This window comes from Chlamydotis macqueenii, chromosome 7, assembly GCF_036417535.1.
Source record: "Chlamydotis macqueenii isolate bChlMac1 chromosome 7, bChlMac1.mat, whole genome shotgun sequence".
Lineage (NCBI taxonomy): Eukaryota > Metazoa > Chordata > Aves > Otidiformes > Otididae > Chlamydotis > Chlamydotis macqueenii.
Window position 1 is genome coordinate 4,883,302 of NC_141562.1, and position 254,215 is coordinate 5,137,516.

At 41.0% G+C, this 254,215-nt stretch overlaps 5 protein-coding genes across 12 annotated transcripts in view; 3 read left to right on the forward strand and 2 right to left on the reverse strand.

Moving 5' to 3' along the window:
- The window catches only part of ZMIZ1 (zinc finger MIZ-type containing 1), a 359,859-nt gene extending 351,051 nt beyond the window's left edge, over positions 1-8,808 (forward strand). For all 6 annotated transcript variants that reach the window (XM_086752207.1, XM_086752205.1, XM_086752210.1 and 3 more), the window contains 2 exons: positions 378-626; positions 4,349-8,808. In XM_086752207.1, coding sequence (XP_086608333.1) covers positions 378-626; positions 4,349-4,456 — 357 coding nt within the window. In that variant the 3' untranslated portion in view covers positions 4,457-8,808. The remainder of the gene's footprint in view (positions 1-377; positions 627-4,348) is intronic.
- A 10,712-nt stretch (positions 8,809-19,520) lies between these two features.
- PPIF (peptidylprolyl isomerase F) lies at positions 19,521-28,555 on the forward strand. Its single transcript, XM_086752494.1, has 6 exons — positions 19,521-19,762; positions 21,947-21,977; positions 22,905-22,993; positions 25,172-25,268; positions 26,078-26,153; positions 26,803-28,555. Exons 1-6 carry the CDS (start codon positions 19,574-19,576, stop codon positions 26,936-26,938), a joined length of 618 nt encoding a protein of 205 aa, XP_086608620.1. The 5' UTR covers positions 19,521-19,573; the 3' UTR covers positions 26,939-28,555.
- Positions 28,556-60,833: 32,278 nt separating this feature from the next.
- On the reverse strand, positions 60,834-171,371 carry ZCCHC24 (zinc finger CCHC-type containing 24). The gene is made up of 4 exons (XM_086752054.1): positions 170,702-171,371; positions 153,639-153,839; positions 71,858-72,022; positions 60,834-62,178 (listed from the first exon to the last, which is right to left on the reverse strand). The coding sequence occupies exons 1-4, from the start codon at positions 170,939-170,941 to the stop codon at positions 62,065-62,067; spliced, it is 720 nt and encodes a 239-aa protein (XP_086608180.1). The 5' UTR covers positions 170,942-171,371; the 3' UTR covers positions 60,834-62,064.
- Positions 171,372-210,351: 38,980 nt separating this feature from the next.
- Positions 210,352-234,812, forward strand: ANXA11 (annexin A11). 3 transcript variants are annotated; one of them, XM_086752732.1, is made up of 15 exons: positions 210,352-210,534; positions 220,339-220,399; positions 222,793-222,905; positions 224,267-224,632; positions 225,154-225,241; positions 225,641-225,735; positions 226,164-226,277; positions 227,409-227,499; positions 227,623-227,702; positions 227,816-227,872; positions 228,785-228,878; positions 229,646-229,741; positions 232,337-232,395; positions 233,025-233,147; positions 234,069-234,812. In XM_086752732.1, the coding sequence occupies exons 2-15, from the start codon at positions 220,348-220,350 to the stop codon at positions 234,126-234,128; spliced, it is 1,488 nt and encodes a 495-aa protein (XP_086608858.1). In that variant the 5' UTR covers positions 210,352-210,534; positions 220,339-220,347; the 3' UTR covers positions 234,129-234,812. The 3 variants fall into 3 exon arrangements, with proteins under 3 accessions (XP_086608858.1, XP_086608860.1, XP_086608859.1); XM_086752733.1 differs by lacking the exon at positions 210,352-210,534 and adding an exon at positions 210,618-210,707; XM_086752734.1 differs by lacking the exon at positions 224,267-224,632.
- A 970-nt stretch (positions 234,813-235,782) lies between these two features.
- PLAC9 (placenta associated 9) lies at positions 235,783-249,607 on the reverse strand. Its single transcript, XM_086752735.1, has 4 exons — positions 249,298-249,607; positions 238,428-238,528; positions 237,411-237,531; positions 235,783-235,969 (listed from the first exon to the last, which is right to left on the reverse strand). Exons 1-4 carry the CDS (start codon positions 249,353-249,355, stop codon positions 235,959-235,961), a joined length of 291 nt encoding a protein of 96 aa, XP_086608861.1. The 5' UTR covers positions 249,356-249,607; the 3' UTR covers positions 235,783-235,958.
- Positions 249,608-254,215: the final 4,608 nt, after the last annotated feature.

Sequence of the window (254,215 nt, forward strand, 5' to 3'; positions counted from 1 at the left end):
TGCTAATGCTGAGCAGCACACGTAAGCCTCCTTTCCTCCTCTTTGGGGTTCATGATTTTGCATCTTCAAGTGCAGTTTCCAACATCACAGGGAAGCAAACCAACAGCACAAATCCAATGTGTTCATCTCCTTGCAGATAACCTTCAGAAAGCTGAAACACTTCCTCTGGCATTGGGATATGGAGTTTTCTTTTCCGATTGCGCTTTTTGATTTCTTTTTTGTTGTTGTTGCTTTTTGTTTGTTTTTTTTGTTGTATATGTCTCCTTTTAATTTACTTAAGTTATTTCTTTTTGTAACATGCGGTTACAGAGTCAGGCACCGCGAGCACTGTACCTTGTGGCCTCACTTTCTTTTCCTGCTTTTTTCCTCCTCCGCAGATCCCTCATCCCGGCAGCACTGATCAGTCCCATACTTCCATGCAGCAAGGTTTGCACGTCCCTCACCCCAGCAGCCAGTCAGGGCAGCCATTACATCACAGCGGGCCTCCTACCCAGCAGTCCCGGCAGCCGCCCCCGGCCGCTTCTAGCAACCATCCACACAGTGACCTGACCTTTAATCCCTCCTCAGCCTTAGAGGGTCAGGCTGGTGGACAGGGAGCACCCGACATGCCGGAGCCCTCGCTGGATGTAAGTCTGTGTCATACTATCATCTGCCTGCCATAGCGTGTGCTTCACATCGCGGTGGGAGGGCAGGGCGGGCGTGGGGACGGGGAGCTGCTTCCACAGCACATGCCATCCTTTCATGCTTTGGTACATGGGCGCAGGTGCTGCAGCTGAGGTGACAGGGCCCTCCTGGCTCGCTGGGAGAACGGTTCTGGCTTGAGCAGCTGCGTGGTGTGTGAGCCATAGCCTCTTCCTAGCAGCAAGGCAGGCATTTCTTCAGTTCAGGCACCAGGCTGGGAGCTGTCTCCTCCCTTCCCCCTCATCGCTGGACAGGGGCTCCCGTGCGCTCATCTAGACCCTGGAGTGATCGCAGTGCCTGAATAAGAGGAAGGACGCAGCCGTGTGTGGTTCTGACTGCGGCAGAGCTGTGCCAAGCGAGCGGCACGCTGAGCCCTGCAGCATGCCCTGGCCGGCGGGAGGGGGATCTGTGCTGGCCCACCCTGCGGCACTGTCCCTGCTCCCTGCGGCCAAAACCAGGCTGTGCCCATCCATACCTGCCTGTGGGGGCAGCTCAGCAGCACAAGTTCTTACTCTCAGTATGCCACACAGGAAGGTAAACGACAAGGATGTCTTCTGCCTCCTCAGCCACTGTCGGGGGCAGCTCACAACTAAACAAAGATAAACCTGATTTTAAGGCCCAACATAATCTTCTGTCTCTTACCATCCATCCAGTGGAGTCGGAAGTGAATTATCTGAGGTATCTGTCTGGTTAACCACTTACCTCCCAAAATATCAATTCCTTAGCACTAGGATTGGATTTTTGTTTGAGTCATATGTTCCTGTACGTGTATCTTCTGTCTGTTCCAAAGTCTGCTGCTGCATAGTGTAATTTTCTGAGAGAAATGTTCACCTCTGTGCCTCAGATTTGTACATGTATTTACTGTTGCTGTACACTTCTGTCTTCCCTGTCACACACAAGCACTGTGCCGGCAGGGAGCCTCGCAGAGGGGAGGGAAGGGGTTGTGGGGGATGGATGCTCCAGTTACAGGAGTAGTGCTCAGTGGAATAACTTCTGTCTGAACTAGACTGCTGCTGTTTCACACAACATGGTCACGTGCACATCCTTTGGGAACTATAGTTCATGTGGCAATTAGAGGTCTGAACCCTTAAGGACCCCGTACGAGCAAGATTAGTAGGTGAAATTAAAATGTCATTTTTTTCTTCAAATATTTAAGCAACATAACATATGCTGTTACGGGTCAGGCACTCGTTCCTCAGTGAAAAGCAAAGTAGAAAAACCTGTATTTTATCATAGTTCTGTGGTTATCACTGATGGAGGCCTGCTGGATTCTTAATGGGAGGCTGAAATTATCTCGGCTAAATGAGAAGGCAAGTGCTGTACAGTGTGCAGAATACAGTTCTTTGAAATATCAGTGAGCTCAATCATGAGCAGATGGATTATTGTAATGGGTTTAACCTTCAGTGGCTGTGTTGTGGAACCAGGCTGAATAAAGTCCCATGCAGCAAACCAAACGGGGGACTGCATCATGGACAACTTGGTCTGCTCCCTGCTGACAGAATCACATTAGCTCTTTAGGACTTCATTGCGATGCAGTCTGAGATTTGACCTGGGTTAAAGGATGTGCCTTGTGTAGATACAGATACAGGTGAGTGGCGCTTGTGCCTCAGATAGCAAAGGCACAAGACTCGCACGACGGGTGAGACCTCTCAGGTATTCACATCAGGATCATGCACCTCTCCGCATTCTGTTCCTAAGTCTAGCACGTTCCCGTAGCTTCTGCCCCCATCCCTCCTCCCCCCTCACAGCCCCCAGTGCTCCTCTGTCTCCTACCTCTGCTCCAGCATAGCACCCTCAACTCTCAGCAAGTCCTTTCTGAGGTCTCTGGTTTTCACACCAGCTGGGCAGGAGGCAGGCTTTGCTGCCTGGCCCCTCTGACCAAGCCGAGATCACCCTCAAAACTTCTTAGAAGACTTCATCTTCAGAGATACTGAGCATATTGTTTGAAACTTGAACCTTTCTAAAAAAAAAATTTAACAATCTCCTGGATACAGGAATGAGTCTCAGAGATGTTATGTTACATTTTTAACAATTAAGTTGTAAAATCGTAGGACAATTCAACCTTTTTCACTTTCTACACATTCCGTGGGGCCACAGTTTTCTTTTGGGCTTCTGTACTAGGTATTCATAAAAAATTATGATAGCAGGTGAAATACATCTAAAAGCCTTACATCTGTAGTCTAGTACTGTGACAATAGTATTTTTACCATGAATAAAAGGAGGCAGTATTTTAAGAGAAGCATTCCTTCTGGGAGATTCTGTTTATATCAACTTGACATTGCATTGCATTTTTTTCAAAGTGCTTAGGAAGAAATAAACTTCTTTCTGCACTTCACGTTTAGCTTATTGAAAAATATGTTCATCCATATAACATTAGAAGATGAAGCTGCATTTGCACAGGAGTAATAGAAGCCTATAAATGTAATATTTACACGCTCAATCTGATGCAGTCAAGCTTTTAGTTTTATAGTATTTGAAAACATAGAACAACTTAAAATGCATTTCTTATACCTACTATTAAGTTTGTTAAAGCAGTCTGTATTTTCTGTCTCTGCTTTAACACAAAACTGAATATAAAGGGAGTTTATTGCAAACTCTTCCCATGCCATTTTTTATATATGACACTTCTGCTTTTGACTAGGATATGGCACGATGCAGAATAAAGCAGAAAACATTCACTGGTACACAACGCAGGAGTTACGATTTGATTGTTACCTGTCAGATCAAAAAGAATCCGAGCGATGGCTGGAAAACTGAGATTTTCTATTTGAAACATGGGATTAATAAAAACATAAATAAAACTCCCATAACTATTCCTTTTGATACTGGAAAACATTGTGGAGATTAGTGTGTCTTCTGTGGGATGGGGTGTTACGTCCCTGACTCTCTAACATGTCAGGAATTGCCTGTAATGCTGTAATTGAGTGAGTACTGCCAGCCACTGTAAACTCACTGCCACAGAAAGGAAAAGGACTCGCCCACCTCTCCTGCACTCCTCTCCCCATACTCCTTTTCAGTTGTTTTTTTCTCTTTTTTTTTTTTTTTTTTTTTTTTCCCCCTTCCCCTTTCTGGGCTAGTTTCAACCCTAGGTGAGCTCCCTGCTCCAGCTCGCTGCCCCAGAGCTTTACAGCAGCGCAGAGAGGCGTTAGGGGTGGCTGAGGGGTGAGGAGAGGACAGGGCTGCCTCTTTCTGTGGGGATGCAGGCTTTGGGTGATCACCACACTGCCACGCGTGAGTCAGATTGACTGGCTGTTGCTGATCTACCTTTGATACCTCAAATATGCATTACTCAAACTGCATATTTCAAGTTTTTGTTCAATGTTTTATATGAAAGTAACGTATATAACAAGCATTTATCGAGAAGTTTTTGTCAGCATCACTAGCCAGGAAATACACTTTGTTTATTGATGAACTTAGCGATGAGGAGGTTGAGAAACCCTAATTGAGGTGGTAATGTAACTCACAGGTGAAAACTGAGTAATACAGACTATGACAAACAAGTGGTACTGCATCATCATAGGGTGTTAGGTTTGTGTCGCTGCCTTCCACTTTATTTGGTTATATACATATGAAAACCAGTTTCCAGGAATGTGTGGTGTTTAATCCCTTTTTTTTCCTCAATTGTTTCTGTTATCTGTAATTTTCCTTTTATCTTTATATTTTATAGCTGCTTCCAGAACTCACAAATCCAGATGAGCTGCTTTCATACCTGGATCCTCCTGATTTGCCAAGCAATAGCAATGATGACCTTCTGTCTCTCTTTGAGAACAACTGAAACCATATGTATTCTCCCATCCCTTTCACTTGTTCACACGTGTGTGGCTGCACAGCAAGGAATCTTAACACTCCTTTTCCACAAGAGAAGAAAAAAAAACTCACTTGATCCAATGGTGCACTCCCTGCTTTCTTCATCTCAGAACTGCTTTTGTCAGCTTCAAAGACTGCGAAAGTGACGGGAGAAAAAATACAAAAAATAAATAAATGCAGTAATCTCCGAGTCTGCCGTGCTACACGTGACAAAGAAGCATAGACAGTTGTGCAGCTTTTGGAAACCCCATTTGTTGTTCATCCTCTAGAGAGAGAGTTCTGTGATAAACATAGTGTGAAGTATCTTGGCGAAACTGAGTCTTGGCAAGGGAAGAAAAGGCAACAAAATGGAACTGTCTTTAACTGACCCGTTTCAGAGTGTCCTTCCAACGCATGTTCTTCCATATTTTTGAAACTGTATCTCCCTCCACCCCACCTCCCCTCTGCCCCCCTCCAGCCACAGGTTTACGTTGGAGTGATTGTTCTGGCCACACACAAAAAGACAAACTAAAACACGTACAAAGCTCAAAAAAGCACAAATCCTGCAGTCAAGTGGCAAAGATAGGGAAGATAGACGGGCCCCTCAGAGGGAGCCAGCAGTTTAGCTAATGCAACTTCAGTAATGGAGTCCTAAGAATCTCAAGGCTGCAGCCATGGGTGTTGGTATTTCTGCAAGTGCAGGAATCTTAACCGTCTCTGCAGAGGATTCCTCTGGCCAAACACACAGATTGGAAACACCCAGGAAAAAAATTTAGAAATATTTTAATATTTAGGGATTTTTTTTTTTGTGGGTGTGGTTTCAGATCAGTACCGTTTGTGGCTGTGTTAACATCCAGCTGTTGAGATTGCTGTGAGAGATCTTTGCCATGTATGCCATACGGAATGGAAAAGAGAGGGAGGGGAGATGCAAACCAAACTGTTCCTGATTATTACCTACAGCCTTCGGTGCCCTGAGCGTCTGTGTCACTGTCTGCACTGCACGATACATAGTAAGACAAGCTGGGTTGAAGGCAGCCAGGAAATCATTACAGAATGGAGGGAGAGTAACATCACTGTCTGCATAATTATTTTTAATAATCGGCTTGAGAAGGGGCATTGACATTGAACAGACATCTTACAGCTTCATTTTTGTTTTGCTTTGCGTTCTGGTTTTGTGACTGTTACAGATAATTCAGCCTTTTTCTTTTCTCCTTCAATTTCTTTTTTTAAAGTTTGGCTACCAGGGTGAGCTCTTTCTCCTGAAGGACTGGGCATAGGGAGAATAAGTAACTGTCGGTAGATTGCTACTGCCCTCAAGAGACCGTGCTGCCACCATCACTGTCTTGCCCCTGTGATCTGTGCTTCTCGTGTGGTTGCTGCTCCTGCATGAGCTTCCTATTGCTTCTGTGCCCATTTCTGTGCTCTTCGTCTCTCTCTCTTTCTCTCTCTTATAAATGATGTACAGTAGCTGTGTAAGAAGTGCATGTGTGCCAACTTTGCCCTTGTGGTGCAACATTTCAGCTTTTGCCCACTGTACAGTTATTGGTTTTGTTTCTTTTTGTTACTAAAGCAAATTTGACCCTACTTCTGTTCCTCACCCCAAATCCAATCAAACACTCTTTGTTTGCTCGCCACAATACATTTTAAACTGAAGTGCCAGGCAAAATTTCCTTTGTTCCTGTTGGTTTGACTGGATCGCTTCCTAGCCCTCCGTCTTTAGTTTGCAAGGCTGTAAATGGCATGCTCTGTGCTTACGATTCTGGATTTGCTTTCCTCACCAAAGTCATATTTGTAAATTCTTTGCAGTTTTTGTTCTTGCTCTTTTTGTTAACGTTTCCCACTACTGCTGTACATGCGTCATGGGATATATATGCTAGTCAGCAGCACCTTGCTGTAGATATTAAAGGAAATGACGGTTTAGTTCTTTCATTTTCCAGTAGGAGTGTTGAATCTGTCAAACATATTATGTAGAGATGGTCCCACACTTATATTTTTCCTGTTTCAAGTTTTTTTAAGAAAGGCGCTGTTCATTATGCAAAATCAATTATTTTAAGAATTGCTATTGTAAATATCTTTGTGAATATTTTAGTATTGTCTTTGATAATATTCAACATTTTCATGATCTGGTTATACTTTTGCTGGTGTTTTTAAATACCTTGTCTGATGAAAAATATGGGTCCTTTTTTAAAAAAGAAAATTGAGGGTTCTTTAACAGAATAAGGGAGTTGTTTTGTTTTTTTTTTTCCTCTTATTTCCCCCCGTTTTCTTTTGATAAATTAGCCCAAATTTCATATCAATTTATGTGATGAATGAACTGATACATCAGGCAGTACCTGGACAATTGGGGCCCAGCTCTGTTGTGGAAACATAATATTAAATGATTGCCTAGGGCAAAAAAAAACCCCAACTAGCCAGCCGATGTTCATTGCCTGCAGGTGATTGTGGGCTGGCAATGGCAGAGGTTTTGTTCGTTTGCCCGAGTGAGCAGAACACCTAGGACCAGCTGTCTGAACAGGTAAAGATGCACTAAGGCAAGCAGCAAGTATGTAAGGTACCATGCTTATGTCACCATGCTGGTGTTCTGGTCTCTGAAGCTGGGGCACAGAAACACTTAGGGATGTTGGTGGGTGGGGGAGGGAAACAGTATAGTGTATTTTATTCTGCTTAGAAGTGTCTTTTTTTCTTATGTAGGCTTGACAACCTGTAGAGGATCTCTGCAGAATATTAAAGATACCTTGGTGTAACACATGGTAATATGGTTGTGGTGTGGTGCTGCCATCACACAATTCCTGGGAAAGACCGTTCTTCAGTTACAGACGTGTTTTGTAGCCATTTTACTGTAGTAGTTCTCCCCTGTATTTTTGCTGCATTGTTTCTGTAGGTATTGAGGTCATTTGCAGGAGTGGCTAATGATAAACTGACTTTATGCCCTGAGAGTTTGGGTTTTTTGTTTGAGAGGGAAGTTTCTTAAGCCATAGGTTTGGGAATGAAGAAGATTCCTCACTAGTAGTTGGAACTGGTTGCTCAGATTTTTTGAATTGATTCTATTTAATGTTCCACCCTCCATTGACTCCTGAGCAGCTAAGTCAGTCACCTGAAATGATTTTTCTCTTGAACACAACATTAGTATTTTAAACCAGGTATGTTAAGGATTGACCTTTTGCTAACTGGTAGTATTTAAACTGTATCATGTAAAAGTACCTGTTGGAAAGCATAAAGGGAAAAAAACCCTATAGATATTAGCAATAGATTTGGAGCAGTGTTTGCATCTGCTTTGTACAGTAATAGAGAATTAAAGTGGACGGTTGGCATTTTTAAGCTTACAGAAACATTTGGTTTCTAAGCAGAACTTAAGAGAGAAAATACGATTTTTACCCATCCCCCAAATGTTGGACATTTGAGACAGTTTTAAAACCTATTTGTCAGCTAAAATCAGGTACTGTATAGTGGAGTCAGTATGAAAAATCTTCTAAATTAAGATTTAGTTTTTTTTTTTTTCTGTTCACTGCCGTATTAAAGTTTAGAGAAAAAAAAACCTAGCAAATAGGGTAATCACAGTCATTTCTTTTAAAGCTTAATTATTATATGAAATTCCAGTAGTATTTTTATTCTTCTTTTTTTTGTTTGTTTACTTTTAAATTTTTTCCCTATGGAAGTTCATCTGGGAAAGAACCCACAGAGATCTACAGTTCTGCTGCCAAGACATTATTATAGGACTGACAGATACACAGCAATGTCTGCAGCGGAGACTCAAGGGACAGCTGTACATATGTAAATGACAAATAGAGACATGTTAACAGAAATGCATTCATTTTCCTTGGAATGTGCATTGTTTTTATTTTGCAGGAAAAAAAAAAAGCTTGAAGCTCCATCTTATGTGGAAAATGAATCCTGTTTGTTAGCGTTTGTGGAGTCTCAGCATTTGTTTCACTTTCACTTCTGTAATATACTCTGATCCTTTGTTTTGTTTTGTTTTATCTACATGTAATATTTAGCTTACGTGTACTAGTCTATCACCGGTGTATTTTTAGGGTGCTACAGAAATAATGAAGAAAAATAAGGGGATTAAAAAGAAAATTGTAACCAAATTCATACTTTGTACAATTTTTGATATCACGATCAGAGGAGAATTAAAAAAAAAAAAGTACAATCTGAAGTAACATGCAAAAATGGCCATTGTCTTTGTTTGTACATTGTATGTACAGTACAATGCAATCATTTCATACTTTAAACTGGTCAGAAAAAATAATTGTGATTTTTAGTCTTGCAAAACTGTATGTAGTTAGATGATGTGACAACCTAATATTTATCTAATAAATATGTATTCAGATGAAACCTGTATATTAGGTGTTCATGTGGTTATTTTGTATTTAAAGATCAAATTATTTGACTATTGCTAGACATTTATATACTCTGTTGTAACACTGAAGTATTCTCATTTGCTCATGTTAATTTTTTTTTTCCTAAATAAATTTGCAAAATTAAGGTTTGGCTAATTGACAGCTGCTTTGTAAATTTTGAGTTTCCTTTTGAAACAACCAATTTCCCCTTTGCCCTCCCTGGTCTGTATTAATGTGAAAGTCGTTTGCGCAGGATGTACCTTTTCAGGGAGCAGGACTTGCTGCAGGAAGGGAAAGGTGTGAACCACCCTGGAAGAGACACAGAATAAAAGATTATGAACACAGATTTACTGATAGACACAGGAGCACATAGAAAAAACTCCCTGCTGAGCAAGGTATTGGCGACTTGCAGGGCATCACCTAAACAAGTAATAATTACTTGGAAATTACATCTTTGTGTGGTATGAATAACAGGAAAGGAGGCTTGTATCTGGTGTTAGCACACGTGGAGGGATTAAACACCCAACACAGCAGATTATTAGCTTTGTCTTTGGTTTAAATTCTCATGAGTTTGATACTTTTCCTTCAATTGAAGTGTTTCATTAAAGTGAAATTAGTGTCCTTGGAAGATTACTAAAATGAGAGATATATTTATTTTTTTAATGCGTCTCCATCTTAAATTTGAAGGACTTGGTTTCAAAATGCAGCCTCTGAGTTACAAGGTCTGCTTGACGTATCTGCCTGTTTAACTGTAAGGATACTGAATTGTGACATGAGGAAGACACACAGGGTTGTATCAACAACAGCCGTGGCGTGCACAGGTCTTGTCCCGGTAGAGTTCTACACCCATACTTAGCCATGGCCACAGATGCCAGTCACTTTGCATCTGAGAACTTGTTTTAATAGAGAATTACTGAGTATCCTTATATTTGTACATGGCATTTGTGGAAGTGCTTAGTCTAAAGTCACTTTTGAAATGCATTGAAATACATAGGAACAACCTAACCATTTCAGAATATATCTATACGAGTATGTAATTGAGATACAGCAATCAGTCCACAGCCCCACACAGCCCGAAGTCCTTATTGTTGATTGAAATATGCACAGGTATGTATTCAGATATGCATATAATATATATATAAATAAATCCAGACGAGAGATTTATTTTCTCAAACTTCGGAAAAACCGTTTGTTTCTGACTCTCAACTTCTGCCTTCCTTGCTGGCACTATCCATTACAATGGGCTTTTAGGATAACGTAATAAAACTGAGTTACAGTGCACTCAGTAGCAAAAGAGAAAAAATATTTATCCATTCCAGCCCATAATTAATGAGTATTTTGTTTTTGGTGTTCTATTTTCCTGGAAGCTCCAAAGAAGTGTCAGCAAGACATTGTGCAAACCTGCTTCGGCACTTTAAAAATGGAGAGAAGTATGAAGAGCTCGAGTGATGTCCGTAAGCACTGTACATTTATCAAGCTTACTTTGAAGTCTGAGGAGGCTATGACAATTCTGAAAGTGGAGTTTCTCGCAGATGTCACCTGAGGACCCCGGGATAGGTATGATGTGTGTATCCAGTTCATGCTGATGTTTCCCATCCCACGTTCTGGCAGTGTGCTCTGTGCATCGTGCACTTTGCATGTGCTTCCAGGGAGCCACCTCCGTGAGTATCTGTCTATGACTGCTCTGCTTATCGGTGTGCTTATTAATTGCTGAACAGTTTCAGAACGCTCCTATTGCCCTACATTTTTTCTCTACTCTTCCTAATCAGTACGGATCTCTGAATCGCGTTATTTTGGTTGTGTGCTTCATATTCTGTTGCCACACACTTCATCGTGCCTTTCAGAGGAGCAAGAGACTGAAAACTACTAGAAACATGGAAGAAGAATCCTGTTTGTTTTCTGCTTGGACAATGGGGACAGGACTCGTGTGTAAATAGAGCTGCTTCCTTTCCTTTAAAGAAGTAAGCTAGACAGCATATAAAACAGTTGTACAACTGTCACCCGATAGGTTATATATAATACTTTCATTTGTTATCCTATTCTGTTTCTCTTTAAAACTCATTAATATATTTTTACATTTGTGTACCTACTCTTTTATTTCTATGTATATTTAACCAGAACCTGCCTTCCCCCTTATCTGCTTAAATTCCAAGTCTGTACCAAATCTTCCTGTATTGTCACCTACCAGGCATTAATTATTACCTTTCTTTTGTACATTTTGGATTATTAGCAGCACGTTACCTTATTACAATTTTCATCTTTCTGTGTCGCTGAAATCCTACCGGCTCTCTGTAGGATATTACTCCTAATGTCTGTCATTGTGACAATGCACTATTCTTTTGTTCTCTCTAAAAGGAACATAGGATTTTTCTTGTATCAGACAGACCTCCAAAATCTTGTGCTGAGGTATCTCGTTTCCACTAGTCTACAGAATTTTCCAGGGGAATGTAAAAATAGTCCACAAGGAACCTAATCAGTTACGCAATTTCATTTATAAAGCAAGCAGACACCAGTGACATCGTGACTCCCACAGGCATTAGCATACAGCATGGTACAGGTGGGCTTTCTGGTTGGTTTGCTACGCAGTTCATCAACATTTCCAGAAACTCCTTGCCTGAACTGTAGTAATTGGTTTTCTGCTATTTAAGTCTATCCTTCTGTTAAAAACCACCTCTTTTCTAAGTGTGTGGACTAGAAGAGATTAAGCTCTTCCCCTGTTTATTGAATATGCCTGCTTGGTTTGTCCAGTATCTTTCCAGTTACTGAACTCACTGTATTTTCTAATAGATCCAGTTACACACAGTAAAGTTAGCTTCTCTAGAAACACTGGTATCTACCACTTTTAAATACACTGGTTTCTCTATGCTTCTTGGGCTTTATTAGACATTCTAAGAGTTTTGGGGTTAGAATTTTTTCCCTAGGTCAGAGTTTTGAACAATGAAATTTTTAATCGCATCTTACAATCTAGACTTTCCTGTTTGTCCATAGTTGTTTCATGATGTTGGTTTTTTGGATTTTGTTGAACTATTCTGGAACATTGTTTCATTTGTCACCTTGTTCACATATCAACACATTGATTATTGTGAACATGGAGACAGGTAGTTAATTTCAATAAATTTTAACTGGTCAAACACTAGGAAAAAGTAAATATTTTTTTAAATATTGAGACAGTTGTTAGGGTAGTATTCTTTTTTTTTTTTTTTTTCTTCTTCATTTGGTTTGCAAAAACTATTGAAATACCCCACACTTACTTGCTGGAGTTGAATTCTTATTGGGGTTTTAATGTATATTTAAATTGATTCAAATTTTCATTAGGTATTCTTTTTTTCAAATTTATAATCAGTGCTCATTTTCCCTTGTTCGTTGCTTCTGTATTTCTCAGAATGTTCATTTTGTACATTTTTAAGACATGCAAAATCAGTGAATTTTGGACTCACCCATGTACCTGTCTGATTAGCTGTCCTGGTTAGCAACTGGTGAAAATACGTAGTTCATAAAGTTATGCAGAATATGTTGCTTCACAAGAAAGCCTATTTGGCTACCAGTTTTCCTTTCTAAATGAGGAATTTCGTACTGCTGCTACCAAACGGATGGCAAAATGTGCAGGAGTGGCACTGAGCCACAATCAAAAGTTAAGGAAACCGAGACTCCTCACTCCAGTGAATGGTAAGAGAAATTCTTACCCTGAGCTTTTAAGTATTTCACCAAACATTTCATTATCCAAAAATTATGTTCTTCAGCTGCAAATGTGACACACATTAATTTGCATCTGACAACTTGTTGGCTCAGTTGGTGGGACATTGTGTATTCAGATGATTGTCACATGCAATTATCTCATAAGTATGTCATAATGATCCATGCTACCTAATGCAGTAATGCTGTTATATGCTGATGGTAAGCAATCCTTTCTGTAGTGAAATTGCAAAAAAGCAGAAAGGAATCTGAGAGATTCTGTATCGTGAGGTTGGTTCCAGCAGAACTGCTCATTAGAAAAACTGGTGTGAGTTTTTTAGTCTTGTTAAATCTGTGAAACTTTTAATTTCTGGGTGATTCTTGTTCACACTGATGCTAGGTGAACATTTTTAGCTTTCAACTCCTGCTGTGAAGTTGTACAACTAAAAAACATGTCTCAAAACTATGATCATTGTTAGAATTACTTTAGTGCAGACAGGAAAATTCATCTGGTACAAGCTACGGAGGGACCTGTTACCTCGAAGTGTCGTCATTCAGATTTACACACAAGACAAATTCAAGGAAAACCTAAGGCTTTACCACGCAGCTGATTAAAGCAGAGTTTTTGAGAAACACAGTAGAGAAGAAAGGTCATGAAGACAGGAAAAAAGAAAATAGTTGTGTAGAAAGCTGCTAAATATTGAGGAGGGGAAAAGATATGTAAAGGGACCAAACTGAACCAAAGACCCATGAGAAAATAATTCAAGAAAATCAAGTACTATGGCAGGGATGAATGAAAAACATAGAGTTGGGAATCTGGGGTGCTGCTGGTGACGTGCTGCATGGGACTGTGTCCCACACGGCCCTGTGCCTCTGTGAACAATGCAACCATTTCCCACTTGAGTTGCAAGTAAAATTAACTTCTGAAACGCACCTCAACCTAGAATGTTATATTACCACTCTGTCAGTCTTAAAATGCTAAATGTGTGATATTCTTCCCCTTTCTTGCACCTGGCTGCATCTCTTCTAGTGTTCTTAACAGTGATTACAGGAAGTGTTGGTACCTTGGTTTTGGTTTTATCAGTAATATATTTGTTATATCACAGAAATGAGACCTGGCCGACGGAGTCGCACAGCAACAGAAAAGACGAGGCATGGCGGGCACTGGCAGTGGTGAGAGAACAGATGCAGGTTTCCATGAGAGCTGGTGTTGGGACAGCCTCTCGGGATGATGTGTGGGGCAATGCAGTGCTGACTTCCACTCCCCAGGAGGGAGCTGCTAAGAGTCTCCTGCGATGGGTAATTCTTGGGCCATTCCATTTTCAGTAAGAGCATCCCAAGCGTCAGCTCATCTTACTCATACAAGATGAAGCAGCATGACTAATCAATTCTAAAAGTATTTCTGATATACTATTACCTTATTACTTGTTCTTCAGACCAGAGGTGGTACTTCAGAGGTAAATAAACTGAACTGATCCTTATAAATTTCAGTTCTGTTATAACTGGAATTTCTGTGGTTTAGAACACAGGAGGGCTCCCATAACTTTTGCCATATTTTAATTCTGCCGTACTTTCAAAAGCATGCAGAGCATCTCCCCACTCACTCACAGACAAATCACCTATCCAGGCATCCTGAAGCTTTGTAAATCCCCTTATTTTTCTTCTAGCCTAAAAACCTACCTTTTAAATATCCTATGTGCCTCACCAGGTTGTTGTGACCTGTCCATAAACATTCATGGACCAGCCGTAGTGGTGTAGGGACAATCTTCCAGGAAGCTGCAGGCAGCTGCAAGGTGCCCTGGGCACTAGGTAAAGGCCGTGTGTAATGTGACATATTAGCAGTGAGTTTCCATACATTATGCGGGGAGATTGAGTAATGAATTCCGGGCAAGCGATGTCACTCAGAACTTCTGAAACGAAAATGCTAATCACGGCTGTAAAGAGCATGAGTGGATTGAGGTTCTTCTTGTATGACTATTTGTAGGTAATTAGTATGAAGTCATGTGGGGAAACTCCTCCTTCATGTACAGTGTGTGCTGGAGAGAAGGTTCGCGTTGTGAGCGGGGTTACTACAAGTTCCTAAGAGGAAACCTCGATCGGGGGAAATATTAGCATCTTTTCTTTTTATCTGTAAACGTGCCTGTGTGGCTACTCTATGCCCTTTGAGCTCTTGTACAATTTAATTTCACACTGCAATCACTTAGTAAAATGGAAAGGTCTTTCACCATCTCTCCCACTCTAGTCTCCATTCATAAATAAATGCATATCACAGATACAGATCACAGAAATCCTTCCCAGCTCTCAACTAATCTTCTAGTTTAGCCAAAACCCTGAAGAAAAAATTACACTGTTTTGAAGTGCAGCACATCCAGGCTCTGCAGGTGGAGGGTGGGAATGCCCACTGCAAATTGCTGCTCTCCCCACTTAAAATCAAGCTGAGCCTCTGTATGACCTCTCCCTCTACTAACAGTCCAGATTAACAGAGTCCTTGAGATAACAGGTCCCAGATGTGCAAGGGTTCTTAAAATCAGTGTTAAAGTCAACACATGGGGATTCCTGGTATCACAGTATCAAGTGAAGTTGATGTGAAATCCACTTAAAAGCAGATGGCTGCAGTCTATATTTGAGTCTTTATTTGCATGGTATGCATACGGCCCCCTGAAAAGCATATCAAAGTGTGCCACAAAGATGAGCTGCATGTAGTGGCAGTCTTGCAGTTGGTAGGTTGCAAAATGTGATCGTGCCACAGCTGCCAAGTTCAATCCAACAGCAGCAATCCAAGAATGAATAATACAATTAGCCTACGTTCCTGTGTCACAAACAAGTAGGCATGCAGTTGGACAGTTAGGATCTTGAATGCGTATCACCTTTTTACCAGTGCAGTGTCTGTCTGCTGTAACAACACTTCAAGACCCTTGGACTCAAAATCCCCAAATTTAGGTCACATTTCAAGCTTTTATTCCTTCTTTTTCTTTAGAAGATTCCCTTAACCACTGTTGTTGTTTCTTGTCCATCGTCACACAATGGTGGTAATATTCACTCAGTTACTTCATAGTCTTATTTATGAAGATTTCTAAGTTGTAAACGATGTATCAGTATGAAATCTTGTCATTTAAGGTTTTTTCCTCTGCACGACTTTATCTACTAGGATATAAGAAGGGTCCTTTAATAGGTATGTTTCTAAAAATACCTATTTAGAAGCTTTTATCAAAAGGGTCCTCCTTGTTTATCTGTCTGTAACTTCTATATTGTCTTTGAGAGTGGGGGAAGGGAGAGAATGATTAAATCTGTACAGCGGGTACCCATCTCCCCGACGGCTCTGCTGAAGCATCTCTCTTGACTTTTTTCTGTGCCGCCACATTCTGTTGCCTATCTTGTATAGGGCAGGGAAGCCAGGCGCACGCATTTTCTAGACAAACATACTTAATCCCTAGCCAGATGTTGCAGAAGTTCAATGATGAACCTTCAACGATGAATCTTCAAACAGGTGTTCAAAGCTCCTCTAAAATAATTTCAGTTTGCTGAGCTAGCTCTGAGCCTCATTTACTAGTAATCCAGGGTGGTCTTTAATAGAATTTTTGGAACATTTTTTCTGTCCTTGGAAAGTGACCTCTGTAACTCGCAAGTTCCTAGTCATACTGTCTGCATGAGTTTTAATACATCTGACTGTGCACGAGCAGACCATGACGAGTGATTTAGTAGCCTTATTGCATAAGCCTAGAGATAATAATTCACATCATATTCCCAAATAAAAAACCACCCCTGTGAAAGAAGGCGGTTGTTTTGCTTCTCACCAAGGCCTGTAAATGAGGAAAACTGCATTGTTTGTTCTACCAAAGACACCTGTGAACTCCTGGCAAAACAGTTCAAAGCTGTTCTGCTGGTGTCTCCCAACTGTGAAATAAGATGGTGTTTTCTTTGGCTCATCTTTTGTCTTGTTTATTAAATAATAAATCCTTCAGGGCCAGAACTGTCTGTTTTTATGGGTATGCACAGAACTTAGCACCCAAGTGCTAATTTTGGTTTGGGTTTCTAGTGGCTACTGCAATTAAAACAACATTTAAAAGAGTGTAGGTTTTTTATAGTCACTAGAGAACAAGCAGATTGATGATTAGATTAAGTGAAGTTATCATTTCCAAAAATGGACTTGAAGCTGAGAGGATAGTAACTAGAAAATGCATACTAATTTAGCTACTAATGAAAAAAAAAAATCACCTTCAGATTAGTAGTAAAGGAACGGAAAACACCGGCATGGCACTGTATGTATAAAGTCAGTGTTCATCCCTAGCTTGGATACTATGCAAAGATCCTCTCATCTCAGAAAATCTGTAAAAGCAGAAACAGCTCAGAGAAGGGCAATAAATATGATCCTGAAGACATGGAACAATTTTCTTACAAATAATAACTGAGTTGGCTGTGACTTCTCGGTCTTGAAAATAAATGACTGAGAGGAGAAAAGATGTAAGTCTAAAAATAATGCACGATGTGCCAGATGGATACCAGCCAACTTGTCACCTCCAGTGCAAGAAGTAGGGTACATTAGATGAAGCTAATAGGAGCAATATTCAAAACAAACAGATTCTTAATGCAAAGGGCAGCAGGCCTGTGGAAGGGCAGCTTCCAGTTCATTGCCAAGGAAGCTGCTAAGAGTTAAGACAGGTCCAATGAGTGGATAAGTACACAGAAAAAAAAAAAGAAAAACAAAGGAAAGATTACTACGTACCAAAGTCACATCCAACTCGGGAAGTTCTCTGAAGTGGAAGCAGTAGCAGGCTGAAAGCTTACTGGCCTAAAACACACCCCTCCCCTGTTTTCACTCATTAGGCATTCCTTTGAGACAGGATTTGGGAGAAGATGGACCCTCTGGCACAGCCTAATATGGTTCTGTAGTTACAAAGCATGGTACATGCTATAGTCATCCCTACAATACCGCCAGTGGTTGAATTGCTATCTCAAAACTCTTAACTGGCTGGACATCCCTGATGTCCTTCCACTTAATGGGCATGAAGTGTGGGTCTCTCTGGAGTGTGTACCTGAAAAGCTTGCAATTGTACATTGTAGTTCTGCCCTGAATTTTGTGGTCAGGGCAGTGCCTTGCCTGACAGCTTTCTGACGGTTGAGTGAATGTCACTGAAGAAGCCACTTTTAGCTGCTTGACAACAAAGAACTTAGGCAGGACTGACAGCCCCCTCACGTAGGGGCTGTCTTTGCATGATTGTCATACTGCATTACATGGTTGTGTTACTCTAACCTTCATTAGAAGAATAATCTATAATGCGGTAATACTATATTATGGGAATAATAATCTGTAATCTATCAGACTTAATCTATACTACAAGGAATGTAAAAATCACAGGTGCATAACTACCAGAATCACTCTTGTTTTTTTTTTTTCAGAAGAATTATCTTAGGAGCTATTATCCCACATTCAAGGGCTAGAATTTTTAACAAGGGTAGCCTGCAGTACTATAAATAACTGCTATTTAGTTTCGGTGACTTCCTGTCTTAAAGTAATCTGTATAAAACCATGCATGCTTTTCAGAAATGTCTTATTAGAAATCCTATTTCCATCTGAGAAGCTGAAAGAGCAGAGCAAGCAGGCATGATGTCATGTATGTGCAGAGTTCATTTTGCAGAGACTGACTGGTCCAGTTGTGTCGTGTTAACTGCAAGGTTTATCGTAAATTAAAAGGATCGAGTGTCCTGGGTGTCCTTTGCTTTGCATGTAATGGGGTAGAACACTGTAGGTGTAGCACACTTGAATGAGTTTGTCGTAGAGAACAGAATTTAATCTCCTGTTTGTTTTTAATGAAAAAAAAAAAAATGGTCTCTGCTACCAGTGCACGTGTATTACTGGTATGACCGCTGGTTGAAGAAGAGCTTATACAGCACTAGTAGGCTGTGGTTCACCTGGCAGTTTGGAACTGCACCATTAATTATCTGGATTGAATAAAATGTATGCAGATTGTAAAATATCCCAACAGGACTAGTTTTTTAGAGACGACATATACCGGCTTATGAAAGGAGTTGTCTTGCTAGTGGTATGCTGATGGTAGAGCTTTCTTTGACCTCACAAACCAGGACCAAACCACATTTTGTGGCATTAGGAATTTGAAACACTTTTGAAAGTTCTTATATACAGAATCAGGATGGCAACTGCAGAGGATTTAAAAATTATATCTGAATAGGACTAAAATGCATACAAAGTATTTTGACCTAAGTTACTAAACTGGTGTTCTGGGAAAACTAAAATGATAAATGTTGTTATTTTCAAATAAAATGTGAACCATATTTCCCTTTATAAACCGTTTCACCTGGAAAACTGCTACTCGCTTTTGTAATTCCTCAGGCAGGTTTCCTGGGAAAGCCAAGCTCAGGAGATGAAACAATATCACGGGCACCCTGGGGGTCTGCGATACCAGGATGACGCCCCAGGAACGTGCTTGGGCACACCGGTCTGTTTCATCATGTGTTATGACACAGTTCCCTGGGTGCTGTCGGTGACTAACGCAGCCCGGGCAGCCCGTGACTCCCGCTTCTCCGCTGCACCCCATCACCCCATGGGTGTGATGGCGGCAGCCCGGCCTTTCCTGCCCAGGTGCTCCCCAAGCCCAAAGGCGTTGTGTGGAATTACAAAATTTTAGATACTTCCTGTCACTGTTAATACCTGGGGTAAGGGGCTGTGAGGAAAAAAAAAAAAACAAACCCCAAAGCCCCACACAAACACAACCCCAACCCCCAAATGATTGCAAAAGGGCAGGTAGTGAGGGATGTCATGGGGGCCCACTCGGCAGCCGTGAGGGCAGCTGGTTGCCGCACTGGCCCCCTGTCAAGGGCCAGCACCGACTCCCTCCATCCCACTGGAACCGGCTGCCGGACCCCGCAGCAGAGCCCCCCTGCAGCCTGCGGGCGGTGACAGCTCCGGAGCTCCTCTTCCTGCGCTGCCCCGCCGCCATTTTGCGCTGCGCGGCGCCCTCCGCCCGCAGCGGGCGCTGTGGCGCCTGGAGGAGCCCATAAAAGGAGGCGGCGGCACCGGCCGCGTGTTTCGGTGTGTGCCGGTGTTTGCCCGGCTGCCCGTCCTGCCTGCCCGCGGCATGCTGGCGCTGAGCGCTGCCCGCCGCCTCCTTCGCCCGCCCGGGGACCTGCTGCCGCCGCTGGGGCTCGCCTGCATGTGGGCGGCCGGGGCCCGCGGTTACTGCGCAGCCCGTGCCAGCCCGCCGAACCCGGTGGTGTACTTGGACGTGGGCGCCGACAACCAGCCGCTGGGACGGGTTGTGCTGGAGGTAGGGGCGCCGGGGGCTGCTGCGGGGGCTGCCGGCAGCTCACCTGGCGCTGGGGGGCAGGGGGACGCTGCTCGGGAGCAGAGGGCGGCGGGACGCCCGGGCATGGCGGTCGGTGAGCGGCAAGGTCAGGGCAGGCCCGCGGCTGGCGCGGCGACCGGGGCCGCGGGGAAGGCACAGCCGCCCCCGGTGCGGGTGGGAGAGGGGCCCGGGGGATGGTGGCACTTGCCGGGCTGCCGGAGCCACTGCCCGGCCGCCCTCGGGACTCTGCTTCTTGGGCGAGAGGGCGGTGAGGTGGCTCCCTCCTGGGTATGGGGCCAGCAGAGTCCGAAGAGGGCTGAAGCGGGGCAGCGGTCTTCGGTCGTGGCGGGGAGGCTGGCCTGTGTCAGCAGCCGGTGGCTGAAGCCGTCCCTGCGGGACCGGTCTGTGGGGTTCGGGGGCGGTGTCGGCCCCTGGGCGGCACTGCTGTGGCAGGGAGCCTCAGCGGAACAAAACTTGGAACCGCTGTGTGAAAGCTGAAATACTGAACAAGAGTAAACTTCTGGCTGAAGCCGCCGGCTTGAGAGGAGCAGCGCGGTTCCAGCAGTGACAAAGGGCCCGAAGCTGTCGGTGCAGCCCCGGGCCCCCGCCTGGCTGCGTGGGGCTGGCGTGCTCCTGCGGCCGCGCTTCCAGCTTCGTCCGGCTTCTTTCTTTTTTTCTCTAGGTGCTTACTTACTGTTTGATTCTTAGTTTTTGGTTTTTTGAGGTGCAGCCTCTGTGACCTTCCTGCTGCGTGTGAATTGAAAGGTTTGCGCAGCTCTGTTTGAACTGGCAAGCTGGCTCAACAGCCAGATAGCAACCAGCTTTATCGTTCAAAGTTCCGCCTCTGAAATAGTCAGCCGTTTAAAGAAGGTGTGAACAGGAAAACTGCGGTACGCTTCGCTCTTACGAACAGCATAATAAGCACCGAGACTTTAATTGTGGTACACCCCGTATCCTTAGGGCCAGCTACGTGCCTATGAATTAAATGCCTTGTGTATGGGAAGGAACGAGGGCTGTGCTCCAGAACCTGCAGAGGGAATGTGGCTCTTCCAAATTGCTCCCTACTGAGGGGATTCTGTGGCCTTCTGCCTCCAGCACCCACGCTGGGTCTATACGATAGAATTCTTAAAATGTAGTTCATAAGGGTTCTCTCTAAACGGATCTCCCTTGAGGCTAGAGCCCAATTCATTTTTCTGCATTGGAAGCGTCAGCATATAAAGTGGTTGGATATTACCAGCTCTCATGTTCTCAGGAAGTAGCATTTGAGGGAGTCATAGGTAAAAACGCTGCTGTGCAAGTTCCTTGTTCATCAATGAGATTTAGTAAATAGCTGGATGATAGTATAAAAAATAGCATTAGTGTTACTGTGTGTCTTGTGGCAGTGTTTAATTTCCATGTTAAAGTTTTTTATTGTGCCAAATCTGAGCGCATTGCAGCATCACCTCGATGTTTCAGCTAAGTTGTGGTTAGATTCAGCTGCAAATTATAGGCACCCGAGGAGAGTATCCTAAGGAAGGAACACTTTCTGCCACAGCCGTGCTATTTCTAGGTGTCTGCTGCTGGCTAGTATCAGGATAGATAAAACTTTGGTCTGATCTGGTATGGGCATTTTTATGTCACTTTTCCCAGGCAATTGTAATACCGTACGTTCTTAAGATTAGTAAAAAGATGCATACTAATCAAAATCAGTTGTTTTTTTTTGTTGGTCCTGAATGTGTATGTAATAACATCATGTTTCAATTTTGATACACAGTTCCTGCTCTTCTTTTTTGTTTACTTTTTCTGCAGATTCCAATGGATGGCTCTATGCTGGGGAGACTTCGATCTCTCCAGTTGTATCCAAAGTAGCTGTGGTCCCTGGGATCCATCAAAAAGATTCTTCTTAGTTATTACTTAATTATTGTGTTGATCAATGAAATCGTTAGACACTGCTCAAGTTGCTCTTCATTAATGGGCCAAAAGTTGTATTGAAGAGGTATTTTTAATTATTAGCCAAATGCTTGGAAAATCTTAAGGTGTTCTTGGAATTTTGAATGGCTCATGATTCTGGATAGTTCATCACCTTGGGAAGAGAGTTCAGTTGTACTGGCCTCCTGTGTAGAAGTTTTCCTATGTATTTATGAAAATGCTGACTTATTAATTTGTTTGTTTATTTTTCTTTAACAGCTGAAAGCTGATGTGGTTCCAAAGACAGCAGGTAAATGCAGCATGTCAAGAATTTAATACTTAAATATTTAAGGTTTACGCTGTGATTTACAGGAACATCCCTGTTTATTAATTAGAGAAATACGATACAAACTTTGTCTGAACAGTTCTACTGAAAAGTTACAGTTTGTTGTTATTCCAAATAGTTTCATTTTGTAACTTGCACCAAGACAAAATAGTCCGTATGTTGGGTTATCAACGGTGAGTAAATATGTTTAAAACCACATTAGTTTTCAGTAAAGTCAAACCTCAAAGCAGTTGGGAAGGAGTAAACCAAAGGGATGGTGTCTCTTAGAGTTTCCAAAGAGCGTATAGGGTTTTGGTTTCCTAGTCACCAGCTGAGCAGTGCAAGCACGTTACAAAGTTTTTTGTGGTTTATCACATGCTTCCTTCCTCATCTGCCGATTTAGTGGCTCTAAAAAGCTTGTGCTTTTCTTTCAGTTCCCAGTAGATTAATATCCTTGGGGAGGGGGACAGAAGAGGGCTGGAGAAGCATAATCTTCACAATTACTGTAGAGAACAAAGGCATAAAAGTCAGAAAGACTCCAAAGTGGTAGGTTTGGGAAGGCAGGAGGGTTGGAGTTAAGCTATAACAGCAAAAATAAAAGGGAGGTGAGGTGGGAAAGGGTTGTGTTTGTACCCTGCTCCGATGCTAAACAGAAGCTCTGTCTCCTTGGCTTTGTAACAGAGTTGGTGGGGTTTTTTTAAGGGTGGAAACAAGAAATAAATCAATAAGACCTTAGAGAGGTTATAGTTTTTTTAAAGTGTATAAACTTGGGACATAGTTCATTTAGTTGTGTTTGGTTATATTACATATCACGTATGGCAACATAATACTTCAGACACAGTTAGTCTAGTTGCACTTGATTATATTATGTATCATGTATGGCAATATAATACTTCATGCTTTTTTTCACAGAAAACTTTAGAGCTCTTTGTACTGGTGAAAAAGGATTTGGGTATAAAGGATCCACTTTTCACAGAGTGATTCCTTCATTTATGTGCCAGGTAATGGTGTTTTTTTTTACTTTTGCTGTTAAATTTATCTGTATGTTATTTATGTATTTTTAGAACCAGTTAGACTAGTAGTAATGTCTTAAGCGTCTCTGCTCTAGCTTTTGCTAACTGCAGAATAAAGAAGTGACAGTGTGACTTGGTTATGGCTGTTGCTTAGCACATCTTTTGTACAATTAATATAAATTATGTGTATACTGTCTTAAAAAACCTGGGTTAAGGCATTCAGCTTTTATATAGCAGCGAGCTTTAGTGTGGGGCATATTTGGCAAAACAGCGCATGCTTGTGAGAAGCATTTATAGGTGGAATGACAATCAACCTTGTGTTCTAAGTGAGCTAAGAAAACAGCATGTCCATTCTTTATTCCTAGTAGAATAATCTGTTCACAATAGAGAATGTGTGTTTTAAAAAATATATTTTTTTCCTTTTTTTTGAACAACTCCCTAATGTGGAGGGGAGGAAGGAACTAAAAGCGTTGGGTTGCTTGGGGCAGATTTTTGGGATGACACACCTGAAATGGATTTTGTTTTGATTTAAAGGATGAATCTTTCAGAATTCTCAATTAAAGTCCATGCATGTTGACAGTTTTTTCTTAAACAAAGAGCAACAACAACAACAAACAAAAACAAACAGAAAAAGGCTTTTTGTGAAAGCGCCTTTCTGCTGCACTTGGCAGATGAGCAGGATTTCTGTGCTGTAGAGATTCCTGGTGGCCCTCTCTTCCCTTAGAAGAAGCTACATTTCAACAGAATTGCATTGTAGTATGGCTGTGTAAACAATTTGAGATAAAGGTCATAGTAAGAGTTCTTTATGTATTAACTGATGACTGTGGTGGTCCCCTGATATAACTATTTTTTAAAACAAAAAATAGAGCTATCGAAACAAGAGGCCCTAATCTTATGGCATTTCTACTAAGAGAAAGGGGACAAGTGTGCTGTAAAAGACCTATTTTATTTTGTTTGAAATGAAAACTAACATTTTGTGATGCTGACAAAGGGACTAAGTTTAAAAGTCTTGCTGGTGTCAGAAATACATAAGAAAAACAGAAATTCTTCTCTCCGTTCTGCCACTAATTTATGACTGTGTAAGTCAGTCCTCCTTGTGTCCTTGTTTTGTCTCCACAAATGGACCTGAAATGAAGATATTCGGTGGTTGGTTCTGTGATACGGTGAGAGGATGAATTAATGTTTAGGAATTACTTATTGGTAATCATTGCCGAAGTATACTGTTATAGGTTTCAAGTATTTTAGTGAGAGGGAACAGCAGAGGCCTTTCCACATGTTGAGATGGGGTGTTATGATTCAGGCAATTGGTATAGCCTAATTGGCCTCCTAATTGGAGGTCATCATACCCAGGACCTGGCAATTGAGATGCCTCCAGATGGCACACAGCGTGCAGAGCATGCTTCTGGGACTGCGTAGGAGTATCTGTAAGAGATTGCGTAAGGTGAGAATGGGAAGATGAACACCACGTGAAATACTTGTTAGGTATGAGTTCTTTGCTGGTATGAGTGGTGTCACTTCTGGGATGGCCAATTGCTGGAAGCAGTGTTTAGTAGCCATCTTTAGGAGTCTCTGTGGCTGAGGTTTTTTTAAATTTATTTGTTGGGTGTTGTGTGTCTGACCTAAGATGGTGGTCACATCTATCCCAGCAAGCAGTATGTAGCTGAGGGAAATTTAAAATAGCTCAGGTGTAACACTTAAGCAACAACACCTAAAAATAGCAAATAATGAAGATCCTGACCAGTGTTTATACCCATCTGGAGAAAGAAAGGGAAGAGGGGTGGTGGAAAAAAGTTCTCACGTCTTGCCTATGGTAATTAATTTGTGTGATTTTGTTTTGAGGCCTTTGAGGTGTTTCTTAAAATCACTGCCATTTGTTGGACTGCATTTGCAAAGCTGGTAACGCAGAAAGGTGGTTGTTTGAGTTAGGGATGTCAGTTGAAGAATATCAGCAATATCTGGAGCAGAAATTTACTTTTAGCTTGATTGTATCTTCATCTAGTTACATGGTTTTAAATCCTCATGTGACCATACCAGTTCTTAACCTGAAGAAAATTTGCTGATTTTATTACTTTTAAATTAGAGTAAGTGAGTATATTTTCAATACATCATTTCTGATGTTAAATAATGCTTGTGCTCTAGTAAAGTTAACAGCCGTTTCTGTTTCAGGGTGGTGACTTTACAAATCATAACGGAACTGGTGGAAAATCTATTTATGGCAGTAGATTTCCAGATGAAAATTTCATTCTTAAGCACGTGGGACCTGGTAAAAAAACATACTCTCTACCTTCTGATGACTGTAACCTATAATGAAGCATTGTTTATGAAGAATTTTTTTAAATAAAGTTTTTTAGATGTGTGGGGCACTTAGTAGTTACAGAAATGTCAAGGAAGTTTAACAGTGCATTGTCCCTGGCATGTGCTTATTTGTGTAGACTGCTGTACAAATATGAGTCAGCCTGTAACGAGTGACATTGCCACTCTTGCTCTTATTATAAAAGGGACTTTGTAAAATAAAGTGTGGAGTTTTTGTATTTTACTTACAGATTCTGAAAAGGTGAAATTAATACTTTTATTTTCTTCTTTTGTAAGTCATAGACTTCAGTTTTTACTTAGATGATTATTGTAGAAGTGAAACAAAGTGATCTGGGATTTCTTATTTACTAGGTAACACAGGCACGTCCTTTTAAGCTCAAATTAAATTCAGAAAAAGCAAAGGTAAAGCCATACATAAGAACATCTGATGGAATTCGAGCATCTCTCTTTTCTGGGCTGTTACTTCCTTGTCACAGGAAACTACTGCTGCTGTTGAAGCACAGTATAGATTATGTGATGTTAATCACGTTCAGGACATGTACAACTAATTGCATTACTGACATTCCTGCTGTGGAAAGAAGAGAGGCTGGGCTGGAGGGAATAGTCAAAGACAAGCAGTTGTCATTAGAAATCATTTAGAGACAGTGTGAGACCGTCACATCTTCTGTCTGTCCATCTTTAGTCTAAATGTGCAGAGAAAAATTCTTCTTCACTGTATACTTGTTACACCAATCTCATAAGCTGCTGCTGCTGTTCTAGGTGTTCTTTCAATGGCCAATGCGGGACCCAACACAAATGGATCTCAGTTCTTCATTTGCACTGCAAAAACTGACTGGTAGGTTCTCACCTCTGCATATTAACCTAAGGAATTGATGCCTGGATCCAGAGGGTTTGGAGTTTTCTTAGGTGCTTTTTTTTGTTGTTTATTTGGGCTGATATTTGTTTGATTTGGTTTGGGGGTTTGTTTGTTTATTTATTTTAAATTTCCAAATTATTTGACTTGCAATGGAAAATAAATTGTTTTGTCCTACTTGAGGAGGAAGGGCCACTATCTATCCCTCATAATGCTTCTCAGGTCCAGAGGTAAAAGATTTCATAGAATCGTAGAACAGTCAGGGTTGGAAGGGACCTTCAAAGGTCATCTAGTCCAACCCCCCTGCAAGGAGCAGGGACATCTCCAATCAGATCAGGTTGCTGAGAGCCTCATCCAACCTGGCCTTGAACGTTTCCAGGGATGGGGCATTCACCACCTCTCTGGGCAACTTGTTCCAGTGTTCCACCACCCTCATTGTAAATATTTTTTTTCCTAATATCTAATCTAAATCTACCTCCCTTTATTTTCATGTCACTTGTTGTGCCTTTCTCATAGAGTTGATCAGCAGGTGAAAGCTGTGAAGGATCTGCTAAGATCCCTTCACTGAGCTTGGTTTGGTTCAGTTTTTATTTGTTTTAAGTAACACTGCCTTTGTTTATTTGTTATACAGGCTAGATGGAAAACATGTTGTTTTTGGACACGTAAAGGAAGGAATGGATGTGGTGAAAAAAATAGAGAGCTATGGTTCCAAGAGTGGAAAGACCTCCAAAAAGATTGTCATTACTGACTGCGGCCAACTGTCCTAGCCTTTTGCCCTACCATTCAGGAAAACTTTGATGCTGTGAAGAATGAATCATAAAAACCCTGAAACATTTCTGATCCCATGAGTAACATCTGTGGAACCATATTTTCTATTTAACTTGGTCCAACTTTTATACTTATATTGAGTAATATTGATTAAAAGCATAAAACAATAACTGAAGCATGTTTTAACTGAGCTACCTTGGTAGTCACACTGTCACAGATTTGGTGAAAGTAGTAGTATGGTCACCCAGAGCATGTCTGACTGCAGTGTTGATACTGTCCTTAGTATTCGGATGTTTCAGATGTTAGAATTGGTGGTGGTATTGTCACCTAAGTCTTCTGTGGTTGGAGGTTAGATATAAATTGGGAAATACTGTGTTTCTTTTGGTGCTAATAAACCCCTATGCTGTTATGTGTCTCATAATTTTGAAAAAATACTACTAACAGTGCTCTCCAGGCTGTCTGCAACAAGACTGTCAGACATTTTCTTATGGTGTCTTAAGTCTATCCAATATAATTAATGTGTGGTTGTGGGGTTTTAAAAATTAATTGGTTTAATATTTTCTTTTTGTTTTTCCTTTTTTTTTTTTCTTTTTTTTTTTTTTTTTTTTGGTAGTCTCAGACCCCTATTTAGAACTGAACTCTATCTTACCTTGCTTTGGTGGAACGATTTCACATCTGGGTTAAGTAAATTGCTTTAGGTTGAGGTAGCCTACTAGTAGAGCTCTGCCTGGGCAATACGACCACAAATTAGCCAAAAGATCATGGGACTTTTTTTTTATGCGACTGTGAACTTACTTGAAGTGTGGTTCTGCTCTGAGATCTGGTTCTCTGAGGAGTACAGCACAATTCTCAACAAATAGCCGATTTTTGCACTTTGACAATATAATCAGGGTGTAGTGAGCTTGCTTGAATGAGAAATGGATTTCACTGCTTTTGTTCCGTTGGTACTGCGAAGTCAGCCCACCTTGGGTGTTACATGGATTATGATTTCTTTTCATGCATCGCCAGCAGAAGTCAAAATTGGTCACCGTGGAATCACAAGGCCTAACTGCGGCAGCAAATTCATTATTCTTGGGGTTGATGCACGAGAAGGAAGGAATTGAGCTGATCAGATAAACACATTTCATTGGTATAAACTGGTATGTTTTATGTGGAGTGCTTGAGCAGTAACAAGTGTTGGAACCTCACAACATCACTTTTAGGATCACTAAGGTTGTCAAGTATTAGTGGTCGTGGGGGAAAAAGCACTTGACTGTTTTTGTGCAATAATGTCATTACTAAAGAGAAAATTATAGTGATGGCTGTCTTCAGATGTGAATTTACTTCCATTGCATTCTGATAATATGTGGGTTTAAAACTATTTTGCACTGGATTTTTTTTCCACTGAGGGCTGCACTGTTGTGCATACGAGGTAGTATTCAGAGTGTAATTTTGCAGAAAATGGAATTGAAAAGCTTTTTATTCCTTCCACTATAGCCAATTCATCTTTGTCGTATTTTTTAAAAACTAATTTGTGCTGGTTTGGCTTATTTCAGTTTGATATAATAATGAGGTTTTTTGTCTTCTCTTAATTTGTATATGAAAAATGATTAAATATCATTCTGACACCAAAAAAAGTCTGTTCCTTTCTTGAAAGCAGGAGTGTGGGGAGCTGAAACCCATTGTGTTTACTCGGGCTATTCTGTTGGCTTTGCGATGGGTCTGATCTAGGGGTACTGGGAAGCCATGCTGTGGTTCAGAGATGGAGCCAGCGAGAGGCAGAGTAATGGTGCTTTGCCTCTCACTAGTGAATCTAAAAGAGCTGGTGTACGTTCAGGTTTTGAGGCTGTTCTCTTGTCTGGTTTGTTCCATCAATTTGCAGAGATAATGGCGGAAATGTAAATTTACTGGGTGTGGGTTTTTTAAACTTTCTGAATTTCTTTTTGAAAAGTTAGTAGTGCCAGCTTTTTGCTGGAAAATTGAAGAAAAGTTCCTTCCTTGGTGTGTGATCAGAGATGACCTTAAGAATTGAGCATCTTCCTGTGTATCGGTGGTATTTGTAGACTGGAAAGCCCAATGGAAGATGCTTTGCCACAAACCAGTCCATTTTCTGAGAACTGTGTTAAGTATCAAATAAGTAATAGTATTATGCGTGTTATAATGATGTATTTACATATAGCTGTGGCTTTTACAGGAACATTTATGCTCTGGCTTCTGAAATGTAAAAGCCAAAATTTTCCATCAAGGCTCACAGTCTTGACTAGCAGATAAATGTCAAGATCTGCAGGATCGGTGTGATTGGTAACGCTGGCTTTGGTTTCCCGATCCCAGTTTTTCTGCCGTTAAGTGTCTTTGCTGCCTGGGGGCTTAGAGCAATGTAACGTGAGTCTTAATGTTTTAACTAAACAGGTCAGTCTCTTAAAGTTTTCTTCTATAAAGTATCTTCCTCAATATGGGTTTCTCTGGGATTCTGTTCTTCCTGTTTTTCCTTTCTTTTTTCCTGCTGACCCCCTTCCGTTTTATTCAAAAAGAAAAGGCACAGAGCTCTATTCCAGTGTAAGCCTTGCGCCCTTGCAGTATTGCAAGAGTGTTCCTGCACTGAAAACACAACTCCAGCTTCTACTAAGCTGTTTTTAAGAGATGATTGTGACACCCCAGGACACCACAGCAATGGTCGCAGGACCTCAGCATGCTGGATGGCTGGCCCTAGCCCTCTCTGGTCCTGTGGCTGTCAGCCTTGGGTAGCTTGTCCACCTCGTACGCAACCCAAAGTCAGGATGGCAGTTCATGGGTGAGTACACAGGAATCGGCCTTTGTCTGTAATTCTCTGCCGGAATCTGATTTTCTACACAATCCTAAGTGCCTGCCTCTCTCCTGTGAGCCCCCACGCATCACAAATAGCTACAAGGGGAAGAAGGCTCTTCTTGATGGTTTTGTCAGCTTCACAATCATGGACTAGAACAGGAAGAGTCGGGCAGCACCACCGCTTGTCAGTGACTTCCATGCTCCAGGATTTTGTACCCTTTCATGTCAAAGTGATACATGTTACGGCAACAATAAACTTCCTCACGGCTCTGTCATGTACAGAAAAGGATTTTGACTTCTAAAGTTAATCCACTTCGATGCTGAGGTAGGAAACTGGCCAAAGTTATTTTTTCAAAACGTTAAGATTTTAAATAGGTGTATTTTCCTTGTCTTCTGCTGGTGACAAGCATTGATCTTAATGCAATTCAGAACTTTGTTCATTTTAAAGTAGCTGAGTGATCCCAGGGTAACTAATGTTATTCATGTGTACATTAAACAGGTGAGGAGTTGCAGCCATGCAGGTTGATGTACAGCGTGATGTTTCCATCCCCTGCCCGGTGACCCATCCCCTCCACGCTGCTGGGGCTGGGCTGCAATGCTGGCTCTTGGCTGAGGCGTCCCGGAGGGCAGGGAGTCCCTGCTTTCGGTGTGGCAGGTGGTTAGATCCCACCTTTCCTTCTCTGTTGTAAGAAAGACATCTTCCCCACCGAACGATCCGCGCGGAAGTTATTGTTTCCCCCCGCGTGTGGGTGTCCGGTTCGGTTTGATCCACGCCGCGAGCGGTGCGGGAGCGGCCGCCTCAGGCCCGTCTGCGGCACCACCCCCTCCGCGCCACCAGGGGGCGCCAAGCGCCCGCTCCCTGCGCGCCGCCGCCGCCGTGGGCGGGGGCGCGGAACCAGGCGGTGGTGTTCCGTCTGGGGCAGCTTGGGGGGGGCTTGCACCGCCCTCACGGGTCAGGGCAGACAGGGAGGTGTTCGTTGTGGGGCCGAGGTTTTCAGCGGGGCTGAGTGCTCTCCGTCCCCCGGGTGTCCTGCAGAGCAGCCTGCAGAGGGGAAGGGGGGCCGGCTTGCCCGGGCCGCCTGCGGGGCGGGGCGCGGGGAAAGGAGCCCGCAGAGCCCGCTCGGCGGGGGCTGCCGCTGCCCCGCTGCCGAGCGCCGCGCCAGCACGAAATAACGCGCTCCGAGGGCACCCCTCGGTAAAGCGCAAATAAATACACACAGGAAAAAACGAGGTTGTGTTTCAAAGTTGTTTCAACGAACTCACAAATGTTTTTGTTTAGTCTCATGTTTTAATTATTTGTTCCAGACTTTCTGCTTACATAAAGTGCTTTCTTTGGTGCTAGGCTGAGGCTGCCTCTCTTTGTTTATAAAGTTTAAATGCTTTGAAGTCAAGGCATTCAAGGTAAAAAATGTTGTTCTCTTTTGTAATGCCATATACTCCGCTGGTAGCAATAGATCAACAATCAGAACCTCAGAGAAGTTAATTACTTGGAGTACAAATCATTTTACGTGACATTTCAAGGGCAGTCTGCATGTCCTGCTGCTAGCTGAGAGTTTGCAGTTGGACAGACACTTTCGACCCAATGGAAAAGTGACCAGGCTAAAAAGACATTGACCTTCAAGTGGAAAACTTCTAAATTCTGAACCGCAGATTTTTGTATTGAGTCTGACTCTGCTGAAAGACGTTGTATGAACCAGCTCATCACAGGTGAATTTTGGCCCAAAATCGTCACAGCCCAAAACATCAATTTGTTGCACTGTCAAACTGAAAACTGAACCTTGGCAGCAATTGTCCTGAGCCTTGACGTTCCTTCTCCTATTATCAGTGCTTCGATTTTTCCAGCACAGCTCTGGGTACGCCTTTTCCATGCTCTCCTGCCTCCACGTGGTCCCTGCCTCTGCCAGGGGATGCTGCGCGGCTGCTGCGGCCGCCCAGGGCCTGCGCCCTGCGTTAGCTGTGGGTGAACTGCCGGGCGCTGGGAGAGAGGAGCCGCAGCACTGTGAAAGCAGAAGCACCTCTCCCAGGTCACCTCTTTCCCCCTGCACCCATTGAGGCCTGGGAGCACCACATCAGAGCTGTGCCGTGCCACACACTGGCTGAGGCCATGCCTCTCTCCCCCGTAAGTAATTTCCATCCTCGTAGGAGCGAACTGCTTACAGTTTTCTTTGTGTGAGCAAAACTGCTTTCCTGGCAGGATCCAGCTGAGTGAGGGCAGACAGATGCGGATGGAGATTGGCAGTGTTTTTTTCTTGTCCCCAAAACCTTCAAGAGAAGGAGCTTCTGCTCCTGCACAAGGTCACCCATCGTGCTGCGGCATGGTGGAGAGCTGGGCTTGGGGGAGCTGCAGGACAGAAAGGCTGCACCTGGGGAAGTAGCTGACTCGCTGCTTTGGGAGGCAGGCAGCAGCAAGGAGATGGTTTTTTCTTTTGTCAGAGCTGAGGCCAAGGGTGTCAGGGACTGGCAAGGGCGTGATTTAAGAGCTGGGATGCAGAAGTACCTTCACTGTGAGCTGTAGATGGTGGAGGATGAAGGAACTTTGAGGCAATTGCATGAGGCAGGAGAGGGAGGTGGCTCTGTTACAGGGGACAGAGTGAGGACACGCTTGTTTGACTTAAGGTGCTGTGCCTAAATGGAGAAAGATTTGAGGGACCTCACTGCAGAAAGTTGTGAGTGCCTGCTGCCTGTCCTGTCAGTGGTTGAGGAGATGTCCTGGGACGTAGCTGGAAATAAAATGTTGCTGGTGTCTTTGACCTGAGTTCAGTGCAACCATATCAGAGGTTAACACTGACTCCAAATTGCTTGTTAGTTATTAGCTGGTTAAGGGAACAAAAACCTAAAATTTGATCATTATCAGAATTGATGAAGTTTGAGAAAAATGGAAGAAAACTTACTCAGCAGCACACCTCATCATCTCTCAGGAATTCAGTAAAACATTCAGGTCCCAAAGGCCCCTGAAAAGAGCACCATAAATGAGCAGGTAACTGAACTTCAGGCTCTAACACTGCTGCTCCGGTCTGCCTGTCCCCATTGCGAGGACAGCTCTTCACCTGGCTTGGTAGCACGCCACGCACTTTGCTTGACGTTAGCCCATGCTCACTGTGCATCTATATTTTTGAGGTTATAGCTTGTGTGTACATGTCAGCAAACCTCCAACCGCACAGCAGCCCTTGCTGTGAGGGCTCCAACGTGTGTGTGTTTCAGCACAGCACCTGCTGAACCGCAAGGCACGGAGAGGGTTTCTCCAGTCGTCCTCCCCCATCCTCTCCAAATGTGGCCTCTGCAGCTGCGAGTGAGTGGGTGCAGGGTGAGGGGATGGGCGCAGCGACAATCCCGCGCTGCTGCGGCTCAGGGCCACCTCCGTGCAGAGGCCGGGCGTTGCTGAGATCCACCCCGGCACACACCAGAGAGAAACAATCTCTTGCCAAGCGGGAAGGAGCGATGACTTCATGGCATTTATTATACATTAGGAGGCTGCATTTCTTTTCACATCCATATCCTGGACCTGGAGATCAGAGCTGGGCAGGTCTAGCTGTGTGGGCTGGGATGCAGGGCTGGACCAGGGGTGCTGGTGCAGCTCCATCCTCCACCAGGTCACTATTTTTAACCACCCTTGAGAAACGTTGCTGTGAATTCCCGTTTCTTTTTTACCAGTCAGGACAAAAAGCACGTAACTAGGGAAAATAAATGTCTGTGTCTTTAAGATGGGGTCAGCGAGAAGTTAAAAATGTGCAGATACAGAGGTTTAGGGGGAAAAAACTCTGTCACCATTCTCATTTTCACTCACCTCCTACTTAAAATTCATCCAGGAAGGTAGGCAGAGGAAGACAACAGCTGCTAAAATTACTAGGTGGAAATCATTTTTAGCAGGCGCAAGTGTCTTGCGGTTTTCCTGCTCTCTCTCTCTCCCCCTGCTTCTACCTCATCCCCAGCTCACTGCAGTTTCCTCCAGCTGAGCTTTCGTGTCACTGGTGTCTCTCGAACAACAGCCGCTGTCACGGCCGAGCCAAAGGCAATCTGTGCGTGATGTGCAGCGGCTCCATCGCCAGCCTCCGCCGGGACCCCGGCCCCCAGGAGCAGCCCTGGGCCGGGCTCGCAAGGCTCTTGGCAGGCTCGCTGCTCCCACCCCACCGCTGGCACCGCTGAGACGAGGTGGTCCTCAGAGATGCAGAGGGGTGTGAGGAGGAGGCGGCAGCTGCTAGTGCTTAGGCTTTGCCAGAGCAATAAATTTTGCGTTAGTACTAAACAGTGCACGCTCCAGATGATGCAGTGTCTTAGGGTGGTTTTTTTTCCTGCCAAAAGTCAGTGTTTGGTTAGGATTTTATTTTTTTGGAAGCAGTGTTGCTATTAACTTGATGGTTGCCAAGGCCAAACAAAGTGCAAAGTGTCCTTGGAGAAAGCTGCGTGATTCTGTACATTAAAAACCGGGGGATGCCAGCACGCAGTCTGGGCCTCGCCGCCCGTCACGTGTCTCGCTTATGTCGCCAGGATCCTATAAATGCTTTTGCTGCATTTTTTTAAAGGACATTTCCTTGCTTAAATTGCAGAAGTTCAAGCTTTGCATTTTTCGGTCTGATTCTTTTTCGGTAGGGGTTGTGGGAGGAGCGTGCTGCTGAGCCAAGGCGGGCCGGCCGGGCAGGGGTGAGAGGGTTAGAGCTTGGGGCCAGTGTGCAGTTACACCCAAACGCAGAGCGCAGCCCGTGTCCCCCGCCCTGCGCGCAGCCTGACGTTACGTAGCTGTGAACCCACTAACCCTTGGCCCCTTGACTCACTGATGTATGCAAACAATGGGCCAGCCCTTCGCGATGGGGAAAGAATGCAGATTGCTGCCCTGACAGGCACCCGTGGCTGACGAGGAGGTCCGTGAGATTGCTGTTGGGCCTGTGGCAGCACCTGGGAGCGAGAGCTGGGGCCAACTTGGCAGGGTACGGTGTACGTACGCCAGGTCAGGCAGCTCCCGACCTAAAGCAGCCGGAAAAACACGGCCCTTTGGCTCGGATGCCTCCCTCCCTGCTCCTGCCATCGCCTGCGCTCCTCTGTGCATGGTCAGTGGTGTCAAGTGGGCAGGGCCGCTGTTGTCGCGGGGCACTGGGAAGACACAAACTGCTGCTTGTGCTTCCCTTACACGGGCATTTGGGTGCCTGAAGATGCACTCCCTCCGATGTCCAGCTGGATCTTGCCCTGTACTACAGCAAATCCCCTAGCATGCAGCGAGAGCACGCCATTCCCTCCACTCCCTGTGAGCCACTCACCTGCAATCACGCTTTAATTCCATCTTCTTTCCAGTACACCTGCCAGTGAAGGCAGATGATGACTGGGAAACCGAACTGCAGGTGTGTGCGGTCTTTGCTGACCATCACCAGTTCATGCCCCTGGTGCAGTGGCTCTGCCTCCAGCCAGGTGTGATGGGAGGGCTCAGGGTGTCTGCCTTCAGCTCCCACCTGCCCGTGCAGAGCTGGCCGTCCCCTCACCTGGCTGCAGCTCTTGGGCTTTTGTCACCCACCCTTGTCACCTTTTGAGGGCGAAGGTGGACACGGCTGCCCTGGCTCCCATCCCTTCGGGTTGCAGGCTCATCCCTCTCTGGGAAACCTGGCCTGTCTGGCTGGAAGCATCAGTCTCAAATCACTGAAGATAAAAGAGGTGCAAGGATTTAATGTATTGGAAAAATAAACCCCACTCTCTGCTAAATGCTTACCTTGGACTGCAGGGTGAACGGGATCGCAGAGAGCTGGAGGGCTCAAACCGCAAGGCAGTGAAAGGGGAGATCACCCGTGGGCTGGCCACCTCTGGGGCAGCTGTTGTTACAGACTGCTCGCTGGAACCAACTGTGTCACGCTGGGTCAAGGCAAAGCAGTTCATTTTTCGAGTGCTTTTATTTGGTTTCTTTTCCAGTTGTTTTGAAACCACTGGAAAAGTGGTTTGATGCCCCTGCATTTTGGAAAATAGTGTTCATGCACACAGATGCAGGAAAGCATAATGAAGGAAAACTAGATACTGCTTTTAGTCATAAGGATGACTTCATTTTTGGGGTGAACTGGGGGCTTATGTGATGGTTACAAAATGCTTAGAGTGGGGAAGATAATTACATCTTACTCTTCTCCACCTTTTCAGCACCGTTCCCTTCATGCTGAAATGAAAGGAAATGCTTTCTTCTCTTCACAGTAATATGAAAGAATTTTCCAGAAACTGTCCTGGCCCAGATCGCCTTAAGCAGAGTTATAAAACTGCATCTGGTAGAGCACACAATTCACAAGAGAGGGCGGCCAAACTGTACCCTGATGGCTGGATGACATGCCCTTCCTGTGGGGTCCTCATGCCTGCAAACCCAAAAGCTGTGGCCAGCCCCTAATTTTCTAACCCTGCTTCTGGCCGCGCTCAGAAATGCGACTTTTGAAATCTGCAGCTAACGCTTCTCTCTGCAGTAGACATCTGATTCCTGAGAAAGGTGGAGGAGGCAGCAGGGGAGCCAGGGGCTGGTTACCTTCACCTGCGGGCAGCACAGCAGCATTCCCAGCTGCTGCTGATATTTCTACTCCCATTTAATTACTGCCCCAGTTAATGAGGTTTATATCCTCTCCCTTCCATAGCTGTTTCTGTAGATGGGGGTGGCAGGGGGCACCTCACAGCAGAGGCAGGGATGTCCTTTGCTGCCAGTGTCCCACCTGGGGCGTGACAGCAGCATTATGGGGGTAGAATAACGAATTCATTCCACTTTCTATCTTCTTAGCTTTCTAAACTTAAAATACAGGTGAAAGAGTGAGGCTGTGAGACAGAAGAGAGACAAAGCTGCAGCAAATTGCTAGGTGGGTCAGGGAAATGGAAATAACCCTGAAACCCAGAAAGCTCAGTGTGGACACAGTGCATTACAATAGAGAAGAAAAGAGTATTTTATATCTTATAGGAGAGGAATTGATACAGTATTTCAGAAAAAAAAAAATTAAGGTAAACCAATGCATTTTAGGAGCCACAAAACTGAAAAGGTGAGGGTACTGGTATGTTAGCTGGGAAATAGCTGTGTATCTGAGCCTGCAGCTGGGGAGGAGATAGAACAGAGCACGCAGCTACCTGCAACTGCTGCGGGGCTGCAGCGTTTCCCGTCCCCGTTCCTCCTGCCAGTGCTGGCTCAGGGGTTTCTTCACACCTCGGCCGGGGCCATCCCGCTCGCATGCAGCGAGGGGCTCTCTGGACCTGGCGAGCGGGAGCCTTTCCGTCTGGAAAAGACCTGGCCGGCTGGAGCCGGGATGAAGCCTCTGGGACAAAGGCTTCCCGGCAGGGCTGGGGGTCACCGTGGGAGCTGGGCTACAGTTCCCGGTCAGCTGACAGGCTTCTGCAGGACTGGCATGTGGCAGCCTTGCCTCCTAAGCCTTTAAATGTAACTTAAACTTACAGCCCAAAGGCGCTGCCTCGCTCTCAGTGGGACTTTGCAGCTGCAGTCATTATTTTTCTCTCTAAGAGAGCTCAGTTCCTTTATTTCCCCCTTTTGGGGCATCTGGAGCATTGTCTGTGCCAACTTTGTCTGCCCAGAAGCTGCCTCAGTTCCTCAGGAATGAAGCTGACAGTTTTCCAATGGCTGCTAACAGCCTGCAGATAACGCAGGTTTGTTCCCTGTTGTTCTTCCAGAGCAGGGCCCCTCAAAGAGCAGGCTGAACTCTGTATCAAGGAGTCAAAGGGTTAAAATAATATTGGCCCAGCGTGTCATTGCTGACTAAGGTCCTGGGCTTAACAAGACCCCAAATTGTTCCTGTTCCACTGATGTAATTTGTTATCCTGAATTTCCCCCGATTTTATTATTTCAGTATTCCCCTCTCTAAAGTCATGGCTTCAACATGCATTCTTCAATCACCCTCTCAAATCCTGGCAGAAATATGTGTCTGGATGATAAACTAGTGGCTGTTCTGACCTGGTTTGTGTTTGACATCCTTCACCTGACGAGCCGGTTCCCAGCTGCTTGGGGTGCTGAGGCTGATCCCATCCCCACCCCAGGTGCCTCTGGCTCAATCCCAGCCTTTTAGTCACGTAAGTGGGATGTGCTGGGAAATGGTGGTGGTCCCAAAGGGGGAAAAACACCAGGCAAAATGACTTGAATCCATATGGTGCAATCCTCAAGCTGATATAGATCTTCTATAATCAGTGAAATTTTTAACCTAAACCAACCCAGTGTAATTTATTAGGAGAAGACTCTTTCCTCCTGGGGAAACAATTTGTAGCCAGTTATTTCTGAGCTTTTTTTTGTAGTCATACAGCCAGGGTATCAGTGTTAGGGCACCAGTGTTGCGATGGCTCTTTTTGCTACCAGCAGACCATCAGTGTAAATGAGGACAGATGGTATTTTACACCTATTTTCTGCTAGCTGGCACGGAGCAGTGGAAAGCTGGAAAAAAAACAAAACCACAGACTACAGAGCAAAATGAATAAAAACAAAAAAAAAAAGCTAGGTCCTTCAGCTTTGGAAACTCTCCAACAACCTCTAATATGCATTAGTGAGATATCAACTTTCTGCCTTGCAGGATGAACTATAAAATATTATATCTTAGGCCTGCACATTTTCAAGTTTCTTGTCCTTTATTGCAGCCACTGCTTTATTAAAACTGGAAATGGACTGAGACCAAACCTCTGCCTGGCTATGTCTGAATGGCTGCATCCAACCCTGTAGCTTTTGCAAACTGGTCTCTAATGTTTAAAGCAAAACCAAGCCCAACGTAACAGCACAGAACTTCTCATTTCTCCTCCCTTTGCTCCCTACCTGAACAAAACCTCTCGCACCTGATGTACAAAGCTGTTAGGTTCACGGGTTGACATAAATCCTTGCCTACTAATGCTAAAGGCAGAATGCCCAGTGTGGTTAGCAGTGTCTAAGGATTAAAATTCAATCCCACTTGAAACTCTTCCCAAGCATATATGATCAATGATGAGTTTGAAAGTATATTATTTTTATTTTTCAAAGACCATTGATGTGATTCGTTCTGTTTGTAAGAGTAACTGGCAGTAAAAGTATTAATTTCCTATCACTTTGCTCCAAATTGTCCTTCCCTTGTCGTTGTATTTTATGGTTTCCATTAAGGAATGCTGTCCTCTGGATCATTTTTATTGGCTTTGCTTTTTAATAATCAGCATTCATGCTTAATACAGCAGTTTTTTAGTAACAAAATTCATAGCTTAAAAAATCCAAAGCAGCCTCTCTTTCCCTTGACAGATTTGAAATGCGATTACTTTTCTAAGTTATAAATAAAGGCCTGGTGGTTGATGTTTAATGGGAAACTCTCCCAGTGTATTTCAGAGCCCTGTTTTTTAGTCTTCTCTGATAAGAAAACTGCTGACTTGGCATTTTGAGGAGCTGTTTTTTGTGCTTTGTGCTCCTGCTGTAGCTGCCAGGGGTTAGTAAACCTCCAGGCTGCAACGTGGCCAAACCAGGAGCTGCCTGCGCTGCTGTGCTCCCTGTTCAGTGCAACGCCATGCTGGTGCGGGGCTGGGCTTTGCCCACAAGCTGCCATCTCAGGACAAGATTTGGGCCATCGGGTTGCTGTCCCCAGGGTGTTGCTCTTGATGGCATCTCTACCAAGACCGGGGAGGAGCTCTGCAGCAGCCCTTACCCCCCGCCCTGAGCACCACTCACACCAGCCTGCTGCAGTTTGCCCTCCCCATTTGGTTAGAGATGGGACCATGCTTAACAATGGCTGCGTTTTATGTTTACAACTCCCACAGAGAGAGTTTGTTTAAAAAGAGGTAATGTGTTTATATGTTGTCATTTTTTTCCCATGGTGAGGCGCTGGGCTAAGTCTCGGGCTCGGAGGACGCGGCCCCAGGGTGTGTGGGGACTGGCCAGCCCTTCCTGCCGATAAGCCACTGGCTTCATCGCTTGGCAGGGTACTGATGTGGCTGTAGTTTGGGGAGAGATAGGAATCTCCAGTGATCAATTAGTGACTTCAACTAAATGCATCTACTGACAGATACAGCTGAGTTACTGCATGGGTTTTGTAAAGTGAAGGGAAGGGTTTGCAGTGATTAAAATAACACCTGTAACACTTGATTTGCAATAATGGTCTTCTCTCTTGACCTCATTTAGTGAGATCCTTTTGTACCAAAGATGGACCAAAGAGTATTCACTAACCCAGAGGTTTCTTAAAGGGTTTATAATTTGGCAAAGGTGTCTCTAAGTGACCTGGCAGAAATGCTGGTTTTTGAGGACAATGTACTGGTTTGTTGTTGGGGGATCTCTGCTGGCTTCTGTTAGAGATTTTTATTTTTTTCTTCCCCATAATATGCTCCAGCAGTTCAGCATAGGAAAGTTCAAGGGGTAAGTAACCCTTGTCAGAAAGAAAAAAAAAAAAGCTTTAAAAGCAATCTTTCTGATGCCAGTGGGTGAGGGCCCAGTAAAAGAGATGACGATCCAGCTTAGAGCGTGCTTCTGTAAACAAAATTAAAAAAAAAATAATCTAGCGTTTAAAATTGAATTAATTTTCTCTTTGGATTGTGATTAGATTAGAATCAAGCTTAGTTCCTTCAAGCTATGCTTTTCCTCAAACACCACTGGTTTTTAGAAGCTTTCCTAGGAGAAGCCTGTTCATTTGTCTTGCAGCACATCGTGCTGCTGGACTTTGTCTCGGTGGAGGAGGAAGGCTGGGCTGTAACTGCAGTCGCTCCTCATGAACTCATACTTGTCACAAATCCAGGACTAGATGGGCTTGTCTACCCCTCGCACCCACCCAAAATATAGCTGTGTCCTAGGGAGATGACCTCCACCCTGGGCCCCGCAAGGACTAGGCGATGCTGGGGTATGCACAGGCTGATGTGTCCGTGCTCAGAGACTGCCAGGACATGCGGCTCTGGTACTGCTGCCAGAAAGAGATACCAGACAGCAGAAACAGCTCAGCTTTCCGGCGCTGCAGTCCCAAAGGAGCACAGAGGCTGCGGCTGCACGGGGACGTGCACAGGGAGTGTGCTGCTGCAGGCGGCTGCCTGGCCCTCCCCAGGTGGAGAAAGCAGCGGACAGGATCCCAAAGACAGGATTTTTTTTTTCTATGGTAGCTGATATACCCATGCAAAAAACAAGTGAGATGAATTATAAATGCTCATTAACAGAAAAAGTGTGATATAATTGGCAAAACTGAACCTTAGAGTGTGATTTGTTTGCTTGAAGTGTTGGTTTCTCCAGCAGTAGCCTGCTTGGGCTGGCCGGGCAGCGTCAGAGACGTGAGGGGCAGCGCTGTGTGAGAGGGGCCTTGGCTGTACCTGTGAGAGATGAAACTTCCACATCAGGGCTATCTCCAGCTGTCATGTCTAGGCAGTCCCGGTGGGCATGGAAGACGGAGAGCGAGGCCGTCATGTCAGAAGCAAGACATGCAATGGCTCAGGCTGCGCAGCCCGTTGTGGCTCCTGAATGTGATAGATTTGGCTTATAAAACCAAGGGTATGGCATGATGTTCTTCACCTTCTGTATTGCGTGTGACTTAGGACATCATGGCTTTCTGATTTAAGAAAACAAAAAGTTGTAACATCAATAAAGCACCTTAGAGGTAAATTGGAATATGATACCTGATAGCTCTCCAGAATTATCACCAAATGTCAGACGTGTGTGTAGTCAGCGGCATTCCCAATCAACACTTTTCATCAATACCAATATAAAATCACTGCTGGTAAGACTTACGGACAGAATGATGATGAGCAGGTAACGACGATAGCAGGAAAGTCAGGCACGGTAATGAGAGTGACTTGATGGGTTGATGTCTACAAAAGTGTTTTTTTGTATAACCAGCTACAAAGCTATACTGAGAACACAGAGGCAGCATGTATAGATAGAGTGAGCATTGCACCCTAAAATCTGCATGTTTGAAGAAGTTAAGGGCTGCAGGGGATGCAAAACTCAGCACGAGCTTCCATTACGGTGCTGTGGCAAAAGGGCCCCTGTGATTGCTGAGGGTAGGAAGCAGAAAGAGGGGAGAAGCTCTGTCTTTAAAAAGGAGAAACAAACAACAGCGTGCTCTGTGTGGTTCAGGGACCGTTTTCCAAAGATACTGTAAAATTAGGCAAGTTGCAGAAAAAAGCCACCAAAATTATTTGGCCTAGAAGAAAATCCCTTATAAAAAGGGACTTTTTAGCTTAAAGGAAAATAAAGAGGGGAGGAGGGGAGGGAAGGGATTGAAAGTGACTTAATTACATTATGTGAGTGGAATGTGGGGAAAAATACCAGGTACTTAATTTACCGTACGAAAGCAGAAAAAGACACAACACCTGGAATCTGAGGTGTGCAAATTAATATAGGAAACAGGGATCAACGTCTGACCAGGGAGGACGATTAACTTTGGACCAAGCCACCAACTGATGCGGGTCTTCCAGTCAAGACAAAATGCCTCTCTTCGCAGACCTACCACAGGAGATATTAGGCTAAATATGAGCATAACTGGGTGAGATTTAATGACTTGTAGCACATGGGCTGGCAGAATAGATGCTTTAATGCTCCCTTTTGGCCTCCGACTGCATTGAAGCCCCTCTTCCCTGATGTGAATCTTGGCTTCCCAGCACTCCTTATCTTTTCTTTCCACTCTTGTTCTCAGTCTATGCTTGGAGGGGTTTCTCTCTTGCACTCGCGCTCTCTGCTTTTATTAAGCCACTGCAGACAAAACCTGGGGTTTTTGAAGGTCCTGAAGGGAGTTAGACTCCCAGCCTCATCTGAATTCAAGTGGAACTGGGTGCCAAACACAGATCTTTTGAAAGCCTCAACCCAGAGCCCTAAAATTTGGTGCAGCTTTGAAAATCTCATAAAAAACAAATTTGCTGATAGTGGCCTGCCTTGAGTTTTATTTCTTTATCTTAAGCATTTTTCTGATGGAGGTTCTATAAATATACACAATGATGACTAGAAATAAGAGAGTGCACGTCTGGCTGTCATATACGAATTTTCTGCAAGGAAAATCACCACAGTTATTTTACTGGCTGGTTATCTCAAAGCAGCAAGTATCCAGACGGTTGTCTCCAACTCTTGTTATTAAATCCAGCAGGAAATCCATCCTGTCCAAAAGAATTATTAGTTTCCATTGCTCCTGGATATGTCCAGAGATGTTAATTTGTGCGTGTTTGTGTTGCACAAATAGCTGGCCAGTGAGTAGGGCTGTGGTTTGATCCCGTCCTCAAGCTCTGGAAGCTGAGTGGCAGCTATAGAACCAATGTCAACGTCTAGGCCAGGGGGTTGTTTATGAAGGCAAGTCTTCCCAAAAACCCCGATTGCTCCAACTAAATATGTTTCCCATCACAGGGCAGCATTTGAAATTAGTAGTTTACCATCTCAAAGTGGTACCCAGATACCATTAGTAGCAGTCTTCACCATGAAGAAGTTGGTATTTGCTGGCTATTTCTGCCCAGAGGTGTGTGACATACCACAGTTTCCCCTTTTACTTACAAAAGGAAATAACTGTGGTGGCAATCTGGTCTTTGTCAGTGCTGCAGATGCTCAACCACAAAGCAGTGGTCCCTTATTTATACCATAAGGCCCGTTGGGGGTGGGAATCATCTACTAAAGGGAGTGGGAAGCAGAAGCAGGATGGGGGAGGGGGGGAGTGGATTTTGCCTCAGCTGACTGCCCGCTGTGGCATCCCCTCTTGCCAGCCTCACCTCAGCGCTGGCGAGGAGGGACCACGCTGGGGACCTGACCCCTCACCTGCTGCCAGGGATGCTGCACTTCCAGCCACCCTCGTCACTGCCTCAACCAGTGGGAAGGTGACCAGATGGCAAGGTGGCCATCAAAGGTAATTCCCGGTGTTCTGCCAGTCTCCAGTGTACAGCTTTCCCTCTCCTCCTTTCTGCAGCATGGGAGAGCTTGAACGTATCTCCTGACTTTCCCACTGGACCTCTTTCCTTGGCCAGCGGACGGCTGATGGGATAGAGAAACCGGCATGCTCAGCCTTGGCCTGACCTCGCACTACAGCGTTGCTTCTCAGGTTGTGTCGGCCGTACCGAAATGATAGATTTTATCCTGGTGTAAGCCTGGCAGCCCGTCAGTGTAATTGCAGTACTCAGCCACTGGCCCCCATTTGTTTTTCAGAAAGAAAAAAGCTCTAACATGTTTAGAAAAGTTCAGATTTGTCTTTAAAACTCTGGGTCAGCTTGAAAATCATTGTATTTCTGGCAAATGAAATACATGAATGTTTTTAAGAGGTTGTCTGCATCGGGTCTCCATTTTGCTCTCTCAGTAACAGCACAGTCGCGTATAGTCATCTGGCAAGTCTTCTGGAGAAATTCAGCGGCACAGAAACACACTGCCGCAGCCTTGAGAAAATAACCGCACAGCACTGACATGGTTCAGATGTTTGATTTTATAAAAGATCCTCCTGGACATAAATAAAACAGGCCTCGGGGAGCACGTACACACGTAACAGGGCTCGCTGTCAGGCACTGCAGCGTAACGCAGGCTGCAGTGGATGAAGGCAGCAGAGCGTCCCGCAGCACTGTTGAGCAACAGCAAGGGTGGAAATGCAGCCGAATGGGGAGCACCACATCCTCCCACGCCGACAGAAGCTGCTGGTGCAGCCCTGGAGTCCAGGGTGTTTGGGACTTGTGGGAATCCCTCTGGGAGCTTGCCGGCGAGCTGCGCCCCAGCCAGAAGGCGAATGCCTGGGCTGGCCTTGGAGGCAGCAGGCAGTGTCCCAGAGCCCATCAGCATTTCACTGCGTCCTTTCCATCTCATCCTGGGTGCATGATGGCATACCAAAGGAGTGGTCAGCCTGGCTGGGCTCACCCTGCTGTCGGTGAAACCTGCACAACCTCCTGTCCAGCGTGGAACCGGGCTGCAGGGCTCAGAGATAAGGGCTGTACCTGCCCGTCATCCAGAGAAAACAGCTGATGGCCAACACGGCTTGATGTGCTGAGGTTTTAGCTGCACTGAAGCTGAACATGTCATTTATTTTTAAGGAACGGTTTCAAATACATGTGTAACCTTAGAAGGGCAGTGGGTTGTTATGCTGCAGTCAGCTCCATGCTTGCTTTATAAATCCTTAATAAATTTATTACAAACTCTGCAAGGCTTTGGGTTTTATCTGTTGCGCTTTACTGTCACCACTCCTTATGGCTGGGGTGCCTGTGTCAGCCAGGCAGCACTCCTCCAAGGCTGACAAAAACCCTGCTCTGATCTTCTGCAGACAGGCAGGGCACGTTCCCCGGCGCTGCCCGAATACCCCCGCAGTCACCAGGCTGCCCACAGGTCTTGCTCTCCTCTGTACTGTGCTGCCAGGTGAACGGGGCTGGCACTGAACCAAAGCAAATGGTTTCTTAGTAAGCCTTAGGGTCAAGATTTTGCAGAAAATAGATATAGAAAAAGAGAGGTACCAAAAAATAAAGCACAGAACCCAAAACTTTGAATATCAACAGTAGATTTCTTTTCCCCTCTCACCTGAGTACAGTTTCTCCAGCTTAGAGCCCAGGGACCTGTAGTCAAAGGCTTGCACCCTCTGTTCCCTATTTTCAGAAGATATTTCTGAACTCCAGCAGCAATCACACTCATTTGAGGTTCAGAACTTTTCCATATTTTGACCTTCCCTTTTCCTTCCCCTCTGCCTCCCAGCCGGTAGTGTGGGTACCCGGGAGTTGTGCGCACAACCAACCGGTCAGCGTGGCAAATGCCTCCCTCAGCTCACTGGTGGGTAGCTGGGAACCACCGCCTTTCTACTCAGCTTTTTTACCTTCTCTGAGTAGTTTGCTCTTCCTTCACAAAGCTTTCCATGGATTTATATGCTTCATGTATAGAACATTAATTACTCATGAACTTTGGTACATTTGCAAATTCTCATGGAGAAGTTAAAAAAAAAAAAAAAGGAGTGTGCTGTCCAGCTGTCTCTGGGGCAGTGTGCCCTTACTGCCTTCTCTCGCTCTGGGTCCTTCACGCCACGTGCACTCTCCATCACAGCCCCTGCAAATGAGGCAGGGCTTTGACAATTAATAACGATGCTGAAATACAGCCATTCAAAAGGACAGCATTGAAACCACACATACAAGCTAAAAATGCTTCTCCAGTGATGAGTTCAAGATGGATAAAACTCTTTACAAGTTGCAGGGTTCCATACAAGGAAGAATTTGAGCGTTGACCCTTAACATTTCCTATCTTTTAAGTGCTGTGTTTTACTATCTAATGGCTTACTGCTGACAACTCTTGATTATCTGGTGTAGCGTAGGGTTGGGATGACCAAGACAAAGTAACAACAAAGATAATACAAAGCATCTGGTAAGAAAATAAAATAAGAGCACTGTGGAAGACCAAGCAGCACTGAGCACTGACCTGGGCAGGGGTGGCCATGGAAGACTGCACGATGGGAAAGGGCTGCAGTTCATCCGAGTGCTTTTGCGACTCACGTTGGACTTCCTGTGTTCCCAGTATGATTAATGCCCAGCCTAGCTAACCTGCCTGCGAGCGACTGGAGGCCTGGTTTATTTTCCTACATGGCTGTATCACTCCAGTAAAGCTTTTTGCACTGGGTGTGTTACTGGTGATGGCCCAAAGCCAGGTCAGCACAGCAGAATGGCAAGCATTTCAAACCGTTAGCCAACACTGCAGACCCCCACAAACCACGCTGGGGCTGGAACTGGCCATCCTGGCCGGTAGTGATGCCCTCCCCGCCCCGGCCCTGGATGGGCAGCACAGGCTGGCTTTCCACAGCAAACTGGTTGGAAATGGAATTCAATACAGGTGTATGTGGGGAAGTGATTCAGGAATCATTCCCAGATGTTGTAAAATGTCTCCAACTTCCAGCCAAGCTGCTGGGGGCTTTCAAAACAGCTTACCACTAGCTGGAAAATGTTTATAGAGGGGAGCAAAAGCCCAGAACATTCATTCATGTTTGATTGCTCAGTGTGAGCCTGGATCCCTTCCTAGGGCTGGGGGTATTTGGGCAGGTTGGCTGCAGGGAAGACGTGCAAAGCCTTATCAGGCAGCTCATTCAGGAGTGCTTGTCACTTTCTCAGAACTACTTTCTGACCAACTTTTTTTTTTTTTTTCCTTTCCCAAAGTAACCATCCTCACTCTCCCTCTGGCACTGTGACCCTGGAACAAGCGTATCACAGTTTTGGCATGCTTGGGACATGCTACCACAGTACAGCAATATTATGTGGCAAGCACAACATATGTTTTGGAAGAGAGTTTGGTTTATTTTAGCTGCTCCAAATTTACTTGACCTGTTTAATCCAGCTTTCACACTACATCATTTCAATCGTTGGGATTGCTTTTAGGTCATGCCCCACACGACATGTGCAGCCAGTTGGCCTTTCATGTGTATACTTAATTGTCCAAAATGATTTCCATGTGATTAATATAAAGCCCCAACATCCACCATGGGCCGGGCTGCTCCACCATCCATGTTATGTTTGGCAGGTGCAGGGTCTGGCCCGCTGAGAAAGGAATAGTGTGAACACGGCATGTTGGGGAGCCTAGACAGCTTCCTAGCTGGGTGTTACCTGATTGCTCCCTATCTAGGCTGGGTACGAGTTAATATTGACTCCGGCACCTATGGGAAATCAATGGGGGGGCAAAGCTCGTGGTGTGGACATCCCCATCCTGCTCTGAATGCTGAGCCATGGCTTTGTGCGGCTCTTTGCTGCGCTGCCTATGGAAAGAGCAGCTCATGCTAGTTCTGCTGTGGGAGGCACTGCCACGCACAGCGGTACACAGGCACGCCTCTCCTTTTGGGGCCTGCCCCTCCAAACCTGCAGCACAGTGCTGCGGCTGCAGCAGTGGGAGGAGCGGTGGCCAGAGCCTGCCGCAAGCGCTGATGTGGTCCGGCGGCTGAGGTGCTGCTGGTGAAGGTGTGAGCGTCAGGTGCATCCTAGGCTGCTGCAGGTGGTCTCCAGAACACAATGAGCTGGGGGACGGGACAGCTGGCAGTGCCCAGCTCAGGGATCGCACCAGAAGAAATGCCACTGGTGTTCTCAAGGGCTGAACAGCCACCATGGGGGCACTCTCATGCTGCTGCCTGTCATACCTGTGCTGTGGCTGTACAGGAGTCTTCTGTCGTGCAGGGACTTCCATGCAATACCCTGAGAGGGTTTCATGCCCTGTACAAAATGAGATGATTGCTGTCGGCATCATTTCTTTTAAAGAAGAGCTGCTCTTGTCCCCACTCCTACCCTCCGGTTTCTCCTGCCAACAGCAACAACCATCACCCCTGCCTGTCAGCCACTCCCTTGCCAGCCAACTGAATCATACTGGAGACGGGAGGCTTTTTTGGGTGCTAAAACTTTACAAGGCAAAGACTTACAGAATACACCCATATGTCCTGCCTGGAAACTGGCTCCCACCTCTGCGGAAAAAGCCAGGCAGTCTCAATTAGGCATTCATGGAAAGTGGGGACTAACTGGGGCCAGAGCCAGGGTCTGCAAAAGTTTCCACATTTGCCAGCGCCGATCTTGCAGACCCGTCTGCTAACTCTGTCTCAGGCTCATTCTCACTAGGCAACCAAATGTGCTAAAAGGAGAAATCAAGAAGATCATTTTCACACCCGGCTTACTGTGTTTGGGATTTTATTTTTTGGCTGCATTGCAGAACCATTACACCATGTCACTTGTCTCCCCTAATGTTCAGGGGAACGAAATGCTCCCCTAAATGATGTGCTTTCCGCCCTCAAGAGCTCTTCAGTGGCTCCATTTGGCCAGACAAAGAGGGCTTCGAACAGACTGCTCATGGGGTAGAAAAATCAGATTTGGTATGAGAAAGCCCAGAAACCACAATAATAACTTGATCATAGAGACTTTGCTTTGCTTCTTGCAAGGGCAGTGCGATAGCCGTGGTCACGCCCTGCTTCCTTCTGCTCTGGAGGAGGCCAGGGTTTGGCGCTGGTCGAAGCCTGAGTAGCAGACCTAGCGATTTCTGCATGGCCTTCTGCCAAACTTAAGGCCCTTTCAGTGCTTCCTAAATAAATGCTTCTCATTAAAAAAAAAAAAAAAAAAAAAAAAGTAATTGCTCAACATTGTAGAACCAATAATTTTCTTAACAGTATCGCTGGCGGTGGAGAGCACCGGGCTGTTTGCCTATGCCGCATGCGGCAAGGGGCGGGGGCTGGCTGGGCCGTGTGTGAGAACGCTATTAAGGATGTGGGGAGGGGCCAGCACGTTATTGTAATACAAAATAGTGCTTTTGAAAAACCTGGAATGGTGCAAAGCACATAATATAACTTCAATCTTGAAATAAAGAGGCCACGAAAGACCAACAACGGTTAAATACAGGCAACAGGGGGGACTTGAGAGAGGCATGAGAAACCGTGGAAGTAGGAGGCATCTCGGGACTTGAAGTTCACAGTTTCAGTTATTTCACGCACAACCACTTACAAACTCAATCTATAGGTGAAGGAACCTCTGTTGATCAACTTTATAATCTAAACATACCTGTCTCATTCCAGTCACTGAAAAGATTTTAACCAGCTGGGGTTTTTAGAAGACTGGTTACTGGGATTTTGGTTTGGTTTTTTGTTTGTTTGTTTGACCTGGGGAACAGGGCACAGCTTTGGAGTGATTAATAGCAGATTTCTCTTTCTTTTTTTTTCCTTAGATATCCCTGAAGGGGGTTGGTGACACGCTAGAGACCAGGCAGTATCTGGGTTAAAAGAAAAGCAGGTTTTTAACTCTTAAGAAAACAAGAAATATCTGCCAGTAGTGAAAATGAAGTTTATATAGAATCGTGGAATAGTTGTGCCCATTACTGTAAAGTTAAACACTACCAGCTGTATTGTCTACCTTTACAAAAAAAATGCAGGTGACAAATTTCCCCTACTTTTCATATTTAGAAAGCTGTTTGAAATCTGCCAGGTTTGCTGGTAAGGTGTTGAAGAGAAGATCAGGTTTATGAAGTGTATTAAATTCTTATTTTAAGAAAAGCACAACTAAGCTATATTTCACATGTACAGTCCTTGAGGGAGCAAATCACACATACCTCAGACTGAATTTCACCTTTCCTGGGATTGTAAAGCCTTATTTGAGCCTCTATTTCTTCTCCTGTTGTGCTAAATTCTTGCGAGGAGGTGCACAGGGCTCAACATAGGAAGGAAATCGAGGGAGAAAAAGTTCACTTTCTTCTCTTGGCTACGTTCATTTCACAAAAGCCTCCAGATGTAACTCCTTTGATCTGAATATTTCTGTCTGCCTCAGACTGACATTTCCTCCCCTCGTAGAGAGGAGGGCAGAGATATTTATGGCAGAAAAGATAAATTGTAAAGCATTTCTCAGTCTAGCTCTGCATGTCTCGTGCTGTCCCCAGAGCTCCCATGTATTTTCACTCGTACAAAAGTGCCTCAGGGCTCTGAAGAGCATGAGGGGCTGTCTGGGTGCGAAGCTGTACCCCTAGAGTCAGAGACATCATTTAAGATCAGTAGATGGGGAAACAGGGGCACAGGTTAACCACCCCCCACGTTCATTCGAGATGTCCTTGGCTGTGGCTCGGTGCTGGGCAGAAGGCCGTAGCGTAGCATGGCTGAAACCCATCGTGGCATGGCATGGCATGTGGCTCAGCCAGAACCTACTACCTCATCCTCATAAGCTCCGTTTACTGGACCTTTAGGATGCTAGGAGGTGCTTAAACACCTCTCAGAAATTTTACTTGACTCAGTAAATTCCTTTGTGACCCCAGAAAACCATATGGTGAGGCTAATCGGGGGCTAAACCCTGTCCTGCCACTTGGAGAGCAAGAGCGGGTGGTGGGGCCCAGTGAGCAGGAATGCTGTGCGTGGATGCATTTAAAATAACTTTAAACACAGCTAATTAGGACCAGCTTTTCAAACAAAAGTATCTGCAATGAATTTTAAAATATATATATATATACCAAACTTGAATTAAAAAAAAAAGAAGATACAAAACTAGCTACAGTAGTGCACTGTTGAGTTGTAGACTACAAATTACAGTGGTGTTTCAACTAGTTTCCTGCCAATTAGCCCAGCTGAGTGTAAGTGTAGGTGAGGCACAAGGTTTTCTTCCAAAGCATGAAGGCTGGGGAATGGGTATCTCCCTGGACACATCTATCAGAGCCTGCCCTGACAGCCATTAGGTGCCTGATGGGTGCCATGCAAGTGAATCCTTACATGCAGGGCTAAAAGTATGTTTACATTCACGTATTGCAGCTCCCACCATCACACAAAAGATAGTCCTCTCAGACCAGCACCTACTGCAGTATCTTCTTTCCTACAACAGCTACCTGGGGAAAAGATTAAACACAGGCAATCAGCCTTCTGTTGGTGTCGTCTCTTGCTGCTGGCTGCTTCAGTGCTTTGGGATTGCCTGAGCCAGGGTTCATCTTCATGGTTAATAACCTTACAGGATTCTTTTAAATGTGGTTTTGTAATTAGCTTTGATCTCATTTATTCTTTTGACAGCTAGAATATCATAGTCAGCTAGACTATGAATTTCAGTCTGCTGTGTGAAATTTTTGTTTTCATTGTGTTACCTCAGATAATTTTATCCAAAATTCTCTGCTTCTAGAAGGAAAACATTGTAGAAGGAATGAATATTTCCTCCCTTATTTGTGTCATTTATTATGTTATAGGCCACTATCACATCCGCCCTCAGTGATCTCTTTTCCAGAAGAGCGAGGCTCAGTGCACAAAGTCTCTTTTCACAGGGAAACTGTTTCTTTCCTTTCGTCATTCCTGATTTTTTTGACTTCTGTTTTATCCTTCTAGAGTGACAAGGATCATATAATGATGTTGTCTCTTTGGTTTCCTGGCCCTACTTCTAAATCTTCTATTTGCCTCTTTTTTATTTTTTTTTAATTATTACGATCATTGAGTTGAATTATCCAAAATAACACCATGCGCTTATTCCCAACTGTTACAAGCTACTTTAAAATCTATTCTTGAATATGCACCTTTTGGGGTGTCTTCTGCTGAGCATCACGGACTCCATCAGCCACTACTCGTGTTTGGTTTTGCTTTTGCTACACTGAATCAGTGAAATGCTGTTCAACTCGCTGTGGAAGACTAGCTTAATGAAGTTGGTTCAGTTCCTTCAAATCCTGAAAGATGTTGGTGCGAGTGAGTCTTTAACTCAGTCACTTTTACATCAGTTTAATTAAAGCAATGCAAACACATGGGATAGCCAAACGGCCAAAGAAGTAACCACACCTTAGACCAAGTAGCTGGGCAGGGTATTACTTGATAGGTGCCATCACTGTGAATTCAAATATTGCGCAAGACATTCAGACACTTTAGCAGGGCATGCTAGAAAGCAGTTTGAATGCATCATTCAAGTTTCTGTCCACCAAGGCTTACTTTTGCATATCTCCTTGATGAAATGCCTACAGCTGCCTAAGACTTAACCGTGTTGAGATTTCCACTGCTGTGAACATTGAAATGAGTTATTTATCTCTCCTGGACATTAACTGAGCCATCCTTTGCCTCCCAGGTGCCGGTGAGGATTCCTGCTGGTGGCACAGATGCCTTTGCATTCGTTGCACGGCACACTCGGCAAGGACCATTTGGTTTTGTGCTGGAGCAGGCGCAGCCAGACGGGAAGGGCCTCCACCCGGGGAGGAGCTGATGGCCCCCAGCTGCCAGCACAGCTGGAGCCCCCAGCAATTAGGGCCGGCAGCCAATGTAAGGGAGCAGGAGGGCAACAAGGCCCTTTCCAGGGGCCATGGGTGCCAGGTCTCTGAATTTCTTCCTGGAAATCCTCAACAATTTTTTTTTTTTTAATTTTTTTTTAAGCTAGTGGTTTTTTTTTTTTTTTTTTGTTTATCACTGCTTTATCTGCAAATGGTGAGTTTTGAGGTCTTCCTATAATTTCTGTGGAGTTTTCCTGCATTATTACTTTTTCCTCTGAGTTTTGCTGGCTGAAATCAAATGGAGCGTAAGTATGTCTGACTCCCTGTTATGTTGCAGAACTGTAAGGAAACCTTATGAAAAGCTGGCTGAAGTTAGGTTTCCAATACCTGCTGCTTAGATGTGTTCACGAATTGTGTAAGAGGAAGCTTTCTTAGGGTGTTTGGGCATTCTAGTTTCTGTTCTCAGCTGGTGAAAAGGAGTCTAGAATACAAAATAAAAGAAAATCTTTGGCTTGCACCCTACTGCACTTAAAATATCTATAAAATTTTTGGCTATGATTTGCTTTCCCTGTAGGCATGGGTTTTGGTTGGGTTAGCTGGGCATGCAAACTCCATTTTTACCTTTTATAAAAAAAAAAAAAAGGAAAAATGTCAATGATTGCTGCATTTTTATTTAGCTAAGTTGATGGCATAGAAGCAAAGTCTTCAAAGAATGCATAGGTTTGCTGCTGCCTCTGTGGTCTCTTCATCAGCCACAGGACCGTATACCAGGGTTGTGCTTTTCAACAGGGGTGGCTGATGGTGGTCTGTTCTCTTGCAGAGTGTTGCTGGCTGTTTCTGCTCACCTGGGCTGCAAATCAGGAATGCTTGAACTCCTCATGAATGTGATTGCCCCAGCTTCAGTTCTGACCCTTCAGAAAAAGACCCAATAGATGCTGACTGAGGTAGGTGTTTCTCAGTATGTTCAGTTGCTAAAAACATCTCCTGAAGTTTGCAAAAGGGTTATGAGAGGTATTTATCTATGTTGTTTGAACGAGGCTTTGCAGTTTTGGTAGGTTGCATCGAGACCAGTTTTCTGAGTTTTGTTATTGTCTGAAGTGTTTTTGAGATAAGGACGGTGAGGAAAAGCAATTGTATTGCCATCAAACAGAAGCTCTCGGTGAGTAGGTGTGGGCACAATAGCTAGTGGTTTTGAGACAGGAGTTTGCAAATGATGTGTTTCTCTAGGTTTGGGAAGTGAGCACTAGAGAAAAGCAAAGCTGAATGTTGTATTCTGTTCTCTTTCAGGATCACAAACTAATTATGTTCTACCTGCTCCTCAGGAGTAAGGATTTTGTATGTTCTTCCATAGAAGAAGGTTTCTTTTGTTCTTGATTTCTTAGTGGAAAGACTTGAGCGTCAGCATTCCGCACTTGGTGTTTTAGGTTCCTCTCTTGCCAGTCTCTCTTGTGTACATCCTTTTTCAGAGGGATATGGAGAAAAAAGGAGGCTTTTAAACTTATTTGACTTGTGTTATACAGCAGTGAATGATCCATGTTTGGGGAACCTGAGCAAGACTACACAAGTGTAGCATGCAGACTGTTTGTCCTTCCTAGCTTGGACTTAAGGTCTGCATGCCTGCAGGTTCAAATGCCTGCTAATATACTGGGGGGATCTGGGATGGGGCTTTTGATGTGATGTGACTAATGTTAAAAATAGTAACCTTGGTGTACTGTTTAAATTTTTTTTTTTCTGTGACAAATTAAGAAATAGCTTTTTATTTCAAAGTATGAGTGTTATATGTAATCCCTATTAAAGAGGGAATTATTTGGCTCTTCTGTTACGAGCAGGGTGTTGCATTGTCTCTTGACCTTGTTCACATAGAGCAGGAAGGTGGAGTGCTTAGCAATCAGAAATGAGGGAAAACTAGTTTGATTATTTTTGTTGACACCATATTGTTTGTATTAACTTTTGTGTTAAATATGAAAACTTATTTCTTTGAGGAATTATAGAAAATACAGTAATAGGGAACTAAGACTTTGTAGTTGGTTTACTCAGCATTTTTTCTGGTCTCAGTGGAGTGCTAAATCTGAGGTGTCGGTGTTCGGGGAGCCCCAGTTCTTCTGGTGGAAAGATGTATTTCAGTTCTGAGATGGGTTTTGTGGCTCATGTTTGCTATGGGAACCATAATATTGGCAAGCCTTATATTGAAGAGCAGTATGTTTTGTTTTTCAAACGATATTTTACCAACCAGCTCTGAATGCGTACTTTTCCTTTCCATGGGGCCCAGCTGGGAGGATGTCTTTCATCATTTCATGAAACAGTAATTTTTCCAAGGCTTTGTAACGACACGATTCCTTGGCCGGCCTCTCCCGTCACCAGACACACATGCATGTGCATGTGTTATTGCTCGCTCTCATGCAGACTGAATGAGAAGAGCACTCAAATCTTCCCAGAAATTAGGCTTGCTATGTAATATATATGGTGTCACTACGATATAGAGCTCCAAATATCAAATATGCATCGTGTTTGTAGGGATGATCAGGCCTAGAATAACTGTGTGCTGGTGTGCCTATTAAAAATATTCTGTCTGTTTTAAATGAAGGGGATGTCCCATGTTAGAGGCAGGATATCTAAAGTTCAAGGTTAATTTAATGACAACCTTATTTTAACTTCTAATCACAACAGTACTGGCAATCTCAATTTGAATGTTGAATTTTGTAAGGGGGATGTAAGAAGAACATTGCTAATAAGCAACAAGAATTTAGTAGGTCTAGTTCTTTCCAACACCTAGTGTTCACAAAGAATGAATTAGATCCCATCCCCTAAATTCTATGTGATATAGCTTAATGACTTTTAAAAATTTATGAATGTTATTTTTTATTACAGCAGCTTTCTGGTACTTAAACTTTCCTATCCAACTGTTAAGGATAGAAATGTACTTTGATTACAGGAGATTTTTCCTTCAGAAAAAATGCTAGACAATACCAGGCTGTTAAAATCCTAAGAGCCAGCACCGTTAACCAAAGCTATTCCACCAGCAGAGGAGATTTTGGGTGAAGCTCGCTCACCCAGGTTGTGACTAGGTAGACTCAGTGGGGAAACTACGTGGTCTGGGTCGCGGTTATGCCGGGGCAGGTTTGCACTGCAAACACCGGGCTGCAGCTGGCCAGTCCATACCTGGGAACTCAGTGCAGCTGGGAGTAAAACTTCGAAGGAAGGAACTTTCAAGAAAACAATACCACTCTCTTGGTGTTGTTTTTTTTTGCAGTACTTTAATACAGCATTAAAATGCTAGAATACTAGAGGAAAGCTGTATACTATCCAGCAAATAAGGCACATGTCGGAATGCCATTTTATGGACAATCCACAACAGAGGTTTTACAGTCTCTTTAGCAACACAGCCACCAGATGAGCAAGCTGTCATCTTGATCGCTGAAGCAGAACTGGTACCTCTGAGGCCTTTGTCCATAGGTTTTGTTTGTTTGTTTTAGCTGTACAAGTTTATTAACAGTTACAGAAAAAGAAATTATACAAATCATCAACTGAATCTGAAAGGTCAGTGAGTACAGCTAACCAAAAGTAATAATAATTAGGTTAATTTTTTTAAAGCTGAAGAAATTCATAAGATACAGTGTTAGTTTTAGCACTAGTACACAAGGCAGTGAGTGCTGTACTAAATAACCTGTTAAAGGAAACAAGAACTCAGTACAGGGTTGGGCAGACCTCCCATTTTAGCATGGTAAAATATCAAACTAAAAACCCAATCCTTCATAATATAATCAAACTACAGGAAATGTAAAGTGTAAAAATGCTTCAAATACGTGCACATGCATATTCTATATTGCTATGAGTTCTAATTAAAATAAACATAAACCTCTACAATAATCTACTTCAATCCTTTTCTCTTACATCCTTTGATTGATATTATTGCTGTAGCCGGTACTGCATAGCTGAGCTCACAGTCTACAAAGAGTTGTGAAAGTCAAGTTGTCAAACAGTGTCCCAACCAACTCTTTCCCTCTGGCTATGGGAAAGGAAAGAACCACCATTTGAAACCCAACGCCTGTGCTTCAGAGTTTCTGAAAGCCAAGTCGCAATGGTGCTTTCAGCATCTTCTGTGTCTCACAAGGCCATAAAGTGACAGTATACTGTTATTTGCTCCTCACTTGCTAAATGTCTAGTGATAGGTTTTTTTTTTTTCTAGCAATCCTTCCCCAAATACACATAAATAAACTGTATAAGCATTTTCATATAAGTCTAAGCACTTGAATAATATATTGGTTACTTAATACTGATATTTTCATCCTAGGATAACAAAAACAATATGGCTTAAAGAATTGCAAGGTTTTTTTGTCAGAATTATGTACCAACTTTCATATAATATTTTATGTAGACAATATTTCCTTCTTAATGTAGTTCTGTTGCATACTTTATACAGACAAAAGCATTGTAAAAAAAAAAAAACAAAACAAAACCAACAAAAAAGTAAATTACTTCCATAAATATTTTCTTGAGGATACACCCTTAGTTCTGCAAAATACTTAAGAAAACTCTTACCTCTGTTAGTATCCTAGTTGAGAGGAAGGCCCTTCTGAAAGCTTCCAAATTGTAAAAACTTTTCCCCAAAAAACAAACAATACTTTTTTTAAAAGGCCCTCAAATATATACAAAAAAGTTACTGCAAAGAGTTTCCAGATAACAATTCAGTATTACAAGAAATATTTGTAACCATTCAAAAATTTTAACATCTAAAAAGGTTTCCAAAATACACACATAGTATTAAAAAAAATTGAAAGAAACTCTATGTCAAGTATAACTCAAGATAAATACACATCTGCAAGTAAAACTGTAAAATACTTCATACAGGGGTAAACATTTATATCAATCATCTATAGCTAGTAACTGCACACGATTGTCCCTTTGAAATTCATCCTAGAAACACAAACCATCATCCCTATATCTAAGATCTCCAACAGCCCTCTGAGCACGTCAGCAACATAGCAAACTGAATGGACAGCAGTGGTTTTGCAGATAGGAAAGAGATACGGGTTGAAGCCCAATCAGGAGTGGAGTGATATCTTAAAGAATGGTTTTTGTCTAGGGATCATTACGTCACATTTTCAAATATGTTGGCAAAGGCAAGTGGAAAATGTATGTCAATTCACTTAACTTGAAAAACACATGTTGCGGATTTATTGCATACTGTTCAAGTGGACGACTCTTAGGATCCATACTAGGAAAAAAATATTCTACGTGACTGTGGGACAAAGACGTGACATTTCCAAAAGCTCTTAACTTTTAATGTTTTAAGTATTTTTGGAGTAACTGCCAGAACGTCACAGGTATGCAACCCATGTATAATCTAAATTTCATGTTATGCAAAAAGGTAAAACATAGAGTACTTCTCGGTACAAGGCTTCTCTCAGACATACGTAACTTCACATTTTTAGTTTACAAACTAAGTCCCATATAATGGGGAACTGCAAAATACACCTATTTTCAGAAATAATATATACTCTTGTGTATTTTTCTGAAATTAAAAAGCAACTTTGAGACATAAAGTCCTCAAACTTTGCTTGTGTGGCATCGTTTTATGTCTGTGGTAGCAGCAGTAGAAACTGGCTAAAATGGGGCCATCTTTTAAACTACAGGGATTTTTCTTCATCACTATTAAATGAAGTATTTGAAACTTCAATGGAGCCACATCAAGTTAAAGCAGCTAAAAACCTGCACCATGCACTTTAAATCACTGATATTTTTTTCCAGAGCACTGCCAATGCCAAGGACAAACCCTGTGTGAAATGTTCTGACTGACTGAGGAAACAAATTGTTTTTAGGGTTTTTTTTTAGTTTTGTTTTTGTTTTTAAGAAATAAATGAAAGGTTAAAAATCCCCAAAGAGGGGAAAAAGGTGGGGGGGGATGGGGGGGGAATGTGTGCTGGATGGATTGGTAAGCAGGCAACATCAAACACCTGAGGTTAAAAATCAAGCTTGCCAAACAAATGCACAGAGCCAAATTTCTCTTGGGTACACCTCTACAGAATACTCAATTTAGGGAGGTCTGTACTGATTTGAAACTTTTTACTGATGCCTGCTTTGCTTCTGGTAAAACTATCTAAAAATGCATTCAAGGATTACCAGTTGATGTTCTAAATGCAGAGTTGGTTAAAGAGAACATCGGAAAAATCTAAGATGGAAACCAACTTATCCTCTTTCCAGTCAAAAATCTGAATTATTAAGGTTTTTGTAATTTGGAAAGAGTTAGTTAGGCCTACAGATCAATAACCTTGGGGGTGGTGGGGGAGAAGAGAATAGATTTACATTTTTTGTAGTCAATCTTTTTTTTTTTTTTTTTCTCCCTTTTTTTGAAATAAAAATTCAGAAATTTCCCTTCTGTGCTGTTAACTAAAAGCCAAAAGTCATAAGCTAATGTACGTTACCTATGTGGACATGTTTTTCCAGCAACCCACAAACTGCATACAGACGAGTGTGGAGCAAATGCCCAGGGCCAAATGCTACAATCCTAGGAGCCAACCTCACGCAGGCAGGGACAGAGGAATGCTCCCATTGTCTGAGCTTAGTGTTGCAGCCTTCCCCAGGCACCAGCTTGTTAGGGAGATGAAGCTTCAGCCCTGTGCAGTGAGGACAGAAAAACAAGGGGATGCTCCCACACAGCTGAGGGGAAGCCAGAGTTCAGCCCCACGGGTTTGTGTGGGGGGAGAGAGTTGTGGCCACTCTCTAAAGACCCCTGGTCACTCTCCCTCCCCATCTCAATTTTGGCAGGGATGGCAAGGCAAGCAGGCTGCTTTCAGCCCTGGAGCACCCAGGGCCTGATTACATCTGCATCCCATGTCAGGCTGGATTTGCGGTCTCTGAGTTAGGCAGTACAAACTATGGCAGTGTTGCTTCTTGCTTTTCCACGTGTTTTATTCTTTATCTGCTTTTCCCCTACATGAGTGCAGGGGAAAAATTATTCTCCTCCTCTTTATTTCAAATATGCTAAATATGACTTAAATACTTTATATGTCTGCTGCCTAGGAAAATATCAATGATACAAATACTGAACTTTCATAAGTATGCTCTTAAGAATTATTATTCTACACCTACAGATATTAATTGTGTTAAAGTCGATCACGTGTATTTTTAGTACACCCTAAAAATCCATGAGTTAAAGGCATTGCCATGCAGTGTTGAATCTGCCTAATGATTTTTAACAGGGCATTGTCATGAAAATAGCAACAGTTGCATATAATGGTATCTTTTAGTCGACCTTTATTCAGAATCTGATGGTGTGCTGTATATTGATGTAGCTATACCACGGGATGTGCTATTTTACTGATCTAGTGGTTATCATAATATGGAAATTATTTTAACACAGAAAAAGTTATTGATAGCAACATCTTAGTTTCAGGCAGAAAACAAAACAACATTTTCCCTTATCTTCATCTAAGGGGGTTACTCTACCTGTCCTTGAGCTGGATGTGAAGCACCAAGGTGATTTTTTTTGTTCGTGTACTATTAAGTGCTCAAGAGGAAAAAATAGATCTGGTTTAGTATGTGGCTCTTCCTATATTATTTGTGCTTGAAACGAAACAGCAAGATTAATACAGAGGTCAAACTCTGAAACTCCACCCCTAGATTTGCCTGTGTATTTTCTTGTTCTTATTTATATGGGCAGATTAGTATGTCTGTTTATAGAATTGCCTCTAAGGTAATTTCTGAGTCTGTGCAGAAGAATGTGTTTCCATTTGAAAATGCTAAGACTGCATATCTTAACTAATAACAGTTAGTTGCCTCAGTGTTAGCTTTAACTAAGAACATTATTTTCAGCTATTTTAGTTGATGGCATTGCCAACCAGGCAAAACTAGTTTCTAAGTGATTAATTTAGTTAATACTATTTTAGCTTTACATAGCACTTTTCATCCAGTGATGTCAAAACAATTATAGATATTAAGTAAACCTCACAACTCTCCTGTGAGGTAGCTATACTAAAGTATTATTATCCTCAATTTACAGCTGGGGAAACTGAGGTCTTGTGACTTGCCTAAAATCAGGAAGCTAATGGAAGAGCCATGGTCAGAAGCCAGGAGTCCTGATGTTTATCCATTGCTCTAACCAGTAGGCTGGGTCACTTGGGCTACCCATAAGTAATGAAGTTTGCAAGGTATGTGCATGACACTGCCACTAGAATAAGCAGAAACAAATTTGCCCTGCTTATAGCAAAGCAGGGAAATGACAAAAATTTCACCCTAGAGCAAATTTGTAAAAAGCTTCACATTTCCTATACTGATGCTCACTGTAAGTTTTCAATTTGCTTTACAAGAGCTTGACTGCACATACTAGTAACATCCTGCTATAACTTGGTATAAAAACCTCTCTGTCTTAGCATTATGGTATTAATCCTCAAAATAAATTTAATTCACATCAAGTTATTTAGGATTTAAAGTATTTCCACTAAGGATCATTCACACAAATCAATCTCTCTAAAGGAAATTTCATAAAAATAGAAATTGTTGGTTAAAAAAACAAACAAACAAACATTATCCCTTTTTTAGTGAATAATGCAAGTGAATTGCTTATTGTGTCCTTTTGCCAATGTACTCTTATGTAGACATACAAACAGGATACTGTCTCGAGGTACTTTCAGTTCATGATATTTCCCAGTCCCTGATGAGATATTTCTTTGTGGCAGGATGCCCCTGCACAAAGTTTTACCTGAAATAGGACAACAAAATGTAACTCCAACATTTCTCCTCAGGTACGTTGGTGTTTCAGGAAGACATAAAGAGGGAAGGTTATTTAGAGTGTTCTCCATGCCTCAAAACACCCCTATGGCTAACAAGTTTTATATTATAACAAATTTGTACAGTAGAAAACAGGACATTAAAATATTTCCAGAAAGTGGCTTTAAAACTATTATAAATAGTAAGTTTGGCTAATCTTTCCTTAAGTGTTTTGGGGACAGTTTAAACTATTCTTATCCCCCTTATTCACAGTAAATTTAGTGTGCTTGTGGCCTAATGAAGAGCCCATACACGTACAGGGACCATTTCAGTGGGATTATATGACAAGAGAAGGATCTGGTAGTCCAACAAGCAAGCCAATTTTGTGTCCTCTGAAAACCTCTTGGAATCCTTCCTGATGCTCAGGGTCCCATTATGGCATTCCCTTTCTACCTAACCCACACCCTCAAACAATTATTCACTTTTTTTTTTGCCACGTCCTGCAAAAATGATTTTGCCTAAGCCCTGCCCAAGCGATGGTAACAAATAGAAAAAGTCCAAGAAAGCAGCAGCACAAAACTCTCAGGCTTTCTAAAACTGGGAAAACAATGATTTTCCTTCTTTTATGCTGTGGCTTGTTTCATCTTCCTTTGTCTTGTCATATAACAGGAATAATGTTCATGTTGTTGGTGAGGGCTTGCAATTAGTGGCCTCACAGTTATTTAACCTCTGCAAAAGCCATATGTATAACATATATTCCTTGTGAATATTATTCCTTGCCTATTGAATAATACTTCATTTCACCTGGCCATGATATAGGGTCTGTGTAAACAATCAGCAGAACCTGCAACCACGGTTCTGTTGTGAACACTATCTGTAACGCTTCATATACGTGCGTGTACATATATATAGAAATTTACATATATATGTATGTATACAAATCAGTCCTGTAAATACCTGTTGCATGTGTGCGCATGCACAGGAGAAATGTTACATTCTATTAATGGTAAGGCATATTATTAGATAGGCAATATCGGCAATTATTTTAGCTTTTATCTTGATTTGTTGTGTTGCTGTTGATCGCGTGCTGCCAGAGGATCTTTAAGGATGATGGGGATGGGAAGAGGCCACTTTGAAGGTTTATTGCACACGGCGGCAGTAGTAGCCCAAAACTTTGCACTTCTCACACAGGTGTTGGGGATGCTCTTTGCTCTGATCTGAAACATCCAGGCCATCCGGCTTTTCCAGGGGTCTCTGCAGTGAAAGGAAGGAAATCAGATTAGACCCAAGGTTTTGTCACTGAAACTCTTTACTACGCATGTGAAGCCTACTTTTATGCGTAAGTGAGCTTTCTGTTATAAAGGTACTGTATTTCTCCCTGAAAGGACAAAAATTTTTTTCAGCTCTGCATTGGTTCAGAGTGGCCTCACAACTTAACATCATTCTTCTTCATAAAGGTGGTGGTAACTTTGTTGTAGATAAATTACTACAAGACTGAAGCAGTAACGCAGAAGAGTTTATTCTCTTGGCACCGGTAACTGAGATGTCCCATAGGCATTAACACCTCAAGCATGGGAATCCCGTTACCCAGAAATGCCAGTGGGGGTTACCAATGTTAGGATCAGCTGCTACGACAAGAAAATCATCTTAACCACATACAGATACTGCATAGCTAAATGAGGTTTTCCCAATACTCAGTCCTATATTTCTGAGGCTGAAATCTTCGAATTAGAGCATCTGCACAGCTATTAATGAAAAAAAACCAACCAAACCAACCCAACAACAAAAAAAAACCCAAACAAAAAAACCCCACCAAAATCCCCAAAAAACCCAAGCAAAAAACTCAAAGCTAACAACACAACCCTTTGCACTGAACCTGAGTAATAAACTGACCATGTATTTTTAATAATAGTTTTGAAATCACAGGGCTGGAGGTATATTCAGCTAAACAAGGGAATGAAACAGCTTTGGTTTTAGTAGATCTTTGTTCTTTAATTTTTTATGATGTGGAAAGGGTTTCACAATCATTCTGAAAATAAAATATCCATATTAGATATTGCAGTAAGGTTAAGTGTTTGGTAAGTCTAATAGGTAGAGAGGTGATTATGATGTCCTACCTCACATCTTGAAGTGCACCATTTCTTTGAAAAAAAAAAAAAAAAAAAAAAAGTACCTGAAAGACTATTTCATTGCACAATGCCTTCCCACAAAGACAGTGGTTTTTCTGTGGGACTGCGGTAGAGACACCACGTGGTGTGAAAAGCCATACACTTCTAACTGTTCTCAGAAGAATACTAGACTCTTGCTAATATCTTCAAAATATTATTTTCTGGAGCAGGAGGTGGATTAATAAATTACAAAATTACAGCCATTTATCTCTTCACACCTTTCCTAAATCCTAAAGACTTTCCTTTAGCTGTAAAATCTTAATCTAAGTTTTCATTTACAAGTTCTTCATTCCAAAGTCACCCACCTGAGACCCTGTGGATAGGAAGAACAGAGATATTCAATGAGGCTTTTTTTTTCTAGGTAACACTGCAAGAACAGCTCAAAATCCAAAGATTAGAAGGGTTTCTCAGCTCTTTGAATAGCTAAAATGAGATAAAATAATGTATTCTATTATCCTGAACAAGAGATGTCTGCAAATTCTTACTTGCTCGTATTGGATTATAAGTGCAACACTATTATTGTATTGCACAGCTAGTAAATATATAGGAGTAATTCAGTGGTGATGGCTGATGGTTCAGTGTTCTTAGCCGTGATATTGCCTGAAGTGTCATCCATCCTGAGTCACGTACTATATGTTTTTGTGTTTAATTTCATTTACAATTTAATTGAAAATTGGATTTCCTGTATGAAGGAGGTGATAAGAATAGTATCATCTCCCCCATCTCATCTAAATCCTCTAGCCTCCTGCAACCCCACTGAGCTTTGAATGACTTGTTGGAAGTCAGCGTGTCAGGATTCGAGATCAGAATCAGCAATCCAGTTTCTAGGCTTGCAACCCAACCGTTGGTGCAGGCCATGCTTCCGCCACAACACAGACAAGTTGAATAAGTTTATTTGGTCAGAAAAACCACCCTTCTGCCTTTTATACCACTTATTCTAACAATGTCTGCCCACAAATTTTCTTCAAGAATTTGCATTGCATAAATGTAGTCAAAGATGATGCTCAGGTTCAGGAGTCCCAGGAGTTAATTTATGCTCCTCAACAGAGAATTTGAGAGTTTAGAAATGCTACACTTAAAATAGGCTATTCAACTCAACTCTGATTGCTTCTACATGCTAGCTATGCTCTGATTACAGAGAAAAAATACAGCAGTTATCATGTTTATTGATATAAGCCAGATTTTTTTTTTTAATACGCAAGGCCTTGGGAATCATTTTTCCTGGAAATAGTGCAAAGGACATTGGGAATGCCTTGAAGCGCCAAGAGTTTTTGGATGGTTTTCAGAAACAATAGCTCTCTGTGGTTTGCTTTCCCCCTGCGTTGATTGAGCTCAGCTTTTTGGCCTGCAAAGCATTTCGATTTCAGAAATGTTATTGTTATCAGTGTGTTATGACACAGAGGCTGGGGAGAGAGGGGTTACAAACGCAGGAAAGCAGGTTGCCAAGGGCCAGCTGGAAGAATGGGAGCTGAGCAGAGCCCGAGCTGCATTTCTGGTGAGGTGTTGGAGGGCTGAGGCTTTGAAACTGGTAGTGTGCTTTGTGTGGTTTGTGTCTCAAAAACACTTCAAACCAACTTTTGCATAAAATAAAGTCCCAGCTTATCTCCATTTGCTGTTTTCTCTTCACGGGTTTCTTGTAAGGCAAAAAAAACCACCTTCAGACATCCTAAGAAATAACTGTTCTTGTCCTGCTGCTGTTTGTCTGTTACTAATGTGGAGGACTTCTAAGTAATAACCTTACATGCCTGCAACCTTTCTTTACACCATGCTAAGAGGGTAGGATGTTGGACAGCCCAAGAGCAGTGTGTCCGTCAAGGCTGGACTTCCTTGGGAGAGGATGACCTTGACAATTCTCACCAGCTTTGGTGTGGTGGAAGCAGAGGGGAAGGAGAAGATGCCAGTGCAAGAGGGGTGCAGCAGGGTCAGGCTGCTGCACGTTGTGTGTTGGTTTTGGGGACTGCCTGAATAATGCAGAAGATTGGAATAGCTGAGGAGCCTTTGACCTCCTTGAGAGGCCGGTAGCGTGAAAACTCTGCCATGCATTTGGAGAGGGTGTGGAGAAGGGGACAGGCTATTTGGCTGAAAAAATAATTCCTTTCCTTAGAAAGAGGTGAAATGGAGCTTGTAAAACAACAGGAAACCCTGCCATGTTTCTCTGGGAAAGGTATGCTTTTTTCCATTATATGGAGAGTTTAAATATAATACTTCAACTTTCATTGTCTTTTTAAAATGCAAGCATCCAAGATTTGTCAGTCCATATTTCAGTAAAAACTACAGGGATGGGTACTCTTACATTCTTTATTTTTGTATGTCTTTCTTTAATTTTCTCCTGGTAGTTGCTGAGTGGAAATAATCTTGTGCAGCTCCACCAGGAAAGCATTTGGTGGCAGCAACTAAAGCTGTTGCCTCAGGGGGATGAAGCTGAAATAAATTCAAATTTATACAGCAATTCCTGTCCCGCAAATTAACTTTTGATAGTGAACTATTGCTGTCCCAGTCTACATGTACTGAATAAACTCTGCATTCCCCACAAGTCAGTTAAAAACCCCAAACTCTCAAAACAAAAAGCTCACCCTTATGAAGTGTTAGGTGTCAGATAAAATAGTACTAGGACATCCTTGAGGAAAATTCTTTCCACTATGAGGCAGAATGGAATAATGTGGCTGCTTATGTTTGTATTTAGAAGATTGAGGGATTTTTTTTTTTGCTGTAGAATGGAACAATTTGATTGCACCATAGATGAAGGATTGCATCAAAATTCAAATGTAAGAAAACACTTATAAAAATGTAAGAAAACAAGTATAAATAACTTCCTGAACTCATTACTTCAAGTTTTAATGGGGCAAATGAGCTGACTAAACTACAGATTAGATATGTTGAATAGAAATGGACTCCACAACTGTAGCTGACAGGATAATTGTTAGATTAACAGTCTTAAGAGCCATAGCTGGCTATGCTTCTCTCAAGACACACGTGTTATCATGAATTTGTAAATTTTTAGTCTAATTAAAAAATATGCACTGAGGGAAAAGGATGAAATGCAGTGTGCGTTCTTTAGAGGCAGACCCTCTGCTTTTCTGTCTGCCTGGAGGGAACAGGGATGTTAACAAAGCCATCAGTTGTTGCTGTGGATCCAAGAGACAGTGATAAGAAGGCTGCAGATCAGACACATGATGCTCGGAGAGAGCAAGCAGCCTCTGTCAGCAGCATGTCTCTGGGACAGGCCAGCTAGGAATGAATGATAACCACAGGACCTAAATGGTGAAAATATCTTTTTTGAGTTCAGAGATTTTAGTCTGCAGAGGTCTGTATTCCTATTGCTGAAGCACACAAGCATGGGCATGCTGGGGAGAGCTTACTGAATTTAAGGAGTCAAAAGATCATACTTGTAGGCCTGAAAATGTTGATTAGGCTTGAGTGATCAGGCCCATTCTTTCCCATACTGAGAGAAGAGAGGTGGCTGTGTTTGCTCCTGGGTATCGGAATTGTGGTGGGACCACTGCATTGTCCATGGAAGTAACAGCTTGGATATCGTGAAGAATGTATTTACATACCAAATTATTTCCAGTCCAGCAGTAAATTCCTGACAGCTGGAAGAAAATAGTGTCCAAGAGGACAAGTCGGTCACCAGATGGCTGGTTCTACACCAGTGCAACAGCTGTCATCACAAACAGCACTGGAGTTAGCCACAAAGTCAGAGAAGAAGTCTTGATAAGAGGCCAGCCAGGAAGCAACCACAGGCGCAGATGTTGCCATTATAGCAGGCAGGGGAAGAAAATGAGAATTCAAAGCTTGGCATCTGGGCTGTTACAGTGCCAAGAATGCCTGTGAATGGCTATAAGGACTGGCCCTGTTGCTGGAGCAGGGTAAGAAGGAGCATAAACAACTACAAAATCCAAGTTCCTTGCAAGAATGAGAGGCAGGTTTAAGTCTCATTTGAGACATCTGTTTATGTTTAGAGTAGGTGAAGTAACTACCCAGGAAATGGCTTTTGGAATAGCTACAGAGCAGCTTTGTCAGGGTACTTCTTTGGTCTCCAGTTGAGCTCAACTGGCCTCCAATTTTTGCCCCATGTCCTGTGAGGGCACTCCAACGAGGAGGTTTACTGCTTGAAGCATGTGGTGCAAATGCAAAAGGAGGAGCATGGTGGCACAACTGAGTAACGAAAACAAAAATGCACGCAGGCCTTCCTCGGGACATGGAGCAGTTGTGCAGCTCAGGTGCAAGAGCCACCTGATTGCCCATTCTGTGGATGAATTGGGGAAATGAAAGGCAGCAGCCTTGCTATCAGGCTCTTGAGTTACTTACTGTAATACATGCTCCACCATCTCTCTTATGTGCAGAGATTTAGAGCTGTATTTATAGAACACTCTGAAGTATATACACAGCTGTAAAATTGCTGAGAAGACTTTTCCTGCCCCAGAGAGATTAAAAGCTCATTCTCACAGATAGGGCATGTGGAGTAAGAGCGCAGGGCTGAATTGAGACATTCCTTGTGGGGAATTGGCACGGGAACATTTCCTGAAGTGAAACGAGCCTCCAGGAACAAAAAGCAGGTGGCAGGGAAGTGTGGCTGCTCTTCTCTCCAGGGACCCACTAAGGAAAGGTATGCATAGGAAATCAGGATTTGAGCATCGCTGCACAAGCCATTCACAGACCCAGCACATGTGCTTGAGTGGCTGCACCAGAGCTACCCAGAGTGATTATTATCTGCAGTACTCTGATGTTACTGCCTGAGCCAGTGACATGGGAGTACTCAGGCATGAACAATCCCTTGTGAGACAATGTGGACAAGACCCACAGGACTGAGAAGTCCATAGATTGAGGAAAGTAACTGGGGAAGACAAAAGAGAGATGGAGATGAGGACCAGAGAAAAGGGCAAGCCTGGGAATTGAGAATAAGCTCCTAATTCACTGCAGTGAATGTCAAGCAACCCTGCATATAAGGATTTCACTTTTTCTCTCCTAAATTGGGCAAAAGCATCCTAATCTCCAGTGTTCAGGACGTACAAAGCTTGATGGCCCACGTGGTTATGTTTCAGCTACTGAATAGACTCTAGAAAGGTTGATCTGTTTGGTGAGAAACTGAGGGAATGCAGAGGTACTTACTTGGCAATACAAGAGGATGCAAAAGTATCCTCAGAGGTGGTCTTGTCCTGTATCCACACATTCCTTTAAGTGTCCTCTACTGCCCAGGATCAGATATGGAATAGGGGAGTTGCATGTGATCTGGTATGAGTTTTCATTCTGTATACACTATTGTGAATGGAGACTTTTATAATATGCCATTGCCAGGGAAATGTGGCACCTGATACGGTCTGAGCTGTTTGTAGTTAAGTAATTTTTGTAGTTTTGGAGGCTCTTGTAACTTGACATAAGGCTAGTTAATGTTGAGGAACCAACAGTGATTTGCATCTGCTGACAAAACGACCATTAATTTTTAAAATAATGTTTGAGAACTTTTTTTTAATCTGTTAGGCTGCAATAATATGCTTCCCAGACGGTAGGGCAAGGAGTAAGAAAAGGAGGTAATTAATTTCCAACACACGGTAGAGAAGAAATATTGACAAAATTGTTCTGAAGTAGTAACACTTTACTTCACTAGAGGTAAATAGTGTCTGAGCTTGAATGGAGGTAGAACTTTTGTCTGGCCAGTTTTTCTGAGTTTTGTTAAATTACAAAAAAATAATCCACTTATGGACTGCTTGTACTATGATCATCGCATCTATGATTGCATCATATAGTGCGATGACGTCACAGTGAAAGAATAAACACTACAAAGCAATATGGATTTCTTTTTTCTTTTTTTCTTTTTTTTTTTTTGAGTTAAAATGGCACAAGAGAAACATGGCTTCTAGGGAGAGGCAGCATCTTTTCTTACATGAATTGTTTAAGCTGGAAAAACTGTCTAATGGAAGATTCAGATGAGAGTGAAAATACTCTGATTCCATATAATGAAGGCAATTAGGAGCACATAATTAGCTGAGGACATTCACTATGCACTGAGATGGGGAAAAAGTGATTGCTAAAAACTTCTAGAAGTGCATAGGAACTCAAATATGAATGAGGACTCTCCTGTGGTAGGTGCCAATAAAGTAATCAAAATCTAAATAATAAATAGGACATACATACAGAAAATGTTAAGGTGGTGTAGCAGTGATAATTAAAAAAACTACTAAAACAATCTTATGTACACAAGAAGTTGGGGGTTTTTTTGTGCTTTAACTCTCAAACTAGAAATATTGGACTTTTATTAAGTATCTTTCACTGTGTTTTCACAAAATATAGTCATTAGTGTAAGAGTACTGGTGACTGGGTAAAGCATATTTTCCAAAATGGTACAGAATAACACCATACAAATAAATGTTGGTACATGTTTAGAGAGAATCTAGTGTGGAGCTGGATGGTTGGACAAAAAACATGGATGGATTAGCAAACACTAGATTCTGTCAAGAAGCAGCGCTGACCTCATGCAGCCTAAGTTAGCTCTCCTTTGCTGCTGGCTCTGTGCATGAAGTGATGCTGTTTTCTTTGCTGTCTGGCACTGCTGCTATGTTTAATCAGAAGCAGCACAGGGCACCTCTGAAAGAATGGAGAAGAATTGAAAGAATGATGATAGTACACTGAGAAACAGAAGTGTAGGCAGAGATAACAGGATGTAAAATCTTTCAACTCGAAGCTGTGAGTCCAAATTTTGGTAAAGAGCACTAGTGACTGGCTGCAAGCTGTTTATATCTGGAAGCCTAGCTGAAATGCACTCTTACCTTGAAGATCTCAAATAGCTGCAATACCTACTGGTGGAATACGCACACATGGATAGGTAAGAAGAGCGAAGGTCTTAGAGTTACGGTGTCTTTAGGAAATGACATGGAAAGAGTGATGGGGGTCAGCTGTGGAAACCTGCACTGCATGTGCTGTGGTGGTTATTCCCTGGAAAACACCATAGCAGTAGCATAAATGATGGAAGGAATTTAGAACAACAAGGTAAATATTTACAAACTTGTGTTGTAAATCAGTGGTCTTGTAATTTCTCTCACCCTCAAGACTTCCATGCATGTGATAAATGACTTAATTGTTCAGTCTGGATTTTGGTGCAATTGTCTACACAAGCTATCTAAACAGAAGCAAGGAACCAGAGACCTTGGAAATTTTGAGACTGTCTCATGTAAGTTAGTGAAAGAACTACTTAGCTTGCCTTCCATATATATGCTTTCACAAAAAAAAAAAAAATCTTTAACTTTTCTCACTTGCAATATAGTTTCCAGTCACAGTTTTGTCAGGGAAATTAGACTGCAGTTTCTGAAGATGACCACTTGTTTTCAGGTTTGGAATCAGAGTGGCATTAGCCCAGAGAAAGGGGAATGGATCACATAATCTCAACTGGCCAACAGAAACAGATATTCACTGGCTCAGCCAGAGAATTGTATAAATTAATTGTAAAGTAGAAAAACTCCCATGATAGAAAGAAAGGATGATCATCTTGTAGTGAGGTATATGAAGTTTAAACCAAGGCTTCTGCCATAAGTGTGGCAGGCTTCAAATACTACATTTTAACTGTAATTCACATTGCTTCAAGGTACTAGCAATTCTAAATCTATATTTTGGCTGTGTTTTGGAATGCAATATTGCTACAGAGACTGAGACAAATTGTGCCCTTAGAATTAGATTAATATGTGTACAAGAGGAGGAAATACAGTTGATTTGATATTCCTGGGTGGGATAAAGCTTAATAAACTTACTTGTATCTCCTTTTCCTGCTTGTTGCAATGAATTTCAGTATTCCTCTGTTTTTTCATCATAATTAAATCACAATACCCTCCTTTAGAACTTTTTTTCCTCCCCTCCAAAATTTCATGAAATAGTATGAAGTGTTCATTATGAACCCATGGAAAGAGCTTTTTACAGGAATTTTGCAAGCATTTAGGTAACTAATGAGACACCTAAGGCTCCTGATAGAATTTCCTTTGCACCTATTGCAAGTACATCCAAATGATCTGTCTATGGTTTGAGCAGTCTCTCTGAGTGAGCAGCAGGTAACTTGATCCATGCAGAGCTCTATTTATTACTAAGATTCAGCTAGGATGAGTTATACCTGAGGCAAATCACGCCTCCCAAACTCATTTAGGATAATTTTCCCCTTTTCCATCCACAACAATATCCTGCAATATTGTGAAATACCCCTCAATTTTTTCCATGATGGACAAATTTATTTTTCATGGGGTTGTCAAAAGCGATCTGCATGAAAAGTCAGCTTTGACAGCCAGTCTGTAGCCTGGTTTGTCAGGGGAAAAAAGGAGTATGAACTCATGCAGTTGGTCTGTCTGTCTCCCACTAAAGACCACTGGACTAGCTGGCTGCTTGTGAGCAGTTCTGGTGGGATACAAGCAGGAACTGACAGTCAGTTTTCCCATGATGAGCTGGAAATGGGTGAAATTACCTCAAGGGAACTAGAAGGCCCATTGCTACTGCTGAATTTGTTTTACTCCATCCCAGATTATAAACCCCTACAGTCTGTTTTTATAATAAAGGCAGGTAAAGATTTTGGTTTGGAGGCATTTTTACTGACAGACAGGACATGAGTTCTGCAACTCTGATGACACCAGTCCAGATTTCAAGGATTAAGTACAGCAGCTCATCGAGGGAACAATTTTTTGTGGCATGCTGTAGTCCATGTCAAGTCCTGTTTAAGTCTTACCCATGCTTTACACAGTCAAGAGCATTCCTAGTTCCAAGCCTATATGCCAGCAGGCCTGCACTTCTCTTACCTGTTTGTGAGGATAAACATTAATGTGGCACTTGATACATTCTTGGCCCATGTTAGCCCAGGAGTTTCCACTCATCCATTTTCTCTTGCATTTGGGGCACTTATATTCACCGAAGCAGCGTTTCTTGCCCTGGTATGGAGTCAGGCCTTCTCCTTTTGGACGAGCCTACAAAACAAAGGGAAGTAGCAATGAATGACCAAAAAGGAGGAGTAGTAGAAAAGTAAAGTTTTTTTTTTTTTTGGTGAAGAAACTTTGGGCAAAAGATACCGGAGGCAGACACGAAGGTCATATCCCCTTAATGAAGAGTTCGTATGTTGAAGCTAGAGTTTAACAGTTCTGAGAGGTACTTGTGTAAGAAGTATTCAAAAGTTCAAGACTACTTGTAACACTTGTGACACTAAATACAGTATTTAGAAATATGCCCGTGTTCTTTTTGCAATGAATAGTTTTAATATCCATTTCATTATGATAAGATCGTGTCTATTGAGCACATACTGTTAGTATTATATATAGCATCTGGAGAAGTAGCTCACTAGTCAAGAACTGTATTTGTTAACTAGATCCTTGTCTGTTCCCTGCGAGAACCTATCATTAAGAAAACTTCTTATAATTCAGCTTCACGCAGCCTCTAAATTGTACTTAACAGAAGTATAGTAAGGTACATAATATGCTAAAGTGTTAAGGTGAAGATCAGAGTCTTGCATGCAGCTGTCCTGAAGACAGCTGTAAAGGATGAAGCCATTTTCCCAGAGTGTCTAGCAGATGTTGAAATACTGCCCGTGTATTCACTCTATTTTGTTTATTGTTGCCTAGAGGGAGATACTTTGCTTGTATAGTGGCAGAATGGCATGATCACCTATGAAAGGACTCTTTGTCATTTGTTTATATGTCACGCCTCTGCAGCTTTTTTTTTTTAAGGTTCCAGATGAAGTTTACAAAAGTTAGATGACCCATCATGCTGGGAAAGTGTTTGTTTTTGTTTTGGGAGCTTGTATGATTTCTCACTGTGTAGGTCCAAATTGCCTTCTATGTGAAAACATGGGTTGAAAAAGCAGGTGGTTGGCAGAAGACCTGAGCTTGGCAGGAGCTCTGAGACTCAGGCTCCCATGGCTGATGGAGATGGTGCATGCTGTTACCTCCAGGGTTGCACGTGGGAGCAAGCAGGAAAGGAACACAGAGTGCGCTCCACCCTGCATGCTGGCAGGCGGAAGAGGAGCAGGAGGACCCCAAACTTACTCTGGCCTTTCTTCCCCGCCCCCGCCCCCCCTCTGTGTCAGTAAGTATCATTCTCTATTTTTCATGCTTATTCCTCAGCATAGTAATATTTGTCTTGAAAGATCAGATGCAGTAGCAACCTCTGCTACAAATAGGCAAACATTTGTAGTAATTTCCTTCATGACTCTTAATCTGACAAGTCACTGTAAATATTCTGGTTCAGAGCAAAGATGAAGCTGACACTAGGACTCACATATTTACAGAAGTATTGCACAGAAGAAAAAAAAAAGTTCATTGGTATAATGAGAAATATTTGGACTTGCATGACTAAATGAGTGCTGGCAGGCACCCAGAGGGTAATCTTCTGATCCATGGTGTCCCTTGATAAGGATAGGAGAGAGTAGCTGAATGTAGGGCAGAAACATAACAATTTACGGAGATATTCTTATTCTGGACCCTTAATTTGGCTCTGCCTCTGAAGAATTTGTAGCACAACTCAAGTCAGTGCAAAAAGGAGCCACATGCTCTCTTCATTTAGAAATTCTCATGGAATTGAATAGGAACCCTGTGTACAGAGAGCTCCCATGATTGAGAGATGCTCTCCCTCCTCCTGAGGCATCACAGATTGCTTTATTTGTAGTTTCAATTGAGGCTATGTTATTGAACCAAAGAGAAGGGTTTTTTTTTCTGATTCTCAGTTTCAGTGGCACTCTAAACTCCTCCTGCACTCAGACCTGGAAATGGAGCTTCACTGCCCCTACTAAGAAGCGGTCCTTTCAGAAAACGTGCAGGTCACGGAATGCATTATTTCTGAAAGAACGCTGACTTTGGAGACAGAGCGTATCTGAGAAGTCTTGTAAATGTTTAGTAACAGTATTTCAACATAACGCTCCCATTGCAATCTGTTATGCCAACCATAAAGAGCCTTTAAACATCAGATTCCCACAGCAATGTGTTGCACTAGCCACAGTTCACAGATGGGGGAAATGTTCAGAGATAGCTGGCTACCTGACCTGGAGAAACCTATAGCTTCGGAGATGCCAGTGCCCTGAAATGATCTGCCCTCACAAATGCACAGGAGGGCACTAAAGATGCTAGCTGGTGAAGTCCTCTGTGTGTACAGCTGGGCATCAGAAATGGAGGCTTTCCAAATTCCAAATTAGAAGCTGCTTTTAAAATTCAGCTTCTCCAACTTGCTCAGTAAATCAGAAGTAGAACCAGGAAAAGAACATAAGAGCCTTGACTCTGGCGGTAATTTCCTGTTATAATTGCTGGACTAAACTTCTGATTTATTTTTATTTTAACTTTTCAGCTGTCACAGCTCCCTCCTCAGTCAGTGACTTTAATTAGTTTGCTGGCAAAGCTACAACATTCTCTGTAGGTGTTTCACTATTCTGATTTATGGGTGTTTATATTTTGCCCTAACAGATCGTATTTTCCTTCCGATATCTTCAGTTTCCCAAACTGTGCCCCATAGGGAATTTGGATTCTCAAACAAGCTCATTTTCTCTAGCGAGAAACATCATTAGGAAGCACTGACAGCAGCGAAGGCAGCTCTCCAACTCCCTCCACCCTTCAGGTCCAAACAAAACAGACATTTGACAGTATTAGGTGAAAGGCAAAACCTGAGCGAGATACACTAATGGCCTGAGATGTTCGAGGCTTCTCTTTTCTATTTTTTTTTTTTCTTTTTTCCCCCCTGTGTGTGTGTGTGTGTCTGGCTTCAGCAGCAGCACAGTTGAATTGCATAAACATTTCCAAGAAACAGCCTGGTCCTTGGCACAGAAGCAACCGGCCCTGCCTGGCAGGGTGCTCGAGCACCCGGTCGCTCTGCGACAGAGGTGTCTCAGTGCTCATCCAGCTGGAGGGCAAGAACTGTTTTCACCAAAGGTTTTTCTTAACTAAGTACCAAAAAGGAGTGAGAAGACACATTTTGTCTCTTGGTATTAACCTAAAGAATGTTATTTTACAAAATGTGGGATTTACCTTATTTAAACTGTTGAACTCCTATTCCCTCCCCACCTTGGCTTGATTTGAATGGTGTTTAGTAGTAAACCTTGGGTGATGTTTAGGTCCTGTAATTCCCTTGCTGAGCATCATCTTTTTTTATTTTTTTTTTTTATTTTGTATGCAGATAGAGATTTATTTACCTTCCAAGTTAACCTGGCAAAGCTATGCCCCTATTCATAATGACAAAGTATTTTGTTCTTACCATGTTAACGTATGTTGTCCCATTGCCTGTAGGCCCAGGTAGTCTTTGGCCCGATTTCTACCGTTGGCTGCAAAAGCTTGGTGGAACCTCCGTCTTGTGATGTTTGAAATAATATTCAAACTAGGTTGCAAACCGTAATGTGAATGTGGTTTTTACATTTTCAGCATTCTTTTTGTCCGGGGAGTTGACCATTTTATACTTTAAACGCTGATTTGACAGGCTTACGCTGTAAAACCAAAGCACCCAGCATTTCTCCTGCTATGTGACTGTATGGCTTTCCAACAGCTGTATGTACCTTCATTCAGATATTTCAAAGATTGCTTAATGCAGCCAGGATAAGGTGGGCCTTTGATCAAAACCAAACAGATTTTTCAAGGACCAGAAACTACCCATTACTTGAAGTATGTATCAACGTTCAGATCTAGGCCTACATAAGATTCTTTGTGCTGCTTTGACTTTGGAAATCAGCAGGGGGCTTGCAGAAGGGAGAGCCTTCCTTCCCCAAGGTGCCCCTGGGGTGAGAGCTGTAGCAGCCCAGAAGCCCCTTCCCTCACGTGGTCCTCAGGCACAAATTGAAGCCAGTCTTGGACTGGTGTTGTTAATGCTGAGGCTGAAGGGGACTTCATCTGGTTTGGAATTTGGGAAGCATCATGGATTCTGTAAAAGCCCTCACCGAGCCCTCTGTCCACCACCAGTTAGCCAAACGAAAGGACCTTGCCCTCTGATTCATGAGACAGCGATACGTCACCTTGGACTTCCAGAGAAATGCTAAGGCAAATGAAATGATCTTTGCAGGTTTACCTAGCCGATGCATATGCTTGCCTTAGCTAGATCCAACATACCTACAAAGCCAGTATTTTTTGTGTGGCACAGCAACAAAAATGACATTGATATTCCATCCTTCACTGACACCCAGCTGCCTCTATTCTTCATCCTTTTCCTTTCTTCAGCCAAAAACACAAATTGGCCATAATAAGATTTTTAAAGTGTTTAAGTTGAATTTTTTTCTGCTGGTATCTGGCCAGACAAGCTTTCTCACAACCTATTGGATTGTGCATCTCATGGAGGAATCTGCCAAATCACTTGGCAGTGAGAGACATAATAAAAGACTCTGTGCTTTCTCCAGACAATTCTCTCAAAGTATCAGTTTGCAGAGTCAGCAAAACCAAAACAAACCCCTCCACATGCCCTGTTTAAAACTGGATTCATTATAAACAACAATGGGCAGAAAGTTCCCTCAAAGTGAAATGCAGAGGAACAATGTATTTAATGCTCTTCTTTCCGTCATCTTCTCCCAAGTTTGTGTAACACAGCTGAAAGGCGTACAGCACAGAGGGAAGACGAAGTCAGCATGATGGTGGTAGGTGGGTCCCCTTCCTAGAAGAACTCTGTAAGGGTCTGCTTATAAGGTTGCTTTATCAAATAATGCAGAAAAGTAATAATAGCAAACAGCTTGATGCACTTGATTGGCTTCCAAGTGGTTTGCAGGAGTGGGAGGGCTGAAGTTTTATTTTGCGGTATGAGCCCTCCGACACTCTCAATTGTAAGTCAGCACAACTAGGAGACTCATATTTTGCACTACTCTACATGCATGGTTTTGAGTAATATGAAATGACGATGATAAAGCATTTTGTTTGTCATTTCAATGTCAAGTCATATGACTACTTATCTCTTGGTTGCTTTGAAAAATCAGTGTTGTAAACATACTGTATGTTAACTGTGATTTTGATCTCATTTCCACAACAGTAAACCAAGAGTAAGATTTTGCAGTATTTGTTACTAAGAACACGCACATGGTTTCTGATGATGATTAAAGCAAGAGGCATGGTTGTCATGGACATGTTGATCAAAGTCTAGAAATACAAGAAGCTGGCTTGGCAAATATTCTAACATTTAAATAAAAATCTGGTTTTGCAGATTTTTCAGAATCCTAGCTATGCTTTTTGGAACAAAGGCTTTTTCTTCTGCTACAAAATGCCTAGTTGAGCTGATCATTAGAACCATCCTTGTGCCAAAGGTATATAATAGTCATTTCTGTGCTAAGCCAGTTTGAAGCATAATATTTGCAGAATTGCCAGATGTTAGTTACTATCTGATGTGTCAATTACTAAACACTGAATGGTCTGGGAAATTGATAGTGTGAGTTTCCTTCTTTGTGAATCCTAGTCATCACTCCACAGCTAGTGTAGAAATAGAAAACACAAAAGCTCAGTACTATACAGTCTGGGAAAACAACTGTATTGATTATAGTGTGCTGTTTTCATATGCCTCTATCTTAATAAAAAAAGACTTGGAGGTATTAACAAGCAAGCAGTGTAACAGAAAAAATATTTGGGCAGAAGGGTAATGCGGTGACAGGACCGGTGTTGGACTTCCAACATCGGATTGAGTAACAGATTTACTGTCAGATCTTGGTCAGGTTGGGTAATCAGATGGTACCTCAGCCCTTTGTTTGCAGGGGAGTGTGGGGGTCGAGGGAAGAGGTCCTTTTGCTGTTCCCCACCATTTTGGTGGTTTTGTGGCATTGTATAATAACTTTAGGCTTCTATTAAGGAAGGCCGCAAATAATTATCTTGGTTAACTGTACTTCAAGGATCTGTTTTACCTGTGCATGCTACTCTTTCTTGCTGAATGACTGTGAAAGAGCTCCCAAAGTGACTATCTAAACTTGCGGCCAATCACAGCTTTAACATTTGTTCCCAAAGGACTTAGAAAACAATGGAATTACTTGAGCATGTAAGTAGCTGCCTAATGAATCTTCTCTTGAAAGTATTGCATAACTCAGCCTAACCCAGAATTTAAAATTTCAAGGACAGGGAAAGAACAGGTCCTTATGCTTGTGAAGACAACCATCAAAATGTGAACCAAATCTTAACTCTCACAATGAAGCAAACAGACTGAAAAAATTCTCTAAGGGAACTGTGCAGCGAAAACTGTTTCCAGTGCATTATTTAATGCAATATGAAATAAAAAGGGTGGGGCTAGAAAGTGGGGATGGGGAGTGCATAAGTGAACCTGGGTTTTTGCTGTATAATTTAAATATTATATATAATACAGAAAATAGGGATTTGCATATCAAATGAAGCATGTGGAAGAGTTAAAATTACACTCGCCTGCTGGGATGCTGAGAGGCACTTCTTTTCAGTGTTACAAGATTATATTCTTCCAAACAGCTTGAAGTAAAAGGAAGTGGTTGAAATCTTTCTTTTCCCTTCTCTGATACAAAATTGGCCATGCTGAATTAATTATGAACAAACTAGGAATGTATTCATTTTAATAGTTTCCTGATGTGTGGACTCTTTTGTCCCTCTTCATCCGTTGCTTGAAAACATACAATGGCAATACCCTCCTCCTCTCTCCTTCCCCTTCTCCTCTGGTAGCACACCGTACTAAATATGTCGGCATTTTTTTCCGTCATTGGAATCAGAGTTTTGGAGTGGTGAGGGTCACACCCTTGCTATAATCAGGCGTTACCTTTTCCAAGCTGAGGTCAAGTCTGATATTTTTCGACCAGTTTAATTGGTCCATCTCAGATGGCTTCATTTGAGTTTCAGATTTCTCCTAGGACTAATGTGGCATAGCTGGGGCACTGCTCTAGTGATGATCTGACAAGTCCAACGATGATGGTCTTCTATCCTTTAAAAGCAGTGGTGTAGCTCTGGTACCCCCCTTGCCTTTCCATAGGTCATGGGACCCTTACAGAGGCAAAACAGAGGAAACCAGACAGATGTCACTGGAAGTCATTTTTATTCCAAATCTAAGTGAGTGACAGGTGCTTTTGAAGACCCATTCAAAATGTGGGATGTTGCCTTTTGTTTTGTTGCTGTTCTGAAACGTGCTTATGCAAAGTCTCCACCTGAAGAAAAGATTTGGACTGAATTATGATATTGAGATGCAGCTGCTGATCTCCAATAGATCCTGTGACAGTATTTCTCTCTTTATGAAGCATCCAGGTAAAGAAACTGCATGACAAGACTCTGTCCAGACTAGATTGGGTGTGCCACTATTTGGTCAAAGCAAATTTTCAAAAGACAACTTGGATCATGCAATTTTCCCACTTATCTGATGACCATAGAGCTTGCATTGCTTCTTGTTTTATGCTTCAGCTGAGAATCTGAGACATTTTTCACATCGAACTACACACAGAATTAAAGTGTTGTCTTTACTATTTGAACTGTTTGTGAAAGCTGCATAGGAACTTTAATTGCAGACATAGCAATCTGCAAAACATTTAGTACTTACTCTTCATGAACTATTGTAGCTTAATCTTATACTGGGTGCAGCTTGATATAACTTTAGTGTGAACTTACAGCGGGGAGTAGAGAAAGAGCTTGTATTAAATATGAAGAGGACTGTAGGTGCTGATGAGAGAGAGCTTCCTCTGCTCAAGTGGCTTTGTGAAATCCTGCTTGTATGACTATCCGCATCTTTTGGTGCCTTTATCCTTTCATAAATTGGGACCTGTTGTGGTTTTCCTCCATGCCATGTATCCGCTGGGCTATACACTTGCTGAAAGTACTTTGGGAGGGACTTGAATATCACAGTGATCTTAAGAAGACACCTCAATTTGGGAATCTCCTGCTTTGGCATCTTCCTTAGAAATAAAGTCTGTTGATCTCTAGGGATGCCAGGAGGGACCACTGCTTTATGCTAAGGTACTTTTTCCTCTGAGGCAGAGTGGTTTGTAGGACTCAGATGATGTTAACAAGGCAATTACAATAAATAATGGTTCTATTTCAATTAAAAGCTTTGACATCATTCATATATCTAAAAATAATACTAATTTATTTGCCCAGTTTCCAAATGAAACTGCATCATTGCAAAGCATTATCTGTTTTTCTTCTATCCTAACAATTTGTAGCTCACAGCAAGGTCAACCTGATATAACAGATATTTTAACATCCTTAATCAAGAAAGAAATTTTTTTTAAGAAACAGATCAAGTTCCTGTGCAGTTTCATGAATAGTCTCTGTCCCGGGCTCTGATGGCCAAAGGATGAGTGCTTTGCTCTCTGCAGGCTGGGCAAGGGTGTATGCAGAGGAAGGTATTGCATTGGGAGGCTGAGAATACACAGAGTAGGGAGGAGGAGGAGGTGGCAAAGCAGAAAATATTTTAATTGAATGTGATTGCACAATGCAATATGAAAAGTGACTTTAGCAGTTTTAGCTCTGATTTTGACTTTACGTTGCTTGTTGCACCCTCTGAACTGGCATATTCTGCTCTTGTACCCTTCATATGTGTATGAATCATAATGATGGATTTCTTTTAGGCTAAATCAGAAATGCTTTTGCTCTTGTAAAGGTTTTATCTCTTCAAAACAACTCTTGGAAAGCAAAGGAAACATTGTTAAGATGATAAGGTCAGTTTGAGTTTCAGGGGAAAGGATGTTTCTAGAAGAACTCAGCCTTCTTCCTTCCTTCTGCTCTGAAAGGGACAGGATCTCTTTCAACTATCCACTAAATCCTTAAGGATTCAAGACCTGGTTTACAGCATATCCTGCGCAGTACACAAAAATAGGTATAACTACAGTAAGAGAGATGCAACAGGAGAGTGCATGTCATGAGGAGAAAAATGTGATCTAGCGGTTATGGCACTGGGCTGGGCCTCTGTAGCCTGGGCTTCATTTCTGGTTTGACTACAACCTCTCCCTGTGGGTTTGTGGACAAGTTACTTGATCGCTGTGCTTCAATTCTTCATCTGGAGTACGGGCAGTACTAGTGTACTTCACGTTCTGGGACTGTAATGTTTGTTACTTCAAAAGTAAGCACTATGCATCAATCTTGAGTTACACAAGTCTCTGAACAAGGACTGCTATAGGCCTGTCACGGGTGAACCTGACCTCGCCTCCTGAGCCAATTTTTTAAAAGGCTCTGCTTAACAGATGTGTTTTTTCATACATTTTATGTTTTCCCTACAACCTCGTTGGCTAAAGTAGTCAGAAATGTCATTTTCCACTAACTGCTTGTGACCTCTCCACTGATACATCATTTAAAAAAGTAAACAAAAACCACATGGCAGAAGGTAAGGCAAGTACATATACAGTTGTTACAAGGATTTCTAGCTAGGAAATTGTTCATGCAAAAGATAAAGCATAGTCCCTCTTTAGAAATCTTTTCACAGTAAGAAAAACAATGCAAGGACTGCCTGTACCCCCTCTAACCTCCCCACCCCAAAGCAGCGTAGTGGTGGAGGCTCCTGGGACATGAGCTGTGGCCTGTCCTCCCCCAAAGTGAAATACCACAGCAAGAGTGTCATTGCTTCTAGCTGGAATGGACCCTTTGCTTGAACTATTAAGAAGCAGGGAAAGGAAATAAAGACCAGATGAGCAACCACCCTTCCTTTCTCCACCTCAGCCTCCTTCCCTCCACCTTCTCCGCTACGTTGTCTCCAAGATGATATGCAAAAAACATTGATTGAGTCAGCCTGCTTTAAATTACAGCATTCTTTCTGAGCCTGGAAAAAGACATGCTAGGCATAGCCCAAAAATGAAACATAACTTCAGTTGCTGGTACCTAAACTGCATAACTGTTTATTATGTTTAATAATGTGAAAAATACCCTTTTTTCTGGTCACAGTATTCTTTCCTCTAGAAAGAATTCTGACAGATTACACATGAGCGTGATGCATACAGGAAGTCTTAGAAACCCACCCTTTCTTCCCACAGCAGCCATGCATTAGTCTGTTCACCTCACAAGCCCTGAAATCCCAGCTAGCTGATTTAGCTCATGTGCCTGACATCACTTGAGAGCTCCTCACTTGCTTTGGATCCCTGTGCCTGTGCAGGTGTCTGGGAGGAGCCCCTTGCTAGTGTTTTCTTCTACTGTAGGTTCAGTCTTTACTATGAAAGATTAGGCTTTAAACATATTAATTGAAGTGTATCAGAAAAGTATCACTGTTTTAAACATAACCACTGGCTTGCAGTGAAAACTTATAGGCATATACACCTATACTTTAGATGACCCAAAGACAACCATATTTTGATGTGAGATTTGTGATAATACAGTACAAATCTGCAGCTCTACTCTCTTCCACCCTTCCCAGTCCATCCTGTTCCTGCAGTTGTATTTGCCTTTTCCACTGTGTTCCTTTGCTGTTTTTTTCCACTATGTGCAAAGCTAGCTTGAATAATCTAAAGAATCACTTGTCTCATGCTACCAAAACAGCATCAGCAACTGCCAAACTTTGTTAGCCATTCTGTGACGTTCATGGTTCGTGTTTTGTGTCACAAGAACTTTGATCATTTTACTGAAGCTTAAAAAAAGGAACTGAGGCAAACCCTCATAATATCTTTCTTGATTACATGCAGAAGTATGTAGTCTCTTGAAGGTGAGGAAGGATAGACTTGCAATCAATATGTACAGAGTGAGAATGCTAATAGGTACCTGAAGGATAAGAGCACAATATAGTCAAAGCGTTGGGTGAAGAGGACTTCTTACATCAGAGTTCTGGCTAGACTGAAGGGAGAAAAGTGGCATCTAGGAGATGACTGATGCACAGAATAGATGCAGAATAAAATGTACAGCCTTTTCAGGGATTCAAATTCTGCCAAAAAAAAAAGTTAGTTAAGTCTTTATCTCTTCAGTACTAATTATTTTGTTCTTCTAATTTGTTGCAAAAAAAAAAAAAAAACGAGGAGGGGATTGTTATCTGAAACTTCTTAGGAAACAAAAAGGTCATGGGTTGAATCAAGCCATGGATGTTGTATATCTTGGTCTCTAATTGTGGCTTTTGAGAGAAATAAAATCTCTTATGTGTTGAAATGGGAAACTCTTATCTAACTCATCAGGCTGCCTGGCTTTACTGTAAGAAATTAAGTCTTTTGGACATCTATTCTTCAGGCTTGTTCTCTACAGCTGTGTAGCAGGAACTTAAAGATTAAGATAACCATGGCTGTTAAAAATTTTGAATGGAAACTCTGTTTTGACTAGAATACAGTCAGAAAGTGAAACAAAATGGTAACTGTATAAACAAGTGAGTTGTAATCACCATTTCCTTTAATGCAAGCAGATGACGTTTCTAGGCCAGTTTTTTATTTTTCATTACTACTTTGCCTATTCCTTCTTTAAAAAGCAAAACTATTCAACTGTTTGCAACCTTCACAATGTGTTTATACAGTGGCCTCAGACAGTATTTCCTATATTTGAGCATTTTATTGTCATTCATACACAGCATTTGCTTATCGTGGATACCTAAAATCTCCCTTCCTGAAAGTCACCGCTTTCCTGCCTGTGTACAGAGAAGTGGCTGTCACCATAGGAGTCTCCCACTGGACTGCTCTGAGCACAGGATGTTGGCAGTATCCCAGATCTGTTGCCAGCTGCTGACCCAAAATGGGGGAGTAGTATGAGGCCAATTGGTAGCTCCGTATTCTTTGACATATACTGACCCTAAACAACATCAGAAGATGGACTGGGAGATGAAAGGGCCTTATAGAATAAATAATCTTATTCCTCAAAGGGAGATTTTTTTTTTTTCAATTTAAAAACCCAAACCACCACCAAAACCCCCCACCAAGTCAGGGATCTCTTTCTAGTGAAGAACATGCTGCACCAGAAAGCACGTGTGAAGGACAGCTGTGGTGTTCAGTTACTGCACACATTCAAGAACTTTTTTTTTTCTCCCCTGAGGTGCTACTCCTATTTTAAAGATTATCCACATCACCCTTTCTGGGATGTCTGATTCCACTTTTGTTCTAGCAGACAGTTTTAATACCCATAGGCAAGTAAAGTGAAAAGCTCATTATCAAACAATAGAAAGGATGTTCTAATAGAAATCTCATGAGAGCAGAGGATCCACCAAGGGGCTGTAGGGCACAGAAGGCATGACAAGGCTTTGTTCTGTGTTCAGTACTTTTCCTGGGAACATGTTTGTGACCAAGGCCATCTTCAACTTTTCTAAAATCTAAGGCAATCCTCCTGTCAGACAGTGAACAGGCCACTACAAAATGTCTTTATTAGATGCTGTCTCTCTTGTTTGCTCAAGGCAAAGAAACTATTCATTTTCAAAAGGGTATTGTGCAAGAAGCATCTAGTATAAAATGCTTGCCACAGTGTTTGCTGCAGAAGATGACTGGAGAGGTGAGATGAAGACTTGGGGAAGGGAGGCCTGCAGTTCTTTATCCCTTTTGCTACTGTTTCTCCTTTCCTGTTTCACCCTGATACTTTTTTTCCATTGAGAGATGCTACTCTAAACATAGATTCATGCCCACTCTGCTTGCAGAGACGCAGAAGTGAATTTGCCTTGATCTCTGACAGGAAGAAAAAATTTCAAACCATTAAGAGAACCTTCTCAGGAGTCCTTGATTTTCTTTTTCGTATTAAGGTACACTCCTCTGTTGCATGGGAGTATTTCAGCAGTGTTATTGGTTTAAGAAAAAAAAAAAAGAAAAAACTAATATGGAATGATAAAGTAGAAGATGAACACAACTAAGTGTATCCTACCTGACTTACTATAAGGCCTCCTTAGTCAAAGGGTGTTATCTTCCCAAATCAAGTACTGTCAAGGCTGTTCTGTGCTGGTAAGCCACAGATTCAGACTCCTGCATAGAAGTTGGCACAGCAGCAAATGTCTTCTAGCCTCTTTATTTATTTATTTATTTATTTTCAGTCTTTACAAGGTCAAGTTAACTATCCGCTCTGCATTTCAGGGGGATGTGCAGTGCAGTGTGTTCCTGGTGAGAGGCTCATTATCCTCTGCACGCTCAACACAAACCCTTGATTTTTAAAAGGCAACAAAAGAGGTGGCTGGTCCCCGTTTCCGATCTCCCTCACCGAGCCAGTGCAGCGAGCTCCTCATCACTGGCCCCGGTGCAGCTGTTTCTTTGTGCGCTTGGGCATAATGAAGAGGGCTCAGGAGGAAGCTGACACAGGTGTGCCATGGGGCCAGGGACTTGGCCGGGGACGCTGCCTCGAGTGCGCGTGCACGTCTCCCCACACACAGGTCTTGTGTTTGGTCTTGGCCACGGCCTTCAAGGGCCTCCTTGTTGCAGCACAAACAACGGCATCGCGCAGCCTCCCTTGTGCGTTGCCTCCCGGCTGGCGCTGGCCAGAATAATCCCCTTTCTCAGCCCTAATACCACAGCAGAAATGTCATCCTTATTCTGTAACACTGGCATTTGTCAACTTGGTGGGAACAAAGAGAGCATTCATTGAGCAGGAGACAGGCGGAGGGCCTCAGGAAAAGCCCTCTGAGGGGACAGAAAACGCTCTTCTGTCAAAGTCTGAACCCCACCAGAGCTGCTATTTGTCTCCAGGTCTGAGCAGACCAGAGACAGAGGGCTACCTTGTGTTGACCATGTCATTCGCTGGGGTTGCAGGGCAAATTCAGGTTTATTTTTTAGGACAGCTGACTAGCAACAAATAGTCTTTCTTCTGGGTCAGCCCCATCTTTAATAATTGTAGAGCTCTACTGCTCATCTGGGTTCACTCTTGCTTGACAAAATTAAACCTGTAGGAAATTGGTGTATCTTCACACTTACTTTATACACAGATGCAGTTATTCTGATATCGGAGACTTGTATCTCCTGTCTAACACTTAGTAGTACAAGGCCTTTGCCAGCAGCAAGGGAGAGCTTGAGCTCTATCAAAGATACCAGTGAGAGGTGGCAAGATGAAGCAGGGGGAGCCTGCTTTTCCTTGAACATTCTAGTAAGCCCTGCAGGATGCTGAGGGACTGTAGACATTTCCACTGGTGACAAATATGTCAACAACCACCTATGGAAGAGATTGAGTCCTTTTGATAGTTTGCTTAATGAGTCAGCAAACTCCTCCTCACAAACAGCGTTGGCTCCTCTTGCCCTTGCTGTTGAATTCAAGTAGATGGCTCAGAATAGCACTGCATAACCAAGAATATTCCACTTGATTGAAAACAGATCCAGTGGTTTTCTAAATATCACATTACCTACTAGCTGAGCACAAGCACTTGAGCTCACTTAGAAATCTCTTGGAGCAATGCACAGAGGTGGTTAACCCTGGGGTATTTGTGTTATGAAGACTGCTGCAATGGAGACTTGGGAAGGCTTAATAATTTCAGACAATCTTATCTTACAATTTTAAATTGTAGTCTAATGAGGCTGGGTTAAAGCATTATCATCTCTCGCTGCAGAGGTTGCTGTGTTTTAATGAAAAGTTAAATGAATTTTGTGGGCTATTAATAACATACCCTGGGCTGTTTTTCACTCGTTCCCATTCCAGAGCACTCACCAAATGAAACAGAGTATATCTGCTGGTATGGAAATACAGCTACCTTTAGGGTGGAGAGCAGTACCGGTCTGTGCTTTGCATTTTGCTAACTCTTCACAGAAATAAATCTTTCGTCTAAAACTAGTGCAGTATGGTCTTCAGGAAGAGAAACTCGAAAGACAGCTATCAAATGCAAGGCTGTGTTAATGGCAATGGGATTTGAATCAGCTTTGAGAAGCTGAAACAATTTTATCATATTATATAATTACTCTAAATGTATGATTAATAACAGCAGTAAGAAGAAAAGGATATAGAAAGATTAAAATGTATTCATTAGGCATTTAACTTCCATGCATAAATGGAAACAAACGAAGAGAGTGTTATGTACGTTTAGCATGAGGTATAGAATTCACTCAGCAAAGGTAGGGAATTTTCCTTAAAATGTTGAATGTTACAGTTAAGTTTGATATAGCATTATTGCTAGATGGATCATCAGTGAAGCTGCAGTTAAATACTCCATACAAACCCTGAGAGCTGGTGGAAATGGACAGAGAAAACAGGGGGATGGTGCCTCAGGTGACCCCTTCCTAAAGGCTGGCATAGCCGAGCCAGCTTGGGAGGAGGAAATGTGTTCTAAGCCATTCCAGTTCCTTCTTGAAGATAAAAGGAAGAAATATGTGTCAAGTTTGCCACTGTTAATCTCTTTTGATGGTTGTGGGGAAGGCTTTGGTTGTGCAACAAGATGCTATAGCTGTCAGACTGGCCTGTGGGCAGCACAATCTGCATTGCCAGGATGAGTTCAGGGAAATGTGTGCAAGAAATCATTTCAGAGACTGCCCATCACCTGCTTTTTTTAAAGACACAGTTCTACACATGAAATAGGGATATCAACAGGAAAGGCCTCCTTCTTCATCTTGTTATCTTGTATATGCAGTAGAAGGGGAATCCAGAGTGTCTTCACTTCTCTAAAATATCCACAGTTAAGTGCATTATTCCTAAGCCATCACTTACGACTTGGGTTTAAACAGCACAAACTGAAGTCACATCCTCAGCATCAGGCAAAGAAGCACTTGAAGATCCCTTCCCTTGCCTGTCCTGTCTTCCCCACTGGTTACAAAACAGTGAGGTAGATGTTTTCTTTTTCTGCTTAGAAATATATGAAGAACAAGTAAGGTGAACTCTTCAGAGTGCATGGACGGGGAATTTAAGGACTATAAATATAATCTGTAGTGAAGTCAATAAAAAGAGTGGATTAAAATAGAAACATAACAGTGTGTTATGAAGGAGAGATGTAAGGAAAAAGTGTGGAATCACATATTTATTGTAATTTGCAGCATAGCAAGGAAGTGGAGTGTTAATACCAAACAAATTTGCACAGAGATTGATGTGCCCATCGGTCAGAAGTGCATATCCATGCTCTCTCAGCAGCTTCTCCAACAGACAGCAGAGTTTACTGCTCTTTCACTGATTTTTTTTTTTTTTTTTTTTTTTTCCAGTGGGTTCTATTCTTTAAATACTTCATATTAAAATAGTGCCCTTCTCTAGAAGGGAGGGTGGGATGACAACTGTCCAGTGTGTTAAAGTGAAATTATTAGTTGCAATGTTTATGTATGTAGCTTTAATGCTTCACTGTGCTTCAGTTTGATTTGTGAAATGGCAAAAAATCCACTGTTGTATATCACGTGATATTAGCAATCTTAAATGCATTAAAAGATCTGAAAAGCTTTAAGAACAGCCTCCAGAACTTACTTCATTTGCCATCATTGATAATATAGCCATCAGTTTTCCTCCCTGCAGATGACTGAAAACATCTCAGGGCCATTACACATAGCGAATCCTTTTACTCTATTTAGATTTATGATCTAGTAGCTTATTCAACAATATTAGGGTAGATGCACGTGAACTGGGATGGAGCTAATTTCTTACTGTGCCTGTCTTTGTGGTGTTCTTATCAGGCTTTATCCAGGTTATTTAACGCGTTGTTTTATATAAAATTTGTAAAGCTTAAAACATATAAATATTTTCTGTAAGTAGGGGTAGGTAGGGAAATACAAAAGAACTTACCCAAACATTTTAATTAAAAAATGAGTTTGATTAAGTTGGGATTGTGCCTCAATTAGTTTATATCTATGACGCTCTGTGGTTAGTGCTAGCTCACTGATCTATTATGACTAAACTAGTCAAACCAAAGGTGGTGGTGGTTTTTGGTTGTTTCTGGTTGTTGGGGTGGTTTTTTGGTTTTTTTTTTTGGTTTTTTTTTTTTTTTTTAAAAAAGGGCTTTTGATGCCAGAAGACTTGTAACCACACAAGGATTATCTTTCAGTTCTCTTATGAAACAGATGTTTCATTGCTTCATATAGAGGAAACAGAGATCAGCTGATTACCTCACAGGTTGGCCTGAAAGAGTGAGCATGTTGCTTGCAGTCGATGACTGAGAGAAGTGTTTTAGAAATGCACGGTTCGACTTGAGAAAGGGACAGTGGTAAATAACCAGCTTGGAGTGGTACTTGGCAAGAAGGTTTTGATGACAATATATTTTTGAAGGCACTGTGAAACAAAGAAGTGTTCCGAAAAAGAAGTATGCACAACAAATTCCAGGGCAGGAGAACAGCTGCAAAAATCTTTTCTGACTTTGTTTGATCTCTGATTCTAAACTGAACTGCTTTGTTTCACAGTGCCTGCAAACAACTGGAGCACTTCTAATGCCACAATTCATAGCTGTTTGTAGAAAAGCTGGAGCTAGTTGCAGCCATCTCAGTGTGTAGATGGACCTGCATTTAACAGGACTTTGTTAACCAAGGAGGAGAGGTATATAAAATTATTAATTCGGACCTTACACTTGTGACCTCTCCAGGATGCGCAGCCACGGTGAGTGGGCAGCGCTGCTCTGCAGGGGAGGGTGCCGAAGGGCTCACCAGGACTGGGTGGTGTTCTGCTTGATGCCTCAGGTATTGTGGAGGACATGAGATTAGGAGCGCTGCTCTTTGCTGTCACATCTGTCACTGGCATAACTTGCAGAGATCTGTCTACCTGGACTGCAGGTTTTGTCACATCACTGGATAAGCACCTGTCACAGATGGGGAAGCAGACAGACACCCCTGCTTCAGTGCCCTTGTCCTGCAGCCAGACCAGGATAGATGCTGCCTGTGACACAGATGTCTGCAGCTTTTGCTCAGGTGACTGTAGTGGGCCGTGGCAGCCCTTAAGTGCCATTGTAAAAGCTGTATGGTCTGTCCTAGCTAATATGTACACAGCTTTGTTGCTTTTTTTGCATAGGATGCTTCTTTGGAAAACATTGTCTCTACTCCCTGGAAACTGTTTTGGGACTTACATTCAGCACTGTATAAGGAGAACTGTGCCGAAAATGTAAGGCAGCACTTTTACAGCACAGTCAGCTTTGTAAACTTGCAGAAGAAATTGCTTTCAATCACAACTTAGCAATAGTTTGCTGAAGTGTGTGGGGCCAGTTTAGGATTTGCATTCCCCTCTCAAACAATTAGCTCAGCTAAAAGTGGTTTATACTTGAAGTGTTTAACCAAGAGAAAGCAGTAATGTCTCTGCTGCTAACCAGTGTTACGGATTAACGAAGAACAGAACTAAAATTAGACATGAAGCTCCTGCCTGGCAGTGGGAGCTTTTCAAACTATAGTTCAAAACTTCTCTGTAGAAAAGCAGTGATTGAGATTGCCAGACTTGAGCCTGCAGTGCCTGTGTTGTGCAGGGTAACAGCTGCTGGCTCCTGGCTGCAAGCAGGATTGGCAGGGGGACGGGGACAGTGCAGGGCTTCCAGCAGCTTGGGGGTAGGTCATTTTAGTGTTTGCACCGGTAAATAGGAAGGACAAACGGACAGTTGGAACTTGCCAGTAAAAGAGCATATAAATAAAGGATGGAGAATTTTTCTTCTGTCCAGGAAATATAGATTAACTATTCACAAACTTGTTTACTAAAATAAATAAATAAAAGTCTTAGAGCACAGAGTTTTGCACTCATTTGTAGGTGGTAATCACCTTTAGGCCATTCAGATAAGAGATTAATATCCCCACAAGCAAAAGATGTATTCATTCCCTTAAGTGGAGAGAGCCAAACAGCCTCTTAGACTGAGGAAAAGACAGTGTGCAGAAGGAATTAAGCACCCAAGGCGCACTGACTTCCTACGGCTGCCTTGAGATTCCCAGACTAATGATGTACTGCCAGGGCAAGATAGTATTAGGAGGAAAGGGCCTATGACATTTTGGCCAGTGTGAAGATGAACTTCCTTTTGCAGCTTCTGCACTGTTTGCACATTTGCTTTCCGTAAGCCAAGCACTTAGTCATATAAACATGTTTCCGAAAACAAACAAGCCCAGATGCTGAACCAGAGTTCAATGAATGTTGTTCAGGTGGCACTGTCTAAACCAAGGGCCTAATCCCAGCATGATCGGGTACCTCCCTACAGAAGCAGTAAACTGAACACTGTTGTCTCCCATAGTAGTTGTAATGTGCTATCCTCCCTTTGTTTCTTTGATCCTTTCTTAGTAGAAATTGCAGTGTGCAGTATCAGATTTTGAAGGGAATATTCTGAAACCTTGTGTTGCATATGAAATGTCATGAAATAGACACAAAATGTACACTTGTTGTAGACGGTGGGAAATTTGGTCAGTTAAATGGAAATAAAAAAGCTTGTGTATTGCACCTGAGGGAGAAAGAGTTGCCCAAAATGCTGACTGGCATTTAAGGCAGGTGTGACTTTGGTGTCCCTGTCTCCCCTCAGCAGAAATAGCGTGAGAAATACAATCGGTTCTTCAGTCTCGCCTACATGCACATCCTTCTTGATGATCAGCTGCCTGAAATCAGTTCTTTTCCATAAACAGAGAAGTAAGTGAGGTGAAATTGCCATCACATAGTCTGCACTTAATAGTAGTTAGTTCTCTACTCTCTTACATTTTTTTTTTTTCCCTGCTCTGACTTTCATGCTATTTCTTATTCTTTTCTTCTTTCCTTCTTTCCTTCTCTTTTCAGGATCAGTGCTCTTCATAATATTTAACAACTTGGGCAGTGGAGAAAAAAGTATGTTTAAAATCTCCTCTAAGTCATTCTTCTCTGCAGAAAAGCAGTGCTCTGTCATCTACAAATGAAGCTTTCTCTGCAGTTACACCTCTTCCCCCTCAGCACTGTCCTCCACCCTGACTACTTGCTCCTTTTAGTCACATTATGATAAACAGACTTCTCTCTGTGGGGCTTGGTGGTTAGTAATAATTCAGCCCCATGAGGCAGAAATATAACTTTACAGTCTATGTGATCTGTCAGAAGTGGTGATATGTGGGACTGTACTGTAAGTAGTTGCAGGAAATGCAGCTTACAGACCTATTTATTAAAATCTGTTGTAGAAACAGACACACAAACTGTAGCAATTTATGAAAAAAGTCACTGAAATGTGATTGTATACAACTTGCAAATTATTTTTAAACACAAAATCGTACCAGTAAACTGTTTTCAATAAATGATTTACCATTGCATTTAAAATTTAGCAGGAGATCCCAGCTGAGTTAGAAACTGTAGTAGATGGGAAAATATTGCACACTTGTTCTGGGTTCTTTGGAATTTCAAACCAAAAGTGAGCGTAGATGATGGTTTTGTTTATCATGCTAATAAAATACTGGGAACTTGAAAATTTGCCTTTTTACCTCTTTTACAACATCAGAATTGCAATCACTTTCCCAGACTTGACTGGGAAAAAAAAAATGCTCCTGACTGATGGAAAAAGAAGTTCTCCCAAACAGGCAGCAATCACAGGGAAACATTAACTCATATTAAACATATTACTAATACATGTAAAGAGACCACAGAAGCTGAAGTGTTCTGCGTGCCGTGCTGATTCAAAACCAGCAAGAAGATATGCATCCTTTAGATGTATAGAAAGAGGGAAGAAAATCTTCTACGAAGTTTGTAATCCTAGAATAATCAGTATTAAGACCAAAGCACTTTCACACAGTACATTACATTATAACATCATTTGGCAATCTCTCCCACCCTTCTTTAGTGCAGTGGAGATCTTATTCTAGAAAAGACTTTTAATTTTTAAATACACTGTAAACATACATACTTAATACATATTTACTTGAGGACAAGCTCAAAATGTGCACACCTTGTACTGAGAGAGGCTTGTGGTAATCCTTAATTTCTGAGCACTCTTATTTCTGAAGTTATGACTGCTCCACGAAAAAGGTTGCTGCCCTCAGGGACAAGTGCTAGTGAAATTGTTGGTGATACTAACACCAGAACTGTAGGTACCCATAGGTAACATGGCCCAGTTCATGAAACAACTTGAAGATGAGGATTTTATGGACCACATAATCAAAGTGTTTAGAATATCTCATGAACTCAGTGAAAGTGTCTGTAGGATCACAGCATGTGATCCAGCCTGTACTTCTGTTTGGTGGAGAGCTGTAAAAGACAAGCTGACTCTTGAACTGCTAGGGACATGCTGAGATATCTTCTTGAATATTCTTAGCTTCCTAAGAGGTGAGGGCATCATATTCAGGTACACACTACTGCACTTGAGTAGAGAGGTGAGGAAGATGAGTGTAAAGCAGGCTAGATAATTTCCTGCAAATAGGGGCTAAACTGCAGTATTTGGAGAGGGGAAGAAAAATGTTGCTTGGTAGTTATGACAGGCTAGTCTTGGAGAGTAATACTATAATAGACCTACAAGAGTGACAAAACTTGACTGATCTTGAGATTGCGCTAGTCCTAATGCATTTCCAAAAGCTTTCTCCTCTGGCTGCCAGCATCAGCTCTTGCTTTTGTTCAGCTTCAAGCAGCTGATTTTCATCCATGAATTCCATTCACCCCACTGAAAACGGGCACACTGTGTAAAAGTGATATGGTTGCAGGCAGTGATAACTACCTAGTGCTATGTGTGTCACGTGTATAAATATTGCTGGCATTTAAATGCAACCATCCTACCTAGTGAATGCAGCCAGGCAGATAAGAGACCAGTGGGAAAACTGATTCCTATGGGATGCCACAAAACTGAGCCAAGGAAAGGAGACAACTATTGGAAGTGCTGTTCCTGTTGAAAAAGACTGAAGCTACCTTAACACATCACTCTGGTTGTCTGCCACCTCTTTTTGGTGCAACAGCTGTATCTCATGGCCAGTAGTGTCAAATGCTGAAGAGGTGCAGGATGAAGAGAATGGATGTGTTCTCTTTTTTGCCAGAACGAGGTCATTCATTAGTGCCATTATAGTGATTTCATTTGTGTCCTGGCTTGCATCCAAACTGTACTGGGACTGCTCGAGTTAGCTAAGGCAGACTCCCTTAACCTCTTGTAAGACGTATTTCTTGCCGCAGGCAGAGCATTCCTTCAAAGAACTATATTTTTATTTATACTTTTGTGAATATCTGTCAGCCAGACAAGAAGCTGTCCAAGATGTTCACATAGGGAAGTAATAGATTGATTTGAACCTGTGCCATACAATTAACCAACCCTTTCATAAATATTAAAAGATTAAGTATTCACTGTGCTGTTTAAGTTGCTACTGCATTGTCTTAACCCTCCCCCCTACCTGCTTCTGCCCTTTCAGTATCCCACTAATCAATTCTGCAGACATTTGGGATCAAAAACCACTGGCAGGAAAAGAAAAAAGTTTCCCTAGTATTACTGCTGAGCTGTAGGCTGTATCTGAGATTTAAAAAAAAAAAAAAACCAAAACGTAGTATTTATACTACTGGCCTCAAAATGGCTTAATGCCTAGATCCTGCAGTAGGAGTTCCTCCAGCAAACCCATTTAATGATCCATCTTCATCTCTCTCAAAAGAAACAGAACTATAAAATTGTACACAAAATACACATTGCACTTCACCAGAAGGGGAGGAACAAGATGCCACCAATTCCAGGCATCCATCTCATCAGTCTTAGGCTCAGCAGCGTATCTTTAACAAGCTTGCAGGTAACATTTTAAAAGCATTCTCTGCTTATTCAGCCTACCCAAGCAGTCTCCTGGTTTGTTTGCCTTTTAAGTTTAAACTTGTCAACTTTCATGATTATGGTTGGTGTCTGTAGTGCACAGCAAATATGTGTATGTTGTTATTTTGTTTAATTTTGTTTGTTTTATTTGGGTTGTGTTTTTATGTGAAGTCATTACTGTGAAAAAATTTTACATATAAATCCAAAGAGCATGAAAAAAAAGAAAAAAAATCTCCACTGCTCGCTGGAAATGGGAATAAATTGGCAGGGTCCTAAGTTTCTACAGATTTCTGTAATCATACTAGAAATTAGGTGGTATAGTTCAATATAGCACCTTGGAAATTAATAAAGCGTGCTTAGTGATCAGTGCTTAGTCACAATGTGAGGGCTTGTCCAGCTAACCCTCAGAAAGGCACTCCCGTAGCCGGAGGCAAGGCCAGCCTCACCAGTTAGCCTTCAGAGAAAGGCTGGGCTGGTTCAGTGTGACAGCCCTCTCACACTGGGATACAGATTCAATCAAAATAACCAGCACTGTGACTGTAGTTGTCCTGAACAAGTCTTCTGATCATACTAGCGCCAACTCCCCAACCTTTACAAACTGATATAACTCTCTTTGCTCAGCAGGCAAGCAATCGCCTGTTTGAGGTCAAAGCTGGTGAAGCTGAGTGCCAAAACGTGTGTAACACCACATCTCTGGGTGCACTCCTAGCTGCAAGGATACAGCTGCATGGCATGTCCTTGTTTGATTCCTGCCTTCAAGCTGTAGCATTACGTAGGTACCTATCCTTCTCCCAGAAATAAAACTGTGAATCTGGGAGCATGTATGATTACTTATATATTAAATGTCAGTTGCTGTTCTTCACCGTGTGCTAGGAATGTCCAGCAACTTTAAAGGTGTCTTAGAGATGAAGCCCTAAATCCCCTACGCAATTCCATTCAGCATCCCCACTCTTTGGAGGAAGTTAATGAAAGTAAAGCACACAGAATAAGATGATGCATCTAAATGTAGGATAGAAGAGTTGGCTTGTGTGTGGTCAGTAACACTGGACTGTTTCACACAGTTCAAAGATTGTCTTTTGAAACAGGAGCCTGGAAAGAACAAGGACACCGTGATGCACCAGCTTCAGTCCTGGAGCTAGCATGGTTAATCCTGACCAAAGTGTATCTCGCAGCACTGAAAGGAGCAGCCCCCCTCAACAGCATTTGGTTTTGAGATGACTTTAGCTCTTTGCAATTGCCAATGTAGCACCTGCACTAGGAACAAACTTTTAAAAGTAGGTCACAACTGCACATGCAATTACTGATTGCACAAAACAGGCAGGCTATAAAAGTGTCCTGGTGTATCTGCTTTAAGTGCTGGCATGCAATGTCAGGAAGCCCAGAAAACACAGGACCACCTGTGGAGTCCTCATTGCGGTACGATTCCGTTAGGTTAATACTCTCCAGCCTCTCTGCTGACTAATACAGGCAAACACCACAGCCAGCCAGGAGTTTAATAAGCGGGACACTTTTACCTAGGGCACATGCCAACCTTAAACTCACTGTGGAAAGCAAGCACAAAAGTAAGCAAGAGGTTAAAAAAGAAAATGTCTGGCTTTTTCAACAGCTGGGTTCCATTGTGAAAGGGTCATGTGGTGCCAAGGAAAACAGAAAATAGGAAGGCACACAGATTTGTTAGTTTGAAGTAATTGACCACATGGTGTCCGATGGTTTGTGTTCTCATGTTCTCCAGAGCGAGGTCCCATGGGAGCTGAGGCAGGGGTTCCAGTTCCTAGCACTCTATTGTTTACCCTGATGGTTTCCAGATGCTGGAGACAAGGACAGTGAAATCTTTGGGATGCTGCCAAAGAATGAAAAAGACTAACGAAAACACTGAGGGTGTTTTTTTTATTTTATTTTTAAAGAGACAGTACTTCTTTTCACTAAGATCACCTTCATTTACAGTTCCCCCACTCTCTCAAATACACCTGTGCACACTGCTGTTCTCTCCTTCTGCCCTTTCTCCTCCTCTCTGTTTCTCTATCTTTTTTGTATTCAAACAGCTCTGTAAAGCAACCAACCAAGGGAAAGCAATGTAGGGGCTTTTTTTTTCCCTTGGCACCCATAGCTCATTTAGCTGTAACACAGTGGATGTGCAAAAATGGTCAGAAAACCCCAGCAAAAACTTCATAGCAGGCAGATCACCAAGAGAGTGTCAGCAGTGATGGGAAAGCCTCAGAAGGCTGTGAGTTCAAGTTTGCTTTGGCACGGCTGGAAGAAGTTTGCAGAATTCTACAAAGCATTTCCAAACATCTGAACCATGGAAATCAGGGAAGGGGAGCAGTAGGCACTTTCACCAGCACAGCCAGAAAGCAGAGAAGAGCAAGGGAATGTAAAATTATGAAAAACAAAACAAAACCCCTCCTGGTAATTAATTCTCAGCTTCCAGAAGGATGAGGCCTATAAGCAGGGCTTCGGTGTTTGGAGATGTGTATTCCAGTCAAGTGTGGCTGCCAGTGCTCTGAGTCAGAGCAAGTTTCTACATTGCACCTACGTGTATGTATGTACTTGTGGTTGGGCAGAGACTGTGGAAATCCACAAAAGTGTTCCTGTTGTTGCCTTCAAAAGGTGGTAGATGAGATAGCTGTGCTGTTCACATATTAGAAATATCAGGTTGTGCCTTTCCTTTTGTTTTAATGAAGGGTATCTGCTATAGTCACATCTTTGCTGCAGTCTTCACATCTCCTGAGACAGGTTGTAAGTGCACGAGAATAGGTGTTTGCAGAAAAAAAAAAACAAACCTCCTCTAAAGGAGTCTTTGTAAAGAGTTTAATTTGCTAAAGTAAAACTTTAGCAAAAACTGCCATTCAAAAAGAAATACAGTTTTGAAACAATCTACAAGCTTGACTCTAGATTTACTAGTAAGTGTAAAAATCCACTCATACCATTGTTCAAACCACATCTATATTCAAAGCCTTAGGCAAACTACTGGCCAGATTTCAGACCTCCTGATACTACCATCTTCTACTTATTCAGTCTTTTCCAAAGAAGCTCTTACAAAACCCAGACACTGAAACCTGATGTTCTGGGCCTAAGGTATGATAAAAGGGCACAAATGCCTTTCCTGTTTCTCTTTCCTTTCTCCTGGACAGGCCTTTACATCTCTTCCCTTCGTGATTTGGTAGTCTTTGCCAGTAGGGTGATAAAAATCCACCATTGAGAGAGGAGTACTGGTTTGTTTCTAGGGTGCATTTCACAGATTTTTAATGTTAAATGTGCTCTTTTCTTTTTCTTACTGTGTATGTTAATGTTAACATGGAGGAGCCAAATCCTGACAGCACTGAAATAAAAAAAAGGGTTTAAGAAAGCCACTTCTCAGCAGATGCTGTAAATAGGACTTTGAATGTGAGACAATGCTTCAGAAACCGACAGCAGGGTATGTTTGCACGTTGACCTGTACGTGCCAAGCCGTTCTGTGTGTCAGCCAGCTGAAGGACTGGGCTGACACATGTTTCAATGCACACACTTAGTAAATCCATTCAGAAACCAATTGAGAGGCATGTGATTAATAAGTTTATGTATCTGTTTGACAACATGCTAAAAACTAACTACCTTATTTTGCCAAAGAATCCTACTACTTTCCAACTCTAAAACCAGATCAGACCATGCTGAATGCTAAAACAGTGCGGCCTTTTTATCGCCCCCAATGCAATGAAGCACAGTCTCAATCTTCATTTTTCCCCTTAAAAAAAAAAAAAGAAAAAAAAAAGAAAAAATCTAAACTGTATTTGAAAATAAATGGTTCCCTGTGATTTTTCTAATTAGGTTCTATCCTTGTTCCCAAATAATATGTAATAAATGAGCTGCAAGCCTATTTCCCTCACCACAAACTGCAAAGAATTTCTAAGGTTGTTAATAACCCAGTGTTTGAATCACATCTTCAATGGTGCCTGTTATCAGCAACCAGTCAGGTGGTTCCGTGTCAAGATTTTGTTTTACAGTATAGCATGCCTAATGCCTTAAATTTTTGTTAATGTGGCTTTAGTGGTAGCTATGGCAACCGTATCTGGAGCTGGACCTTTTTTATTTTTATTATAAATAAAGGCAGTTATTTCATTCATTAGATTCATTTTGTACAGGCATGTACATGTCAAAACTGCTGTGCTGGGCCAAAGGTACTAGTCCCGTCCCTGGCAGGGTCAGCAGTGGATGTCAGACGAGAGTACAAAATCCAGCTCACTATAAAACAGTATTTACCCCAGGATACTCTCCCAGCCTCCACTGATTTGCAATTCAGGGATGCCCTGAGCCAGAAGTGGTATCTTTTTCCAAACTCCATTCTGATTTTGGTTCTCAGAAATACAATCTGAGAGCACTGTATCTGATAGAGCTCAGCTGACAAAAGAATGAATGAATAACCATGTTGTGAGTGTGCTAACAAAGCGGCAGCGTTAGGTCATAATTCATTTCCACTGAAAAATCACAAGTGACTAAACATGCCACATGTCTTATTTCGGATGGAGGTAATGAGCAACACAACTGTCAAACGCTACGTGAAAATCCTTATGTTCCCCATGCTTTGCCTTCTAACTTGAAAGATGCAGATAGAATCAAAATGACTTACAGTCACTACAGAAAAGGTATTTTTGTTTTCAGATTGGCACTTTTTGGAGGCTCAAATGGTATCCGGTAGATGAGCAAACATGTTTTTCTAAAAGGCTCTATTTTCTCTGCTGAGGTGTCTTGGTTTAAACATGCTGCTTGTGTTAGTGACTTATCAAGACATCCTTTTCAATCCGGTTCCTGAAAGACAAACTCCTGCAGACAAAAGCCACTATCAGAGCTCACTCTCGTCCTGTGCACTATCTTACAAGGGCACAGAGAGGACTGCAGGCAAGGCTGGGCAGCTTGCCCTGGCTTCCCCTGGACCCAGGCTCAGCCGTGGGGAAAGCAGTACAACTGTGGTGCTGCACAGTCTCTGCAGAATAGCAGGAGAGCTTTCCCTAGGGGCTGTCAAGTGAAAACTTAAACCTTAACCAATTTTTGATCTTGTTACTATGATGTAAACAGAATAAAATATAGGTGAAAATGCTTTGAAATAGAAAACGGAACTCTTAAATTAATGTGCTAAATTTAGTACCTTTATTATTCTTATTTTTCTTTTAAGACTTTGTTTACTGCAAAAGCAGTAAAGACTTAGAGTCCTGTAGAGAGACTGCATCTGTTCCTGAGCGTACCTTGCCTCCTTAATGTTTTCTGTCTCAGCAGACTTGAAATGAATACGTGCATAACTGAAATTAGTTCTTAGTATACGAGGAAAGAACAAGGTGTATTGGATGTCAGAGGATAAAGTGGATAGAACTTAAAAGAGCATTTAATATATGATGATTTTTCTTAGTTATTTTCATAACACCAGATTTGGTGAAGATGATAGAGGACTGATCCTTAGCTAGTCTAAAGAGATATAAATGGATGAATGCAGCATGACGGCTTTACAGTGGCTGTGAATCCAGCTCCTAGCATTTCCCTCTTAAACACTATTAGGGAGATGAACTGTATGGAAGGATATTAATTGTCATTCCCTAAATACAGATACTGCAATTTTGACTGGCTTTTAGGTACTCCCTGAGGGGTATGCTAGTGATTCCCTTGCACCTTCTGCTTTTTCAGGCACCTGGATGAGAGTTTCAAAAGCTTGACAGAAATTAGTAGACTTGAGGCTGCAGGTCTTTGCCAAACCAGTATGAGTATCTAACACACTGTGTTAAAGCTTAGCGGCAAGATGGAAACCTTTCAATTCCATTGCACTTTCAACCACTGCCAACCTGGCACACCAGTGTGCAAGTTTTGAATCAAGCCTGGTGTATTTTTTTCCAGGCAGATTTTTTCCTTACTGTAAAACTGACTGCTCTATTTTAGAATAACATTAAATTTATGGTATGTAAAAGGTGGCTTGAAGGAGGTCTAGGACAAGCCTTTGGTGGCTTAAAAAGAAGGAATAGTTTCTTACTAAATATGTTTTTCCTCTTCATCTGTATACACTTCTTTGTTATTGGAGAGATCAGCATCTATCCTTGGTATTTATTTGCCTTTTTCTTAAATATGCTACTGAACAACTGAAATGTTTTAGTAAGCAATATAATAAGGGGCAGTGAGTGCTTCACAAGCAGCTAGTGCTTTGGAGAATCTCTGGATTTGAATGTTCAGTTTCAGACATCAAGAAGGGGTTTTGTTTTCACAATGTACAGCTCATCAATCTGTTTTTTTTGGGTGTTCAACATGTTAAATTAATTTTTTAAAAATATCTTTACTTTTATGATTTTTTCAGAAAATGAGAAGGAATTAGGTACACAGCAAATTCAGTACCTAGTGCCCCAAGTGAAGGTAGTATTTTATTATGTAATTGTTTTCTATAATTACTGTAGCTTACAATTCAAACATTTAAGAGTTTGAACTCTCAATCTAATGCTCTGGATTAGCATTGGAGATAGAGCTCTGACCAAGAAAAGAAATTTTAAATGGGATCTATGGATATATGTATTTGTTAGAGAAATGGAAAAAGAGAGCGATAGCAGCAACATTTGTCTGTGACTACAATGTGCTAATAATGCGCTTGCTGCAAGCAGCTGATTCTCTTCAAGTACATCTGACCTAGCAGATGTCTTAAAGTTAGGGAGCTATGACCTCAGGCACTGGCTTATGGAAAGGTTGGCTCCCAAAGAGACAGTCAGAGAAAGAAAATAAGAAAGGAAAATGGTTTTATTTGTTGCATCCGGTTAACCGGTATCAAAACAAACAGAAAAACATACACAATTATATCCTGGATTTCAAGAGCTTCAGTTCCAAACTTTGTTTGACCCAGTTACTCTGGGCTGGCTTTAGAAAATGAAATGCTGTCTTTCCTCCTAGGCTTGAAAACTGTTTCCTGCCTGGGATTTATGGCTAGTGGTGGACCTCAAAGGACTGCATATTGTTCAGTATCGTAGGAAGTGAAGTAGATTTAGCTGCGAACACAAACCAAAAAGGGGATTATCAGCAGATTTCTGTAGTGCTTGTGTCTATCACGTGTAGCAGACTCCAAGGAGTTTTCTCCCCTCTTCTTTTGGCTTGTTTATACTCAGTAAATTGCATGTCTGGGGATTGTACGCTGTGGTCAAAATGTCATCAGCTAAAATGTGAGCAGTTTTAAGCTAGTTACATTGCTCTAAAATATTCTATATTAAGATACTATCTTGTTCCTATACACAGTATAGGTGCTGGTTATTTCTGCTGCAACTGTTAAATGCCATTTTTTTTTTTTCTTTTTGAGGTTCAACCCTAAAACAGGGGTTTATGTTATACGCCTTTTGAGCTGTGTGTTTTCTTGTCAGAGTGAGCAAACAGATTATGGTACAGGCAAATCATGCTGCTCATAATCCACAGGGAAATCAGATAGCAGAGCACTGAACCATGTGGGTTCAAACTGGGCTTCACCGACTTCACTGCTGTAGAAGTCAGTGCGAATAAGATACAGCTCCCATTGGGATAAACGTAAATGGAAGGGCAGCAATATCTTCTCACTCGCAAATTGGTATCTAGTTTGAGGAGAACTGAATATAAAGCGCTAAGAGGTAAGGAGTTTTAAAATATCTCCTAGTGTGAGCCTCATAACTGATCCAGAACTTATGACTACCAATAATATTTTGCATTTGTTGTTGTTATGCTTTCCTTGAAGTGCTGTGCAGATATAACTTTGGACTCCCTGTTCCCTTGGGCCCTGGCACACCGGAATAAACCTGCATGGCAGCACCTTACCTCCTAGGCACCATGTTGTCAGCCCCTCCAAAAAGCCTGGGTTTTTTGCAAGTCATGGAGCATCCTCTCCCAGGCCATCTTAAACATGTATAAAAGAGGTCACTTCATAGAGAAGCAATAACCAGTAGGGAATCTTGGTCCCTGTACATTTTTAAGACTGTGGCTGCTGCCAGGAGGGAGAGGATGCAGCTTCATCGCGCGGAGCTGCACCACAGCTGCTTAGATGGTACCAGTGCAGTGAAGGGGCTCAAGCCTTGTAACCCCTCCAGAAAAGTCATGCCTGTGGTCTTGTTATATCTTTAGCACTTTGGTTGCCTTTTTCTTTCTTTTGTGTATATTCTTTCTTTTCTAGCAAGCTACTATTGTTTCTCAAGTTACATCACAAAACAAAAATAATAACTTCTTCTCAGAAACTAATTATGCAAAATACTGAGCAGACATAATTTTCTGCTTCTCACAGTACGCCTCTGCCTACCTATATTTTTTGGACATAAAACACAAAATACATCTGAAGGAGAACCTGCGTTAAGGGAAAAAACCTTTCCAGAGCTAGAGCAGGATCTGAAGGGAAGAAGGTTTAATTCCACTATGGCACTTAAGACATATTGTTGCCTTTCTCACTCCTCACACTTCCCCATGGATTACTACTTACTTTTGGCATAACAGGAATGTGGTAAGGCAAAGTTAATAATTTTAGACTCTTCTTATGATAGGAATGTGGGTCAAACAGAATAAAACGTGTAAGAATACAAATAAGAGGAAAAATGGATTATGTTCTGTTACTGAACAAAGAAAGCTCTCTTTGAACTTAAGTATTAAGGACTTCAGGATATGGCTAAGTATTTGAGAATGTAAAAGGATGTCTTTGGCACCTGATACCTAAAGCTGTAGGCAGGAGAACTGAGATCTAGGTGTTTGTGTGTATCTTCTGTCACAAGCCTAATCACCCAAACAGGCAAGTTCTTAAATATATATTTAACTTTGAAAGCACATGAAAAATTACACTGAAATCAAGTAAATTTTGCTGGATCGTGTGGATCGTGGTCTTATGACTTCAGTAGTAAACTTAATTTAAAGGAACCTGAACGTAAACTGTTATATTCTTAAAGAGAGAAAAAAGAAAAAATCTCAACCCACTTTAATTCCTCTGTGTGAGTTGTGTTTGTGGGGAAAAGTTCAGTGCTTGTTACTCTTCTGAACACTCAGACTATTTTAGAACAGACAAAAGGGAAAAGAACCATTGCTGAATGAGACTCTGTTTCCATTGCTTAAGATGGCTCTCATCTTGCTGTAGAAATACGTGTGAAAGCAAAAGAGACAGCTGCACCAAAGAGCCCAGTAACCCAGAAATTTCCTGTCCCATTCTTTCTTAAGGAGAATGTGAGGATTTGGGAGCTCTCAAGACAAACACGCATCTATGTTCCCATATAAGACGACAGTACAGCTGCCAAGACTGCAAGATGCCACAGAGTCTGTAATTGTTTCTGAGACAAACTGTGCTAGGAATGGATAATCCTGCCTTTTATTTATACATAAAAATACATTTTTTTAAAAATTCCCTGTTAGGTTATCCATTAAAGTCAAGTGGATGCTAGGGTAAAAAACCATGAAAATGGCTAATTCCTAAGCTCTAGAACTGTTTCATTGGGACTGAGATTTTGTGACAGTTTTTGCTGTAGTGCTTTATAATGCACCAGAAACACCGTGAGAAATAACTGACTGGGGAGAGTGGGTGTTGTCTTTTCCTTCTTGTGATGCACAAATAGTTACATAAAACTGGAAGTAAACAGTTGTCCATCAATCAGGACAAAGATGTTTTTCTGCTGAGTTCACTTCAGATGCAATTAAAATCAGAGCTGTGATACTGACTGGGATGAGCAGTCATAGGAGACCTATAATGTTACTGATGTAACACAGACTTTCCCGGCAGCTGTGGAAGTTAGAGACGGTGTTCCTGCGGTTTTGCTCTCATTCTGTCTGAGAACTGGCAGGCATCTCAGTTGTTGCCTGCACAGCACCCTGATGCCGGCTGTGGGTTGCCCACTGCCGCAGCCGCTGCTTCTCCTTGGGAGCGCTGCTCTCTGGAAACACTGTTGTGCCTGTGCTCAAACTCACCAATTTACTTTTCCACTTTATCTTAGCTCTTAAGCTGTGAAAAGATAACAGCAAGTACAGAATGCCTGTTTCAAAGTGACATTTCCCCTTTTACTGTGGAGATTGCTTTCTGGATCCCAACTAAAGATAAAAGCTTATATGCAAGATTGACCAGAAGAGCTCTTTGAATGTGCCCGAATTGGACTAGCCAAGGAAATCTGTTGCTCCTTTCTCTTGCTTTCTCTCCCTGCTCCCTTGCACCTTTTTCCATTATATGGCAATGGTGGAAAGAAGAAAAGTGAAAGAAAGGAATAAAAATAAAATATCAAGGAAGTTGATATGATCAGACTAAGTGACAGCTTTTTCCCATTGTATTTAAAATCCATGCATTAAAAACATTTGAAAGTGTAGGTTGGCAAACTTGCTTGCTCGCTGTATTGGTGTAAACTGAGTTGCTTTGTTGTGACCTGCTGCTGGTATTTCTGCATGAGAATACTCCGTCACTAGCAGAGAGCAGTTCAGTTACCACTTTTGATTAGAGGAAACAGTTTTAAATATCACCTTATTAATATCTTGTGTTTGTCTTCATAGTTTTTTTTTTAATTTTATTTTCTTGGCAATAGATCTGAAGTGTTCTGATTTCTGAAAACACCTATTTTTGTTAAAAAGTACTCAGATTCTACAAAACTATACTCTCTTTCACAAGTTAAAACCAGTCTGCTAGATTTTTTTGTGGGGAAAAAAAATAATAATCAGTCTGGCAATTGGATTCATGCAGGATGACCTGTAGTATAGTTGGAAATTCCCTTGAAGTTTAGGGAAAATCTTCATAGACACAAGGATCTGACTGCAAATTCATGACCTTGAAAATGTATGTTTTGTCACTTACTGTAAGATGACAGCTGAAGCCACATCTTGCTATTTGAAAGGGAATGTATTAAAAATTCTGTCATTTTCCTTTAACAGAATATTTAATAATTGTTTATTTAGAATTTAACATCAGCCTTTCCTCATGCAAGTACTGAGGCAAACACATGCAGTCAGAAAGACCTGATCTTCCAGTACGAGGCAAAGAGGATAAATAAATTTGCTTTATATTGGCTTGGGAACATTTGTATTAGTTGAAGTACAAGAAAAAAAGTCCCTTCTACCATGTCTCGAAGAGCAGGCATGAATCCGATAGAGACATCTGTGACTGGAAAAAGTGCTACATTCTGGCCAAGCTGTCTCTGCCGAGTGAAATATGGGGTAAGTGAAAGTACTGTCCTGGAAAAGCGAGTAGTAGTAAAGCTATACAGACGTGAGAGAGAAGTTTCTCTTCTGCTCAGTGATACCTCCTGCCAATGCAGGCTGGTGGAAGAGAGGAGAGGAGAAGAAACACTCAGGGATGAAAGGAAAATAAGGGGGAGAGAGAAGAAAATCAAGTGGCAAGTGAGGAACTGCAGAAAACACTAATAAAATGAGACCAAAAATAATGTTTCTTCAACATTCAGGAGTTTTTTTTCCTCTTACATTTCTCACTTGTAAGACATTGCCAGCTTGCCCTGATATGTCAGCCAGCCAGTTAGCACCCTGTCCTGGAGTAAGCTAGCTGACAAAAAGGAGGAGAATGATGCTTTTTAGCAATGGCTGAACTGAGCACGGTATAATATGCAAAACTATAAGGGTACCTCCAAAGAGCTCATTTAGTCTGTAAGTTACATAAATGGAACTAGTATTTCTTCAGATTTATGTCTGAGTTGTCCAGCACAGATTTCTAATTTGACAATGTATTTCTTGCCAATTCCTCCTAAGAGGGCTAAAATCTGCACTGGTTATTCTAGTTGTTGTAGATTAGGTCTGTAGAAGACCCTGCTGTCTCTTGATTTAGGCTGTGATGAGGCCAAAAGGATGATTTTGGAAAACAAAGGCTGGTCAGCCTCCTTTCGGTCCCTGGCAAAACTATCGGGCACATCCTCTTAGAAGCCACCTCTGGGTACGTGAAAGAGGTCACCAGGAACAGCCAGTGTGGATTTACCCAAGGGTAAATCATACCTGGTTGGCTTCTATGATAAAATAATTGGTTTTGTGGATCAGGGGAGAGCAGTAGGTGTCCATACCTTGAAGCAATCTTTAGACAGGTAGCAATAAAGTGTAGAGGTTCAGAAGATGGTTATGAAGGCCAAATAAACAGTGGGACTGTTTAGATGCAGTAAGTGAACAGGTACGTGACAGAAGTGCAGAGTGGGTTAACTGGACATTCTCCTAGCTCTTTTGCAGAGGAAGATATTAAACTGAATTAGAAAATAACACACTGAAAAGGTTTAAAGGAAATATGCATTATACAATGCATAGTTCCAGCCTATGGCACTCACTGAGACTAAGAACCGAACTAGACTCAAAACCAGAATCAGGGGTTTATAAAGAGTGAGAACAATGAGTTAGGCATGGTAAAAACTCTGCTGCAATTATTAAAAGCCATTATTCTGCAGGACATGTGGCAACTACAATTCATTAAATGTATCCTTGTATCTTTGTCACATTGTTTTAAAATTCCACTAGAGGATTTTTTTTTTAAACTTCTTGAAGTATCAGTTCAGTTATTGTTCTTTACTAAGAGTAATCTCTCTTTTGAGGCTGTTCCTGTCCAACAGCCTGAGAAAAGGTGCTGGGTATCTCCAGGCTTTTGGCAGCATTGGCAGAACTTACACAGCAGTTGTGAATCTGATGGTGGAAGATGATGACTCTGTGGAAAAGGCTTGGAAGCATGAGTCAAGCAACACAGTGCAGGATGCCCTGAGAGTACAGTTGCAAGCAAAGATGGGGTTGTGGAGAACTTTGTGAAAACCAAGATGCTCGTAGGAAGAGAACACTGACAAAGATGCTAGTGTTGGGGGAGGGACAGAAGAGGATGTAACGAGAATAATAGAGCTTCAAACTGAACTAAAGTGGCATTGAGCTGCAGGCATGCTGCTATTTTAGTCCATCTCCTGGAATAGCAGGGTTATTTACTGGAAATCTAGCCTGAAAATGCATTCTTTGTGTAATGCTCTAAGTAGGAAGCCACTCCAAGGGATGTGAATTACCAAATACTGTGACGCTTTGGTGTGGAACATAAACCCAAACAAACCAGGACTCTCAAAGGCCTATAGCTAAATATTTACTTCAGAGTCAATTTAAAAAACAGAATTTTCATCCAGCAAGAGCAGACAGTAATCCTGCAGGTCTAACTTAGCTCCGCTGCTTGCTCACACCACATTCCTGGCCCAGACGGATTTTAATGTTCAAAGACTTGAGGTCTGCAGTGGGGTCAGTCCTGTCTGTGTCAGGTAACAGAAGGGCACTTTTCACAGTACTTAGCAGTACAACACCTATTCAACATGCATTATGGAAACTAATAGTAACTATAACCCAAGTCTATTAGAAAAATGACATGAAACAGACAGCATTTATGATTTACACTAGATTAACAGAGATGTTTAATAATTAAAACACCACTTAATTCTTCAACTAGCCTCAAATTAAGATTCCCTGGAATTCATCCAGTAGTAATGTGTCAGACTTACCTTTCATGAATTTGTAAGAGACTCCTACCACAAATTAATCTGTTGCTGACAAACAAATGTTTAAACATTCGGATGTCTTGAGGGAAGTTTGTAAACATTAATTCCTCTCATTGAATGCTTTTTCATTCATGAATAACCACAAGGATGCAAATGCAATTATTTTTTGAGCGTGTGGTCCCCCTAAATGAATAAATGTCTCATCATTTATCTTCATCTGTGGACACGTACAGAACTGTGGTCTCTCCATTATTATTTTTATACCCCACAGAAACTCTGTGTGTTAGATAAAATGCTATGACAGCCTAACAGCTGAATTTAAAGTTCTTGGGTACCAAAGTAAGGGGCAGCAGCCCACACTTCTGTTTGTGTAATTTGGTATTTTACATATGCAGCATTTTCGCTTATAGCATTTCGCTATAAGAGGCTGATCTTTTTTTGGCATAGCAGTTAAAACACAAGCAGATTTTATGAATTTAAGTGGAAGTCTGTTATCAATTTTCTACATTAAAAAAAAAAAAAAAAAAAGGAAGGAATAGGTTCACAGCGAGTTCCCCAAGACTGGCTATGAGTTTTTGGTCACATGCTTAATGTGTTTAACTGGTCACCAAGGAAAGTCAGCTGTAGGCGACACAGTTGGTAGTTTTCAATAATTTTGATGCTAAAGAAAGGCTTTACAAAGGTATGACTGATAGGATAGTGCATGGAAAAGGTTTTTTGATTAGTCTCATTGTGAGTTCACACAGACCCAGAGCCTGCTTTACAGGGTGAATGTCATGATCCTCATTTTACAGAGGAGAAACTGAGGTGTGGATGGATGGGTGGGAAAAAGTGCAGGGCAGGAGGAGGGCTGGGGGGAGAACCAGGTGTCCTGGCTCTGATTTTGGGTATTGTATGTTTCCCGTTAACAGACAGACATGCAAGTGCCTGTCCTGACAAATTGGTTCTTATGCATATGTTGTCATTATTAACGCAGCCCTCAGGCAGGATGATTTAGCACAAAAATGATGTTTCCCTAAGTCATCTAGATTTGGGGTCTGATTTGTTTGCTGTGAGGCAATCACTTTTGTCTTCCTGTTAGGACTGCTGCCACGTGGCCTCTGACCCTGCTGAATCATCCCCTCACGCTCATACACACTGGTAATATTTATTAAATGAAACACTTATGTCAACAATCAATGCTTGGCAGTGGAGAAGACATTACAGGAAATATCTTTAGTATCAAAAGGGTTGTTACACAGCAGGATATATGCAGTGCTTGAAAGCAGAAGTTTATGGCTGTTTAGCTGGGTCTTTACTGATACGCATCTAGAGAAAAGACCTGGATTACAGATAAGGGGCCAATTCGTGTGTTAACATCCCAATCTACCCTACTTCTTTAAAGCTCTGCAGATTGTTGTAATGCTCTCTCGAACTACAAGGTTCACATATAAAATCAGCAGCAACTGCAAAAGCACACGTACCGTTTTGCTTACTTGTAAGTATTAGGGCAGTACAAGAAAATGGAGATGTATTGCTTGAACATAAAGAATAAGACACAGATGTGGTGTGCCTGTAAACCAAAAGAATTGCAAGCTGAATGTAAGACAGCAGTTAGGGGAAACAGTGGGACTTGAGTGTCGAGTTCCAGTTCCCCAAGGTTCTTTTGGAAATTTTGGTGAAGCATGGGAAGTTTATTGCATGTAGCAGCATTGTGAAACCCAGCATCTCTTGGAGGCTTTGTAGGAAATGAGGAGTGCTCAGCTGTCTAAAAACGAAGAGCTACAGGATTTGTATGAGGATCTGGTTTTCAGTCTTGTTCTCTAGGGAAAAAAAGGCCACAAACGGTCATTACCAAACTTAAAAATGGCTGTAGGTGAATTTTCCTCTGGAACCTCTGCCCTGTGCCATTAACCAACATGACTTCCTGCTCAAAATTCCTTCTTTCCAAGAAGCCACAAAGCAGAGACCAACAGGAGAGAAAAAAGGCTGTTTTAGCTACATTAGGGCTTTAGTTTCCACTAGGGAAGTGGATTTTCCCAGAGAGATGCTTTGTTTGAAGGGGAAAAAAACCCAACAAAAAACCCCCCAGCACATTTGGAGTCTCAGCCCTTGAACGCAAAGCTTTTCTGTTCCCATCCTGTCATGCTAAGCTTCAGTTTCTGTTTTGCCGTCCTTGAGCCACCAAGTGACCAGACTGCAAGCTCTTCCACACATACATACTCTTCTGCTCCATTTGCCTCCCTCTTTGTTTCACTGGGATAAAGATATTATTTTGCTGGGAGGGAAGAATGTCAGTGATTATGTGCAAGATGAATTCAGAACCTGCTTACTGGAGGTGCACACCTTAAAAATAAACACCCTGTAATTGTAAATCCCAGAACTGCCTTTTTTCTTGACCCTGCGCTTGGAATTCATGGAAGAAATCTCTGGGTGCTCTGCTCTAGACTCGCTACTCAGAGATTTGCTTACTAAGCATCACAAATATTTAATCCTGACATTGTAAGTGAGGGCATGCGAGGAAAAACCCAAACCAAAAGAGTCAGACATGTCTTGTATAAATAATTAAGAGTGGGCTCGGGATAAAAAAGAATTGAATCCAGAAGTACTGAAGGCCCAGGAGCTTATGAGCATCCCGGTCCACAGTTTGGATTCTGTCCTTCTTGTAACTGCAAATCCAGAGTTGGGCTGGGCACAGATACTGAACAGTTTGCTCAGGCAGGTTCAAAGATTCTCTGGTCTGGAGCTGAGGATCCAAATTATTTCCAAGAATAACTTACATTTACTTTTTTTCCCCTTGTCCTCCAAGGGCCTAACTATATTGCTCTTGGCTTATGAAATGTGCACGGACATCAAAGGGGATCCTCTGTAGTAAGACAATGTGCATCAGATCCTACACAAAAACAGAGAAGAAAAAAGTCCTTTGTATGTTTTGAAATGATGATATAAATTTTGAACGAATTCTCTGGATGTCACAGGCTGGTGCTGCTTGCTGCTCCACGCTGCAATGAGAAGTGAATGAATATCGGGTTATGTTATCCCTGTCCTTATTTATCATATTTCATAGATTTCAAACACTATTTCCTGAAGCTAGAAATCTAGCATAAAAAAATGGGACAAAATCCAGAAACCACAGTGAAGTTATCAGCCATAGCTTTCTCTCAACATACCTACACTACTTTGTTCTTTATTCTAATTTTTAGCTCGGCCAGGCTGAGGTGATAGTGGTGAAGTGTAGTGAGACCGCAGAATTATTTTTTTTAGCTGCTAAGATATGGTGGGTACGTGTTAGGCAGAATATATATTCTTCCAGGCATGTCTCAAAGGGCCTGCTCATAGAATTGTTTACGTGGAAACCACAACTCCCTAAGGAAAACAAAATTAGGGAGGAAAATTTCTGCCCATTTGCTGTAACCTCTGGCATCAGACTGTGTTCCAAAAAGAGCTGAATTTTTTTTTTTTTTAATGATAAATTAGAAGCTGGGGAAAGCCATGCATTGAAAGTATAGTCCTGTGCTAACCAGGTTTTCAGCTCAACTGCAGGAGGAGAGTGTTTTTCTGTTGGAATATATCCAACGTATATGTACTCAGTTGGAGTATATCTAACTGAAAGAAGATACATAATGGAAGCATAAAAAAAAGTATTCCTGTGAGGATGCATTTTAGCCAAAGATGCCAGCCACCCTGCTGACATAAGTCAGGATTACGCAGCTGCCTAAGGATGGTTTGCTTAGGTATCTTTGCACAAGGCAGACCTGAAAATCTATCTGTCCCAGTTAGTGTTTTTTTAATACTGTGGAAAGAAAGGAAGAGGAAATATCTTTTCCTTTTTTCTTCTCTCTAGATGACATGTGTGGGATGAAACAGTTCTCTATGGAACTCGTAGGAAAGCACAGGCAGGAGCAGATGTTCCTGGGAAGTTCCTGGATTTTAGGGAAGTGGAAAGGCCTGGGGTATCTAATGCCTCCCTGTACTTACTGGTGAAATGGCCAACAGAAGAAGAAACAAAAGATTGAGCAAAGCTGTGTACTGGTAGAACAACACTAGTATGATGACAGTTATAGCGATTTCAAGTAGTTCATGAGCAGCAACTGGCTTGATTGCAGTTACGGGAGAGTTACACACATTATAACAGCTGGCATTTTGGAACATGGCCTACAAAATACACTAAAATGGTGAGTCACCTCAAATTTCACTCGGACATTTTACGTGTCTATGTGCACCCATGGCAGGTTGTTTGATGTCTCCCATTTCCCTCTCTGCTACAAAAACAGAGCCCAGTTCAATTTACCTTAGTAATAAATTTACATACTTTTACATCCAAAGTGATGGAAAACAGCTAGAAGTCTACTAGAAAAGCAGAACTGAACTGAGATGTCTCTCCCGTGGGCCCAATGTACACACTGAACAGCACATCCCACCGCTGCTTAGCCTGCTGATCCTCAGGGTTCTGAAACCTGAGACTTGGTAAGCTACGGCGAGATTTAGAGCCTTTAGAACATGGCTTAGCTCTGGTACAACGATCTGCTCTCCTGAAGCCGATTTTTTTCTCTCCCGGTTTTAATAAATTTTCAGTTCTGATCACAGTTAGAGCACTCTCTTCCTGTCAGATTCTTCCCCTTGACACACACAGATTAGTTTCACTTCTTAAAGCCTGGGAGGAATACACAGGCATATCTATACCTCTAGGCAGATGGGAAAGACTCAAGTAATAAAGCCCAAATCCAGCTTGAAAGCTCAATTTCAACCAAAACAGTGATTTAGCCTTTTATAATGAGACTCTTAAATTAAAAAATTTAAATCAAGATGAGAGCCATTGTTCCTATTTTGTAATAGGACAAAATAGGAATTTTGTCATATAAATAACTTGAGTGGAGGTTCCATGCTTGCAGATGGTTTTTAAAGATTTCAAGAAAGTATTCCTCCTTCAGGTCACAGCATAAAAGGTAAACTAATCTAACAAAAATACTGGTAGGAGAACAATCTTCAGCAAAGATTGCTGAAGATTGTCCAAATCTTCAGCAGCAGAGGGATCTACTTGCTCTCAGCATGCAGAGCTGGGTCCTGATTCTTTATCTGGCTGCTAGAGTCATTATAGTGAAAAAGAAAACCCAAAAAGGTCCTCTTTATCTGAAAGAAACATTGCAGAGTGCTGTTTCCTAGAGCTGGCTTTAAACCAGAATCTCTTGTGTGGGTGAGACTTTAAGAATTCATTTAAACGTGGCTTGGATCGCGAGGCATCTGCAGAGCATTACTTTTCAGATCTCTGGACCACCATTCTGCATATGGATAGCTTCAATGAATATATTGGCTTTTTGAGGGCTTTCTTTTCCCCTGATTGAATGTTGTACTATCCTCTCTTCACCAAGGGACTGGTTTCCTCGCTTGTGATGTGGTAGCTTTTGCCAGTTTTTGAAATTCCAGCTTGAAAAAAAAAAAACACATCAGTGTCTACAGCATGTTGTTATAATTAGGTCTGAACCAAACACTTTTTGCATCATCTAGTCAGAGGGAAGTTCATACTCTGATCTGTGACTGAACTTTACAACTTGACTTGCAACTTGACTAGCCTGATTTTTTGCATTGCTTTTTTTATGCTAAGAGCTTCTAGGGGAAAATAAAAGCTACCCGACATGGGATAAACATTGCTGGAGCTAACGGCATGTAAATGGGTATTAGCAATTTGTTTAAATGCATTTTCAGACCTGACTCAGTCCCAGAAAAATGAGGCATTAAGCTGCCCACACCAACACGTTCATCTGCATGTTTGCAAGCAGGCTTCCTTTCCCAGGGCGGCTGCACAAGCTATGGAAAGAATTCCCTGGCTGGCAGCAGCCTGGAAGGCAGCAAGAAAACACAGACCAGAGCCGCTCTCGGCCGTGCAGCCCCTGCAAGGCCCGTCCGGCGCAGAGATAAAGTTCAGTGCTGTGTGGTTTCGCAACCGGGTTCACAGTGGGGACTGCTGTTGTTTACTTTAGGGGAAGATGGAGGCGTGCAAGGGAGAAGGGAGTCACTCCACCATGTGCTGCCAACTGCTCGACACCCCGCTGCAGCCCTGTTCGTAATGATTTACGCAGCTGCTGGATGGGGTCTAGTTTCAGGGGATGTGAGCTGCAGAAGCAGGTGGGACTCCCAGGCAAGGACTCCAGACCCAGGACAAAACAGAAAGAGAAATCTGTCCTCTTCCCAGGGTGGTGAGGGGTCTGACAAGGAAGCACTTTGTGAGCTTAGCTCTCCCCCATGACGCCAGCCCCAAGGATCCCTGCAAAGCCACCTGCCACTTCCAGGGTAAGAGGAGCCCATGTAAAAATGCAGGAGAACTAGTCCAAAGGATAAGAGCAAATGTTGCTGAGCTGCTCAACATCTAAGGTAATTACTGCAGTAATTTTTCTGTGTGCTGGAAGTTCTTTGTTTGGGTCTGTGTACATGCACATCCTTTCAACTCATCAACTCTGACATGCAGCACTTGCCAAGCTAGGATTTTGTATCATCTCCCACATTAACTGTGGCATAAAGAGGGACAGGATGCTCTTTATTTACTGCCATTCTGGGGATTCTTCTCCAGAGCTTGCTATTGATGTTTTTACAATTTAAGGTAATTTGTGATTTGAAGCCACAATACCCAGGCCAACGATAACAACAGTTCTCCTATTCAGCTCTGTGGAAGTTCACATCCTCCGCTTTGCATTCCCCATCTCCCCTGCCTGAACTTGATGTGGTTTGCCAGTAGGCTGATATCAGATGTAATTTTCAAAGAACAGAAGCTTCTGTGATATTAATTTCAAATGATTTTCCACTGAAGTGTGTGCATGGGGGAGAATATTCTGGGGCAAAAGCTTCGTGGTTGATGATGGGGCTGGGAAGGGCTGCTTTCCTGGGAGATGCCTGGAACTGACCTAGCTTCTCAGTTCACACCTCACTCCTCTGTGTGCCACTTAATAGTCTGTGGCAGGGATGATGCACTGCCCACCTCAGGCAGGGGCTGTGATGAAGGTTAATGCAGATGGAAAGCCCTGTGCCTCAGTGCAGTTGGAGTTAGTGGGATCCTCGCACACATTTTGGGCTTTGTAACCCTGGGCTTACAATTAAAGATTTGTTGGTATCAAGTTAATCTCTTTAAATAATATATCTCATTATTCATTTTTCACTTGGGCTGTAGACCTTAATGCATGATAGACTCCTTTAAACCTGGAGGTTTTGACTGTTTCTTTTGGAAGATGAAATGTTATTGGAAGGAAGTTTGGGCTCAGAAGGAAAAAGAGGGGAAAAAAAGCTTTTAGACCACAATTTCAAAGTGACCTCATTAGCCTCTCTAAGTGAGCAGCTCTCCAAGTCACCGCAGTGACCGTAGGACACTACCATGTATCAGGCCTTCCTGGCCTCCTGTGTGCTGTATGTATTTTTCCCATAGCCTTCTTTGCACTCTGGCCAGGCCAAGATTTGTGTTTGAGAAAAGTTCTCAGGACAACTGGAGTTTCTTTTAGTCCAGCTCTGAGCTCCTCTTTGGTCTGTTAGTTCTGTTGACGCAGATGCTGGAGAAAAGCTGGCATTAAAGGTTACAGAATGAAACTTGTGAAAGGAGCGGGGGACACTGAGCAACCTTCATCCATGTATGAAGAGAAGTTGTAGCTCTTGCCTGTTCTTATGCTGAGGACATAGAGAAAACTGTCAGCTTAATGTATTCATTTTTTTCTCAGCTGTATGCATAGGTACAGGTTGATTTTACTCTCAACCACTTAAAATAACTGAAACTCTTTTTTTTTTTTCTCAGGGGTGATGCATACTTGGTGGCTGGTCCATATTGGTCTTTAAGAACTGCAACTGAGTTTTGAAAATAATTTACCATGTGTATGTGTTGTTCTGTTTTATAACTCTCTGCTGGCACGCTGCCCTCTTAGCTACTCTCTAGCAAAAGGGATGGGATGTTTCTAGCAGAGTCTGCAAAGCTGTGCACAGCCCTGAGTTATCTGCAGGCATCTACATATCCCCATCTACATGGTTCCCTGTTCAGATGGGGAAATAACCGGGACGCGAAGAACAGAAGAACCATCCCTCTGCCTCCAAATAGCTCACTTTTGCATCATATCAGTTTTTGAAAACTAAAAATTATTATTTTCAGGATTGCAACCTAACAGATGGGATCTTCGGTTTCTTTTTGTACAAGGGTACTGAACTCCTTCCTGCTTCTTCTGGGTGATACCTTGAAGAACTTAGTGTGCAAGCAGGCTCAGAGGGAAGTGTCTGGGCTTTGTCTTCCAAAATAAGAAACTCCTTTTGGAAATTCAGGTCTGTGTTTACAGAAATCCATAACATGACTTCTTGCTCTTCACCATTCTTCCAAAGTCAGGCAATTCCATAATAAACAGAAAGCAGAAATTCTTTGCAGACATCTTCTGTGTGATAGGTGATTGAGTTGATGGTTTTTGAATCAGTTCTTTCTGGGGCAGGCAGGGAGGAAACGACTACTTGGAGGATAAAGCTGTGTGTCTTTTTTTTTGTTGTTGTTTTTTAGTATATTGAAAGTTAGGAGTAATAAGGGTCTAATTTTCCCTTTTGCCATGATCTGCATTATAACAGTGAACATGCTACTTTCTGGTGATCTCTTCTGTCTGTTGACATATACTCGATCTCTGCAGTCAGATCATCTGCACTTCTCTTGACACATCTTCACGCTAACTGTGTGTCTCAGGATTTTCTCAAAGAAAAAAAAAAGCAAAAAGCAGGAACTATCTCCTGCTTCCTCTATGTATTTTAGTTCTGCAGTTAAACTCGTTCCCACCATTACTTGCTTAGACCAAGATGAACAGCATAGTGAATACTTTTTGCTACAGCTGAAACCTAAGTATAAGCAGAATGAATATTTCCAAGGTTCTTAAGGTTATGGTATAAGCAATAACAGGTTATTTCCAAATAGGCTATTTTCCATTTTTATTGTTTTTCAGTATCTTCCTTTCCTAACACAGCATAAATATGGCTCTTGTTTGATAAGCCAAGCTTCAAACAAATGCAGAGAAGTAGAGGTTAACATAGATGTTTTTAACCCAACATTATCCTCTTGTTACTGTCAGCAGAGAAGTCCATCTGTGATGAAGAGAATGTGTGTTGGTGTGAGCTGGGGGACCACAACAGCAGAGTATAGAGGTAGGAGCTCATCAGCTTTAGCTAGCAACTGACACCATCATGCTCCTTTAAATTTCTTCTGAAACTCAACGTGCAGGTGTGTTGGGGGAGACAAACAATATCAATATGAATAATACTGATAGCAGTAAACAATGTAAAGCATTTTAGCCGAGGACTAAACTCAAGTCTCACATATGGCAATGTCAAATATAGCCTCAGAAGAATAAGCCAAGGTTCAGTAATAATGTCTGAGCCTGTAAAACATGTCCTCACTCAGCCAGGGCTTCAGATCCAATTCTGAATTGAAAACATTTAGCTCTGATATTTATACACAAGCAATGAGGCTGACATGTGTCAAGAAAAAGAGCTGGTACAGTTGTTCTTCACTACGCTGGTGAAATAATATTTCATTCTGGATCACAGATACTTGCAGCCTTCCATAAGTGTTTTTAGGAAATGTGGATTTTGGCTCTTTCAGCTTATCAGAAATGCACACAAGCAGTCTTGTGTACATTTAGGGGGAGAAACAGGGAGCAAGTTACAGTTACAAAAGGAGGAGAGTCACTGTTACAAAGGCAGCTTTCACTTTATTTGCAGCATTTATGCTTCATAGAATCATAGAATCATAGAATCACATGGTTGGATGGGACCTATAAGATCATCTAGTCCAACCGTCTTCCTGCTACCGTTGCTGCCACAGCTACTAAACCATATCCTGTAGCTTCTCATCAAGCCGCCTCTTGAACACTGCCAGGGACGGAGACTCCACCACCTCCCTGGGCAGGCCGTTCCAGTGCCTTACCACTCTTTGAGAGAAAAAGTTTTTCCTCAAGTCCAATCTAAACCTCCTCTGGTACAACTTATGGCCATTTCCTCGGGTCCTGCTTGTTGCCTGGAAGAAGAGGCCAAACCCCTGTTCATCACAACCTGCCTTCAGGAAACTATAGAGCGCAATGAGGTCTCCCCTGAGCCTCCTCTTCTCCAGACTAAACAATCCCAACTCTCTCAGCCGCTCCTCATAAGACTTGTGCTCCAGACCCCTCACCAGCTTTGTTGCCCTTCTCTGGACACGTTCCAGGGCTTCAATGTCTTTCTTGTAGTGAGGGGCCCAAAACTGAACACAATACTCAAGGTGCGGCCTCACCAGTGCCGAATACAGGGGGATGATTACCTCCCTGCTCCTGCTGGCCACACTATTTCTAATGCAGGCCAGGATGCCGTTGGCCCTCTTGGGCTAATTAATTTTATTTTAATGAAAACTAGTGTTAGACTCAAGGATGATAGCATGGTCATGCCACTCAAAGAAAAGGAAAATACTCCTAACCCACATCAAGCTCCTTAATTCCTCTTGACAACAGCACCATAACCCTATATTTATCTAGCATCCTCCAGCTAGTACAGTGGTTAAATAATATAACTTAACATTAAGAGGTAAACTCTTTCCAAATTATTAAGTGTTGAAGATGATGCACTGGAAGGGCATTTCTCCTGTCTTTTAGTAAGTTTTATCATTTGTCTGATATCTGATCTAAACATTTATAGCTTTCAAGCCTTTAAGGATATTGATTCTTTTTTAATATGCAAGTGCAAATATGTTTAATAGAAGAAATTTATTTTATGAGCATAGCTTAAAGTATTTACACAGAATATTTTTATTCTTGAAACACTGTCCATTAAAGTCTGACTGTATTACGAAGAGCAACTGCCTAAAAATTCTATCTATTGAGTAGGTTTCATCTATCCAGGCTCATTTCAAAGCTTGCTGAAAGCCAATGGACTTTCCATTGCCTTCAGTCAGGCTTTAGATAATTTCTCACTGGTCATTCAGTGGAGTTCACGGCTACATTTGTAGGAGTAGTAAGAAGTAACCTCTGTGAATCTGGTTTTTAAAGATAAACCAACACATTTAGGATATGGGGATCTGGATTACATCCTTGCTGGCAAATCAGCAATTCTTATCCTGATTTATATGTTCGCCTGTAGCAAGTATTTTGTTAAAAACGTAAATAGTCTCAATGCTTCTAGGTGGCACATGGTAATTAAGTGCAATTCTCCTTTCTTCCAAGAAAGCCTGATAGCTAACTCATTCCTGCCCAGCCTCAGTTGTGCACTATTGTATTCCTGAGGCCCATTTGGAGCTACTGCAGGCACATCTGGCAGCCTGTGCAGTGCTGTCAGTGCCAATTGAGATGGTTTCTGGGTTTCTGCGGACATGGCCTGTAACAAACCCTGAGGCTCTGTCTTGTAGCTGCCTCCCCCCATACAGACACTTCCTGATGGGCTCTCACATGTGCTGAGCCAGCAAAGCCCATGGCCAGCCAACACCCTTCTGTTTGTGGCAAAATAAAATAGGGAAGCCTCTACATGAGCTTTCAGGTCATCCTTTTGTATCTTGCCAGACCAGGATCATCAACTGAGGAAACAGGGCTTGGATCTATGATCCAGAGACAATCTTGTACGCTGCTAACACCATCCTCCAAGTGGGATTACAGCTGAGATAGAGACAGGGGTGGAAACAAAGACACTCCAGAGAACTGTGCCACTGTCTAATAATCAAAAATGGAAACTGCAAGTTCCTCACAGGCTATTATTTTCATTTGTGATTCATTCTGTATACGAAGGAAAACAGAAATATCTGTATGTGATGGTGAGGCTTGCAGTGTCTGCATTCATGATTTAAGGACTTGCTTTGCCTGATCTTGGTAGGAGAAGAAGCTCTCTCTTACTCCCCAGCTTTCTATTGTCACAAGACACATCACTAGATTTAGGATATAATTTGTTGAGCTATGTGCAGGAAAGGACTATGATATAAGAACTACAAGTAGCTGCTTTAGGCTTCGTGGTTTTGGGAGCTCTGCAGTTCTGTGTGACAATGCAAGACAGCCCATCCAGTTTGCGGGCAACAGCAGTCTCAGCAGAAGTAGCCATTCCCCAGACCTCTGGCGAATTGAAAGGCCAGACTTAGCCATGCTGTTCCTTAAAAGTGACATACCCACAGGAATGGATTTGTGACAAGACGGCAAAAGAACAAATCCCACCATAAAAGAACAACAATGAAAGGCCGTAAGGGGGGAAAAAAAAATGAATTCCAGAGTGGGCTGATGTGCTTACGCAAGACAATTTGCACAATCACAGCATTGTACAAAGAAACAAAGATATGGCCTTGGGGTAGCCACTGCCATTTTGTAAGTAATAGTTAAAAAATGCTTGTGCTGACTGTACCAAGAAATGCCTGTAGAGGCAGGGGCCCTAATAAGGAGCAGCAGGCAGCACCCCAGTGGGTAAACAATAAGACATTGCTCCCTGAGCAAAAGACTGGCCCCTTGTAAACACAAAAGGCTTTATGCGGAGTTGCATGCTCTGCTTGCGTGTCTGAGCCGTGCAGCTTTGCACCGGCCTTCGCGTAAATACTTCTGGGCTGAAGATATTCTTAGAGATGCACGGGGACAAGAGGTTTCACAGCGAGAGCTTCCATCCTCGCTTTATATTATTGTCTGCGTCTCCGGTGCGTTGGAAACTCTGCATGCTCAGCTGTGTTTTTAGAGCAAGTTCCTCCAGCACGGCTTCTTTGTTCCTGTTCTGCTCCAATCTGCTTGTATTTAGGCTTCCCCAGCAGGGTGGGAAAGCTCCACAAGTGTCAGTAAAATATTTGGGTTTGTTTTCTTCTTTCAAGCTAAGAATCTAGCAAATGATAAGAAGTGCATTGGCAATCAAGTGTTGTGGGGAAAAAAAAAAAAGGTGGTTTTGCAGCTAGGAATATAAATTATTGGTGACTGATTTGGGAATTTGGTAGCTGACATTTAAAACAAGCAGTAGCTCCCCAAGGTCATCAAAGCAGAATGCTTTGCTGGATGGGCTGGCTTTAGAGTGCTGCACTGAGTTTCCAAAATGCCAGTGATTAGGATTTCAGACCATGGGAATCCCAGTTTGATGAGGCAATTTATGGCACAATCTGTTGTTGCTCAGAATTTCTTTTCTTCCTGTGTTAGCATAGATTGAGATAGAAGAAAAACAAAAAAAAAAAAAAGATTTTCATAAAGTAACAAATAAAACTTGGGAAAATGATCCATAAGATAAGAAAACCCAGTCGCTATGTTTTCTATGGGGGTCTTAATGTATCAAGTAATCAACTTAATGGAACTGCTGTAGGATTTGGTGACAAAATCCCAATCTAGATGATGTTTTGCTAATAATGAAGTAAATATGCTGTAGATATCAGAAGGAGAATGATACTTCTGTAGACATATCAAACACAAGTTCCAAGGGAGTAAAGAATTATTGTGGGCAGTTTTAAGGGAAGAGTGTTAGGCTACTATAAAGTAAGTGGTGGTGGTGGGTGGCGATGATGATTATTATTACTATTATTGGGACTTCAGTTTAAATGTCTAAGAAGAAAATTCATAATGGTAAGATACAGCTGGCAGGGTAGGAAATGGTAGAAATGCCACTCTTTCAGCTATTTGAACTCAAGCTGTGTAGAGCACTTTAGAATACACTGCCTGAAAGACAGCAGCGTCAGGTGAGGAAATGGCAAGGCTAACTCAATGGACCATTCCATTTTGGATTGTGATTGTCTCTTCCTCCAAGTCTCCAACAGTATCCTTCCTCTTCATCCTGCTCAGGCTTTCACCTGCAGATAGAACTGTGCAAGTATCTACTAGGGTGAAATAGTGTGAAATTTCATGTGTGTGTCTATTGTTTTTTCCTCATTTTCTAGTCAGCAGAGAAAGATTTGCCGGAGTTGAAATGACAATCCTTTTCATGCCCATAGTTAGACAATATACAGTTATGCTTCAGTTTTCAAGTCAGTAGATTCAGCATCAGAAAGCAGCAAAACAATCTTGGCATGGATACGTATGTGCAGGTCAGGTGAGATTCAGTTCTGTGTGACACCATAAAAGGAACCATTACTTTGATGCTACCAGTAGCATTTAAGATACCTATACTTGTGTAGTTTTAGGTGCCTATGCAGTTCTCCAACAGCTCTCAATTTAGCAAATATCTAACTTTAAGCCACCACTTTGCCACTGTGTCATCTTAAGCAGAGTTTGCTGGCGTGGCGCACCAGGTCAGAAGAGCGCTGCTCTCCTGGTGCTCTGATCTCCATCATCTTCAGATTCTTCTGCGCTAACAGGATAACACTCTCTTTCAAACTCACAATGCAGCCAAAACCAAAACCTTGGATACATTTATTTTCCTCCACTGTGTTTTTTAAAAGAATTTGATAGACAGATACTCTTATATGTCTTTGTGAGATCATGCCAATTTGTTACTAGGCTGCCTGATAAGATACTCCAAGTTGTATTAGTGACAAGTGGTTACACATGGTTGTTTTGTTTAATTTTGTTTTCCACTTGAATGTAAATCTTCTAGGATCAAAGGGTTCTATAATCAGAAAGAGGTTATGAAAGAAATGTTTCCATCTCTTCCTGCCATGTGCCCTAAGGCTACAAAACCAGTTTTCTTTCAACCTTGAAAAGAAATAATAATAAAACAGCAAACCATTAATTGACTTCAATGTGAAGCATAGAAGCTTCATCACAGAGTCATTTCAAATGGGATGGCAAGAGGGGAAAATCCTGCATTAAGGGAAGACTGTGCTAACCTAGGTGTCTGAGCAGGCATTCTCTGGCTGGTTTTCTAGGGGTCTGCTGCACAGTAGATCAGCAATTGCTGTTGTACCAGCTGAAATATTAATGCAGACCATGGACATGTTGAAACGGATTACGTCCTCTGAAAAGAGCCTTTTTGGGGGATTGTAATTGTTTATGTTTGTAATTCTGTAATGAGACTTTCAGGTTTGTGTATAAACAATGAGAAAAGTGAACTAAGGAACACAAACTAGTATTTCACTTACTGTTGAGAAATCTTTTGTAAAACCTGATGTTTACATGACAGTTAACACTGTCCTCCTGCCAGAAGATATTCAAAAGAAAGGAAATGAACTGTGCTGTCATTTACACCCCATGAAAAGACATTTGATAGCTTAGAAAGATTTCTTGGTTTCTCTAGTGACTTGTTTCTAATGTAAGCTTGCTGTCTTTATATTCTGGTCACGTATGGAGCCAAGTACAACTTGGCTGGAAAAAAAAAAAAAAAAAAAGATAAACTGTAGGGCCAAATCCATTCTCATGTAGCTTCATTGCAGTCAGTGGAATTAAGCCAACAGAAAGTTTGTCCCAAAATTTGTCCCAAAGACTTTGGAACAACAATAAAGTATTAAAATGAAGCCTATCATAGCATTAGAACTGATAGGAGTAACATGAATTTATTTGCAATTAACTTTCACTCAGAATATAAAGGAAAATGGTAACAGGAGAATTTTCCAAAGCCGTAATAAGCACGCACAACCTCTGTCTTCTCTGAAAAGGAAGCTGTCCTTTTCTATAGGTTTCCATAAACATATCTCCCTATAAATATACGCTGTTAGCTCCTGGGTTCGATCAGCTCACTTGTCCAGTTAGGTCCATACAACTACTAACTTTCAAAGCTGAGTCCTTGCCAAGGCTGTCTGTGCTCTCAAAGTAAAACAAAACATTGCACATGTAAAGAAGAAAAAAAAAAAAGAAAAAGCCAATCAGTGATCAAGAAAATGATAGGAATGACCTACTAGGACAGATGCACACCACATCACATAATAAATATATTGTTACTGCATGTGGTACGATATCACAGATGTGCCTAAACACACTTGATGATTTAGCACCTTTTTCTGGGAGAAAGCTGTGCCAGCTTAAGGCAGAAAGGAATCCAGGCAGCCAAACTATGAAATGCTTTCACAAAGACCATAAGTAAATAATTTAATAAAGTGTTCCGTTCTTTTCAATATTGCACGTTCAATACTAAAGGACAACAGGTGTTTCATGATCAAAGATCTCCAGTTGCAAAGACATGTAGGATATAGAAGCAACACTCTGAGGGGGCAAGGGTTGTGGGGTTTTTGCCCTGTTTTTCTTCTCTTTTGTGTATCCTATCAAGAGGCTCTGGGCATTCAGTATAAATCCTTTCCACACAGTCCAAGTAATTTGCTTTTCTAGAGTAAGGATTCAAGAAATTTTGTTTAAGCCCATCCAGGGCTAGTAGTTAAGCTGATATTCTTAATTTTGATCTGGGCTACAGTATTTCTCTTTTCTAATCCTATTTGATAATGGCAGAATTCAGAGAGGTTCAGATAAACATTCCCAGGTTTAGATTCCTATCAAAAACTTTCTAGGCCTGCTAAAGCAAACTGGATATATCTAGATGAAAGACTTTTAATATCACCTGTACCCTGGTTCTATGGAATAAATAGATAACAACTTTTCCTGTACTATTTGGCATGCCTGTTTCCTATCCTTCTGCAATTTAGCTTAGCAAAGGTCTACAAACAGGATGTAACAGGATGAGGCAAAGCCAAATATCCATACTGTTTCAGAGCTCCATAAAAGGTTAGGTGGGATCTGGTTCAATACAGACTTTTGCAAATAGTAATATTTTATCTGATTCAATTAAATCAACTGTTTCTAATTCTTGATGAGTATTCTCACTCCTGTGATTGAAAACAGCAACCTCTTGTGCTGCTTCAACAGTCAGCACAAATAATGCATGAAAACATCATAAGCTGTTGATTAGGCCACTAGTCAAGTTTGAGGCATGTAACCGCAAGATTACTGGAGCCTCTCCAGCTTGGGCCCATGTTCTTTCCTAAATTCTGATTGCTGCTGTTGTCTTGCACCACTCCACTGATCTCTAAAGAGAGTCACACCTATACTACTTGGAGATACTTGAGACCACGTACAGTACTGCCACTGAAACTAAAAGTCACCTGAAATTAATCTGAGTTAATTGCATCTTATTTTGAAGGTATTACTGCAGGATTTCTAAAACAGTACAGAAATTCTTATAAGGATGACTTCTGTAGAAAGGAAATTCATCAGTACTGGAATTAACAGGGCACTGTGCAGAGTATTTGTTTCTGTCTGCTCGGAGAGTAGATGACGTACACATTCTTCAGACGGGTTTATCGCCCGCTGCCCAGGCTTACCACTCTTCTTGCAGTACAAAGTTTGCTGGTACCAAACTATGGAACTTCTCTCCATCCTACTCCTTTCCAGTTCTGCCCATTATGAACCTGGCTCTGAATGCATGGAAGTTCTTTTGCTCTAGCTTGGTACAAAAATTTGAGAGAAGCACAGACCTGGCGAATACCACGAGCTGGAACAGAATAGTGCAGTGAAAGTGACTGCTTTGGTGAGTTCATCTAAAGCCTGACAGTGATCACTGTTTTGTGGTAACTGCTGCCAGACTTGATTCCAGTCCTTAACTCCTCCTTTGGCATATTAACAGTGATGCAAAGCTATGCAGTGCTATTTTGTGCTTGTCACAGGGACAAGCAGGGATCAACCATTGACTTCCCCTTGGGCTAATGGTTTTGTCATGGCACGTACCTTTCTTCTATTAATATGTACTTAACAAACTGAGGTACTGAGACAACTGCAGTGTAGTGTTCTACCCACTGCAATTTGCAAACTGTAGGAAATGCTCTAAAAAGGCTTGAAGGTTTGGGAAGTAACTGTCTTTCTTGCTTACTCATTTTTTCCCTCCATTTCCCCATAACTGTGCTAGAAAAGAATACTTTGTTTCACTGTTCCCTTATTCTGGATCAGAGGGATCAGAACAGGATCTAGTCGTGCATCTTGTTTTAATCAAAATAAGTAGAGATAGCACCAGCACAGGAGCCTATTTTTATCATCTGAGAAACAGCTGTAGTCGAAGCAAAAAAATAAATTGCAGGCTAAATGAAATTTCAGTGGTTCAGAGTATGGTGATCACCTGTCTCCAGAAGGCAGTCCGAGAACATATGTGATAGGTCCTAATACGCATACATGTGTCCAGGGGTGAGAATGATTAGGTGAGGACAAGGCCCTGTGTTGCTCTGAAGAAAGACTGAAAGGCTCACTCCATTCATCTCCTTTCCCTCCTACTCCCCACTCCAGAAAAAAACCTGTTTTCTTACTATAAATCCCCCAAACTTCAACTTTTGGTTTTGGCAGATGATTGCACTGAACAAGTGTTTGCAGATAAACAGAGTGAGAGAGAAATCAGGCAGACATGCTGGCACAACTGTCTCTGTATTTAGAGTAATGCTGCAAATAGCCATAAGCAGGTTAGATAAGAAGTTCATGGGAACAGTGTCATCAGAAAAACTGGGGGGAGGGGAAAGTGTGATCTTAATTTTTTTTTTTTCCTGATTGCTAGCCATAGTCAAGATCATCTCCTTTGTCAAAGGGAAAATGCAGAGACTCTCTGTTCATCTGGGCAGAAGCAAAGCTTCCTGGTAGGAGGGCCAGAGTTCCCTTTCTATTAACCCTGATATGTTCCACAGCACTTTAAGTTCCATGTAGAGTAAAAGCCCCAAAGGAGAATGGTCTGATATCAACACTGTTGTTCACTATTTGTGAGAAGCTGCCTCTCACACTAGATCGTAGAAACTTGTGGTAGAAACTCACAGGTAGAGGTAGTCCCTGCCCCAATGAGTTTATCCTCCAGGTGATGATGACATGGACAAAGGATTAGAAAACCATGTAGGATTACTTTTGTTTTGAGGATCCATAGATTACATGGTATTAGCTCTTGTAGTCTTGTTACTGACTACAGTGGCTATGTCAAGTCCACACTCATCAGTCATGCTATTCTGGCATCAAGTGGAGAAGTTCTAGGGTAAAGTAGATGGTGGTGTTAAGGTAATTTCAGGATTGGCTTTATGGACGGCACACTTTTCTCCTTACTTCAAATTTATGTCTTTTAAGATTAAGACTTCATTTTATCCTTTCAGTTTCTTCTTGCGATTTTGATGAAGAAGGATTAAGCTGTATGTGAGGTTGCACCTTTACAGCAGCAAAGGAAGGAGGCATGAGTTAAAAAACATTTAGACCTGCATTTAACAGCTGAGCATAGATAAAGCACGAGAAAGAACGTGAATCTTTCAGGCTGTAGCTGAAGATCAAACACATTGAAAAAAGTTGCTTTTTCCATTAGTGTTTTCACATGGCTCTGCCTCCAGGCTTCAGGCAAGACAGAACCAAAAGTGCCAAAACATCATGAGAAAGGCTGCTCTTGCAAAATTTCTGTCTTGACCCAGAAGTAGGAAAATCTCATGAAAGACTGTTCTGGTCTGCTTTCCAGCCCCGCTTGGCACGTCCAGGAGGCTAAACTAGGTTTCACTTGGAAGTTCTGAACCATATTTGAATTCTTCTTTGGTTTCCCATGCCTTTTGTAAATAGTACTCTGTAAACCTGTGGTATGTCAGCTGTGCTAACTTGATATACTTACACCCAGACCTGTGCAGCAGTGATGAAGTGTTTTTCAATCCTTGTCTAAAAATTACTTATCATTTACTACTAAGCAAGTCTGAGTCTACTGCAGTAGGACCTGTACAAAATGACAGAAAAATACTTTGGACTGAGATACAAGAGCTTAAACTCTAATAGGTAAAATGGGATTTTGCTGCAGTTCCTCATCTATAGAACACAGAGACAGTATCACTAACCACACTGCATACAACTGGTCAGCATTCATCCTAGATTTTTTGAATCCCAGTCCAGAGCTTAAACCACAAGACCATTCTCTCACATCCAAATGAATGTGCTGCACATTACAAGAAGTCTAAATATGAACAAAAATATCTGAAAAGCCTGTTGTGCAGGAAAGTGGCTGGGAATCAGTCTGTTGCCTCAGTGAGTTCACAGTCAGCCTAACTCACTCTGACCAGATAAGTTTGTATGTTCTATTGTTGTGCCTGTGGTAGACAGTAAGCAGAACTGATTTTAAAGTCAATATGTACAAGGTCTGTGCTCATTAAAAGATAAAAACAGTAAACCCATCTAACTCCCAGGTTCTGCAACTAGTAAAACTAATTATGACCTGCATGATAAAAAGATATATTTTTCAGAATACATGACTGCAAAGTTGAGTGCTGGAACTACCAAAGAAAGGCAAGGAAGTTGGAAGAGCTTGCTGACTCAGCGAGCCTCCTTGGAAGTCAAGTTTGCCAGGTATTTCTCCATTACTTCAGTGTCAGTTGCTGAAAGCCATGTTATTTTGCTCAATTTAGAGCTCGCTATTTTAGTTGCTATAATGCAATTGAAGTAGTAATGTGATTCCCATTAAACAACCCCCTTCTTCAATGCAATTGGCAATAATGATTGACTTCGATGAACTACAGACACACAGTCCAGTCACTTTCTATATTAAAGAAATAACACAAAACCCCCATGCTGTTTCCAAACTATATTTTACAGTTAGGACACGTAGCCAGTAGCAACGTGGTCGACTGAAGTTCCAGGGACACACGCATTAACCGAGGAGGACCTGGCTATGATTTTGAAAAGCATGAATCCCCTGGGGAGAATGTGTGGGGTACTGCAGTGCCTCAGGGCAAACTGGTAGAGCCAAGAAATATATTTCTGACTGTGCTAGAAAGACGCCCCATGCAAAGTCCATTAGGCAGAACAAACACAGCTCTGTTTTACGTGATGCGAATGGATTCTAAGGGCGCATTACCGCCTTCTTGTAAAAAAAAGCATCTTCTTTGTGACCAGAATTCCTTAGCATACTGCACTGTAGCTAAACTGGGGAGGTCTGCACACAATCTCTCTGTTGTATTTCTGTGGCGAATATGTGGTACTGCAAAAGACAATAGCAGATGGGACAGTCCTCACAGAACAGTGAATGGAATTATCTTTCTTTAGGCTTATAATACTTTCATAACTTGCTAAGCAGAATCGAACTGTCTAGGCTCTAATACATGAGGCAGTTTCAAAGAGCAGCTTCTGAACCAAAAGTATTTAAAAGTAGTCCACAATTTGGCCTAAAGATGCTGTGATGCAACACTCCACACTGATGCAGTACAAAGGCAAAGCATTAATAGTGGATCTTGTATGGAGGATGCTATGAGGAAGACCAGAGCCTGTCACAGAAAACCTGGTATCTTTTAGGAAGGTTTCTAACTTTTATTTTCCTTATTTCTTTTGTATAAAGTAATTGTCTCTTCCACTGTTGGCATTTCCCATCCCTGTGGGACTAGAGACCTTCGTGAGTATGTAGAAGAACAATGCTTAGCAGAGTGAGTTGAAGACGCTGAATTGAAGCGGAGTGAATCGAAGTCAGGCTGCGACTATGCCATGTAAATGCCAACCATGCTATCAAAGGGACAGGCACACGTGGGAACGATGCAAAAGTACTTACTTGGATTTAGTTGGTTGAGATTGATTAAATCACAAAAAATTGTCAGGCATCTTGCAAAACTCTTCTGTTTGGATACATACAGAAATAGATACAGTAGACTGTATCTTGCAGATAGCTTTTGCAATACACAGTTTTTAGGTTTCAAACCCCCATCTTTAAGGACGTGAATGGTACAGTTTGCTATAGGCAAGGCCTTCTGCATCACTTGCCACACCACAAGGAAAGGCAACAAGTCTGAAAACCACATCTTAGTTGTGCTAGAGTTATTTTGAGAGACTATACCAGCAGGCATATCACACTGCATTTTGTGCACAGGACATCTTTAGAAGAGCTGGTGGAGGACAGTATTTTTTCTATTCTTGACCCTTTTAATGAAGATGTGAATAATGGTACCGCAGCCATTACAACAGCCTTTGTTATAGATGCCTGTCCACAAATAAATGGACTGATAGCGTCCATATATCTACACCAAAGGCCATCAGGGAAAATGCTTGAATGCTAGTGACCCTCTTTAAAACCTGAACAATAACTTTATAGCTCTTTCACGTCCACTAAGATTAAGTTGTGTGTTAGTGCACAACTTATCTGGTAAGATATGCATTCATAGGAGTTCATTTTTGGCTGGCAAGTGATAGCAAAGGGAAGTTCTCTGTTAGATCAGCAAATAAGAAGGAAGACTGCATCCCTCTGCACAGCTCTGTGCAGCTGGCAGGAAGCCTCTCTCCTGCTCTTTACGTGTGATTTCCTTCTTGGGGAATTTGCGTGAACGTGCTCACTCTCCAAGCCCGCCTTCTCTAGGCACTCCCTGTGTCCTCACAGCCAGCCACACACATATGCATGCGTACACATGCACACATCGTCTTTCTTTGGGTGTTGTCTGTTTGCTTAATTTAGATTTTAACCACTTTGGCCTGTCAATAGAAGTACGAACAGAGCTGGGCTGTAAGACAGTGCATTTGGCGGTTAAAGTCAGATGTCAAGCATCCACTAAAGTTTGCGCTTACTTGAATCATGACAGATTCTGATCCTACTGGTCAGAATTGTACAAGGTTTATGGCAATTTGTGCTACAGAGACAATTATGTATTCCTGGGTGTTACCTACCTTAAGGGAAAGGCACCCTTTTTGCTGTTTCCAAGTAACAAAACATGTAACATGTAATTTGAGGCAGGTAATCCGGGTACAATCTTCCTTTTTATTTTGTTTTCTTGGGACAATATAAGCATAATACTGTTTAAGTAGAAATTATAGTTAGATTTAAGCTCCAGATTTCCCAAATGCTGTAAACTGCTATGTTATGCAGAGTACTGAGGATTAAAAGGAGAAAAACATCACTAATGCAGTTGGTGAACCGAATACTGAGATTTGTGCCTCCAAAGGTATAGTTCCTTGTTTCATGTATCAGAGTTATGGGGGAATTCATGAGGATAAAGTCTGAGAACAGGGCATGCAGGGATCTCTTCAATAATGCAAGAGAACCAGTGGCTATTTTTAAACACCAATTCACTGATAACTCTACAAGTCTTAGTGTTCTACTAACAGCAAATCAAAATGAGAAGTGAGGCATTTTGCACACAGAGGATTGTTTGCCAGGAGGGACGCAGAGAGACAGTGCTTTAGAAAGATGGCTGATATAGTCATTTACCACCAAAAGTGAAAGTTGTCAGTGCAGCTTTTCAAAGCGTCCCTAGCAGGGGAGTACAACAGAACCTGCTTCCACCTCCTCTAGAGCAAGCTATTGAAGTATTTCAGATCACGTTTCACTAGAGATATAGAGTTATTTTCTCCATGCAGGCAAGGCACTTACTTTTGATTTTTCTTGCTGTTGTCTTCCCTCCTCCATTTTCTTGTTCATTGAGAAGCTCTATCTTGGCTCCTCCTTCCAGGAAGCATAAGATCCTCATGTTTGCATGAGGTCACACTGCAATCAGTGCTCCACACAAATAGAGCATGCGTGCCCTGATCAGTCTGATCTCAGGAAAAGATTTAAGGAAAAAATGCTATTTTACCACGCGTTCTTTTGGACAGGAGGAATTGAGTAGGAAGAAAAAATTTTAAAAGAGGAAAGTGTCCGTTGTACCCAACTTTGCATGATGTATCTGGCAAATGCTACTGCGGTGTGGTAAAATGCATCAGGTTGAGGTTTTTTTATGACAAACAGAATTTTAAAGCAAATGAGAATACTGTTGCTTTAAAACAAATGTCCTCTTTGTTCATTCTTCAGCCAGCATCCTCTGCATGGTGTTGCTAAGATTGTCGTGTAGAACTAAGATGCAGTATGGAAAAATGGATTGTCATCTGCTTCATCAAATGTTAACATAGCCTACTCATTTTCCAGAAAGATGGAAAGAACTCACCCAGACTCCCGGGCAGAAGCACATAGATACCTGTTCTTTTGCTGACACATCGAAAGGATATGATCTTGCAATATAATATCCAAAAGGTGAACAACTATCTGCAAGAGGTGGAAATGTACTTTGACACCAACTAGCATCTCTAGGCTGGAATTTTTCATAAGTGGACTTCCATCTTGAGACTGGTATCTTTAGTGACACTCCAGAGAATAATAATCCACAAGTGCATGCTGAACTTCTCTGTTGATGATTGTGGTGGTGGAGAGTGTCTTCTAAAGAGGAAAGACTGTAAGAACCAGACTCCTGGTAAAATACATGAAAATTCCAAGATGACATTTTTCCACATGGACTAAAGCAAGGTTGTGAGGTTGATTTGAATGAGAAGTAAGTAAAAGTTCCAGGGTCAAAAGAGCATAAGAAAGCAGCATTTATTCACACTGCTGTTCAAACGCGCCTGCATCTGTAGCCTGTAATACATTTGTTCCCATCCTGCAGTCCATAGTTATTTGCTTTGCTTTGAACTTTGGCAGAAGATTGGTGTATTTGCTACATGTTTAACTTGTTCTCTTTCTGAGGCAGCCTGCTCCAGAGGCAAGCAGTGTTAGTTAAAGGTGAAGATAAGATAAAGACAAACATATTCTCATAAATGGCTCTAGAAGGAACCACCACCATGATACACATCTGTCGCTAAAATGATAAGTGCTAAAAATACGGATGTTTCGTGTAACTGCTCCTTATTCCTTCCTGGTCCTTAGTTTCTGTATATCTTGACTAGCTTAAGCCACAGCTCTTGAAAATACAAAGTTGAAAGGGAAATCATAGTTGGTTTGATTTAATAGTGAGAGAGAAATTAGAACAGTGGCAACAACTTTTGTTGGCATTTAGAAACCATTAGTTTGAGTGATGATATATACTTACAAGTGTAAAAGGTGTTTGGGATTGATTTGTAGAACTTAAAAATGAGATCTTGGCCTTAGTGCAAGCCCACAAAGTTTGATTGAAAGTGTAAGAAGCAAGTGGGGAGGGAGAAAAAGTATTTCAGAGAAACTTCTGTACTGGAATAGCAAAACAACTAGCATCACAAATTCAAACATCATTGGGTGATCATAAAAGCCAGTGAAATAACTATTCTCCAGAATTATTTTAACTAAAAAGCTGTTCACAAAATAATATTTGCATTTGTTTCTATATGTTCTATTAGTTTGCTAAAACAGAAACCATGTTGTTTCAACTCTAAGTTATTTTTTTTTTAAATTTTGCTATTTTCATCGAAGTATAACAATTTGATTTTTCATCAAATGCGACTTTGAAGTGTTTTTTATCTAAAACCTTTTTTTTTTGCAGAGGTTTCCCAGGATTTTTGTTTATTAATCTTCATAGTTAAGCCTTCGAGACATTATATTACCTGCTTGCGATTATACAACATTCCTATAGGGCAAGCAACCATAAGCAGAATTTTAACTAGACTAATATAAACAATTATATAGATATAGGTCAAAGGCAAACATTCAAAATTAGAAAGGCTTCTATATTGGAAAAATACTAGAACAGCTTTGACTCTTGCTCATAGTGGTTACTAGTAATTCAGTCTCACAAATTCACCATTCCCTGAATCATCACCTGTCGTGGTTTAATAGTCGACTTGATTGTAACAAGGTGCTTTTCACACTGTCAAAAACAGTTTAGGAGTGAGCTGAATCTGAAAGTAAGAATTCACCATTTTTAACACGTAGATGCTGAAGCAACACCTTTTGTTTCAGTTTAATAATATTACATTGAGTTGTGGCCAAAAAGAGGAACAAAGGTGAAATAAGGACTAATGAAGTCTGCAGAAGACAGTGTTTGGGGTGTGGTAAATAATGAAGAGTTCAGATAACTGACAAAGTGATCTCCATCACTGGGTAAATTGCATATAACCAAATGTAAAATGTTGGATGACCAAATGTAAAATTAGCGTACAACTTGTTACCATAAGTACAGGTTTCTTCTCACAAGAGTGGTTCTAAGAATGACCTCAGACCACTGATGTTAATCAGTTAAATATGAGTTTCCATTGTAATGCTATGAAAAAAAATTAAACTTTTTCTTCATTGCTGATGATCTTGTGCGCTACAGTAGTGTCTTTCAGTTTGGTTTGATTTTGGACTAGTCATAAAAAGAAAAAGAAAATACTCTAATTCAGTTCTCTGAGCAGTTAGGTCAGCTGTGCAGAAAGATGCAGAAAGCTTACTACTTCCAGGGACCTAAGTGGACATTACAAGGCTGGGAACAGAGCACGCGTGTGCCGCAGGCCAGCACTGCAGCACTGCTGGTACATGTGACCCAACGGTCTGCGTGTCAGCTGGTATTCAAAACTTGTATCTCCAGCTGTGGATCAGAAAGAAGCAGACAGCTTTCCTAATGAGAGGCATGGTACAGAATGAGAAATGTTTGGTTTATGTGAAAATCCATAGAAAAGTACGAGGTACAATAAATGCTCAAGGGAGTTGCCTTGCCACTTTTGACTCAAGGTTCAGATTTCCATTGCGCAATTTGAGTTCTTTCCACCACATAAACACGACAGCTAAATAAAGTCAAAATGCCATGCCAGCTGAAATTCTCAGCTAACAGTATTACCTGGCTCTTCCTGTTTGTTATTGTGGGCTAGATCATGCAATATTAAAAACAGATGCATCCCCACAGACTTGAACAGAATCACACTCATTTGTCCTTGAGTGCTGACCCTATTAGGCTTGCCTACCTTAAGGCCTAACGTACGAAACACCACTGAAAATGTAGGAAACGTTGTGAGGTAAAAACCAACAAGGACAGAGTAGAAGGAGTAAAGATTCTGAAAATCCTAGTCCTATAATTCTCTTCAAAATGGAGAACTAATTGCAAACTGCCTACCTGCAACACAAAATCTGCTGTGCAAACATTCTCTGTCAAGAAATTGATGAAGATACTAAAGCCAGTGCAGATATTCTGACTTCAAATGGAGTTCTGGTCTTAGTTTCTCTTCCTTTACCCTCTCTCCCATTCAGTTGGGACAGAGAAAGTGGAATTTGAGGCAGTCAAAATATTACTTGGATCATTATTTCGCTCTAGATCATGACTTCTGCATATTTTAAACCAATTTTTCAGAGCTCTATCACCTCCAGCATCTGAAATGTACTGCTTGCCTCAAGAGAATGTTCCTGCTTGCCTCAAGAGAATGTTCCATAACAACTATTTAGATGGGTAGAATTCTATCAATTTATTGACTTGGCTCTTTTCTCAGAGAGTGTACTCAGTATTTGAGAGAAAAGGCTGTCTTCCACCTGATAAACAGTCACGACTGTACCTCTTATTTTTCCGTTTTACAGGACTTGTAGGGTATATTTGTGTTATAGTACCTCTGAAGGAGCTACTTCCAGAACTGGAAATCACATCTCACGATGCATGCAACCCTTATTCTCTATGTGGCAGTGCACTCTGTCGTGTAAGGCATAACTGTTTTGAGCCCAGCCAGACTTTAGGTCCAAGTGACTTCTAACGTCCTATGAATCAGATATTTTAGCATCAACCCCGTTAGACTTTGGATCACAGGTGGCAGGAAGGTGCAACATGGCCATGCTGGCTTCCCACACACTAAAAACCTGTTCAGCATGACTGATGCTTCATTCAAAAAGCTCCTCAGATTCTGCTTTGTGTAGCTGGTATGTAGCATGGGAAAGGTTAAAGAAGACAGAGCTAGACTCTTCTCACTAGTATCCAGCAGCAAGGAGATGCGATGCAAAAGGCATTGGACACAAATGGAAATACCAGAAATTCCCCTTAAATATACGAAAAGCTGGTTTACTGTGAGGGTGACTGAGCACTGGCACAGGTTGCCTAGAGAGCTTGTGGTGTCTTCGTCCTTGGAGATATTCAACATCCAAGTGGTGTTGAGCAGGGGATTGGACTAGCCCATCTCCCCAGGTCCCTGCCAGCCTCAGTAGTTTTGCTGATGCTCTGATGTAATATTCCAGAGTCATGTGGAAGGTTTCCTGTAAAGTATCTGCGTTCTGAACACTAATGAGGAGAGTACAAGTGGTATTTAATAGGAAGAGTGGGGAGATTTGCAGACATCAGGGATTTTTCAACTTTAAAAGTTTCATATGGATGTGCTGAAGACCCCATTTCTTGATTTATCTATGTACTGCAAAAGTACATGAGACTACATTTTGAAGAGGAATGAGTGCATGACAAATTATTCTTCAAATATCTACAGATATTTAGTGAATTGTCTTTATCCATCATCACTTTTCACAGAAATTTGTGCAAACATTTCCTCGTACAATATTTCTGGAAAAGCAGTATTGCTATTTTTGATGTAAGGAACAGTATCATGTGACTTTAGTAACCAACCATAGTTAAGCAACAAACTTGAATGTTATAATAGAATACTGGTGTCCTGGTTCTGGCCAGGATAGAGTTAATATTTACCTGAGCTGGGTGGAGAACTGAAGCTGGTAGCCCCTATGGCTGGGATAGTTAACTAATTAGCTAACAGCTGGGGTTAATTTACCCAAATTAGCCAAAGGGCTATTCCATCCCATCTGACATCATGCTCAGTATATAAGTGAGGAGGGTGCTGAAGGGAGGCCCTGCTAGTTGGAAGAGACTGGATGTGGAGATCTGTTGTGAGCTATTATACTGTATTTGTGTTCCATCACTCTCTTGTTTTCTTCTGTCATTACTGTTAAATTTACTTTTTGTTCAATCTCAACCCGCGTGTTTGGTTTTTTTTTTTTTTTCCTGGTTTTCTTTTGTTTGTCAAATCTCCTCCTATTCTCTCGGAGAGTGGGGGGAGTGAGAGAGAGACTGCGTAGTCTGGTCCCCGTTGGGGCTGAACTACGACAACTGGTAATCCAGCTGCATGTTAAAACTATGTCAGACTGTTCAAATTCAACTAAAACCAACCTCCTTTCCCTCAAATTGTTCATAAATGAAATGAAAATAGACTGTGTCCTATATTGTGTTCTGTAGGATAGTTGTCCAGTTCTACGTGTATGAAGCAAGGCTACAATAGCACAGCTATGTGTGGTGGAACACCAGTTCTGTATTCTCTGGGTTGTTTATCTGATCCGTTCATTTAATTTACTCCAACACAAAAGTTATGGAGGGCTTAAAAGAAAAATCAGCTCCAAGAAGCTTTGTCTTCTGGAGATGTACAGTATGGTACTTCTTTCAGTGTCCAAATTCAGTTATTCATCCTGGCTACAACTGCCTGAAGTGAGAAGGAATCAGGAATTGGGTTTTTTAAGAAGCAGTATGAAGTACATCAATTTTACAAGGAGACAGTGAATATTTACTGCTGGATATTCAACTGCTGGCTGACAGTCTGACTTATGGAGTCCTACTAAAACCTACTATGGGCTTTTTCAAGAACTTCAAGTTGCTTTTCCATAGATCTGAATCTATAGGTTTAACTCTTCGGGCTCACTGTATTTTGGCTGTGTCCCTTGTAACATAGCCACACAAAGTATGCTAAAAATATCCAGAGATGAAACCATGGTGTCTTAACTAGCAAGATGTGCTAAGCAGATAAATAACATGCTTTCTAGAATGATTAATAAAATGACAGTGATGAATGAAATGATAATCACTGGAGATTAAAAGGGAAAAATATAGGAAAAGGTTGAGTTTGGAAAAGCTAGATAAGGCTTGCGTCTCTGGGAACTATATACAAGGAATACAAGAGCTGTGCTTTCCATTCCCCATTACATCTGTTTCAGTGCGCCAAATATCCATTCTTTAGTCTTAATCCTCCTCCATCAGCGGAAGGCACCTTGGAAAGGAGGCTGAATGGGTCAAAATATTGATCTTAGATACTCTGGAAGAGGAATGAGGGATTTAACTGTAGCAGCTGGATAAGGAGAGGAATTGATTGAGAAAGAATCTCAAGAATGGGGCTGAGATAAAGAGAAGGTATGACAGGATGCAGAACTTGGGGGTCAGCAAGGTCAGATCCTCTGTACATGCTCCAATAATTCTGCTGGAGCAAGACAACAGCCTGTCTCTGAAGGCTGAAAGTCCAACGTTGCTTATGTCTGTCTCCAGCTCCTACTGAAACAAGCAGGTCTTTTCCACAGACATAGATATGGAGTTAGACTAAGTCCTTATTTAACTAACCTTAGAGTGATGCTGTACACTGCCCTGTCTGATTATTTTTCAACAGCTGGCAGTCTTCAGGCAACAGCTGTCTTCTCACTTCTCACACTTCCCTGGCTCTTATCTCTACTAGCTTCTGCTTTTGGCCCTTATCAGCCATCAAATGTATTAGGGGCATCTAAGAGAGACAACTATGGAGTAGAGAGAAAAGACATGATAAAAAATGTTTATGAAGAACGATGCTTTCATAAGATACTGTTCTTCCTCCTCAGAAAGATGGGCAGGGTCCAAGGGATTGCATTGAGGTGGTTTGCATACTTCATGGAAAGGATCACTCAGTCTGCCCTCCCCAAGAGCAGTGGCTGATAACAACTCTGCCACTGGTCCCCACTGTGGTTTCTGTGCACGCTGATCCTGTTGAATCTCTGTGTACAACCATCAGATTAACCGGTTAAAACAACTCAGGGACACAGGCTCTAATGCAAAGTCTGCAGCCTGCACCCAGCTCTAACCGTCCATCACCACAAGTAATTGCCAGTGTGAACCAGGGTTCAGATAAGACCAGCTCATGAATAATGAACAGCTTGATAACCTGGGCCAAATATGTAGTAGTGAACAAGTAGTGTGAAGTGCCTGTAGCCACAGAGTGATTCTGTTTGTAGGAGGCACAAATGTTCAATAGCTCTGTTCAGTTTGACAGCAGATAGCTCCCAGAGTCTGTGTGGATGAAAACTACTCATAAGCAGCACCCACGAGTAGTTCTGCCATTTTCTAATGGTCAGAAGATCTATCTCCATCATAACAGCTATAACCACAGTCCTCCATGGAAAACAGTACAACGTTCACAGATGTGAAGCTGTGGCATTTGAAAACCTTGAATCTACAGAACGCTGTATTACATCTCAACAAGTACAGTTACACAACTTCTGGATCAGAAGGAGCCTGGGGCAGCTGGCCTGGAGCAGGGCAGAACTCACCCAGACCTGCAAGCACTTCAGCCAAACGTATCTGGGAGAGGGGCAGCCGCTGAGAGAAGGCCACTTCTGTTGACCACTCTGCTTTTTGGCACAATGGAAACTTCCTCCAGTATAGCAGCACTCACTAGCAGGCAAAGCAGAGCTTTCCTGGGTTACAAGCTGAGCGGAGACAATGTTTCGTGCTCTCACAGGAGCGAAAGCTCACCAGGAGCCTTCCCCCATTCCCAGTGCATGGTACATGTATCTGCCCTCATTATTCTGGTGTTCAAGGAAAACAGCTACTAAACAGAAACACTACGTTACGCACACAGGACTGACTCTGGCAAGACTGGGAGAGCAAACCACAAGCCTACATCCTGAGAATGCTCCGCTGCTAAATTATATGAAAGTGGCACAGAAGTGAACAGAACAGACCAGAGCGACTGAGAGGGAGCTTTCCTTCATAGTAAGGCCATCAACCCACCATCCACATATCAGGGAAGTGCCTGTGGAGATGACAAGTCTGCTGTTGCAACAGAGTTGGCAAAGCAACCTATAAAACTTTTCTCTATCTTGCCAAGCTAGAGGAGCATATCTGTGAAAACACAGATGCAAAAATAGAGACTTTGTGGCTTGTTTTAAATCAAATACAGTTGAAATGAGGGAAGCTCGAAAAGCCTCACAACCTGTGCCTATGGAAACACGACTCTGGGAGTCAAAGCAAACCCTGATGCATCCTCATGTTAGTGGAAGTACAGAAGACACCACTTTTATTTCAATTATTCACTTGTCTGAACATTACTGGGAACATTCCTTTGAATTAGTCACATAAAAAGCTTGAGTAAAATTGATTTTTGTGAAGCATTTCCTCTAAAAATGAAGCAAATTTCTTTTTCTGATTGGCTACTCGGCCCAAGTCTTTTGGTGCAGAAATTTCTGACTCCTTCTCAGGCCTAAGATGTGACACATTTCAAGGATTATGATACATTCCAGAAATGAAAAATAGTAGAGAAAAAGAAAAAAACCACAAAGCTTCAGTTGTAGGAAGGACTGGATTGCTCTGTCTAAAGCTTAGATTTATGGTCAAGTTTAGGGTCAAGGGAAGGAGAAAGCCTAAAGCTACAGCTGGATTTGCGCTTGAAAGAAGCTGCCAAAAAAGCTGAGGGCTGTGAAAAACTTGTCCCCTGAAGACAAGTCTTGGTCTTGGAAAGGACTTGGACACCTTGTGTACAGCTCAACCTAGGACTAGGGTTAGGCTTAAGGTGATGGTTGAAAGAGGAAGCCCAGAGTCACAGCTGTGAGATCCTCCAAATAACCTTCCAAAGTAAATTGTAGGCTGATGTTGAATTTCTCCTCCCATTCAGGAGGGTATGAGATCCTGAAACAGCAAAGCCAAGGAATGAAACAATTTAAAAATGTACATCACATTAATTTTTTATTCCTAACTCAGAACTGCTATTTGTTATGCTCAGCATAATCCTTCAGTAGCAGTACTGAATTTGGGAAATACTAGATCTATTTAGGGCTCAGAGTCACTGATAACACAGCAACTCAATTTCTTCTCACTTTTCCACCAAGAATCTTGACTTGCTATCAGCTTTACCTCCAAACCATCCCCCTGCTGCTCTCTGCTCTCTGAAAACATACTGAAATCTAAAGTTTCAGACGTTCTAGGAATCTCTCCTGAATCTTTTTTTTTCCAATCTCTGAGAAACCTGATCCACCAGATGGGTGGGAGAGCTTATTGTTTTTTTGTCTGACATCTGGATTTCATTAGCAGACTCATGCGTGCTGAATCAGGAATGGGAGCTCAGAAGAAAGCAGATGAGAGTTAAAATTATGTTAATGCTTAAAAAAAAAGCCCTGTTCTCCTCTCCAACTTTGCAAACAAACACAAAATGTGAGTCACATTCTGAGCTCAGCATATAAACAGTAGAGCCCTTATTAGTTGTACTCGCTTATTTGTGCTTCAAGCAGCTATAGAGGGGAATATGGTATTATTTACTTATATATGTCAACATTATTTACAAAAAAAAAAAAGCCTTTCCAATAGTTTCACATTAATAGTACCACTTTTCAGGTATATAGTAAGTGTCTCCTGTCTTCTGTGTAAATAGATTCTGTATAGTATGCAAGGAACCACAAACCAACCACACAATTACAGTTAAGACTTGCTGCTCAGGAGACTGCTGTAAATGATACCAGCAAGGGAGACAATTTTTTTTAAAGCTTAATTGGACTGTTAGCAGTGGCCTAAAAATCAGATTGTTATTAACTACCATAGCTTTCATTACTGAACAACAGAAATAGTAATACAAGCAGTAACCGTCTGTCAGTCCTGTACATGGTGCTATGCTAACAACTGCTGCATGACTGTTAGATCTCTTCTGATTTGCTACGGCTGATGGTTGTGGACATACAACATCCATCTTTACAGCCCATCTTATCCTTCCTCTCCCTCGCCAGCGCACAAGGACCTCCAGCTCTCAGACCATGAGTGCCATGCTATCTAATCAGAGATCCCTGTCTTCTAAGGGCACCAAGTAGACATGAGGAGACTAAAAGTATCATTCGTGACTGAGTCGCACTGAGGAATAGGGATTGACAAGAAGCTGTTGGTCATGTTTTAGAAGAAGAAATCAAACAAAATTACAAAATGGTGAAAGGCTGAGAGGGCAGAGTGATTACAGATACTAGAGAAAAGCTGAATGTAGAGGTCAGGCCTTCACATTCTGCTGCAAAGTCACCTCAGGAAAACTTCATACATCATTTAAATAGGCCTCTGTCCCCTCTTCAGAGCTTCATCCTACATATTTGATGTCCACAGTACATCACATAGGATACAACTGTGTAATATACTTAGATTAGCAGAAAACGGATGTGAAATTTTGGTCACTAACGCAAAAACATCTAGCATGCTCCAGTATTGGCATAGGGTTACTTTTATAAGTGTAACAGCACTCTATGCTATCTCAGGAGATATGGATATCACCTATCCTGAGAAAGTTACATGCCTGTGACAGATGAAATGCAGGTGGATATGTATTTCACCTGTCACAGCCATATAACTGAATCTCAGGATAAAACATATTGTCATGATAGAACACATGTATATAATAATCTCAAGATAGGAATGAACACCTGAATTTTCATAAGTTATCATTTTCAAGGAAACCTGAAAGTTCCTGGGCTTCTCTACTTTCCCATGTTTTGTGTAAACACTTTGACAAGTGGCAAGCTCAGCCAAAAGCCAGCGTGACCATTTTGGTGGTGGTTTGTCCTCAGGTAAAGGGTACAGAGAATCAGGCCTGGGGACATCTGACATTAGAGGAGGAATTTTTAATGAGTCTTGGTAAAAATTATGAAGATTGCAGTGCAGATTTGGCATTTAGCTCTAATCTATTAAACTCCTTAACCAGGATTAACAGAAAGCTGTTTTAAATAGCAGAGCTTGAACTTGCATTGAGAAATACAAAATGCAGGTCTGGAATGACTACTATCAAGTTTTGGTTTTTAAAACTATTTAAATCAAAGCTGCCTTTCTACCTTAATGAGCAATCCCCTTCAGTCTTCTGGGAAAGCTTTGTTGTTTGCCATTTCTTTGAAAGGAGCTTTTCTCTCCTCTACTTTTTGCTTTTCTAATTTCCTCAACTGTGTAATCAGGCATTTAAGAGTGACACGACTGCTTTGTAAAACCATCTCAGAGGTTATCTCTGCTCTCGTGAAGTCTCCTGAGGGTCTCCTTTCCTCACCCACATATGACATGGGGCACTGTTCAAGAAGGCTGAGTGTGTCCTTGGGTAGGTTGTTCTTGGCTCCAGGTGGTGTGGGTACGCTGGCTCAGGTGGAAGTATTGATTTATCTGTGCTGCTGCAGAGTTTTATCTATAGCTGCACACCTGCACCGTGGGTTAAAATTAGAAATGGACTTGAAACCAGTATTTTGTATATGAAACCCTTGAACTTAGAATGCTCAGTGTTACTCTGAACTCGTGTCCAAAATTACTGCTTGAGACCACGTTTAAGTGTTGTTGAAATGTACTCTTTCTTTGCAGAATGAAAAAGAAGTTGTTTACAGGGCTTAGTACCACAGCAGATCTCAAAAGGTGCTGTTATACTCCTACAGATATTTCTGTGCACCCAGAGAATTAGGTAGAAACAAAGAGTAGCAAGTATCTTGTGGAAAATCAGATGCAAATCTGATGATTAAGTAGTAATCAAGATTATGTCATTTCCAAAATGTCTGCTAAAATCCCCAAATGTTTCAGCTTAAGTGCCTGTCCACAGGCTTTATTGCCTTAGCTAATCATTTGGCACTGACCGGGCTCTGAAATGAAAGGCTTATTCTTTATTTTCTCTAATTACTATACAAACATTTTAGCTTTTCTGCCCCATGAAGGAAATTTGGAAGAAAAAGCTTGTTTTTTAAGAAAAAAAACCCAAGCTTCTACAAACCTGAGAATTCCTCCTTAAATAACAGTCCCTATCAGTAACATGACAGAGAATTTATAGTGTAAAATAGAAAATGTTAAGGAACTAAGTTTACAGTAAGCTTATCAGCAAATCTGACTACTACTTTTTTGCAAGGTGTATTCTGCTATCAAAAATAAATCACAAAAATTGAGATGTCTGGTATTGGTTTTGTTGAGCTCATGCAGAGAAACAGCCTAGGAGTTAAAACAGGACTTGGGTCTATGAACTGAAGTTCTGTTCTCAACTTTTTCAGTCTAACAGTGGAGGAAGTTACTAGGTTTCTGGGAGTCATGTTATACATTAGTAAAACATAAATATATTGAATTTCTGATGTAGAGTGGAGTCAGAGCTAACACTTCCAGAATATAAACAGGGAAAAACAAAATTATGGAAGTGACTATTTAATATTAATTTTAGTGAATCAACAGTTTTTATAGTATTGAAAGCATTGGAATGGCCCTATGTCAAAAAACCAAATTAAAAACAAATACAGATTCTGCACTCACTTGAATTTGGAAGAAAACTAGCATGACTAGGCTCACAGGTCTTCAAAGTCTCTAGGTTTGGTGTTTCAGCAAACTTACAGACACTATCCTTTCACAGGTATGCACTGACTGGTGCTGCTGCAACAAGGAACCTGCAGTCAGTTTTGTGCTATCTGCTCTTAAATACCATTGATGTAAGGCTAAAACATTTGGCTTCTCCTGTGTGGGCAGCAAATGGCAGCTGTATCAAAACGTGTCGCTTCTGGGAGGGAGTAGTGACTGCAGAGCTACTCTACAGATACAGGGAGAGCCTCTTTAGGATTACAAACAATGCTAAACAAACCCCTGAATCTTAGCATCACCACCAAGAGCAAATGGTCTGTTTTTCAATAGGTGCAGTGACTTCTAAACCAATTTTAATCCTCAGGTGTTCCTTTGGACCAACAGGACTCTGAAAAGCATCACCGGGACTGTTCAGATTGCATGATGCCTCCTGAGCTTGATGTCTGAGAGGCTAACATCCATGCATCAGTATAGCACAAAGACTTGTGTTCCTGATCCACAAGTGTTGCCTTCTCTCCTGCTTCTGATCTAGCACACTCAGCTAGTCTGAAGGATGTACAAAATCCCACAAGGCATAGAGGGGCATTAGTTACCTGAGAAACTCTGTTCGCATCTCACAGTAGACCTTTTCATAGCTGTAAAAGAGGCCATACCAAAATATGTAAGGCTCCTTTAACATTTATTGACATAAGCCAGATACAGCAGAATAGCAGCAATACTTGTGCTATACCAGGGAAATGGAAAAGGGATCATTTTCCATTTTAGTATCTTAATTTCTTGAGGGAAGTAACATAACAGGAGGGAAAGGTGGGACTGACTAGTACATCTTGACAGCAGGAAAATAGGAGAGGGGCCCCCTGAGTTGGAATGGTGTCCTCACAATCTACAGACTGTCCAGGGACAATCAGAAAAGCAAGGAGAAGCTGAGCTGCAGCAGCTACATGTTGCTGGCAGAAACTGCTGTTCAGCCTGTAGTGATTTCCTCTTGTTCTTTTCTGCTCTTGCTACCTGTTCACCAGCTTCCCCCTCTGTAGAGTAAGTTAAAAGGAAAGCAGAACGAAAGACAAGGCAGGTCACTACCCTGACAGTCGCTTTCTTCTCAACAGCCAGAGTGTGCCCCGTAAATGAAATGAAACCTATTAAACATTGCAAAACAAAATGTTTCTTCCACCTCAGATGTCTGCTTCAACCTTTTGCTTTTTCAGCTGAACACCTTGTTGAAATAGACATTTTCCTAAAGAAAAATCCTTTTGAAAAAAAAAGTTATTTGATTTACTTTCTAAATATAGATTAAATGAAGCTACATTTTTACAGAAAGTGTTTGTGCATGGACATTTTGACAGGCATTATTTCCAAGGCTTAGGGTCTTTCGTTTTCTATATTTGTTGTTGCAATAAATGCCTGTTTGCTTCAACTTTTATGTTTTTGTATATTGTATTGTATTTTGCAAGAGTATTTTATTTAAAAGCACAGTAAGGAAGGATTGTGGTAGAGATTAGAGCTGGGAGATATAGAGATCTTGAAGAACAATGAGTGATCTCTTATTGCAGAGCACAAAATTTTAATTATCACAGAATAGAACCACAGCATCATTAAGTTTGGAAGGCACCTCAAGAGATCACCAAGTCCAACCTCCTGCTCCAAGCAGAACCAACACTGAGTTCAGGTCAGGTTTTCTAGGGGTTTGTCCAGTCCTGAACACTTCCAAGCACAGATGAAAATTCCGCAATCTATATTTCACACTAAACCAAAATACTCTTACGAAGTGAGAAAACACGATTCATTTAATTTTCCATTACTCCTTCTTATCAGTGTGAATTGAGGAATTGACAAACTACAGCAGTTTTGACCTGGTAGTTGTCTCTTTACTTTATCTTTAAATCAGCTTGTGGAGGGCTGGAGACCAGACATTACTTTTCCTCTCAAAAGGAATGCTCACAGTACTCATTTCCAAGATAAGCACTTAATTACGGTTTATCAGGAGTTTTACTGCAAACTAAGCAAATACGAAATTGTTGGTAAACAGAGTTCAGATTTTAACCGATGCTATGTTCAGTCTACTTCAAAGGATCTTATAAAAGTCTCCCAGTGACTTGCACTGGATTTGGATCTGGTCTGCTGTGCACTGTTTTGAAATATAAATTATGCAAATTTAAGATAATGAGTTGCATTATTAGTATGCAGATACACAATAGTAGAAACATAAGGCTGGGAGATGCTTTGGGATGTCCTCTCACTTGTCCCTGGACAGGATCACCTGTGAAAATCCTGATGTATGTTTATCTATACTGTTCTGAAAGTCTTCCAATGACCAAGAGCCTTCCCAGACACTCTGTTTCAATGTCTCACAGTTAGAAACAGCAGCCTATTTTAAGTCCAGTACTTTGGCCTCATTAGCTGCGAATCCAGAAAACAAACTGTGCCCTTCATGCAAGGTTTTCTACATATTTGCAACTTATTAATATGTCTTTTTGTAGGAGCAAACAATACTGGTTCTTCAGTACTTCAACAGAAGTCATGTTTCAGAGCTCCCAAACTGATTTCTCCCTTCTTCAGTCTTCCCTGAATTGCTCTGCTCAACCAAGACCCAGTTGAGGTTTTACCAATGCCAAAACCTTATTCAGTTGAAATGCCAGGTATCCATAAGGGTTTACATTTAAACAGCATATTCCCTTTGTTGAATTTATCTAGATAATGCATATGCAAATAAGATTCAAAGGTAAACAAAAAGAAGTTGGAATATCTCAGTGAAAACTCAAATTCTGTGGTGGGTTGACCCTCTGACACCTGTTTCACAGTCCACTGGTCACCATCGCACAGGACATGAGATTCCACCCCAAGGTCACCACAAAGAACAAGCAAGCTTGCCCTCTTACAGTACTTGCCTTTATCACTTCTGTTTATGTTGGATTTCCCACAGCAAAAAAAAAATTTGAACTCATATCAGTAATAACGGCTTAGTGGTGATGCTGAAGAGGGAGTTTGGTTTTGGCTGGTCTTCCAGACTTTCGGGAATGTAATATCAAGCAGTGCGCTAGACAGGAAAGGGGCACAGACAGAGGTCACTAGGTATTTCTGTTTTATTTTTCAGTATCTAACTGCTCTTACTAGGCTTCGGTATCTTTTTTCCAAGCACACAGTTTATCAAACAACTGGACATAAATGCCACATATTGTAGCCACAGTTTTAAAACTAGTATTTTGGGAGCGTGCTGTCAAAGCAGGGCTGTTTGGATCCCGTCTACTCACATACAGCTGTCCAGGTTACTTGCCTCTCTGATAAACAGTTTAAAGCCATGACATGCACGGCTTATTCAGAATTCCCAAAACAGAGAGATGTTTCAGACTCTTAAAGAGCTTACATTTCCAGAGGTAAAATGGATGTGACAAAAATTACAGCCCACCATACTTCTGTTACAACATTTCTGCAAGTCTTCATAATAAAAGCAGAAATTATCTGAACAAATATATCCAGCTAAACTCAGAAACTCTGAGAAAACATGGCAGGGCTAAGTTCAAGCATATGAGGAAAAAAAAAAAAAAACTAACCCTGTAATATATTTTGTAGTGTATTTGATATCATGGAGTTGTCATGTGGTAAAAAACAAATTTAAAAAATCTTAGCCAAGTCCAAATAATCTAAAACAATTTTATGCAGGCTCTGAGTGGAAAAATAAGAATAAATGAAAGTAGTATGTTGTGTATAAAGAAGACTTTTGAGAGCCTCAAATTGTTCCAGTATGTCATAAGGTGGAAGTTTAGTATATGCATAGGTATTTGCAGAATGAACAACTAAGAATTACAATTTCTTCTATAGATATATTTAGGTGAAGAAATATGCACTATACAAAATGAATTAATGTATCAAAACATATCTCAAAGACAGAGAACTGAGGGGCTGTATATATATATATATAGAGAGAGAGAGAGGTTTGTTTTCTGGAGTGCCACATGCAGTTTGAAAATAATTCCATACAGTAGAGATTAACAGCTTTTTCCTCTTTGTAATACAGGCATACAGGTTCTTTATTGGTACTGGTCCTATTAAAATCACTGCTACTGCACCAGAGACGAATTTACCTGTCATTTTCTTTTATTACATGTCCCATATTTTCATCTTTTTCTCTGTAAGAGGAATATTAATTTTAGTGATTCAAATACTGCTTCATTCATATCAGGGATTGCACAGCCAGGCCTCTAATAACTCTCTAAGCAACAAAATTGAAGCATAAACAAGAGACACTTGTACAGCACTATAGCAAACGCCAGCAAGTATACTCCAATCAAAAACTATGGTGGAGCCCGCAAAATGGAGCCATACAGGGTTTCAAATTCCTGAGGGACTGGAGAGCTTGACCCCACATCGTATAGCTGAATAAGAATTCTAGTATTTCACTCAGTTCAATGGGAAAAAGACATGTTCTTTTGGAAGCCATCACCTGATATCCAAGAGACTACTGTAAAATGTAGCAACTGTCAAAAATGATTCAAACATCATCTTCCACTTAAAAGAAAGAAAAATTTCAAGATGTTTGTGTTTGTTTTGCTTTTCTTTTTTAAATTAAGATCTCTAAGCCAAAACCCATAAAGGTAAAATATTTCTATCTTTGTAAAGGTGGCAGCTTGTTCATCATGGCCATTGTAGCCGTTCTTTGGTACCTGGAGGAAGCACAGCTCTGGACTCCTTGCATTTTGCGGACGTTTGACATCCTTGCAAAACCATAAGGCACAAGACAAATCAGATTAATGCTTCAGGCATGAGAGTTGCTGCAATCTTGCAGCCAAACAGCTGCCTGCTGAGCCAAGTCTACTGCCAAAGAGCCACTATATCTGACCACAGGGAGGGACAGCTTCAGGGCAGCATGATCTGGCAGACCAAGCTATGGACTAAGAAGAAAGGACTAAACTCAGCTTGACACTGATTTCTTTCACATCCTGCATGAAACCACAAAAGCAAATCTATGCAGACTCAAGCAGCCACAGTAATTGTCTACTACTTCCATTGACTTGAATACGTGTTCTCAAGGGACTTCAGTTTTACAAGATCTGCTTCAAAGATCACTGTTGGCAATGGAAAGACTCTCACTGTTGGCCTCATTGCTATGGATCATGCCATACATTTCATTCACAGATTTTAAAATGCAGTGCAAAATGAGGCTAATATTTTTCCCCATTACATATACATCTGTGCTAGTGTGTCTGTACTTCTATGAGCACACACATGCATTTTCCTCTATAAGTATAGGGTAAAATCAGGAAACACACTGTGTAACAGTTCTGTATCTCCCAGGGACTGGACTAAGTAGTTGTAGTGCACCAGGGATTTGACTACAGAATGGTGATACTTGCCTGTATTTTTTTTTTTTTTTTACTAAGTCTCTATGATGTGAGAGTTTCTTGCCTGTGTACAAATTTATAGGTGGTGTCAGAAAGATTTTTTTTCAGAGAGCTTGGGGCTGGCACAGGGATCAGAGCAGTCTCCTTGTTCGGCATTCAGAAGAACATGGCTGGAACCATGTATTTTTTGAATGACTAGGCCTGCACATATTTTCGCAAAAAGATTTGACAGCCTTGAACAAAGTTAGGACAGAGAGACCAGTAGATGGAACTGATGCTTGGCAGAAACACGAGGTAGGGCACTTTGGAAACTTTGAATACAGAGATGCTTTGCTGAAGCTCTGAGCTTGGACCTCTACAAATACAAACTTTGTTGCTGCCTTTGCTGTTGGTCCATTACTGCCCAAAGTAACAAGAGGAATGACACATCAATAAAGGAAGTCTAGGATCTGTGTCCACGTATTTCCTTCCCAAAGAAGATTTGGAACCATGGCAAAGGTTCAATAAGTAACTTCTTAGAACCGGAACTAGATGGTGTTATTCACAAATGTCCATATATACTGTATCTAACACCCTACCCCGTTATCCTGTACTTTCTGAGTATTAAACCGAAACGATAGTTCTAGGTTTAGGATGACGACATCATGGAAGGGTGGTAATGTCAAAAACATCTCTGTTCTCTAAAGGAGCAAGATTCATTCTGTATAGGTCATGCATAGTATGAATGATCCCACTGTTTATGTTTTGTAGGATTAAAAAATATAGACTACAGTGATAATGGGTGAAAACAGACAATATAACTGTTTAAAAAAGGTCTTCTATGAGTTTCTATCTGTTAAATAAATAAATATCATAAAGTATCATATATCTGAACTGTTACTGGTGCAAAGCTCATCATTATTTGTCCTGACAAACAAAAGAAAACCTATGGTTATCATGTGTATGCAAGATATACACTGGCACAGTACCTTTGAGTACACAACAAAGTTTTAACAAATCTATGTAAGAATGTATTTATATATCATGCAACTAACCACCTTCCTTGCTATTTAAAGAAAAATATTTTGTATATTTGATAGTACTGGCAATGATAATTTAAGAGCACCACTATATTAAGTTTAAGAGCACTGCTTTTAACCTTTATTAAGTTTAAGAGTACTGCTTTTAACCTTCATTCTCTAGACATTTTTCAATTCATTGAAGTCAATGACAGCTCTGTCTATATGTGAAAGAACATCAGAGAGGTGTGAGTAAGATGTTATTGTTTAAGCCACTGAAGCTCAAAAATTATTTTGGAGAAAACGTAGGTACACTATAAAGATAATGCTAAAGATAAAAAGTGCTGTGTTTTTTGTAGATGTAATAATTGCAACAAACAGTTTTTGCAAGTGTAGGCAAATTGGAAATCATGAATTGCAGTCATAGCATTGCTCAAATTTCTGGTAGTTTCTAAAACAGAAAACACACTTTCTATTACTACCGATCACACAAACTGCGTGCTAAAAGAATACGTTTGCTAAATCGTGTTTCAATTTCCAAACAGATAATTTTGGACAGGATATTGGACAAACTTGCAGATACCTGAGGTACTCAAATACTAAAGCTGGCCTTTTTTATTTGTAATTATTTAACTTGCTAGAATATGATCATCACTTACCATATAAATCTGAACTGATACATTTATTTTCACCAGTATGGTATTCCATCAACTTTTACAGCAACAGAAAAAGAACATGTCTTCACCGTGTTTACAATAAGCAGAATTAAGGGAGGATATAAAGTCTCAAAGTTCTTACACAATTTCTTTGTTATGCAGGAAAAACTCCATAAAACACTCCATTTCAAAATATGTTTCTTATTAGGCAGTTACATAAAAAGAAAATTAAAATACCGTATGATTTACTGATAGGCATTTTGTCCAAATCAGATTAGTTTATCTCTTTTCTCTATCCAAATTTAAGTGCTATAAAAATGCATAGCTACAGTCCTTTTTTTGGTAGGATTTGCAAAACAACTTTCATTTTTGGCAGCACTAGAAAAACTAAGTATTAAAATTTAAGCTACTAAGTAGTGCATTATCATGTTCAAAATAAGAAATCAGTCATTGTCAAAAGCAGTGGTAACCGATGGAGTCTTTCTAGCAAAGGCCGGATCCTGCTGTTGGTACTCCCCTCTTGTGCACAATGTTTTCAATGTTTTGAACATAACTCGTACACAGGGTCATCCCCTGTAGATCTGCCCTCAAATTTAAATGAAATAAGGGAAGTGCTTAAGTTTCTGTGATTGCTTAAGTCTGCTCTTTTTCACACTTACATGCTGACTAGACCATAAAACACTTGTGTTAGATATCTCAAATAAAGCAGAACTAATTTCATATCACATGTTCCTTAACCAACATAAACTTTGATCTATAGCAAGAGATACGTGCACGCACAGCAAAAGGCACTGATGAGATCTGTTCTGGGATGCCATACGTCCATGTAGACATGCATGCGCAAGGAGATGAAAAGAACAGAAGACAGTCATAAGAAGCATTGAAGAACAGAGACTCTATCTACTTTTTGTTGAGAAGACTGAGAAAACCTGGCTTGGTTAGCCTTACAGAATGAATAATGAAAGAGGATATGATTGCAGTCTATTAATACATCCTGAGATAAACACCAGGGAGGGAGAAGAGCTATTTCAGTAGAGGACAATGTTGGCAAGAGAACAAATGACTATAAAGTGGCCACAAGTTACACTTATCCTGGAAACTCGAAGATTTCTAATTAGGAGAGGACTGAGGTTCTGGAGCAGCTTCCCACATCAGCAGTAGTGAGGGCAAAATACTGAAATACTTCCCACTAAAACTTGATCAGTTTATAAAAGGGACTGTATGATATGGCCACCTGTAACTGTAGAAGACTGTGTGCAGTGAGCAAGCAGATGCCTCCCGGTCCTGTGTTCCTTCAGTCATTACTTACTAGCTCATAGGCCAGCCACAGAGTACACTCTGTAGGAAGTCTTATTTCGGGTTCACAGATAAATTGAAGATGTTACTAGTGAAATCTAAAAAAAATTACAATGGATATGCAATTTAAATAAATTAATCTTCCTACAGGTATATTAATTTGTTTCTATCTCCTGGACTTCTGTGGGTTTGTCTTTAATTTTCATTAACTGTTCTTTAACCTCTAATGCCTCAAACTGTAAAAATACCTACGGAATAAATAATGCATTTTCTGTTCCAACTCTGACACATTCACTTGGAACCATCTGTGCGAGCTGCAGCTTGCACGTAGTGATCATCAAGGGACCTGCTGCATTCATTCGGTTTCTTACGCAGCACAGCACAGCCAGCTCCCACAGCTCAGCACTCTATTTCTTTCTGCTGTATATTTAGTAGCTGTAGTTCTAACCTCCTTGTCAAGTAATGCATGCTATTATGTGGGTCCTATCTCTGCATTTCGCTGTAACGTGCTAAACTAAGTACATTAAACACATAAGTATGTAAAATGGAGTATTTTTGATCTCCTAACAAGGAAAAATTCATATATTTTTCCTAAAGAATACTGCCTTACTCTACATATAATGGAATAATATGAAGTAAAAATATCATCAAGTGCCACACCCAACACTGGAAATGTACTTTAATTCCACAGTTTTTGTTAGAATTATTGAAAGATATACAGCTAAAGTCCATGAAGAAAACAGTTTAGTCTATGCATAACAGCAGAAGGAATATAGTCAGCTAAAGCTCATCTGACATTAGATGTGATTTCATGCTGACCCTGCTCAGCTGGCAGATGCTTTTCTGCCTGTGTTTTGGCTTATATGTCTGACATCCTCAACAGCGAATTAACTGTAGTTAATTCTATGCAGATTAATTCTGCTGAAAGTCACATGTTAAGAGGGTAGGAGGTTAAAACTATAGTGAAGTGGATGCCGGTAATGTCCACATCTGAATTTCTAGAGTATTGGCAGCACGTTCATTTCCTTGGGACTCTATATAGAATATTGTTGGAATTGTGAAAGTTTAAGCCAGCAACACGCCGGCATCCAGCTGAAACTTGAGAGGATGGAGAAACTGCGCACACTGTGGCTTGGAGCCTCAGAAAAAAAACCCCTGCAGATTGGTGAGTGGTTTTTGTGCACACTAGTTTATACTTCTTTTCTAAGGAAATAAATATTGCCAGTTTTGCCACTGCAAAAAAGTTCTGAGAGTCGAAGCCTGCTACACTTGCCAAGTATAGCAAACCTCTTCTATGAGACAGGAGACATTTTGCACTAAATAGACTTGGAGCTTGTTTTACTGCAACACCAATTCAAAGTACTCATCCAGTGTAAGTTTTTTCTCCTTTAGCATATGTAACTTGTTATATTTTTATTAAGCACCGTTGCCAAACTGACTATAGAGTGTGCTGCTTGAAAATGTATTTTACATTATCTCTGTGATAGAAAATTGCATAGTAGCTATTTTAAAAGTTTCTAAAATCTACTTACCATGTGCCTAGATGAATATTTTTTGTAATTCTTATTAGACAAATGAAATAGCATATTTTTTTCCATCAGCATTGTGATAAAGAATAGGTTAAAAAAACACATGGCTAGCTTGGCACTTTGTCAAGACATTTCTTCAGTGCTATTCACTATTTCAGTCAAATTCTGTGTTACTAAATCAAGGAATAGAGAAAATTTTCATGAAGATTTTTCCAGAACATTATCTATTCCTTACCTGCGGGCAGTCTTTGATGTAGTGTCCCTTGTTAAAGCAGAGGTGGCACAGGTAGTTAGGAGGTGGCCTCTTGCTGGGTTTTCTGGCTTCTGAAGAAAGGGATAGGTCAGAGAAATGCTCAGTGAGGGAGCTTAACCCATCCACAATGTTATTAAGAGAGCCATAAGGCGATGCACTCTTGTACAGACTGCTGCTCAGAGCCTGCAAAAGAAAAGAGAAAACTCACATGAAACATAAGACTGTATTAATGATTATTCTGAGACTGATCTGCATAGGGGAAGAATAAAAACAGCAGAAAAAAAATGTGGATTTTTTTTTTCACTAAGAACATAGTTGCATATTTGAGGAGAGCAATATACAGGTCGTTAATAAAGAGGATTCTGAAGGCAGTGCAATGGAGTTGGCCACCCCACTGATGAGGAAACTATTGAACTTGCCATGGTTCCCTAAGTCCAACCTCTCCACTAAGCAACAATTGCTTTCTTGTGTTTGATCATACTACAGTCATGGTATGGTTAGAATAGGCAGGCAAAAAGCTGGAAGAACAACCTACAAAAAGAAACATTTTTGTCTCCAGAACTACTTATGCAAACAAGACTAAAGTCAAGGAAAGGAAAAGAATATCAAGAAAAATGTAGAGTAATTTTTAATTTCCAATCTGGTTAATGAGACAGTCAACGTAGAGTCTTGTGTTCAAACAATAACAACAAATATTCAGACCTATGTCTGTTTTGGATTTTCTAAGGGGAAACCTGCTGTGATTTAAACACTTCCTGATAAAGAGTAAATACCTAGATTTTGTACTTCACCTCAATAGGATCTTCACTCTCTCAATCTGCAAATCAAAATCAGGAGCTCCTAATTTGCCATTCTTTAGTTTTGGAACAGCAGGAAACCCATAATCGAAATAGCTAATCTCCCTAGTAGAGATAACAAGGATTCATTCACTTTAATGTGGTAAGGCTCAAAGGAAACTGTGTAGCAGGAGTTTAAAAAGTAAATAATAACTTATTTCAAAAAACCAGCAACATGGTAATGAACCACTGTAGAAACAGGACCAAATATTGACAGTCCTCTCCACCCTGAAATGATGGGACACATTTCACAGGGTGTTTCTATGTTAGGTCTGATACACCTCACAATAATGTGATGCTCATGTCATTCTCCTGGCATCAGGGAATTACTGCTGGCTTATGGGAAAGTGAGATAAGAAGAGATCTGATCTGTGCCTCTGTGGAGACCTTGTTTTTCAGGGTATTAAATCCAAATATTTCAATGGAGTCTTTATGTATGTCATGTATTGAAATTTATTTGAGAGTTTGTGAAATAAATCTGAAATAGAATTACATTTATCTGAGAGACCTCAAACATTCAGGATGTCTGCACAGTGAGTGCATTTTCTGAGTAACAGTCACCCACCCTCATGACAGTCAAACACAACGTGCTGAGCTCCACTGACCCCTCTTACACAGCTGAAGCAGGATCAATTTGAAGGGCCACAGAGTAGAGTCTGATCTTACACGGGACTTCACACATGTCCTGGCACTGTCCATCAGCACAGCACAGTTCCAAGCTGGTGCGAGACGTTATGGCTGCTGAGAGACACTTTGTTTCTACATTAAATCTGTACATCCTAAAAGGAAAAGCTACTTCAAAAACTAACAAGAAGGTTTTACCTGCTTTAGTCATCAAGCAACCACAGATACTTCCAATGGTCATTGGAATTTATTTTCTAGGATTTATTGGACACTATTGGAATGAGAAACTCTTGGCATCAAATTGCTGAAAGGAAGGGGAAGCGCTATGGACGCCAAAATAGTATTAATTAAGGGTCTTCAAGAAGTTCTTGTCTCCCTAGGAGCCACTTTCTCTTACATACACTTGGAATAACACAAAATCTTTCTTTTTAAGAGCCCCTCTTGCCAAGAGATTCTTAAAGTACCTCACGTGCATTACACCCATCAGTAACTTTCCAAATTCGCTATTACCTGATTTTTATAGAAGAATGTATGAACACATAGAATGTGTGAAATCACAAATTCTTTACCCGTTGCATAAATCTAGAACATCCCCTGAGAATATAGAACTCCTGACTATCATGAGGCTGCTCTTTCTGCCCTCAGAGCCAGCCCAGTGACAAAACAAAACATACCTATCTGTTGCCTTCAGTAGGCTTTGAACTGGACACATGGCTCGCAGAGGTGAATATTTTCTACATATCTTCTACACTGAGCTATTATCCCCATTATAAGGGAGAAATTTGGCACCATAACTGGATATTATGTAATTTGCTCCTCCACTAACCTTTCTTGGTACGGTTCAGGTCAATACGGAAACGTAAGGGTCGCAATGACTGCAGTTTTGCCCACTCCGTCAGCAAACTTTTTTTACAAACTTTTGTTTGTTCGAACCATGGCAGCCAGAAGCCATGTCAAAGGCCAGGATCCCATCAGCCTACAGGCTATACCAACACCAAATCATAACCCTAGCAGCCACCAACAGCTCTGTAGCCAAAGTATGACATATGGCTCTGAAAGTGGCTATCTGGTTCAGCTGGCAGGGCATTTGTGCGATATGTGGCAAAGCTGGATGCGGCAAAACATCCAGTCTACATATGCCACCATGAAACGCTTCCCTATAATCATGTTGAGGCCCAGTGTTAAAAAAGGAAAAAGCACAAATATAACATCCCAGAAGACGACAGTAGAGGAGAAGATGGACATTGCCAACGTCACTGGTGCTTCAAAGAACAATTAATTCATTAAGGAAAATTCCTAGATGATCCCAAGATGCAGCCCATCCCTCCTGGCATAGAGTCAGGGAAACTGCCTCAACAGTTCCTGCCAATCTGACCTGGAAAATGGTCTTAAATCAGTTTAACTCCAAGTCGATGTGAAAAACACATCAATCTGGCACTTGAAAGATGCTATAAAGAGCACCAGCGTAAGCTGTGCTACATCCTGTCACTGGCTGTGGAAATCTCCAGTTCCTCAGGAGATGAGGAAAAAAGTCATTCCAAAAAGCCAAGTTATATAATAAGGGTGGTGGTGGGAAAGTTCATCCTAGCCCCTGGAATCTAATAGCGAAAGCCCAGGAACACGTAATAAATATGATGGAAACAAATGGTGATTTAGCCACTTTGTCTTTGCAGAAGACAAAGAGTGAATTAATATTGTTGAGATACATAAAACGGTATTTTTTTTGTCTGGGGAAGTTAATTGAGCAAATTTGCAATTCAGCCCCTACTAGCTGTTTGCACTGCTGCAAAGGGGAGTTTTAAGAAGGGTTTTGAGTTTTGAATTAGTTTCACACTCAAAAGGGATGTCCAGGGGATTATCAGAGTGACAGGGAGAATGCTGATGGTCTCATATAGACAACAGTAGAAAGGAAAAGAGAGGAAGAAGCAAATGCATTCAAACTCATTCTGGTCTTGAGTGTATTGGTACACATCTGGGAGGTGGCAGGGAGACTGCTCCTCTGATGAGTTCCACCAAAAGCAGTGACTGCTTTGTGTTCACAATGTACCACCAGCAAAGCTAACCTATTTCTTTAGAAAGAAGACACCACCTTAAAACAAAAGATAATGCCTTTCACTTGGAGTCCCATTTTGAGATATGATAGGGTAGAAAGGATTTGGCAGTGAAAGGGTTAGTGCTCTCAAGGAGCCAAAGACCACACTGCAGGTTCTAATTACAAGGCTCATCAGGCCAGCTGTAATGAATCCAGGATTTCTTTATCTTGCTGTACTGAGAGGATGGGAGAGCTGGTGGTTAAACTTTGCAACTGGCTTGGTGGGAAGCTCAAGCTGATAATGTAAGTTAGTTTGTTGGTTTTGGTTGCTTCCTGTGAAACTTGTTGACTTAGTTGAATATGAACCAAACTGAAAATCTAGTTTTGTACTTTCCAAAGGTAACCTCTCTGCTCAGTAGATCTTTAAACTGTATCTGTTGGTGGTGTTGGGAAGTAAGGCTTCCTTTGTTATTTGTTTGCTAAGCGCTTCCAGTTAAATGGCACATAATCCGTAAGGTTACAGTGTGGTCCTTTGCAAAATAGTCAGCTATTGTCTTCTGTAGTGGTGTTACTTTGATTTCCAGTTGGGTAACATATGTGAGTGACTCAAGAGTTCCAGCATCTAACTCACCTCTAAGAAATTCCTAGTTATGTGAATGATCTGGCAAATGCTCTTGATTCCCTTGGCTGGTCCCTGCCTTTCAGAGACAGCTTTTGGGACTGATGTGCCAAGAGGTGGGTAAGGAAATACTGAAACAGAATTTATTTCTTCAGCTTGTTTTTCAGTGATAGTATAGTATTGAAAATAAAGACAATGGTACTGTTAGGAATATGCAATGCAACATCTGAACAAATAGGTAGTGAGTCTTTTTTTCCAATTTTCCCATTTGTATGGCTGTACTTTTAGCTGTAAAGGTTTTGTATTCTTTTAACGTGGAGTAGAAAGCACAGATACCATGAAAGCATCTCAACTGCAACAACCCTTAATTCTGCCCAGAAGTGATGGGATTACTTATTTTCCTGAACAGCTGATATTAGTAAGCGAGAGCAACCTGTTTATGTGGGAACGGCACCTTGTTATTAGGATTTATGGGGGTTTAGAAGCAAAGCTTTTAGGAACGGGGCTGGAAATATAGAAGCGTATCTAGAAAACTCAGTTTCTGCCCTAAGTTCAGTCTGTGGCTCTTGGACCTTCAAGCAGTGACGAAGTGGTACATATCCAGCTCATTTTAGTGGTTGATGGGCTGTGCCTGGCCAGTACATTCATTTGGTGCTCTTGGGGTTATTTGGTTTTATTTTTATTTTAGAATTATACTTTAAAACAATTATACTTTAAAAACAATATTATACTTCAAAAACAACTTCGCCTGCCCCTTTGAAGACCTCCTTCTCCCACACTCATTCAAAAAAAATAAACTACAATCGTACCCATACACAATATATGACCAGTTAAAATAGAAAGAAAAGTTTAAACCAACTGAACAAGCAGGAAGAAAATGCAACTTCTCGCTCTCTTTGAAGTCATCTGCTGTTTCAGTGCAATAGCCAAAAACTGCATAGAAGGAGCCATACAATGGTCCCAAACTGTTGGATTCTGTGGATAGTATCCCTCATCACAGATGTCCCTCTTTGTTCCCGCTAGTTAAAGGACTTAACATTGAAGTTGGCAGAGGCAACTACTCCACCTTAGCAGGGTCATTTCCTTTGGATGTGGCATCATTGTTGTGAATATTCCACCTGTAATGTAGTTGACACTTTAAAAAAAAAAAAAAAAATCCAATAAGAATTTTTTTTCCCTATTTACAGCTGTTTACAAGCATCTCTAAAGGACTTGTGAAAGAACCTACTCAAGCTATAAGTTGCTAGGATTTGCACTAGGGGTTTTCTTCACATTTATTTTAATTGGACATACTGAAGTAAGGTCCTGTGGCATTTCAGTATTTCTATAATGTAGTCCAATTATTGATTCTCCTGCTACATGAAACAAACTGTAATTGAAAGATGGTGAGCAACAAATTTTTGATTACTTATTTTTGCTTTAGTGTGTTGCCAACCTAATAAAGGAAACAAAAATAAAACAGTCTTAACTTCCAGAGTTAAGTTTAAGTCAGCAGGCGCCATGGCTGTTTGAAGTTTGTTGGAAAAAGGAGTTGGGTTTCCCTATCATCAGTGTGGGGGGAAGAAAAAAAAAAGTTTTTCATATACTGTAAATTATAAACACTCTCCAGTCTGTGAAGTGGGTATGATGGTAACCAGACTAGCCATGCTAATTATTAGCCCTGCACTGAAATGTCAAAAGGTGCTGAAGTTGTTTATCAGCTTGGATTTCCATGAAGATAAGAACTGATCCCCATGAGTAAAACAGTAGGAGAGACAAGTCATTGCTCTCACTCGGTTGCTATTTTCATGTCTGAGGAGGGGGAAATCTGAAGCTATCCAAACAGTAATTCAGTGGCTTGTACGTGCTAATATACAAAACTTAACCTGAGGACCTATATCTGTTGTCTCTGCTAGTCCCCCAAGGCTTGCTTCTGACATGGGATTTTTCTGTGGGGCCATGCAACATGTGTGAAAGCACAACAGTTGCACCTGAAGAGGACTGTATGTGGAGAAGAGCACTTCAAATCTGGGACCTTTCTATGCTTCAGCTCCTTATAAGTGGTCAAAACAGTTCCTTGATTTTATCCCCAAAGAAAACACCCCATGCAGAATCAATGTTTATGGCCAACCCCGAAGCCTTCTGAAAATAGAAAGATTAAATGAAAATACTGTCATAAATTTAGTGGTATTAATTTGAGCCAGAAGAAATAAGAGAAGTTTAATTACCAAGGCTGAACTGGAAAACCTCAAAAACTGCTCCTGTATGGCTTATGTCTGCTTTAGCTGCTCTGATAAATTATAGATACTTTTACAGAAAACAGTTTAAGACTTTACTCAGTAACATTTTATCTTTGGACAACTGTAAGCAAAGCTCATCATTCAGTGAAGAAAACATTTGCTTGGAGGAAGAGGAAAAGACTCAGGCTTCTGTTTCTTTCTGAAGTCAATATTTAAGTTAGCTGTCAAAAAATCTGGTCTTTTGGTCTGACTTTAGTAAAATGTGAATTAATCAAGTTCCTCATGTAAAAACACAGTTAAATGTAGATTAGCCACATAAACCTTGATTAATACATTCCTGGCTAGTTAGATTAGCTAAGTATACCTTAATTCATCCTTCTTCTGTAGGCGGTTTTAGATAAATACATTCTTACATTAAACTGCTAACACTAATGCCCACCTCTAAAACTTTTCAGATAGGTGCCACTAGGACTTTCCTTTTGCAGAAACAGTAGCTTAAGCAGGCGACTGTGAATGCGGCATGACTTGTCAGTAGTTATGAAGCAAGTCAATGGTAAGGCAATTAATCTTTATTCCAGCAAACAGATCTATCTAGTCTAGTTATTCCAGGCCTGACACCTTGGCTGGCTGCAGCTTCTCAGGTGATAATTGTTCATCTTTGCTGAGACTCTGCAGAACAGCTGCTGGGTGCAACACACTCCTCTGTATGACTGGCGTACCTTCAATTCGCGGCAAGGCCGAAGAGCAATGCATGCCACCTTGCTTTATATCTGCTGATCTTTAGCGTTTTGATCCAAAGCTTTCAATAAGCTTCACAGATCTTTAGATCTTAAAACACACTGCTCCTCCCTCTATACCACTTGTAGAGTAGAAGTAACAGAACACTGACAGTTAAGAAGTTGCTCAGTCACCGTCATCAGGCTTGCTGAAGCACAGGTAGGCCTCTTAGTTCTCTGCTTGTAGCGTGATCCTCCTTCTTTCAGCCTCAGGGAAAGGTTTGCTGTGGACGTCAGCGGGGACACTTGTTTTACATAATACATAGGGGGATTCACAAAAAGCCTTTAATGGCAGATATGGGAAAGGAGAGGATAGAGATTTCCTCTGGTCTGAGGTGTATAGTCTTGGAGGAGCTTTCTAAATCTTGCACAAAGCTCTGCAAGGATCCTTTTCATCAGCTGAAAGCTAAACAACTGCCCACTTATGTTAAAGAGAAGCTCTAACACATGAGCACTATATTAGGGACAAGGGAGACCATTCACATTGTAAATTACTTTAACACATCCCCACAGGAGCCTTCATTCCTTGGCCTGTCCCTCCACTGCCTGCAGCTGAGTCTCCCCCAGGCTGCAGCCCGCCAACCTCCCTGACCTTTCCGAGAGAGGGCTGCGGGGAGGGCCTCTGCCAGATACCTCCACCCCACTGCCTCCTCACGTCATCGAATAAGTGGCTTATTTTGTCGAGACAGGGTTCTTGGACGAGGAGGAGGTTATCAAGGTTGAATAGCAAAAAGTGAGGGGAGAAACGGATGGACGTGTTTTGACCCCTGCGCTTTCTGTTAACATCTCTGTTTCCTGCAGGAAACCTTGTCTCAATCTGACCTGCAGTTTGAAAAACAAGAGTCGGGTTTCCTCTCATTTGGTGAGTCTTTTGACACTCCAAATATAAGAAAAATAACACACGGAAATAGATATGTGCCTGTTCAAGACATACTTAGAAAAGCATTTACCTCCTGTGCAGCTCTTGCATGATGAAAGGTTTTGCTAAGAAATGGCCATTTTGGGTTAAATAGAACTTTAAGTCTGAGACAGTGTTGTTTATATCATTTACATTCAGTAATGCCTTCTTGGCACAGAAACCTCTGCAATGGCTGCCAAAGTTTCAAAGAGGCAAAGCTAAGGTCACTGTCAGGGGTAGAAACAATACATCATCTGCCCAGAACGGGCCCCTCGCAATGCGCTTAGGGCCTCAGTTCCTGCACTCATGGGAAGACAAAAACTTCTATTAAATTGAATATAGTGAGGAAAATAAATTATTTCCATGTACTAAATGACAGGCTGGAATTTCATTTTGTGACTCCAGCTTTCACATAGTTTTATATACATTTAAAGCCACTCTCTTAGTCAGTTGTGATACAGCACAGGCTGAAGCGTGATCTGAGCAAGTAAATCTAAAACTTCACAATCTGCTTCAGATAGATTATAAAATAACAACTGAGTAATATGGTTTCCAAGTAGACTTATGGATTTTTTTTCCAAGTTGGGTCTGTTAAAGCAGTGACTCTATTACTCTATTAATTTCAATTGCAATTTATGTTGGAGAAAGATGGTTCTAAGAACATGTCTGTATTTCAAGGAGCACTGATGCTCAAACCATCTAAGCAGCTCTTACTAATCCTCCATTTTCAGGATGCAATGACTGTGCAATAGTTCCTTTGTTTTCTGTTCAACCACAGGTATCCACAGCCCTAATGATTACACACAAATAGTTGCCTAGCAGGCTGGCTTAGTGTGAAGAAATACAGGCTCTGACTCCCCTGTTACAACTGCAACCAGGTTTAGAAACCTGGAACTCCTAGGTTGCCAAGAGAAACCTATGGGAGCAAGATGATCCCTTAAGTATGTTTGCTTGGTTGGCAGTGAGCTGGACAAGATGTAAATATAGATTTCCAGATTCCTGTGATCCATCTAGGGTATTGCACTTGTGTTCATTCAAAAGAGACAGCAAATTCTGCCATGTGCAGGTAGTAGGTGTGGGTAGTTGTTTAATACAGCAGGAATATATTTCTGCTTTGCATATCAGAGCAAGAGTCCCAGACCATGAGCGTGTTTGCTTATCTCCAAACTAAATCTGTAGAAATACAAAATGTATTTCCTAAGATACAGGTTTGTAAGACCACACAGCAGCTATCCTATCAGCAGCAGTTGAAAGAGCTAAGAAAAAGGGCCTACAAGAGGCTCCTTAAAATTCCTCTGGATCAAAATATTGGACTTGCCTAGTACTTGCTTACACCAAAACACAGGACAGAAAGTAGTGGGCTAGGCTTCTGATATGTTAAAAATCACAAAAACTCCCAGCAGCTGGCCTGGCTAGACAATGAGAGACACAGACAAAGGCCAGGCCTCATAACCCTCCATTTGTTCTGCTCTCCTCAAGTGAATCTGTCTATAATTTTAGGTTCTACTTTTAGTAGATCACAAATTGTTTATAACGTTTCTGAGAATAAAAACCAACCTGCAGGAAAAAAAAAGAAGGGATCTAAGTTGTGACATTTATCTGAATTATGTCAGCATAACTGTAAGATTTGAATAGCTTTGTAAAACTTAATTGGTTCCTTTGATCCATTATAACTTATCTGGAATCCAGATAGAACCCAAGTACACTGCCATGAAGCAAAGACTTATAGTCTTCCCATTTAATTTAATAATTTCATTGTGGCTTTCCAAAAGAGGAAGAAGGGCAATTCATAAAAGTGGCAAAATGGGCATCAGGCTGCTGGCAATTTTCTGGAGGAAAAGAAAATGAGGATAGGTACAAATATTAACTGTTACGTTTTCTGAAACCATTCAGAAGCTTTAAAGTGATAGCTAGCATAACTTTTTAGGTGTCATTTATATGTATACATCTAGTTTAGACAACAGAATGTATTTGCTTTTGTTTCCATGCAAATACATGTTACCAGTACTGTATTCAGCTTTGTAAAATTTACTGATTTAGCTTTGTAAAATCTGTGCATGCACCTTTCTGCAACTGCACTGTGTTGTTGTTGCTTCTTAAAGTAGCATGGAAAAGATCCTCTGGTCTTAAATATTGCTTGAATCAGATCTGAGTCCTTTTATGGCTCACTTAAAGTCTGAACTAGAAAACTTTTCTTTGCATTAATCCTTACCTAGTGACTGTCAATATTGTGACCTTTTATTTTAATTGTTTGTCACCAAAGTAACAGGACCATTGACAAAAGTTGTTTGCTATCTACCTCATACAACTCCACAAAATCCCCCAAACAAACAACAACAACAAAAAAGGGGAGAAAAAAAAAAAAGAAAAAATGAGAGGGGGATTGGCTTTTGGATAAAAGAAGTTTTGTAAACCTTTTGGTTATCTGTTCATTCCATGCACTTCATAAATTAATATATTGGTTGAAGTCAGACTTGATTGTCTGATCATTCGTGCAAGTTCATTGGAGAAGGATCTTCCTTTTCAGTTCTGAATAACTGAGTCTGTGTCTGCAGAGCAAAAGGGGAAGGGATGAAAAATAATTACCCAACACACAGTTACATCACCCCTTTGTTTGGGTGCCTTGGGATGGAAGAAACTGTAAACGCATAAAATAACTGTAACTGAAAGCTGTGTGTATAAAATAGAATTGTAACAAGAATTCTACATGCTTTTGCCTCCAATTATGGGTTGAGGGGTTTTTTTCTACATACTGCCTGGCAAATTTTTTGAGATATGGATGTATTTGTAAGACAAAGTGAATGCCAGTGCTCCTCTCAATGAGGAGTTTGCATAAATACAAAGTCCCAACTGATTTTAAAGAGTTCACAATAATTTTCAGCTAATCAGGAAGAATACATATAGTTAGTCTATCTTCTATTGATAGCTTTTTTTTTTTTTAACCTATCAAAAACAAATGAGTAGTAAAGCAGAAAGCCTGTATCCGTCTTCTGGAAGACTTGATTTAGGTTCAGCAATTAATATTTTAGATCTTGCCAGGTTCAGCCTTTGATGTGACACTAAGTAGCAGCAGAAGACTGTGGTGGATAATACTTTTGTTGCCATGAACTAAAGCCCAGCTGTAAATCATGTTTGAACTAGTTAAAGCTAGAGGTAGTGCAGGTGCACTACAGGGCTATAGCGGCATTTGCTTCAGGTGTGCAGAGGGTAAGGAAGCAACAAAAGAGACTCTGGCTGTTGCAGTTGCTTCAATACATCTTCATTTCTTCTTCTTACTTGTGAGAGCTTTCTGCTGTTCCTACTCAGGTAAGGAAGCCTAAATAAAAGCAACCTGACTGTATTTAGAGTACTTGCTTAAGAGAACTAAATCTGGTTCTTGTGTGTTCTCTTCTGCAGTCAAATTGCTATCAGATAATTCAGCCTCAGTGTAAACAGTAAGAAGGGAATCTACTATATGCAGTACAGTGCACTTTAAAAAAAAAAAAATTAAAAGAAATAAAATACCTGCAGAGTAGAGAAGTCTAAAGCCACACTTAGGGGATAAAAATGAAATAGTGTAATTTGTATGAAAACTTGAGTTTCCCATGTCTTATATAAAATATAGATCTTATTTTCAGACTCCACTTCCTAGATTACATTGACATATGGGTGGTTGTGTGTTTTTGTTTTTGTTTTGTTTTTTTTTTTCTTCTCTGGCAAAAAAAAGGGCATTTTCCAAAGACAGAAGTAGCATAGCAGGAGGCCACAGATGCAGAAATAAGAACAGGGACTAAAAAAGAATGCTTCTAGGCTTAAAAACATGAATTTTTGCATTTTAAAGCACACATCCAACTGGAATTGTAAATAGAGTAGTTGTTGGCTCAAATACCTGTAACAGAATCTGAGACTTTGAGTCCAGAATAGAGAGTGGGCTGTGAAAGCTGCACTTGGTGTGCTGAGGCACTCTCCTCAAAAGGGCTCTGGAGCTGGCTATGTGGGAGGATGGAGGAGGCTGAGGCCGCAAAGATCCCCGAGATCTTTTAGTCTCCTGACTAACAGAGATTCAGCTCCTTGGAATCTCTTACAAGGACCAATGTGATAATTGACATTTAAGGCCTTGAAAAGCAGTTTGAAAGGAGCTGACTGGCCGTTTAAGTAGCCACAAAATATCTGTAATGTACAATCATCCTGAGGCAGAGAGTGCAAGTTTCTCCAACACAGGAATTGTTGAGCTGTTGCCTTTTCAATACAATCTGTAGAAGGGTAATGGCACTGACGTGTTAGTGCTTACATGAAGAACAGTGAGAAAAATGAGCATGAGGAAATCAATCAAATAATAATCACTATTATTAAAGGATGCCTTCATGTACTGCAGGCAACCTGTATGCTGCACCACTCCGGCAACAACTCCACTTAAAAAAAAAAGGAGATAAAACTGTGGTTGTTTAGTCTGCAAGTGAGAAGCAAAAAGTTCTGACTGCAGTGTGAGCATGTTAAGCACTTGGTGGATCAGAAATATAAAATATGCTCTGTTAGAATAACTAATAACACTCCACAAAATCAAGGGAATCAGAAATATTTTAGAGCATATGGCAATTTCTGCTAATCTGCGTCTCTGTTGTATTTGCCTTAGGACCGTATTGGTGGGGAGCAGCCTCTTACAAGGTGTTTTTTTCTCTCTTTTAAGATCTTTTACTCATGGCTGTTCTCAGAAATATGACACTTAGTTTAGTGGGTCAATTGATCTTGTATGGCAATCCCTGTATTCCTCTGATACTGTAAGAAAGATGTCTTTTTTTTTTTTTTTTTCCTTCCCCCAAATCTTATCATCCTCTAAATTAATTCATCTAGGCTAAAGACCAGATTCTGCTTCATTCAAGTATCAGGCTAGTGTATATTCCTCTAATTCTATGAAGGACAGATGGAAAACAAGTTCGTCTGATATAAAATGTATTTTATGTAGAAGTGCCAACTTCCTTCTATACATTTTTCTGTTCTTGCCAGAGTTCCATGGGATTTTGTTGTTGTTAATATATGAATGTCACCGTCATATTAACTATTTCTTTGGGAAACTGCCTAATAAGTAATAGTTATCCCAGAGCTGCAGACCTGCTTCTGTTCCACAGGGGTTTGAGTGTTATTTGCGACAATACACTTTTTTTTTTTTTTCTTTTTTTAATTCCCCCAATTTTCCTGGCCAAGTGAGTGATCTGCACCTTATTGCAGCAAACAGACCTGATGTTTTTTTCATTCCCAGTTAGTTCCCTCTCACTTTTAAGGATTGTATCTGGAAGTCCCTGAGTCAGAAACATGAACTGTGTTTTGAAAACAGTGATTATTTTCTCATCTAGTATATGCAGTTATTTTTGCTTAAATAAGATCTGGTTTCGATCCAGAAAGTGGCTGCCATAGAGGTTTCTAGCAGGAATTCCCCTCTTGAAAGACACAGAGTATTGCACATGGGCAAAGAATTCATTAGGACACAGGCTCCTTCTCATGTGTAAATACTGGCTTCCACCACAATTAGCACTCTAGGTTCAAAGAAACAAGTTTGATGATTATAATATGGTAATTTCTATTAGTGGCTGCTGTCTTTTCTTGACCAAAATCAGTAAAGATGCCTACTGTGAGTATAGAAAAATACCATATGAGTCTCTTACACCCTTTTTCTAGGTTTTTCAATTATACCACTCAATGACACAAAGCCACAGTTACCTGGCTGTGTCTCAAACGCATTAAATCCCATGTAACCAACCGCACAACAAAACCTCAAATACTTGGCTGTGATGGATGGTGCTATAATGAGGGTGGAGCTCAGTTCAACAGCCAATTTAATGCATCTTAATGTTCTAACATGCTTTCGTTTCATATCTAGGACAATAAACGCTGCAGTAAAGTTTTATTTAAAGCAGGTCTGGTTTGCAAAATGAGACTTGCATATAGAACAAAACATTCATTGTCACTTTATTGTTTAAACTTTTATTATCGCTTTTTTTTTCCTGGTACAATGGGCTTTTATGCACCAAACAGCTGTGTTCATCATGTTTATTTAGAAGGCGTCCATTGTAGTGGAAAAAGTCTGGAGGACAAAAATCTTGGTGAAGTGCAAGACTACTCTGTTGGTGCTGGCACTCTTTTTTTTCTGTCAGCATGCAAGTCACATACACAGGCACTGCCATGCAGACTTGCAAACCCTGTATAATAGCAACTTCTAACAAGTGCTGTCTCTTATTCCAAGCGTTCTCCTGCAGAAATTTTCAATTGCAAGGCAACACACAGGACGTGTGACTATTTTACACCCTATGATCCTATCCTTTCTCAATCTGTTGCTATTTTGGCCCCTCATTAGGTCACTTTCCAAATATTGTGTACAGCTATGTGTCAATCATTGTCACAGCTCGGCTCCAGGCTAAGCCAACTCAGGACAAAACTAGGAGGAAAAAAAAAAATGCCAACCAAAGCAAGCACTGTCTAGAAAACAGTCAACAGTTTAACTGTGGAAAGCTATGTGTTGTTCCAAAGATAGCATAAGCTCATTTGATGCAAAAGCAGCATACAGTACTAATGCTCCCTGAAATAATTTTACGCAGTTGAAATAAATAGTGCATACCCAATGGCATCTGTAAATAAACAGATGTTAGAATCTCAAGAATTAAGAGCATGACATTGTAGGAAACTCTTGGGTGACTCCTGCCAAAAAAGCAGTCTAGTTTCCAGTTTCTGGAAAGAATAGAGCATCTAATGTATTGACAGAACTTGTTTTGAGCAACAGTATCTCTAACACCTTCTAAACCTTTGAATGAAAGCTGCTGTATAAGTAGGCAGTGCTAGCCTGGGGAAGTAGAGTGTCCTACTTTCTTCGGGGTATATCCAGCAGGGCAGATGCATTCCCATGCTGTGTGAGCTGGCTCTGCCCCATTCCCTCTTTTCAAGTTACTCTGTACTAATACATAGTTCGGGTAAAGATTGGAAACATAGAAGTGTCTCTATCAGCCACATACCCAATGCTGTTGTTGTCACAGGCTGGAAAATGAACTGGAACAAACTAAAATGCTTGATCATTTAAAAATATTAAAATATCTTTACAGAATGAAATGGCTCCTTAATTCCTAAACAGTGAATGCTCTAGGCTCTCCTCAGAGCTGGCATTCTCAGTTGTTGTCATTCATGTGCCTCAGGAAACTGTAATGAGGTCAAAAAGAGTGGAATAAAGTTGCATCCAGAGAGCTCATGGATTATAGGAATCCATGCAGAAACACAGCTAAGGCGACTGCTAGGAACCGAAAGCAGCACTGCTGGGGGGAGCCTGCAAAGGGGCTGAAGCAGGGGCAAGGGGATGGCCTGCCGTACCAGGGAAATGATTTTCCATAAGAAAGAAGAAAACAGTTCTAGGGGGAAAAAAAACTGGAAAGAGATGTTAGCCAAGTGGAAAGCGAGAGAGTGTGACAAAATTATTAGCTCCCACTTGGAAACAGTATAGTAGGGGGGAACTTTAAGGAAAAGAAAACTGTTTCTCAGAGACTCTTTCAAAGGCTTCCTGAATGCAGCCTCCATTTACTTGTTTGTTCCTTTTTCTCCCAAGAAGAAAAAGGACCTACTGTGAGCAGAATGTATCCCAACTTGAACAAACGCAGACCTGAACGGCATCCCAGTCTGGAGAGAGTCCATGTAGGCCAAACCCCTTGAGTCTTGTCACTACCTGGGCACCGCAAAGCTTGTAAGGCAAGCAGAAAGGCGCAAAATCTACAAATCGTAATCAATAGGTAGGTGGCTGGAAGTTTAAATCACACTACCTGTTAGTATTTTCTCAAAATCAATCTGCTTGTTAAGTCTGTGTGTTTTTAAACTGGGTTTATTACATTGTGCTTAATAAGTAAATCAGTACGTCAGACTGAGTGGATTTTGAATTACATACTTTCAAAAATAGTGTCTGTTTTGAGACCAGATGTGCTTTGTGAAATTCTTAAGGAAGAAAGAATTTCTAATTAAGGAAAAAAAGAATGTGTATACATAACTCTGACTCTTAACTGTTAACAGCTATAACACCAGAGCAGTTGGGGAATCTGATTTGGTTTTAATTAACAACGCCATACCTTTGGTGACAGAACAGAAACATGTATTTTGACTGAGACTACTTTTTAAACCTATGCTTTAACTGAAACGGCACTGGGAGGACTCTGAAATGTCATTTTGTGGGAACTGGTGGAGTGGGTCGGACACATAGTCCATCAGAGCCCCATCAAACAGAGCCAATCTTGGATGTCCGTGGCCAGAACTCCATGGTAGGGAGTAATAACATTGTTGGATCTTGTCTGGAGAGGCTGTGAGTGGTGGTGTGCAAGGTGCCACCTTGGCGTATCTCCACACATGTGAAGTCCCTCCAATGCAGAAGTGCTTGACCTCAACAACTTCCTGTGACAGGGAGTTCCACAGTGAATTGTCTTTGCATACCCTGGGCTTTTAGCTTCCTTCCCTCTGGTTCCATTTAGTTTTGTTCTTGTGTTATGCAACGTGCGCAAAACTTTTTCTCGCTCTGTTTTTGTCACGTTCCTGTTTATATCCCTTCCTTTTAAATAATTCTGTCCTCAGATCTCTCTTGAGCTATGTATATTCTTTATATCAAGCTTTTAAAGCATCACTTTAAAAAAAAAAAAAGCGGGGGAGAAGGGGATTTTTGCACCTTATTAGGGCTGTAGAGCTTTTTGTGCGTGTGTCTCCCCCGTACCCCCGCAGCGTCCCAGCCGCGCAAGGGAAATCGGTGTAACCATTTACCAGACTGTCAACACTGGCGGCGGCGGGCGGGCGGCTTCGCCAAAGCCGCTCCGGCGGCAGCGCCTCTCCCCGGCCCGTTAGCGGGGCAGGGGCAGCCGGGCAGCGCGGCCGGCCCGGGGCGGGAAGGGGCCGGGAAGGAGCCTGCGCGGCCGGCCGAGCCTTCCCGGCTGTGCGGGGCGGGGAGCGGGGCTGCCCCGTCCCGCCGGCGGGCTGGGTCCCGGTCGGGGGGAGGCTGCCGAGGCATCATGGCGGTTGTGGGCCGGGGGGGTCCGAGGGCTGCGCGGACTCACCTCGCTCCGTTGGAGCTGGAAGAAGCTGTTGAGATAGCTGGAGCTGAGCGAGGAGCCCAGCTCCGGGGTGCTCTTGGTGTAGCCGAGGTCGGGGTGCTGGGACGAGGAGGGCTCGGGTCTGAAGGCATCGAAGGCGCTGGCCTGGTGCGTGTCTTGCAGCGAGAGATAGACCCAGTTGAGGAGCTGGGCGGGCTGGTAGACGGACGCGGCGCTGGTGTCGATGGCTGACAACAAGCTCATCTTTCCCCCCGGGCTCTGCCGGCGGCGGCTGCCCCCGCCGTGCCGCTCCCCCTCCCCGCGCGCTCGGGCCGGCGCCGCTTTCCCGTCCCTGCCCGGGGCGCTTCCTCCTGGGCCGCCCGGAGGAGAGGGGAGGACGGGCCGGGCCGGGCCGGGGGCTCGCTGCCGGGCCCCGCGCCGCTCTCGCTGCCCCTAAGGCCGGCGGCGCCCGCCCAGCCCCAGCGCTGCGCGCAGCACGGGCATCGCTGCTGCCGCCGTCCGCGGGCTCCGCAGGAAACTTTCTGCGCTTTCCCTCCGCGCCCGGCCGCTGCCTGCCCCGCTATCTGTCTTTATTCCCACTCCCGCAGGCAGCGGCGGGGAGGGGCCGCCGGCGCTCCGGCAGCCGGGGCCGCGCCCCCACCGGCCTCCCGCCGGCTGCGGGGGGGCCGCGCCGCTGGAGCCGCGGGCGTCCCGGCGCCGCTCCGCCCCCCGCCCTGCCCGCCTCCGTGTGTGCGTGAGAGCTGTGCGGGTCCGCGCGGGTGCGTGTGGCTGTGTCCCGGCGGAGGTCCCTGGGCCATGGGGGTGTCTCCGGGCCGCTGGCGACTTGCCCGCCCGCTTTGCGCCGGCTGGCTCGCTCGCTCCCCGGCCTTCCTTTTCCTCCTTCCTGAAGACTTTTTTTTTTTTTTTTTTTTTTTTTTTTTCCCCACGCCAAACACGCTCAAAGCCCTTCCGAGGACTCATCGCCGGGCCGTTTCGGCGTTGTTTTTAACCCCGCAAGTTTCGCTCGGGACGTCGTCGGCCCGCCCTCCCTTTCACTCTCGTTTCTGTTTCTTGCCGGTGCGAGGAGCCCATTGTAAGCTGAGGCTCCTTCTCATTAAATCTCTGCCAGAGCTCCAGGTTTACGAAGGCTTGCTCGGTCACTGAGGCTGTGCCAAGCCTTGAGGAGTTGGGGTTTCCCAAATAAGGCAGGCAAGTGGCTGGATGTTCCCTCTGAAATCCATCTAGGTAGCCCTGGCACAGGCTCTTGAGGAGCCTGCCTGCGGTGGGATGCGCTGGAGTTAAAGCTGAGTGGGCCTTTTAAGGAGTCGGTAGCACAAAAGAGGATGATGAATGATTCTCCCTTTCGGAAGGAGCCTGAGTGGGTAAGCTGGTAATTACAGTTCATAAACTCTTCCCTATGATGAGTGGAGCAGAGCAGCTATTTCTCACTTCGGTACAAATGCTGTAGCGATCAAACTGGGAGTTTTCTTTTTAAAACCAAAGGAACTCCCAGGAGGTAACTTAAAAACTCGAGCAAAGCTCCTTGTGCTCTTTCCTGAGTGACAGGAGACTAAAAACTAAGGTGTCTTCCCAGTATGGTCTTGGGGGGAAAAAAATGCCTCCCTTACTTAGATAACAGAAAAAATCTGACCTTTGAAACATCAAAGTTGGCATCTAGGTTGCTGTAATGAGCCATATGTCTTTGCTAAGATCGAAGAAAAATCGCTGTTCTGAAAAGGCATGGTTACAAGCAATAGAAAATACAGGTCAGCGTACGCCCGGTAGAAAATGCTATTAAATTGTCAGCTGCAAACACCAAAGATGGATGCATTTTACTTTTGAGAGCAGGTAGTTACGGCAGCACAGCTATCTGCTTGCAGGAATTTAAGTGAGGGTGAAGACTGTAACTTTCCAGAACTGCAAGGCAAGGTACAGTTTGGAACAGCTGAATCAAACTGAATTCCTTTAGCAGTGCTAATTTTTTTTTTTTTTTTTAAATGACAACATCCTTGCAGCCTGAATGCGGTTTGCTCATTGATAAGCTGTCTTGGGTGACAAGCCCTTTGAAGCACATCTAAACAAGTGCATATCAGCATGAGAAGGAACAAACTATAGGATGTAAAAGGTCTCTGTAACTCTGTAACTGTCCACCGCATAGACCATAATAACAGAATAATGAAATCAGATTGCATCCCAAACTCAAACAGTTACATAGTGTTTTAAAGAAGCAAAAAGGTGAATGAGGGTTAGTGACTTAGTAAATAATGGAGGAGGATTTTTCTAGGATTTGCCAGTAAATGGAAAAAGAACAAGAAATATAGATCACATGTGAGGAATTTGCCTTTCTGGCAGATAGTGATAATAAAGTCAGGATACGGTAGAAAGTCTAGAAGGGGGAACAAGACTGAAACTGCTTGTTTTGTTGTTTTGGGTTTTTTTTGTAGGCATGCTAATTCCTTAAATACAATTTCTATTCTTATTACTTCTCTGTCTTGATAAATTAAAACAAAATACATGCGTTTTTATTTGACAGCTCCACTGTTCACTCTGTTTAGTAAGATGCTATGTAGCAAATGGCAGTTCTGTACAAGCAGAAAATATTACATAACGGGGTTTTGGCAGTAATAGAGGTCAAAACACAGAGTGGCTGAGGTGATACAATGTTTCAGATGAAGAGGTTTTGGTATGTTTTGATCCTCTTTTTTTTCCTAAACTGAATGTAGTCCTCACTGTGGTTGGTCGGTTGGTTTGGCTGCTTTAGTTAGACAATACAGAACAGATTGCACTGGGGCAAGGGAAGGCAGAGTTAGGGTGCATTTATTACAGCAGCTGCCTTCAGACGTGCTGCAAGCCCTGTGTTTGGGACACGAGGCGTTCCACCAGATGCATTTGAACATTGAAAGCTGTTGGCTATAATTTCCCCTTGATAGTAGCCCTGGTGGCTTCTAGTAACCACGAAGAGGAATGAGTGAATGGAATAGGTGCTTTATTTAGCATATCAAGAAAGGGAAGGGTTGCAAATGCCTCCGCTATGAATAGCTTAACTAAAGAGGACCCACACTTTGAGATTCAGTTGCCATCCTGGTCTTCTGCTGCAGCTTCTTCTCAAAAACATTTTCTAGGCAGTTCCCCTCCCTTTCTGGAGTTAACTTTTCCAATCTTGATAATTCTGTGATTCTGTATTTAGCTGAGAAGTATTGGTGATGGTCGGACTGGATGATCTTTTAGGTCTTTTCCAATCTTGATAATTCTGTGATTCTGTGATTCTGTAACACTGCTCTTAGCTTAGCAAAATGCTGCTATCACATTTGCTACAGTCCAGTTATGTTCAAAATAGCGATTTTTTTTCATTTTAAGTGCCCTTCTTCTTCACCTCTGGAAGTCATAGATTAGTGAGGAGAAGATTGGTACAAATGGTCCCTGCTAAAGCAGATTTGCCAAGGTCAATTGCATCTGTTGTCCTCTGAAATATTCAAGACAAAACTGTCCAATGAGACAGTCCAATGTCTGCAAGGTGTCTTCAGCATGTGTGCACAGTTCCCATTGATTACGTTGGGGTAAAGTATAAGTGACATCAACTATATGGATTATGCATCAGCCTTACAGTGCTGAAACAGTTATTTATCCTCCTGGTTCTACTCATGAGTAGTGCTAATGAAGTAAAAAACAACTGGAACTGTAACATGAAACTTAATAATCTGAATGGCTTAAGCGACTTGGAAAATAGAAGCCTTGAAACAAGTCAAAGGCAAACACAGAGACAGGACCCGGCATCTTCAGTCCTATCCCCTCAGTAGTAGGTGACCACGTAATTTATTCAAAATGACCTTATAACTGCTCACTCAGCCTGTCCCCTTAGTGAGCTGGACCTCTTGCAGTAGCTCTTTTCCCAAGGTATCTTTGCAGGAGTGAGGAACATAATTTTCAACTTCTGGCCAGGATCTGTTGTTTCATAATCTGATGTAGTTGTATTCCTGCTTTCAGTGTTCCTGCTTTTAGATTATATCAGCTTTAAACTACATATGTGACTTAAATTTTTTTTTAATGGTAGTCTGTATTTAAAAAATGAATATGCCCTAATATCAAATATCCTGGATTCTCAAGCTTTAAAAGGGGTCTTGGTCTGAACTGCTGTTGTTTTAGTCTACTTCTAGATTAGATGGGGCTCTGAAAGGAAAATAGAATGAATACTCAAAACTGCCAATAAGACTAGAGAAAAAACGTAACTTGAACCCACCTCAGATTCTCCGGTTTCTGTAATGGGGATACACGTAACGCAATGGGCTGTTCAGCTGCAGTGTAGCTGGAATATTCCAAGTGAATGTTTTTCATATGCTGCAGCAAAGATTCTTATCTTATTATGAAATAATTTAGCTATGCAGTGGAAACAGTGTGTAAGCACTCTTCAAATTATGAGAAGACATTTCAGCAGAGTTGTAAACTGTTAAAGTACATCTGCCTGTGGCACTTGTGAGTTATGGACATTACAGCTCCTTTGTGCTTGCTGCGTAGGTACGACAGTTCTGCCGCCAGCAAGGGAACAGCATAAAACAACGTTTGTGAAAGCGAGTCTAGGAAATCTGTGTGCTTGGGTATGTTACACCATGTATTGCTGCAGCTCGCTAATGGCTCAGCTGCAGCCTAGTGCTCAGGTACAAAAGTAAAAATTCCTGTTTTCTTCCTCTAAGCGGAAGTGTCTTACAGCTACTCTTCCTCCCACGCCTTTGACACAGAAAGGTCTGGAACTGGATGAATATGAATTTATAGCTCACTCATATGCAGAATTTTGGTAAATATATACCATATGCAATCATGATTTGCTGTGGGTAGTGCGCCAAGCACAGTTCCTGCAAGACCAGCTTGAGTAATAGACCCTCTTGGAGCACAGGTTTTGCACCTGGCCAGTTCATGGTTTCAAGTCTTGCAGCCTCCCCACTTGCATTCTGTGTTAAGATGTCAGGGCATTGCTGAGTAATTGCAGGAAAGATGCCTTGGATAGGAACAGTTGTGTGAGAAATACTGGTTTGATTTTGCGTCGTTTTTGCAAAGCTTGCTGCAGCACAGGCTTCTAAAGTGTTCTGTTTATTTCATTTTTAAAAGGCAGAAGCTCCTTATCTCTAGTACTGACCTGAAAGTCCAGCATCCCTGTCCAAAACAGCAGCTGAGACATCTTTTCCCTTGTACTTAGCCCATCCTAGTCCCTTTCTCTTGCTTGACCCAGGAATCCGAGAGGGGGTCCAAGGCAGAGGGCAGAGCAGGGCAGCGGTGGTTCGGGAGAGGAGAAGTGGGCGCAGGGGCAGCCCATCTGCCTTCCCTGGAAGCGTCTGCCTCGGAACCAGCCGCTGCTGATGCTGGTTTTACCAGCCAGAGAAACAGCAAGCGAGTGGGGAGGCCCAGGGAGTTATTGGCACCTGGGATTCCCTCTAACCTGCCTTACGCTGTAGGAGACCCTTTATCCAAGGAATTTAGTGAACGTCCTCAGTGCTTTGTACCTGGCTACCAAATGAAGGAGATAGGTGCTACCTACAGAGCCCCTTAAAGACATTGATGGTAAAGCATGCAATAAAAATATTCAAACAACTGCCTGAGGAGGGAAAGGATGACTATTTGATTTTTTTCGAAATGTGTGGAGGGTTTCATTTGTACCTTTTTCTGCATGACTTTACTGTATATGGTATCTCTGCCCATCTGCGTCTCTCATTAAACCCATGGCACAGCAGGCTCCAGGAGCCAGATGTAGTTGCCTAACTGTTTGCCACTTCTCTGTGCTGCCCGGGAGCACCACCAGATTCTTTCTGCAAATAACTATAAACTCCGAGTTTGCTTGCTGAGGTAGAGCAAGGCTTCAAGAAAAAAAGAGCTGGAGCAATTGCAGGGGGGAGGAGAAAATCATGGTGCTAAAGATAAATGAAATGACAATTAGCGGATGGCATAGGTGATAGTGGTCAATAGGAGACAAAGAGGATGAGAAGGGACTAGTGGGACCTGTGAACAGAGTGGCTGTGGTGGGATTAGAAGCTGGGATTGTAGCTTTTTGATAATGGGTTATTTGACTGGGTTTTTTTTTGTGGAAGCACTGGTTGTTCTTAAGTCAGCTCAGGTCTGGAAGCAGTATTTTATCCATTGCATGGGAATTTGCTTGCACCACAGTTGTCACAGAGAGTATTGCTGCTGCCTGCTTCAACATTGCACTCTCACGGATTTCTTCTTCATGCCTTCTTTACATAGCAGGATTAACTGTGGGTTTGCTTTTTCTGTTTTATCTCCATTAGGCTGAATAGCAGAATGAGTATTTAATTTGTTCATGAGTATATGCATCTTATCCATTTGGAGCTGCAGGGCCATGTTGATTCTAGAGCGAGCATTTCTCTTATTTAGCACTAACCCCATTGCAAGAAAGTTTGTTTCCTGGTTACTTTGAGTTGACACATTATTTATATCAGAGCTGGAAACTCTCCAAGGGGGCTTTAGGCAGTCCTTTACATGAAAGGAATGAACTGCACATGCCTGAAGATTTTTTTTTTTTTTTAAATTTGTGACTTTTTTTCATGTCCCAAAACTTGGACCTTTGTCTCACATGAGGGCTCAATTTTTTCCTCAGTCAGCGCACTTCATATATCTGTGAAATTCTCCAGAATCATCTAGAACTTGTTTTATTATCATTTGGCTTTGAGTCGTCTGATGTGGTGTGATGACAGTAAATACCGATTCATTTACAGATCTGGACAGGGAGAAGCTGTCACCTAGTGCCAACCCATCACAGGCCTAAAATTCATCAGCTTTTAGAACATATACGTGGTGTACAGGCTTTGGATTAAACTTACTGCATCAGTTCTGGTGTATGGTTTTATGAGAACAATTATCTTGGTGCAGGCATAAATATAGACTAAGCTACTAGAGTATAAAACTTTTCATATATGGACACTTATCGATTGTAGAGGAGAAATCATGGCGATACTACACAAGTTAGCACTGCTGATGAAACAATATAACCTCTACTTTAAAACGTGAAAATACGTTGTCTTTCTTCTTAAGCCAGCCTTTTTTTTTCAGCTCAAGTAATACAATTAATGAACGTAACTATTTTGTTAGTAAAAGCACTATAGCCTAAGCTCTATGTACTCCAATCCAGTCACTCACCAGGAAAAAGGAAAGATTCATGGGGGGGGGAAGCACTATTCTGAAGCCTGTGTAAAACCAGAGTTCTTGGTATAGAGTTGCTGATCAAATTCACGTTCATGTGGCCCTATTTAATTCAACCAAGGGCAAAATGTGAACTTCTGGCAAGACGTGTTTTTCTTTGCTTCTTCAATACAAACCTTAATAAGAAAGATGAAGTTATGGTGGAAATTACAGTAAATAAATGAACCAGAATGGTACAGGTACTCATGGTTTAGGGAAAAATATATTCCATTGTTTTGGTGTAAAACTGAAATGTTTTAACCAATATCATTCTTCTGGAAATTTTTCTTGCCTGCTAACTTGAAACTTTATTTTCACTTTCCATGTTGGTCTAGACGCTACTGCAGACCCTCATAATGCACCTCCTAAGTTAAGACTGGTACCAGTCTGCAAGTACTGACCTGACCCTTTCCCACTTAGAGAGGCAAGCAGCTTCTTCTCATGTAAAGGACTGAACAAGCCTACCAGTGTCTCTATCTATAAACATAGCTGTTAATTTGAAGGTGTTAACATGTACCACCTGGTCCTGTGAGGATGGGATTAGCCAAGGGTATCATTAACACTAATAACTTGTTGAATGAAAAGTAAAAATGAAAGCTGAGGAAGTCTGCAAGGGTGTAATTGCTCCAAAATTAACTTTCCAGTGTTCCTCCCTTATGGAATGTCATATTTGCTAGGAAGTGTGAAGAGCCAATTATGTATTTCTTGACAAACTAGTGAAAAAAGTCCAGAGTTTATTTCCCCACTTTTAATATCGATTTGCACCTTATTTTCTTTCACTTGTCTTGGCCCAAGCTGTAGGCCAGGGCCAGCCACAGAGCATGAGTGTGACTCTGGAGCTGCAGAAACACGTTCTCCAGGTGATGTGTGTCCACCTCGCTGTTTCTGCCACAATATCCCTGTCACTGTAAGCCTCAGAGAAAAATACTCACAGCTATCAGAGCTCTCAGAGACGCTCCTTGAAAGTAAATCAAAACTGAATTGCTAGGTAAATAAGGACAGTGAGAAATGGGTGGATATCCCAACAGAGTCCTAATGCTCCCTTTACAGACCATAGCAAAAGGTCTTGCACATTTTTATGCTCGGAAAATATAAAGGACAGATATAGAAAATCACATTTTAAATCTTTTCCTAATGGCTTACCTCTACACCGGTTGCTGTTTATGCCTCCACATGGAACATCTTTCAGGAAAGCAGCTTCAGCTCACCAGTACAAATGCCATACTGGTGATGTCAAAAGCACCGCATGTTCCTGCCATTGCCAAATTCCAGCTTTGCTAATGATACAGTTATGTATTGCGTGTACAAAAAATATTTCTCCCATCCCTGAGCGAAGATTTTAATAAATGAATGCTACAGCAAAATTTTACAGAGTGCACCCTCAGCAAGTACAGCGTGCACCCTCAGCAAGTTTGCCGATGACACCAAGTTGTGTGGTGCCGTCGACACGTTGGAAGGGAGGGATGCCATCCAGAGGGACCTGGACAGGCTGGAGAGGTGGGCCCGTGCCAACCTCATGAAGTTCAATCAGGCCAAGTGCAAGGTCCTGCACCTGGGTCATGGCAAACCCAGGCACAAATACAGGCTGGGCAGAGAACGGATCGAGAGCAGCCCTGAGGAGAAGGACTTGGGAGTGCTGGTGGATGAGAAGCTTAACATGAGCCGGCAATGCGCCCTTGCGGCCCAGAAGGCCAACCGCATCCTGGGCTGCATCAAGAGAAGCGTGGCCAGCAGGTCGAGGGAGGTGATTCTCCCCCTCTACTCTGCCCTGGTGAGACCCCACCTGGAGTACTGTGTCCAGTTCTGGAGCCCCCAACACAAGAAGGACATGGACCAGTTGGAGAGGGTCCAGAGGAGGGCCACAAAGATGATAAAAGGGCTGGAGCACCTCTCTTATGAGGACAGGCTGAGAGAGTTGGGGCTGTTCAGCCTGGAGAAGAGGAGGCTCTGGGGAGACCTGATAGCGGTCTTCCAGTACCTCAAGGGGGCCTACAAGAAAGATGGGGAGAGGCTGTTCAGTAGGGCCTGTTGTGATAGGACCGAGGGGTAATGGTTTCAAAATAGAGGGGGGTAGATTTAGATTGGATATTAGGAAAAAACTTTTTACAATGCGAGTTGTAGAACACCAGAACAGGTTGCCCAGAGAGGTGGTGGAGGCCCCATCCCTGGAAATGTTCAAGGCCAGGCTGGATGAGGCTCTGAGCAACCTGATCTAGTTGGGGATGTCCCTGCTTCTTGCAGGGGGGTTGGACTAGATGACCTTTGAAGGTCCCTTCCAACCCTAACCATTCTATGATTCTATTCCACAAAAACTTATCCAGGTCTGGAAAGAAATATCACAGTACTTGAGCAAGGTGAATATTTTTTTTGTTGAATTCTTTTTAAGTTGGTGAAAACTCTCATACAAAATACTGTCTTCATTGACAATATTTTCTCAGAAAAACCTAAACTAAAATAAAGAAAAATGTTGAGTCTCTGGGTCCTGAAAATCAGCTAGGTTTTCAAAAAACTGAAAAAGTTTAAGTGTTAATATTTGTTTATTTATTTAAAATGTGTGGAATATGCAATTTGTTTACTACCACTTCTAGTGTATATGCTGTTATTGAACCTTCTCTCTGTATTTGTAGTTTGTTTTTACTTAGTCACTGATGTATCTTGAATGAAGGACATGGTGATGAGTAGGAGTTCAATCACTGTAAAATGGTCTGTGTTAATCTCTCGTTTCTTGGATTCAGAGAAAAGGAGAATTAATTTTTAAAAAAGCTTAAAATATTACAAGTGAGTTATTTATCTACTGTTTTAAAAATTAGGACACTGTCAAGCACAGAATACTTCCAAAGAAACTTCTGCAAATTCTGTTTTTTCTGTTCAGAAAGTAGGGGTGCAGTGTGTTGTCCCTCGTTAGTGAGAGCCAGAGGGGCCCAGAGCAATCGTAGGATCTGCAGAAAAAAAGTTCATGTTCTGGTTCATCACTGGTGTAATGTTTAAACATGCCAGTCCTGTTGCCTCTGGTGTGAGCATGTGTATTTTGACTATATGTATATCAAAATATAGCAAAGTGGGGCTGACAAATGGTAACCTTAACACTGAGGCACAGCAGAAGAAGGGCTCATGCTTTTCAGCCAGATTCTTTCTAGGTCATGAGTGACTTGAATGAAGATGTCCGTATCCTACATCTGTTTTCCTATCTTGCCAGATGTCTTGAGGTGAGATAAGAGGACTCATCCAGCTAGCAAAAAAAAAAAAAAAAAAAAAGTAAAAACCCACTCATCTGTATTGAGTTTTTTCTGTATCAGCAGAAAAATATCAGGCATCCATTGTCAAACTGAGAGTTACCCAAAAGTTTCACTTGCCTTAAACTTACCTATATTTAGTAAAGAATATAACAATATATTAGAAATAATGTCCTTTGTTTAACTTCTTTTAAACTTTTCCCCTTGATGAACTGAAAACATTATTGTGCTGCAAATTGACAAAATTATGATTCTCTTGAAAATCTTTTGCGAAGATTGTGACTGACAGTGACAACTATTATCCCCAGTAAAATGTTATGGTTTGGCTTTGATTTGTGGTTAACTGTGGCTGGGGTGTCAGCTGGAGGTGCAATTTGCAGAAGTACTTCCAAAATAATAATTTATTTTTGGTTATAGTTGGACAATTTTAACTGGGTTCACATATTGTTCCACTCTCTATTTTAAAATACCTTTATATTGTACTGTTTTTGCACTTCAAAGATTCACTTGTTCTTTCCATCATCATAGTTATTTGATTATAATTATTTCATGAAGATTGGCTCTAGAAGGCCAATAAATAAATAATTCATGGTATATCCCCTAAAGATCTGTTTTCTGGATAGCTTGAAGACTCTGTGTTAGCAGGGGGCTTGGGTTATGCTGGGGCATTTTTTTAACTGACAGTCACACTTTTAACATGAATAATTGCTTTTGATCATAATAGCAGCCAGTCTGCAAGGACTAATAAATTCCACTGCCCAGAGATATAGCTTAGTCTCCTTGGAATCTACAATGCATTTTTAATTGGACTATTGTGGCTCCATGGTACCTGCATATTCCATTGAAAACCTGAAAACCATTCAGTTATAACTCAGTAGAAATTGAGATAGTCATATATCCTGCCTGGGTTTCTTAAATGTCTATTTTTGGCTTGTAGTAATTCTCAAAGATATGCGGAAAAAGCCTAATTCTTTTCAATCTTCTTCTCTAATCATCCACTTTCCCTTACTGAATTCTTCCTTATCAGTAAAGTCTTGGTTCCCTTTCTTGGCCTGTAACAGTTTGGGTGCTTACTGTTTTGAAAGTCTATTTGGACAAGCAACAGTCCAACCCAAGTGGTGGATAGCATACAGGGTTATATCTGCATTAGTGAGTACTATGGCCTGGTAACAGTGATTTGTTAAATTTTTTTTTTTTATTTTTTTATTTAAAGGAGGATCAATGGACCTGGCATCCAGAGTTGTTTCAGGTTTCTTCTCTTTAGGACAAGATCTAGTCTTACCATCTGGACCAAATGCCTGTAAGCAGTCAGAGCATGCACAGATTTTTGTTTAGAGCATGTTGTGTGTGCTCCGACATGTGAATAAAAATAGGGTGAGGGAGAACAGCCGCAAGATTTACGACAGGAGAATGTTCCTGATCTGGACTAAAGCATTGACGTAGATGTTCTCTATGTGAGCCTACCTGAGAGCAGAGCATGAACTGGACCGTTCCTCTGGCTTTCCTCCTTGCTCTTGAGAGAAGATGAAGTATGCTTCTATTTCTTCTGTGCTGGTCCTAGGACTGAAGGCAAATTCCTGCGTTTCCCCCTCTGGTCCATTTAGGATGGAATGTAGGAGTTCTCCCTCTTGTGTGGGTGGGGGGTTGATTGGTTTGTTTGTTTGTTTGTTTTCCCCATTACATAGCTCTTTATGCCTCCTCCTCCACGGAGGTACAAAAGAAGGCTCTCAACTGAGCATTGCTGTTAGCAAAAGTTTCAAAATGGTAGGATGTCCTTCTTGTGTTTTTGAAGGACATAGAATACTATATGAATGCTTGCCATATTGGCATTTCATAATTGCAAAATGAATAGTTTGTCTTCACTCATACTTTTATATTTCTTCCATTATGTAGCCTATTCATCCTTCCTGTGAGGCTTCCAGAAGGATCAATGCCATGAAGAGTGGTCCAGTGTAGTTCTGATGATCACTTATTTGCTTGGAATGGAATCAAAACTACATGTTATTTCACACAGGGCACTAAACAGTGTCAAGTCAGGATTTTATCAGTGATGTGGGCCAAGTTTCAACAAGCAAGGGAAGAAGAAAATGTCCTTGTATCATTCTCTTCAGGCTCTAAGAATATTTTTCTTTAATGACCCTCAGCTGAATGGTACTCTAGAATTACAAAGTTCTTTATCTATACTGAATAAGGGTGAGAGCATCCATTTGATAGGTGTTATTAAAACCAACTCTGTAGGTATATAAAATCAGACCAACTAAACAACTCGACTGTGGAGAAACGTGAACCCCTGGCAGGCACAGTCAGCCAAAGGTGTGACCTCAAATTTCTTACTCCAACCAGAAACCCACGTAGCAGGGATTTGATGCGTGTGCTTTAACAGTGAGTGCTCTGAAAACACATCCCCTCCCTTGAAAAAATGTTCTGCATTTAGGATGCAAAGTCCTATCCTGCCGCCTTCTCTGAAACAAAAACAATTTTCAGTTAAAAAAAAATCCTAGTCAGCTAGCCCACTTCTGAAATTTATTTGTCTCACTGGATTTCCTCCTCTTTAAAGGGCTGACTAAAATCTGGACACATGAAGAGTATTTCTCCTTTATTTCATCGTCTTGTTTACCTTTGAGCTAGTTTCTGCCTTTTTCTAATGAGCTGCCTTGGCTGCTAAAGCTGCTGGCATCCCCTGGGGCCCGGGAGCGAGGCGGTCGTCTGAACCCTTCCCTTTACCCTGCTTTGCAACATGAAATTCAGGGGAATGGTTTCCACTGTTTATTGGAACTGGGATTAAGAGTGGCTGTGTTTTGAGTGACAGACACTACTGGAGAACTGTAAAAGCCTTCGTTTCACTTATTCCTTTCTTTTCACACTGCTCAGATGGTGCTGTAAATTTGCACTTCCGTTAAGAGTGAGAAACAGCCACACTGCAAAGCAGCGACTTTAAAGAACCCGGCTGCCTTTTGGCACCTACATGTTCGGGCTGGGATGGGCTTAAAACCTTAACCCTACTTACTGCCTGTGGAATACTTGTGGAAAACAAAAATAATGCTTTTCCTGTTCTTCCCAGACCTGCTATGTCTGCTGCAGTCACCTTGCTGCACAATGTCATCTAACGCTGGTATTCCTTCAAGCTGAACTGGTCACCAAGTGAAGGCCATGAAAACCCAGACTTTCAGCAGTGGCTTTGGATCTCTGCAGTAATATGGTTTGTTTGGCCACGTGTGTGTTTGTGGCTTTTAAGTGTCTGCCCAGGCCCTGAAGTTTCAAGCATAAGCTAGTAATTTATTACAAGCTTTGCACTTTAAACATTTTTTTCTCTTAAAGTTCTACTGTTACTCTCCAACTTCTGCTCTTGCAGCAATATAGCTACAGGCTAAACTTGGATATGGGTATTTCTGGAGGATATTGTTTAGATTTAAAACAAAACAAAAACCAACAAAAAAACCCTAGCTTGTGGTGAGTGCTTTGTTTGCAACCCATTTTTGCTACATCTTACCTGGAATATCTCCAGCTCGCTTTTTTCCACTGGCTAGCCATGACAGATTCCCAGAACTAATAAGCCACCCTTTCTTCTAACAAGAGGAAGGCTCTGGGTCTGCCATAATTGCTCCTAGCATCCTGGTTCTACCTGGAGTGCTTCCATCTCCTGGAGGGAGTCCAACGTCTGCTCTGCAAACCACAGCGCATAGCTTTGGTTGTTAAAAATACTGAAGATTTACTTTCTCAAATATACCTGTGTAAGAGTTCAAGACTTAACAGTTTGTACAGGCATATAAAGCAGAGTTATTTGGTTTTGACTCTACATTAGATGCCCATTAACATTTGGATTAAGAAATTATGTTTTACAGTAATTTCTTTAATAACCCTAAGCTCTGTCTTTTTGCATAATAGCGTTTTAAGTATTTACAGCGTATTTCAACAGAAGACAACACAGAATGTATTTTTCCTCTTAATTCCCCTTGTTCTTCTACTTCTCTTTAGATGAGAATTGCTTTGTGTAGTTATTTACCCTGACAGATTTGGTATAAGTATTTCCAGATTTGTATTTGCAATTTGTTTTGTTTTGTTTTTTAAGAACAATAGCAACTTTGAAATCCCAGGCAAAAAGTGCTGTGTAGTTGAAAAGCTTGTTATAATTTTATAGCAGAGAAAAACTGCCAGCTTTTGTCTCAAACCAGGATTTTGAAAAAATGTGAATGTGTACGTTACAAAAGGTATTAGATTTATTGCCTCCACAACCAGCATATTTCTGTGGGGCTGAAGAAGGTACAGCAGGATCTGGCTGCAGTCCTAAGGAGTCTCTGCTGACCAGGCTGCTCTTCTCCATATCATCTCTGCTTGCTTATCCGCCTTACTTTCAGTAAATTCACTGGAGTTCTGATAACACTAGCATGGGAAACGGTTTCAGGCACTTTGTCTCAAAATTTCCTTCTCTGAAAGATAATGGATAACTCTGAGAACACAATGCACCATTTCCACCAGTTGCAGGCTGGATGTGACCCAGTAACCGGGCTCACAAGTTCAGAGGTGTTGGTCCCATTAAAGGTGGTTGTGTTTTGCTTTGCTTTTTGTCAATGGTACAGAATAAAATGAAACACAAAATTTAGTAAGTCATTGCTTATATGCTGTTTCATTTAATTTTCATATTTGCTCTTTTTCATTTAACTGCTGCCTGCTATATTGTCATCAGCATCTTCACCGCTGTAGGAGACTTTTGGCCGTTTTGGCAAACATGCTCCAGCTGACGGAGGCCTGATCACAGGGGGCACTTGTGCAGCGTGAACCAGGCTGCCTGTGCTGGCCGTGCAAGATGCCTGGTATTTTTCTGTCAGCTGGATGTAAGTCATTGTTTGCATGTAGTTTCTGCTGAGAAGCCTTGGGAGGGAGAGAAGGGAACTGAAATGCGCTTTTTGTCAGTGCTCTGCGTATTTGTATGAACTCCTGCGCATCTGTGTACTCAGAAAAACTCCCTGCGATTTACATCGCCAACAAAGCCAGCTGTGTATAATGAGTAGCCAATCCTTGTAATATACTGCTCCCATGTGATCTACAATGTTCCAATTAATTGTAGGAAGGACTTTGCAAACATTTTTTGAGAAATTAAGACCTCTGCAAAAAAACTATGGCAAAACTTAACAAAAAATTAAGATCAGAGTAAATTACCAAGTTTTACTTTGTAAATCCTTTCCTTCAGAACACCTTCATTTCATGACTCTGTCCTGCTTTCCAATCTTTAATATAATTCCTAAATAGAGATTTGATTATTCCAGTATTCATTTTTCATCATCTATGGAATAATAGATTTTGGTTTCATACGTTTTCTCCCCTAGCAGGAATATGCATGTATGTCTGTGGTTACATGCATGTGTACTCACAGCTATTTATCTTCCTTGTTAATATTTGTGAGACAACTCTTCACAATGCCTTGTGATAAAGCACGTAAACTCTGTTGTTGCCCATTCTGTTAACTTACTGCTGTAGTCAGACTGTTGAGGGAGGGAACAGATTTTCTTTAAAGAAACCACACTGACTGAGCAGTTGATGCTTTTTATTTCAGTGTTGGACTCTGCTGTCCTTAATAACTTTTTATTAGTTTCCCACTAAAATGTTTATGGTTATTATAAAGGAATTATTTATTATAGACTAAAATGAAATAGATTTTTTTTCAAGTATTATATGCTGTATCTTTGAATTGACTGAAGCCATATACTCTGACAATACTCTGACAAACTTTCTCCAAGTAGACGTCTTCCTACATCTCTCAGAACTTTTTTCCCCCCCCCAACATAAATTAATGAAGCGTTACAAGGAACATTGAGAAAGAAGGCTGAGGGAGAAAAATAATAAAAAAGTTTTAATCCCCACTAGATAAAAGCTGGTCTTGATTATTCTAAATATAACAAAACCAAAAGTATAGGATGCCAGCATTTATTTCATCATGCTTGATGAAAAAAAAAAATTTACAAATGAAAAATTTAAAACAGCTGCTAAATTTTAATATGCATTCTTAGGATAGATTTTTTTTTTTTTTAAAAAAAAAGAATGTTGTTTCTTTTCTCTAAAAACTTACAAAGCATTTTTCTCTGCTTTGAAACAGTATATTTTGAAATACCTGAATTTGCTGCCTCCTACTTCAGGTTATATGTGGCTTAAGGATAAAGTGAGAATCACTCAGAGTTAATCCAGCAGCAGTTATTATAATTGGCAATTGTTGATTTCTTTGGTTTTAGGCTCAAAAAGTGGCTGTTGCAGTGGTGCCTCTCAGTTTTTTGTTTTGATCACTGGTTACTTAAGACCCAGTGATTCTGTTACTTGCTCTACATGGACAGTAAGTTCATTTCCTGGAAGGCTTTTGGTGATCTGTCAGCAGTTAACACAGCTGTTCCTTCCCATTTTTCACCCAACACAAAATATGGTATAAGTGTAATGGGCTGTGGCTTGTTTCATCTTTTCAATAACTCATGATTAGGTCAGACTCTGTGGAAAAACTATGCACAATTACAACCAGAAAAAAAAAGTTTCTAATTTTTAACAGAAGAATATTTTACTGTGGACAAATTTCTTTCATATTCTTCTTCTTTGACTGTTTTATCCAATATCTGACACATCATATTAGGTTTTTGAGATTTAGCTCAAGCTAGATTGTCTGGCAGAATTTGTCTAAAACCCCTTGCATTTACTGTGAACTTGGGGATCTCTAGGGAATTCATATTCAGATGACTCTGTATGTGACTCCCCATGTCTTGCCCTACTGTTTTGAAAATAGTTACTGCTTAAATCTCCTCAGTGCCACAAAAGCCTGAAATTTTAGCTATAGATTTGAAACACTGCTAAATTGCATAGAGTTAATGTAGCTCAGCCTCTTGACTGTACATGTCAATGGAGGCTATGTATTGGTAGAATAGTAAACCAAATATATTTATCCTTTGGCCAAGGATTGGCCACAATGCAGCTTATATAGACAGCAACACAGCATTTTTTTCCAATCAGCAAACCACAGACCTTAGTCTGACTCTTACAGGACCACGCTTCTCCAGAGTGAAGAGGAAAACATGTAATTCTAACTGTTTGCACACAGCATCTGTACAGCCATATGACTGTACAAAACAAATGCATGGACACTTGTGTTTTGGACACTTACTTTTCTTAAAATATCAATCCTTAATGTTAGCTGCGTTAGCAAATAGTGAACAAATGTCTACATTTAAATAGTTTGGCCAGAAATACTGTATCTATTTCTATACACCTATTGAACATACTCTGTAAAAAAAAAAATAAATTGTCTTGTAATTACCTATGAGGACTTGCTGATGTGTTCTTTTTCTAAGAAAAAAGAAATTTCTTAATTACTTTTTACTTTGCTGTAGAAATACAAATTACTTGTGTTCATAAGCAAAACCGAGGTGAATACAGATCAGTAATTATATGATGTGGAGAACTGAATTTTGGTGTCAGTACTACGTACAATGAGCCTCTGATAAATGACTGACAGTGTTCCTATACTGCTGTATTAAAAAAAAAAATCCCTTTGCTGCTCTGCAGGATGTTTAAAGAATTTTGTGTTAGTAAAGCCTACTATTTTGAATGAGTTTCGTATCAACATCAGAAAATATTTGACTTTGTTAATTTTGCAGCAAAAGTCAGGCTTTAGGGATGTTATCTTCTTTGCACCTTGGATAACTAATCTGGAGGGAAAGGGCTATCTTTACCTATCTCAGAAGATTGTTATAACTCTAGATGTGTTAGTGTCTGTAAAAATCGTGAGATCTTGTAGGAACGCTCTCAGAAGTCTGAGTTTTCACAACTCGCATTTTGGCCATTTTTCGACTTTCTATTCAGTGGCCGAACTTCTCTCCTTTGGGGAATTTGTTTTCTCCGCTGTGCCTGCCAGTCTTTTCCCCTGAAGAGCTTGATAAACTAAGAAATTTTAAACCTTTTAGCTGCTGAAGTATCTTCTTGGAAATTAAACTTCTAAAAGTATGTTACTGCTTGGATTAAGAAGGGCTGCATTGTTACTTAGAGAGCTCCCATAAACGCTGTGTTGAGGCATCTCATAAGGAACAGTGGATACTGGGAAGGAAATTAACAGTGATCCATTGATTTCTTACTACACTTCTGAACTGTTTTCCTGTTTTCAGCTTCTAAATAGTGAATCAATATACAGTCAAGTCTTGATCTTGAAGAATAATTGCTGCTATGCAACAGCACATCTTGTGGCTAGTGCAGTAGACGGGACTTGGGGAGAACTGTGTTCCTATTACTCATTCAGCGACTATGGCCTTAGGAAAATCCCTTCACTTTTTTCTTTTTACTTCCTTTGTCTATTTTTTTAGTTAGATTGTCTGGCCTTTCTATCAAGGGACTATACCTTGTTCTCTGTTTCGCCAAGCTCAGAACAAGGCCTGGCTGGACAGTCCAGTCAGATCTATGGAGACCCATCTACTGCATCCATTACTGTAGTCCTACAGGTCAGTTTCTAAGATCAGAAACGATCATATAATGTAGTTTGGTGTTGCTAGGATATAGAAAGTTCACTAGTCTCCTCCTTACCTTCAACTGTAGATATTTCACTCTCTTGCACTTTGCTTTACAATGAAGAGTAAAGTTACTAAATGTCTTTATTGTTTAATTTTTTTCTTTCTACTTTGAGGCTGGACACAAGGAGTTCAAATAAGATTAGATGTTTGGGAAGACTAAGCATAAAACCTGCCACTGAGACATTCTGGTTTTAAATCAACTTTGTATCTACTAGGCCTAAAAGTCATAGGCAGATGCTGTTGTGCATTATTGGGTACATTGATAACAGTCCAACGGGATGGGTTTGGGGCTGAAATAGGGTGGCTTTGTGGTGCTCCCTTTTGGGTGAGAGTTGTTGTCAGTGAGCTCTAGCTATGGCATGTAGATTGCAAATACTTCTTTTTTTAAAAAGCCAACTTAGCTGGTGGAGATCTTCTCATCTGCAGTACATGCAGCAGAGATTTCCTAGTGGGATCATGATTAGGAAAAAATGTGACATGAAAAGGAAGGTAACAGGTTTCTTTTACTGTTGTCTTGCTTGTAGTGCAGAGGAGTAGGAGGGAAAAATTAATTGCTCTTTAAAATGTTTTCAGATTAATTTCTTGGCTTGACAAGTGTTGCTGAAGTATTTTCATGATGTTTGAAAAACAGTCTTTGGTGAAGAGCACAAAAAAAAATAGAGTGCTCCTTGGAAAAACAAAAACAAAAATCCAAACTCAATCAAGAAAAAAAACCCAAACAAACCAAAAAGACCTAAACTGATCAGTTCTTCATCCCATTTCAAATTATCAAGAGCAGAGAGTGTAAATTTGCATTTGACCTGGAATGCACTAGGGTTTGTTCTGGCTGATAATTGTGAAACAAATAGAAGAATCAAGGTCAGAAATAATCAACTGGAAAAATACAGTGATCAAAAGAAATAGGGAATGCTATGTATTGTACCTAGAAAATACAAACTTCACCTTTTGGTAGTCAAATCGATGTGTTCAGGAGGTTGCCTTCACCCATGTACCTCTTTCTTGCCACTCATTTGGCTCTTAAATTGCTTAGAGGAGACCTTTTAAACATGTAAAGAGGTTTCATGATGGGATCCTGGGTATTTCCAAGCTCAAATACATATTATTATTTTTTTCTTCCCCGTATCTGCAGTAGTATGTAGCTTTGTGCAGGCACAAGAAGACCTGTTGATCAAAGAATTGATAGTGTGTATTCTCATGAGTGTTTTCTGGTGTATTTTATTGATGTGTGGGTTTGTTCCCTTTCAGTGTACTTGGTATTTTTCTTGGGAAGGAATAGGAAAGAAAAAAATCCCTGTTATATGACTCTGTCCGTTACAAAAAGACTTACCTAATTAGTTGACCACTCAGCCCTGCAGACACGGCTGGAATATGGTTCAGTTCCCTCGGGCTTGCATTTTAGCAGTGGGTTTAACTGTTTCATTGTATGTGCTCATATTTCTTCCCTTCTACTGCTGTGAAGTAGCAACCTTATTAAAAATACTCTTGATGTTACTAGATACCTTAGTGGATAACGGGATTTTGCGTAGAAAAGGGAATCAAAAACTTCACCTCAAAATGCTGACATAATGAGGTGTGCTGTGTCTAACACTTCACAGAATTTAAAGCTGGCAGAGACTATGGAAATGTTTATTCTGACCAACTCTATTATGCAAGCCACTGAATTTTGCCAAGAATTGTATAATCTGTCTAATATCTTTGGCTAAAAATATCTTCTTGATCTGAAAAATACTTCTGGAACAGGTAGGGCATCAACTCCAGTGATTAATCACCTTCTGCATTAAAAGTGGCCTCAACCACTTTTATGGTGGTTTTTTTTGTTCTGTTTTGTTTTATTTTTTTTCCTTTATTCCCCACCCCCTCCCCCCCCAAGTAAAGAGCTTTTTTTTTTTTTTTTTTTAAATTACACAGTGCTTGCTTTCTATGGAAGTTCTTTTTGTCTTGTAATCACATTGCCTTTTAATTTTGCTAGATTAAATAGTTTGAGACCGTTATTACTAAGTAAAAAATAAATTCAAAAGCTTTTTTTATTTTAATTTCTTAAGTGTTTCATCTCTTAACTTCAGCTGGTCTCATTAAGATGTGGATGTCAGCTGTACACAGTATTCCAGTTCACCTCACCAATACCATCTATAGAGATAAATCACTTTTCCACTAAAAGTCAGCACATCTACTCTTGTTTGTATAGCCAAGAAATTGGATTGCCTGGAGCGCACAGAAGGATCATGCTGGTTCCAAATTTCTTTTAATAGGCACTGATTTCCAGGACAATGTCCTTTTGTCAGCTCAACTCATTCCTTGCTTTTGGATATCAAAGCTTCGTATACCTTCTGGGACTTGCAGGAATGATTTTTTTTTTTTTTTTCCTACAGGTAATTAAGTGGATTGGAGGAGACAGGGATTTTTATTACCTGCCTTCTCAAAAAATATCTTAAAGTAAATCCTGAAGTTGAAGTCTCTAGAATCTGAATCCTTTATCAACTTCCATATTCTTCTCTTCCCTGTCTCTCTGTACCCCTAATCTCAAAGCTGAGGACAGACCTTCTTCATGTTATCAGTTTAAAGTCGGGTAGTACCACGATGTGTTGCGCACCACGTACGCAAGAAGTGCATGTAAAGATAGGAAGATGAATGACGTACTTTAGTACGTGCAGTTGATAACTTTGGCTTCATTATGTTTATGTTAAATCAAGGCAACTCTTAAAGAATAAATTGACCAAATTGGCACATACATGGGTAACCTTCCTCCACTCCTGGTTGAAGCCAACAGTTGGAAAGCAGTATCGAAAGGCTCACAGTAGAGGAATGATATTCTACACCTTACAGGAAGATGCTATCAAACATGCTCTCACTTTTCAAGATGCCTCCTCCTCACCGTGCCTACTCCATTGCTCTCTTCCCATTCAGTACGTATTATGTTTCATTACAATTATGATTAGTATGATTAGCTTGATTCTTGCTCATATTTTGAGGTGGCTTCCATTTCCATGCTTCTCCAATAAGACAGTTCTTATAAACTTATGTTTGAAAGAAGGAAATAAGCTAGATTTTTCCAAGCCTTACTGTGTTGTTGTTGTCTGTAGGTTCCCTTTTGGAAGGTTCATCTATGCAATAATTACATTACTAAAAACTGCAAATGGAAAGAGGAGCAAGACTGGAGATATCAAGTGACTATTTGGATATATTGTCTTAATATCTTCAGGCTACAGGAAGGTGACAGAATAATGAAGAATGATTTTTTTTTTTTTTTTTTTTTACATCCATTTACTTGCTACAGAAATTCCATTTTATCAGCTGAAAAAGCAGGAATGTCGTCTTGAACAGTTAACAAAATAAAAATTGCTGGCTCATATTGCAGTGCTGAAATTTAGGCCTTTTTCATGGTTCTCCCTTGGTCTTGGTAAAAGAGAGATGCGTTAGTCAGAATAGCAAACTAGATACTATAAAGCTTCTTTTAATGAGAAATTAAGGTAAGTTATCAAGCTGCACTTAAGCTTTTTCAAACATTTTTATTATTTTTTGATATAATATTTGATTCTTCTTACACACAGAATGCAACTATTTGATGTATATGAAGAAAAATGTAAAGCAAAGCCTGCCTGGAAGAATTCCTGCTGCAACAGCATTCCCTGCTGCTAACTGCCGTAGTGTAACTGTGGAAGTGTGTCCTGAGGTACCGCCCTACGTCTTGGCACCCTACTGGTGAGGTGGTTTGGGGAAAACCCTATGCTAGGGACTACTTGAAATTTCTCTAAGCTGTCTGAGTGGATATTCCTAGAAGCAGGATTTTGTCTAGTTTTTTCTGACTATTGGCTCCTAATATGTTATTGGAGGCAATATGTTGATTTTGTTGAGTATTTAACTAGTTGAGATGGGAATACTGGAAAATATAATGCAAGGGGGGAAAATGACACCACAGCTGTGCAAACAGTGCTAAGATGTCCTTCATACCCTCTCCTCATTGATTTCCACCCACCTCATGTGGTCAGAGAATGCAGTAAGTTGTATATACTTGATGTGCAGAAAATAGATACACTTCTAATGTGGATTATTATGGGCATAACTCATTAATGATCATTTAAAGAGCACACTGAGACTCATTCTGTTACAGTCCCTAGGGCATCAGCAGTAGTTTGAGCATCTGAGAGGATTGTAAACTATGATCAGCACGACACATACCAGTAGGTGTATCTTCAACAGAGAAACTGCCACAGGGCTATTTTTAGTGTAGCTATCAGATGTCTTAGGGTGGAAAATTGCAGAGCTCAGTTCCAAAAGATCCTACAACGCCAGACAGGATGACCTCAAAAATATAAGTAGATTTTTAAGACTGTACCAAGTATGAATATGTTCTCAGAAAGGCAAACAGCAGTTTTTGCTAGTTGTGCAGGAGAGACGGGGGGATGCTTCCCCAAAATTTTGGTAAATCATAATTCTTTACATTTGTTTCAGAGTTTGTTTCTTTTCCTCAAAGTTCACCAGACCCAGTCCTAATACCCAGTCCTAATTTATACCTGCATCATGTAATCCCCTACTTATTTTAAGCCTTGGCTCTACAGACTGAGCTGGTACATTACTGCCACGTAGAGTTCAGTGCCAGCCACTGTATGTTTTTATAATAATTTATACAATCAATGGTAATCAAGAGATCCTTACACAGGACTGCTTTCAATAATCATGCAAATAAATGGATGCCATTTTTTCTTATTCTCCTACTATGCACATTCCAACCAATAAAACAGGGTACTATTAGTCACATGCAGCTAAAGCTGAAATAAAACCTCCAATAGCAGGTATATATAATAACTGCCACATTTATTTGAAATATAGACTGCATATACAAATGCATAGATACATACCCCATGTAGCTACACCGGATTGCATACTACTGAGGAAGCATATGCTGAAGATTGTAATGAGAGAAGTAACTATGCTGCAAAGCATGGCATGTGGCTCCGTGTTCTTAATTTTAGTAGTATCTAATCTCCTGTGGCAGTAATGCAGCGGCTCAGTTTCTCCAGTCAGGTGTAACTTCTTGTTAAAGTCAGGCCTGATTACATGTGAGTAGAAAAAAAACCTGAAGATATTTATTTGAAATTCCTTCCCAAACTCATATAAAAGCATATATGACAATGCTTGCTTGGAATAAAGAGAAATTACTGTTTTTTTGAGGACAGAACTTAAATATTCTCTTGCTTCACTAGTACCATATCATTGGTTGTATTTTCTGGAAACATTCTGGAATATGCTGGTGTTAGTGTTCTGAGATTTTTCTACCGATCTCAGATACAGAAGAAAAAGATTGCTTTTACTTTTGAAGTCATAGTTGTACAATTGAGTGGCTGCATAACTGTAGTTCTGCACAGGAATTTTAACATCTTATTCTTGTTGTCTTCATGCAATGATTGATACAAAATTTATTTTAATCCAGGAAATAATAGAACAAAGTCCGGATATTGGTGAATGGCAGCAAAACATTACCTGAAATTGGCTGTAGGCTGATACGTGTGCATCACACTTTACTGAGTGAAGTCTGAGACTCTATTTCCTGGCATTTACAGGTGGTAATCCATACAGGGTGCTTGCAGGTTAGACTGTGGAGCATCTTAACTCCAGTTCATACGTTACATTTTTTACTACTCGTAGTATTACGAGGGATTATAGAATTGTAACCTTTGGTTTTATTGTCTATCTGGACCCTCTCTGAAAATCACACATTTTGAACTATGGTAATGTGATCTCCCCATTTCCTGTTCAAAGTCTTTTACTGAGCTCCCCAGCTGGAATTTCTGGCTCTTTCCTGTTTCAGAGTGTTTTGTGTACGGTGACTGTCAGTATTTGTAAGTTCGCCATTCCCTACCCTAAAGATTTTGTTTATATAATGTTAGCACTTTTCTGTTGCTTAATTTTCTTCCCTCTTCTTTGGCAGCTTTCCTCAGCTCTTGGCAGTTCCAGTTCTTTGTCCAAGCTGTCCAACAGGAGATATTTTCATTCTGGGTAAATTTCTCAGAAAGGACAACTTTTGTTGCCTCTCACAGAAGCCTCATAGAACTCCACACAATGTTTTCTTTTCAATCAACAGCCTATGTAAACCTAAAGGATCCAAAGGAGTCTTCCTGCTATCACACTGTAGCAGAGGTGAAAGTCATCTCTTTCGCCTTACCCTCAAACTTTCATTACACACCATATTAAGCAGTTAATTATCAGTTTATTTCAATAAACTGAGGACTGAGATTTCCTTTTTTCCTTCCAAAAGTGCTGTGCCCCAGTCTTGAACTGCATATATTAGATGGCCTCTTGAATGGAAACCTCAATGCTTGGAATTCAATGTGTGGAATTATCACAAATATGAAGTGGCTTTTGTACCTAACCAGTAATAGGATCAGTAGCTGTGTCAATTTAAATGATAATTTATTAAGGATAGGATTAGTAAGAGCTCGCTTGACTTTGGGATTGGCATTGGAACCTTGCTCAAAATCCCACGTAAATCTCCCATGACTTCTCTTTAGCTTGTCCTCGTTTCATTGTGATCCAGTGGTCAGGTTAAAATTGCACACACTGAATAAGGCACTGAATTAGAGTTTTTTTGTTGTTGCTGTTGGGGCTTTTGTTTGTTTGGTTTTCTTTTTAAGTTAGTAATGCTTACTAGTACATTGCAGCTTTTAAGCTGTCTTACAAGCAGAAACGCATCACAGCGATAGTAGCAGCTGCTGTTTTCTCTTGTTCTAAGCCTGCATTCTCTGCCACTCTATTCCTATCCCTCTGCATATCCAGTTTCCAAGGGAGAGCTGTTAAAGGGTTATCTTGAGGGGAGATCTCCCCTACTTCACTGGGCCTTTCCTGACTAGAAATCCAAGTGGATTTTGAATGTAAACTTTCTTCAAAAACATCAGGAATTGCTTTGTGGAATACTCTGAAGCAAGTCCTCTTACTCGCATAACTCAGCTTGGTTTTTGTGTGATTTTGTCATGTTAATCTGTTATTACCTATTAGACAATAGTATCTAATATGAATATTAGATTGCTTCAAAAAGAAATAGTCTTACTCCTTATCTACCAATAAAGAAGATAAGTAATTCCTGTTAATAACTTGTAACCTAGCTGCACTACTAAAGCCTTCCCCCACCTCTCCTGCCAGATCCTGGAAAAAAAGACTTTAAAAATGAAGTTGCTCAACTCTTCTATTTCTGATCGTATAGGTAGAAGTGAGAGTCTAATTTAACACAGATGGTAAGTAAACGGTTTCTTAAGCTTCCACTACTAGGACTGTAGTTCAATTGACAAGCTTCAAACAAATTTTAAAAGCCCAGAGTATAATAAATCTAGAGTTGAACTCAGGGTTAGAAGCAATAGATTGTAAATGCAAGGTATAGTGGGAGATAACACTGAACAAATGTTTATTCTGGTTTTTAATCTTGTGTACATAGATGAACTACTGATTTTTGAAAACAAGAATTGAGCCTACTGTAAAAGAAAACAGGAGCAGAATATTAGTAAAATATTAAGATAATACCAGATTGGGAGGAAACTGTGAATGTTAAAATGGGCTGAGAATTAACTATGGAAATAAGATGATTGAGTAAGAAATGAACAAATTTGATTTGCCAGGGATTTTTGCAGCTTATATTCTGTCATTCTTTTATGGAAGGATATATAGAAACTAAAAAATACAGGAAGATGGCAATAACATGGCTTAGATATGTTTATTCAATGTTTTGGCAATTAAATACATATGATGCAAGCTTGGGGTTGTAGGTGTAAAAGGTAATCATCAAAACTGGTAATTGAATTGATACTCAGTACCTAGTTATTACATCTGGATAATATGGACAGACTAGAAAATACATGCAGAGGAAAGATTAAGCACTTGATTAGCACTTCGTATGTACATTAGTAGAGCCATGAATAGGGAATTCAGTTGTTTCAAACCCTTAAAGAGTTGAAGTCTCCCTGCAGAGAATTCAGGGTAAACGCCAGCAAATACTAGATGTACACAAACATTGGTGAGTGAAGTGAGTAATTAAATAGTGGTATAATGGAGACTAACAGGTTGTAGTCAGGAAAGGGCAACTTTTCTACTCTGCTGATGGTGAGCTCCTATTAGACTGCAAAGGTGGCGGCAGTGGAACCACTTTTTCAGATGCAACAGTAGTTTGGCTAGAGTGTGACTAAATGCACAGTAGGGATCCGTCTCGTTTTGGCCTGGAATACAACTAGATGAATCAATGATATTTCTTGCCCATTTCTAGCATCTACGATGTCACTCCTGTAAAAATATTTCATTACAGAAAAACAGATAAAATCTCTCCTCTGATATATTTCTTCAGTGTATTGCAAGGGAGGAAAGTCACCACGCTGAGCTGTCAGAGGCCTGGAGAGTAAAAACCTTCCTTTCCTATGCATCATAGGCAATGGAAGGCCATGATGTGGGCTGCGATGGTAATTAGGTTTTAGAGCATGTGTATCTGTGGTCTTTTTACAATCTATTGCCAGAATGTACTATTTTAAGAGGTGAGCATGTGCCTGTTGGGGATTGATCTGAGCTCACCAGCTAGGGTCTTGCACGCTACCAAACAGCTGTCAGAACAGAGAATTCGGCTCCAGTCCTGTACTGAATTTCATGCAAGCAGCCCCTGCAGTCTGTTTATGGATCTGCCTGTGCAGAGCTTGCTGGGGGATTCAAGCAGGCATCAGTTTGTTCTCTGTAGCTGTTTTTCATTGTGTGTGAAGTGAGATGGTCCATCTTTGAAGCTGGATACAGGCTGGTGGCTTACTGATTAAATACTCTGTTCCCAGGATCTTTGGAAATGCCAGAAAGAAATAATGATGTTTCTGTATATTTACTTAAATTCTTGCTTTGAATTAATGTCCCAAATGTTAAGTTTAGAGAGCAGTGTCCTGCAGGATGATGCACTGTTTCTGGCTCAGCTTTGTCTATGCCCTCCCTTCCCGACCGCAGGAGCAGACAAGCCAGGCTCCTCCAGTGCAGAGCTTCCTCTGGGGCGATGATGACAGCAAAGCACGGGGAGGGAGGAGAGAGCAGCCTTCGCCCCACTCCCTGTACAGCTCCAGCTCCCGCAAGTGAAGGCTGCTTTCATCCCCTCCTGCTGTTCTGTCCTATGTGCTGCAGATGTTTTCTCATAGCAGAGAGTTTTGTAGATTATGCATAACGATCCCAGTTTGGGACACTATCAGATTCCATCAATTAATCACAAGTCCTGCTTTATAATTCAGTTTCACATCCAGAGAACAGCTATATTTAAAGATCATGTCCCACACTGGGACAAACCCGGCAATTTCAGACAATTTCTTTGTTATATTTAAGATGCTCCAAAGACTCTCACTGGCCAAACAGCAATAGAAATGTGCATGAGGGATGGAGCATCCTGGTTTGAACTGTGATTCCAGCAGCCTTGGAAAAAGTGAGACCTAGGCCAAGTCTTCAGGTGTAACTTCAGTGATACTTGGCTGATATAAACCATCCTAAAATTATAGCCCTCTCCTCTGCACCAGTTTCATAGATCACCATCAGGCCTTTCAGATGGATGTCTAAATTGCATCTCCAGTTGAACTGACTGAAAAAAAAAAAAAAACAAAACTGTGGTTTTCACCAGTCATTTCCTTTATACTTCTCTTGGTAATTTTGATGCTTTTGGTGTTGCCCTCTCTTTAAAAAGATCCTTTTTAAAATACAACATATTAACGGAAGACTCTTGAAGATGTTAGTTCCTTTTAAAACAGTACTTTATCTGCAATATAGCAGAGAAAAAGACATATGGTAAATCATGTTTGACCTCTAAATAACTCAGAAATTTCAGAAAATTGTATGGACTGAGGAGCAGCCTGCTGTTTAGACCATAGGTGTAGCAGTTGGTGGAAAAGGAATGGTGATGGCAGTTTTTAACAGCTGGTTCAGGAACTGCTGCCTGAATACCTCTGGGTTCGTTAGAAAGGGTGTGTCTGTACTGAGTCCCTGGTAACTTCATATTACCAGACTTGACAAATGCTAGTGGAGCTACTCTCACACAGGGAAAATCACCTTGACTAAGCAGTAGACAAAAGACAAAAAATAAAATGCTATATCTGATCATTTTACATTTATGGATTTGAAAATCCTGTTTAAATCCAGAGGTGGTCACTCTTTGAATTCAACTTGTTTCGTTTGTGGGTCTGACTTCAGGTTCTGAAGGACCAGAGAAAAATATGACAAAGGTTTCAGTTAAGAGTGCTTTCGTTCGGCTTTGTATTTTCTGACTCTGTTGCAATAGTACAGTAGTAAATCAGCTCAGAAGGCTTATACATACAGCTTGTGTCTTTGAAAAAGCTTACTGTGTTGTCATGTGCAAAACAGGAAACGTGTAATGGTATGAACCCCAGAGGATCCCATCCAGGGCAAACTCTCCTGACCTTGTGGAAAACACATCCATCCGAACCGCACAGTGAAACAGAAACATACAAGTTAACCACAAAAGTTAAGAAATACCCATGTCTGTCTGCATTGCATTGCTTTAATGTTAAAAGTTTTTTTTACATGAGAAGCAGAGCAGCGAATAATACAACCTGCAAGCTGATGCCACCATATAACTCTCTTCATGTTGTTTTTCTTCTTGGAAGCAATATTGTACCCCAGTTTGTTTTCATTTTGCAAGCAAAGTGGTATTTTGGAGTGAATTACATACTTTCAGATGTCAGGAGAGACATGATTCAAATTAACCTGAGCAGGCAAAAGTTAGATCATTAGTTAAAACTGAGTAGAGATTTGATTTAGAACAGATATTTTGCCCCAGAAATGATCTCTTCTGGACCAGACTGGTTCGCCACTCTATGTAATTTTGCAGGTGTCAGAATGCACACAAGGCATTCTTAAAACCAAGCGACACTTCACTCTTGTCCTGCGCAGGTATAACACTAGGAACCAAATCTGTTCCTAGCAATATCTCAAGCCATATTCCTTAAAATACAAGGCCAAGGTTCTATTTCATAGTAAACCAGAATTAGGGGAGGAATGCACTATTTGAAATCCAAAAAACTACATTCTAGTTTTCATTAAAGTCAATAGTTACAATTAATTATTTTCAAAAGGCTTAGGAATAGATTTAAAGTTAGGAACCATGTAAACTTTGGAAGCTTTATATGTTCCAACTATAAAGCCTGCTATGTAGAGATGTGCTAAATATTTATTAGTACTAATATCTTCCTTTAAAGTTTTGGTTGTGTCAGTAGTGTGTGTCTTTACCAACCGATTGAAACAATATTACCTTAGCAGCCTTTCTGTTAATACAATGCTGAAGTTATTCAGTACAACATAAACATTTAACTCTGCAGTTTAGTCTGTAAACATTTAAAAGGTTGGAATGTTTATCTAAAATGGCCAGACATCCAAAACTTGCAAAGCTGATCTGTTTGCAGTGTTAACAAGGAGTATAAAATGAAGAGTTTCACTCATTGGAAAGCAAAGAAGAAAAAAGCTCTCGTATTTCGCTCCCGTCAACAATTAGGTTCAGTTTTGTTTCAGTTCTGTGTTTCCTTGGCCCTGGTTTGCCTGTCATGAACTGATTTCAGAAAAGAATTAGTTGGGGTTAGGACTGCTGCCAGAATCTCACTGTAAACCCAGGTCCCAGTGAAAGGAGAGGACTGATGCAGCTGATACTGCTTTCCTTTTTTTTTTTTTTTTTTTTATTTAGTTTTTTGTCTTTTTAAAAAGCTCACTGTGTTATGTCACACTGGAAAAAAAAAATAAGCAGAGGTTTAGGAGTTGCTTCATGAGCACTTAAGACTTAACTGCCATAAAAATGGCCATTTCTGTGCAAAGGGAGGAGCTACTGACACAGATGTGACCAAAACCTCATATTTTTGTCCTTATGATACTCCTAGTAAGTCACCACACCTCTAGGCAAATAAACATTATTGCATCTCAGTTCTTGGTTTGGTTAATTAATATTTCCACAGAACTCTACTTGCCCTGGCAATATATTGTAGGTGTAAAGAGTTGACTTCAGTGCAGTAAGCATAAACGTTATTTCTGCTTGGTTTTTGTCTTCCTTCAGTGCACTAAGATGCTGAGTTCAAGCTAATCTGGAACGTGATTCATATCATCATCAGATCAGCTGTTGAAATCCTCCCATCAAGTCAGAATGGAAGTAGCCACTTCACATAGTGGGTAAGCCGAAGAAACAGTAATGATCCAAACAATGGCTCCAAAATACTAAATTAACATTTTCTTAGTTCAAAAGAAAGTTTGGTCCATGGTGTGATGAAAGAGCAGGTGATTTTGGAAGATCTTACTGTGTACAAGTTAGTACAGGTGTGATTAAAATTACACAATATTTTAATGAAATGACAATGTAGAAGATGGGGTTTGCTGGCCTTTTTTTTTTTTTTTTTGGTGGTGGTTTGTTGTTTTCTTGGGTTTTTTTTTTTTCCAAACTGCAGCAGGAGTTAACTGAATAGCTGCTGTTTGACAAGCTCTGACTACAATGTCAGGAAAGAACTCAAAAGAGTTTTACAGTTAAACATGGATTTGCCAACAGAGGGGAACTATACAGTTATCTCACATAATTCTTCTCAATGTGTTTAAAAGTAATTGCTCTCATAGATGTTTCATAGCTGTGCCCATAGATATAATAGCTGTAACGACACAAATGGCCACTTGAATTCTCTCACTTCTAGTGATCGGATGGCTGATATTCCCTCATGTTTTGATCTGCTAAATACCCTGAGGTGACTTTATTTTGCAAACCTTTTTTATTCTTTCTATTAGTGCAATGATAGCAGGAACACAGTCGTTATTTGGAACCTCTGTGAATACTCATGTCTATAAATTTTTGGAAGACAGTAAAAGGACTCCCTCTATTGGCAAATCTATGTGTAACTATAAGATCAGAATTATTGTGTGCGTATATCTTCCTGGGATACTTGAATTTTGTGAAATCTCAGCAATTTGATTAACACAGTTGAGGTTAAAAAAAAAAAAAACAAACAAACCAAAGCCAAATAAAACCAACTAGTCACAATCTGCAACTGAACTGTAAACTTTGACACCCCTGTAATTCTGGTCTATTTACATCTGAGCATCGCGTACAATATTTTCTTGTAACACATTTTTCATTCCCTGTAGGAGTAAATTAAAATTGAAAGAAGCAGGAATGTCAGTGGCTCATATTTGTGCGTGTTAAATATTTATGGAGGTGAAAAAGCACAACTATTTTAAGAAAAGACAAAATGTCTTTCCTTGTTTCCAGGAGAGGGCTCTGACTCACCATGCAATGTATTTTAATAGACTGAAGGTCTGAATCTTACCTGTTAGCACTGAGCTCTCATTCCTTTGTGCCTTGAGCAACCTCAGATAATCGGTTTTGCTGATGGCAGCTGCTTTGCAAAAATCACCAAAGTTGTTTGGTTTTTTTTTTCATATTGGTCCTAAATATGAAAATGAAAGTCTAGTTCAGGATATAATTAGGCTCTCTCCCTTACAACTTCAGTCAAAGAAGTTTTGCAGGGCTTCAAGTAAGGGTGAGGCATGCAAACCAAAACAAACAAAAAAGTGTTTGAGGCCAACTGTAACCATTTAGGGTTGGCTGAGTTGGAGAGAGAAGGAAAGAGAAGAATTCCTTGTCAAGGAGGAATTACCATCACACCTGAGCCTGTGTTTTGCACGTGTTCTCTTGGCTCTACCACACAGCTCCAGTGAAAGGACGCCGTTGGCACCCTGGGTGATGCTGCAGAAGAGACCCCCGTGACATGCCACAGCCACCCGATGCTGCACAGCTGTGCTGCTCTCTTGCTGCCAGGAGACTCTCACTCCCTGCAATTTAAAGGCAAGGAAAGAAGTATGTTCTGATTCAAAGTATCAGCTAAGGAGGCAATGTTTGTTGGAAAAACTCTCTAACTTCAGATCTGAATTTACTTTCTTCCCTTTATACAAATACAACCTCATTGCTGTCAATATCAAGAACATAAAACTGATTTTATTTGGTTTCACTTAAACATAGTGTCATTCTGCTCTCCCAGGAGCTGGTCCCTAGTCTGTGGTTAGGGTGCTCACCTGTGAGGCTGGGACAGCTATGACAGGCAATCTTTCAGTGCTTGCTTTTCTTAGTGGTTGCAGAATATTTTGAGCAATTTTGGGTAAAAGATCATCTGTGCTAAAGATGGCTTGAATGACATGGCTTTCCCTGAATGTGGGAAAGGCTCCTGAGTGAGTCAGGGCTGAGTCATGGGAAGATTATGCTACTTGTACATATGAGACCTCATTTATTATGTCCCTAGAGTGATGCCCCAAAGAAGTGTTTTGCCACAGCAGGATGCTGCTGCAGCTAGAGGCACAGTTTGAGGAGGTGCTGACCCGTATCCTTACTGAGGTGAAGGAGCCCCTCAGAGCTTGCTCTGCACAGATGACCCCTGCAGGCATTAGATTCAATGATCAGACAAGTTACACATTTGAACTGTGTTTTGGGAGTCTTGGGATTTTAATTTTTTTTAAATTTTATTAAGCCTTTCAATTTTCACTAATAACTACAAAGAAGAACTGTATATGTAGGATATTTATCTTTATGTAGTCCTCTTGGTTTTTATCCTCACATTGAGGATAGAGAAATGATATTTATCTCCAATTTTAGGGAAGGAAATCTGAAACACGGACAGGCTAAAGTCACATACTAGGCCTATAGTGAGCTGAAATTACCCAGATTTTGATGTTAACCGAGTACTCATTTTCAGCTCCATGATTGTTTGGACATACTTAATATATGAATAAGCTATATGCACTCCTTTCCCCGCAAAATTGCCAGACAAATAAGAAAGGGAGGCATATAGTATATGAGGGAATAGAAAGATAGTTCAATATGGTGTATCCTAACATAGGATTTAAAGGTGAGGAGAGAAGAGCAAAAGACATGGGAGAGGGTCCAGGTCTAGTGAAAAGCTGACTGGAGGAGCTGTAAGGTGTCAAAGCCAGAATAAAGGCAAAACAGAGCTTTGTGAGTGACTCCAAATCCCATCTTCTTTTTCTATTAGAAATGCAAAGTGATGAGAAAGTAAGGAGGAGGTAATCGCATAAACATTGCTGTGAGACAACAGTATGGAATACTTACACAGGAGGCAAGGCGATAAAGAATTGAGATATTTGTTTTCCAAAATTGTTTCCCAAACTGTACGGTGTGATGGGCGCAACTGCTCTGAGTTAACGCTACTTTAGTTGAGGCATCACTGACAAACAGGCCTGACTGAAGACCTGCTGTGCAAACCTCGAGAAATTGTGCTAAGCCGTATCTTCTCAGGAACCTAAGGAATTTAGGTCATGTCTTATCAGGAGTTAACAGGACCAGCCTGAGCTGGGACCAGATGAAACTAAAACTTCTATGGTTGCACACCTGCATGTACACCAAAGGGGAGTTTGACTATGAATCAATTACTTTACACTACAAATACTTGTAGCTCCCGGAGCTGAACTCTCCTGCATGGCAGTGATCTCCTCTTCAGCAGGTTACTCTCAAGGTCGAGAGATCCCTTACCAGGCATCTGATATCTACAGCAAGGTAAGTGATATTTTATATTAGATCTAAAACTTACTGTATACAAGCTAGCTTAATTATTAGAAGTGTAGTAAGTAGTAGATGTGATGGATGTACTCGACTCCTTGACCAAACTAGTCACAGTTTGGGTCATGCCCCAAAGGAAGTAAAGGTCTAGGCCGTGAGTGGGCCATAACCTTCTCTAGTTCCAACCTGTTCTTTGAAAACCCTGGCAGGAACAGGGTGACATGGTGAGCTTTGAAATATATGAGCTTGGAAACCAGAACACCAACCATGCGATTAGCACATGAGTAGCAGCTGGTTATTCCAAGACTCACCTGTCAAGGAATAAAGAAAGTTGTGGGTACAAGGAGTCTCATGCATACCTCTTCCATCACATGTAATTTTACTACAAGACAACCACTTTATTCCATAAATATGACAGCTTGGATGAGCCTTTTTTGAGCTCACCCTGCTAAGCAGCTGGCTGCATGGCTCCCACTGAGTTGGGACACCTCTCAAAGTTACTCCACAAGGTTGAGAGACCCCCTTACCAACTGCAGATCTTTGGTAAGTGATCAATATCTCACCTAACCTTGTATCACAGGGCATTAAGATCTTATATTGGTAACTTTGAGTTACTACTGCACAGAGAATATAACAATTAATAGATTGAACCTTGCCATCAGACTTCGTTAAGCCTCACTTTTACAACATCTTACTTCAGCCAGAGTAAAAGCAAACCTTGGTTCAAAATGCAACCATAACACAAGAGGTTTGGGTGTTCCATCCTGGCTAAATACCAGATTAAACATTAAAGCTTTAAAGACTTTAAAAAAAAAATATTAAAAATTGCTGGTAGGCTTCCTGTAATTTTACTCGTTTTCTTCTCTGTATCAGATGCACAGTATGGCTTCTGTAGTTACCTTAGGAACTGCATGCTGGAGTGGTTCTACTTCCAGGCTGGACTTAGGTTTCCTAAACTGAGCTGACTGAAAACCAGTCTTAAAAGGTATGTATATAATATAACATACATATAATAAAAACATGCAACACAGTACACTATACTGCATGTTTCTGCATACTTTTCCTCTTGTAAACTCTTAAGGAAAATGGCTGCAGTTACATTCTGCTCTAGAGAAGTAGTCAGTCAAATTGTGACATAATATTTACTTTACCAGTAAACTGTTTTAATGTACTTTTGAGATGAAATATGTTATAAAGATATATAGGAGAGTCCTAGTCAGAAATCCTAAGGCTCTTAGATCTACCCTCCTGGTAGGAATCCGTGCTGCAGCTGAGCTGATTTAACAAGGATCAAAGAAAATCTGGCTGGAAGTGAAAGGTGGGAAGAAGAGAGTGGCCTTGTCCCTTTTTGGTAGCAAGTATACTGTGAACGCTTCCGTGGGAGTATCAGATGTAATGCTGCTGAAGGTGAACAGAAGTGGGCTTTAAATGGAGTCGCTGTTAACATCTCTTCTTATTTTAATAAAATGCAAGGGAAAAAATAATCTAATGTGCAAGTTACATCTAGCTCTGTAACTCAGAAATTTGCATACCCTCCTTTGGAAAATACTTTCCATATTTTAGGTAACTGTATATTTTATATGTTTAGCGTGACAAAAATTGGCACTTTTCAGATTACACTTTGTCACTTGTTTGAACCAACCACCTATGAGGTATTAGATAGAATTAAAGGGAAAAAAGTAGGTCAAGGAATTACATAAATACATTGCTGGAGCTAGATCTTCATCCTGGCATAAAACACAGGAGTGTGATTTGTTAATGTTTAATGCCCCGAATGTTCATTTGTGTGAACATTACAACATTAACTGTACATATCCACGGAAAAAGGAACATACTAATATATCAAAACAGGTGATCTCTGGTTTTGGTTTTGTGTGGTGTCGTTTTTTAATCCCCTTCTTTATGAGGGATATATCAAAAGCATGACCAATACTTATTATCGCACATGGGCACACTGATATTTCAGGAACTGTTATATCTGTGCCATGTAATGCTCTCACACGTGTCTAAAATACATGATCCACATGAAACCCTTATTATTTCTTCATGTACTTGTTCTTGTGATTAACCCAGTCTTGCATTTTTGCCCAGGAATGTTGTGAAATTCAGTGGGTTTAATGCTTTTTGTCAGGTTGAACAAAGCAGGGGACAAGATTCACTGCTCTGCTCTCAAAAAAAAAAAAGTAATGGCCTTGCTGTCATCTGCTTTCTTCTTTCAAGAATGGAGACGTGTCTTCCTCCACAAGTGGAGACATGGGTGTCCCTCTCTCCAAGTGCATCAGAAATCCCTTTCCCCTGTGGAGATGTGAGAGAAGCAGAGCAGGTAAGAATCCCAACAGATAGAGAAAAGTGGTATTGAATAAATAGTGAAACTGTAGTCACAATATTCATATTGCTACCAAAATTTCTCTGAGTGCTGCTTTTTTGCCTCACAGGCAGTTTGGGAATTCTGACTCCATCAAGATGCCTATGTAAGTTAAAGCTATTGCTTTGGGCTGCCTATATTCCAAACAGACTGTACTATATTGTTTACTCTTGAATCACTTTTCATGAGTTTTCTTTTGTCTGTTTTCATAACCAGAAAAGCTACATATAATCCGGGATTTTGATGTAATAGTGTAAATCTTTTAGTCAGAGGCTAAATTTGCACAGGCAAATACAGGGGTTTGATTTCTTCCGGACTCAGTTTCAGCAGAATCTCTTTTCCTGGTTTAAGGTCTCCAGTCTTCAAAATTCTACCCTTCTCTAATAAAATGATAAAAATTCTCGCAGATACTAATGCAGATTTACAGCTTGAATCAAAACAAGTATCTCTAATGGAGAATTCATTTGTCTCAGGCTTTAATCCATCATCTTCACATGGCTCTCCTAACAGCTCCCCTTATTCCACTGACAATGAAAGAAACTCACCCTAACCATTTACAAAGTGTTTCCAATATATTAAAAAGTTCTAATCTGGGTCACTTAATTATAAACATCTGGTTTTTTACAGAAAATTTTCCCATAATGGTGGTGTTACAAGCTTGATTGATTTTTGTACTGATGTAACATGCTAGGGCATTATGTTACCTTTTTCTTTTGCTGACAAGAACATTTGCTGCCCGTAAGAGCTTTTGCAGGAAGAGGGATTTGCTCCAGCCAAAGCTCCCAAAAATCATGGGGCTGGGACGTTATCATTCCTGTGGAAAAAATTCCAGAAATGAAATATGTTAAGCAAATGCCTCACTCCTTGACTTTCTGAAAATGGCAGCTGGTAAGGTTTCCATACAATGGTTTCCTTGTCAGAAAAATATTCCGTATGCTGCCATAGCTGGTCTAGTTTTCTGTTTATAAATGCAGCGTCAAAGGTGTGGGATTTCTATGAATCCCTCTATTTATCCAGCCTCAGTGGCTAGAAGCGAGTCAAACCTGGACATTAGTTAAATCTATGGACTGCAGTTAAATTCAAAGCGAGCACAACTGGGTTTGGAATAAATAACCAGGCTGGTTGCAGCAGTACAAGCTTCCTCATATCTCTTCCAGCATAGGCATAATACTCAAAGAGCTTTTCTACATGAGAAAATAACAGCAGTTAAGTTGCAGAAATACAGTTGTTTTGTGGTTTGTTTTTTTTTTTCCAAATCTCTGCTTCAAGAAGTAACCTTTGCAGAGGTCACTGTGTCCTGATCGAATAGGAGCAGCAGATCCTCTGAGTGGCTCCCTAACCTGTTTCAGTCAAAATTAGGCACAAGTGAGATGAGGGAACTCCCAAGACAAGCTCTATCAGCATACAGAGTATGATAATCCTTGGTCCCCTTTCTATGTGAGCTACTCTGAGGACACATCTTAATTTCTCCATTTGCCTGCATAATGAACTGACTACACTCTGCATCAAAACCTGTTTTGATGTTTAATTTGGCCTGTTAATCAGAAATGTCTTTATCACTGAGGCTTAAGATCCAGCTGGGAATAAACATATAATTTATGCTACACAAAAATAAGCCATTCTTAAACTGAAATATATGTGTTCACCTGCTTTGGACTACTTTAACTTTCTCCCATGGGTGCAGCCTTGGCCTCTGTGCTGTCAGTTAAAAGTCTGACGAGGGTGAGGGAGAGATATTTTTTTCTTTAGTTCTGTCACAGCTGTTGTATTTCAATGAATGGCCATGATGGCATGTGGAAGCTGTATGGAGGAGAAAAAAACAGCCCTTGCACTGAAAGGAGTCGCTGGGTGAACAGGACATATGCTTTAAGAAGCATGAACACATCTGTCAAAATTAATTTACTTTTAAATGAAATTGCCTATTACAAAGCATATGTATGAGGGAAGCAAGTGTTGGAAAGGAAGGGGGTTCAGAGACCCTGTTCACAAAAATCCTAGCTGCAAAGAGTTTATTCCCCACCCGAATTGTATAATACTGTGATTCAGTCAGCAGTGTTATTTTGGTGAGTGTCTTGGCAAAAGAAATGTAATTGGAAAATGCTAGGCCTTTTTATTTTTTATTATTTTGTTTTGTCTCTCTAAATCCTTCCATGTGAGCAACTTCACTCATCTTTAAAGAATTCATGTAGGAAAAAAAAAAAAAAAAAAATGTTTATTGAAGCGTTTAGCTGGTACTGGTTGTTCTAGAAAAGGTCAACGTGAAAAATCTCCTTCCTCTAACATTTCTGTAGAATTTCACTGAAAGAAATGCGTATTATATACACGACAAGACCGGGGTTTGTGCCCCATCTTGCCTGGAAAACATGTTTTTTTTTAAATGTTTTAAGACTGCCTGGTGAAAGCAGTCAGTCTCTGGATCTGAACCCGGTGTTAAGCTGAACGCCAGGTCCGGCCGTGACCCGGAGCGCAGCTTCCTTCATTCGGTTTTGCTGCCGCATCCAGTCCCTCCGGAGAGGGCCCGCCCCAGGGGAGAGCCCAGGCTGCCCGTGTGATGGGGGAAGTTACTCTTCTGTTTGTTATGAAGCGGACCGCTCACTGGAATTCGCCTTTTTCGTCACACCTGTTTTGTGGAACTCGCCAACTTGTTTTCAGCCAGCGGCTGCCGGGCTGAGGGCCTCCCCGCAGCCGGCGCGGGCCGCCGCCCCACAGGCCCTGTCCCGCTGGGCCGCCACCTCCCTCACGGCTGCGGCACCGGGCCTGGGCTGGGGCGGCGCTTTGCCGCTGACAAGGTCCGGGACCGTACAGGCTGGGTGGGACGGCTCGCCCTGCTACCGCACTAACGCTCTCCACCGCTCCGGCTCGGCCGGCCTTTCCCCGCCCCCGGCCCTCCCTTGCGGCGGGGCGGGCGGAAGGAGCGGCGGCCGCAGCGGCTCCTCCTCCTGCTGCTCCCCGCCACCGCCTCGCAGTGCGACCGAGCTGTCAGGAGGGGCGGCGGCTCCCGAGGACCTGCGGTAGGAGCGACCCCCGGGTGGGACGGGGGGAGCGGGGCGAGTGCCACCGTGTGCCGCGGGGCCGGGACGAGCGGCCCGCGGGGCTGTGGGCCAGGCCGGGCTGGTGTCCCCGAGCGACGGGGCGCTTGCGTCCGCCTGGACGGACGGGGCGGCAGGAGGTGACACAGACATAAGTGACAGACTTCGGCCTGGGGGCTCTGGGTGACATTGGGCTTGGGGTGACAGGCAGCGGCCTGGAGTGACAGGCCCCCCGGCCCGGGGGCTGGTGTAGGGGGAGGTCGGGGCCCGCAGCGGCTGCGCGGTTCGTGGAAAGCCGCTCTGCTTTCTTAGGCAAAGGAGGTGATTGCAGAGGAAAATGAATGTGTTGCTTTTGCAGTTGCAGTTTGGTACTTTGCCTGTATCTTCAGTTTGTCTTGAACTTTTAAGTTGGATGCGTAGGGTTAACAAGAGAAAGCAGCCTAAAATGGCAGTTTTGTCAGAGCCGTTACACAATGCCTGTTTTTACCAAGCATTCCTTTCTACAAACTGCTTGTAGTGTACTTTACTTTTTCTTACACTGTACTTAAAAGTGTTTTAAACCCAAAACTCTTTAAATTCTTGCTAAACCTTAGCCATGTGTAAGGCAGAAAACAGCATAAACATCTCAATATTCAGAAAAAGCAGAGCTCCTCCCTGTCCCCATCCTGAGTTGGTCAATGGGGAGTGTCTTCTTGGGATAGCTTTTCCTTGTTTATCAGAGCAACGGTAGTTCCTAGAAGCCGGTTCCTGATAAGCTGAGGGGAAAACCTTCTGAAGGGAGTGACAGAAGCATGGTAGGCAGCTCAGCCAAAAATGGGGACAGATGCATTGGGGCAGGAAGTCTGAGGTGAAGGTGTGGAGAGAAAACAGACTGACAAGAGGGAAAAGTGCTGGTGCAATGTGTTTTGATGAAGGAGCTGATTAGTAGGGTTTTGTGTATCTAAAAGCCTGGCTGCTGTAGGAGGTGGGGGGGTTAATTCTCTGCTGCCCCCCAGCACACAGTGTTTTTTGTTCAGTGAGTCAGTGCTCACACAACAGTGCTTAGTACGCGCCATAATGTCAGAAACAGTACAAAACCAGTGCTAGTGTATGGCTGCTCTAAAGCTTGAGTATATTAACATTTTCACCACAGTTTGGCTGTTTCTATAATTTCCTGTTTTTGGAGTTGTTGTAAGAGTCATGTGGACAATTCTCCTCCCACTGATGCAGTAAATAACTTGTATGCAGCAAATAACTTGTACTGGGCATTGCTTCCAGTTTCAGCTGTGGCCCAGTCCTTGCTGCGTTTCTGCTGATTTTTTTTCTTCCTGAAAGTGCCTCTGTAGCTACCCTTGTGACTTCTTCCTGCTCTGCCACAAAGCACTGTATATAGTAGTGTGCCATATATAATACAGATTCAGCAATATTTTGAAGGGGTTAATGATTTTGGGTCTCTTGCCTGACCTCAGTATGAGGTTAGGAGCCAAAACATCTCTGTGAATCTGAGCTTAACATTTCTGGAGCAGTCATCAAGCTCACTCTTATGCTACATCACTTCTTTAGCTTGTTCTGCATAGTCCCCAGAAGTTGTGGATCATCAGACTGGAAATTCCTCAGATGTCAAAAGTCGCTAAAAGATACACAGTGGGATGGAGGTATTTATGTAGGCAATACAGTATATTAAAGAAAAAACATTGTAGAGACTGTAGTGTTAGATAACAGCTTGAAATACATAACCTGATCTACTACAAAAAGTCAGGCCAAGAAGTCTTTCAGGTTAGAAGGCTAAAGGAGATGCTGTTTCCTAGATCTGTAGCAAGTTTGAGAAGATAGAGAATCCAGAGAGCTGTTCAAAAACATTGCATTAATCAGAGCTAAGATAGAGCCTGTCTTAGTACTGTGACAGCAATCTAGGGATAAAAAAAAGGAAGCTACAGTTAAAGCAGAGATGTAATCATAAAGAGCAGATGGTTTAATGATGGCTATAGAAATAGCAGGACTTCTGAACAAATTGAGTGTCATTTATTTTTATCCAAGGCTTCGTGTAATCATCTATAGAAACTTCTCTGTCTGCTTCAAATTGCTGTTAGAGGCTTACATTGAATTACCTATACAGCTAACAGCATTAATGTAATTTATTTTGTTTATTTTTGTCGACTACCTTGAAATGTATGTTTCTTATTGGGTATATTTTTAAATTTTGTTATATAAATTATTGGAAATAAGGAGGGAGCCTTGTCAGCTGTATGTAGTGTCTTGTTTTGGGTTGCCTTTGAAGAAAGTAGCATGTTTACGATCCTGTAAGCCACTTTCACCAGTTTGAAACTCAAGTTGTTTTCGTGGTCTGAAGCTGGGGTGGTCCCTTTGCTACTTCTGTTACCCGTTTATTTGGAAGCAGGTGTGTTTGATGTAAATGCTGAATTTCCTTCAGGCAGTTCCTGAGGCTGGGAAAGAATGTAATACAGTACTGCAAATGGTAGGTAAGTAAGCTAAAGGGCAGCAGTAAATGTTTACAGTGTACTTCTATTGCTGTTCCATGTTTGTTCCAGATTTTATTAGAGCTCACTACAAAATCTTGATAGGAAGTTAGGTCCTGGCTGGGGCGAGCCTGGAGTGAGTTGTGTGCCAGACTGGGGTCTTGGCTGGTGTCCTTCTAAGAGACAATTTTATTATGTGCTTGTGCTGACCAGGCAGTCATTCCTGCCTACGCTTAGCAGCTGGTTACTTGTGTGTGTGTGTGAAATTGTATCCATACTACTCAGCTGTTATAGAGGCTGAGTGTGACCAGTGCTAATCATTAGATGTAGGAACTTAGACTGAATAGGTGTCATGTGGTTTGTTTTTGGTTTTGTTTGTTTGTTTTTTTTTTTTTTAAAAACAAACACAACCCCACACCTGGGGGTGGGGTCCCGCTACCTGGTTGTTCCCTGTGCAGTGCAGAGCGTCACTGTGCCATGCAATCGGTAGCAATATTCTTTCCTAAGGTTTACAAAGAAACAGAAGGAAGTTCTCTCCAGACATTGCTTTGTTTTTTTCCAGCTGTTGTCTTGAGGAAGCACTGGACTTTGCAGTTTCCTTCCTTCTTTGGAGCCATTAATTAGTGTTCATTTCATCATGAGGAGAAGTGGGCCTCCAATTCAGGCTTTTGGATCCCAGCTTCTGGCAGGCTTGAGAACTGTTAGCTGAATGAATCACATGTTAAAGGTCCCAAAGAGTTTAAAATATTTGCAAGGTCTCTGTTTGTGTTAAATCTTACTATAGCCATTCAATGTGCATGTGGAGCGATACTTGCTATGATTAATTTAGGCATCTAGTTCGTCTTCCCAAAGACCTCTCACTTGAGTAAAAAAGCATGTTAGAGTTCTAACATTAGCCTAGCAAGTTGCTCTAAATTAGGTGCTTAAGTTGCCTGTAAGCAGACAGTGTGAATATCCCTTTTAATGTTGCTAGAGAGAACAATTTTAAGTTTGGAAAATTGTCCTCATTCTGTAAACATTGCACCTATCTATAGTCCAGATGTCTGGCTATTGGCTGCACTTGACAGTGTTTTCCATTAGCTAGGAGAATAAATGCATTTTTAAATGTTAGGGTTTAAAGGGAAGAAAATACTGCTTTTTTCAGCATTTGAGTATGCTCAAGCTGGGATAAGCCTGTCTCATGAATGAGTTAAGGGGGCTGGTTACTGGAGCTTTCAGTCTCTGTTTGGTCCTGTAGCATGACAGATGCTGGTTATTGTTACTAGGTCTTTAAACAACTTTGTCATGAAGTGGCTGAGTTGCCTCTTCCATCAGAATTATCCTTTGCAGGCTTCTGAGGTCTTACTTGACTGTGGTGTCAGTTTTGTTTTGTTTTGTCACTAGCCAACAAAAGCGAGCAATAAGAGGTACTAGTTGTAGGTCAGAGTGAGTCATCTGGGAAATTCCTTGTGGGCTAGATGATCTCAGAGGTGCCTTCTAACCTAAATTAGTCTATGAAATAACAAATTTATACCAGGGAAGGTACCACCAAAGCAATTGTTTCGCTATCTTGAACGATCTTAGTTTGATGATCTATTCTCATGCATTTCTTTATTGCATGAAGTGTTTCTAATGCTGTTCAAATGACTCTTCACGTAGTGTTTTAACAATATAAAATATTTGAAGCAAGCTAATCTTATATGCAAAATTATGAGCAGTGGTTTTAAAATTTAACTTCTCGTTGTTAAATGTTTGACAACTGCGGTGTTAATATTTGTACTTTTGGCTAGAATCCATGACACAGTTACCTTGCCTTATCATCTCCTGCAGCAGTATGACTGTAATGTTATGGTTTATACTTTTATCACTTAAAATTATCAATTACATGAATGTTCTTTTTTAACGTTTATACAACTGGGTTGTGGCTTATGGGTCCATCTTCCTGTTCAGCTGTTCTTTGCTGGACATAGCATCTGTTCTAGTCTACCCTTTTTGACTGAGGCTTGTCAGCCCTACATTTCAGATGCTTCCCCGCTGCCTCACTCTGCTTACCTCTGCAGGACAAAAAAAAAAAGGCTAGATTATCTTCCAATAAAGTATTTCTGTATTAATAATGATGTTATTGAATTAGAAGGATAATAAAAACCAGCAGTGTTCCTGACTCATAATACTAGCAAGCAATTCAAATTGATAGTTTTAAAAAAACTAAAAATTTATTTCTGTTTCACTATCTGTTCAGAGTTGTGGGTTCTGATTTTTTTAAGGAAGCATCTTGTAGGAAATGGATGATATGTTAGTACTCTTTAAGTATGCATTTTGGATGAAGAGCAGGAAAGGTTTCTAGAGGCAAACTACGGGTGAGAAGTTCTGTGTGCAAGAGGTTTCCTGAGTTCTGGCTGGCATGAACTCAGCTACATTAAGCCTTGTTGGAAGGGGAACTCATTCTACTAAATTAGGTTTTTTTTGCAGTGAAAGGAAGGCCAAACAGGGAGTTGCATACAGAGAAGACTTAATGGAAAACCAAATTGCAGGACGTCTTATGTGTCAGGATGAAGAGTATTACACCTGGTATAGGGGAGAACAACTTCTATGCAGTGGTTAAGTCAAAGATAAATCTTGCTTACGCTGGTAAAATAGCAGTTAGCTAGTATGGCACTGACTGTGGCTCGTCCTTGTCTTGTGAAAGCACAGTGGTGGATGCCTCAGTTCACCTCTGATTAAAACCCACAGCTTGTTGTAAGGTGATATATTCTGCTCTGCTGGTTTTGTAATCAGAGATCAGTCTTGGAGCAGGCTCTGCTTTCTGCACGGAGGAGTTCTGTAATTTATAGCTTTAGGCAGCCTTTTGTATTGCATCCTGATAATTAACCTGGAGGAGTAAAGGCCAAGGGTTTAGCTTTATTCAGTGTTTCCTGGGAAACGGGCACAATTAAACAAATTATTTTGAACAAATATAGGTCATGATCTTTTCATCCTTTTTTTGCCCTCAGATTATTGGACCTTGGCAAGCTGGAGCCCGGACAGCAGCTGCTAAATAAATTCCAGGAATGGGCGTGAATGCAGTTGCTGAGCTTATTTCTATTGCACCTTGAAATAGAAGTTTTCTGGCAGCCTTAACATTTTATTCTTTCCTTCTCCTACTGTTGTGTAATTTGTGGTTTTGTTATAAATATCTCCAGTTGTAGTCCTTTTCTGCTATGCTGTGACTTAGAGGAACGTGTTTTCAAGATTCCCATTGAAAGTATATCACAGACTTAATCTCTTGTCAACAGGTCTGTTCTCTCTTAGCTTTGTCAAAGCAGCAGAAAAATGCTCAAGACCCTGAGCAGTTCATGGCTTGCAATGTGAAGCAAGATAGCAATGTCCACCACACGTGTAAAACCTCAGATCTTTATTGAGAGTTTTGAGGTGGACCTGGGAACGGGTGGCAGACCTTAACAGTATTTGTTCTGTGTTTTCTTCAGGGCACTCCCTCTTTCCATGTGTGGTTTGGTTGGTTGGATTTTTTTTTTTTTTTTCCCTCCTGTTACGCACGGCATCTTTTATGACTGAGCAAACACAGACCTTGCTGTTCCTGTAACCTTCCACACGTTATTTGTATAGCAGGGCGGGCTTCGGTATTTTCTGTTCCCTGGCCTAGGTCATCGCTTTATTGTCAGCAGGCAAGTGCTGCTCATCACTTACAGCTTTAGTAAGATGTTGTGGATGAAGCAGAAGAAATTTGGGAAGATAGGCTTAGAAGATGAAATGGAGACAAGGTTGTGGGAGTGGCTAGGAAAGTTAATTTAGAGGGGTAAATATTTGCTAATATAGAGAAATGACCAACAGAGACTCGAGGGAGCACGGAGAAGGTGGTGATCAGGGAAGTTTTTGAATGTGAGAAATCGGTGTATTTGTGGATCTTGTTTGCCTGGAATGCCTCTAGTTTCCCAGTGTGGGAAAAATTTCCATTGGAAAAGCGTTCAAATGCAACATTCAAAAGAAGCAAGTGGAATGTTTTTATATATAGTAATATTTATTTGAGATTGCTGATGAAGTTAACCATTATTTCTCAACCTCAGCTTTAATTGCCAAAAAGCTCCTTTAATTTTTTTTCTAATATGCAAGAGATATTTTACATGGGATTAAAAACAAGCAAACTCTGCTAAGAGAAACAACGCCTATCCCATTGCTCCCCACCCTCAAACACAAAAAAAACCCCCAGACTTTTTGCCTTAAATTTTTATCTAAAGCTTTATTGAAAAGGTATCTTACAATTTTTTTGGAGTGTCCTGTCATTATTGTATTTACCTTGTGAAGCTGTAAATAAATAAATGAATATGTTTGCATATGAAAGGGGGGAAAACAAGAGAAAAATTCATTTCAGTGCTGTAATAATCTGTATATCAAAAATGTCCACTTTGATTACGTAAAGCCCATTACTGCTGCAGTGTAGTGAGGCTCTGAAGTGCCAGGCTGCCTTATCTTGATTTTTTTATTCTTTTGGCAGCCTCTCTTCCCTTCCCATACACCCGTAGGTGCCCGGAGGCCACAGTGTAGCAGAGCTGGCAGTGTGGACAGCACAGGCAGCGGGCTCTGGGGCTCCTCTGCTGCCCATGTCTGCCATCCCAATATGTGGCTGGGGCCAGGCAGTTCCTTCCAGCAATCAAGCACACCTGTGGGCAGGCTGCTAGGAGCGTGGTGAAGCAGTAGGAGGGAGGAATCTACCTGCTCTTTTTCCAGCAGAGGAGGAGAATTTCAGCTCTAATCAGAAATGTTGAGTTTTTGCTTTTTATCCTCATGAGCTTGGGGTTTTAACCATCCTTGTATGGGTAACAGCAAGCATTGCCTGCGATCAGTTTTGATTCCCTTGGGATAGCAATATCTTGCAAGTGCTCTTTGGATGGGAATTATAGCTGGAATTTGCATCTACTTTATTGAAGTGTTCAGCTTTATCGGGTTCTGTGAAGTTGCAGTGAAGTGTGGTGGCATTTTGAAGGTGTTCAGGCTGGAACATGGTCTCTCTAATGTATTGAAAAGACCCCACACAGCTGCTGTCATACCTTTATGCCCTTTATTTAGCATCAGTGAATATTCAAAAGTAAAAAATCATTCTTTTGCTGAAATGCAGGGGTGACTATGAGAGACCTTTTTCCAAGATTTAGCTTCTAGCTTTAAAAAGAGACACAGATAGAAACCAAATCTTAATGTAGGATATGCATTGGGCATGCCTGGAAAGATGAACTTGGTCTCCCTGATGACTGCTGTGTTTGGAGTTTGTGCTCCCTTGTGTATGTTATGCAGTAATTATATGCTGGATTTGGTGCTGTAGGTCTTGTGCACTGTGTTTGCATGGGAAATGAAAAATTACGTAGAGCTTAGTGATGCAGAGAAGTGCTTGTATGATCAAAACCTTATTGTCTTTTCAGCTGTAGCAGCCTTGATATTTAAGTTATTCCAAAACTCCTAGATAGCACTGGAGTGAAAGATCTCATTGGAAACCAAAGCTGAAGGGAACATGGGAAAAATATTTACCATGTTATGGAGAGCCTCTTGTAAGCATCTGATACGATGTAAAAATTTCTGTGAGCCTTTACCCTTCAGATACAATCTGATTATGAATGGTGTCATGTTAGCTAATCTGTAGCCTGTTCTTACAATTGCATGTGCAGAATCAGGCCATGATGGTTGTGGGTGGCTTTGGCTTTCCCAGACCCTTCTTGAGATTTGAATCTAGCCATTTGTGATTGACAGTTTACTCATTTAAAGCCTGATTCTGTAAAATGTCAGCAAGCTTCCCAGCTGTGCATCCTGCTTGGTCTTATGTGTGGAATGTTAACTCTGGTGAATTGTTAACTCTGTTACACCGATCAGAAGAGGAAAAATGGGTAATGGTGGGGTAATGGTGATACCCCTGGGTGACCCCACCCTGTCCTTCTGTTCGTACGGGGAATGGAGACTGAACAAGAGGCACAAATAGAAAGGCAGTACTTAAATTTGCCTGCATGGAAATATTTTTTTTTTTTCCAGTTAAAGGCATTCCTTATAGATATACTGGTAAACAGGCTTCTTCTAATGCTAAGAAACTGCATTCACTTATTTGTTGAGTCTTCTAGACACTTTGCATACTGGAGCAGAGGTAAGGTAGAGTTACAACTTTTAGTCTGCTCTGTTCATTGCAATTTTTGCCAGTTCATTTCTCTCTATTTAAATGTAAATGAGTACATGCAGCATGAGGTCCAAATAGTTTTAAAATAAATTGAAGATTTCCTAATTGTATCTTCCTTTTTAAAAAAAAAGAAAAAAGTATTTTTCCATTCCACTGTTGCTATGCAAGAGATTGGTGCAATTCATAAAGGGAAGTTGACATGATTATGCAAAATGAAAACAATTCCACAAAACTGGTACCCCCCAACCCAAACTAACCCAAAACTCCATAGTTAAAATCCAAAACATGGCAAAACAAGCCAGATGCATAAGGCAGTCCTTTAGGGGAAAGAAAGGCAGGGGATACTGTTTCAACAGCAGTTTAAAAATAAACTGGGAATTGTCACTAAAAATAACCTTGAAAAAGTTAAGACTGATTGTGGATGTTTTCTTAATCTGGAACAAGCTCCTTGAATTACTTCTACCATTCTTCCTGATAGTTGTTCTGTTTTAAAATAAGGCTTTCTGTATTCTGGAAAATAATTTTCATTTTGTCCTTCATTTAACTGTCCTTCCTTTTTGGCCTCCACTTCTATTTTAGACAGCTAATGACTTTGTGCGTTTCTGTGATGACAGAGGCACCATCAAGTTTGAGATATCCAATTTATTCTAGTGATCTTATCCTTTCAGTAAACCCTTCATATTTTATGGCAATGCTATAAGCATGAAGTGTATCCTTTCCGCTTCTTACTCTGACCTTGCACTTCTGCAGCCGTTTGCATTTAAATGCCTTCTAACACACCTTGTACAATTACTCACTTGAAGATGTGGCTTATTTGTCAGGTGATTTTCTATTCTTGATTAATAAGATCATTCTGTACAGGTTGCAAACTTCTGGAGACTTTTAATAGTGCAATAAAGTAAGCATTTTCAAGTAATACATCCGTAACAACATAATAGGCAAAGTGAGCAGTAAGTAGTAACTGAAACAAGTAAGAAAAATAGTTTGAGGAGTTACTCTACAACTGCTTAGGTATCTGAACGTGTTTATTGCTCCAGCAAAAGGAAATGGGAGGAGGTTTCCCAGAGAAAAGCCTGTGAGCAACTTGTGCAGTTTATGTCTAGTGTTTGGTACGTGGCTACTGCAGATGTGTTGTCAGTTAAATTTATGTGATGTAATTAGTGAAGCATTACAGAAAATAACTGTATTGCACATACTTTTCAGATCTCTGCAATGAGTTACCCTGGCTATCCCCCAGCGGGTGGCTATCCACCAGCAGCCCCAGGTAAGTTGTTCTGATGAAGTAAACATTAAATGGCAGAAGTGGTCCTGTCTGGAGTGGAAAGTGGCATGGATGAAGAATAAGACTGCAAAGGGTTTTCTTGACTCACCAAACCTTTCTGTGTTCTTTTGTTAAGTCTCATTGTATCTTGGCTAGGAATTCTGATTTGTTTAACATGGGTGCTCTACCATGTGCATGCAAGGTCCATTTTCATTCACTTCAAATGAGACACAGCACTAGGAGATGGTAAGATTTTGACCAAAATCAAGAAATGTAATGGAACAGTGTCCTGTCAGTACTGAGTCTTGGAGGCAGCTGATGAGAAAAATGAGTACGGGGAAAAATCAGTCACGCAATTTAAAACGATATTCCACAAAAAATTAGGTCTGCTGGATGAGGGAAAGGCTGTTGATGTGGTCTACCTAGACTTCAGCAAAGCCTTTGACACTGTCTCCCACAGTATTCTCCTGCAGAAGCTGGCAGCCCATGGCTTGGATGGGTACACTCTTGGCTGGGTAAGGAGCTGGCTGGAGGGCCGGGCTCAGAGAGTGGTGGTGAATGGAGTTAAATCCAGCTGGCTACCGGTCACAAGTGGTGTTCCCCAGGGGTCGGTGCTGGGGCCTGTCCTCTTCAATATCTTTATTGATGATCTGGATGAGGGCATTGAGTGCACCCTCAGTAAGTTCGCAGATGACACCAAATTGGCTGGGAGTGTGGATCTGCCTGGGGGTAGCGAGGCCCTACGGAGGGATCTGGACAGGCTGGAGAGCTGGGCTGAAGCCAATGGGATGAGGTTCAACAAGACCAAATGCCGAGTCCTGCACTTCGGCCACAACAACCCCAGGCAGCGCTATAGGCTTGGGGCGGAGTGGCTGGAGGACTGCGTGGAGGAAACGGACCTGGGGGTACTGATTGAAGCTCGGCTGAGCATGAGCCGACAGTGTGCCCGGGTGGCCAAGAAGGCCAACGGCATCCTGGCTTGCATCAAAAACAGTGTTACTAGCAGGAACAGGGAGGTAATTGTCCCCCTGTACTCGGCACTGGTGAGGCCGCACCTCGAGTACTGTGTTCAGTTTTGGGCCCCTCACTGCAAGAAAGACATTGAGGCCCTGGAACGCGTTCAGAGGAGGGCTACGAAGCTGGTGAGGGGTGTGGAGCACAGGCCTTATGAGGAGCGGCTGAGGGAGCTGGGATTGTTCAGTCTGGAGAAGAGGAGGCTCAGGGGAGACCTTATAGCTCTCTATAACTTCCTGAAGGGAGGTTGTAATGAGCTAGGGGTCGGCCTTTTCTCTCGTCTAGACAGTGATAGAACTAGAGGCAATGGTTTCAAGCTGCGCCAGGGGAGATTCAGGCTGGACATTAGGAAATATTACTTCTCGGAAAGGGCAGTCAGGCACTGGAATGCACTGCCCAGGGAGGTGGTGGAGTCACCGACCATGGGGGTGTTCAAGAAACGTTTGGATGTTGTGTTGAGGGATATGATTTAGCTGAGAAGTATTGGTGATGGTTGGACTGGATGATCTTTTGGGTCTTTTCCAATCTTGATAATAATTCTGTGTAATTATGTGTAATTCTATGACATTATCCCTAATTCACTCTTCTTAGGTAGATGGTTGTATATGAAAGGGAGAGAACTATTAAAAAGGCTATTGATTAAAAGAATATAAATCTGATGAAATATGTCAGTACTACCAGGGTGAACTTTATAGTTGTTAGTAATGCACTTTACAGTTGTTAGTATCATTGGTAGAAAGAAAGAACTGGAGTCATATGGATGTGGTGAAATGTGGAGTTAGGCAATCGAGCTCAGGAAGGGGAAGCAGTGCACAGTGAGAAGCTAGACTAGCCTGGGAGGATAAATCTTATTTCTCAGCAAAGTATTCTCACTTAGTTAGACTTCTGTGTGGACAAGAATGTACTGCTGTGTGCAGCTAAGTTTTGTGACTTGGGTAGCTGTGAATATGCTGTGTCATGTTCTGTAGACATCTCTCAAATTAGCAGCCTGAAACGAATTAATACCTTTCTCCTGGAATACTCAGAAGGCTTTGTAGTTTAAGAGAAACTACTCTCTAGTCAAAATATGGTATTTACAGTATTAGCTCTTGAGTGCTAATCTTTGAATATGTTTAGAGTTGTTTTAAATGAGAACTTACAGATTCAATGATAACTACTATGATAGTAGATAGCAGATAACTACTATGGTAGTAGTATAAAGAGAAGCCAGTGAGGCTTCTCTTTATATCATATTTGCACTGCTACCCTGCACCTCTTCAGTTGATTTTCCTTCTCCCAAACTGCTGGTGATGAACAGACATTACATTAGAAATGTACGTAGTAAGGAATATGTTAAAAAAAGGTGTAGTTTCTTGTTTCAGCACAGCTGTGTTTGATTTCAGGTAGCAGTCCTTGGGGTGGGGCTGCCTATCCACCTTCAAATCCACCTCCAATTGGACTAGAAAATGTGGCTGGCTATGCCAGTCAGTTCAATCCCAACTACCTGGCTGGAATGGTGAGTTTGCTTTCATCTAATATGTTTTACTGTGACTTTCTTAAGTGCAAAGATGTGTTTCTGGCATTGCCACTGAGAAGTTTATCCCTTGTTATCTCGTTTGTTTAAGTGTTGAGCATTCAATATCATCTATTGAAGAAAACAATTACTGCTAGCTATTCCTTATTTTAGGAAATTAGACCACTAGTTAAATGTTGATTTAAGAGCCTAACTGCCAAAGTCATGGACATGAAAGTAATATAATTTGGCTTTTGCTGTGCAGAGGAATAGAGGAACAGACTATTAACACTGAGTATCCACTGTTACTATATTCACAATGGCAAATACAGTCCAGATTTTGCATATTACCTGGATTTTGGCCAGTCTGAATAAGGAATAAGGCTCTGCAATTGAAGGTATCAATGACTCATCCCTGAAAAGAATATGGGATCAGCTGTGTCTTATAAACACTGATGTTTAACAGATGGCAGTAGAAAACTTTTACATTGGTTGAAGAAAATGCAGACATTTCCAATGTGACTTTTTTTCCTTTCCATAGAGTAGATGTGAGTGACGCTTCTGACAACTTAGTTTTCAGAAATCTGTTATGCTGCATAATGAACCCACAGTCTGTAGGAAGACATTTGCATTATAGATCCCTTTCTGAGGCAATGATTAAATGAAGTGATTTGGCAGCCAGCAGTCACAGTGAGCAACAAACTGTCTGGGGTGCACGTAGCAATATCCACAGCAACTAGCTTCTGAGAACATCACATGTCAGTGCTTGTGGCTCTTCTGTACAAGAGGGTCTGAGCATGTCATGTGAGAAGATGATGTTGCACGTGGACTGGAATATCTTTGTGGCAGTTTCTGCAGATGTCTTTCCAAATGCAGTCTAGGAACTCTTGCTAGTTGTAAACTACTGATGCATCTACTGCATCATAAAACAGCCAGAGGTTGCTCATAGTAAATCTCTGCACTCACATGATGTGTGGTCATGTAAGACAGAGAAAGGATAAGCATAATTTTGTGTTGCTGGGATTAATTGGCTTAAGTTTTTAGAATAAGAGATGTGTGGCTACTGGTGCTCTTTCGTGCAAATGGTGTGTAATGTTGGATGCAGTGGCAGGTATGTGTCTGTTGCTTCTGTTTCGTGATATATGGCAGCTGATGGTTACAGTAAAGCAAGAGTCAACTGAATACAGTTTTGTTTTTTTCCATCTTGCTTCCTAGTAAGATGTGATTATTGCCAAGTTCTTTCACAGATGCAATAGTACCTATCAGTGTTGGTGGGGAGGGAGGTTGTATTGTGTTAAGCACATTATTGAAACTCAACTGTTTGTACACCTTCCCATCTCTTGCTTTATTGGCTATCACTGGAGGCATCCAACGTGGCTGGAACCTTTGGAGGGACAAATGTACCACAAGGCATGTATCCTTCGACACCTGGAGGTTATCCTCCAGTCCCTCCAGGTGGCTTTGGGCAACCTCCATCAGGACAACAGCCCTCCTATGGAGGGTATCCTCCACCTGGAGGAAACCCACCATCAGGGATGCCAGCATACCCAGGATACCCAGGCAGCTCTGTGCCAGGCCAGCCCACACCACCACCTGGTCAGCAGCCTGGGGCCTATTCAGGACAACCACCAGCAACTTACCCAGGGCAGCAGCCCATGCCGAATTATCCACCGGGCCCAGCTGTGACTCCATCTATGCCCTCTTACCCAGGAACGATCCCTCCCATAACAGTAAGAGTACTCAGTGTTTTTGTTTTGAGATGTGACTGTGTATGTGTTTCTCTACATTTTCTTTGTGTATATGTGTGAACTGAGCCTAAAATTGAAAAGAAAGTAATGAAAAGGAGTTTGACAAAGGAGAAAGATGAATCCTTTCCAAATGCAAGCAATGTGGGTTCATATGACTTGAAACAAATGCTGTTTTACCACATTATCCAAGAAGAAAGATTTGACATGAACTGAAATGTAATGAAATTTGCCTTTCCTAACTTAACAAAGTATAGCAAGTTGTATATGCAGTTTCATCAAACCTTAATTAATTGGACAGCAGACTTAGTGAACCTTCTTGACCTTGTATTTTCTCATAATTTGGGTATAGAAATGAACAAACTGTTTAAGGTGGGATTTGTTTGAGTTTTCTCTGTTACTTTTCTAACAAAAAGAAAATAGGAACTGACCATCTTTCCTAAGTAGTGAAACACAGTCTTTTACTGATTAACATTAATACGCAACTTGACTTGGTCTGATTTTAGCATGGAAACCGAGGCACGATCACCGATGCACCAGGATTTGACCCTCTGAAGGATGCAGAAGTCTTAAGGAAGGCCATGAAGGGATTTGGTAAGTAGTCTGTGGATTTACATTTCAGTTAAAAGTAGAATTGCAATTCTGATACAGCACTTACCTTTCTCCGTTGTTGTGTGTGTATTAAGTGGATTAGTTCACAGTTCACATGTGGTTGTCCTTGGGTATCAGGAGAATTATTGGAAGTTCACGTAGGCATAAACAACATCATGAGTTTTGTCTTTGGTTTGGGGTTTTTTTGTATTCTTACTGCGTTTGTGATTAGGAGTAGAGGTTGAAGTTCTGTGGTCATACACAAGAGGAGATACTGTAGGTGAATTAAAGGCGTACATGTCCTTTGGTTGGGTTTAGAAGAGAGAGAGTCAGATGGAAACAGAAAGCTGAGTCCTCACATGACGTGCGTACTCATTCTGAGCTGTCTGTGTGCACATACAGGAACTGATGAGCAGGCTATTATTGATTGTCTTGGAAGTCGTTCAAACAGGCAACGGCAGCAGATCATCCTGTCCTTCAAAACAGCATATGGAAAGGTAAATACATAATGAGAACAGAAAGAAGAAGAAATAAGAGCCTACATTCCTTCACTGGAAGTCAAAAGACTTAGTGTTTGGAAAAAAAGATTGGAAGTTGCTTAAGGGGAAGATGGTTCCCAAGTCATAGCCATTTCTTCATGCAGTGTTCAGGTGGAACTGAACTGAAATTGCTTTATAGCAATTTCTCTGCTAAATAGTTACTTTGACTCTTCAGTCTGTGCAGTCTATTTAATTGGACCTTAATTACCTAGATATACATGTTACGTGGTGCTGATTTTAGTGTTGTTAAGTGGAATAACTTTGTTTTGAAGATATGTTATTGATGCTAACACATAAAGGATTCTGATTAAACTCCACAATTTTGTTGCTTACGTTTGTCATTTTTGGTCTTTGTGCATTTTTTCCTTGTTTTTACTTCTCTTTAGGATTTGATCAAGGATCTCAAGTCTGAGCTATCAGGTAACTTTGAGAGGACAATCTTAGCAATGATGAAGACACCTGTCATGTTTGATGCTTATGAAATCAAGGAAGCCATAAAGGTTTGTGTAGGATATACAAATTTTTAAGATAGAGGAAATATTTGAGCTGATAAAATTTGTGGTAGAACTTACATTTCCTCCTCTCCATCCAGATATTCAACCCACTGTTTGACTGATCTATACCCCATTACTTGGAGGTATATGATAGTAAAATTGAGAAATATTATTCCCATAGGTTAAAGGTAAAGACTATTTAATAGGTTTGTGTTGTAATAAAAATGCATTAATAAATAAATACACCAAAAAAAAAAAAAAAAGACACACACTTAGTTCTAACAATCTCTGCAGTTCATTCATCACATAGCCTTGAATAAGCCGCTGAGCTGGCTCTCTTCTAACCCAGGCACTGAATGGGGCACCTTTGCTTCTGGATTTTTGCTTTGAGCTGTGATGGAACTGATTAGAAAAACCTCAACTTAGAGTTTCAAGTGAGTTTACACTCAGTGCCCAAGAATAGTTCAGAAAAATAGGTTCACAAAGATTTTTACCTTCTTTTTATCTTTTCCCCAACGTCAAAACTGCATTTTCCTAGCTCATGCTGAACCTTTTCTAAAATATTATGGAAATACTGTGTATTTTATCTTCGAAGCAATCAGACTATTTTATAAACATTTAGGTTTTAAAAATAAAACCAAGTCAAACATTTGTATTTCAAGACAATGTTTAAATGAAGGTGAAATAAATCTTTCCATTACAGAGTCAGTATGTATATATTTACATGTTCTTTGGCTGCAATATTAAAGTAGCTAGGAGGATGAAATAATATTAGCTGTATTATAATTACAACTGCTCTCTGTTAGTGAAAGTTACCTGTTAGAATTCACAAATTAATCTTTAATGGTAGAAAAAAAAAAGGATTTTTAAAAGGCTTAAAATATCATGTGAAGGATTGAATTTTTAAATGAAATTCTGTCTTCATAATTATTTTAATTATCTGTTCAATTTGTGTCTGTAATACATATCTGTGTCTTGGAAACAGAAATAGCATTTGAACGACTTGCTTTGACTTCTCCTATAACATGATTATATTCTCAATTATATTTTGGTCTGTAATTTAATCACATTTATTCTAGATTCTAAAAGTAAGATGAGAATCTGAAGAGTGTATTTTCTCCTTATGCTTTGTTTTAGGGCGTTGGCACAGATGAAAATTGTCTCATTGAAATCTTAGCTTCTCGCAGTAATGAACATATTCAGGAACTCAACAGGGTCTATAAAGCAGGTTAGATTTGTTACAGTTTCATCAAAATTTTCTTCCTTTTTTTTCCTTAATCACTGACTGACAGCATGAATTTATGAAATGAGCAGGGGTGTATGATGATTCATGAGTGTGTCTCTCTCCCAGAATTCAAGAAAACTCTGGAGGAAGCAATAAAAAGTGACACATCTGGACACTTTCAGAGGCTTTTAATTTCACTTTCTCAGGTACTTGCATGCTGGGATTTTGGAGTTTGGGTTTTGTGTGTGTTTGTTTCAACAAAAACAAACAAACAAAAAAATCCCACCAGTAACACTTCTGTATCTTCAAATTCTTTCAGGGAAACAGAGATGAAAGTACAACTGTTGACATGTCTCTTGTTCAAAAGGATGTGCAGGTCAGTATAAATTCTTCATCATTTCTAAGTATAGTCAACTCAATACACTGAAATTTGACTGTGTGGTTTCTGCTTACTCTTAATTTTGGACACCTTGTGACTTGTCTTGATGTAGTGTTTATGTTTTAGTGGATGGAATTGATGTGAAAGCCCTGACAGAGCGTTAGAGCCATGTAGCTCCATTACAGAGATGAAGCTCTTGAGACCAGAGTCTGCAGGATTTTTTTATCTCTCATTCTGTCAGCTGTGTCTGGGTTTTCCAGGTGCTGGGTGACTCCGTTGTGCTGCCTGTTAAGGGAATGGTCCAAAGAGATTTGACATGATATGTGTGTGGATTACATTTCATTCTGTTTGACACTTGTATTAGCCTTTGCCTGTTATTTAAGGAACTCTGGATTTTTGTAGCAAATAAGACACTTGGACCTAGTAACTCTTGTCCCGTTACTTTTTTGTACGTTCCATTTCAACACGTAGCAAAAAACCCTGGATCGTTTCAGCACACTACTGTCATATAAATAGTAATGTACTTAGCTTTCTACATAGTCTACCTTAGCCAAAAGACAAGAACATCCCAGACTGTACCTAGAGGTGTAGAGAAACAGCTAGATGTAAGCCCTGTTAGGAAGAACGATTTTCAGATAATTTTAAAACAATTTTGTCCCCTTTAGCAACCTGGAGCTCTTGTGTTTGAGCATTTATGCATCACTCAGCTAGGAAGCCTGCAAGCATAGCATATTGCAGGAAAGTTAGAACCGGTTGCTATTTATTGCTTGCTGCTATTTTCTAGCAGTACATAGACTAAGAAATAAGTATAAAAAGGAGGAGAGGCTGTAAGGAAGCAGATCTGTAACTCAGGTTTTCAGCCTGACTGCTTTTCTGTGTGATGAAGTCTGAATTCCCTCCTGTGTTTAGGAGCTATATGCAGCTGGAGAGAACCGTCTGGGAACCGATGAATCCAAATTCAATGCTATTCTGTGCACAAGAAGCAGGGCCCACCTCAGAGCAGGTAATGGTGTCATTTACACAAACAGTAATGTGATTCTGTTGTATGCAATGATAAAAATATACAACATTGCTCTGTCTCTGAACTTCCCTCATTTGTAAAATGGGTGTAATGATACCTCTCAGTGAAAAGCAGGGTGAATTCTGCTGAGGGAAGGGGTACACAAGAGCTGCACTTAATGATAATCTTTCTTAAATATCAAAGCAGGTAGAGGTCATACTTGTTCACATGTTTCTCTAATAAAGCAATTGAAAAACTAGAATTGTTTCAATTTTGCATGCTTGTGTGTGCAGAAGACACTTGCAATCCTTCCCATCCCCTTTTACTTGCCAGTGATTGGGTGTTACATCAGTCTATAGTGATGGGAATATTTTAGTAACTACATAGAATTTTTGCAATGTGCTACATATAGAGGCACTTATATGGCGAGGAAGAGGATGGGGGTGTGTGTAAGAACCTGAATGTTTTCTTCTTAATTTTATTGACACCCAAAGCTTTCCTAGAAGAACTTTGACTATTTTGCTTACAGTGGTTTCTTGGTGTAGCCCTTTAAATATAGGGACAGAACTAGACAAGCTAGAAGGAGCATGATGACAAGTAAATAGAACAATGGTTGATAACATACTATTAGTCTTTGAGATGTTAAAACTTGCGTGAGTGTACTGTAGTATCAAGTTGAGAAGTGCAATTGAAATGAAGGCATCCAGCATGCACCAGTGCCACCTCTTTTTCTGAGGCTGACTCCTGAAATCTTTCTCTTCCGTTAACAGTCTTCAGCGAGTACCAAAGGATGTGTAACCGGGACATTGAAAAAAGTATATGTCGTGAAATGTCTGGAGACCTGGAAAAGGGCATGCTGGCAGTAGGTATGTGGTGTCTTAGCAAGTTCATCCCTCGTATTCCACTACAACTGGCTGGTGGCATCTGTGACTCCAGTTAAGGATGTTCTTCTTAGTAATAATTACAGTTTTCTGCTTTTTATGTTGATCATTCTGTGAAGTCACTTGTGGTTAGTAAAGCAGGGTACTTTATTCACATCAAAATGACAGATGAAGCTTTTGCTTCAGGCAGCTACAGAGTTTAAATTTGACATGTTGAAGTGGGGAGAGAGTTACTAACTATACTTGGCATTGTTTTAAGAAGTGATGAGAACTTGTACCAACTGCTGAGTCATGAGAATGGAATGTTTGGGGACAGCTTTGGAAATCAAGCAAAATGCAGAGATTAACCTTCTAATTAGTTACCTCTATCTCTTTTAATAGAAAACTTAACTTTGATTGCAGAGGGGTTTATTTTTGCCACATTTCCTGTGGTTACAGCTTTGTTGAATCTTTGTTTTTAAGTGCATCCACTACTTCTGAAGAGTAAAGACTTTTACCTCAAGTCTACTGTTGTCCTGTGGGAGGTAGTCATGAATTTCTATGAGGCTGGGACAAGGCCTTAAGCTGTCGTGCAGTAGTTTTATTTGGAATGTTTTAATCTAGATAAAATTGTGAACCTCTCTTTGTCTCTCTCTTCTGTCTCTCATCTCTTAAACAATATTGCTTCTTCACATCTTCATTTTTTTTTCTTTTTATTACTGTGAGTTTATTGTAGTATCTAGATCTGCTGGTTTAGAAGTGTTATTTTTTGGTTTTGAATATGGTAGTGACTAGAAAAGTGATGTAACAAAAAATAGAAACCCTAAACAAATCCAGAAGAAACTCCTACCGAAATAAATAGGAAAAATGTACTTTGCATCACTTGAAAACAAAATGGGAGAGGACAGTTGGCTCAACTGTAACAGATTTTTCTTCCTGGAAGTTTCCAACAAACTCTTGCAAAATGAACCAGTTTTGAAAGCCTCATTTTTTTCACTCCTGTCTTGTTCATGTGTGAACTATGTAACTACTGTTCTTCCTGTACTTGGCCAAGCTGTCACTATAGTGACCTTTTAATGACCCAAACTAGGTCCAGCTCTGTTGGTGTGATACATTTGCAGACTTTTTGCAGGATTCAGAATTTGTCACCTCAAAAAATATTATTAGAAAACGAAACTTAGGGAAAGTAAATATTTCCCAGTGCTTGTAGGAAAAGATCACCTTGGTAAAAAAACTGTACTGTCAGAGTTTGGAAGTCCTTTGGCTTTGTGGAACTTGTCAGTCACTTGACAGGTCTCCATGTAGATACAGGTTCAGCACTAGGACTATAGCTTGCAAACAAGTCAACAACTTTTTGAGCAAGAATTGTCTTTCTTATTCACTGAATAACTCCTTTATTGAATAGATTTTGGTTTGTTTTTTTTAATTTATTTGTGTATATGTATGTGTGTACATATGTATCTGTATCAGTCAATGATGTTAGCATCATTTGTTCTGTGAACCTTATTTTCAGGAAAAAAAAAATTCTAATTGAAAATATTTAATTTTGCTTTCTTTAAAGCTTTCTGGATTGTACAACTGGTAACTTATAATAACATCTTCAAACATCTTAAAGTACAAATGTGTTGTTTTAGCTAAATACAGTGATAAAGAAACATACATTTCATTTGTCTTTTGTTTTTGAACTGTATTATGTGTATCATTGACAACTGTGTGTGGTGAACGTCTGTCTCTCGTCTACGTTTTCCTATTCAGAAAAGTACTTTTTGCTCTGAAATACCCCTCTTGTTCTGTATTGATTTTACGTGATTGCTTTTGATACCTTTTTGTGCTTTAAAATATAAGTCAAGTGTGGTTGTTTTCTATGTAGTTTGCCACAGATTGCATGATTGCTTATGTATAAACAACATAGGATCAATTTTAATTCTGATGAGTGATAGGGAATTCTTTCATTATTCTGATTAATTTGATTTAGATTTTGCTCTTGCAGATTTCTAATGAACTGTGCTAATTAAATATAAAATCCAGTTATTACTAAATAAGCATGTCAAGAATTTTTCAGGAGTCCTGGTAGATTTGTGGCTAAAAAAAAAAAGAAATGTAACTAACTTTAAAATAAGAGTGAGGTTTCTCATAGGTGACTTCCCAGCTTGTATTAGGGCATGACTTGAATTTGTCATACCTTGCAGAGGCATGGCCTGAAAATTCTTAGGAAAAAGAAATTAGGAGAAAGCCAGGGGCACCACTGTGTGTTCCTTCAAGCCTTCTGCCCCCTCTCCATCACCTCTTTTCCCTTCATAAGCAAGAATCTAGTCATTAGACTTAAGAAATTTATTATGGCTGCTTCAAGCTAGATGGTTTCTAGTGACTGAAAAGTTTGCTTTGATCCATGAAGTGCAGTAGGTTCTTTTAACTTTATTGCAGCTACTGTCTGGATTAGAAGTCATTTCAGTGACTAACTGAAGGAGGAAACCGCATTGCATCAAGTGTGTGTCTATGTAAAATTAAAGCATGTGACTATCTAGAGTAAGCTCCAGAAATGACTGTGCATTCTGATCGATGACAGATACCTGATTTGTGTAATACTGTTTTTTTTTGTAGTTAAATGCCTTAAGAACACACCAGCTTTCTTTGCAGAGAGATTGCAGAAAGCTATGAAGGTAGGTGCCCATGGCAAGATACGTAAACTTACAATGTGGGGTTTTTAAAAAAAAAACAAACAAAAGAACTGCTTGTACAGCTTACTGGGATGAATTGTTCAGCTGAAGGTATTACGTTTTTCAGTGGGTAGATGACTAACAAGATGCAGTCATTATTATGAAAAACTGGAAAAACCTAGCTAATTTGATCCACTTAACAAAGAGATGCATACAATCGTAACAAAGACTTTCTTTCTTAAACAAATAAAGTCTTCTCTTGGTAAAACACGAATATGCTTAAGATTTATTGAAATGGATGTATTTTAAGTATGGACATATAGCTGAAATTAAAAAATAGACCATTAATTTCACCAGACTTTTCTGGCCTCCTGTCTCTTTGACACTTGCCCCCCCCCTTTTTTTTTTTTTTCCTTCCCTAACTGTTCTTGGGCAGAGAAGTAAATTTAATTTATTAAAGCGTAATAGGCCAAATTCTGTTCAAGCTTCTTGAAGTCAATGGGATTATGATGGTAAGCAGTTGACTATTTGTGGGGTGCTGATTTGTTTTATTTTATTTTTTTAATCGTGCTGTATCATCCAGCATTTCCACACATTATTAATACATTATATTGTTGTTTTGTTTGTTTCAGGGAGCAGGAACAAAAGACAGAACTCTGATTCGAATCATGGTATCACGCAGCGAGGTTGACCTGCTGGACATACGTGCAGAATACAAGCGGATGTATGGCAGATCCCTCTACACAGATATCACTGTAAGACTTGGAGATTTTCTCTTCCCTTTCAGCACATATATAAACAGAAATGTTTCATGTTTTGCAGATTGTGCTTTACACCTGCATGGTATTTACCCTGATCTTTGAGGTGTCTGTCACTATTGTAACAATTTTGGTCTGGACAAGACAGTTTTCAGTTGTACCTGAAGATGAAGGGTGAGATAAATGCACTAGATGAAACTGATCTGTGAAAGGGATTGATAAGCCTAACCAACCAAAACTAGTTAATGAGCAGCTCCCAGGGAACTCTTTTTACTCCTAAGAGCAGCAGGCAAAACTCAGCTACTAGGTCTTTTGTGATTAATTGTTGCTGTTCATTAAATCTTTCAGTCTTTTCAGGGCGTGTTTGTGTGTGCATCCATACTGACTTTCACTGCCCACAACATGAGAGAGATGTTCTCTAATTGTGGGGAAAAAAAGCCCGTAGATCTTTTGATATCAGAGCATTGTTTTTAAAGTTTGAACATAATAAAGAGCTGCTCCTGGAAAAATATCCGCATTGAATGCAAGGAAAAGGACTTTTGTATAAATTTGTCTATCTTTTCATATCTTTTGCTGGAAGACAGCATTTTCAGTGAGAGCTTTTTATTGAACTATTCCCAGGTAAGTAGTTGAACTGGTATACTAAATTCAGTTTGCTAAAGAAATATATTCTCTATAGACAGTTTTGGTTCTGGTTATGGAAGGAGCAGATTTTACTGTGTACTTGTATTCTTGTGATTTCTAATTAATTCCCCCCTCTTTTTTTTTTTTTTTTTTTTTAAGAGGTTAATATCTGCTTTCTTTCAACCCTGACTTCATCTCTTTCAGTTGTTACTGTCATGTTTAGGATGCTTAAACTTTTTTCCACTATTTCAAAACACAAGTCTTCAACTTTTCTTTTTCTGGGTTTCTTTCCAGGGTGATACTTCAGGAGACTACCGGAAAATCCTACTCAAGTTATGTGGTGGAAATGACTAAATGGAGCATTGAGCTTTTCTTGAAAAAGCTGCTATTTTCATGTTTTTGCTTTAAAGCACTTTTTTTCCTCCAAAAGTAAATATGTAATGATCTGTTTCTCCGAAGGCAATTAATTTTTTTAGGATAATATTGCATATATCTTCCCTTCAGTTAAAAAATAGTAGGTAATAAATGCCAAAAAAAAAAAATATAAGTATGAAGCTCATGTGCCATCTGCTCAGAATTCTGTACAGTACTCTCAGCAATCCATGAATGACAGATCATTATTTCTTTTCTGCTTATATTATGCTAAAGTAATATGTTTGTTTTATGGAATAAAAATCACAGTTGTATGATTTAAGGTTTTATTTTTTATAAACATTACATGGCATTTTAATGCAAGTTTTATATATTGTTGTATGCAGAGTTGGTTTCATGCTAGCCTACTCCCTGATATGTGGAGAGAACAGCCTTGAGTTTTCATGTCTAATTTTAAAGAAGTTTTGCCAAGTTCTGTTTTCTTTCATTGATTGTTTTTAAGGAAGTTGTGTTCCACATTTCATTCTTGCTAGGGTGACTGTCACAAGGCAGTAGTAATGTTGACGGTAGTAAAGATTCTGCAGTTAACATTTTAAGATTTTGGATTGTGCCTTAAATATATGTATGTAACAAGAGATTATGAAATTAAAGCTCTCTGTCTTTTAACTCTTTGCAGGCTATGCTTTTTGGTGTTCGTGTTGATTTACATGTGAGTGATGACTCAGTTTATGTAACTCAGTTTTTCCATAGAAGTTCTCTGTTTGAATCAACAGAATTATTCAGAAATGGTTGTGTCGACAAGAGTTTGGGATTTGTGTGCTGCTGTGGAGCAATTGTCTGTACATGATATATGTAATCTGTAGTTACTGCTCAGTATTTCCATTTGGCATGTTGTAATTTCTCTGACTCTTGGAACTCTGAATTTTTATTCTCTGCTAGCTCGGACGATGTCTCTTCAGCTTGTCATTCTCAAAATAGAAACATAAATAAAAAGTATGGAGGAGAAGAGGTTTGAAGCTAAGTCAGTGAAAATAGACAGCTCATTGATCAAGAGTGTGCAAACTTCTCTTAATTCGCACGTGCGTGCGCGCACACTCCATTTTGTAAAGATCAGGCAGGTCCTTTTTCCTAGAAGTTGTGTTGCTGTTTGTCTTGGAAGACAATGGGGCTGTCATGGGGGTAGATTCTGGAATTCATTCTGGGTTGCACTGTTTACTATGGCAAAGGAGAAGAGTGTAAAGATATTTGGAATAATAAGGTGGCTGTATGTCCCAATGTCATTTTCTGACTAGTCCCAATTCTGACTACGCATGCAGATAGGACTCCTGTTTCAGCCAAGGGCAGCAATATGACTATTTCCAAAGCCAGACTACTCCATACACACACTTTTGTCTGACAACCTAAGCATATCTTGAGAGGAAATTGCAGCTGAAAGTGTAGCTTCATTGATTTACACTGAGCAAGGGTTCACTTCTTTGCCAGGGAAGGAGTAAGCTTTTGAATTAAGGGAAGTTTGTTAGTTGTGCTTTAGTCCTGGACCCCACCTGATCTTGTTTTCTTACTGAGAGTGCTGTATTTGAAATGCAGTTTTGCTGAAGTAGAGCTGCTGAAAGATTTAAAATTGAAAGCTTTGAAATAGTGTCTGAAAGCAAATACCTTTTTATTATAAAGCACAGGAACACAGGAGGCAAACTACAGCTGAGGATTGTTCATCTCTGCTCAAATTCTGGAAACACAAGCTTCTTAAATGAACAGAAGTGCAACTGTTTATGGCAACCATACTGTTAGATTCAGCTGTCGTCTTCGTAGTGCTCAGCTGATATCTGTATAGAGAAGAGTTGATGTAATTATTTTTTATTATAAGATCAGGGTCAATCTTTGTAGACAAACATAGTTTAAAACATTAATCCTGCTACTTTAAAGTGGGGAATTGTCACTTTGATTCACCAAATCACAGAATTGGCAATTCTTGAGCCATTTGACAGCTGCTGCAAGCTCCAGCTGAGTAGTACTTGCTATAGATGTGCTGCAAATATGCCGAGGTTGAGTTAGGATTTCTGTTTTAAATTCACTGTAATGCTTTAGTAGAATACTTTTAATTTTAAATAAATTATCGTTGCAAGGGAGTAACTTAATTGTTACCTATTAGCTCAAAGAAAATTGGAAATTTTAACAAATAACAAGGTTGGTGAGGACATATCAGTCATGGTGACCAGATGGGTACAGCCAACTGCGAGAACTAAAAACCAACATAAACTCTACTGCTCTCTACTTTGAGCCCACCTTCTGTCAGGTAAGTGCACTATAGTATGCGTGTGTGTGTGTGTACACAAACAAAAAAACCTACATGGACAAAACTCACTTCATAAACATCTTTGTGGGTGCTCACGCTTTTCCACAAGAGGTTTATTTTCCACCAGGAATGTTTCTCACCTTGTTCAATGCACTGTTGATACTTGGGCAGAGAATGAAGAGGACAGAGCATTGTAAGAAGCTGTGTAGAATAGGTGGTCTCATCCAAATAATTTCTATTGTGGTTTAATTTATTCCAAAACATTTATCCAGGAGCATGTTTTGTGTGAGGGGCTTGCATGTCGAAATTGGACTTAAGATATTGAAATGATAATACTTCCAATAACTTTTTTTTCTTAATTTTCTTGCCCTACTTTGTTTCATTTGTGACACATGAAACTGAAGAGTCACAGGATCTTAAACTGAAAGAGACATTGAGATGGCTTAGACCATCCTGCTCTTCTAAGGTGTGATGCTTGTTTAACATTTCCAGTGCTGGGGACACTACAGTCATAATTTCAGTTGTTCACAGACCTTGTAAGAAAGCTTTGTGCTCTGTTTTGCTTGAGGCTTCCTTACTGCATTATTTCTTGTTTTACTCAAGTTTGCAACAGGGAAGGAAAACCAGCTTTCATCTCTGTAGCAGCCTTACTTGTTCTGGGGGGCTATTTTGATATTCTCTAGAGTAAACATTACCAATTTAACAACCTTTCTGTGTAGCTCACATATCCAGCTCCTTGCTGGAGTTTTGTTTGTTTGGTGGGTTTTCCCCACCTTGTCTTCCCCCCTCCCTTTAGTTGTTCTTGAGACCTGTTGTTCAAAACTGGACCTGGTATTTTAGCTGTGGCCTTAGCTCCACTGAATTGAATGAAGGAATTACTTCACATCTTGGGGGAAGAAAAGATGACATATTTGGTAATAACAGATGCTTTCAGATGTTTTCAACTTGGGTTATATCTCACTAGTACTTACCATCAAAAATGTCTGTAAGTGGGGTGCCTGGAGCGATGGGGATATTCGATGTTGTCTCACTGATAATGTTCAGGAGTGATTTGACTTCTGATTCTAGATGCTCCACTGTTTTTATTACTTTCTAATGAAAACAAGGGAGACAAATAGAGAAAGTGGGTAGTCAAAGAGTCAAGTGGAAGGAATTGTACCAAATGTGTTAGCGGAAGTGGAAATCTAATGTCATATAATGGTAACAGCTAATCGAATATATAGTGTGCAGTGCAGATTTGAATATTTCTTGTGTTGTGCTGTCCTCTAGTGGCATGAAGTATTAAAACTTTGCTTTGCAGGAGTTAAATGGCAGGCACCCATTATTTGACTTCTTGGAGGGAACTTTGCATTAATTTGTTTTTAATTCTCTCTCGTTTCTAAGCCACCATCATATGCAAGGAAAGAATCTGCATGGAAGATGAAAGGAGTTGATGGAGTGGAAAGAAGACGACTGGGACTAGAGCAGGAGAGGTGTAATTTTGCCATTTGAGAACCAACAGCATGCAGTTTGGCAGCTACCCAGCACTGCTTAAAGACACCAGGGAAAAAAAAAATTAAAACTTTGTAGCTTTTCTAGAATCCCAGTCATAAAATTCATTTGGCTTTTGAGTGTCTCCAGGAGCGAGCAGAAACTCCTCCAGCAGTCTTGGAGTCACCAGTATAATTAACATCTAGCCATGCCCAGATGTGAAACTCTACCATTATCAGTTCTGAAATTGTTATATTAAAGGCACAGTTATAACCATTTTAGAAAAGGCTGATATGTGATATTCAGTGATTGGTTAATCAGTTGCTTGGAATTCATCAAGATTTTGTGTTTCTGGTAATAATGGCTCTATGGATAGTTACAAAACATGACGTGAAAAAAATAGTCAGACTTTGATTAGAATAAAATCGAGAAGGGACAGGAAACATCATTCTTTTCTGTGGTCAATAGGATGTGGCAGAGGTCTGGTAAGATTCAGGAACCAGTATAATAACTCTTACCTCTTCAATAATATCTAAGCGTTCATGCATCTGATCATGTTCGTTACACCAGCTTCCTCTTCCAAAGCTTCCAGGTAACACACTGACAGGGTCTGCAGCAGCTGGAAAAACAGCCACAGTTAATTAGCAGAAGCTTTTTAATAGCAGTCCTCACCTTTCTGACTTCTGAAGTGGTATTTTGCATGCTAAGCAGCGTTGTTTGTGAAACCAAATGTAGGAGTACTAGGTAGAAATTGAACACCTCTTCTGGAATCTACAGCTATACCTCAGTGCTGCGAATGTCTCCTTGCCTGTACACATTGTCATGGTTGGTTGGAACAAGATGTTTTCTCTTGCTAGGAGTGTATATATATATATATATATATTTTTTTTTTTTTAAGGTTTGAAGAGCAGTTAAGTTTGTCCACTTATGCTCTGAATGGATACAAGCTGATGATTCCACTGTGCCAGAAACTTGTCCATGACAGTCTGATTTTGCAATGGGAAGGAAAACAATAAAAGTTTGTACAGTTGATACCATTTGCTGACAAGTCACTCATATATGGTAGTAAATACAAAGTCACTTACCTCTATTCAGTTATCTCTATTTACCTCTCAGTTCTCTTGAACTCTCGGTCTTTGAACTTTTCAGTCTGCTGGCTCTACTCCATGAAAGGTCAGTACTTGCCGATGTCCGTGCTTTAATGGACCCAATTTCCTTTTCATAGCTTTTGTGCAACATTCAGTAACATTTAGATTTTAATACATGTGCAAAGAACTGTAGCAGAATATTTTAAACTCCACTAAGTAAGTAACTAAAGAGGAAACCATGAGCTTGTGTTATAATGAACAGTAAGAAACATAAGAAGAGCAACTAGTTCTGTCTTCAGTGCTGTTGGAATTGCTGCAGTGCTTTGCCGCAAGTCTGTCCCAAGATTTCTGGGGTGTAGGTATCAGATGATGGCAAACATGTCAGTAAGGACTGTAGCCATTGCAGTTTGATGGGATGAGAGATGTAATCTGAGTTGGAATGGTATCCTCAAAATTGGAGGGCAGAGGGCGGGAAGGAGGAGAAGATTAAAATGTGATCTCATGTACTAGGCATTGTTTAGAAATTGGTTTTGCAGAGCTTAAGACATAATTTTTGGTTGTTTATTTGTAACAGGATTTTGATGTGGGGCTTTTTGGTGCATTCACCAGGAGGTGGTGCTGTTAGGACAGAATTGCAACGAATTTAATCTGCGTATTTACAGAAGACTGCTGAAATATGGCAGGTACTTAAACACTAGCTACTTTGCAGTTGCCCTTTTCTTCCCCCTTTGTTGCTGCTGGTGGTGTTTTGGGAGCGTTGTTACTTTGTAACTTCGTGGTCAGTGAACCATGCTACTTCTGAAAATTTTTACTTATTTACATGTTTTTTCCATAATGGCTGGACCAATATGGAGATACTGAAATTCTGTGTCAGAAATGGAGGTTAAAAAGCAATGGCCAGTCTTTGTCTACAAACCTTGGCTTTCTGAATAATAGGATAATAGCAAGGTAAGCTCCATTTTACTGTCAGAGATCAATAAAATTTCTACCTTTCCAGTAGTCCCAGCTCTAGCTTTCAGTGTCAAGCCTGATGGCTCAATTCAGCTGTATGCTGAACTGCTATCCATCATGTTGGAGAGAGGCCCAAGAGCAAGCAGAAGGCATGGCGATGAGATAACTGCAAATCAGTTGTTAACTGCTGGGAACATTCCCAGATCTAACTACAAATGAACTGTGAAAAGAGGCAGCAGAAATCATTAGGTAGACTAAGAGCAAATGGAAGAATTTAAGAATCCCCAAGGAGGTTCTTTTTCACTGTATTAACCTAGCTGTAGATGGCTGGATCACAAGGTTGGATGAAAAGCTTGGGTGAAGGCTTTGTTGTATGTAGTTGTTAAAGGAGCTTTTGGCCAGCCCTAAGTTACATGCCAGGCTTGTTTAGTTTTGTCCATTCCCTAGAAATGGAAATGCAAGAGGGTTAATGCTGGCTAGCTCAAGTTAGTGTTGGCCACTTCTCTTTCTCTGATTATGCATCTTGTACCGTGCTGGTCCATTAAAGAAGGCCCAGAGCTCTACTTAGGAGAAGCAGAAGTAGCTGTCTATCCTGCTGGAATTGAACTCTGACCCAGAGACTCTCCAGCCTTTCTAAACTACCAGATGGCATGGTGGGCATGCCTGTTGGCACTGCACAGGGGCTCCTTTCACCTTTTTCCTGATAAAGGACCTTAAATCCACAAAGTGGCAGTTTGAAGCAGAGATTATATAAGGTCTTACCCAAAATGCCACTTTAATCATTCCTTTAGCTTAGCTCTTCTGTGTGAAAGAGGATTCTGTTCAGCACAAACCTTAGCATTGTGCTGACTGCTACTCTAGACAGGTGTATGTAGATGGGGAGGTTAGATATGATGGATGATTCTGTCATTTGTTCAAAGCAGAGAGCGCCATGACAGGTATGTCTAGCCACTGAAAGGTTATTGCATTTTGCTGTGAGGTTAGCTGTGCTTGGTTACTTGGGGTGGTTGGTTCCTTTTCTGACACGGACAGACAGCTTTCCAAGACTCGGAGCACATTGCTGTGTTATAAACTGTAATGGGCTCACCGACGGAGGAGGAAGTGCCTTGTCCTAATTTAATAGGACTGTAAGGTGTTACCCAGAACCACAGGACTAGTGCAGTGCCAAAAAAAAATTGCCTAATAGTCCTAGCGTAAGTGTCTCAGGAAGCACTTGATAGCTTTTGTTAACGAGTGATAAGAGTTAGTAGAAACCAAAGCATGTCTAGTTCCCAGACCTCACAGTATGGAGTTGGGTGAGGGCTGACCCAGCAGAAACCGTCTCAGCTAGACCTGCAGGTCTGTGTCTGGTTAGTGACTTTCGCACTGGATCAAAGATGCTCTTACACTTGCGATTGTCCCTTCACCACCACGCCAGAACAGGGTACTACAAGTGGGTGGTTGCTGCTGCTGGCTAGGCAGCCAGTGCTTTGGTCAGTGTAGTTTTCTTCTGTTTTATGAGCTTTGGCTTGAGACTTTGGCTGCTAAAACCCTTGATTGTTATTTTGTTGTCTGGCTTTAGCTATTAACCCACAACCTTTATCTCTGGGATGAGCTGTTCATGGGACACATCCGGTCCCTTGTAAATGTGGCACGTACTTGGGTCGCTCTGGTGAGACAATTCAGCTGAAGCAATAATTTCCACGTGCTTAAAGAGAATCACATGTTGCTTATGAGCCCTGCCCTTCTCAGTATTGCAGTTGGTGAAAGAATGACACACTCTGCCTTCGGCACTGACCTTCTCCAGCAGCATATCTACCTTATGTAATAATGGCATCACCTTGTAAAGAGAGTGAAGAATGGAGGACTGCAAGCCATGGAAGCAAAAGGCTAATGACCTTTTAGGGTACTTCCATGTACTTGCTCTCTCGTTGCTGAAAAAAACATTTTTAAAATGTAAATTAGAATTTTTACTTGCCTATGTGTTAAAACACATGCATAAACGCACAAAACTTTGATAGTAAATTTTAAAGCTATCAACTTTTAAAACTAAACTGTTCTTTGTATTCTATATAAGTTACATATTTAAAACGTGGGTATTTGCAACTTCTGATAGCTTAAGCAAGTGTGTGGGAGGTATATTTCCATGTCTTAAATATCTCATTTGAAATGTAATAGATTACTTCAGGCAGATAGCTGTTGTAATGTTTCAATACGGCAGAGAGAACCTTATCTTTCAGTTAATTTCCCATCTGCAAATTCCCAGCTGATGCCTCCTGCAAGTGAGACGCTTAGTTCAATTCTTGAAGTCCATTCTATTTGATTTGTAGGTCGTTATTTTCCATCAAGAATCAGAGCTCTTTTGCTCAAATAAGAAAATGACCAGTGCCTCTTTTCCTCTGATTAAGTCCTCTATGCCACACTGAAGGTGCCCATAGGGCTGGGTAGTTCTAGCTGCCCTGTGCTGTGATACGGTCAAACACCAGCAGATGGAGCAGGAAAATGGAGAATCTCTGAGTTGGTTACTAATAAGGATACGTTTAATAGAAGAATACGCTTTATGTTTGAAAGAAGTAGCATGATGAAGAGTAAAGATCTGTGCATTGTTGTCAGCCTGACTGTACCAAACTTTATCTTATAGTAGCAGATAGAAAGAGCAATGAAGTAAGAACTAAAACAACCTTAGCAAACAGGTTAAGAGCAAAGCCTTAGACTGCCTCTCAGTTAAGCTTCTCTGCCTCCTGTACTTTTGATATATTCCCCCTGTCCCCCAAGATGTTGCTTCTACGCACTCCTTGAAGAAGTCCCCTTCCAGGACCATCTGGATTCTGTCTATCCAGATGCTGTTAAATGGTTTATTTCGATCATCCAAGCAGTTGCTAATGTTAAACATCAGAATAAACCTAAGCAACAGTCTCTTCGCTGTCGTTTGCTGCTGTTGCTAAGACTGGCAGAACTCAAGTACATGACCACACAGATCTGGTAGGTCTTTGTAAGTATCCTTCCTAAAGATGTACTGCTTGTCAAACTGAAGTTACAAGCTTGATATGGATATTACTGGGCTGGGTTCTTCGGTCTGTGTTATGGAGAAGGTCATGCTGAGGGACCATAATGTTCCCTATTGGTCTTAAAGTCTATAAAATTATTTTTGCATCATTCTGTGACCAGTGTGGCTTTGAAAGTTAACTGAGAGTTCATGTAGTGCTCAGTAGGGAGGGAGGAGTAAGACGAAGCGGCCGCAAGCCAAATGAAAGAAAGTAAGATTGAAACAGGAACCAGATGGCAAATAAGGAAGCCTGAAATCATGTGATAGACCAAGGGGAATAAAGAAGAACATATATAACTCTTCAAGAAAACATACTATGCTGTGTGTTCTTGTTTGCATTGCCTTAGGTTTAGGAGTATCATTTTATTGCTGGAGCATATAGCACAAGGTGGCCAGATAGCTTTTCATAAGAAAATGAAGGAGGTAGTAATGGATTTATGTTCCAATAGTAAAAAGGTAATGAACTTGAGTATCAGGTTCAAATGGTGAACCCCCTAACCAGTTTGGAAAGAATGCAACAAACCTCTGAAAGGATTTCCCAATCCTTGCTTAAATTATTCCTTGTCTAAATGTAAGTGTTGGAATCCACTTTAGCATGTGCATATAACTCTGAAGTCTTAGCGCAATAAATCACACGTTCTGCAAAAGTTGTTGGTGAAGTCAACTTGCAGCTGAATACAGGAATGGTTTAATTGCTTTGAACGTGAACTAATACTATCAGTATTAGTGCCTTCAGACCTAAGACCACGTTAAGCCAAGACTGTTAATCATACTTGATTTAGGATGCTGTTCTTAAAGACATCAAACTGAGTTTCTGTTTATGTCAGCTCTTAGTTACTTTGGCATCCTTAGACATGGAACTCCCAGATAAACTTTCTGTACCACTACCGGTTTCATTATCACCAGTGTGCCTGAATTCATAGAATCATAGAATGGTTTGGGTTTGAAGGGACCTTCAAAGGCCATCTAGTCCAACCCCCCTGCAAGGAGCAGGGACATCTTTGACTAAATCAGGTTGCTCAGAGCCCCATCCAACCTGGCCTTGAATGTTTCCAGGGAGGGGGCATCCACCACCTCTCTGGGCAACCTGTTCCAGTGTTCCACCATCCTCATTGTAAAAAATTTTTTTCCTAATTTTTTCCTAATATCTAATCTAAATCTACCTCCCTTTATTTTGAAATTAATTTTAAGCTGTATTATATAAAACTTAATCTGTATTAAATGTTATTGTCAGGATACTAAAAATAATTGATTTGGATAGAGCGTGTTGTATTAGAAATGCTTTTTAATGTGCAGATTGTCTTCAAATTCTTACATATTCAGGACATAGAGCATCTTCCAGGCTGTAATCCATAGAACACTGCCTAACGCTTAGCAGTGATTTAGGCACCTCCAAACCTCTTTGTAGATTCTACAGTTTCTAGTCACTTAAAGATAAGAGAATTCTTGCCTTTAGTGATTGCCACAAAGCCTGCAGGAGTTGTAACAAATATGTAAAATTTCTTACCTTTTGTATACTGTCATAGGTTACTTACTATGCTGTACACTGGAGGCAACTGCAGGGGTTTGCTTATATATACATGCAAATACATATACAGAAATGTAAATACATATATGTGCACGCACCTTTATTAGGCTTTACCTTTTACGGCAGAATGACATTGCAACTTCCATACAGGGCAAATGTGGAATATCCAAAGTGGGAGATGGAAGGCTGACAGAGAACTGACAGCAGAAAACTCTTCTGGAATTGGGGGTATGGGGGAGGATTGGTTTGGTTTTTTTAAAAATCATTTCCAGAAGGTACATTGAATTTTTTTAATGCCTGATTAGGGATTAATCTGTAATCTATACATTTACTATGTACAACTGCTACCTGAATGCCAAGTCTTTGAAAAATTTCAAACATGGAACAAAATCCAAGGGATTCCTCTGGTATCCAAACTTCATGAGTCTCTGATAATATTGGAAACATCTTCAAATAAGTTTCTTCCATGAAATTAATTATTTTTAATATTCATTTTAGAAGCTAAATAACCATATCAGAAAGTCAAGTTCCAAATTTGAAGACCTGGTTCATACTCTGTTTATCAAGATATGGAATATGCTACTACGAATATTATTTCAGATCCTACGTCAGTTAGGATTGAATTTACTTTAATTCTTTTTTTTTTTCTGAAAGAGAAGGACCAAAGAGGAAACCTCATGCATTGTGGCATGTATTGTATTAGTGAAGGTGGGTCAGGATGTCAGTCTACCAATTCTCACTTTTTTAACTTGTCTATCCCATCAACCTACATGTGAGATGCCGTGTTGTGATATGTTCTGGTCCTAACGTGCCTCACTTGCACTTGTGAAATATGCAAAATCAGAAATGGAACTTGATAGGAATTGTTCCTGACTAGGAGATGGCTGCCATGTATTTCTGTGTAAAACTGCTTCATTCAGAGGAAGTTTTTGCTATCATGATCCATGTCATTCTCATTTCACAAAGGAGCTTCAGCTCTCATTTGCCCAGCGGTGAAGATTGAGAAGGAGCTCAGTGTTGAGTACAAGGCCAGGGATAGTTCATGCTGCCAGTGGGCACTCTTTTCTTTTCTCTTTCAGGCACAGCAAAATCTGGGGCCCCTGCCATAGCTGTCTGCCAGAAGCAAAATTACTACTTGAAAAACCACTTTTTTTTCTCAGCTGTGTTACCATATTTGTAATTGTAAGAAGCACTTAAGTTTTGCGTATTTCATTCAAAGGAAGGAAGATAACAATAAAATGTTCCTGTGAGGGAGCTGTCGGCTTGGAATATGTTTTGAGCATGCTGGTCTTCTGGACAAGCAGCCAGGGAATATCCTCTTGTGCTTGCTGCTGCAATGGAAAGTGACTACAGGGAACTGGACTGGTAAGAGATGTGAGCTACGTAACTTGCAGGTAGGTTACTCTAGTTCATGCTGTAACTTACGATGGGATACTCGGATGCTTTGGACTGTAAACAAAAGTTTCCCTTTATTTTGTATTTATTTTTGTGTGAATATATATTTGTTTCGGAAACTAAGGCAAAGTGTTAGGAAGATTACAGCTAGTAGCTGTACGACACATACTTGTGTGTGGAGAAGGGGATGAGCCGTTTTAGGAAGAGGAGGAACTGTGTTGTTGCGTATGTAAAGAATGTAAGTTGTGTAGAATGAGTGAGCTTAAGGCTGATTTGAGAACAGAGGAGGTGAGATAGATGAGTATTTGATGCCACCATCAATTTGAGGGTGAACACCGGTTTCTGACAACAAAGAGTTTTTCAATTTTATGAGGACTTGGCTTTTAGTCTGTGTTTAGTAATAGGAGCTACAGTCACGGGGAGCGGGTGAGGTGTCTCTGACTTACTGGTCAGCTCTGTGGTTGTATAGTTTGCATGTGAGTAAGTCATGGTAGTAGAAAGAAATATGATAGAACAATGAAATAATATCCTTGTAGGTTTTTTATAATACTTAAACAAGTGTAAAAACGCGCTTGAAGATATATTTTTCCTCTGGCAGACAGTTCATGTGTTCTGCAACAACTCAGGAAGTAGAACAGTGAATAGATAGATAGATATGTACACACACACACACACATACATACATACATACTTGATTCTGGCATTCGTGGCCAAGACTCACAACTGCTTCAACCAGAGCAGGTCAGCTGTCTTTATAAATACAGTTGCATTCTGCAGATGAACAGCAGGAGTCCTATATTTCTAAACCCCTGACTTTTTGTTTGAGCTTGATATTAACCTTTGCTTTACACAGGAGTTTACAAAGTCCACAGAACTTAATATTTCCTTTTAACTAAATATAACAAAACATAGGGGTTTATAGATATATAACATCTTTTAAAAGGCTCACGTCTGTGCAGAACCCCTATCTTCAGGTGTCTCATGGTCTAAAGAAACACAACTACATCTCAGTACACTTTGTTGTGACAAACTTTCTTTCTCCTTCCTTGCTGGAGCTCAGAGATGAGTGTTTGCAAAGACTGCAATCCTTGCTGTGGAGACAGTAATGCTAGTAGGTTTCTGTAAGAACAGAAAATACCTTTGACATGGGGTACAGGTTAAACCACTACTAGTGTATTAGTAGAGAAATACAAGTCCAAGTCTGGTTTAAGATGGGACATCTCTCGCAAATTTTTATTGTGGATTTAATTCTACAGTGCAGTAGTTCCATTTCCTGGAGGCAAACTGCTGTTCTGTGAGAATGCAAGTAGTTAATTTTGGGCAAAATAGGCTACTCTGAATGGATTTTTTTTTTTTCTCCAGTTTCTAGGCAATGGTCTAGCTTATAGATATTCTCAGCTTTGATATTGTATATGGATATCGAAAGATACAAAATATTCCAAGAAGTCATATGTTAGCTGAATGAAGAAAAACATTATTGGACTTGGTTTACTTTAACTTGTATATAAAACTGAAGGAAACTTCTGCTGTTTAGAAACAAATCATGCCACAGTGTGGAGTATTGAGCAGCAATGCCTGCACTGGAGCTCTCCTGTTGCTGTCTCCCTAGCAGCATGCTGGGTATACGCTTTGCTTAGCTACATGGAGCACATCAGTGGGGCCAGCCTGCTTGCCAGGTACTTGTTTACGTGGGGACTCCAGGTCACTTCTCTGCTATGCGTAAACATGCGGCAAAGAGTTTGCTGTTGAGATGCTGCGCCCCTCAGAACAATTTGCCCAGAGGCTTTTGTAAGAATGGAAACACATTTAAATGGGGCGGGTATTGAATGCTCTCGTACCCCAGGCTACATTGTATGCTATGCTTCAGCAGCATCCCACAAACTAACCCAGAAACAACTACAGAGAACTAAAAACTGCAGCCATGAGGCAGGAGCACATGGTTGCATCCAGAAGAGCTCTGGCGTCAGCCTCTCCTCCTTAGTTATTTGAAGGCTGAGCTCCATGAATATGAGATTGTTCATATTAATGGCTGAATTAAAATGTAAATTCTACTTTGGCCAACCCTGAACCATTTTTAAGAGGAATCCATGGGGGTTGGGAGGAAGGATCTGTAAAGAAATCAGAACTTAGATTCCCAACTCAATGGTAGCAAAGGGAAAGTGAGGACGAGCCTTCTTTAAGCCTGTCAGCCAGCCAGGGTACTCCCCTGGCTATTATAGACACAAAATTTCCCATCTGACAAAAAGTACACCACTGAGACAGCGAAAATTATTCCCTGACTGAGTAGCTGCCACCTGGCATGATATTGGGTACTAGTATCCACTGCAGTTATTATTCAAGTACTATTCTGTTTAGCTGGATTTTATTGGAGTTTGCTAATGATTTCAGCTTAAAATCATACTTTTTGGGGAATAACCAAAAACATTTTTCCAGCCTTTTTTAGAGTGTCCTTGCTGGGGTGTTGGTATTTTAGTTCATCACTGATAGACGTTACAAAGCCAGTTGAGTGGGAGGGAGTCAGGGCAAGGAAGAGTGACCAGGACTTGGGGGAAGAAGGGACTAACTTTTTTCAGGCAATGTTTTGATTGTAATGGAAACTTACTACACTACCATAAAATACAAACATTGTGTGTTGTCAAGAAGTAAGAGCTGAGGGAAAATAAAGCTGGGCTTCAGCTAGCAGAAAACACGTAATACAAACAGGCTGGGAAGCCAGGTTTGTGGTTACATGGGGACTATAAAGCCTTGAACTTGCCAAAGTGAATAGCTTTCAGTCACACTGTCAGTTACAATGTGATCGCAGCTCATTCCAGCACTAATGTGTTGTTAATGAACGTATAATTCAGATGCAAGCTTATCAGATGTTCTGTGTTTATACTTCGTACTCCCAAGGCATTTGGAGAAGGCATTACGTGCCTCAAAATCTCGGGAATAAGTAATCCAAAGCAGAAGAGAAAAAAATGTGGTGCTGTTACCAGCAAATCTAAAAAGAACGGTTTGAATACAGGAAAATCTTTCTCTATTCACTTTGAGCTTCAATCTCATTTCTGAGTAGATTAGTGTGCATGTTATTAAGGCTGCCAGAACAGTAATTATGGAAATGCAGGGCGCTGGCTGCAGTACCTGAATGCAGTTCTAAATTTTGGAAAACACAATGAGAGTATCTCCTGCAAGAAGTGAAAAATCTCTACCAAAGCAATATGCCTCTAGACTTTGCAGAAAAATTGAGTTTTTCATGTTAGAAACAATATTCCCACATAATTTTGACACATACCTGTAACACCATCATATAAAACCCACAGAGTAAGCAATTCTTTACCTTTAAGTCCCACCAAAGCAAAGGCTTTGACCATGCTATGGTTAAGCTATAGTTTCTACTTTGCAAGGTCAGAATCGCTTACCTAGAAGATCTTGCTCCTGCAGGACTGAAATAAATGCCAGCGCCCAAAGGAAAAGCATGGTTTCAGCCCCTCCAAGCTCTGCTGTAGTCCTGGTGGAGAGCCCTGCAGCCTCCGTCCCCAGCTTCACATCGACTCCTCAGTCCAGCCGCTCGTGCTGAGGTTTAGCCAGAGTGAGGAGGAAATATGCCCAGGCTGAGCCAAGATTCTTGAGCTGTTCTCTTCTGCTTCCCTCCTTTTAAAAAACACCCTTCCAGCTCCACACACAGTCCAGTTACCCAGGCAAGCTGGCAGTGGTCCAAGCTCCCCAAAGGTTTTTTTTTTTTTACCCTTGTATTTATTTATGTAGTCTATAACTGGAATGTGCCAAATAACTCTGAATCCTGTAAATATGGCAAGCGGGGCAAGAAAAGGAAGGGAGAGAGGAGAAGGAAGGGGTGCTGGATGTTTCTTTTCCCGTAGGGTTTCATCTAGGGCGGGAAAGCAGGAACACTGGAAAACACAGTATCTTTAGATGTTGTGATCTTACAGGGCTTTTTCCATTGCTTGTTAATTTTTAAGACTGAAGCAAAATCTTTTTTGAGCAGGTTGAAGTTCCACTGCACGAAGCGTGGCAGCATTGTGGGAGGTGGCAACTGTCTGGTGCCCTGTCTTTGGACAGTATCGTAGGGGCTCCTGAGGGGCTGCCTGAGCTCCTCTTCAGTTTGGAAGGTGTTTGGAATAGTTTGTTAGTTTTGGTAACATCACGTGCAATGACAGCACAGCTAATGGTGTTCTGGCCATGTGTGTGATTTTTAGCAGGATCTTAATTAAATGTTAACTATTTGTCTTGAGGGTTCATGGCTGCTGACTGAATAAGTGTCAATCTTTGATTCCACTAAACTGATATTCAAAGACCTAAGGTATCTCCTTCCTGGTACTGTACCTCATATTTATAGGAGTTCAGTTACCTTTTCTCAAATAACTGTAAGTAAAAGGTGAAAGGCCATTAAAGTGTCCTACTAAACCTAAAGGCCATTGTCCAGGACAAACAGTGTTCTAACTATTGAAGATAAAAACCTACAAACTAGAACAGATTTCCTTAGTCTTTACCACCTCTCCAGCAGTCAGAAAATCACATTACTTGAATAAGATATCTGAAAGCAAGCCTGTAGAGACCCTATCGTAGAGTTCAAAGTATAATAATCCTCAGTGATGTCCAAATCAAGTTAGATTGTAAACTCAATTACAAGGCAAAATAGCCCCAGTAAGACAGATTCTGTGATTGGAATTTAGCTGGTAACTTCCTTGAGACACTGAGCAAAACAGAGCAGAGAACAACCTCGGTGTGTGTTGAGCCCTCAGGGCTGGTGCTAGTGAGCTAACATTTGTATGAAAAAACACTGAAATTGACTATGAGAATTAGAGTGGCAGCATTTTTCTGGATGTTTTGGCTTAAATCACTATGTAGCAACACTGCAATTTTTATGAATTCTTGTTTTGAGAATAAATCTGATCATTCCTGCTGAAAAATTACGTACATTTTAATTTTGTTATAAACAGGTCTTCAGAGAGGGACTGTGACAGGTGAGTCTACTCTGTTTTGTTCTGTTTGAACATGAGATGCTGATGTGGTAGGCTGTGGTTTTTTTTTAAGTGAGAGATTACCCGCGTATTGTCTGCACTTTAGAGAGAGGAGACTGAGGGGCAGAAGAAAAATATTTATGAGCAGTTGGCTGCCAATTCATTTTGTGTCTTGCAAAGGGAGTGTGTTTGTGGATGCTTTTCTGCATGCTCTCTGCCGTACTCTACATCATACTATTAAAAAGCAATGAGCACTCATTGAATCAGTTTCCCCTTTAACACGCTATAAAAAATAATACAGTTTCCATTCCAGACCACCTCTGCTGAGGTCACTCACCCCTTTTCCAGCACAATTCCTCAGGTTCCTCCTGAATTGCTCTCAGGCTCCTGGAACAGTTCAGTCCCTGGAAGGCACTTGCTTCTTATTTTTATAGTGTTTTATTTGATCATAGTGAGGTGCTGGTCTGATAGCATGGAGAACTAAACAAAATATCAAAGGTTTTCTCTAGTATAGTACTGTAGGGGTTGTTTCTGTAGTGAGAGAGAAGCTCTTTCCACTGCAGGGAAATGCAGTCAGAAAGAATACTTCTGCCAAATGGGGCTCTGGTTTTCAGTAGGACTACCTGTCCTAAGAATTTTGTTGATCTTGGTTAATTACCTAAGATGAATTTGTTATTCATAAATACTTAGAATGAAGCTACAGATGAAAACAACTTAACTAGCAACATGAAGTACAAAAAAAAAATCCAGAATATGTGACAGAAATCATTAAATTGCAAAATAGATTTTCTCAATGCAAGACAGAAGATTTGAGAGCAGCAGAAAGAATATGATACAAATCTGTTTGTCTTTGAAAAGTTGGTAACTGATTACCATCAGAAGAAAGCATTCTTCAACACATTCATCTTGGAAATGTCCATATGAGAACATGATGAGATCATATGAATATAGGTTTGCACAAAATCCAGCTGTTAAGATGTTCCCAAGATACCAGCAGCCAAAAAAAGCATACCAGTGAACAAGGATGTGAATTTTTGCCAGCAGGCGGTCTGGTGAAATGGAGAGCAAACACAAGGATTAAGTCTATTTTGGGAGTGGGTTTTTTATACAGTCTTGCTGTATCTCTTTCTTGGACCAGTCAAATGCTTGGCAAAAGCAATAAATAAGTGCACAGTGACCCCATGGAGTGCACAGGGAGAAGGAACAGAATAAACAAAGAGCATATGTCAGCAGAGGATGTATGTCCATGTGAAAAATATCAAATTGTTTTCGGGTATGAAATCCTGCAGCATGGTCTGACAGAGAATATAGCTGAGCATACACTTGGCAAAAATTGGAGTGCACTGTGCTGCAGTCACTTGGGACTTGAAGTGAGGTAGAGAGAAAATTGAGTGGGGATTGCTTCAGGGAACAAAAATATGGTAGAAAACTCATCCTTGAAGGGACAGGAAAGTGCCTTACACTGAAGACAAGGAAATGAAAGGAATAATCTCTGTCCTGGATTTAAAACTGGCAGATTATGAAATCCATGCAAGGTTCATGTGTCCTGCCTACCTGCCCCTGAGAGAAGACTTGTGTCCATTAGAGACTGGCGACATTCCTTGGGCTCTTGTTACAAGCTTAATATCTGCTAGCTGCTCAGGAGTACCTCATGAGTACCAAGTTCTTGGTACTTGTAGCCTGTTGAACACCTTACGTAAAACGAGGCTTGGTTCACAATCCTTTTAGAAGAGGTTAATTATTTTCACTCTCTTGATTTACTCAATTACTGGCTACTGGTTTGAAATAGTAGTTGGATAGATGTGGAAGCAGAATTTTGTTAGCTGGAGGGGTTGATTTCCACAGATCAGGTATGTAGCTTGTGGACTTCAAAGGGAAACAGAAACTTGCTCTGCAGCCAGCACATCTGTTTGGTGAACAGATGAAAGGCCTCTTGCAGTGGTGATTTCACCAGAATGAAGTAGGCATTGCCATTTAAAGCTTTGGATAGAGTGACTCTTATCATCACATCCCTGACAGTCTCCACCAAGCCTCCATGTCTCTCTTGTTCATGGGGTGACTTGGTTGGTGTTACAGGTCTTGTGGGCCGCAGCCTTCAGTGTGTGAATAGACAGTTCTGTGCCGGTGCAATCCCCTCTCCAATCTGTTATGTATCAACTTGTACTAGTGTTTATTATCTTGATTTGCAAGAGACATCAAAAAGTGTTAATTTCTCCTGCTATTGCCATAAAGGCATAATTTTTGACATGGTTTAAAAAAAAACAAAAACAAAAACAAAAAAATCACACGGTTGATGGTAAGAGGTACTGTCAAGATCAGCTCTGTCTATAATTGTACCCTCCCTGGAGAAGTTAACTTATGTATGTGTCATGGAGCAGGCAACTCTGATCCAGCCTTCTTCAAAACAATACACTTTGTACTACACTTAAAGCCAACAGTGAATCAGCCACAGGAATTTACTCTCTTGTGTCATCTTGGTCCCAGCACACGAGGCTGGATTCTGTTTGCCGGCATTAGGTAAGCATCTGATGGCTTCAGGCTGTTCTGTGTCTGTGGCTTGAGCTTCCTGAGCAATCATCTGTGAGGAAACTGAATCAGAAAGCTGAAGGAAAAGATGGGTCACATGGAATATAAGTGAATGACGTAGTTTGTTTTGTATTTTTAAACAGTTGTTAGATCATTTCATTTGACAGATTTCATACATTTTATGAAGCTTGGCCTGTGCCTCAGAAACCCCTAAGAAATATGGTATGCGATATGCCTGCCCACTTTAGAGAAGGGAAAACTTTGTCCTAACAAAGCTGGATTATCTATATTCTCAGTTAAATTAGTGACTCAGGAATAGACTCTTGACTCCAAATCTTGTATTGCACACACAGTGATCCAATAATATGTGCAACATTTTCTGTTACAGAAGACTGCATCCCTTTGCTGTTGTAACTTTACTTCTACCCATTTGAGTCACATAAAAATGTGAAATAGGTCTGTGAGTCCGTGGCAGATAATATTCCAGAATATAATATTCATGGGGGAAGTATTTGATTATTCCCAAATTGGAATTACTCAGCTAGTGTCTTTCGCAGATCAGTGTTGCAAACCACAGCAATTAAATGAGATAATTACTTGAAACTGGACCAACATTTTCATTCTGTGAAGGAGCAGCTAATATCTGAGAAGCTATTCATCTGTTGAATAGTACCTTGCTGAGCACGAGTCATGACAAACAGCAGTAAAGCAGAGGTCTGTGTTATTTATCATCTGTGTGCCTTTCTCCATTAGGCAATGCATCAGCCATGTATGTGAAGCCTTTGCATATAAATAATATTTACCATATGAGGGACTTGTGAAGTAGAGCTAT

Bases quoted from the DNA above. Each gene is read 5' to 3' on its own strand.
- PPIF (XM_086752494.1), top strand. From the start codon at position 19,574: ATGCTGGCGCTGAGCGCTGCCCGCCGCCTCCTTCGCCCGCCCGGGGAC. The intron at 22,994-25,171 runs GTAATGGTGTTT...TTTCTGTTTCAG, and splicing joins TTCCTTCATTTATGTGCCAG to GGTGGTGACTTTACAAATCA. The intron at 26,154-26,802 runs GTAGGTTCTCAC...TTTGTTATACAG, and splicing joins TGCACTGCAAAAACTGACTG to GCTAGATGGAAAACATGTTG.
- ZCCHC24 (XM_086752054.1), bottom strand. From the start codon at position 170,941: ATGAGCTTGTTGTCAGCCATCGACACCAGCGCCGCGTCCGTCTACCAG. The intron at 72,023-153,638 runs GTAAGGAATAGA...TTTGTTTTGTAG, and splicing joins ACATCAAAGACTGCCCGCAG to GCTCGTCCAAAAGGAGAAGG. The intron at 62,179-71,857 runs GTAAGAGAAGTG...CTTTCACTGCAG, and splicing joins ATGTTTATCCTCACAAACAG to AGACCCCTGGAAAAGCCGGA.
- ANXA11 (XM_086752732.1), top strand. From the start codon at position 220,348: ATGAGTTACCCTGGCTATCCCCCAGCGGGTGGCTATCCACCAGCAGCC. The intron at 224,633-225,153 runs GTAAGAGTACTC...GTCTGATTTTAG, and splicing joins GAACGATCCCTCCCATAACA to CATGGAAACCGAGGCACGAT. The intron at 233,148-234,068 runs GTAAGACTTGGA...GTTTCTTTCCAG, and splicing joins CCCTCTACACAGATATCACT to GGTGATACTTCAGGAGACTA.
- PLAC9 (XM_086752735.1), bottom strand. From the start codon at position 249,355: ATGCTTTTCCTTTGGGCGCTGGCATTTATTTCAGTCCTGCAGGAGCAA. The intron at 238,529-249,297 runs GTAAGCGATTCT...CTGTTTTTCCAG, and splicing joins GCAGGAGCAAGATCTTCTAG to CTGCTGCAGACCCTGTCAGT. The intron at 237,532-238,427 runs GTAAGAGTTATT...TGTTTTCATTAG, and splicing joins GCTTAGATATTATTGAAGAG to AAAGTAATAAAAACAGTGGA.